Source organism: Gopherus flavomarginatus, chromosome 2 (assembly GCF_025201925.1).
Source record: "Gopherus flavomarginatus isolate rGopFla2 chromosome 2, rGopFla2.mat.asm, whole genome shotgun sequence".
Lineage (NCBI taxonomy): Eukaryota > Metazoa > Chordata > Testudines > Testudinidae > Gopherus > Gopherus flavomarginatus.
Window position 1 is genome coordinate 208,946,140 of NC_066618.1, and position 226,128 is coordinate 209,172,267.

Genomic DNA, 226,128 nt, shown 5'->3' on the forward strand with positions numbered 1-226,128 from the left:
AATTGAAAAGTGCCGTAGAGCTGGATGGCACCTGTGTACTCTCAACAGATCAGCCTCTGTTGTCTCACCCGCTTTCCCAATGAATAAGATGAGGCGATACCTGCATTGTAGGACTCAACAGGCAAGCACTTTGGAGGTGGAGGACCAGTAATTCACAATGATTCACTAGACTCCATTTGAAAGAAGGGACCCAAGCAATTTCAGGAAGTTTCCACTCAACCATACAGCTTCTTGAAGACAGGACACTTACATTTGGTGACCCTATGGTACCAAATGCCACAAAGGTCCAGCAGGTTAAGTATGGATGTTAATTCCCTTGTCTATGGATAGGTCATCCAAAGTTAACAAGTGCTACCTCTGTACCATGCCCCAGCCTGAAGTGTAACTGAAGGATCTTAGAGACTGACAGCTGACATGTGACAGCAGAGATTATTTGCTATCTTTTTGATCTGCTTGCTTAGAAAATGGAGGCTTTATCTTTTAACATCCAGGAAAGGCAGGGGTCCATTACAAAAGATTATATGCCAACTGCCATCAACACTCCATGATTTCTACTTGTGGGAATTGATTTAATTCTTGAAAAGAGTGTTTTGTGTTTCTGTTCATGGATTCTGCTTGTTGGTTGTGGTTGTCTATATGTGTTCTCCATTAAACTAAAAAAAGTTGGGAAAATTGTGCATTTAACTTCATACATGACTTTATGGCCTTTATCATTTTCGCCTGGCTGCGGATGATCTTTTCTGTGAAATAAGAGGATAATACATCACAGTGAAAGGTGGTATATTCTGGAGTAAATCAGAGGCAGTCTGGATTTATGAAGTAATTTAGACTCCTAGAAAGTGCTACAGGGGGACTTTGCTATTTACTAAAGCAGTAGACTCCATCTTCTTCACCTCCTTGGTCAGAAGGTTGTTGGATGAGTATAAAAGCAAACAAAAGCCCAGAGGGCTCCAATATAAATACAAAAGAAGGTATGTTCTTTTTTACCACAACACTCAGAATATTTTAATTTGTTTACTGTGTCTGACTATCCAACATGTGAAAACTGATCACTAACAGTTTACTGCTAACTTTATGCTTAAAATTATTTATCAACATTAGCTATAACAAACAAGGCAGTATGGCAAGCCACACAGCAAACTAGGTACACCTATTTGGGACAGAAACACAGATCTACTGTATAAACTTGAATCAGTAAGTCTCAAAACAAAAAAGACACTGTCACATTTTTAATAGTTTATTAACACTTTATGCTTTGTAATACCCTTAAAACCTTTATAATAAGATTTGCTTATCGATGTTATCCTTTCCCATTTGGCAAAGGCCTTTTGCCCCCCTGAGACACACTAACAGAGCTCATGCTAGTGTTTTGTTGGTTTATTTCCTGTATGCACATCGGTTTCAGTCACAGCAGGAACATGCAAGATTCTTCACTGACAGCACTTGTCAGCTGCTTTCAGAGAAGCGGTAGGAATGCATAAAAAGACTGCACATTGGTGCAGGTTGCAGAGTATTTTTTTTAATGTGCTCGATAAAGGGTAAGCTAATTTATTTACTATAGTAATTATGAAGTAGGTTAAATTTGGGATCTAAATTACTACAGAAATGCATTAAAAGACAATGAAGTATTTTCTATGTAGCTGAATTTCTGAAGTGTTATACATTTTTTTAAAGTGCTATATCCATAAAAAAAACTTAACATACTGTACTATGTATTTGGGATCAAGAGGTTTTTGTTAACATCTTGCCCTAGCGAGCAAGCAAAAATGCAATGCGTTCTCCATTAAACTAAAAAAAGTTGGGGAAATTGTGCATTTAACTTCATACATGACTTTATGGCCTTTATCTTTTAACCATACTCTCACTATTAGCAGTGGGGATTATATTTCCCCATGCTGACATACACAAGTAAGCAGGCACACAAAGTAAGAAGTTCTAACCATTTCAGGAACAGACAAACAATTTAATCCATATTACATAATTCACTGAATACAGCTGATCTCATCCAAAGTCACTCCTGAGAGCAAAATAGTTTTAGCATTACATTTTATATACAGTTATGAAGGATTACTGGAAACCAAAAGAGTCTCCTTATATCAGGAGCACCTCATGTTATGTATATTGTTACGATGCCTGTTTGCACTTTTAATCTGCACATATTACTTCAACCATAACAATTTCCACCTGCTTTGTATTTATAAAAATTCATATTAATTGGCTGATTTTATAATCATTTTTATCTCAATAGAGGTGTCCTTTTCCATTCTAAAGTACTGATGCCAGACATCCAACATAATTGGGCTGCACTGAGAAATGACTCTCTCTGCTCTATAGCCCTGAAAATGCTGGGCATTATTACAAATCTTTGCATATACATATCTTTATGATTGCTTTGTCTGAAGCAAACTACATCCTGCACAATATAGCTTTTTTGTTACTTTACATGTTAGCAGCTTTCCTTTAAGAAACAGGCTTTTACAGTCAGATGTATCACCATTTTGACAGAGCACAAACTGGAGAATTGTATTGGTTTCTGAACCAATGGAATCAAAATAATCAAGACTTTAGAATATTTTTCCAGTCATTAAGCTGAGAGGAGACTTGAATGCAGACACTGGAACATACAAATGGAAACATCTGTACTTGCATGCTTTTAAGTGAAAGGATAAGCATTATTTGTATTTTCTTTGTTGTCTTCCTTGTACATATGCAAGATGTTTTTAGAAAAGTTTACCACAGATAGCAATGACAGAACATGATGTAATTATAATTTTTCATTAAAAAAGCACTAGAAATCAAAGGCAACCAAGATAATGAATGTTTCCCTAGAACATTTTTCTCAGCTACACAATGTGTGTATACACCAAGGTCTAATACACTTAGCTGCACCACATCAAGTCAAGCTGTCCAAGTACATATACAATTTTGCTTACAGGAGTATATCCCTTCCAGAATTTGTCAGTTTACAAGAAATTCCCTGTGTTGGATTATGCTTAGTCAGAAGTATGGATATATTTTTTTTTCCCAATACTACCATCTACTTGGTTTTATGACCTGTATATCAGAAATGAGGCAAGACGTAAGATTAAGTGCAGGAAAGCAATAAATGCATTCTCTAAAACTTAGATATATATGGTTAAGAATAGGTAAATTTGCCAAGAGTTGCATGAAAGTTTTTTTATTTGTTGGGTTTTTTTGGGCGGGGGAGGAGTTAAATTGAGGCTTGCTCAGCAAACATCAACTCCTCTGCATCATGGAAATTCATTATGGGTGTTTGAATAGAAAAAAAATGTATTTAAGAATATCAGTTAAAATGGAGTTACAAAGAGAGCTGATAGATTAGTAAACTTGAATGGTGTACCCTCTATGAAACCAAAGGAGAATCTGCCCCTGGAAGACACCCAACAGACTCAAAGATGCAACAGAAAGTTGACTGTTATACACCCACACAATCCAAGTAAATATTTTAAAACCAGATACTGAAAACATTTGTCTCCCAATATTGATACCTGCTGGATTACCTACATTATCTCTATGTCTCAAAATAAGTTAGATAATTATCTGTTCTATAGCTGAAAGCAGCCAAAAAACTGTTCCGAACTTCATAAATAGAATGGGAACTCTTAATGTTTGTTTCAAACTTCAAATACAACAGTCTAAGCCAAAGATTGAAAGTAAATTAAAAAATATCCATTTGTTACAAGTAGCAAATTATCACGAACAATGAACTTGTTAGGAATCCCTCTAAAAGTATGACACACACAAACAGGCTACCCAGCAGAAAATCTGTTAATTTTATTTCTGTTTTTAATATTAAATATCATGGGACAGGATTGTAAGGATGAAAAACTGCCAATAACTGCCTCACAAGGGATAAGAAAGAAATTCTGCCATGATATTAGCAAAGTAAGTAAAGGAGAAAATTTACACAGTAAGAGGCACCATTTTCCCTCCAGAAAACCTCTTGTCATATTCCTGAACAAGTGGGATTAGCAATCTAATAAATCATTTTTCAAGAGGTAACAGTAACAGATAAAATTTTAAGGATTATTAAAATAACATTTACAAGACTCTGAACAATTTTTGAACTCTTATTAAAACCACAGAAAGAAAGAACAATTCTTTATTTATGAATTTTCATACAGGACTGAATGTGCAACTGACACCTGCTATTGATGATTTAATGTACAATTTTGTCCAGTAGCCGAACAGTTTGTCTTTTTTTAAATTGTGTTTTCTAACCGTGCGAGATCATTAAAGGCAAAGCCTGTATGACGCTGTACACAAAAATGGTCACTTGGGCCATACTACCAATGAAGTGGTAGGTAAAGAAATCTTTTTCTGCCCAAGGAAAAAAAAAGGAAGCTGCACTCTGCATGCTTCTCTCTCTCTCTCTCTCTTTTTACAAGATGAATTTCCCTAGAAAGAATCCAATGAAAATGGCTGCAATTACAACAAGAAGTGAAGGAAGAGGATTGGAGCCATTCTCTCTGAGGGCCAAGGCTGTGGGTGATCCAGATTTATCGGAGTGTGTTACCTTTCTGAGCCTCAAGCCTTCCTCCTGAAAAGAACACATGCAAGAAATTCATGAATATGGAATCACTGTCTTATGAATGGTGAAAATTTAACCAGGAGACTGAATCTCTTTGGTAAGTATTTAAACCAGGTCATACAAAATCATTTTAGAAGAGTAGCTGTACTACTACTTTTTAAATTGAAAAAAAATCAAGATACTGCAACATTCAAAGCAAGTGTACATTTATCAAGTTACCCTTTCTTTTTTCCAATACCTAATCCACACGTATTCCACCCTGTTTGTGTATACCTATTAGTAAAAGTAATAAAACTCTCATCTTGCACACTGAAAAATCCATCTTTAATTTACACAAAAAATTTAAGTAAATGAAACAACTCCCCACTAGCTAACATTTACATTTTGTGGTTTCCCCATGTGCTCTGATATCACAACTACTGTTTAGAAGTAAGCTTTATTTCAGATTTCTTTATACATTAAAATGTTATTATTTGACAATATAGGAACTGTCATATGCCCAACAGCTACAACGACAACATATAGTTGTATACTGATAAGTTATAATTATGGAAGAAACTTTGGATAATGTTTTCACCTCTTAGCTCATAGTACTACTACAAAAAGCTAGCAGAAAGCAACACCACATTGAACACAACTAGTAAGTGAACAATCAAGGGATTTTGTACGCTAAAATTCTGTGATCTGCAATGCTGTTGCATTGGTTCTCAGCTATATGCACCTGAGTAAATATATATATGTACCTAATAAACAGACCCAAAATATTGTGAAAACAGATAATAGTGAGTTTTTATGAAAAGCTATAATGCAGTGGAAACTATAAAGACACCCAAGATGTTTGAGTACCAACTTAGAAAATTGTACTTCTTATTCCACTACATCTTAAAAATATATATAACTGGCATACTTTCAAATTCTCATCAGTGGAAAGAAAAAGATACCATAAACAACTGATGAGTGTTTACATTTAACATGAACTTGTGCTGCACACATTCTTGCATCATGGAATAATAATTCCTAGATGGTTTAGAAACAGGTTTAAAAATAAGCTCACTTACTTCTGAAATTGACACAGAAATGGAGTTTTTAGATTAGGAGAGAAGTGATAGCTTAGCTAACAGTGCTGCTGAAGAAATAGCTACATTTGATCAATCCCTATTTCTTAGGAGAACAAGAAAATTATATAGCAGATGATCCTTGTTATACAGATAATTGTATCTACTTTGTTCATTCTAAGAAGTATTCCCCAAAATATTTCCCCTTTTTAAGCTTTATGCAGATAAAACTTCAGAAGTTAAGTTTTATCTGCATGCATCTATACAAATCCATGTCTTAATCACCTGTTTAGGAGTAACTCATTTTATGAAACTCATTAGAACAGAACTTACTCTCAGGTGCCGATTTTCATCTGACAGTTTCATCACATCAGCCTGAAGTCTTTTGCACTCTTCCACTAGTTTCCTTGTTTCAGTATCATTAAGAGACACACTATGTGGTTTTGGCATCGGTCCATCCTGTTTAGATGTATTCAGGACTGGGGCAGATTTGCTTGCTTCTACATCATTCTGCAAATATTAAGAATAACTTGAGAATTTTAATTTTCTAGATCCAAAGAAATACTTACAGCTTAATATAAAAATTGAAAAAATTAAACTACTGCTACAATGTATTTCAAATGAAGTTCATATCTGAGGCAATCCAAAACACAGCATTAAAAGGCACAAGAACATAGCATTGTTTGCATTTAGCACAATGCCACTGAGAAAAAAGCCAATCCTTACACTTCTTGAGTTAACACTGACTCAACAGGCATCCAAATGATAACGTAAGATGTGAACTTCCATTTTTATATAAAAGGAAAAGAAAAAAATTAAGTAATAGGAAGCAATAAAAAACAGCTAACATTAGAAAGACGAAATCCAGGACACACAAGTTCTGTTAAGGACTGATGCACGATAAGGAAATAAAAATATTTTGAACTTTGAGTGCTTCTCATGCAAGGAGCTCAAAGCACTTTACAAATATTGACTAAACCTCACAGCATCTCAATGAGGAAGGACTCCACTTATTTTGAATATGGGTGAACAGAAGCAGAGGTTAAGTGATTGCCCAAGGTCATGCAACAAGATTGTCACAAAGCTGGAAATAGAATCCAGGAGTCTAGATTCCCACATTCCTGCTTCAGACATTAAACAATCTCCAGTGGACATTAAAAATACCATTCCATACAGTGATGACCTGGATTAACTATATAGTTAAATGGAATTATAAAACAAAGCAACCACATGCTAACACCACTGGAGATAATAGTAATTAATATCATAGTAAATTATGTTAACACTACTTTATTTTTTCCTGATTAACTATGCAGTTACTTTTACTTAGGTCACCACTCTACTGCACCTCTTCAAATAGCAAGCAAGCAGTCTGATTTGGTATTTAACTTTCAAACAAACAGATAATAAATACTATTTAAACTTAATACGGCAATTATGTAAAAACAGAAGATATCTTGATTTCAATATGCAGAAAAAACAAAGGTCTTTATAACTAACTGAACTCCATTAGTAACAACTCAAGCTGCTACTGGTTATCTCATTACACCTGTTGACATTTTACAATATATTCTACTGTATGGTCATAAAGAGCCTAAGGGCCAAATCCTGCTGTCTTCCATAGGCAGTACCCATTGGATTCAACAGAATTACTTGTGTGAGGACAGCATGATATGGCACTTAGCTTGCAAACCAGCAATAAACTAAATAGAAATTGCTTTAACATATAAACTCCACTAGAGCCCTAAAGCTTTTAGCTCCCTGGAACAAACCTGCTTCTTCTGCTGTATGACCTCACTGACTGGTTCCTTCATGTCAATCTTCTGGCTATAACTGATAGGTGTCTGAAGAAAGTTGCTGCTCATTGGAGTGAAATACTTGTATCCTGGTGTAGGTAAATCCTGAGGTGGCAGGTGAGCCATACCCTCAGTACTCGGCAGATTTCTCATTGCAAGATTTAAGGGAGTGACTAAACCAACGGCTAAAGGATTAGGTTCTGCAACCCCACGCTGCTACTCAGAAAAACATAAACATTATGTACAAGCAGTAATATAAAGGTACCAAGTTATAGAAAGTACAAAAAGTTTGCTTCAGATGTTAGTTTTATACAATTAATTGCAATCTTTATTTGACCCCTTTGTGTGTATCCATTATAATGCAGACTTTAATAATACGACCACATACTATTTTTTTCCAATGAACTTCTGCCTCGTTCTGTGGACAAGATGGATGCTTCTTAGGGCTCTGAAGTGAATGAGGCTGTTGTCTGCAAGACCCCTGCCTAGGTTTATGAATGCAGAGATAGTTCCCAAATCACAACTGACAATATTTAGGTAACATGCTTTCAATACATAGGCCTGGGAGTTCTACTCTTCAAAGTCCTGCTCCCTTGTAATTTCTGAGTAACTTGACAGCAAGTTGTTATTTTGAATGTTAGACAGTGCAGAGAGGACAAGGCCTCTTCAATTTACACAGCTTGAAATTACCATCTGCCATACAATTTGAATGGATTTTGGTGCAGACAGGTAAAAAGATGCATCTTTCTAACCTGTATTTCCCTTCCTTACTGCTAACCTGAAAGATGGACACAGGGCCCACGAGTATCTGTACTAAGCCCAAGTGCAGCACCTCCTTTTTGAGGAAAACTGAACTCAAGATTACAGGTTTGAAATGAGTGATTGAAGTTTATTTTTAAATGGACATCAATACTTTCATTAATATTCAAATTAATTTTTAGCATATGAAAAGTCTTGCACATAATATTGAAAAGTCATTTGTTTACCCAATCTGTTGAAACAGCCAAGAATATTAAAGCATCAAAATGAAGGCTGAAAATTAATGCAAAATTTATCTACTGACATTCTTAAAACTCACAAATTTTAAATGTTGTACCATCTGTAAAGGCCACACCACGATTTGTATTAACTATATCCACAGAATGTTGTTCCTCAAGGCAAAGGCTTATTTAGCACAGCTCACCAACTGTACACCAGTATGCTCACTTAATATGGTATAACAATTTCCTGTTTCATGTTTGCAGTGTTATTGTACCCATGTTGGTCCCAGGAATATTAGGGACACAAGGTGGTAGTTCTTTTATTGGACCAGCTTCTGTTAGTGAAATACAAGCTTTTGAGCTATACCAACCTCTACTTCAGGTCAACTTCAGTTTGTCCAACAGAAGATATTACCTCACCCAACTTGTCTAATTGTATACTAAGTACGTATATACTCGTTCATAAGCTGATTTTTTTTAGTAAAAAGGGGAAGCACCAGAGAAGGGGGTCGGATTATGAACGGGTATAGAGAGAGGGAGAGGTGGGACACAGCCCCTCCCCCCAACAGAGGGGGCAAGGAGAGGCTGCACAGCCAGCAGAGCCAGAAGGAAAGAGGAGGAGCTTCTGGCCACACTGCTCTCCCCGCTGCTTTCCCCCCAGCCTCCGAAGCAGCTGCAGCTCCAGAGCTGACAGGCTGCGGCCGCGCCGCGCCGCTCGGCCTGCCAGAGCAGCTCGAGCCAGGACAGAGACATCCTCCCCTGGGCCTCCCCATATAAGGTGGGAAGGGATGAGATGGGGAGAGTGTGGGGGTCCTGGGCTAGGGGTGGGCTCATGCGGGGGGGTGGTCACCGGGGTTACTCCTCTGACCCCCAGCTTTTCCCCCCCAAAAAATTTCCCCACCAGTTGCTGTCCTGGCCCGTCAGGGTAAGCAGCTGGCGCGCCAGGACGCTTTGTTTACTTAGGTTTACCTCCATGCCTGCAGACACTTGAAGTAAACAAACCATCTCGGCCCACAAGCAGCTTATCCTGACGGCCCAGGAGCCAAAAGTTTGCTGACCCCTGAATTACTTTCCATTTTTACTTATCCATCTTGGGGGGCGGGGGGTCATCTTATAAACGAACCAGATTATGATTGAGTATATACGGTAATTCAGTTCATCATCAGAATGGTAAAGTTAATTAAGGTAAAAGGGGAATTTGTGAGAATATGAAATAAACGCTATAGGATAAAAGAGGGACACTTGTCAAATGTTAAATTTGCCTTCCTTCCCCTATTTCCAGGTCCATTCAAGTTAGATGACAAGCACATTCTTGCATTAGACAACATTGCCTGTACTATACTGAGGTATAAAAATACCAGGAACCCCAAAGGAGAATAGTACGGGTTAAGTTCAATTGCTTTTAAAAAATATGGCTCCAATATTGCAGAGCTAACCATTTATTTGAAGAACATGTTCAGATTTTGTAAAACCATATCATACAGTGAAAGACTGCAAAAAGCCAGCTAGCAACGTGTTTAGGAGTTAAGAAAAAACTTTTTTAAAGTTAAGTTACCTGTTTGCTAATTTTCTTACTTTTGGTATCTGGGACATTCAGCACAATGTTTATTATCATAGCATCTTTAAAAACACTCAGATCCATGATAAACAAACTGCTGCAAGATCTTGAAAGGCTTAAAACATAACATCACTTAGTTTCTGACTTACCAGTTTATCATTTTCGTTGGGCATTTCAAACACACATCTCAATTTGGAGTCCATTAGGTCATCCGGTTTTGCCTCTTTCCACTAAAATGACAATTTTTATGGTTATTTAATATACAAGGTTCATGCAAACCAAACCCAAACATTTCCTAAGTGATCTGCTTTTATACCTTCTCAATACTGAAGTTTGAATATTGCCTTTATTTCAGCTACAATTTTCAGACTCTGGCTTTTAAACAATTCTCATCACCATTATTCTACAAATTATAATGAATAATGGAAGCTAGAGATGTGTAAAAACTAAAGTCTGGAAATAAAGATGAAAAACAGAATGCAATATTATGAAGCAACTTCTGATTTTAAAAGGAAAGAACTAAAAGATGTTTAGATAAAATACAGAAAAAAGTCTGTACTGTATTTTATAATGGCAGTATTATCTCCTTATTAACACGATCCTATATTACACCTTTCAGAGTAATTTTATTACTACAGGAGGCCAGACTAGATGGGTCATAGTGGTCCCTTCTAATTGATTCATAGATTTCAAGGCCAATTCTCCTTACCCTAGATTTCTGAACTATAATACCACATTGCAGCTTTTAATACATTACTGTTTGGGCCTATAGAAATATTTCATAGCAGCTGATAAACATTTTGAATTATAGTAGACTGTCAAATATCCTCAACTATAAGAAAGGCTGGAATACTCCCTCCTTGCAGATAACCAGTATTTAAAATACTGCCACTTAAAATATGTCTTAGGCTTACTGAGTTCCAGATGTCAGCTGCAATTCTTGAAAGCATCCACAACTATTCCAACCCTCTCCTGCTGCCAAACACCCTTTTTATGGCTAAGTGTTTTTTAGACTTAAAATGCTTAGTCACAAGACTTCCTCCTAAGAACGGTACACAAAAATGGCCCCCTACAAGCTTTAAGCTTCAGAACAGCCACAAAAATTGTATATGTCCACTAGGGGGTAGAGCTTAGTCAAATCACTCCCAAATAGAAATAAGTGTTTCCATGACACTAATGAACACAAAGAGGTATTACATACCATCTTATCTGTTAAATAGAATATAAAGAATGGTCATAAAGGCATCCCAGGACACTAATAATATTAAGCACCACTCAGCACTGATCTGATATTGAAACCCTGTGATATATCAACGTCGGTTAACAGTGTAGATTTTCTATAAATGAGTTGAGGAAAATCGTAGTATGTTAGATATCATTTTTTGGATGTCCATTTTAAATACACAGTGTCTCTTTCATAAGCCATTTTATTTTTTGGGAATAGATTTAATATTTCAAAGTTAGTTTCTGCCAAACAAATTATAATCCTAGCCAGACAGAAAAGCGGTTCAGACAACAACCTAGCTTTCTGGTGGCTACTTCATGTCCCTCCACCTTGAAACACTTTTTAAAAATTACTTACCTGTAATTGTTCTACAAAGATTTACACCTCAACAAATAACTGCCCTTGGGTCTCCTGCTCCTGTGTATGGACACAGAGCAATTCCCTAGGCTCAATTTTTGAGCTGCTGGTTCCAGCGTGGGCATATCTTGAGCCATTCTGCTGCAGAATAATGGCCTAATACTCCAAAGTTAAATTCCCTCTGAACTGGAGATCAAATTATTCCCAAAGGAACATTTAAAACAGTAAAATATTAACCAGTTACAGATTACTCAATTCTGTTGGAATGAAATTGGTTGAAGAATCTGTTGAGGTGTTCATCTTCAAAAAACAGCCATTACAGATAACTATGCTCAAGGGATGCCTAAAGAAAAAATGAGGACAACATACAATTTTTAATAATCAAAGTGAACACTTTGAAAATGGTAATTTAATGGTGATGTGAAGAAGATTAAAAACCATGCAAGTTTTAATCAATCAATTTGTTTAAAAAAGCTAAAGGAAAGACAAACAGGTATACTGAAAAGCTCCTAAAGAATGACAGAGTTTGGGCAGAAGTTCTGTAACATTAAATATCTGTAAAACTCCATGCACCCCTAGGTTACTCCAAATATTGACTTCTGCTAGAGTCCAAACTGAGCAGTGGTACTTGGTATGTGAATGTAAATAATTCCATGGAGGTGGAAACAGATCTGAGGTTTGCTGCAGTAGGTGATTTGCCTTGCACTAAGAGGGCTTCTGAAATTATCTTGAGACAAAAGCATTACAGATAAACAGAATCAGTTTGAAAAAGCTATATTCCATAAAATCCCTTTCCCCTTTTTTCCAGAGGCATTTAAACTTGGTTGTACAACATTTTGCAATCAAAATGATTAATTTTCTGCAGCTTTAGAGCAGAGGGTATTGAGTTAGTGTATTTTCAAGGATGGTAATTTAAAATAATGTTTCAGAAGTGGATTTTCATATCCTTCCTGGATAATGCCAATAATCCATGCAACCAGGATCTAACAGAGCACGGGGTTGGGACAAAAAACAGACAGGGAGCTCCACTGAGGCAGATTCTTGCTAAACTCTCCAGAAGCTTTAACAAAATCTGGAGGATTATGACTGCTTCTGATGAAAAGAGGCCATAGTGAACCCTTAAACTTCTGAGGAAAAGGAGATAACAGTACAAGCCTGCTGAGCCCTAGTGAATTTATTTTTTTGTAAAACCTGGTTTCTGGCCTTTGCCCTTTTGTCTACTCTGAGTTACCCCGGTAAGCATCTTGGGAGTGCACCAGGGCTGACCAAGGAAGTTCTTGGAACCAGCACCAGTGGCAAGAGCCTCAAATCCATTCCCTGAATCTGAAGGCACATGGTTACCAGATCCCTGGGGCCAGGAGGACTCTCTCTCTCTGCCTCCTGAAGGAGACATTGAGGCCTTGAGGTTAGAGCACCCTTCAGAACTAACAGTAATGGAACAAATATCTCCGGAAATATGGACCATCCACCTCTTCCTGGATCTGTGATGGTAGCTTTTCTTCCTAGAAGACAGTGCTCCAGCACACAAGATCTCTCAGTGTTACTGTTCTTATCTTTACTCTTAAACGGAGCAGAGAGCACACAGAGATAAACACCTCTACAGGAACTGAGCCTTGGCTGAGGACTCAGATGGATCCGATGGGATCCTGGCACTGACCCTGACCTTCAAGGTTCCTTAGCAGTGAGGGAATCCCTAATACTTAGGGATGCAGTCACTGCAAGGAATTCATGTTTGAAAAGAGGTTTCTCCAGTGCTGATGAGCATTCCATCATTGGGGTCCTAGAATCAACCAGCTCAAATCAGTCCTTTCTCCAGCACCAATTGTACATGGTTTTAGTGGGTAATCTTTCTTTTGAGCCAGCTTTCAGAATTTGGGAATTTTTGAATAGCACAACCAACTGTTTGATCTGAAGTTAGTTGTGGGTCCCTTAATCCAAATTCCTGCATCATGAGGAAAGCCTGGATTATGTGTCTATATAGCCAGGTAGGCCCCAAGTATACAAGTCATGTACATGAAGCATCTATCTCAGAGGTAGGCAACCTATGGCACGCGTGCTGAAGGTGGTACGCGAGCTGATTTTCAGTGGCACTTTCACTGCCCTGGTCCTGGCCACCAGTCTGGGGCTTCTGCATTTTAATTTAATTTTAAATGAAGCTTCTTAAACATGTTTTAAAACCTTATTTACTTTACATACAACAATAGTTTATAGACTTAAAGAGAGAGACCTTCTAAAAACATTAAAATGTATTACTGGCATGCGAAACCTTAAATTAGAGTGAATAAATGAAGTCTCGGCACACCACTCCTGAAAGGCTGCTGAACCCTGATCTATCTAGAAAGTGGACCTCCCCAATGTAAATCAAACAGCTAGTGTACATCTGCCTGCCTCTAGGAATATTGGAGAGGTATGAAATGTCCAGGTTTAACTGGTGTATCTTCTCCAGGTCTTTGAAAACTGCATTGGCTAGAAAACTCCTGATGCCAAGAGTGGAATGGAATCAAGCCTAGCTGTGCAATGGTTAAAAGAAATTGGACGAGAAGCCTAAAAGTCTTAGTACCACTATAACAATAAACTAAACTAAACTGAAAGAACACACATGAAATATACAAGAGAAAGCCTTGGGAAAATCCAAGTTAAGATCCTTAGGCATGGGGCAAAATCATTTGCACTAACAGCTAAATATGACAATAACTAAGGTACTGGGATCACACAGCCCTTATATACTCTGTGCTCTGAATGCTTTCCAGAAAACACCCGTACTTCAAAGACTGAAGGGTACATATCCCAGCAATCGTATCTGTCAGCTCAACCTCAGGTATGTGCTTACTTCTACAAGAATGGAAAGTGAGTTTGTAGTTTGTACATATTTTTGCATTCTTGGTCTTCCAACAGAAGAAGGCTTATCTTCTCCACCAGACTATTTTGATTCCCATTAGACTCTGTCCCAGCTGAACTTCTTTTACATCCAGTAACTCCATTCTCATGTTAGAACTTGCCACTTCACACTTTCTTTGAACTCCTTCACACTAACCCTGTTCACTGTCTGTTAACTGACTGCAAGGATCAATAGATCCATGCTGTAATACTCAAAACTAATTCATCCGCGCATCATTCACATTCAATTTGCCTACTATTCACCAAGCCCCCATAAGTAACTTTCAAACAAAACTCATTAAGCAATTCAGAAGCACTAATTACATGATTTTGCATTTGTGATTCAAAACCTTTGATCACTTATTCACAGTAGTCAGAGAGTTCTTCAGAAAATGTCTGTTGAGTTTTGTTCCGGAGTAAGAATTACTTAAATCTGAACATAACATGTTTACCTATTACAGCAGAAACTGAATTTTAAGCAGGCAGCATATTCATGTTAATATGTTTACTTACCACTGCCTCCATATCTGAAGTGCTTGGTGGCGCAAAGATTGTCTGTACCATAAACTTGTGTTTACTCTTCTCATTTGGGTCATAGTCAAAAGGCTGTAACATTACTGTACAAAAAACAAATGTAAGATTATTCACGGTTCTTCAACTGATCATTTAGTGCAAGCATATTAATCATTTTAGCTTTAATTCAATTCTCACTTGACTAGCCTATAACAAAGCCACAATGCAAATGAAGAGGAATACACTATAGGAACAGCTGTCACCTGGAACAAATCTTACAGCTGTATAATCCTAGAATTTACAACACTTAAAGCCCATATTTATAATAACCTGTTTTGATGCAAAACTACGAACAGGCAGAACATTTTTTAATTTCTACCATTACCAGAAAATATTTAAGATAAAGAACAAACAAGTTTAATTTCCTTCAATCCATTTTTAATTCCTCTGCAATACAAACTGAACTATCTTAGGGATCATAATTTGCTGTCTGTATAGTCAGAAACATATTGTAATTTAAGTGAATGCAAAGACAACAGACCCCAAATATAAACGATGGTAGTTACAATCAGTATCCACTCCAAAGAGTTTTTTGAAGACAGGTGCTAGTCGGGCCAGCTTCCCTCTTCCTCTCTGGAGAGGACAGTACAATGACAGACAAGCAGGTACTGGCCCATTCTCCTTTGATACTGGTTACCTGTAAGTTCTACCATCTTCCATACCTAGGATCAAAGTGCTGATATAAAATTTTATATTTTATATATAGGCTATGTCACCAATGTCTTACAGATGGGGGGAAAGGAGGGAACAGATGTGCTTGCATAACTTTTTAAAAAAGAAATCTTTGGCTCACAAAAGTCTGAATGACTGTTTCCCACTTTCCTATCACCCAAAAAAGGGTGATAACATTTCTTGTTTCTAATAAAGAGAAATTAAGTTTTCACCACTCTGTTATTCCATGGATGACTGAGAACCTAATAGGATTAGGATAATGATAAGCGACTGAAATTAGAGCAACTGAGAAGTAAAGAAATTTTTGTTTAGACTGTTTAAAATATTTGGTTTTTTAAAAATCCTATTTAAATAAAATATTCTGACAGAGTGGGGTGCCAGGCTCTTTCAAGCTTTAACACATGCCTTGCCCTTTCAATTGAGGCCTGGTATTACCAGAGTGAATATCTACTTCTCCAAGGAGAACTCCAGAAAAACAGTTAAGACTTTAAGGTAAAAGGATCTAAAGTTCAGAATCGAGAACCTGACCCACTGGGGGTCTTTGCCTACTCCAAGACAAGCTCTATTAATACCTCAAAATCCACAGAGTTGTCCAAAGAATGTTCTGGACCATTTATGTCTTGGAAGAGTGGGTAAGCCACTGTTGTGTCAATATTCTCATAAAATTAATTTGATGACCTAGGTAATTATAAGCCAATTAGCATAACAAAGCCTGGGCAAAACAATGGAATGATTGATCTGCCACACTATCAGTAGAGTTAAAGGACAAAAATATACTAGTCGATACAGTTTAATGGAAAATATAAGTCTTGTCAAACGAACATATCTTTCTTTGACAAGATTACAAGTGTAGCTGAGAAAGGTAACTGTGCTGATACAATATACAATAACAACACAATATACACATTTTGATTTCTTTGTCTTCAATACTGCATGACATTCTGATTTAAAACCTAGCACAATTCAAAAATCAATATGGCACATGTTAAATGGATTAAAAGTAATTGATAACTCCCCATTTAAACTTGAGACATATTAACCCGTGGGGCTTTTCTAGTGAGATCCTGAAATAATCACTCTCAGCCCACCACTATTGATTAGATTTTTTGTCAATGATCAGAAAGAAAATATAAAATCACTATTGATAACATCTGCAGATGACAAAGACTGGTGACATGGCAAATACCAAAGTACGGTCATTGATAAAGAATGATCTGGGTCATTTGGAAACATGGTGTGTGATCTGCCTTTTAACATAGTCAAATGCTAGACAATACATCTAGGGACAAAGAATGCAAGACATACTTACAGAACAGGAAACTGGATTCTGAAAAGCAGCAACTCTGAAAAGTACTTATGGATCACTGTATACAACTAACTATACATGATCCTCCACTGTGATTCTGTGGCAAAGAGGGTTATTAAAATACCTGACTGTATTAACTGGGAGAATCAAGCAGGAGTAAAGAGTGATATTACCTCTGTTTTGCATTGGTGAAACAACAGCTGGAATACTATGCCAAAAAAGGACATTGAAAAATTGGAGAGGTTCAGAGAAGAATTAGAGGGATGATTTGTGCCTGGAAAAGACACCTTACTATGAGATTCTAAAGGAGCTCAACCTAATTTACTACAGAAAAGGTCAAGTGGAATCTTGATCACAAATCTATCAAGTGACTACGCAAGGAAAAGATATCTGATACTAGAGGACTCTAGCCTACCAGACAAAGGCATAATGGGATACAATGGCTGAAAGGTGAAGTTAGCAAAGTTCTGCTAGAAATAAAATAAGTTTTCCATTACTCTTGGCGGATATGTCTAAACTGCAAAAAAAAAAAAAAAAAAAAAAAAAAAAAAAAAAACACAAAAAAACAAAGAAACCCACAGCAGTAAGTTTCAAAGTCTGGGTCAACTGACTTGGGTTCATGCTAGGAGACTAAAAAATTGCAGTGTAGATGTTCCCAGTCAGGCTGGAAATACCTACACTACTATTTTTAGTCTTGTAGTATGAGCCCAGTCAATTGACCCGGGCTCTCAGACTCCTTATCCGAAGTTTGGGGTTTTTTGCAAAGTACATGTACCTACAGAGTCTTTAATTCAAGCTGTCGCTCAGTGAAATGTTCTAGCTCAACCATAAATTGTTGGTCTAGACGTAGGAATCATTGTAGAAACTCTTTGGGCTGTGATCTACCTCTTGCATAACAGCGGCCCAACTTGTTCTCTTCAAGAGCAACTGTTAAGAAGAAAATTTGTATTCGACTATAAATCAAAAATTTGCTCCATAAACTGTGCCTGGCAACTTTTAAACAGAATTGTTTGAATCAGCCTTCCCAGTCTCCTTCAGCCACTTCTCAAGATAAGTATCCATGTGAATCAGGAGTGCTCTGAGTATCTGCTCCCCACATCCCTGTTGCTGCGTCTCAGCAGCTCCTCCACTGGCTCCTGCCACACCACAAGGAAGAAAAACAGCAGCTCTGGTTGTTCCATTGGCAGCTTCCCTGCTACACTGTGGAAGCCCCAAGGAGTGCAAGACAGGAGCTTGAATGACTCTGCTTGAACCTAGAGCACCACCAAGCAAAGGATTACTTCCCTACCCCTTCTAAATACCCAAGGCAGTCTAGGAGAGGGGAAAAAGAATAAGCTGGATCCATATGGTGGGTTCATGGAAGTGGTGAGTGGACAACCTGGCTCTTCTTTCCTTCCCTCATGGGAGGTGGGGAAGCTCCTTCCCCATGTGCGCCCCCTCCCCCACAAAGCGCAGTGGGATGAGCTACCAGAGCCATTTGCTCACTCATGGGAGAGTAAAGCCCTTTCCCCAGACCCTGGAGAGGCAGCCCGCACCAGGTATTCTCAGTACAGTGTGCTGCTGCTTTGGCAGCACCATGGGCCCAGTCTTAGATTAAAATACATATGTTCAGTTATTTTGGCTGGCTGACAAAATTTTGCTGACAACACAAGTGGCAGAAAGGCAATGGCAATTTTTCAAACAGCAGCAGCAAAACCTTTCCAAGCCAAACCAAACAAATTTTCATGGGAGAAAGAAAAGGCACTGTCAGTCCCCAGGGCTCTTCCTCTGCTGAATTTCAAAGGCCTGCTGCAAACTATGGACATGTCAGAGCTTCCTTAAAAAAACTAAGAACTTTATATAAATGGAAAGCATTAGGCTACCTAAATAATCTGGAAAACATAGTTATTGAATAGTGGATTTGTGATGCTGTGATTAAGCTAACTATATGGTCCACTTAATCATTTTAAATATGGAACGTACTATATGATCCAATCAACTGTAAGTTTTCATCTAATTTTTAAAGAGTCATTAATCATAATCTGATATCATATAGTGTAATTACTTCACAGTCATAAAGTGATGTCCCACTACAAGCTGAGAGTGGATTATAAACAAAAATATGCCTCTCTTGGGCAAAGGCATCATTAATTTTTCTCTGGTCCTTTCCACCTTCCCCTCTTGCTTCTGTACACTCATCATGGGTGATATCAACAGATTATAATTGCAATTCAGTATCCCGCATCATATCTTTTCCTCACTATCCCACCTTCCCATTTCCTTTCCTACTGCATAATCTGATCTTGAACCACATTTTTTTTAAAGTCACACCCATCTATACAGAAAGGGTAATTTGAATGTGTTAACTTGCCCAAATTAAGTCAGAAGCATAATAGTTTGTAACAGATAGCTAAATATTTCAGTATCCAGGATTTTCATTTTCATGTATTAACTTTTGGTGTACAAGTTGTTGTGGCGGCACCTTAGCACAGCTTAGCAATACTGAAGAGACTGTACTAACAATTCATTATCAACAACCTTTTAAAAAAAAAACAAACAGTTAATGATGTTATGCAATAGTTTCTGTAAGGGACAGGTGGCACAGTGTTTCATGCAGTATCCTGGAACAAGAGAATCAGAACTATAAAGCTGCACAACAAACTTGTTTTTACCTGAAACAGTTACAGTTGATCCTGGGTCAATAATTCCACTATTTGGCCGCACACAGTATCGACGAGGCGCTGTGGTCTTCACTTTGAAACATACTTTTCTATCTGATGGGTTTCGTAGCTTAAGATTTGTAGTGACTACATCTGTGAAGGGACCTGTTTTTTAAAAAAACAGAAGGTATGTTTCTAGGAAAAAAAACTTGCTTATACAGTGCTGAATACTCTTAAATTAATTTCTTATAACAAAAAGTATCTCCTGAGAACATTAACAATTACAAAGCATGCACCAAGGTACATATTCTTCTTCTTAGATGTCCAGACCCTGTAGAACTGATAAATGAAATTGTTTTTAATTGTTCCCTGTATTAATGTAACTTCTGTTCACCATTCACTACACTTGCCTACACTGTAACTTCTGTTCCATATTGTAATTCAAACCCCATTTTAAAACACTCACTCCATTTTGTAAAAGCTTCCTCCAACCTTCATTTTTGCAAACCCTGCTGTAATCTTATTAGTTTAGTTTAAATGTGTGAATGAGGTATGTATGAATGATGGAATCAACCTCCAGCCCCAGCCTGTCCTGATGAGATAAAGTTCAAATACCAACGGCTGAAGACCTAGACAACAGCCCTAAACAAAGTAAGAAGCATCCACCCTAAAAAGAAAAGGACAACAGAATAACAGAAGGAAGATCAAAGCCAGGTCCAAGGCTGAAAGTCACACCTGCAATTGATGGGTGATCAATCTAAACCCAGAGGCAGCGTGACACAGCAAGACCTATAGACTTTGAATCCAAACTAAAAGCCTATAAAAAAAGAAGGGTGAGATGAGAGACTCTGGGTAACATTCTGCTGCCAACATGGAAGGACATCAGTGTCTGCCCAACAGAGATCCTTTCCTGGCCAGTTAGCTGCCACAAGCTACGAACCCAAGCTGCAAAATCAAGCCATGAACTTAAGCTATCTTCAGGACTGGTAACTATGCAGCAGCTACAGAACACCTGATGAGTGTGTGTGTGTGTGTGTGTGTATGTATAGGTATTAGGTATAATGTGAATGTGTGTGTGTGTGTGTGTGTGTGTGTGTGTGTGTGTGTGTGTGTGTGTGTGTGTATAGGTATAATGTGTGTGTATAAGAATTAAGATATTAGTTATTAGTCATAAATTGTTATCATAATAAATGTGGCATCTTTGCCTTGGATTCAAATTATTTAAAAATAGTACAGCCAATACAGAAAAGAAAACATTTTCAGCGAAGTTACTATGCTTATTTTCCCACAACTTTCTTGAAATACTATATGATAGTCAAAGTGTTAAAATAACTATGGCAGTATTTTTCCTTAGAAACAGAAGCAACGCATATTTAAGATTAAGAAACCTCTGTAGCTTTGTTATACTTGAGTAGTAAAAAGTTTAAGTCATAACAGGTAAAATTCTGTGATATTGAGATGCATTAATTGCTCGCTGGTTGACCGCTGACAGAGTTGCCAAGGACAAAATGGGCAGAGACACTAATCCTTTAACTCTCAAGTGGCTTTCCAGATGTGGGCAGAAAAAAAACTGGCAGAGAAGACAGAAATGTTTAAATTGCTGTTGCCCACACCGTACCTATTCTGTAGACAAGAGAATTCAGTTTCCATGGTTATCCACACAGCTCTTGATGAACAACACTATGTTTGCAGAAAAAAAAAATTTCAGTGTCAGAAATACAAGCTCCTTCTCTTCAAGCAGAGCCCATCCTCAGATGGCACCTAGTAGCAATGGCATAAAGAGAGGAGAGAAGAGGAAGTTGCAGTGTTCCAAGCACAAGTGAGGTTAACTGGCCCCAAGCTGTGGGAAAGCAAGGATAGCAAAAGCACTGAATGGGAGGATGCCTGCTTATAGTTTTATTGAGGTTTTATATATATGATATTTGCTCTTAACTGAATTTCACATGCAGAATTTTTAGCTATCACAACTATTTTGGGGCTCTTAAATGACATTTTAAAAATCCTACTGCAACTTATTGTGAAAATGTTGAAATTAAAACAACTTCTATTTTAGTTTTTGTAACTGACCATAGTTAAAACAGTCACACACAAAAAGAACAATGTTTTCATTAAATAAGACAAAAAGTAAAAGGATATAAGCCCTCAAATTTCAGCATATAACCCAGCTCTGCCTGAGATCAGGGATGAAACTTTCCCTATATGTAGGTTAATACTGTAGCAGGAATCCCCCAGCACCTCTAGATGAAGCAATTGGTATTAGCCACAACTGGACAGGATACTGAGCTAGATGGCCCACTAATCTGTCAGTATGGCACTTCCTTCAATTCTACGATCCTGTGAAACCTTAATCTGAATCCTTGGGTCTGAGGGATTGGAGAGGAGTTGATAACTGGCTGAAGACAAATGTTAGGACAAGGAAGAATGGACAGAGGCTTCCACTTAAACCATGTCTACACTTTGTCTTGGATGCGGAGCTTGCCAAGCCAATTTGCAACAGCCTCATCAGCAAAGTGCAGAACCCTCAGGTCCCCATCAAATTGGTAAGAGGGCAGTCAGTGATGTGAAACATTCTCCGTCATTGTCCACAGCGCACCTGGGATCTTCCTGCTGGCCAGCCCCAAGCGTGACGGCTGGCTGCACATTCTCCCTGGCTCATTCAAAATCGGTTCAGAAGGGCCCATGAACAGTTTGGCAAACCAAAGCCAGGTATACATGTGGTCAGGCCAGTTATAAGAGACTGGTTTCTGACATCAGCTGAAAATCATTCTTCATACCACATTGACATCACGGAAAAATCTGGGCAGGGCAAGAGGTCCCACAACAGGTGCATCGATGACAAGTGCACTCTTGGGTGGTTAAAGAAGTCTGTGTACAGGGGTAGGACCAGGATTGCCCCGATCTTCTCAACCATTCTGGCTGTAGCATACTTATCACAGGTGCTCGGAAGAGTGATGCTGCTTAACACAGGGAGCCATGATACTGGTATGAGTCGAATCATGCCAGTTACAATGCGCACAGTTGAATATAGCTGTGCATCAACCAACCTGACATGAGATGAATGGAGCTAGACAGGAACAGTATTCTGCTGCAGATGTACAAAGGGCTAAAGGGGATGATCAGAGAGTTTGTGCATTTGCTCCCCATGAAATGCCAGCCAATTCGCTTAGAAGGCTGTTGACAACTGCAGCTAAGGTGAGGTTGTGTCTCATGTGGTTAAGACAGGGGAGGGATACCTCAGTGGTTTGAGCACTGGCCTGCTAAACCCAGGATTGTGAGTTCAATCCTTGAGGGGACCATTTAGGGAACTGGGGCAAAAATCAGCACTTGGTCCTGCTAGGGAAGGCAGGGGGCTGGACTCGATGACCTTTCATGGTCCCTTCCAGCTCTAGGAGAGAGAGACCTCTCTCTCTCTCTCTATTTTTATACATACATATATGTACACATTGTGTGTGTGTGTGTGTGTGTGTGTGTGTGTGTGTGTGTGTGTGTGTGTGTGTGTGTGTGTGTGTGTGTGTGTGTGTGTGTGTGTGTGTGTGTGTAGAAAGATCTAGGATTACTCCAAGGAAGACTGGGTGGGATTCATATTTCCATTGAGAAAGATACTCATTTCTTGGGCTGCTCTAGCATTGTAAAGATCAAACACACCTGTAACTAACTGTTTTGGTCAGATTTAGTTCTAAATATCTACACTAGAAAAGGTATACTGACATAGTAAAACGAGCATACCAATTTAGCACAGATGCAGCTTATAGCAAAAACAGGGTGAATAAAAATTGATGATTTTTTAAAAAATATGAATATATTTTATTTTAAATTAAATACAAGCTTATTTTTTAAAAATAGACCTATTTAAAAATAAATTTGAAATTGACAACCTACATGAGGCCTAAAATTATAATCTATTTAAATCATTTAAATTAATTACAATCTTTAATATTAAGCAATAAATATTTCCTGCCAAGTTTTAAAGCAAATCAAACCACTCAACTGGTGGAAGCCATTTGCTAAGCAACCAGAAACAGTTTGCTGAAGTCCTAAACCAGCTTTTGACAGCAGTAACCTCTTCTGCAGGGTCAAAGAGAATGCTTTCTTCATTTCAGTTTACACAACTAGTTCAGTTCAAAGTTAAGAAAGCATTGGGAGTTGAAAAAGCAGGAGAGTTTATTTTTCTCTTCCAGTGTATGAATAAAAACTAGATGTGAGAATGAGATCTTCTAGTTCTAAAAGCCTGCAGGACGCTATGACCAGAAACAAAACAGTTCACTTTACTAACTATAGATAACACCTCCTTTGTTTAATAAATCATATTAAATGCAAAACTTTTTGATACACAAAAAAGTTCATCCAGCACGTTTAAAGCCATTTTATTTAATAAAAATTTTGTGAATTTTAATTAAATTTGAATTTCCATCCAGAGCTTGACACAAAACAATTTTAAAATGAATCTAATCAATAAGAAATGTATCATTCACCATTTTCTAAACATAAGAGTAAAAATTAAGAATCTGAATGAATATAAGTTACATTATATAACTGATAAAGTAAATGTGCACATCATGTGTCACGCTGACTAGCAAAAGAAGCACCAAATGTAGCGTAAAGGCTATATTTAGTTGCAAATCAATACCAACTAATGAGAATCATTCTCTCTTTAGGAAAATAATAAAAATTACAAATGCAAAACAATTAAAATTGATTTAAATCAAGGTTTCCTGCTGGGTGATTAAAACCACTTTGATTTAAGTCAATTCAACCAGCAAACTAAGAGACACTTATCTTGGTTTAGTGAGCAAAATAAGCTACATAGACATAAAGAACATTTGCCAGCATAAACTGCAGCTACACTAGGATTTTGCCAGTATTGAAATATCACCCCTCAAAAAAATTTACACCCCGAAACCACAAAGGTACATCAGGAAAAGTTTCTTGTGCAGACCTAGTTCCACTCTATTCTGGTGAAAAGAGAAACAGGACAGGAGGAAAATCTTTTTAGCAGCAAAGTCTGCAGAACCATTAAATTTGGTCTCTCCTAGAGTGACCAAATAGAAGTGTGAAAAATAGGGATGGGGGTGGAGGGTAATAGGGACCTATCTAAGAAAAAGCCCAGCTGTGAAAAAACAATTTTGCACCCCCCAAAAATAAATAAAAAGCCATGACAAAAGTCTGATCTTGCAAATAAATCAGCAAGAGACAAAAAATGTTTTCTTAGAGAAGCATTTAAAGACAGAGGAAAAAACTCTTTTGCAAAATATGTAACATTCTCAACCATGAAATGAAATAAACAACTGCAAATCACCTGAACAAATCACAGAAGCACTTAAAGAGAAAGGCTGAGTTGCAAGGACAATGTCATAAAATGCAGCGCACAATTTGTACATGTTTCAGCACAACCACAACTGCACAACAGAAGTGGTTGCACATCATCTGTGACAGGGCACAAACTTGTGCCAGTGCAAACATATGACTACCTAAAACAGGCCATCCTTTTATATGACATATGCTTAAACACTCAAGTGAAGAACGAGAATTCCAGGAGGTTATCAGCTACAAGGTGCATGTCTTACAGATGTCTATAAAAGTTGAGAGAAATAAACTTAAGGACAAAGTGTAGGATAACTGTCACTATAATCAATGAAATAACTATGATGGTAGTGGGGGAGAATCACACCACCATGCCCCTCAAGCCATCATTCAAATAGTGCTAAATTATGAAACTGCTTAGAACAACATGGTTGTCTTTGACACTGATACTTGGATGAAGTAAACTTTTAATTCTGTACTGTCTGGGCTATTTCCCAATAGGAAGTTTAAAATTAATATTTACAGTAGTTTCCAGGAGCAAGTAGTTCTAATTGGTGTGGGTTTGAGCAGCACAGCAACTCAAAGAAATCTTCTTGCGTCTGGATAAAACAATCCTACACCCATTTTCTGTCTCCAGTGAGTTGCATATGGGTACCACTTGCATTAGAATCTGAGGCCCATATTAAGAATGTATACTGTAAAAATTTAAAAAGTGCTTTGCCCTTGCATGGACTGGATCCATCCATGCTAACAACACATGCCACAAACTCAGACCAGGCCCCTGAAGATGCCATTTGTAGCATATTTTCTCAAGACTAAAGCAGTGACTTTGAAAAAGATTGAGGGTCATGGTAGATAATCAGCTGAACATAAACTCCCAGTGTGATGCTATGCCAAAAGAGCTAATGCAATAATGGAATGCATAAACAGGGGAATTTTGAGAAGGAGTAGAGAGGTTATTTTACCTCTCTTTATTTCGCATTTCCAAGCTCTGGTGCCCACAATTCATGAAGGAGTTGATAAACTGGACACAGTTCAGAAAAGAGCCATGAGACTGATTAAAGGAACAGTAAACACGCCTTACAGCAGGGGTCTCAAACATACGGCCCACAGGGCTCTTCTGTGCCGCCAGCCAAGCTCCCCACACCCCTTTGTCTACCTCCAGCCCAGAGGTGAGCAAACTACAGCCCACGGGCTGCCCCCATGGTGCAGAGGGCCCGGCGCCGCTCCCTTAAGTGGATGGCAGCATGTCCCTTCAGGCTGGAGGAGAGGGAGGAGGCGGCAGAGGGCTCCTGCGCTGCCTCGCTTCAAGGTACCGCTCCCCGCAGCTCCCATTGGCCGGAAACAGGGAATTATGGCCAATGGGAGCTTCATGGGAGGTACCTGGAGGAGCAGCAGCGGAGCCCTGTGCCCACCCCCACTCCCCCAGGGGCCGTGGTTCTGGCTGCTTCCTGGAGTGGAGCGGTGCGGTGTGGCATGGGGCCAGGAGCCTGCTCTGGCCCCAATGCGCGCCGCTGCCACCCCAGAGCCACTCTAGGTAAGCGGCGCCAAGCCGCTCACACCTTGTACCCCTCCTGCACCCCAACTCCCTGCCCTGAGCCCCCTGCTGCACCCTGCACCCCAACTCCCTGCCCTGAGCCCCCGCCACACCCCACACTCTTCCGGCACTCCCTGCCCTGAGCCGCTTGCTGCTCCCCGACCCCCTGCCACACCCCTCACCCCTCTTGCACCCCACACACCACCTCCTGCACCTCAACTCCCTACTCTGAGCCCCTGCCACACCTTGCACCCCTCCTGCACCCCCTGGTGACAAGGAAGGGGCAGCACTGTGTGGGGACTTTGGGGAAGGGGTGGGAAGAATTGGGGCAAGGGCGGGGCCTCATGGAAGGGGTGGAGTGGGGGCAGGGTTGAGGGCAGTGAGGGTGGGGGTGTCAGTGATGCAGCCCTCGGGCCAATGCACTAGACCTCATGTGACCCTTGTGGTCATTTGAGTTTGAGACCCCTGCCTTACAGTGACGGACTCAAAGAGCTCAATCTATTTAGTTTAACAAAGAAAAGGTTAAGGGGTGACTTGATTGCAGTCTCAGTATCTACATGGGTATCAAATATTTAATAATGGGCTCTTCAATCTAGCAGAGGAAGGTAGAACACAATCCAATGGCTGGAAGCTGAAGGTGGACAAATTCAGACTAGAAATAAGGCTACATTTTTAATGGTCAGTAATTAACCATTGGAACAATTTGCCAAGGGTCCTGGTGGATTCTCCACCACTGACAATTTTTAAATCAAGATTAGATGTTCTTCTAAAAGATGTGCTCTAGGAATTACTTGGGGAAAGTTCTCTGTCTTATGTTAGACACGGGGTCAAACTAGCTAGTCGTAATAGTCCCTTCTGGCCTTGGAATCTATGATCTTGAATGACAATGGGCAACAGGAGTCTGACTATGCTTGCATGGCTCTAGAACAAGATGTAGAGGTAGTGGATGTATGAAGGGCTGCTGACATTACCTCATTTTTTATCATTATATTAGTCTTTATTACTGTCATTTCTTTAACCAGATATTAGGGTTCCATCAACTTTAGGGAGTATAAATCAGAACAGATTTAACTTGTAGTGAACTCTTCTTCTAGCCCACTTCCTCCTATGCTTTTTTCAGAGGGTTATCTGGAGGAGTATATAAGGTCCACATAATACTCTTGAGAATAGTTCCAAATTACTCAAAAAATGATTGAGGTTCCTTCTCTGTAGGTTCTAGTCCCAAGTCTAAAAGAAAATTGCCCTTGCTCCCAGAAGACAAATACGAGGCTCCTCTGCGTTTCCTTGGCCTTTTCTTGTCCCTTTCAGAGCCATTAACCTAAGAAGATTTGTATTATAGCGAACTGGGAGAAAGTATCCGTTCACCTCTGAGGTTCTAATAAACAAATTGGAGGAAGATGGAACATCATTTGTACAAGTGCTCGTCACCCAAACATTTAAGTCATTGGGCATAGGGGTCTGATATAGATACTCTTTCCCCACAATGCAGGTTAAGTCTTAAAACTGATTTTTTTTTTTTCCAGTTTCTGCCATTGCACCAGGCAACAACTAATGTAACAGAGTTATCAGGGATGTTTCCTATGGAACCAAAAACACAGAACAGTGAGGGCTCCTGGATTTAGTGCACATGCATCCCACTAATGGGGTTCTGTATAAAGAATACACAGAGAAACAATCATTTCTCATAAATGATTATGGCATCATTCTATCATTTTGTAAACATATTTTTTCAAATAGTAAAATAAGACTTCAAATCAACGTAAAGTCAGTATTTTTGATCCACAGAGGATTGATACTGTATATCATGTTTTAAATACAGTACAGAATTATTAAATTATGCATGATTAGATGTACTGCTTTAAGCAGAGTAATATGTCATATTATTCTATAACATTAAGCAATATTGCCCCACTTATACCATTCCAAACACTGCTGCAAACACTATTTTCCTGACTCGTTGCTTGACCATGTCACCTTTCTCTTTGGGTCCCGCCACTGGCTCCCCATTCTCAATCACATCAGACAAACTAGTTGTGTGGAGTTTCCAGGAAAGAGCACAGAACACATCATATCCCCCACAAAGACCCCATCTTACACACTATTTATAGGGTCAGATCAATATTAAGAATATGTCTCAAATGAGCATCTCAAAAAAAATCTCTCTCTTTAGGAAAAGGAGTGAATGTTTATGGAGAAATGAGGCTTGCAGTGCTGTTCTTCACTGCCAGTTTGCTGATCCCAGAGCAAGGAAGGGTGAAAAGATGGATGAAGGAAGGGAATATACATTTGTGGCAAAACTGACAGTTGGACACAGCCAGCAGGGCAACTGTCTAGGGTGCCACACCACAGGGGGCCCCGTGAAGCTAAGTTACTCTGCCTTTGGCTTTTAGCCCTCGGCAGTGGTCAGGCTTCGGCTTTCTGCCCTGGGCCCCAGCAAGTCTAACACTAGTCCTGCTCGCTGGTTTATTTTGGTGGACCCTCAGAAACCTGCTTATGGCCTTCCAGTGGGCCCCAGACCCCTGGTTGAGAACTACTACAATAAAAGGTATTACCTCATCCACCTACATCCAATACAGCTACAACAACACTGCATACAACAATGGAAGATCCTTTAATGCTGACATTTTAGTGCACGATCACAGTCTTTCAAATCATCCGCAGACTGATGGCGTGAGCAACCAGATACTCAACAATTTTACTCAGATGAAGGCTGTTAGGTTCAATAAATGGCCAGCAAGGATAAACTGGTACAAAGGGAAACTGGAAGAAGAAAAATTTAATTGCACTACCATCTGCAGATTCCAGCTTTTTGGGGGAGGGGCGTCTACTGGCACATGCAGGCAGACAATGTGGGCTAGGCTGCTCTGCAGCAAAGATTAAAAAAAAGCAACCAGCAGGTGTGGCAACGACGCAGATTGTGTTAGAGGACATTAACCTCAGGAAGGTTAAACAGAACACAGAAGGTCTATAGGCACTGGCAGGCTAGCTATAAGTTAAGACTGCCGTGTTGCATCCTACAAAAAAGAAAAACCAGAGAAAGCAATTGTAAAATGGAGGACTGGATTAGGCCACACTTGAGGGAACCAGGGAACAGAGGGCAAACTGGTACCAGCAGGCTGGCAGAATGGGTGAATTATCTCTGCCTCGCTGAAGAAAAAGCCAGTGGGATGAGTGGAAAAGACTGGGAAAACGGCAGGCTAGGCTGTGCTACACAGACTCATCATATCTGTGAGGTATAAAAGAACAGGGTTAGTGCACAGAACCATTAGGCCACCCTGATGTAATAGTAAGTGGTACTAAACACAAGGAATCAGCCATTTGAGTGAGTTTGTTTTATAAAACTGTTTTGGTTTCACAGTCTGCGGGATTCAAAGCTGCCTTCGCTCAGCAAGAGGGGACTAATGGTTCTGTTATGGGCCAGGGCAGGAGTTCAGGATAAAAACAACCACCATGACTCACTACGGCCATTCCTGGAACAACTGGGGAAAAAAAACCCTGGTTATCATGGCAGTCTGAAAGTACTGGGACATCCTGTGCCATGACTATTTCCTGCCCTTCTGATTTATCAGCCTCTTGGAGACCTGGATACCATGCAGTCAACAGAAAAAAACCAGCCATGGATTTCTGGCTTGTTGCTCCCTAAGTGCCTTGTCCTGCTGCTGAATTTCCACTCAAGCAGCTTAAGGCTTGCCTACAATGTTGCTGCTGTTAAGAGTCAGCCCAATGCTGCCATGCTTCAGCTTAACCTGGTACACTACAAAGCCAGGGACAGCTAGCTTAGAGATTCTGCACCACCATCTCCTCCTGTTGTAAGGCTGCTCCAAAGTGTTCAAGGCTTGCCTGCTATATTGCTCTAGAGTGGAGGAGGCACTGCATTATTGAGCAGCTGGAGCCATGTGCAGGAGCCCCTCTGAGTTTATTTGAGCCTGTTACACTGCCATCTTTTCTACTCAAACATCAATTTTTCCTAATCTCCAAAAACCCTGTCCCAACCACAGAGCACCAAGGTGTGGAAGAAAAATTGTTTAGTATTTTAGTAATTTTCCATGGAAACAGATCACGTTTCATTGACAGTTAAATTGAGTTTGACAATAGTAAGGAAGCAAGTTGTAGAATGTAACTGACATTTTTGAGACATTTCAATATAACTTTTGCGAAAGAAGTGTGTGTATACAAATATATAAACATGGACACTACCACAAAAGATTGCCTTCCATGACTAAAGGAAAACCTGCCGCCCTCAGTTTATTTATGTACATATTACACAACCTAAGATTATCTGTAACTACAAAGGAATCTATTAGGTTAATTTTTGTCCATTCATACTTCAGAAGTTCCATGAGAGTTTCTTATAAATGTAGTTTAAGTTTTAAACTTACAAATATCAGTAATTTCAGATGCAGAAATGTATGAGATACCCAAACCAATGCTCTAAAAGACACCTGTTTCATACAGGGACCATAAAGTTAGCTGCTTAAACGATTTAAAAAACAGAAAACTAAAGTCCAAAAGTTGAAACGAAAGCAAGTTAGTTATGTAGTGTTCTGTCACTGTGTTCATGGACACACAAGTTGCTGCCCAGTAAATATCATCTGAGGAGGCTCTCTCTCTTTGGCCACCAAGCAGATATCTCCACTGGGGAGCAGGCAACTACCTTCAAGAGGATCTTAATTAGAAACTTGATAAAACTTAATTCATCTAGAGAGAGAGGACTTTGAGTTCTTTCACTCCTTTCTATGCATGCCCAAGAACTCCAATAGAGCATCTGACTTTCTCCATGGTTTCTTTTAGTAAAACACTACTACCCGGACCACATCGAAAGCCACGGAATGTAACGTATTTATCTGTCTACTTTCAAGGACACTCAAGAGCCTAGGATGTAGTTTGTAGTAGTATAAACTGAAACACAGTCATATACGCTTTTCCAGGGTGAAAGAGGATTCTGTGTTAAGCAGAAGGCCATATTTCTCTTGGGAATGAAGTTGGGGCTGACTGGAAAAAAAAAATGAAGGCAAGACTGCTAAACACGAAGATCCCAAGTTCACTAACCCTTAAAGCCACTGCGATAACTTTAAAGTTTGCCTTTTGGGCTAAGAACTCAAAGACACTTCTAGTGATTCAAAATACGATTTATTAAGAGTTTCTACTGTTAGACTGGGATTCCGTTGTTCCAGTGGGTGTCAGATTGGGGGCCTGTGAAAAGGTACCGCTTTCAGAAGCCAAAACATGTAGATAAGGCCCTACTTGAATTGCAGGATGATTGTCAAAAAACTGCGGCTGAGTTGTGGACAAGCCATGAAAAATTGGAGAGAAGTAATACTATTATTATTACTTCATTATTTGCAGTAATAAAGCCCATTATTACTTTTCCATGATTTTCTCCTGTTGGCCGCCCAGGGCTGAGAGCAGAGGACCAGGGCTGAGAACAGGGACTACTGCTATCAGCCGCAGGGCAGCCAGAGCTCCCACTGGTCACCTCTATGCATGGCGGGCTCCCGCTGTCAAAACTGAAGTGAAAGCCTAATACTGTGGAATCCACAATTTCTGCAATATCACAAGTTAAGTAGGGCCTTACATACAAGTGAAATAGCTTGATCGCACAGGACATAATGAAATACCTACTATTTACTGCTTAGACTTGCACTGTCAAGAAACTTGAACCTTCTGCAAACAATCTAGAGAGACATCCAAAACGTCCTTCATGGACGATCTCCAGGGATCTGTCTTCCTCCCGAAAGACCATGGATGGCCAAAATGGTAGAAAATTTTCTGAATCTAACAAGGAAATCAAGCAACTTGAAAGTATTTCACAGTCTATTTTGGGAGGCATCATAGTTCAGTTTCCACAAGGCAAGCTTCACACACTGCAGGTTTGGGTAGGTCAAAGGTTGCGGTAGATGAGATCTCAAGTGATTAGTACTAACCTATGGAGGACACACTATCTGGGAAGGCAGGGGCATGTGGGTCAGAGGAGGAAATCAGTATTATCAAAACCCAAGCCAAGATGACCTCTCTGATCATGTGGATGCAAATTAGGGAAGTGGCAGTGCATCCACTGTAGCCTCCGAGTGAAAATATTTGCAGAATTTGTTATCTTCCCTATAAACTGGATTGCAACATGAGTCTCCACTTGTGGAAGAAACCGATTCTATATAATCTGACTGAAGACTTGCTGGTTAGCTCTGATTCTCCCACCTCCAGCTCATTATGGCTCAGCCACTTAGCCTATCGGTATCTCTGAGTCACAAATCCAGGTATTCCAGTATCTGCAATATAATCTTTTGCTGTTTGTTCTTCTTGGACATGAACTAAGCTATGGTAGTAGTTGTATCATTCTCCTCATAAATGTGACACTCATAGCACCTTTGAGAGCAACCTGCCACTTGCATGCTCAAAATTCCAGAAGGCTGAGTCTAGACTAGGACTCCAGAAGAGTACACCACTTGCCATGTATTATATAAGATTCCATCTAGCTCCCCATCCTGATGAGCTGTCAGTCATCATGCAGATTGCTAGTGGATCTGCTAAAGATTTTCCCTTATGAGTAGGAAGAGCTCTATTTTTAACCCACAGAGAGATCCTGTCTACCTCTGACAGAGGTAGAACACTGAGAAGCAACATCAGTGTAGTTTACCAGGCATGCCTGGGGGTACTGATAGGTCACACAGTGGGGGAAAAAAAAAAATCTTAAAAGGAAAATCTTTTTATCTGCTTCTTAGCCAGAAAAAAGCTTAGCAGTTTCAAATGTGACAGAGAAGTAAATTTCCATTCAAAAAATCCTTGTTTGTTTATAACCTCATATTGGTCCAAAAACCTGACACTCAGTTGATGGTGTTAGTGGCATGATGAATCCTATAAGTACAACATTAACCACTTAATAGGCAAAAGATCATACGTACTCAAAACAACTCTGTATAGTTGATGGTAATTTGAAACATCATGGGGGAGAACTCCTTTACCCCAGCTGTGAAATATTTCTATTACCATAACTATGCATGCTTACACTTCAACAAAACTTTAATGAAGTGCTTCGGTACTCACAATCAAAAGTTACGCTTTATTGTGTAAATATAATATTATGATGTGTTAAAACTGAAATTGAAATTCAAATTTGTAATTTGGCAGGGTGATTATATGCCAAACAAACCAATACCTGGTAAGAAAATAAGTAAATTTTTGTCAGAACTACTTAAGTCTTAATTTAAGTTGTGCTTTTAAATTCTAAAGCTAAGACAGTAAGCCTGATTTATATTCAATTGCTTGCACCTTCCTGGCTTTATTGAAAGATATTCCTCAAACATCCATTTAGCAGAGTGACAAGTTTTCTTTGAGGCTCATTTTCAGTTATTTATATTAAAGGTCCACATATCTTTTTGTTAATTCCAAACTCATGTCCTACTTTCACTTAATGGTAATGTTATTCCTACTGCATAGTAGGACTCCACATCTATTGTAAACTTTTACAATTTTGAACAATTCTTATTCCTCCTGGGGTACAGTGGGCGAGAGAAAATAAGTCTTTCAAAATTTTACACTGATAAAATATTCTCCCCCTCTAAGAGCCTTCTCATTGCTATGACAACAGAAGAGTGGGCAAAAAATATTTTAGGAGTGCTAAATGTGAATGTTTAATAAAACAAGTGATTTCCAAGGCTGTGTCAGCTACTGCTAAGTATATGTGATCAGCCACTATATTTCAGTAGTGTACTGGTTACAGCATGATCCTTTACCACAGGAACTGCAACATGTTGCCTAATCCAAGTAAACCAAATAACTGATGAACTCAGCAGAGATACTCACAGGAACTAGAAACCACACACAGAATGCCAGACTGGTATAACAAAACTGAATGAACCACTGAGAATGAAAGATAGGACCCGTAAGGTTTTCACCTGATATACTACCAACCGTTGGTGGGGCTGAAGCACAGCGAAGGTTTCAAGTTTATTCAATGTGTCCGATAAGTACCACCATAAGGCATAGGTGCCTTCTCAAAAATGGAACTTCCAGGCTAGTTCTCATACATATTTCTAGCCTCTGCTGCAACAGGAAAGCTATTCTTAAAATGATACAGAAGGAATCATAAAAATTCATTTTAATCATCTCAGACTACCAACTATTATGGCCCTGGTGCCAAACTACTCAGTTTCTCCACAAAAAGCCTAATCAAAATCAGCTACTGTACCTCAAGACACTTATTCTAAGGACTAGCGTGCTACAAAAACTTGCTATCGAGAAGACCAGCCTCAAAGAAAGGAACATTCAAAGTACTGAACTTAATGCACGAACTCAAAAAGCACTCTCCTGGTCATCACTGCTTCCCTTGTGTGTAAAGTTCCAGCAACAGAATGAAAGCAACTTTTTGCAAGTTTCATAATTCTGCTCCTGCTGTGAACAGAGACACGTCTATGCATTTATGTTATTGGGGACTTTGGAAGGGAGTTATTTTTTGCTCTTTTCATTCTGCAATAGCAAGCAGCCCATGCAAGTTTTTTTTTTTTTTAATCAAATGAGATTCATTTTTTGTTGCTGCCCTCCAACCTACTCCGCCTGACACAATGCACAAAGTCCAACCTCAACAGGCTTCAGTATCTTTTACATTTTCTAAATGCAGGTCTAGATAATACCTAGCTCTTACATAGCATGTTCAATCAGTAGATGTCAAAGATATCAAAAGAGGTCAGTATAATTGTCCCCAGTTCACAGCTGGGGAAACAGGGAGGTGAAAGGTCACCAAACAGGAGAGTGGTAGAGCAGGGAATAAAACTCAGGTCTCCTAACTCCCAGTTGAGTGCTCTATCCAATAGAACATTTAAGTACAAGCTCTCTAAATGTACAGATATCTCATTGCAGGTTCATGGGCAAAAATCAAACACATTGTGAGTTTTCACCCAGAGGTGCACAGAGTCATTCGAAGTGTAAAGAAACAGACTGATACTCATGTCTTCAACAGTTAGTTTTAAGGGCACTGATGGGACCTGACTAAGTTACTCAGGGAAGTGCTAGATCATCTGCTTTAAAACAACTAACTAACTTTCTCCATCTGATATAGAACTATGAAACAATTATCTCAGTATCCTCAAATCAGGTTCCATCAAGTAAAACTAATACAGCATACTCCCAATTATCCAAATAGCAGGAGGGACTCAGGATTTTATTCAGATAATCAGAAGTTCGTATAATCAATAAGGTAGGAGCAGCAGCACAGGAAGCCTTCTACAGTTTCATTGTCACGGATCTGCTCGCTCACTCCTGTGACAGTGAGGCTGCAGAAGACTGCGCTGCCATTCCTGTCTCTCCATTATTGCAGGCACAAGCTGCAGGAGGCAAGCTGAGGACCTGGCAGAGCAGAGTAGAGACCCTCAGCCCTGACTCTGCTCTGCCCCACCAAGACCACAGCCTTCCCTGCACCTCCAATTAGCCCCAGAGGGCTACCTGCACTGATGCAGGAACCATTCACAGTAAGATAGCCTTCCCTGCAGCAGACATGCCAAACCCACAGAAAAAAAACCCACTGAAATTGGGTTTGGTTTTGTCTTTATTGGCTTGTGAGTTGCTTGTTGGCTAGTTTTTAGCTTGTTTCTTTTTTTTTTGGATCGGCTCCTGACAAGCAGAGGCAAAGGGGAGAAAAGAGAGTCGGGGTGCATAGCGGGCTCACCACAGTCCCAGACTGCACACTGGGGGGATCTAGTCACAAACTATTGGGGTTCTTAGGGATTAGCTTGCTTTGGTCTTATTTTGAAATGGGATTAGCTTGGTTTTTGGCTTACTGTGAAAGTCGGGGTGCTTATCTACCGCATGAAAGTTGGCAACTGTGCCCTGCAGCTAGGGGTCTCTGCTCCAGTATGCAAATCCCTTCCCAGCATGAGGGACTAGGAAGGGATTCTAATAATGCAGTTTCAAATAATAAGATTTTGGAAAAATTATACTGCACAATAGAACCACAGTTTATTTCAAAATTGGGTCTCTTAATTTTATATATTACACACATCTCCACACCCAAAAACCCTAACCAAAATTATGACGAGGAAGTGAAAGGGCATATGAGAGGTATCATGAAAACCGCAAAGATAAAAGAACCTCCTTTTCAATCAAAATTATCACCCTTATTTTAACATGAACATCAAAAGCATTAATATAATTATCTAATCCTTTCCTAAATTTAGCTCTGATATTTGACTGTAACCTCTTGAAGCAATTAATTCAACTCCATGGGCTATGTGTATTTTTGATTTGTTCTAAGTTTACATGACAGATTTCACTGAGAGCCCCCTACCCACACTTTGTATTACAAGACAATGTAGAAATACAATCTAGAATTTTAAATATTGCAGGCAAGCTTTTCTAACTTCTTTCAAAGCTAAAACCTAGTATTTTATGATCTCTAGCCATATTTAACTATCACCATACTTCAAGCCACCTTCTCCAGACATTTTTGGGCTCTTAAGTGTCAAACTAGATGTTACTCCAAGCAAGACTATACTCAGTTATGTCAACATATATTTTCTGTGTTATTCTTTACCTTTTTTTAAATTCACTCAAGTATCTAATATGCTTTTTGTTTGCTGCCACAGCTGCATATACGGAAGACTTCTCCAAACCTCACTGCCAACTGTATTCAAGTTGAATACCATATGCTGGTAGTTTCATTTCTAAAGTAAATGATTTAAAGCATAATAAAGTCAAGAGGGGAGGACTCCCGCCCAGAAAGTCCACATCCTATTATTCAAAACATAGCCAAAACGAATTTTACAAAACAAAATGTTATCCAAACTTTCACTTCTGGGCTAAAAAGCACAAGAAAGCTTCACTGAAAGCTCTTCTCCCCTCAGAAATTAATGCCCAAGTACACTATAATCAAATATGTTCTAATCAAGATTGTTATAAATACCCCCCACCCCAAGAATAAATTGCATCTTTGTTATATCAGAAATTAAGTTTTATAACTTAAGGAAAAAACAAAAAAAGTGGAATTTCTTAACTACAATATACCATACTGATGTTTCTACCTTCCTATTTTCAGTAAGAACTGTGCAGAATGCTACAAATTGTATTACTGGGCAAACTTTCTGTTGATTTTATCTACGAAATTAATATGTCTGTGTTTGGTTTATTTTAAGATCACAGTTGTCTCATTTGAGAACTTCCAGTATGGGTGGAGAAAGTTAATACCAATCTATCATTAGTCTCTTAATGGGGTTCATATATTTCATAAATTTTCCTTACTAGTTTAGTATGAACTAAGCCAGTCGTTCTCAAACTTTTGTACTGGGGACCCCTTTCACATAGCAAATCTCTGAGTGTGATCCTCCTTATCAATTAAAAACACATTTTTATATATTTAACACCATTATAAATGCTAGGAGCAAAGCGGGGTTTGAGGTGGAGGTTGACAGCTCGTGCCCCCCCATGTAATGACCGTGCCACCCCAACAGGTCCCGACCCCCAGTTTGAGAACCCCTGAACTAAGCTCTCCTCAGTTTTTTCTTCCAACTTGATTTTGCAACTGGCAAGATGAGTATATTGCAATCCTTTAAATGGCTAGTGCTTGAGAAGTTTACAAGACAGCTATCAATCAAATGACTAAACTGGCCAGAAGTTTATAGGGCTATGAACCACCTCATTCAGCAATGAACCATTACAGGACAGCGCTGCATTGAAACATCCACCCCCTTAGCTAAGGAACTAGGATTCCCACCACAGTGCTATCTTTGGACTATGCTTCAAGGTTCTGTTTTCCATAGTGGCCTTAAAAAATAAAAAGGGTCTGTCAGTTTCATTCTCAAACTATGATTAGCAGCACTTGAGAGAGATCTAGGATCAGGTATAGATGGTGTTTCTCCAGCACCTGGAGATGGGATAAAGTGAGCAACACAACTCCTGTTAATTCCAATGAAAGAAGAAGGTAGCCCTTTGACAACAAATACTCTAAATATTTATCTGAATAAATAGCAAGACATGCCACCATTACAAACATAACTTGGCACACTATTTTCGGTTTTAATAAATGTAACAGCAGTCAGTATCAAATACACCTACAATATTCCTAACTTGACAAACCAGTACAACCCATCAATTACTCAATTCTGAGTTCTGTCCTAATTGTGTGATTATGAGATGACAATGGTCACAACACTTCCCTGTAAATACTGATTGGTCAAAGTTTTTTAAATGTTGAATTTTATTTCTTAACACATCCATACAAATCATTGTTAATTTATCATACATTTCATTGCTACCACAAAAAATTATAGAATTTTATTCAAGCTAATGTTAAAATTATATAATGCAGAGGTTAAGGAAAGAATGTCTGTTCATCTTACTAAAGATTATTTTGGGACAATAATCACTTGGTGGAACTCTATAACTGGTGTTGTGAAGGAGGTGTCACACTTTTGGCCTTTAAGAGTCAATGACAATTCATTGAACCTTATTCAACTTCACATAGAAGGATATATCTGTATCAGTACACACTGCTAACACTTAGCATACGGACACATTAGGTATAAAAGAATTCATTTTATAAATAATAAAATCACAATTGTGCCCATAACCATTTTCATCAAATTTTCCCTGTACAATCTAATATTTTGATTTTTTAAAATGTAACTAGTATGACTTTATGTTCTGTTATTTTTATTCAGGAATATTTACTTCACAGTGAAGTCTGAGACTGAACAATTCAATACTAATCTGCCACAATCCTGTTGGCACTCTGGGCAGAGTGAAAAGATGACCCAATCTAGGCACACTCAAAAAAGCAGTCATATTATATTTAAGGAGTTCAAATCCTGCCTACACAAAAAGCCATAGCCTGGGCCAATTTTGGCAACAGATCTTGAAGGCAGGGAGATGGATTTAACAGTGAGCTATTTTTACTCTTAAATTCAACCTTCTCGATTTGCAGTAATGCATATCTTGTAGCTTTCAACATTACCAATAGCAAGGCAGTGATTACAAAGCACAGTACTGAACTCCAACACTTATTTGATATGGCTCTAATAATCACGAGAAATCCTAGGAGGACAGCTATACTTGACATAAAACTAGAAAGTGCTTCCTTGCAATATTTTATGTAACCTGAATGCTGGTTTTAACAGGAGGCAATTTTACACTCTTCTAATGAGTTTAGATTACAAATCAGATTGATAATGAGAAATGAAATTTGATCTGCTATACTGATCATTATTAGTAACTGGGTGATTTCAGTCTATTTATTTATGTTTTTATTCTAGCCTGACACATGACAAAAATCAGGAACAAAATGGAAAAACACCACCACTGTACTCTTGCTCATATTTGTAATGACACTTTGTTTACACTTTCAAGTAAGTGACCTTTTCAATAGAAACAACTGCCTTTCACATTTCTGTAACAAGATCTTCAATGAAGAACATGAATCAAGAATAAGCCCTACTCAAAAGAAAGCATTTTTTTTAATCTTAAAATATTCCTATGCGATGCCAGTAAGTTTTTTGAAACATACACCCTAAATAAGATACTGATTGATAATCCTTTAAAGGGCCACTATCAAGTCAATTACTCCCAAAATTCAGTCTCAGTAAACAGAAATGTTCAGACCTTTTTTTTTTTTTAAATTCCAGTGAAGAGACTATATTTAAACATTCCTCTGCAGTGTTTGCAACTAGTACAGCAGTATTATGCTACTGTAAGAGAGCCAGAAAATGAAGGTGACTAATCTATTTTCATTGTCCAAACTGAGGAAAAAGTAAAAAACCTTCATTATAAAATCTGAATTTTAGGCCACGTCCAGACTACCCGCCATATCGGCGGGTTAAAATCGATTGCTCGGGGATCGATATATCGCGTCTAATCTAGATGCGATATATCGATCCCCAAGCGCGCTTGTATCGATTCCGGAACTCCATCAACCCCAACGGAGTTCCAGAATCGACACGGAGAGCCGCGAACATCGATCCCGCGCGGTGTGGATGGGTGAGTAATCTGATCTTAGATATTCGACTTCAGCTACGTTATTCACGTAGCTGAAGTTGCGTATCTAAGATTGATTCCCCCCCCCTAGTGTGGACCAGCCCTTAGGGTTTTTCCATTTTTAATAATTTGAGATGTTAGTAACTAAAGGATTTTTTTTTAATTTAAAAAGGAGTGAGAAAATATTTGGTGATATAAATATTTACAAACTACTCAAAATTAAATGCAACAAAGAGTCCTGTGGCACCTTATAGACTAACAGATGTACTGGAGCATAAGCTTTGATACCCACGAAAGCTTATGCTCCAATACCTCTGTTAGTCTATAAGGTGCCACAGGACTCTTTGTTGCTTTTTACAGATCCAGACTAACAAGGCTACCCCTCTGATACTCAAATTTAAATGTGTCTAATATTCCATAGTTACTCAAAAGACTTAGAACAAGTAGTAACATTTCACCAACATGGCCAGAAGCACGGCTATTAAATACTAGCAAAACGGGTGACTTGTTAATGCAGTGTTGTAACCAAGTTACTCCCAGGACATTAAGAGAGACAAGGCGGGTGAGGTAACATCTTTTATTGAACTAACTTCTGTTGTGAGACGGACAAACTTTCCAGTTTACACTAGGCTCTTCTTCAGGTCTGGGAAATGTATTTGTTAATGATGAACTCTGACACAACATTTTGAAGAAATTTAGGTAGTGTATGCAAAACACATACCTTGTTTATTATTGACAACTATATTTTTAAAGGCTGGAGCAGCTCTTAGATAAGTAAAAAAGGACTGACATGTAAAAAGTAACTCCAATTAAACTCTCACAATCATAAATACCTTTTAAAGGTTAAAAAAAAGAGCCTTTATCGATTTAATGAAGACCATGCTGAGATCCCATGACAATTCAGAGCTTTAACTGAAAAGCTTCAAGTGTCAATAAACTACATGACTTTTAAACAGGACAGAAATCTGTTTATGGTCAAGAGATTAATGGTAGAGTAAAACTGTAGAGAACATCAGAACACCCAACAATTACTAAATATATCACAATCTGCATGGTTGATGTGAAAGAGCCTTATGCTATACCGTGAAGTTGTTTCATGTTCCGAACGAATGGATTTTAAGTAAATAATATATTTTTAAATCTTTCAATCAAATACCAAGGCACTATAGCTATATCTTCTCAGATCTCAAGTTATAAACAAAATGTTTTAAGCTGAGAGATGGAAGAAAACGCTGGTTTAGGAAGGTAGTATGGTTCAGTGGACAAAGCATCTGAATAAGAGGCAAGTGACCTGGGTTCCATTCTCAGCATTGCCAGTGGCTCATTCAGGAAATCACTTCAACTCCGTGCCTCAATTTCCCCATTTGTTAAAAAAGGTTTTAATTATACTTACTGTCATCAAGTATTTTGAGATCTACTTATGAGAACAATCATGTAATGAGTAAATCTGATGACTGCTACAATCTCATAGGATCAACTATTGCCCACTACATCAGAAGAGAAAACTAGGTTTGCCTCAGCAAGTAAGAGGCTATTAAGACTGAAATATCTAGGGCTACAAATACTGGATGCTAGTCTTTCATTCACTGGGGGGAAGGAAGGGGAAATATTTCATATAACACATCAGCCACCATCAGATATTTTCTTAAACCTATATAAACCCCAAATAGTAACACCTTTTCGTTCAGACCTTATGCAGCAATTGTTGATTAAGGTTCTGAGTAATTAAATCAGTTAGCAAAGATGCTGACCATCTTTCTCATCTCTAAAGAAAGCAAAAACCAGGAACATTTTACTGGACGGTGCTCAGAGCTTCCTGATAAGACTGGTACTTGCTTATTTTTAAATGCAACTCACTACTTATGCCAAAGTATGTTAACACATATACCCTCATTCAACTGTCAGAAAGTAAATCCTTTGGGAGCAAAAAATAGCCTGTTTTTGTTCTGGACTCTGTAAAAATCCCAACCTGGATGTCTAGTGTGCACATCAAGTGTTTGATTTTAGGAATGCTATATGAATCACTTTCTTTTCTGCCCCATCAAAAGAACTTCAGCAAATCAGTGCCAATAACAGCAAAACACTATTCTTTTTACCAACACAATTTTGCCATATTGGATTTGAAAGAGAACCTCTTTTAAGGTACAATACCTATTATCAGCTTGTCTAAGCGGCATAGAAGGAGAATATATTACTTACAATCTCTTCCCCGCCCCCAACTTTCTAAGTTATTTCATTGGAGAAACAGTGTTTTGCAGTACACAAACATGGCTGTTAAAATTCATCAGAACAATGTGCAGTTAACATAAGTATACATACTGAGATGGCATGTAGAGTCAGCGAACTGACCTGCTGTATCTGAAATGCAATAGGTTTGATCCTTCTATACAGTTATCAAAGGCCCCATTTTGCTTCATGTTCTACCTAAATATTCCCTTCTGCAAAAGTCTTCCCAACACCTATACTTGTCTAAATAAAGTTTAAGTTTACACTTAAAACAATTCATATATCTCCCATTCTGAAGATACATACTGAGACTATTTGTTTGCTTACTCATATCTGTCCTATAGATTTTCCAATCCAATGATGATTCAAGGACAGCATCTCTTACATCTCAACAGTTCTGTTTATACTTACTTTTGGCTAAGTGAGACATTCTAGCTTTGGTTTAGTATGCATGCTTGTACCCTCTTTCTACTCTTCTTGGGAGACAACAGGGTATTGAAATGTATAATACAGTGCAGCCATTCTCTAAGAGCATGTACAACTCTGGGGCCTGCTAACTCTAAGAGAGACTTTATAAAAACTGGCAGTATTTTAACAATGTACAACGGAAAAAAAAAAACTCTACGATTTTGGGTGTATCAGAGAATATGCAATTTAAAAAGTTCTACCAAAAATATTAAAGTGAGTGCGTTCCTGTAGGTTTATTTTTAATTGACTAAATGGGTAGAGGATAATTTAAATCTCTGATATGAAAATTATAGTTTGTTATAAAACTGTCTTCTCTAATAAGCAAGCTTTAAGCACTGTTGAGCTACCTAAAGCTATTTTTCAGGAACACAGTTGTCCTTTGTAAAACACAAGATCATATCAGTTTATTCTACTTGCCCATTTAAAGGGTCCTACAAATAAGCCACCAAAATTATTCTAAAATTTCCCCAAGAACACAAGACTGCCCTGCTCCCCAAAATACTATAAATAGAAAATGAACTTGAAGAATGAACACTGTTAAAAGTAAAAAGATAAATACAAAGACAGATTAAAGGATTAGCTAAGAAATACAAGAACTGCTGATGCTATTTGAAGAATTAAGGAATTTATATTTATGCAGTTAGGTTTATTTATATTTTCTCAAATTAACAGTAATAGTAACAGTTTTGTTTCTGAGTAAAAGCTTTAACTAATAAATTGTTCACTTAATGCCCATTGTCAATCTGTGGGCACTGAAAATTACCACATAATTATGCCTACCATAGCCCAACTTTCTTTTGGTCCTCACCTTCCAAGGGCCTGTCTTCCTAGCAACTGAATGTGTGTCTGTTCAGAACCACCCTCGCTATTAAAGCTGGGGTTTATCAGCGAACAGCGTAATTAACCAGACCCTACTTTAACTGAACTGCTTTAAGCCAGTCTTAGTAAGACTGCATAGCCAGCTCCCCATAAATAAACATCTAACACACAGAAGCTTTTGCAATTCTCACATTCCTTTTCTTCGTTATCAAAAGTTAATGAACTGCCCGCTGAGACACTCCGAAGGATTAACCTAAAACTGCTCTGACATACGCCAGCATCGTGTCATCTGCCCTCCCAAAAGGGTCAAACTCCAGCTGGGAAAGGAGCGTGCCGTTGCAGATCCCCAAGTGATACCAGCAGATAATGGTGCAAAATAGCACCACTCCCTCCCAGCCACAAACCCTTGTTAACAGCTGGACTTAACCCAGCCGCAAGCAGAGCGCGGCTACCGACAGGGAACAAACAGACTTGAGGACACCCTGGGAAAGGGGGGGCGTCTCTCCTCACACATACAGGAACCCCCTCCCCACGGCCTCTCCTACCTGCTCCCCGGGGAAGACGCGCCAAGCAGGGGGTGGGGTAGGGGGCAATTCCCGCTCTGAGCCCCCGTCACTCCCGCCGACGCCCAGAGACCCGCCCCGAGAGCGGGCAGGGCAGAGATGCAGCGCATCCCTCACCAGCTCCCGGGCGATGGAGGCCTGGCTGCCCCCGCCCCCTCGGCTGGAAAGTGTGGGGAGGTTTAAGGGCCTGGCTGCGGCGCAGCCGCTCCCGGCGGGATGGCGGAGGGGCCCGGCTCCCCGCTCCAGGCACTAGGTGGGAGAGGCTGCCACGGCACCTGCCCGCCTCTCCCCGGGAGCGGCCTGGGTCGGAGCTGGGCCCAAGACACACGATTCCCTGCGGGATCTCAAGATGGCGGCGGCGGAGCCGTGTCCCGGTCACCGGCTCTGGGTCTCCGCTCCGCAGGGAGACCGGGACGGGGCCTTGCTGCCGCCGCGACCCGGGGAAATCGATACCCACCGCAGGGGCAGCCCGGGCCCGGCTCCCCCCACCCGGCAGCTCTCGGCCCCGGGCGACTCGGCCCCCACCGCTCGTACCTTTGAATTTGAGGTCGGTGGGCGGATCGAGCACCAGGATCTGCTCGTGCTTAGCCAGAGTCCCAGCGGCCGCCATCTCGCTCGCTCGCTCGCTCGCTGCCGCGGGGGGAGGGGAGGAGGAGCCGGGCAGAGGCGCCGCTCGCTCACGCCGGGAAGGGGGAGCAGGACTCGCCGAACTCGGCTGGGGTCCGGACCGAGCGGCCGCCGCCTCCTTCCCCTCCGTGACCGCGCGCGCGCGCCCTTCTCCCCTTTTCCTCTAAGAATTGACTCAACCCCCGCCGCAGTCGCGCGCACTGCGATCAAACGCCAACCTCGCCGCGGGCACGAGGGAGGCGATAGCAGTGGCAGAACCCAACCGGCGCATGCGCGCTTCCACCCTTCTCTCTTCTTCCGCCCCCCCGTCCGTTGACAGCTCGCTAGACTTGGCCTTGCGGCCCAGCAGTCACGCGCTGCCTCTGCTGAAGCAGCAGGGGGCGCGTGAGCTGGAAGAGGCAGACGGGGAGCGGTTCGACAGGAAGAAAAGAAGAGCGCATGCGCAACTATAGCGGCGGAGGAAGTGGTGTTCTACGTGGCCAAAGTTCCATCTGAAGACTACAGACCCCAGAATGCAATACTCTGCAGGCGATGGGAGCATTGCATGCTAGGAATAGTAGTCTTCAAGGGCCACATCAGTGCACAAGGGGAGGGTAGTTGAAATTGGGTTGTCCTTTATGCGAATAATGCCTAGGAAGAGGGGGAGATTAGTCCTCTGCTGAAGGTAACGCTGCGTGGAGCAGGTTGAGCGTCTGCCTTAGGAAAAGGTCGGTGCAAAGGAAAATAAGCTCACATTGCTATAGATGTGCAAATTGGAGCTCGGGCTTTTCAATGGTCCAGTGTAGGCTAGTCGGTTCTCATCTGGGCAAAAAGTCAACTTTCCTACTGTTAGGGTGTAAAATAATATGGCCTCATTCATATCAAAGAGTGTCCAATAGCTAAAGTTAATACAGGCAACAGTTTAATTGTAGCTAGAAAGCAAGGCAATTCACCCCACTTCTCATGACTTTAAACATAAAATAAATTCCTAGACAGAAAATGTATTTTCCCTTTCATTCTCACCATTGCCTTCCCCACTCTCCTTTCTAAGGTTTGCATTTTATACCTGTACTTAAAAATAGTACTCTGTGGATAACAAGACATAGGATAACATCATTTACTAACAGTGTAGAAGAAAATAAGGCTAAATCAAAAGATTATTAAAATAATGTGAACAACCATAATCCACTCAACCCCTCCCAAGCCAGATGAGGACTTTACTGAATTTATTTACAGTAAAACATTTCAAGTTGTCTCCTGATCAATGTCTATTAAGAGTTTTCCACTTTTTCCCTATAGTCTTTCAGTGTATGTTTTTCTCCCTCAGTTCTAGTTACACACAGACTGGTAGGTAAAAATATCTTCTCTGCCATGTTTTGTTTTTCTCTTCTTTACATGGATACTTATTCTATTAATTCCCTCTTTCCCTTTTATTCTTCTTTGTATTCACTACTCTACCAAAGCTCAACACATACTGTAAGCTGTCCAGAGGAGACAACTAGCTCTCAAAATTCCAATCAGCTCAGAATTTTTGTCATGTCATTCTTGACTGAGGAATACCCTGATGGCCTCCCAATTAGTCAGATTTGTCCCTATTTGCAGAACTTCAAAGGCCTAAGTTTCTAAGGACCAAGAGTTGGGGAACAATTGTAAAATTTCAACTGACAGAGACTGTTCCATTCCCACCATTCCATCTTTTCTCCTTTTAAAGAGGTACAAAATAACAACAAATTACACACAATCAAAGTAATAGTAGATTTAGAAGAGATAAATATCTTCCATTTTCAAGTTCTTAGACACAAATCATCAAAACAAAAACACTGAGGGGAAGAAAGGCAAGGATTATGTCCTATTGATGTCTCTCCTTAATATGGTTACAGATTTTACACATTTGCAATCATGGTTTTCTCCACCAGCACCTTGTTATATGTGGCTGCATCTGAGATAGATGTAGTATTTGTTGATGTGTGAATATCTTTTTTTTTTTCGTTCCCACCACCATCATGCTAAGAATGAGTGAATGGATTGTGCCTGGGTTGGAGATGTAGCAAAGCAAGCATAGACGTGTTATGTGATTCTTGTAGGGTTCACTTAGTCTTGCAGTAATAGCAAAATTGGTACATAGGTGCAGTATGGGTGGATTAATGGAATTATTTAAGAACCTTTACGTGTTAATGTTCTCTCTTTTGTTCAAATACAAAATTCAAATTTCTGGGGTCTTGCTGACCTGCTGTTATTTGCTGTCTTCTGAAAAATAAAGTTCTGCTTGGGATGCATATGAGTTACAGTGTACTATTGCTGTAATTTACTTGGTTGCTAATGAGATCACTGTAGTTTTAAGCCACCTAGCTGTACTGTAAATCAAAGATAAATCTGAAGTCCACACTATTACCTGTAGATTTATAGCATTATTAAATTTTTTAAATTTACCAGTCTACAAAAATGGTTTGTTATACATCCTGGAGGTTTTTTCAACCACTATGTATTTATTTTTATAATAGGGGCACTACATAAACATACAACATAATTCTAAAATTCAACTGACAAAAAAACAAACAAAAAATATACACCTGGGAAATAATCAGTAAAATAACAGTTAAAGGGGTTCTGTCAAATAGCATGGGCCTCAAATTCAATGTACCTTAATATTTCTAATTGAGACCTCTTCCTGCTCTCATTGAAGTCTAAAGTAGTTCTTTCATTGACTTCAGTTGGGCCCCCTTTTTAATCCATTAGTTTGATGCTAATTTTTGGTTAAGTATGAAAGAGATTTTCATGAAGAAATCAGGCAATAACATTTTTGTTGCTTCCATCTACTGGTTCTAAAGCAATAGTTAATGAATCAACCGTATTCCACTAACCCTATGTCAATTTCAACTGTGCTTGAAATCCATTAGAAAGCCAGGGATACATCCATGTTTGTCAAATGAAAAAGGAGAAAGTTGTTGAGATAATACATTGTTAGCCAAATGTTCAGAAAATGACACTTATATTGCACATGCTTTATGGATGGAGATAGACAATTGACTATTGAGTATTTAATCTACTAGCTGTGCACCACTTCCCTATATCGGATGGATTATCAGATCACATTAAATATTTATCAGTAGCCACAAAGAAGATCTAAATCAGGGATCGGCACGCCGGGCCGGGCCAGTTTGTTTACCTGCTGTGTCCGCAGGTTCAGGCAATCACGGCTCCCAGTGGCCGCAGTTGGCCGTCCCAGGCCAATGGGGGCTGTGGGAAGCAGCATGGGCCGAAAGATGTGCTGGAGGTCAAGAGGCAGGAATCAGAGTCAGGCTGGAGTTGGAGAGTGGACATCAGAGGCAGAAATCAGGCTCAGAGACAGGCTGGAGCCAGAGATCAGGAGCCAAGGCAGGCCAAAGTCTGTGTGGTTTCTCAGACAACTTTCTGGGCCTTCTGGGGTTAATTCAGGCACTTGGCCAATCAGAGGACCTCAGGGTACTGTCACTCTGGGTCTCTTGGGCAATACATCCTGCTGCGCCTACTCTCCGTAGTGTTCCCTGGCTATACCTCTGCAGGACCTCCCAGTGTCACTGTGGGAACAATGGCAGCAGGTTTTATAATTTTTGGTGGTGTCCAGAATGGGTCCAAGTCCCTCCTACCTGCCCCCCACACACACACACACAAACACACGTGCCTTCTAAGCCGATATATATTTTTTTAAATAATGTAAAAATGGACTGGAAACAGTAAGCATTTAACAGTTTCCTTATATTGCACAATGTGGGGTGGGGTGGAATGGGGGGATGAGGGCTCAGGCTGGGGGTGCGGGCTCTGCGGTGGGGATGGGGATGAGGGGTTTGGGGTGTGGAAGAGGGCTCAGGGCTAGGACAGAGGGTTGAGGTGTGCGGGGATGAGGGCTCTGGCTGGGGATGAGAGGTTTCGGTGTGGGAGGGGCTCAGGGCTAGGGCAGAGGTTTGGGGTGTGGGCTGCAGCAGTCTCTGGGCTCTTACAACTAGGGAGTGAGGGCTGAGGTATGGGAATGTGCAATAGGGCTGTCAACTGCATGAGTATTGCATAAGATTTATGATACTTGGCACTCTGCACGGTGTTCCAAGGAGAACATGCTAAATAGGTGAAGAAATAGCCATGCACTGTAGCCAATTCAAGTAATAATGAGACTAGCAGACCAGTATCAAAATAACTCTGTTGGTAACTGAGTCTTTACTAGCTTTTTTCTTAAAATGTCTCCCTTTATTACTACTGGTTTAGTTCCACTACGATTGTAGCAATGGTGGCTTACTGTATTTTAACCGTCATGTCAAGCTCTGAGTAGTGTTAGATAGAAGGGTTAAAATTACTGGTAGTTGCTTTGTCAGGAAATTTTAGGGAAATAAATTTAAGTTGGACACAGCCTAAAGGGTGACCAGATCGAAGCTCTCTGCTCAAATAGATAGTTTGAATCAACTTCTGAAGACTTTTATAAATTAAGAGGAGCAACTTGAGGTTAATGCTGAATCTGAGGACAGCTAGCATAACAGAGCTAAAACTGGAATTCGGTTCCCACTCTTTTAATCTGCGCAGAGACAAGCAGTTTGCTAGACTAGACTCCAGCCAAACTTTATATTTCTAACAATGAATAAAAGCAGGATTATAGAGCAACCAAAAGACAAAGTAAAATAAGTAGGTGATTGAAGCTGGTATCCAGATCAGATAAGCAGTCCTAAAGCATGGTTCTAGTCTGAGAAGTGACTCTGTAAAAATTGTATTGTTGGTTCCATATTAATTGCATCTCTATTATTTATTAATCATTCTAATTATTGTTTTTTCTTGTATTATTGTAGTGCCTAGAAGCCCCAGTCATGGACAAGGACTCTGCAGTGCCAAGTGCTGTCCAAATATATAATTTTTATAACAAATTTGATATATTAACAAATAAAACTGTGTTTTTTCGAAGTGGCAGCCTTGAAGACTCACACTGGGATCTGGAAGTCATGCTTCAGATTTTCTTCTCTGACATCTAGTAATCTGTAATGCTCATTCTGCCCTAGGTTTCACCTGTGCATTGGGTCACATTCATATGTAGTTTAGTGCAGCTTAGTTTGATTGTCTTCAAATTATGTCCACAGTCCTCCTTAGTGCTCAAAGGGGTTGCACAGGTGCAACTAAGTATCTGCGGTGAGCCTACACATTCCCAAGGGTCTGAGCCATATCGTGTTAAAATCAACAAGTCTTTCCATTGACTTCAATGAGCATTGGATCAGGCCTCATTTGAATGCGTAATATGGAGCTGCGGTTGGAATTCAGTTACGAGTGCTGTTGATTGTATTTGAGAATGAGTGGAATCACAACCTTTCTCCCAAAAGTGTGTGGGCTCTGCGTACTTACAGGAGAAGACAAACAAAAAAAGTAAAGAGCCCTTATTTTTGTCACTAAATTAAGCAGAGCTGTGACCTAATATATATGGGGAACAGATCCATTGAGTAAAACATACCATTAATAAAGCAACTTCTTGTGACGTTACACCCATAATGCTTTATGGGAATATGCTTATGAATGTATATATGACATAACTGGAATATGTTTTATGCCATGTAACATATCTCTGTAAAGATTATGATCTACTGAATATATTCATCCTATTTGCATGCATGTATCATTTTTGTATTTGAAGTTATGAATATTGTTTATGTACTTGTTTAATTTTAAGTAGCCTCAGTGAAGCAGTTGGTCAGCTTCCTGAGAAAAGACTATTCTCAGTAAGTGCCCAGTCAAGAAACACTTAAGCCAACAATGAACTTGGAGATGCCAATTCACATCTGAGCTTTCCCAGGAATGTGGCCTGGCTAGTAAGGAACTCAGTCATGCATGGACATGTGACTTGCCCATGTGACTCCAAAACTCCATTTTGTAGCTGGATTCTACACAGGGGGTGGGAGGAGTGTCCACCCACAAAAGAAAGTCTGTTTAAACCCCTAGGAGACCCCTCCATTTTGTCTTCAGCTGACTCAAGAGATAGCCTCTCCACCCACAAAGGATACCTGAAAGAACCTGGAACAAAGGGCAGTAACCACGGGGGGTGTGAGTGATTGCTGGACCCAGACTAGAAGGAGGCTAGTCTGTAAAAGAAGCTTACTGGAACATCTCTGAGGGTGAGATTTCATCTGTAATTACTTTCTTACTGTATTAGTCATAGGCTTGCGTGTTTTGTTTTATTTTGCTTAGTAATTCACTTTGTGCTGTCTGTTATTACTTGGAACCACTTAAATCCTACTTTTTATATTTAATAAAATCACTTTTTACTTATTAATTACCCCAGAGTATGTATTAATACCTGGCGGGACAAACAACTGTGCATACCTCTATCAGTGTTATAGAGGGTGAACAATTTATGAGTTTATCCTGTATAAGCTTTATACAAGGGAAAATGGATTTATTTGGGGTTTGGACCCCATTGGGAGCTGGACATCTGAGTGTTGGAGACAGGAACACTTAAGCTGTTTTCAGTTAAGCCTGCAGCTGTTGGGGGACATGGTTCAGACCTGGTCTGGGTTTGCAGCAGACTAGTGGGTCTGTCTCAAACCAGGCATGGCACTGAAGTCCTAAGCTGCCAGGGGAAACCCAGGCTCAAAGGTAGTCTCAGCACATCAGCTGGCAGTCCCAAAGGGGTTTCTGTGATCCAAGTCGTCACACTTCTCACAACACTTTATGCTGTAGGAAAATTGTGGAAAGCCAGGCCCTGACGCCACTTAGACAAACAAATGGCACAGAGGTAGCAGAATGCATAGAAAGAATTTTAAAATAAATATGTATTATCAGCATATGAATGAAATGTTAGTCTTCTGACAGATCAACTGTTGGCTAAATAACTACTGATCAAGGAAAACCAGTTTCATCCAAGTTTTATATCAACTAATTTAATGATTTTATGAAAAACTGAGTTCTCAGTTGTATCAATAACAGTTATGATATCTATGAGCTCCAATCCTGCCAACTCTTATGTGCATGTTCAATTGTACACGTGAGTAGTCCCATTGAAGCCAGTAGGAATAGTCACATGCATTAAGCTAAACATGCATATTTGCAGGATCAGAGCCTAAAAAGGCATCTCTGCTATTACCATACTCTCAATAATATTGTAAGCAGTCACTGGCAATTCTGTCGCTGTTGTTGTGACACTCTATACCTTGGGGGCAGTGCCCTGTAGCCCTCATATTCCTTATCTATATATAATTGAACATAAAGCAGGCCAGGGGACTGAACTAGATGACCTCTCGAGGTCCCTTCCAGTTCTATGATTCTATGTGCGGTATCAGGGGAAAGGTTATGCTCTGCTGAAACCCACTGTTCCATCTAAATATGTATTCATTAATGTATATGATGTTATGTTATGATGATGTGTTGTATGGTTGTCACTAAAATATGCTGTGAGTTGGGGAATCACCTAGATATTAGATCCCCAGAGACAAGGACAAGGATGGGGTGTCAAACAACTATCAACAGCCATTGTCCTGCAAGGGAGTTACAATTCAATGACTCACTTGCACAAGTCCACACCAGGGGAATTGCTCAACCTTGCCTGGTGATTCATCAGTGCCCCCCAGACATGCCTGGCCTTATGTTCTCCAAGCACATGGACTAAGGGTGTAAAACAGACAGAGTGGCCCCATGTTTGGCCTTTTCTCCTCACCCCCATGTACGCTGCAAGCAACAAGAATGCTCAGAAGACGGTAGACTCCAGCAGAGGAGACTGGCCCAAGTTTAAGAGACAAACCTGTATATTAAGGACTGCAAGATCCAGTGGGGTGAGAACATTGCTTGAGCTAAATACTGCCTAGTGTGATAAGGGTTAAGGTTTAGACTGCATGCTTATATTTTATTTTGGAAACCATTCTGAATTTTTGCCTCTCACTTATAATCACTTAAAATCTATCTTTTGTAATTAATAAACTTGTTTTACTGTTTATCTTTACTAGTGAGTTTGCCTGACATGCTTGATAAATCTCCTCATGTTTACAAAGGCTGGTGTATATCCACTTTCCATTGATGAAGTGGTGAACCAATTACTAAACTTGCATTTCTCAAGAAAGGGTTTTGAGCAGTGCAAGGTGGCATATTCCTGAGGTACAAACCTGGGAGTTGGGGGGATTTGGCTGGTGCCTTTCTCTGTGTGATTCATGAGTGGCTATGGGAGCACTCATGCAATCTAGCTGGCTGTGGGGCTCCACGTGCGTTGTGCTGAGCGATAGCACCTGGAGGGGTTTGCTGCTTGTCACTATCAAGGCATTTTGAGGGACAGCCCAGGCTGGAGAGTTAAGAGGGCACAGTGGCCCCACAGCCCCAGGTTGCACCCCAGAGATCCCATCACAATTATGCTGTGGTAAAAGACAGACAAGCATTCAGAAAGGCTGGTTCTAGACAGGTGCAGGAGTTGTTGTTGGCCAATATTACTAATTTACTAGAAATGGAACATTACAGGTACTATCTTCGCTTTTAATTTAAAATTCAGTCAATACACTGTGGGCCAAAGACAAGGTTTCTGTAATTTTCCAAATTTGGTTTGTTGCAAATGTGTTCCATGTTTGCATTTAACTAGTCATAGACTAGGCTTACAGGCCTTACATTTTTACCTGAGATGATTTATGAAATATTCATTCCTTTGGCAGTCAGGAAAAAAGCCTGTATAGTTCTACTGATGGGATCTTTGACAACCTTGGGTTTAATAATTTATAGAGCTACTGTGCAAGTGATACCAATGAGAACCTGTTAGGTTGCAACATGTGATTGATACATTGTGCATAAGCAAGGACTAGCATATTCTTCCTTGAGACTTTGTTGTGATGCGTTGCAGCGTCACAGAAAAAAATATATTCCATAAGAGTTATCTCTTTGTGGCCAAGCATTAGGAATGTGCACAAAGCTTTAGTACACTTATTCAGGATAAACAACAAGGAGTCCTTGTGGCACCATAGAGACTAACAAATTTATTTGGGCATAAGTTTTTGTGGGCTAAAACCCACTTCATCAGATGCAAGTGGGTTTTAGCCCACGAAAGCTTATGCTCAAATAAATTTGTTAGTCTCTAAGGTGCCACAAGAACTCTTCATTGTTTTTGCTGATACAGACTAACATGGCTACCACTCTGAAACTTATTCAGGATGGCAGCCATAAACTGCTTTCCAGTCTACAACCATTAGTTCCCTTCATGCTCCCCTTAAACCCTTTTAATCTTCACTCCTATACATTGACTTAGTTTACTCAACATACAGTGATATATGCTACGTTGTTTCTAAGCCTACATACGTATTACACTTTTTTAAAAAGTTGAAAGATCGTTATTAAGGTTGCAAAGCAAGCACTCATAAACTAGGAAATGCAAGAATTAAGATTCCATTTTTTCAGACTCTCTATTTAGAATAGAGCCCATACTTCAGGATACTTTTCTCCAAAATTCCTAGCTCATGATTTCAGAAGGTGGGAGTAATAGTCAGTAATTCAGTGACACGGGATATGACACATCCTCAGGTTTTTTTCCTTTAAGTTTGTCTCCAGTGAGAAATCATATTTTAACTCTCTTAGGTTCATCTTCCGGAGGGAAAATTTAGCTGGATGGAGGTTTCTGCATGTCTCATGTGGGCCACTAATTCAAATAGTTTTAATAGGGTTCAGTAACCTCTATTTCCCCCTATTGGTGTGAGGTGTAGGCCTTGCCAGTTTATAATTCATGAGACTTTTGTTCGGTTGAAATCTGACTGGGAAGAATATTAAATGAAATGCCTCATATTCAAGGAGTGGCTTACTTGAGTGGATCACCATAATGTGGCCTCAGGGTCCCCAACTTTTTATTTGGACAGTGGTAAATCAAGTGGACTGAACCCAAGATAAAGAGCCATGAGCTTAAAACATTAAAACAACATGGGCTTTTATGCTCTTAAAGTGTAATTATCTTGGTCCCACATGTCCCCTTAATGGGATTTGAGTAGTTAGTGAAATCCAATCAATCACTCCATTTTGCTATCAGCAGATACTAGATAGCCATATAAGGAAACTAAATTTTTCTACAGTTGCTTTACTGGGAGGCTTGGACCATCATAAGGCACCCATGAAACCCACCTTACTTACAGGGCGTGCCAGTACAGCCCCAAAAGTGGTCAGTGCTGTCTGAAGGGATTGGGGATGGGATGTGCCAGTTCAACACAGCCCTGTGTAACTTCCACCAGCAAGTCCCTAGTGGATCCTGACCACCAGCCAGCAGAAGCATTGGAGTATGGCAGTTCAAGTACACTTACTCTCCCAAGTGGATACACATGGGGATACAGCTACCCTGGTTAGAGTCATAGAGTTTAAGACCAGAAGGGATCACCAGATCATCTAGCCTGACCTTCTGCATATCACTGGTCACCAGTTCTGCCCAGCACCCGCGCACTAAATCCAGTGAGCAGTGGTTGCCATTTACACCCACTGTTGAATCAAACATTCCCTCTCTTCATCAGGCCATATATCTTCTATCCCCCATAGCTCTGTCGAGAGCTATGGGGGATAGAAGATATGTGGTCACATTCTTGATTCCAGGTTTCAGAGTGGTAGCCATGTTAGTTTGTATCAGCAAAAAGAACGAGGAGTACTTGTGGCACTTTAGAGACTAACACATTTATTTGAGCATAAGCTTTAGTGGGCTAAAACCCACTTCATCGGATGCATGCAGTGGAAAATACAGTAGGAAAATATATACACATAGAACATGAAAAAATGGATGTTGCCATACCAACTGTAATGAGGGTAATAAATTAAGGTGGGCTATTATCAGCAGAAGAAAAAAAACTTTTGTAGTGATAAACACCTAATAGCTCACCTTAATTAATTACTGTAGTTACAGTTGGTATGGCAACACCCATTTTTTCATGTTCTGTGTATATATAGCTTCCTACTGTATCTTCCACTACATGCATCTGGTGAAGTGGGTTTTAGCCCACAAAAGCTTATGCTCAAATAAATGTGTTAGTCTCTAAAGTGCCACAAGTACTTCTTGTTCTTTTTATTCTTGATTCCAATTTCTTAACTGAAATCAGGAGGAACAGAAATCAAGAAGGAAATTATATAAAAATAAACCAGCAGTCTTGTAGATCAGAATCTTGCCTTTAAAAGTCTACATTAGAGGGAAGCTTAATTAACCAGCATAAAAGGAAGGAGGAAAGGAAAACCTAATAAGCCAAATTGTCCTGTCTGCTATGGTTACTTTATGGCTCAGCTAGCAGATGGAGTATTCCCCTTGCAGAGGCATAAGAAGGAACGGGTATGCTAGAGTAACTCCACTATGCCTGATCCTTCACTGGTATCGTAAGCCAGTCTCTGCTGCTGCTCTAATGTCTGCTGTTGGGCTAGTAAGGATCAAGGAGCTAGAACTGGCTTGCTGCTGCTGCTACTCTCCACAGCTTGGAGAAGGGCCAGATTTAGGAGCAGGTGACCCAGGCAACCACCTGGCATGTCAAGCTTGGGGCGTGCAGGGCTTGGGGTGCTGTTCTTGTTGTTAGCAACAAAATTGAGAATAGAATGTTTGAAGTAAAATGTTTCAGGTATTCCGTATCTGGATTCATTTTTTACTGACCACCTAGAATGTTTTGGACTGTTGTAGAATCTTGAGGAATGTTCCAGACTTTCTGAGATCTACATTTTCCTCTAACTTCCGAGAGTGCAGTGTCAGCCACACCCTTGTGGGTATATAAGGGGCAGGACATGACCAGTCAGTCAGTGAGATATCAGAACAAACTGAATTGAAATGACAGTCCAGCTATGATATCATGAATCTTGTTTTAGTGTACAATTGTGAAAGTGTACTTGTGTTTTACAACTTGAAGAGTGTAAGTAGCAACTAACAAAGGACATACTTAATGACATGCCAGAGATATCTATCAAACCCCTATCTACGCAACAATATAAAAGAAATACTGTTACTTCTTTTGCCATGCTTACCACATAATGTTTGATGACTTTCTAAGACTGTGGAACATAAACTTTTGAGCTCCCTAATACTGTGATCCCAGCAATTACAGACCAGTAAGTTTAATGTCAGTACCAGGCAAATTAGTTGAAACAATAGTAAAGAATAAAATTGTCAGACACATAGAAGAACATAAATTGTTGGGCAAAAGTCAACATGGTTTCTGTAAAGGGAAATCATGTTTTACTAATCTATTAGAGTTCTTTGAAGGGGTCAATAAACATGTGGACAAGGGGGATCCAGGGGACATAGTATACTTAGATTTCCAGAAAGCCTTTGACAAGGTCCCTAACCAAAGGCTCTTATGTAAATTAAGTTGTCATGGGATAAGAGGGAAGATCCTTTCATGGATTGAGAACTGGATTGAGATTAAAAGACAGGGAACAAAGGGTAGGAATAAATGGTAAATTTTCAGAATGGAGAGGGGTAACTAGTGGTGTTCCGCAAGGGTCAGTCCCAGGACCAATCCTATTCAATTTATTCATAAATGATCTGGAGAAAGGGGTAAACAGTGAGGTGGCAAAGTTTGCAGATGATACTAAACTAGTCAAGATAGTTAAGACCAAAGTAGACTATGAAGAACTTTAAAAAGATCTCACAAAACTAAGTGATTGGGCAACAAAATGGCAAATGAAATTTAATGTGGATAAATGTAAAGTAATGCACATTGGAAAAAATAACCCCACCTATACATACAATATGATGGGGGCTAATTTAGCTACAACTAATCAGGAAAGAGATCTTGGATTCATCATGGATAGTTCTCTGAAGACGTCCACGCAGTGTGCAGAGGCGGTCAAAAAAGGAAACAGGATGTTAGGAATCATTAAAAAAGAGAGAATAAGACTGAGAATATCTTATTGCCCATATATAAATCCATGTTACACCCACCTCTTGAACAGATGTGGTCTCCTCATCTCAAAAAAGATATACCGGCATTAGAAAAGGTTCAGAGAAGGGCAACTAAAATGATTAGGGGTTTGGAACAGGTCCCATATGTGGAGATTAAAGAGGCTAGGGCTTTTCAGCTTGGAAAAGAGGAGACTAAGGGGGATATGATAGAGGTATATAAAATCATGAGTGGTGTGGAGAAAGCGAATAAGGAAAAGTTATTTACTTGTTCCCATAATATAAGAACTAGGGGCCACCAAATGAAATTAATGGGCAACAGGTTTAAAACAAATAAAAGGGAGTTCTTCTTCAAACAGTGCACAGTCAACCTGTGGAACTCCTTGCCTGAAGAGGTTGTGAAGGCTAGGACTGTAACAGGGTTTAAAAGAGAACTAGATAAATTCATGGAGGTTAAGTCCATTAATGGCTATTAGCCAGGAAGGGTAAGGAATGGTGTCCCTAGCCTCTGTTTGTCAGCGGGTGGTGATGGACGGCAGGAGAGAGATCACTTGATCATTACCTGTTAGGTTCACTCCCTCTGGGATACCTGGCATTGGTCACTTTCGGTAGACAGGGTACTGGGCTGGATGGACCTTTGGTATGACCCAGTATGGCTGTTCTTATGTTCTGTCTGTTTCCCCCCATAGAAAATAAAAGATGCCCCCAAAGAAGCCTTCAGGAGCCCAGTATAGAAAGCACTATTTAATACTGGTCCACCAATATTGGTGCACAGTTCAATTTCTTGATGTTACTACACTTCAGTTATTCTTAAAATTAAAAAGTTTCTATAAGGTTAGAGGAAATTTTTTTTGTTATTTGCTTATATATGGCATGAATAAATACAGATTTACAGATCCTAGTGTGCAAATTTATAGTCTTATTTGACAGGGATAAATCATGCATGCAAATTGTGCATCAAAGTCATGAAATGGGCTACAAATGCAATAAAAAAGAAGGTATTCAAACATTTATCAAATGGAGGGGAGGCATCAAAGATTCTCCTCTCCTGGGGGGTCAGTTGGTTCTAGGGCTGGCCCTGCCTTGGACAGAGTTGAGAATCAGGGCCAAAGGAGTTGTGCCATACCTCCAGGTATCCTAGCACTGCTCTGAACACCTCTGGATCTGCCCCCTTAGACTTACTAGTAACTGGATCAGTTTCTGGGCAAAATAGTCATGGTAATAAACATTTTGATAAAAATGTGCCTGTTTTAAATGTTCTAAAAGTTCCATAAATGGCAAAATTTGGGAGAATTTAAAAAAAAGTGACATTTTCTTATAGCACCTTTTCTATTATGTGAATGTTTGTGAAATCAAAAAAGCCACTTTTGCGTAAATAATGCTTTTCACTTACTTAGCACTTTTACGGCCAGGATTTAATTATGCCTCACAGTATCATGTAGGAGGTGAGAAGATCTCCAGTGTAATGCAGGTTGAATTTGGAAATCTTTGCTTCCTGAAATGGCCTAAATAAGTGTTTCCTCTTGTGTGCTCTGGCAAGGCTTTACACAAAAGTAAGTCATCTCCAACAAAGCTATCAGAAACAGACCACACTAACTCTAGAGCCTGTGAAGCACCAATGACATTAGCTGACTCATCAAGCTGATTTGCTAAGTACAGTAGTCACTTTTGCTGAGTTTAGAAAGCCATTGGCCCTCAGATATCCTCATCCGTATCTCTGACATGATGTGAAATAATGTCAGTTGACAAAGGTTCTGTTTCCAGTCTGGTAGCTGCTTCAGGCCCTATAATATTTTTAAACCATGCCCATCACACATGGAAGGATGCAATTTTCTGCAGTGGCATGCACTTTTCAGTGATCTGTGCTTCAAATAGATACCAGATAAATGCATGAAGGACATACATGCTGACACTGATAGATTCAAGTCTTTTTGATTTTGCAAAGCATCTGATATCCCCTAATAAAAAAAAAATCCTCCAGTTTATTTTTCAGTGATGGCCATTTCATTACTTTTAAGCCTTTATACCCTCAGTAGCCCGCACTTCAGAATACACTACATGCTGTGGTTTCAAATCAGTCAGTGCAAATCCATCTGGCACATATCTGTCAGGTTTGTATCCATTTGTTTTTTTTTAATCATTTCAACTTTGGATTTCCTTCTCTTTTTTTGCCCCAAATTTTACATTTTGCACAACACTCCTGCATTCCCTCCACATCCCCCGCTCCAAGGGACTGCCACACACAGCACAGGAAGCCTTCTATAGCATCACCATTTTTTTCTTCTTCGGAAGGTCAACACTTTGCAAATGCAAGGGTTTTCTTTTAGCAAGTGACTCTTCCAGTTTTGTCCTGCTTCCATGCAAAGCATTCTCTCTCCAGGAATTCCACCAAAAAAAATCAAAACTTTGGCATTTTGAAACAAAATATTTCTCAAGCATTATTAATAAAAAACACTCAGCAGGTTATGTCCTGCTGATGTTAGGAAATTAATATGTCTGCTGGGAGCCCTGTTTCTGGACTCAAACAAAACTGGATCATTTTGAGTTCACTTATCCACCTCACTGGGAAACCTTAAAATTCCTTTTTATATTCAAAATGGTCACAAAACCCTGTCATCTTCCTTTATGAAATGTCTCGTACACTACTGAGGAATTTTTGCCGCAGATAGACTTAGTATGTTTTAAGTTTCAAAGACTCCAACGCAGGAAGATGTGTTGGTTTAGATGCCTACATAACATCCACATTTCCACCTTCAGAGAGGAAGTGACCTCTCAGAACAATCACAGCAGCAGCAAAACCTAGGAGGCTAATGGAGTCTCTAAAAGGAATGTTGCAGGAACATATTGCACATTGCAAAGAATATCTAGCACAATAGAAATTAAGCCTTTACTGTGGAAGGTATGTCTTTCTTGGGGTTTACAGCAAATCCTTAGCATTCATTTAACGTTTTTTGTGGTACATATTTACATTGTAAATTAATGATGAATGTTGGCAAGGATTACATTTGTGATATTCAGAAATAATTCTAGGCTTGCTGATGACTTGATTTCTACAGAGCTAGCAGACTGGGAAAGGATTTCGAAATGCACCGTGTCACCCATGTTGCAATCATTGCTCTTTCACTCAGATACCCAATGAAATACCCAATGTGTGTTTGTCAGCAAAATACTTACACTTTGAAGATCACAAGTGTAGACTTTTAATTGTACAAGTTGTTTCAACCTAAATTTCACCATATTTAAAACACCAAAGCAGGAATTTTGACATAAACTCATTCATTCATTAATTTTCAGAGACAAAAATTACTAAAAGCAAAAAGTTATGCGATTCCAATCCTACCCCAAAAAATCAACTTGCTTGGACAAGCAGAATATGCCCATTTTCCCCAACGCTGAACATTTAGGCATCAAAGTTGTAACTTAGCTCTGCCAATGAAGTCTGCCACAAACTCCCACAAATGGGAGGGAATCAAGGACCTCCCACAAAAATGTCCCCCTCTTAGTATGTAATAAATCCTGTGTGCCAGGAGTGCTGTATTTGAAGAGAAGAAAAAGAGTGTGGAAGTGGGGAGTCTACTAATTTATTTTCCCATTTAAACAAATCATTTCACCATAACCAAGGGGGCAATACCACTAGGCAAATCTTACAACTAAGTGCACTTCACCGGAAACATAATTGTTCCCTATAATATACAACAGAGTATACTAATAGTATAGCACAGTGTTTGGCGTGTGTTGTTGGAAATGAGCAGTGGGGCACAGACCTTTTAGGGTAGCTGGTGTATCCTTGCTGAGAAAACTAGTCTGGTACTTCTCAAAAAAACCCCACATCCTTCTCTAAATCACCTTTATGAGCCTCGGGGAGAAAAGTAATCCCTGGCCAGAGGCATGTTAGCAATATTCAGAGAAGGAAAATCCCTCAAAGGCTGCCAGATCACCTCTTTTTAATTTGGCAGCAGTAAGTGACCAAGGAGCTTCCACAAATCCCTCCAGCATCTCACCCTACTGGTCTACACTTGGACATTGTGTTAGACATGATGTTAAACACAATTTAGCATTAAAGGAAGACTAGGGCTGCTGTGTTTAAAATCTTGTCTGCTGGTTATGGTAATCCGTTATAATTACTCTTTATTACCAAAGAACAAAAATACACCCATGTTCTATCACTGTTGTTATAATGTATTAGTGTTCATAAAATGAGTGATTCCGAGTACTGGCTGAAACACACAGTACTGACCAGGCACAGTTTGGAAAGGTACAGAGCCAACGTACTGAGCCAAACTGTGTGGCAGATTTGCAGAATCAAGAGTAGAAATATGAACACTTCTGCAATATGAAAAATATTTAATATGGAGAGAACATTTGAATTCAGCTTTTCAGCATAAAAAAACTAGTATATTGACAACTGTATATCCTTTTTGACTCTCACACTCTTTGTTGCCTGCCCACTAATAACATGGTTTCCGGTAAAGAATTTAATTTTTGTAGTGAAAGACAACGTCCAAATAAGGAATCAAGTCATCACTGGTCCAGAAGTTTAATAAATTTACCTAAACAAAAGCAGATCTTAGTAATGATCAAGAACACTGCTATGCGCAAATGTATCTATTATTAAAACTGAGTCCTTAAGAACTCACCTGCATTAATTATTAGAGGCATTTATACAACTACTTTTAGCCATTTTACCCTTCGACTAATGTTTTAATGCTTTGAAGAAGATTACATAGTTAAGGAGAAAATAAACATAGCCAAGGAGAAAACAATGCCTGATGCTGAGCTTAAGGTTTGCCTTTCAGGGGTATGCACATTTCACAACCTGGTGGTAGCCTCAACACTTTAAAGGATAGGAATGAGGGGGTGGAAGTCTGAAGCAAACACAGAGTATCATCAGACTAATTGTTCTGATCTCTTACGAGGTCATAACTATGAGCAGAATGACACTCTTTGCAAAAGGAGATAGAAGCTGTATTACTTTTGAAGCACGAAATGTTAACAATTTGCTTCAAACACATAGGGGATAAAATCTGTAGTGTTCAAATGGAAATATGGGGTTTTTTTAAGTTAGTAAACTTCACAAACAAGTGTAGGATCCCAGATCATCAAAGTCCTAGAATACAGGACTGTAATAATCTAAAGTACTACCGGTACATGCATCCAAAACTGCCTAACCAGAATTAGCTAAAACATCCTGTCTAGAATGCAACGAACCTTATGTAAAATCTATGATATATTTATGTATTGATGGATGGTTTGACTGTAGGGGTGTGCAGTGTCACTTCTGTTGCTCCAAAGTCCTGGTAAAGAACAGGGAGGGAGAGTTAAGCAGTGCATGGACTTTGTGATAGCCCTCTGCACAAATGCCACAAAGAGACATGAGCGCTTTATCATGTTGTTCTGGAGATCTGTGACTTTTTTTTTTTTTTTTGTTCTATTGAACCCAGAGATGTTTCAAAATCAGAAGTATTTAAAATATTTATTAGTATTAATCACTGAAGGTTAAATAAAAACAGAACTACTTTTTAGGCAAAAATCTTATTAGATATTATACAATTAATGTGTAAACAGAAGATAAAGTATTAACAGATTGCAGCATCCCATACATGCAGCGAGTGGGTCCAGCCCTGTCAAAGCCCTTATATAAACAAACAGAGTGATAGTACTTAGCACACAACTTTACACTGACATTTGGTCACTGGATCTGGTTTAAATAATTAAGGGTAGGATAGTAACATATATAATCAAGGTCTGATTATGAATCAGAGTGCTTTCATGTACAAGCTATCTAGTCATGATAATTACCATGTACACTGGAGAGCAACATAAAATCAGGAAATAATGACTGGTAGTTTTTGTTATTAAATAATGCAGACCTATGTTACGATGCAACACTTCAAACTGACCTGTTGTACCATGAATAAAAATAATCACCTAATTAATCTCATTTTTGAGGGTGTGACTTTTACACCTACTGGTGCCAGTTAATGGATCATGATTGGTTCTCCAGATTTCCTTGTCCTGTGTGGCAAATTTATATTCAGTAATATGCCACTTAATGCTTTAAAATGGCAAGTCAACAATGTACCTACATATATCTCCCTCTTATTGCTACCTTCTATCTTCAACCTTAAATTCAGAAAGGTGAAATGATCACTAATGAAATAATTCATACTTACAGAATACAATATGCCGTATATGTGAACCAGATATAGCAGTGAAAGAAGTACTATGTGTCACTATAACAAAATATAAAACTATATTTATATATCTACACATATACACAGCATATTTGGAAACTATTCCTTAATACAATTTTTCTAAAGTAACTAATTCATGACATACCAGAAAACATGCCACCTGCAACCGGATGGTCACAGTCTTGAGCTATGGTGCATACAAAAATTCCATATAACATATTCAAATTGCAGCTTATTCTTTAGCCCAGCTACTGGCTATTCTGCTGAAGCCAGTCTCTTGACAAGTCCAGTCTAGCTGGCTCACACAGAAGAGCTGCATTATCATTAGAGCAGATTAGTGATAGATTCAGATCTTACTATAGTAGCTTTTTTTTGTTTTTAAACCAGCCAGTTTTCTAAAAAACAGTTGGTAAGAATTATAATTGGTGTTGAGACTTATTCTTCTGAGTTAATTTTTGGTACTCTGTAATTTTTCCAAGTATTTAAAAAGAATGGCAACATTTCACAACCAAAAAGGCAACCACTAATAGCTAACATGATTTATCAAACACATACGCTCCTAAACCAAGCCATAACCTCATTCCAAAATACAGAATAGAGCAACATTTCAAGACTCAAAAAACACTGGCTGTGAGGAATAATAGTTGGAGGCTACTCTTGCATCTAAAAAACCATAGGCACACTGTATATTGCAGTGACCTGTTATTCTCTCATCTCTGTCTTCAAACTGAAACTGACCACAGCCCAAATTCTGAAACAGTATTCATTCAAAAGTTTTATTGACTTAAGAGTTTTGACTGAATAAAAACAGAATAAGGACTTCAAGATCTGGCTCCCTGAAATGTAAAAATATCTAATGAAAACCTCCTATAATTTTGCAAGTCTATATCAACCAGAAAGTTGTCTCTACAATTTCTAATTTCAAACTATTTAACATAAGAAGACTCAGATCTGTTTCTGATCCACATATAACTCAATGCTAGCTGTGAAAGCTGGTTACGCACTTTAATACAAAATCTATATCACACAGATTGGCATCGTTTGCCAGTTCTTATTTAAATATGACATTACAAGGCAACTGCAGAATTACCTGAAGTTTACAGCCATCTCGAACAGATTTTAACAGGTTTGAGATGTCATGTGAAAATAAAGTTGGCCACATTTAGGTTTATGAAAACAAGCTAAAAATCAGTTTTATGCATGACTAATATAGCACAAAACCAATAAACATTTTATTAAAAAATGAACACTTGTAAATAGCCTTGCCATCTTTCCCTAACATGTAGCTAGCTGTAGCTTCTGCCTTTTTATGCTTAGTAAGCAGAGCTGCCTGTAGCATGATGAACGTTAGTCCCTTAAGTAATATTAATTTGTGTTGTTAATCAGTTCAGTATTTCTTTAGCCCAGTAAATAAGTTAGCGCTACGATGACTAAGGGCCTGATCCAAGTCCCACTGAAGTCAATGGAAAGATTCCCATTGACTTCAATCAGGTTTGGATCAAACCCTAAATATTCAAGACTGTCCTACTACCACGTTAACTCAGTAGCAGAGCCAAGCTTTAAGCAGTGGTGGAGCTAGGGAGTCACTAGTGGTGCTACTTTCATATTATTCCCGTTGGCTTTAAAAGGTGGCACACATACACCTAAAAGCTACTTTGGGGTAGCAGTCACTCACCCTCCCCCAGACTATCTCTGCCACTGCATCGACTCACAACAAAACAGTAAGAATCTGTTTTTCTTTTTAAGTATGTAGGTCCAGCTACATCCTGCTGGTAAATGATATATATTCTCTCTCCTTAGTTGGAAATAATTTTTCTCCTGTGTTTACTTTTCAAATAACTCCTCCACTGTTGTATAACAAATGTGCTAAAAGGTCAAATGTTTCTAGCAAGCAAAAATGTATCATGTTGTAGGATGAATTTGGCTTTTGATTTCATAATTTAAATGTCTTACTCTGCTTTAGCTCATCATTAAATTTAGTGGAGAAGAGAAAAAAATAATTTACCTAGTCTATCAATCACAGAACAAAAACATTACAGATGGAACATACCAACAGTTTTAGGTCACCTAGTCCATAATTCCAAATACTGGACTTTTTTCTGCACTGTGTTTTCTCATGCTTTGTTCAATCTAGTTTTAAATGTCTCAAGCAATGAGTGTTCCATACCACTTCCAAACCATCTGAGACAATTCCACAATTGAACACACTGCACTTTTATAAAAATCTACATAATTTCTTTTCTTAATTTCATGCCCATGACCTCAGATTATACCGTACTCCCTTATACCACTTTAGCAGCAGGTGGCAGGATTCATCCATTGACAGAACCCTGGAGGGAGACAAGAATGGATTTCTGCTGACTCATTGTGGCAGGTGTGACTCCATCTTGGAAATGAGGGAGGTAGGATGTCTCTTTGGGCAGAGGACATGGTGGCCTAGGGCAGTGAAGTATCTGCAGGAAATCACAGCAACAGACAGGCTTAGGTTGGTGTTTGCATTTTGTTGCAATTTGTTATTAATAAGACCTAAGTCCTGGAAAGTGAGTACATTTTGACTAAATGTAGTGGGTGGGGTATAGACTCTTTCTGGACCAGAATGGGAGCTCCATCCGCTTACAACCACCCTAAACAATTCCTCTTCCTCCGTGGCAATTTCATCCTTCAGGTACATGCAGATAGAGGAAAGTATGTCTCTCAGTCGACATTTCGCCTGGCTATCCATCACATGTTGGGCCAAATTCTGTCCTGATTCACAACTTGTAAAAACTGGGCTCTCTCTCTCTCATGTTGGATCCATTTTTCCAGTTCCTGACTTCAATCCATTTCTTGATGATGGTTGATCAAATCATCTGACAAAACTACAGCTCTAGAAAAGTCACAGAAAAGGAACCTGGCTAAAAGCAAAGGCAGAGAAGTATGCAGCCCAAAGTTCAGGTTTTAAATTGTATGCACTCTATTGCTTAAGATTAATTTAAAACACATTGAGTCCACTCTGATGTAAGAGGAGAGACTTTACAGCAAATCTAAAGTTTCTATGTAAAAAGCCATTTTATTTAAAAAAAAATTAACAGTCATTGGTTTAAACAGAGAATTGGAGTAATTTGACTCAGGAATTTTGGCAGGACTCTAGGGAGGATTTTCCATCTAGGTTTTGCAAAATCCTTTCTGCTTATGATCCTTGCATTTTTATTGGCACACAGTATTGAAATTATTGCTTTCAAGGCAAGGTGCCATGCCACTGAGGTTGTGAAGCCCTTTTGCTCAATGAATAAACAAATGGCATTTTATTGTATTTTTTTCAAGTAAATCAAAACAGGCCATTTTGGGTCAGCAGCACCGTCTAGTGGTCTGTGTAGTCTGCTTTCCAAGTTTGATTGATCCATTGTTGCCATTTTCATGAGAGTCCAAGGGTGGAATTTGTCGACCTGAAATATATAAAGAAAATACTGAATTCAATATTCTGCTGTAGCAAAACATACAGATATATTAGTAAAGAATTACTTAATTTGCACTAAAACTATGTAAGTCAGATATGAATGTGAAACAACTGTTTTCCATGTAGCTTGTACTTTGTTTCTCTAGTTTATATCTTGCTAAGTAAAAGGCTTTGTCCCATTTTTTAAAATATATACTGATTGTCAGCTGGTGACATTTAGATCATAAGAACAGCCACACTGGGTCAGACCAAAGGTCCATCTAGCCCAGTATCCTGTCTTCTGATAGTGGCCAATGCCAGATGCCCCAAAGGGAATGAACAGAACAGGTAATCATCAAGTGATCCATTCTGTCGCCCATTCCTAGCTTCTGGCAAACAGAGGCTAGGGACACCATCCCTGCCCATCCTAGCTAATGACCATTGATGGTCCTATCTTCCATGAATTTATCTAGTTCTTTTTTCAACCCTGTTATAGTTTTGGCCTTCTCTGGAAAGGAGTTCCACAGGTTGACTGTGGGTTGTGTGAAAAAATACTTGCTTTTGTTTGTTTTAAACCTGCTGTCTGTTAATTTCACTTGGTGGCCCCTAGTTCTTGTGGTATGAGGAGTAAATAACACTTCCTTATTTACTTTCTTCACCCGTCATGATTTTATAGACCTCTATCATATCCCCTCTTAGTCATCTCTTTTCCAAGCTGAAAAGTCTTTTAAATCTCTCCTCAAACTGCAGCCATTCCATACCCCTAATCATTTTTGTTGCCCTTTTCTGAACCTTTTCCAAGTCTAATATATCTTTTCTGAGATGGGGCGACCATATCTGCACACAGTATTCAAGGTGTGGGCGTATCATGCATTTATACAGAGGCAAGCGTCCGTAATAGTGAAATTGTTATATATTTACTTCAATGAGGAAAGATATTTTATTAATAACTTGTAAGACTATTAAAAGGCACAGGTTCTGTTATCTCTCCTACTTGAACACAAATGGTCCTAGTTAATCAAGAGTTTAAATCATCTCTGTTTTCAGTGCATACATTTATTGTATCCCAGAGCTCTCCAAAGCACAAAAGCATTGTAAACAAGCAAACATGAACCATAAATGGAAAGGCAAAACAAAACCATTCTTTTAACTGCATCCCTCCCTCTGTTTCTTGGTCCCCTCAGCTCCCCAGCAGATGGGTTTGCTTGTCTAATAAGCTCAGGCTCCTGATTCTTATTTAAATTTATCTGAATTTAACAACAACAAAAGTTTCAGCCTTAACTGGAGCAAGGGCCTGCTGCTTTAGGTCTCTCCCTGTATGCCTCTTCAATTCAGCTATGACTTCTGTTTCATCGACCAGCTACATATGGGTGACACAGAATATGCCTATTAAATATGTTGCAACTAACAAGCCTGGTCATTCAATGCAGGCATATCAGGAGTGACTCGTGTGAAAACTAGGGTCTAGAATTAGGGATAGTAAGAACCTGCTGGCTCTCATGTTAGCAGGTAAGAATGTTACATGAATGAGTTTGGTCACTGTATGGTGGCACTGAGGATTGGATTCCAGGTGTTATAAAAAGAAGAACTTAATATTTGAAAAAGGCTTCCCAAGAGGGTGGTGATGACGACTTTTTGGAAACATGGAGAAAAACTACTGCACTGAGTTCATGATGTTTCTGAAGTATTTGAGCTTGGTTCCAGTTGACCCTGGAGTCCTGCCAGGTTTTCTGGGAGCCTAACACAGTTAAGAAAGTTGGAATGTGTAAACTTAATTTCCATAATATATCATTAAGCAAATGGTTTCTCAATGTTTGAATCTTTGAACAAGAAGTTTGAAGAGGAGAGTGTAGATGTGCAAGTTTGTATAGAGACTGTTCAGAAATCCATTGTAAACGTTTTATTATGTTAGTTCTAACTATTTTTCAGCCCAAGCTTCACAGTACTAGTGAGTTTAAAACTTTGAGTATTCTGAACTATCACAACCAATAAGAAGCCATTGGAAGAGAATGTTGCAGGCTTCACCAAAATCAGCAATTACTTTGTCCTGTTCAGAATAGGACACAGTACTCCAAGCTGTGAATTGCCTTTATTTTATTATTGGTTTTTCATACCAATATAAAATACAATAACAACTGGAAATACAGGTGAGCCTGATCTTACGCTGGGGTTACGTTCCGCTGTCAGCGTGTAAAGCGAAAAACGCGTATAGTCAAAATTACATTGAGTGTAATGGCAGGCAGAATCTCCCGCACTACAAGAACACTATTTAAATTATTTTTCTCTCTCTCTCTCTTTTTTTTTGTTTTTGCCAACCGCGCAAAGCTGAATTCACGCATGTTAAATGTGCGTAAAATGAGACTCGCCTGTAATACAAAAAAGAAATTCTCTACACATGCTGCGATTGGTGCTGTCATAAATTAAAGTGCAATAAGAGTAATTTTATGAAGACAGTATGATGATGTTGTTGTTCTGTTAATTCAATAAAAGGCAACAAAGTTTCAAACTCCTTTTCAGTCTTATGGTTTTTATTTTTTTTGGTATGCCAGTTCTCATCATCATTATTGCCAAGATTTTGTTAAATCAAGATGATACTGTTGAACTAAATATTTTTAATCTTATCAAGAAACTTGTCTCTGCTCAAGGGACTCCTAGGATCTGACTGAGTTATCACGAGAAACAACGTTGAAGTCAATTGAGTTGCACTAGTGTAAAATTCAATATAATGAGATAGAATCAATCTCACAATGTGAGCAATAAACTGAGGTCAGTCTCTTCTAGTATTCAGGGTATGGAGGAACAGTGTTCATCTGAGAAAACATCTCTCCATTATAAAATAGACGAGCTGGAGACTATGATTAGAGTCTGAAATCTGTTTGGCTGACTTTAGAGAGAAAATAAGATATTTGGGCTCACAGCATTGTCTATTTCAGAACTCTTTAATTGGTGATCTCAGCAGAGGCAGTAACACATAAAGAATGTTTTAGAGAGCTAGCAAAACGATCCAGATGATTAGTAGGGGAAAGATGAGCCTTAGCTTCAAATCCAAGTCAGTGGTGACAAGTTTTAACTATATGAAAGATTTTTGGTGGTCTCCGTTCATTTCTTAATAGGCATAGTGTCCTTATCACAAAACCCCAGTTGGATCTAGTTGGCATACACTAAGCAGGATCAGCAGAGCAATCAAGAACTGAATTGGTTTACAGAATAAATTACTCTCCCATCTGTTTAGATTGCCCCTTCAGAAAAGGGGTCAAGCACATTACATGTGTTGGGAAGCCTAAATTGATGCCATCTATGCTACAGATGTTCTGTAGATAATGTTAAGAGAGCTATGTTCTGGACTATCAAGCTCGTCACTACTCTCATGGACAAATATATTCACTGAAACAGTTTTTTAAAATGATGAATTACCATCAAACCAAGACTGCCCTTCTTGGTAATTTCTGTTCACAATCAGAAGAGATGGAACTGTTCTTAAATGGAACTGTTCCTTAAACAGAAATATTAATCCAGACCACAGACATGGTCTCCTCTCCAGGTTTTGTAGAGAAGGATACATGTTACTATGATGTAACCAGTTGGCTGGAGCAAATAGATATAATGCTTTAGGAGTCCAGATGAAACGTACAGGTTCACAGAGAAGAAGAAATATAAATGCATTTGTCCAAGAACACATTGAGTTGGAACTGGAGAAATCTGAAACTTTTATGTGCTTCTACTAGAGTGATCCAATCAACCTTAGGTTTTCTGTAGTTCACATTACTGCCATTTCTAAGTGCTCCACTTTAAAAGTAGGTTATGTCATTTTAATTACTGGAATATTTGGTTTATCTTTGCTAGTGTTTAGAGGATTCTTTATATGTGGAGAAGCAGTACAGATAAAAAAGCTTTCACGCAAACAGCTTTATTTCACTTTTTATTTTATACACTCAAGCTGTTTTATAAACATGCACTTCCAGATACTGATGCATGAGTCTTGAGATCCTCAAGTGGGCATGGCTTGGTGCATGAAAAACTGAGGCAAACAAAGATAGTTCAAGAGCAGGAATGTTGACATAGTCAAGCCTCTGATGTGTAACTCCTCAGTTTGGCAAAGAGGGAGCATCAAATCAACTGTATTCCACTCTCAAGTGTGCTTGAATTGGGCTGGGACTGCCCAGAATGACAATCCAGGGCCTACTTTGATAGCATTCTGACTTCTACTCCTGAACTACAGACTAACAGGGTGAAGAGCCAGCATTCTGGGAGCCTAAGTTCAGAGGCTGTCCATGTGAGGGTGCAAGAAGCAAGAGTGGGGGGAATTAGGAGCTGAGAGGAGGGAAAGTGAAATGGTGCAGAAAAGAAAGAAACACAGTAGAACCTCAGAGTTACGAACACCTTGGGAATGGAGGCTGTTCGTAACTCTGAAATGTTTCTAACTCTGAACAAAACGTTATGGTTGTTTTTTCAAAAGTTTACATCAGAACATTGACTTAACACAGCTTTGAAACTTTACTATGCAGAAGAAAAATGCTGCTTTCCCTTTATTTTTGTAGTAGTTTACATTTAACACAGTACAGTATTGTGTGTGCTTATTTTTATTTATTTATTAAGGTCTTTTTTTGTCTCTGCTGCTGCCTGCTATGATTGCATACTTCCAGTTCCAAATGAGCTGTGTGGTTGGCTGGCCAGTTCCTAACTCTGAGGTTCTACTGTATAGGGCAGGGAGCAAGAGGGAGAGAACAAAGACTGGGGGACAGCAAAAGGGCCTGGGACACAGAGAAAGGGTCCCCTTTGGAGGGAGCAGCTGCATGAGTCAAATCAATTCCCTAAGATGCTCTGTAGACCTAATAAAGTTCTTTTTTGAATCTGATACTCAGTTGTAAACGGTATTACAATATCAGCACCAGTGTCATCTAAATAATAATACATGTAAGTTTTAAAAAATACTAAAACACAGAAATTTAAGAATGAGGCTGTCCAGAGAATTATCTACGGTTCTGCTCTTGCAAAATAAGCCCAGTAATTAGCTTCAAGTATAAATTCTTGGGTATTTGTAATAAGAGTATAGATTGTAACATGGGACTGTGCAAGACTGTCTGTGAAAGGCTGAAAGGTCCTTACAGTTCAATTTAAGGAAAAAAAGTTTACATCCTTGCAAAGACATGAGAACAACAGCTATTACTTCAGACAACCCATGTGTTAAATATAGGCCCTAAAATTACGGATTTTCATCACAGCCTTGGATATAAACTCTTACAGTTCTTTTATATAGAACAAAATACTAAATTTTTTTTGTTCTCACCTGTTCTGGTTCTTCCATTGTGGTCTACTGTGTTTCCTGCTCCTACTGTATTTTTGGAAATTCATAGGGTTTGGGTTTTTATTAAGTTATTGAACATTCCTCACTCCTGATTTGTGTGGCCTCTACTCTAGTTTTGTGTCTTTGTACATAGCTGATTTAGTTGACATAAATGTGTGCATGTTTTTTTGTGGGAGTTTTTATGGCTCAACTCTCTTGTTCCACTTTTACAGAAACACTATGGTTTGAACGGTTTGTTCTGTTTAATAATGCTTTTCAGTGAGTGATTTCCCCCACACATGATGCAGGAAAATGGACCGTGCACTGAAAATGTGCAGAGACAGACAGAATTCTCCCAGCCAGGCTGCAGAATAGATATGACACTGCTGTTGCATGTTACAGCTACATGACTGGTGTGCAGGACTCAAATGGGGCCAGAATGCTTTGGAAGGCTGTTCCAGCACTTTTAAATGGCATTGCAATACTTCTGATTGCACTTCCAACACTTTCTGACACTTCTTCTTTTAGGACTGGAGCACTGCCGCTGTGACCCACCTCAAATGGGAAGCTTAGAAGTTGAACCCCTGCGGTAGCAGGTACAATGACTAAAGTCATCTCCTTACACAGCAAGTCTGCACTAGAGCCAGGTACAAAGCACAGCTCCGTGAGCGGGAGTAAGGACCCCATGCATAGGTTCATTGTGTTCCCCCATTTAGCTGAAACACACAAGTTCAATAAGGACAACTATGGGAGGAAGGAGTGGGCAAAGAGAGGGGTCATAAAACGTGTGTCATGGCCAGATCCTGGGCAGCCAGACCTAGTAGTCAGAGCCAGGGCCCAAAGTCATGAGACAGGAGTTGACTAGGTAAGGATACCAAGAGATCAGAGGCAGAAGACAAACTGGAGATCAGAACCACAAGTCGGGTATAAGAGTCAGGCTAAGTCAGGATGCCAGACAGTCAGAGGCAGGAGCCACACTGGACACCAGGAACCACAAATCAGATGCCAGGAAATCAAGGCACAGGAGCAGGGTGGAGCCCAATTGTTCAAACAGCTTCCTGCTCCTGCTGCTGGCTTAAGTAGGGCCAGTGGACCAATCAGCCACGGTGGACCACCACCAATTGGACATCAGGGGCAGAACCTCACACTGGGGCTAGACTTCATGGGTCACAGGTAAGCCCTTATGAGCAGGCTGCCAGGTGGAGGGTTGGAGGTAGTTGTTCCCATGAACCCTGCAGGCTGGGTTTGAGATATGTAGGCCATGACAGTATGTGTTTTATCCAACAGTTTTAGCATGTTATTTATGGCAATTTACCATCTTTTGCTGTGTTCACATATATATGCGCTATCGATTCCACATCCAAATACTACAAACCTACAAACTTTCTCCTGTCTCTTTTCTGAGTTGTGGTAAGGTCACAAGTATGCCCACTGAGACAATCTTTCTATGCATCCAAAAGATTATCTAGGATATTTAATGCATATGCTTGGATAACTAGTGCATGTTCATTTCAGTTTAACTGATTTTCCATGTCAAATATAGCCATTATTAGCGGGTTGTCATTGCTACCCATTGCAGCATTACCTACCAAAGGGATAAACTAATTATTAATGATTAAGTTATGCAACATGGGTGAGTTTTTGTATTAGTACATTCAAACATACTGATAGGTTATATTGGACATTAGACAGTGAAGCAAACTAAACTGGGTAAGGGACTGGTTCTCCAAACCAGATGAATTACAAGATCTGTAACCTTCTGAAAGGTATAACAGGCAAAAAAAATCAATTAACATTTTCAGATACATCCTGTTCAAGTGAAATGATTGGTCAATAGCTTCTCAGGTAATGTGTAGCAGATGGTGTGATTTTCTAGGAGCAAAGAAACATTTCACACATCTATTTATCATATACTGAGTTTGTGAGAAAAAAGGAAGCAGTCATAAGGCAGTAGAGAGAGACAAGGTGGAGTGGAATATGCTTTATGTTCTGTTTTTATTCAGGAGATGATGACACTGGAATTCTTGGAATGAAAAATGAGTATGGGGGTTCCCCTTTCCTTTCCAGCAATGTTGATTTCTTCCCCTTTAACAATCCTGGGGAGAAAACTTGCGCTGGATCCCAATGAAAAGTGACTATTTCTACTTATCCTAGTCATCCAGGTATATGCCTCCACAAAAAAAACCCCAACAAAATGACAATTAGATCAACAGTTACCTGCCCTACAGCAGTTTATGCATGGAGGTATGATACAGGTTAGGATTTAGATACACTGAAAGAGCTATGTGGGAGATGCTTACACAGCACCTACCCAAGCTATGCCCTATTCCAGTCTACTCAAAGTTACTGTTAGTTGTGACGTATGGCCAGAAAGGGTTAAACATCCTGCAAAATAAATGACTCAAATTCAACCCTTAAAGACATGAGGAGATAACATTTGTGTTTTTGTGTATTTACATATATATGGGCAGTGGTCAACAATGTAATCAACAGTCCCTGTCTATGCTATTCTGATAATTCAAAGATCAAAATAACATCCTAGCATTTAAATGAAGTGTAAGCATGGGACATCTCTGTATTCATCTCTCTTTGAAATTGGAACAGGTGATTGTCTTATGTTAATTCGTATAGCTAAGTACTGGTGATAGACTGCCTGAGGATAAATTGCCTTATGTTAATCTTTGTGAATAGCTAACTAATAATGCTTAGGAAATAAGGGCCTATTGTTCCCCGAAGGACTCCAACTTGTCAAAGAAGACCTGAAACTGTATAAGAGATCTTTGGGTCCTGATCCTTTTAATCTCAGACCTGCTTAAGCTTCATCAGGTTAAGTTTGAGTCGCAAGATGAGATCCCAGTTAAGTTGGATGATCATTTTCAAAAGGACTCCAAACAACATCCACAAGAAACTTGTAAATGTACTTACTGATGCCTTGAAAGAGTTCCTCAATGTTAATAGCATTCTTTGCACTGGTTTCAACAACAATTGCACCTATAGATTCTGCATATTCTTTGGCATCCTTCATAGGTACCTCCCTAAAAAAAGTTTTTGAAAGCAAACAAATTAGTGTGTATTTATAAAAAAAAACAAATATACTCTGAAAGACATCTCAAGTCACATTGTTCCTAGTTTCAATTGAACAAGTTTGGATCTTCTAGTGCTGACATTCCCTGCTTCTCTAATGATAAATATTTAAGTCTCAGCCCTGCTTCCGCTGAAGTCCATGTGAATTTTGCCATGTAATTTAGTATGAGCAGACCCAAGATATAAAAGCATATTAAATCTTTTGCAAAATATTTCGCAACAAAGGGCTTGATTCCCTTATATGCAGTGATGTAGATTCAAAATCATAATCCTTTGTTTTCTTGCACATTTCTTTCTCTCAAAGAGCTATCCCCACTTTTCTTATATTCAGGTGGGATTATGAGCCAGCTGCCTGTCACAGAATAATCAACTTAACCTTTTCCCACCAAAACACAGCTAAAAGGATGGAGGTATTTCAGGCAAATAGTGCCGGCCTATTACAATCATATAGATTGCAGAAATTTAAAACTTCTCACAAAGCATTAAAAAAATCCTAAACACAGCCTAGAAAAAAATTATTTAAGATGTTTTGATTGTATAAAGAATACTTTTGGTGGTGGTAGAGGTTTCTATCTAGTTGTTCTTGTTCAAATATCATGATATCGATCTGGGTCGTTGATAAGGATTTTGGGGCCTGGTGCCAAGACCAAGTTTTGAAAACTAATAGACTTTAAGGTCAGAAGGGACCATCATGATCATCTAGTCTGACCTCCTGCACATGGCACACCACCAAACCTCACCCACCCACAGAAAAGAAATGATCTTTGATTGCTATCAACCTTTTTTCCCCCCACTTGACAAAGATGCATGAGAAGAGATGCATAAAACATTAGAAAAAGAGCATCCAGCTCTGGAGATTCAGCCCATAAACAACACTGTCCAAAGTGAACACAGAAACAGGATGGGTTTTGGCTATCATAAATGAAGTTGGATTGAAGGGATCACATGTTTAGCTGTTTATAAGTGGCAGGAGATTGTGGCTGATTCCAACAAAAACATGCAAGCCACTGACTCCAAACCACATTGGAAACAAGAATCTTAGGGCCAGATTCTCCAGTCCACAAAGGCTAGTTTGTGCCATATAAATGGTGCAAAGAGGCCTTAAAACAGCTGGTAACAGCTGGTTCCCCTTGTGTAGGGAACTCTCCACTTCTGGAAAGCTGGTGGATGCAGCTCTACCTTCTCCTATGCTAGCTCCCTCAGTCATGGTGTAAGGGGAGAGAGCATGGAGGAGAGGATGCTCCACTATGCTTGATTCTACACTGACATAAGGTCTGTCAGTTACTTCTTTCTACAATAATAAATTGGGTGTCAGTATTGGAATGACTTTACTTTGACCAAAATATGAGAGCTTGTTTCTCAAGCAATTTATTCTCAGCCAAGAGGTGAGTAAACATAAACTAATGGTATTAACAGTGAGAGAAAGAGCCAAGAAACGAGCAGAGACTTAGAAGGGAATTGAGAAGGCTTGGATTTAGAAGCCCTGGAGAGGGAATACCTGTTTTGAAAGATGTTGACGAAACTGTTTGCAGTTAAAAAACCCTCAGCGTATACAGTTTAAAGCTTCTACAAATATTTATTTAAATAGAAAATGTTTTGTATGGACAGCATAAATAAAGATCCTGAATGTAAAGCTTGGGATTTCCTGACCCTGCATTTGGAGTACTCCAGAGAACCAAAATTTCAGAAGGTATCTCAGTTTTTAGAGAGGAAGATTATGTCCTTTGGTCTCTATATTCCCCCAAGAATTTAACAGTGGTTTTGTCACTGGTGGGCAAAGTAGCTCATTTATTTAAATAACATTCTGATCTGAGCTCGTTCTGTGACTGATGGATAATAACCTGGACATAATCAGAGGGTAGAAATTCCAATATAAAATATTTTTAAAAAACAAACTCAATCTAAATTCTAAAGCCAATAACAAAATTGTAGAGATTTTAATAAAAATTTCCATTCACAAAAATGATATTCCCTGGGAGCCAGAGGGAGGGAATTTATTTCAGCTAAGTGTCAAGAACGGTTGATGGCCACGTAATAGTAATACAAAGAATAACCACATGTCTTCTGGATGTCTTGATTCTAGGTTGGCAGCTAGCACCTATATATTAGAGGTCTGTAAAAAAGAAACAAAACAAAACAAACTACCACCACAGGAGGGTAACATGGTCATTGCTAGAAGTACCAGAGGAAACTATATTAGCCCTTTGTTAGTGGAAGTCAAATCTGTTCCTCTATTTTTCCCCAGTCATTTCTCCCTTTATTAGCTCCTGTGGCAATGGAGACAGATCAGGACAAGTGGAACTTGGTTCAACCTGTCCTCTTTTGCCCCCATTCACATTTGCCATAACAATGTCAGATACTCTAGAGTCTAGCAGAACATTTCTAGCAAAGTAACTGGTAAAAATTCCATAAGGATAAACAGAGCTGCCAAGAGTCATGTAGAAATAGCAGATTGCTCGTGATGCCCTCATTAGTTACATTATATTTTTTAAATCCTCTTGTACAGAAGTATTTGTATTTTCTATTCAATGAAATTAATGTGATAAGTTGATACATATATTTCACCTTAAGCCATTTTCAATGAAGTAAACCTTAAGACTAAAACACCGAAGAATACACAGAACTGTATAAATTACATAGTCAATCAGATTTCTGGTAGCATGGTGACAATTTCATGTGTAAAATATATCTTGCTGTCTACCTGTCCTCAAAAGTCCTTTTATTATAACACCAGCAAAATAGTTCAGGAACATGCAAAGTGGGAGGAAAAAGTCATTGCCTGTAAGAAAAGACTCTCGAAACCTCTCCCATATTTGTGAACATCAGGAGAAAATATTGGTAGAGTTTGATGTTTCGTGCAAATATTAGACTACATGACCTTTAGTGAGACAAATGTGCATTGCACAAGTGTAAGGAGAATCGTCACCATGGAAGCTTCCCTCCTGAGGACTGGCATTCAATAGCTCATTGCCACATGTGTGGCACTAAGCTGATTCATATCACTAAGGGCTTGGCTACACTCAAAACTCCAAAGCACTCCTGCGGCAGCGCTTTGAAGTGCGAGTGTGATTGCAGTGCCAGTGCTGGGAGAGAGCTCTCCCAGCGCTGCAGGTACTCCACCTCCCCATGGGGTTTAGCTTGCAGCACTGGGAGCTGTGCTCCCAGCGCTGGGGCACTGTTTACACTGACGCTTTGTAGCGCTGTAACTTACTGCGCTCAGGGGTGTGTTTTTTTCACACCCCTGAGTGAGAAAGTTGCAGCACTGTAAAGCGCCAGTGTAGCCAAGGCCTAAAACATCATACGTTGTATTTTAACATACAGTAACACCTCGCTTAACGTTGTAGATATGTTCCTGAAAAATCCAACTTTAAGCGAAACGATATTAAGCTAATCCAATTTCCCCATAAGAATTAATGTAAATGGGGGAGTTAAGATTCCAGGGAAATATTTTTCACCAGACAAAAGACTATATTATATATACACACACACAGTATAAGTTTTAAACAAACAATTTAATACTGTACACAGCAATGATGATTGTGAAGCTTGGTTGAGGTGGTGAAGTTAGAGGGTGGAAGAGGGTAGGATATTTCCTAGAGTGCCTTGCTGCTAAATGATGAATTAGCACTCCAATGAGCCCTCAAGGGTTAATACATTGCTGTTAATGTAGCCTCACACTCTACACAGCAGCACAGCTGGAGGGAGGGGAGACAGCATGGCAGACAGAGACAGAGACACACACCCTGTGTGTATGTGTGTGTTAGAGAGAGATGCGCATTGTCCCTTTAAGTACGCTAAACCCACTGTAAGTACATTGCCTTTTTAAGTAGATCAGCAAGTTGAGACAGCAGCTGCTGCCAGCAAGCTCCCTCTGTCCTAAGCCCTGTCATGTCCCCCCGCCATGCTCTATGGAGATAGGGTAAGCGGGGGAAAGAAACAGGGGGGAGGGGGACACCCTGACATTAGCACCCTCTCCCCTGCACAGCAAGCAAGAGGCTCCCGGAAGGAGCTCCAAGGCAGAGGGCAGGAGCAGCACATGGCAGTGGGGGGAGGGACAGCTGAATTGCCAGCAATTGATAGCCTGCTGGGTGGCTGCCACTGCACAGGGAACTTAGGGGAGCTGATGGGGGGCTGCTCGTCCACTCTGGTTCCAAGCCCCACTCTGGCTCCAACGGGCTGCTCTTTCTGCAAGCAGTGAACAAAGCAGGCAGCTGCCAAACAACGTTAGAAGGGAGCATTGCGCAACTTTAAACGAGCATGTTCTCTAATTGATCAGCAACAAAACAACGTTAACCAGGACAACTTTAAGTGAGGAGGTACCATATTAGATCGCTCCATCTGCATTATCTGATTGCGCTTTGTAAGTGAATCACCAAACTTGGGATTCTTTAATCAATCAAGCAAAGGTACTATTGAGAGTATTAAAGCAACACATTTAAATTAGTCGAAGGGGGCAAACAGAAAGGACCACAAACTTCACTTTGCATTGGTATGCTAAATTTAAAAAACCCTTTATTTCTTTCCCCATATGGAGAGACTTGCTGCTTTCTGTTATTCACACAAAGAAGTTGGAAGCCATCTATCTAATCTTAGGGGACTCAGCCAGCTTCACTGTCTTAGCACAGTGAACTATCATTAGGGGATCAAGCCAATAAATGAACTGTGTCCTTTGCTCCCAGGCCAAGAGAAGCTGGGAGCACTGTTCAGGAGGCCCTGGGGAGAAGGACTGCCTCATGATTCTGTGCAGTAACTCCTCTGGTCTCTAGAGTGACACTGAAAGCCTGTTTACAGGGCTACAGTTCTCACAAATGTCTTCATTCAACAAAGCACTTGATCACATGCTCTGGGGCTTTGCTGAACCAGGGCCCGTGTAATGACTTAAAGGGGCAGAGGGATAAATATGAAACATGATGGGTAGTGGGAGAGTCCTTGGGATTCTAAGAGGAAAATAACCTAAACAATCATGGACCTTGGTCTCACATTGTGGAAGAAAACACATCCAACACAACTCATCCCTAAAATGACAAAAAACACATTGATCACCACAAAAGATTACTTGTCGTACAACAGAACGTTTCCCATGGCTACGAAGGTACATGCAAACCCAAACATGAGCTGAGAAATATAAACGCAAATCCATCCTTGTAACATGCCATGAGTAGTGTGATCTTGACTCTTCTACAGAGGAATGGAGTCAGACTCTAAGAGTCCTTCTCCTCACACCTAGGACATAAGTCTGTTATCTGAGGATAGTGAGAGTCCTTATGTTCTTGCAAATGTACTTTCTGCAATAAAGCTATCATCCTGCATCTGGCATTAAGCCCTCATTTGATTAAAACACAGCATTTCTAGCACTCCAGCGTTAATCAGGCACGTTTGAGATATGCATGCAGTATACATTGGAATTAGTTATAGTACAACAGAATGAAAAATCCCATATTGTATCAATCAATGTAATGTGCCAGAGCCTGCAGCATGCACAGAAACAACATTTGACATCCCGCAATACTGGTCAAACCAGTGGAAGTGCAGCAAAAAAGGGAGTTCAGAGTAAAATATTTTGGAGGATGTGATGCTTTTGTTAGTTGAACCTGATCCTGACTAATTGAAATCAAAGGTATTTATTTCAATGGGGGCTTAGCAGTAGGGTTGCCAGTTTTGGTTGGACGTATTCCTGGGGGTTCCATCAAATGACATAATGTTTAATTAAAGATTAATCCCTTAATTCCTGGAGACTCCAGGATAATCCTGGAGTGTTGGCAACCCTAACTACAGGTGACAATACAAACATTGTTGCGTAACGGAGGAAAGCAGTGCATAACAAACAGCATTCTAATACCAAATAGATACATTACCTGAGATCAGAAAGATCACATTTGTTTCCAGCGATGGCCATGACAATGTTTTCAGGACCATGTTCTTTTAATTCTTTTACCCATTTCTTCAAAGTATGAAATGAATCCTAAACCAAATATATAAAGAAACATCTAGCAGGATCTCCTTGATTGACAGACACAGGCATTTTTTTTTAAGTTACAAGAAGGGCACACAGAAAGCCCTCACATGACAATGATTTCCAGGGACTCTCCTTAAAAGGTATGATTGATGTTACTGAACCTCAGATCTAGCTCTTAACTGCATTAATCCATCAAGCCAAATTTTCTCCTCAGAAATGCATGTGCAGCTTCTGCTGAGATCAATGGGAGTTGTGCATGAATCTCTGAGGGAAAGGTATGGCCTAGCATTTGGGATGTAGTACATCCCACAATACCATGCAATACTTGAATATTAAACTTTCAGAGAATGAAAGTTGCTGCACAGAATTCTGAGTAAGGATGACATGACTAAGTTCCACCTTCACAAGGTCTACAGACTTTCTGACCAACTATGAGTAATTTCAGTTCAAAATTATAACCTACGGTACTGCTATGCAGGCATGACCAATGTCAGCTAGGGTTGCCAAATTTGGTTCCTGGAGGTCTCATATTCCTGGAGGTCTCATCACGTAACAATCTTTAATTCCTGGAGACTCAAGGACAACCCTGGAGGGTTGGCAACCCTAATGCAGCATTACATTAATGCACTGGTGAACAGAGCCAGGCCTTTACTGCTAAAAGTAAATCATTCAATTGGCAGGAGAGAAGAAACAGATAAGCAAAATATTGCAACCATTCATCCACTAATGCCTATTCTATAACTCAGCTTCATCATCTGGGATTTCTTTTAAAATCAAAATGTTATTCTTTGCATTTTAAGAGTAGCAATTTCTCATTTTCTCAGGGCAGGACAAGGATCTCCAGTTGGATGACATGTGAACACGGCTACTTTATCAGCTGAAAATACACTTCCATTTCAATTAATAATGTTCAGCCAAAGACTATTTCACTGCTTTGTTTCAAAGTAAAGCAATGAAATAAAGAAGAGTTCAGCTCTCGGACCGCAAATGCAAGCTTGGAGCCACATTTTTAAAAGATTAATTTCCCGTTTGTAAAATAGTTGATGTTTTTTAGTAGTAGAAATTAGACATAGGGAAAATCCAGCTGGTCATTTTGTCCATCTCAAAGAGGCAAACTCAGAATTCTTCCCTGCAGTAGAATTTCCAGAGTTTTGTGTACTCTATTTTTAAATGACTCAGGGAACGGTGCTTCCGCCACAACTTTGCCAATACATTAAATCGTTAACCAAACTATATATTATACAGTAATTGCAAACAGAAAGCATTACCTGTTTTGTGATATCATATACTATAACAGCTGCTGCTGATCCTCGGTAGTACATTGGTGCCAAGGAATGAAACTGTTGAAAGACCAACAAAACATCGTAAATCAATTAAAGTTTCACAAAGGTCACAAAACATCATAAATCAATTAAAGTTTCACAACGGTCACAATTAAAGGTCACAAAGACATGCCAAGATTGCATCATATTCTTTTATCAGAGAGGGAGTGAGCTTCTTGAATGTTTGGCCAGTTTTAGTTTCGGTCAGACCTCTAAAAAGGGTTGTTCTTTATTCTGTTGGACATATAATTACCACATTGGGTTCTACATATTTTTCTTGCAGTGTTTTGGGTTCTTTTGCTTTTTTGTTTTTTGAAGCGTAGTACATGATCTGTGTGAAAAAGCCTTTGGGGAGAAATTCAAGAACATAAGAACAGCCATACTGAGTCAGACCAATGGTCCGTCTAGTTGAGTATTCTCTCTTCCAACAGTGGCCAATACCAGGTGCTCCAGAGAAAATAAAATGAACAGAATAGGCAATCATCAAGTGATCCATCCCGTTGCCATCCCCCTGGCAACCGGAAGCTAGGGACACACAGAGCATGGGGTTGCATCCCTAACTATCTTGGCTAAAAGCCACTGATGGACTTATCTAGTTCTTTTTTTCAACCCCGTTATACATTTGGCCTTCACAACATCCTCAGCAATGAGTTCTACAGGTTAATTGTACATTGTGTGAAGAACTTCCTTTTGTTTGTTTTAAACCTGCTGTCTATTCATTTTATTTGGTGCCCCTGGCTCTTGTTTTATGAAAGAGAATAAACAACACTCCCTTATTCACTTTCTCCACCCCATTCACAATTTCATAGACCTCTATCATATTACCTCATAGTCATCTCTTTTCCAAAATGACAAATCCCAGTCTTTTTAATCTCTCTTCATACAGAAGCTATTCCATACCCCTAATCATTTTTGTCGTCCTTCTCTGTACCTTTTCCAATTCTAATGTATCCTTTTTGAGATGAGGTGACCAGAACTGCAAGCAGTATTCCAGGTGTGAGTGTACCATGGCATTATGATATTTTCTGTCTTATTATCTATTATCTATTATCTATCTATCTTTTTCTAATGGTTCCTAACATTCTGTTAGATTTTTTGACTGCTGCTGCACATTGAGCAGATGTTTTCAGAGAACTATTCACAATAATTCCAAGATATTTCTTGTGTGGTGACAGCTAATTTAGATCCCATTATTTGATATGTATTGTTGGGATTATGTTTCCCAGTGTGCATTACTTTGCATTTATCAACACTGAATTTCATCTGCCATTTTGTTGCCCAGTTACCCAGGTTTGTGAGACCCCTTCGTAACTCTTCACAGTCTGCTTTGGACTTAACTATCTTGAGTAATTTTGTATTGTCTGCAAACTTTGCCACCTCACTGTTCACCCCTTTTTCCAAATAATTTATGAATATGTAGGACAGCACTGGTCCCAGTACAGATTTTTGACACCACTATTTGCCTCTCTCCATTCTGAAAACTGACCATTTCTTCCTACCCTTTGTTTCCTTTCTTTTAACCAGTTACTGATCCATGACAGGATCTTCTCTCTTATCCCATGACTGTTTACTTTGTTTAAGATCCTTTGGTGAGGGACCTTGTCAAAGGCTTTCTGAAAGTCCAAGTACTCTATATCCACTGGATCACCCTTTTCCACATGTTTGTTGACCCTCCCAAAGGCATGATTTCCCTTTACAAAAGCCATGTTGACTCTTCCCTAACAAACTGTGTTCTTTATGTGTCTTGATAAATCTGTTCTTTACCACAGTTTCAACCAATATGCCTGGTGTTGAAGTTAAGCTTACCAGCTGTAATTGCCAGCACCCCCTCTGGAGCCTTTTTTTAAAAAATAGCGTCACATTAGCTATTATTCTCTAGTCATCTGGTACAGAAAATGATTTAAATGATAGATTACATACCACAGTTAGTAGTTCTGCAAATTCATATTTGAGTTTCTTCTGAACTCTTGAGTGAATACCATCTGGTCCTGGTGCCTTATTACTGTTTAATTTATCAATTTGTTCCAAAACCTCCTCTCTTGACACCTTAATCTGGGACAGTTCCTCAGATTTGTCACCTAAAAAGAATGGTGCAGATATGGGAATCTCCCTCACATCCTCTCTAGTGAAGACGGAGGCAAAGAATTCATTTAGCTTCTCCGCAATGGTCTTATCTGCTTTGAGTGCTCCATTAGCACCTCGATCATCCAGTGACCCACAGATTGTTTGGCAGGCTTCCTGCTTCTGATGTACTTAAAACATTTGTGTCCTTGAACCTTTGTCTAATTACTCTTCAAATTCTTTTTTGGCCTTCTTAATTATACTTTTATACTTGATTTGCTAGAGTTTATGCTCCTTTCTATTTTCCCTAGTAGGATTTAACTTCCAATTTTTAAAGGATCTTCTTGCCTTTAACCCCATCTTTTACTTTGTTGTTTAGGCATGGTGGCACTTTTCTGGTCTTCTTACTCTGTTTGTTAATTTGGGGTATACATTTAATTTGAGCTTCTATTATGGTGTTTTAAAAAAGTTTCCATGCAGCTTGCAGGCATACGACTTTAGTGACTAAATCTTTTAATTTCCATTTATCTAGCTTCCTCATTTTTGTGTAGTTCCCCTCCCTAACATTCAGTGCTATTGTGGCGGGCTTCTCTGGTGTCTTCCCCCCCACCCCGAATGTTAAATTTAATTAAATTATGGTTTAATTTAGATTTAAATGGAGGATAGGACTTATACTGGCAGTTCACAAAGGTGTAACTTCCAGCTGTGGCCAACAGCACTCAACCCTGGGACTAAGCATGAATAAAACATTTACAAGTAATTCCTTTAAAACTAATAAATCAAAATGTATAGTTTATCATAAAATTGTAAATAGCTGACATACAGTTATCTTGTACTGGATCTATATTTAGAAGACACATGTTCTTTTAAATTTAATGTATTTTTACTACAGCTTTAATTTCAAGGAACAGCTTTTTTAAAAGAAAGGATAAAAATGGTTACTATAAAACAGCCGTACAAAAACAGCTGCAGTTTTATTTGTTTACAAGAGTAAACACAAAGTAGCTGGTTTAGACATTTAAAGCTTATGCTAGTACAGAGAAAGGAAACCTTTTTGTTTATTCACCTAAGACTGATTCTTAGTTGAAAATTCTTACTTGAAAATTCTGTTCAGTCTTTTTAATCTCATTGTAGCTACAAAAGAACGTATTACATGTATTAATGCATCCGACGAAGTGGGTATTCACCCACGAAAGCTCATGCTCCAAAACGTCTGTTAGTCTATAAGGTGCCACAAGACTCTTTGCTGCTTTTACAGATCCAGACTAACACGGCTACCCCTCTGATACAAGAATGTATTAGTTACTTCTATAGCATCATCTTGCAAATTACAGCTTGTTCACTCTCCCAGGTGAGTAATTTTTTTAACATGCAAGTAAGACACCATTAATTTTTTAATGATCAACATTCATCATGGTCAAGGGCAGACAAGCCAATTTTGTGCTTTGGATGGAAAATTTGCAAGGTTAAGATAATACAAAGGTGTATATAGCACTTCAAAAAAACATAAGAGGACAAGAAGATCTGATTTTTCTAGTTCCCTGTGTCTTGTACCATTTACACTTGTAAAAACTGAGTAGAGAGAAAGTATTGTCCAGTGGTTCAGGCACAGGTAGGGTGACCAGACAGCAAGTGTGAAAAATCAGGACAGGAGTTGGGGGGCAATAGGAGCCTATATAAGAAAAAGACCCAAAAATCGGGACTGTCCCTATAAAATCGGGACATTTGGTCACCCTAGGCACAGGCCTAGCCTGTAAAAGACCTAGGTTCAATTCCCATGACTTCCAGTGTGGCTTTGGGTAAGTCACTTTGTCTATGCCTCAGCTTGCCATCTATAAAATGGGGAGAAGAGCACTTTCCTACCTCACAGGAGTGTTGTGAGGATAAATAAGTTAAAGATTGCAAAGCGCTTTGAGATCTATTGATGAAAAGCACTATATAAGAAATAGGTACTATTAGCAGGATAGATGGGAATATTTTGTTGAAATTTTTTTTTTCAAATGCCAATTTGTCAAAACCAAAACTTTTTGCAGGAACATATTGGTTTTCATACAAAGATTTCTCAGATTCAGCATAATATTTCTTGGGAGGTGGAAAGAGAGATGGAGAGAGAAATCCTAAAATAGCAAATAGCCGAGTGGCTTAGGCACTCACCTGGTTCTCGCACATTCCAGGGGAGTGTCCTAATCACTGGGCTATTGGCTATTTTGAGGTGGGTGAGGCTCTGTTTTTGTTTGTGTTTTTTTGTGAAAAAAGCCTCAAAAGGTCTGTTTCATTAAGATGCAGAACGAAAACAAATTTTGATTTTTTTCCCCAAATGGAACTCTTGTTTTCCAGTCAGCCCTAGTGCAGAGTTGATGTAAAATTTTGATTTGGTCAGTTTTTATATTCTCTTTGCATAGTTGTAAACAACTACACCATGTTCAAGGCAGTGGAGGATCAGGCCCAAATTCTGTGCCCCACAGATTTTCCAATCTGATACAACATACAGGTGTCTGGAGGGAAGAACTGCTGCAGAATTTCCAGTCTGTTTATTTTTTCCCCATGAAAAAAACACTAGAGCATCTCAGAAACTAGAGGGGCCTTGCTGCAGCATGTAGGGCTAGCTTGACAGAGAATACACAAGGCCTTGTTGGTCTGAATCCTTGTGGACAATCTACATGTCTGTACACATGCTGATTCATTTTTTCTGGATAATAATACATGCATAAGATTGGAAACAGTTCTTGGTTAGTAGTCAATACACTAGTTCCAGACGCCAGGTAGTTAATCTCAAGTGCTTAGCATTCCAGAAAATTAGCCCAGGAGACACAGCGGGAACCCGGATCATCGTCTTCTTTCATAAGTGTCACAAGTCAGTATCTAGGTTGTTCCGCCATCTAACTGCTACATCATCAGAGGTAGCAAAGTGTTGCCGTCCACCCTACTATCTTCTAATCGGGCACTCCTCCACCACATTTGACGGTCTGCATTGCTGCCTCATGGTCACATTGTGAAAAAAAGGATGAGCCAAATTTCTGCATTGTAGCAGCTACTGTGGCATTCCAGTCAGCAGCTCATTAAGCCTAATCCAGGAGAACATGTTTACTGTCTTTTCATGTGGCGATCCCTGTGTGAGTGGAATGAAGTGAAATGAAAGCTGATAAAATGCAGAATACAGGCTCGGGTTCTAAGTGACAATCAGCCCAAAAGAGCTGTCCTCCAATGAGACCCCTTTCAATGCAGACCCTAGCACTGGGGCCAGTTCTCAAGATCCTGCATTTTAATATTGAGGGATATTGGTGATGAAAAGGGATATCCTCATCCATCTAGCTAAAAACTTTGACGCACATGTAATCTTGCTTCAGGAGACACACTCCACCACCAACATGCATCTTTCAGTTGCAGCCTACCCTGTCATGGCTCATCACCATCACAAGCAGTATGGGATGGCATCTTATGTTAGAGAAGGGCTGGCCGCTCTCACTGGTCCAAATGGCATTGTAGAATAGAATGCTATAGAAGGTGATCTATTGTGATAACTTCAATTCCCGCCATGTCAATTGGGGATACTCTGACAACAACTCAAATGGACAGAGTCTGATGGAGTGGGCATCAGTCGCTGACCTACAACTCCTCTATGACCCAAAGCAAAGGCCAAGCCTTCACAGTAGCAGATGGCCAACAGGCTTTTCATCCAGCATCGCCTTTTCATCTCACGGGCAACCACCACCAGTGATCATAGAGGAGAAGGTGCTTGAAGCTTTTTCAAAGGCTCACCACTGGCTGTCTTTGATCACCATAGGCCTGTGGATATCAATAACAAATAGTACACAGAAAACCCGGTGGAATTTTCAGAAAGCTTGATAGGAGGTCTTTCAAGCAGAATTAGAAATGTCTGTCAACAAACTGGTTGAGCTGGACTTGACATGACCAGCCAATATAAATTATTCCTATCAAGTTTTCTGCAAATTAATTCAGGTAGCTGCTAAGAAATCAATCTGTAGAAGCTATCACCGACAGCATACACCTGGTTGGTCATCAGAAGCAGTTAAGCTCTACCAGGAATTTAAATCTGCTGGTAATGAACTGGAGGCTGTTATTAAGAATAAGGAATTCATTCAACTGCTGGATCAAACCCAGTGCGCTCGATGGAGAGAGAGAGAGTCACAAACATAGTCTTTACTCGTTCTAGCTAGAAAGCTTAGCAGACCATCAAAAGACTTTCTGGAGATTCCAGCCTCAGCAAAAAGGAGTTTCGAGTTACTGCAAATGTTATAACATCCCAAACAGTGGCTAATGGCCACACACAGAACTTGGATAAGTCTTTCAGTCGTGCAATCAAAACTCAGGTTACAGAAAGATGGCATGCTCTAGTGTGGATTCAAACTTGATGCTCCTTTTTCAAAGAGCTGGACACAGCCATAATGCTTTTGAAAATGGAAAGGCTCCAGGTCTGAATTATATCCATATAGAGGTCCTACTTCACGTAGGCCCAAAAGCTGGCTGCTTTGGTTTCTCAACCAATATTCCCAGGACAACTGCATCCTAAAATTCTGGCACAGAGCATAGGTCATAGCTTTCTGAAACCAGGAAAATCTATGGCCTGGAAGAATCTCCAGGATCGACCAGTTGATCACGATCAACCATTTGGTGACCACTGATTTACAGCGTCAAAAGCACTCTTCAGTCTTTACCCCAACCCAAAAACTCCTCCTCAGGTTTCTTTCAGGTCAGCCAACATATTTTCAGAGTATGTTGACGCTGCAATTAGACAAAGGTGGCCAACCAGCTGACTCAGGCTTGTGGGGCTCCGACAAAGGGGCTGTTTAACTGCAGTATAGATGTTCAGGCTTGGGCTGCAGACCAAGCTCTGGAACCCTCCTGCCATGCAAGATCCTAGAGCCTGGGCTCCAGCCCAAGTCCAAACAGCTATATCGCAATTAAACAAAGAAAGCTTTATATAAAAAGAAAGAAAAATACATACAAATGTGCTCTCTGTATTAAGATGATACAACACAGGGTCAATTGCTTAAAAGAATATTGAATAAACAGCCTTATTCAAAAAGAAGACAAATCAAAGCACTCCAGCACTTATATTCATGCAAATACCAAAAAAAAGAAACCATAGAACTTACTATCTGATCTCTTTGTCCTTACACTTAGAAACAGAAAATTAGAAAGTAAAACTACTTCTCCAAAGCTCAAAAAAAGCAGGCAGGCAGACAAAAGACTCAGACACAAACTCCCTCCACCCAGAGTTGAAAAAATCCGGTTTCCTGATTGGTCCTCTGGTCAGGTGCTTCAGGTGGAAGAGACATTAACCCTTAGCTATCTGTTTATAACACAGCCCCTTATCTCAAGTCAGCTGGCACGGGCCAGCCCTGAATTTTTAATTGCAGTGTAGATATAGCCTAAAGGAGCAGCTTAGGGTTTCGTGTGTCTCCTCAGTTTCTTTGTGTTCTGCCATCACAATCTCTCTCTCTCACACACACACATATCCTACCCAAAACAATACTCAGCAACAGCTCCTGGGTAGGTTCACATACTCTTTGTCTCAGGTAGGACTTATGCTAACAGTTATGTTAATTGAAGGGTGAGTCCACACCTATCAGTTCACAATCCCATAACAAGGTTTCACCTAGGTCATAACAATATAAAGGAAGCCTCGAAATTTATTTGTTCTTTAAGAGATGGGGGCTCTGTGTTCTCATCTTTTACTTCAAAAATACCAGGCTGGTCAAGGCTGGTCTTCCCTAGTTTCACTGGAGGACTTCTTGCAGAGGTCTTGTGTGTGTTGTGGACTGCCATACCTTCATCAAAAGAGCTGAAGGTTTAACGAAGACATCTTTTGTCTCAAAAGCTCATTAGGCTTTTGGTAAACTAAAAATCCCTTCCTCATTCAATCGCTCAGTCTCTTGTGATGTCATCATTTCACTAGTTCTACAGTCACCACAGAGTCTTCAAGTGTAGACAACACCTGCATTCCTAAATATAAAAAAACAAGAATCCTTCCCCACCCTTTTTTTTTTGTTGGTTTGTTTTTGCAATAAACTGTTTCAGCCTTCTTTGTACATCCAAATACAGTAAAAAAGGTCACAAACCCAAACTTTTTTCTCTGCAGGTCACACTGAAAAGAGTATTAATAGCTCTTTCATCTGTTAGGTGCCACTTTTTAATAAAAAATAATAAAAAGTGGGTTTCAAATTAGAAAGTAAGTGCTCTAGTGTATATTTTAGCCATCAGCAATTGGAAAGTGGACTATCAATGGTGGACGTAAAACAATTCACCTATATCTGAATAAGAAATTCATTGAGACACTCGAACCTATTTATTCACTAGGCCAGTGTTAGGAAACTGACCATTCTATACCTTCACAATTATTTTAGTATACATCTCTGCTGGGCAGATCATCTTAATGTGAATCTGCAGTGATTTTTGCTACTGCCTTAACTATAGAAAAATTCACTTAATTAGACTCTGAGGAAGCTACAAAAATTGCCATTTTGAAAAGATTCCTGAAAAATGTTTTGAAAATACTGTTCATATGAATTAGTCAATGGTATAATCATGACATTTTAATAATAACGGTGGCTTGACAAAATATACCTTGCAACTGGAGACACAGTTTATAGCAGGAAGTTTCCACTACTCTTTAAGGTAAATTCATTCATTTAATATTCCCATTTCTTGCAAGGCTGAGTGCTCCAAAAGTGCAAGAGAAGTGCACATTGCCTCTGAAATTCCCACTCTTATATTCCAGTTGTGACCTTCTATTCTTAAGAACTTCCAGGCTTGCCAGCTTTCCCAGCTCACAATATGGTTATTTCCTTCATTATTTTATACTAATATTTTTTTAGACATAAAGCATTAAAAAAAAAAAGAAAAAGAAAAACAGTGGCCTAAATTTAAAAAAAAACCCACAAGCTTAAGGTTTAGGATCCCAAATGTCTATTTAGGCACCTAAATAAATGATCTAGTGTTCTAGTATTTTTGAAAATAAGGTCATGTATTGGATTTAGAGGCCTAATTTTAAACTTCTATTGAGAATCTTGCCTGGTGATTTTACCATGTTTCACATTAGCTCAAGTTATTCAAATAGCATACTTTAGTATAGTTTCCTAAGATCGGTGAGAGAAAGCTACCTTTAAACCATTTCATTAAGAATCTGAAATGGGCTAATAATCTTATCATCATAATCACAGCACAGAATACTCTAACAGATTAAAAGAAAATTAATCTAAATTTATTTTGTCGCTGCTTTCAAATCACCTTATAAAAGTGTTATATAAACACTATGGCATAGTACCACTAATGAGACTCAATGATTAGGAAACCAAGATTCCCTCTCTCAACAAATTAACAGAATGTGCTTTTCTCCACTAGAAAACATGGAAAGACACCTTGTAACAATATATAAATCAGTAAGAGTTAAAAAATGGTTCTTTGGAAAAAAAACTTCAGTGTTTTATGCAATAATGGACCTTTTAAAAAATGTAAATATTTTATCAGAAGCACTGATTTTGAAAGCTTACAAATATATATATTCAGTATTATGAAAATAATTATTTTTGTGTTTTTCTAATACTAACCTTTCCAGAAATGACTTTTAAAAAGTCTTCTTGGATCCTCTCCTAGCTTAATTACCCAAATGAAATACTCATGCCAAATTAAGTATGAGAATACAAAATACTAATGTGCAACCTGCCAAGGACCAAATGTGGGACAGAGGCCCAAAATGAGTGACAAGAAAAATAGTAGTGCATGAAACTTTAAATCATGTGGGATTAACTATTGGAAATTAGCATTTTTATAACCATGATTTCATGATTCTTCATTTCTGATTCTAATAATTTACCATAAAGTTGAAAGGTGCCGCATCCTGCAATGCATTAGGGTAGCTTTATCTTTGCTCCTTTGGTGGAAAGCTGTCCTAAAGACAATATGACCAGTGAGGCCACTCTAGCTACAGGCAAGCCAGGCATCTGCCTAGAATGGGAGATTTGGCCATGATGAAGAGGTGACTGGGCCAAACCTGAGTGGTGCTGTGACTCTGTGCAGCAGATCACAACACCAATCACTTAAATTTGGCCCAGCTGCTCTTCTGTCATGCCTAAGGCTGCAGATTGCCTTGAGCAGCCTCTGTTAACCAGTCATCAGAGGCTCTCCTCCAGCGGCACAGAGCTGCTATACAGGCTCCTACACCACCACCCCTCCTCCCATGGAGTGGCGAGGGAAAAGGGGAGTGACCGGTGGTTTCCTACACTCTGGCTGCAGTTCTGGCCCCTGGGTGTGTTGGCAATTTGTGTAATTTAGGGCATCACTAAGGCAGCTCTAACTTGTGCAGTGCAGATCAGCCCAGAATAAGGGGAGAGCAAAGGTGGCTTTCTTAAATCCCATAAAAGCTTTGGTGCATATCCTGAGCAGTGATTAAAAAAAGCTCAATAAGAGAGTACAACAGTAGCTTTGTCGTGCTCCTTCAGTCTCTCCATTATCCGTCAGCTTCTTCCATGCTGAATGTCAGTGAGGTGCTGACTCCACCAACAACAATTCCAAGCATCCCTATGGACCATTTTAATATTTATTTATAGGCATTTCTATTGTAATCTTCACTGTAGTATCTTCACTGCAATGTGGTACTGGGAGACAAAAGCATAGGGCCAGATTCTCCAGTGTGACTAATTTATAGATTCACAGATTATAAAACAAGAAGAGGCCATTGTGATCATCTTGTCTAACCTCTTGTATAACAAAGGCCATAGGACTTCCCTGAATTAATTCCTGTTTGAACTGCAGCATATTACATATGAACTGCCGTATCAAGTGAGGTCTCACAAGGGTCAGTCCTGGGTCTGGCACTGTTCAATCTTTTCATTAATAACTTAGATAACCGAATGGAGAGTATACATATAAAACTTTCAGATGACACCAAGTTGGGAGAGGTAGCAAGCACTTTGGAGGACAGGATTAGAATTCAAAACAACCTTGACAAATTGGAGAATTGGTCTGAATTCAAAAATATGAAATTCAATAAAGACAAGAGAAAAGTACTTCGCTTAGGAAGGAAAGACCAAATGCACAACTGACTCGGCCATAGTACTGCTGAAAAGGATCTGAAGGTTATAGTGGATCACAAATTAAATGAGTCAACAATGTGATGCAGTTGCAAAAAAGACTAATATCATTATGGGGTGTATTGTATAACTATCCCACTCTACCAAGGGGCCAGAACTCTCAGCACTGGTAAGGCCTCGGTTATAGTACTGTTTCCAATTCCGGGAGCAACACTTTAGGAAAGATGGGGATAAATTGGAGAGAGTCCAAAGGAGAGCAACAAAAATGATAAAAGGTTTAGAAAACCTGACTTAGGAGGAAAAGTTCAAAAAACTGGGTATGTGTAGCCTTGAGAAAAGACAACTGAGGCAGGGGACCCGGTGACAGTCTTTAAATATGATAATGGCTACTATTAAGGGGATGGCGATCAATTGTTCTTCACTGAAGATATGAGAAAAAATAATAGGCTTAGCTCAGGTTATGTCTTCACAGAGTTATCTACATTTGAGTTAGGCCATCTTGAGTGAGAGTGGTCATGAAATAGCACTGAAGCTAAACAAATTGGTTTAACATCACAGATTGCGTTAGCAGCTGACAAGTGCTCACTTGAGCTTTAGCCTATACCCCCAGACAACTTGAGTTTAAAGGACCACAGTGCTCAAGTTAAGGGGTTTGCGTGAGAATGGAATTCAAGTTAGGGGCAATACTTCAGTTATAACTTGAGTTAATTCTGCAATGAAGACAAGCCCTTAGATGATTATGCTACATTGTATTATTATGTTTGAGTTACCAACAAAGCTAAAGTCCAGGGATGGGACAAGTCTGAACTCTAACTCAAGGTTTGTGTATTCTGAGGATAAGTTATTAACTAGGGCCCAGATTTTTATTTAAACACTGATTTCAATGGGAGTTAGATTTTTACTTTCCAGGCTCTGGTGGAGCAAGAACCCTGTCACAAAAACCCTGTTGCTGTAAAGGAGTGCAAGAGACACTACTTGATTCTCTGTTCAGAAGAAAGCCAGAAGTGTTTCAGCAGGTAGGAAAGAAGTCAAATGAGCTAGTGAAAGTCTGTAGTTGCTTAGTGCATAGTGCTGCATTATTAGGAAGGCAACTGAGTGAAAGCAAGGTTCTAGCTTCTGATTCTCAAGCAGGCAAAAGGGAGGAGGACTGGAAAGGTACAGTTTCTCTCCAACACCCCCTACTGGATGTCTATGAGCAGGCAGTGAAATCAGGGAAGAGAATTTTGCTAAGTGATGGGAGCATCCAGTAGCTAGAAGTTGAAGCTAGACAAATTCAAACTGGAAATAAGGTGTACATTTTTAACAGTGAGGTTAATTAACCCCTGGAACAATTTACCAGGGTCTTGGTGGATTCTCCATCACTGGCAACTTTTAAATCAAGATTGGACATTTTTCTAAAAATATCTGCTCTAGAAATTATTTGGGGGAAGTTCTTTGTCTTAAGTTATACAGGAGGTCAGACGAGATAATCGCAATGGTCCCTTCTGGCCCTGGAATCTATGCACACAGTGTGAATAGCAACTTGTGGATGGGGGAGAGACTGAAGAAGAGGTCCCTGCGAGTGAAGGGGTGAGTAAAAGCTACATCCATTTGGATTGGTGTTTTTAGCTATTTATGAAGTTACTGCATATGGAATTATGAAAAAACCCTGAGCGTGAATTCTAGCTGGGTTTAAACACCTGGATGCCCTTTTACTAAAAAATAGCAGCAAAAAAAGTGTAGACATGCATTTCCTTGTCTTGGAGACATAGCCTTCTAGCTGCCACAATATTCGTCAGGCTGGCAAAATGGAAAATTGGCAGCAGCCCAAGGCATACAGACAAAAGCATTGTAATTAGAAACCACTTAAGGCATCACAGACTGAAATACACACTAATAAAAACATCCTTAGCTAACTTATGATGAGATTGTTTGCAGGGGGGCAATCTTTGCTCATGCTAACAAAACTGTCATGAATTTTATCCATGCAGCTCAGGGCCGCAATGTAAGTTTGATGAAAAGCACTAGAAAAAAAGACAAGATGGAGGGAAAGTGACACTCTGGAAAGTGGAATAAGTGGGATGATTTGACATGTGATCACAAAGAAACTGGGACATCAGAGATTGATACTTAAGCAGGGAGAAGTAAAGAGATGTTTTTAAATGTGCTGCTGAGGTTTTACATTCTCACTGGAAAGGGAAGGATGGTTCAACATCTCTCTTTTTTTCTGACAAAACAACCTACACTCTCCTCAATAAGTGGTACTAGAAAGTCATGCAACACTGACTTTCAACATTTCAACTTTGAAAGTCTCTCTGGAGGCTCAGCACATCCACTGTACAACAAACTGAGAAATCACTCCCACCCCCATCAAGGCAGGAAGTCTGCTTCTGAAACCCCATTTTCTAACATATTATCATACTGCAAAAAATTGGTGTAGGCTTTTATTAAAAAAATGTGTATTAAAAATGCAGATTTAGGAATTGGAATTTTCACCAAGAATTTTCCATCTATGGTTGCTTATGCAGACTCCTTTTAATTTTTTTTATCCACTTAATGAATTAGAGGCAGAGCTGTGTTGCCAGTACTCAGTCCAGCTCTGTGGCAGGTTGTGATATGTTAGGCATGGAAATTTCTCATTTTGTTTGTTTTTCCATCTTTTTTCTAAGCTGCTTTGTTCTGACTACACCATTCTCTCCTCCTCTCTCCGCCCCTGAAGAAATGCAGAGCTAAACCTTCTTTCCTCTTAGGCAGCTGCTTTGATTGGTCAGGGGTTCTGAAAAGGAAAACCTCAGCTGCTTTTCACACTTTGTGCTTAATGCTGCAGAAGTGGAATGTGAAGCAGTCACTTGGCACTCCTGTCAAATGAGGAGTTAATAGTAACTCAGGCTCCCACAGGCGCTCCAGGGTGGGCTATGAAAGTAATTGCTTCAGGAACAGGAAGAGAGATGACTGAGCAAAGGCTGCAAGTACAGCTTGTTAAAATTTTCCAATAGAAAATGCCCTTTTGTCCAACTCAAAACTTGCCACAGGAATGTGTTTATTCTGATGAAACTTTTGTTTTGAAAAAAAATTGAGATGAAGCATTTTGATAAGTTTGGATCTTATTAGAATGGAGCATATTGATTTTTCATTGAAATGACTTTGTTTTGAAAATGTTTTATATTATAATTTATATTCTAAAATATACATTTGTAAAAATTGAAATTGTAATGAAACATTTCAACTTTGAAAGGAAATGCTTCAATTGACCCAAAATGAAATTTTTCAAAAAATTTACTTTATGGGGAAGTTTGAAATTTGGCAATTTGTTCTGATTCAGATCTAACACAAATTTTGAAATTGCAGAATTTCCTGCTGAAAGGGAATTCTGGTACCCACATAGCTGTAGCTCTCAGTCTGAGTTAAAACACCCTGTGGTTCAGGGAAATAGCTTTTGTTATGTGTTGACTTTTTTGGTGATCTGGTTTTCTGTGACCAAGCTCCCATACACACTGTGGCCAAAGTTTCCAAAAGTCTGAGCAGATACAAACAGTCATTTGGATGCCCATCTAGTGCCTCAGGTGGGTGCTGGGTACCCAACAAATGTTCAAGTTGGTTTTTACCATATCCAAGTTTCCTGAGTTTCTAGTGCTCAGTGGGATTTCCTAAAGCAGGGATCGGCAACCTTTGGCACGCGGCTCGCCAGGGTGAGCACTCTGGCGCTTTACCTGCCACGTCCACAGGTTCGGCCGATCGCGGCTCCCACTGGCCGCCGTTCCAGGTCAATGCGGGCGGCAGGAAGCAGCGGCCAGCACATCCCTCAGCCTGCACCGCTTCCCGCAGCCCCCATTGGCCTGGGATGGTGAACCGCGGCCAGTGGCAGCCGCGATTGGCTGAACCTGCAGATGTGGCAGGTAAACAAACCAGCCCGGCCTGCCAGTGTGCTTACCCTGCTGAGCCGCATGCCAAAGGTTGCCGATCCCTGTCCTAAAACATCTATACAAGCATCCTGGCTTGGAAATTACTACTAGGTGCTAAATGTTATTACACATGACAATACTGCATCTGCTAATGAGGTCTGGACACCTAGTGGTGAGCAATCTAAATGCAGGCTAGTTTTAGACAGCATGATGGGAAGAAGATGGGAGAGGATGAGGAGGCAAGAGGACAGGGTAACCACATAGCAAGTGTGAAAAATCGGGACGGGGCAACTGGTGCCTATATACAACAAAGCCCTGAATAACAGGACTGTCCCTATAAAATTGAGATATCTGGTCACCCTACAAGAGGAAGCCCAAATATTGATTCAAATGTCACTGGAGGATTAAAGGCAGAGAAGGAAAGAAGCTGAAGTACAGAAGAAGGACAGAAACAGGGAACTGCCCCTGAAGATGTTATGGAGGAACAGGCCTGCTGTTTGCTCCTTTAAGATGTGCTGCAATTTCTGTAAACTCTAAGGAAGCAAATTAATCTCTGTTATGTTCATACTTTTAGTTTAGGCTTTTCAGTGGCCTGATATAGCCAGAACTAGTGCTCAGACAACTTGGGCACAGCCAAATGCCAGCTCTAATTAGCCCTACCGACTTGAGCCCCTGGCGGCATGCCTGCATGACTATTTGAGTCTGCCCAAGTTTTGAAAATTTTTTGACTTGAAGCTCTCTGTACCAGTTTCTCCATCTGTTAAATAGACATATTACTTATGCCTCATTGTAAAGAACAGTGAGATGGATGGATGAGGAACAACTAAGTATGGTTGTTATTATTAGCTCCTGTCAGAACTATTGTCTGTAGGTCTTAACTGTCACGTTAGCTGAACCCCCACAGCAGGGCTTTGTTCTGCAGTTATACGCATTTCTGACTGCAGGCACTGGAGGGGTGGGGGAGAAGGAACTCAATCCTTCTGTCTGTTAGAGGGACTGGGGGCGTCCTCCCCCTCCTGCCACTATTTGCTCTGCTAGGGGGAGAAGAGTTAAGTGCAGCTGCTTCTATTCCTGCCTTGCAATGAAATCTTCAGGGGGATCCATAAGTGCTGGAACTCGGGGTGCTGCCACATCTCCTGGCTTGAGGTGGTTTCCATCATATACGGGGTTTACAGTTTGGTTCAATGGCTCTCAGCACCCCCACTATACAAATTGTTCCAGCATGCCTGGGGGATGTGGGGAGTGTCCATCTTCTTGTACTATTTCCCATATTTATACAGCCGCATGAGAAAAGGCATGGTGGCTTTGGAGGTTGCATGGAGTGGAGTGGAAGGCAGGGTGAATAGACCTGTGATTAGAGTCAGATAGAGTGAACCAAGTGCTGATCATTCTGCTTTTTTTGAAACCAGAGTGAGGGGGAAAGCAGCAGAAGAGCTTTCCATATCAGGGCGCAGACGTGGCAGCAGTTTGGGCAGCTGTCAAACTGCAGAAGGCACCAGGCCCTGATTATACAGCACACACATTTGGACTTACATTTAGAAGAATTAAGCCAAACCAAAACACTGTTGAGAAAAATATGTAAGTAATTTTGTTGCAGAGAACAGGAAGTGAGCCTGAACACAGATGCAGTTAGACGCAGCATGATAGGAAAAGTGCATGCTAGGTTTCTTATGATGCAATTTTTTTTAAAAAAAGCAAGATACCTGTGTGGAGGAGTTTACCATCTAGTTTCAGACATGCTACAACATAGGGGACAATAAAAAAGATGGGGGAGAAAGATCAGGAGTGACACCAGTAAAATTATGCAGTTACTCATTTAGGACAGGCATACATCATGATGGAACAATGGACTGTGTTGTTTGGGAGTTTATCAGCTGCAACAAAGTCAGACTTGACAGTTCTAAAAGAGTAGCTCAAGGCGGGCATATTAATGTTAGAATAGTTAATGCCCTTTTTCCTATGAACTGAAAGAGGTTATACCTCAAGTTAATCATGGACACCTGAATCCAATTAAGGGCAGCCTCTGACCTTTGAAAATCTCTTCCAGTGAAGAGAGAGGAGAAGCATGCTGCAAAAGGGTTGTATGCAGTAAGGAGAAAAGGCTTCTCCTAGGTAAAGGGCTGTTTTCTCTATAAAGGAAATCTTGTGTTTATTTCTGTTTGGGGAGGGGGCCAGTCACGGATTCTGTGACTTTCCATTACCTCAGTGACTTTTGCAGCAGCCGGTGAGCCTGGCTCAGGAGCAGCTCAGACAGCTCCTGTGCCAGGTGCACTGGCTGCTGCTGGGGCAGTCTCAGGCCCCCGCAGCAGAGTCTGGGTGTGGGAGAGGGCACGAGGTTGAGGCACAGGACAGAGTGAGGCAGGGTCTGGGCAGTGCTTACCTGGGAGGCTCCCAGGAAGTGGCAACATCCCCCTCGCTCAGCTGCTAGGCAGAGGTGTGGCCAGGCAGCTCTGCATGCTGCCTCTGCCCAGGGCACTGCGCTCACAACTCCTATTGGTTGGGAGGCAGCCAATCGGAGCGGTAGGGATGGTGCAGGCAGAGGCAGCGTGCAGGGCTGTCTGGCCATGCCTCCACCTAGCAGCTGAGCGAAGAGGATGTTGCTGCTTCCGGGGAGCTGCCAGATAAACGCTGCCCAGAGCCTGCCTTACTCTGTCCCATGCCCCAACCCCCTTCCCCTTCCCATGCCCAAACTCTGCTGCTGGGGGGAAAGGTGCGGAACCAAGTAGGGAGCCTGCCAGCTCTGCCACCCACACCCTCCCCCTGGCACCAGCAGGGGTCCTGGGCCGCACACCGCTGCCTGTGCTCCCTCTCCCCCCCGCCAGCACCCGAGCCACCCTCCCTCAGCACCCGTGAGGCCCCCAGGCAGCCCCCCCATCCCCAAATTTTATTCACTGGTATTTTTGGTAAAAGTCATGGACAGGGCACAGGCTGTAAATTTTTGTTTATTGCCCATGACCTGTCCGTGACTTTTACTAAAAATACCCATGACTGAAACGTTGCCTTAGTTATCAGCATTGGAGGCACTAATCCAGGAGAGTTAGGAAACATATTTTTTGTTGTTTAAAGAAACTTACAGGGCCAACTCTAGGGCCTGCCCTGTAAATATCGTAAATAAATCAACATTAAGAATCAAACCTCTGAAGCAGGTGTGATTTACTCCAGGCCCCTTCTCTGCCCCCAACGCCAGAGGAAGAGAGATTGCGTTTTGACCCGATGAAAAGTGTGTTGCCACATATGGCATCAGAGGGTGGGATTTGACACAGCAGACTACCCCAGAATCCACAACAGGATGCTACCAGAGTCCAGGTGGCTGCACAGCAGGAGTCTGTACAAATATAGCAGGAGACAAACTAACTGTTGATAAACTAGGCAACATGGGACCAAGCCATACTACAGGAAGCAGTGAGACAGCTAACGCCCTGACTGCTGCAGAAGGTGGCCATGATGGAACTCAATTCTTAAAGGCTAGCACAGCTACCTATAAAAGATGACAAGTGACATCAAGGCACATCTCCTCATGTTTGGAAGAACAGCCCTGTGACATTCCTGGCTTCACTCCCTTACTGTGTGGAGAGGACCAGAAGCCCTATTATGAGATGGTAATGGAAATATTCAAGGAGATTCTGATAGATCAAGAGATTCTCTTTGTATCAAAGTTGATGAAGGAGATGTGTGTGATGCATTGAATACGGGCCCTGTGCACTTCAGTTTACTATCCGGACTGATGGCCTGGTCAAATGCTTCAGCAGGACACTGAAGAGCATGATACAGAAAGTAGCAAGTCGAGATGGGAAAAACTGGGATATCTTGCTACTCTACCCAATGTTTGCTATAAGGGAAGTACCCTGTAAGGTGACCAGATACAAAGTGTGAAATATCAGGACCGGGGGAGGGGGATAATAGGTTACCTAAATAAGACAATACAACCCTAATTATCAGGACATCTGGTCACCCTAGTTATATGGTCACTATGTCTGTGCCATATTGGACATTGCCAAGGAGGATTGGGAGGAACAGCCTAATTAAGGAACCAGTGTCACTGAACATGTCATGCAGATGCAGGACAGAATATCCCAAGTCATCCCAGTAGTGCAGGAACATATGGAAAATGCCACAGAAGGCCCAACAAGCCTATTACAATTGAAAAGCAAGGGTTTAGAAATTCCAGACTTCTGATCAAGTAAAGGTGTTGGTGCTCATGATGGAAAGCAAGCAATTAGCCGTATGGCAGGAACCATACAAAGTAATAGAGGCCAAAGCAGGAGCAAACCATCAACCTATTCGAGACCTGGCAACACATAGAAACGTATATGGTCACGCTAGAGACACTACTGCGGGAAGATAAGCCTCAGGAATGAGTCAAAATATCTCCAGAGTTACCCCTGTACAGCTTCTAGAAGTTGTCAAGATGACTGAATGAAACCAAGATTTGTTTTCAGAGAAGCTAGCCAGAACCACAGAAGCACATCACAAATCCAGGAGTGAATGTGAAGCTTAAACCATACGGGATCCCTGAGGATAAAAGGGAGGAAATCAGTACAGAAATTAAGAAAATGGAGAGAATCGAAGTTTTCCATAGTTAGTGGTCCAGCCTAATCATTCTGGTATCTAAACCAGATGGTACCACGAGGTTCTACAATGACTTCTGAAAATTAAATGAGTTTCCCAGTTTGTTTCCTACCCCATACCTCAGACAGATGAGCTCATAGACCAGTTGGGAAAAGCAGGATTCTTGTCTACCCCTCAACCTGTCCAAAGGCTATTGGCAAATCCCTCAAGCAGAGGTTGCCAAAGAGAAGACTGCTTTTTCTACACCAGAAGGCTTAGACCAGTATAGGTTCCTCCATTTTGGATTGCATGGGGCACCAGAAACCTTCCAACACCTCACCAATAAGCTATTACGCCCATGTGCCAGGTATGCAGCCACTCACTTGCACAATGTGATCATACACAGCCAAGACTGGGGGACACATCTGGAAAAGGATGAAGCGGTACTGGCTACCCTGAGAAAAATGGATCTTACAGCTAACTCATCCAAATGTGCAGTAGGGCTAGCTGAAGCCAAATACCTTAGGTACATCACAGGCAGAAGCGTAGTGAAACACCAGATGAACAAGTTAGAGGTGATAAAAAGTTGGCCCCAGACAGTAAGGAAGAAGCAGGGCAGAGTGTTGTAGGGATAGTGAGAATCTACAGATAATTTATTCCCCACTTCATTAGCAGGGTGCAAGAAATGTTATGCATAAAGGCAGCACGCAAAAGGACAGAGAGACAACTTTAGGCAGACAAACAGGACATCAAGGCTTAAATTGGCATTATCAGCAGTGCAGAGAAGGCAATGGGATAGTGTGATAAGAAACTAGAAGCTTGATCAGTTTTCTTACACCAACATAAATCCACTGGGCCAAATCATGCTGCACAAAACCCTTCTTCAGCTTGCTTCCCATCGCTCTTATGTGTCATTCTGACAGTGCAAAGGGGGCATTCAGTGAAGCCAGCTTAACGGATTACCTAGATTTTGGCCCAGTATAGGGGAATTCTCAGGAGTCAGACCTGGCATACACCATACCCCCTTTTTCACAACCCCCTGGGTAGTGGTTGTGTGAAGTACAACCATACACTTAATGGCATTCTTCTGTTTGTGTTTGTTTGTACATAATGTGAAAACTTTGGAATGATGCATCCCATCAAATTCTAAAACATCAAGGGAAGTTCTAAACATCAATAGGCAGAATTCTACTGATTTTGGTGAAAACTAGAAAACAAAGGAAAGAGAAAATGTGGGCCAGGTGGAGCCCTGGCATCTGGTTAGCAGAACCAGAACAGCTTCACCCACTATTGTCATGGTCTATAAATCAAAGAACTGGTTGATGACAGCCATTAACGCCATCCAGCATAATAACACCTCTCATCTCAGCTCTGATAAAGGTCCCAATACAGATTTAAAATGCTGACACCCTGAATGATTTATCTCCCAGGCAGAAAGAAAAGAAAAGAAACAATAGTGGCAGGAAATGGGGGGGCAGAGGGCACCGAATGGGAGGGAAGAATGGGGGTTGCTGGCATGCATATGTGCTGGAACTAGAGAAGTTGCTACACCCCTTGGCTTGAAGTGGTTTTCATCATATACAGGGTTTACAGTTTGATTCAATGTATCTCAGCATCCCCACTATACAAATTGTTCCAGCACCCTTGCTGGCATGTGAGGAAGAGGAAATGAGGAGCACACACACAACCCCTGCAATGTGGCAGAGGGGGAATGAAGGAAAACACACAAAGCCCCTGCCTTGGGGGAAATGGATAATGCAAGGGCATGCAAGAAAGGGGGAAATGGAGGCCACACAGAGCTCCAGGCATGTGGTAGATGGGAGAATGGTGGGGATGAAGGGAGGCGTTGCAGGGAGTCCCTCAAATAGAGGGAGATGGGATGGTGGCACACAGGAAGTAGTGGCTGCGGTGTGTGCAACTGCACTCAAACTATGTGACTCTCTAGAATAAGAGACCAGAATCAGCCCATAAATCAACATACAGGCAGAAGCAGAGTTCCACAGGGCTTTGTAGAAGAGGGCAGAGAACTGAAACTTGATCCAGTGGTCTCTGCTTTTAGGCAAGTCATTTAACCTGCTTGCCTCTGTTTTCCCATCTGTGAAATGGGAATAGTAATACTTAGTTACTAAGACATACTTCACAAAGTAGTGTGAAAATTCATTAAACATGTTTGTTAAAGACCTGTGAAGATGAAAAGTGGCATATAAGTATTAAATATTATTTTAACAGAACATATTACACAGTGATACTCACCCGCTCCTGACCAGCTGTATCCCAGATCAGAAATTTATGAAGCTCATTCCCACAAGGCACAGTTTTAGTCATGAAGGATGCACTGAAATGAGAAGTATCAACTGTTTGTTATTCAAATCTAAACCCACTGTGAGGTTAACAAATGAAATTCACCGGACCAATATTCCAAATATATCAACTCTAGACTTTGGGCAGGTTTGTTTGGTTAGGCCAGGCCATTTAGGGTGGGAAAAAGTCATTTTCTGGTACAGGGTCCATTCAGTAATATCCCCTGGATTTATTTATGTTTATGCAAATTAGGATTTCTCTTTTCCTCTGGTGAGGTTTAGAGGGATCCTTCTGGTTAGGCTTAAGAGCACCAGCACCAAACGTGCCTGGGGCCCATACCTCCTTTCTTCTCTGTGCACATGCCTGTCCATTGGGCAGCTGGCACTTCAGGTTCTTTTTGTTGTTGTTGCTGATCCTGGTGAACATCCTCTTGCAAGGAGTGGGATAAGTGTACATGTTATCACCCCACCAAGCAGTGAATGAGTGATTTCATATGCTAGTGTAGAAGACAGGAAAAGTAAGTGACTAGCAACAAAACAGCGGAACAGAATATACACAAAGGGTTGCCAAAAGTACAATGTAAACAAACCAAAAAGTCCCACCCCTACATCCCCTCCAATCTTGGGCATAACAGTGTTAGCTGTTACTTCTAACAATAATAAGTAGAATTTTTTCAGCAGGAAATGTGATTTTTCAAAATTGTATCCCTTTACAAAAGAATGCTAGACATTTATAGGTTTGCTCTGTACAACAGTGTTTGAGCTGAAGGAGGCCTGAAAGAGATTGCCCTGGTAGAATTGTGTTTCTTTCTAGACACTGCTGAACCATTCCTGCAAAGATAACTTTTATCCCTGACATATAAAGAGGCACCTGATAGGATGTGTTTTGCATTAGAAATACACTGGATTACATCACATGGCATGTGTTTTCAAAACATTTTCTAGGAAAGATACACCAGAGGCTCCCTGGATAGCCATCTGTAAATTGCTCAATTCAAACAGTGTTCCATTGGATATAAAAAGATTAAGTAATACAGGAAGAGCAGTATTTTCTTTGGTTATTTTGTGGGTTTATGTTTCCAACTATCATTCTTTTATTATGCAACACTTCACAGCTTTGAAAACAGGAAGTTCAGAATTCCAGCAGCTACAGGAGGTCACTAGAATTGTGGATTTAGAACATTAGTTCATCTGGCAAAAAAAAAAACCAAAAAACAAAAAAAAACCCTTATCTACATAGTAGTCCTACTTAGAAAACATAAGGTAACAAAACATATTAGCAATATTTAACTCAGTACACTAATGTGACAAAGTGTTTTTTTTCCAAATATAAAATCTTTTCCCCCTAAACATGACAATTATGAAAAGTTTCTATTTTCTTCTCATATTGGTAGAATATCTTTACTTTGATAAAGGACTGACAGTGGTTTAGAACTAAAGGACCACTAGGGTCCCATTAATTTCATCATTATGAGCAAATGACTTCCTAATCAATCCTGCCAGTGATGATGTGCTTCCTTTCCCCCTCCTCTCTGCCCAGCTTCATCCATTTGTTAAATTCAGTCGTCCAAAACTGTACTGGAATCTGGTCATAAAATCCCCAGCTGGGACTCCAATTGTGCATCCAAAGGCAGAGGTCAACGTGTTACACCTGAAAGCTTTTAGCTACCTCAACATCAAACACAAACAAAGCTTACTCTTCATAAGGCATTAAAAGTAGAATAATTACAAAACAAGAGCAACTGTTCCCCCCCTAATAATTCCTTCATGGACAAGGTGTATTAGCTTCCTCTGCCTAGGGAAGTCAAGTGTCTTCAAAGTTTTCCAACTGATGCAGGGCTGAGGATTTGGCCATAAGTGTTGGAAAGAAGAGATCTCTGAAATAAACTCAGTTAAATGACTGACAGGAGCTAGCTTGTGATGCTTTGGATTTAGAAGCTCTGCTGTTTCTTTGAAAAATAGATGCAGATGAATTATATTTGGTCTGATTATGCTGTATTATCCTGTCTTAATAAAACCTGAGAATGTGATGCATTATAAACCTAGAAGAAATTCTACTCGTGGGGGAATTCTGCACCACTGCGTGCGCACAGAATTCATGTGCCCTGCAGATTTCTTTGCTTCTCCACAGAAAAAATGAGTTTCTGATGGGGAAGCAAAGTGAAGCCAGAAGACTGGTCACATGCTCCTCCCCAGTAGCACAGGCGCATCATTTCGGGTGCCTGGAGCAGCTGGCGGAGAGATAAATTACTGCTAAGGGTAGGGCTGGGAATGCCCCTGCCAGTGGCTTCTACCCTGTGCCAGACTCAGCTGCAAGTCTTGAATGGCTGGGGGTGAGGGAGGATGAGACTTGCTCTACCCCTGCAAGGAGTGGCTGGGTCCAGGTCAGACCCACCCCCAGAAACCTTTCCTGGCTTCAGGAAGCTCTGCACTGACCTCCCTTGCCCCACTGCTTCTCAACCACGGGGGGAGGGGCACTGTATGGGGAGCTGTTCCCACATCCACCAAACCCCTGTGTATCCAGACCCCCCTGCCGAGCCTCAACCACTCGTACCTGAACCTCCACCCCACAGAGCCTCACCCCTGCATCCAGACCACCCCTCACACTTGAACCCTCACCTCGATGAGCCCCACCCCCTTCGCACCTGGATCACTCCATAAGCACCCCCACATGCAGACCCCCACCCCACTGAGCCCCAACCAGCTGCACCTGGACTCCCCCCTTGCTGAGTCCCCCACACCCAGACCTCCTCACTGCTGAGCCCTATCCTCCTATACCTGGATCCCACTACAGAGTCCCATTGCCTCCTGCACCTGCAACTCCTCAATGTGCCCCTGTGCATCAAGATCCCTCCACACCTGGCCCATGCACTGAGTTGCCTGCACCCAGATTGCCTCACACAGAACCCTCTCACCCCACACTTGTATCCTCCCACATTAACCCCCTCCACACTTGGATCCTGCCAGGCTGAGCCTGCCTGCTCACGCCTGGTCCAAAGGGGCAGGGCCCTGGGGTGTTTTGGGGACAGGTCCAGCCCTTGTGCTGTGTAAGGATTGGATGCAGCCTCACCACCAAGCTTATGCTCAAATACATTTGTTAGTCTCTAAAGTGCCACAAGTACTCCTGCTCTTTTTTCAGGTTTCCTAGTCATTCTAGCACACTGAAAGGGGACATTTAGTGGCATATGTATCATAACCCAGAGAGTAGACTCAAACCTAGCATTATTTATATTATCCCATAGTTGTACTCAGAGCTTAACAGAGAGTAAAAAGCTTCCAGTCATGAGTCTGTATAATACAAAACACAGAGTAGTATGTGTGTTCGTGTCAGCTTCACAAATCAGGTGACTGTTCAGGAGTTGTTGAGAGGGAAGAAACCTTTCTGACTCTTAATGGCGAGGCTATTCTAAATGTAAGGAATAACATGAGCAGAGAGTGAGGCAAGAAGGCACACACAAAAAAAGAAAAAAAAAGAAGTTAGTGGAGTGTGGAGAGCAGAATAGGGCATCAAAGTGAGAGGGAAATGTAGGGGAGTTGTGCATAGTTTTGAACATGGGGAAGAGAAGACACTTGAGATAGAAGTAAGATGATGATTTTGGCAGCCTTGAAACATTTCAAGGAAAAGATTAAACAGGGTACTTACCCAATAGTAGGGCTAATATTGTGATCAAAATGATCCTGGACAAATCGACAAACTATACTTGATTTCCCAACCCCCGTATCCTGCAAATGAAAGAAAGAACAATAATAAATTCACAAGGTACTTGTATCTGAACTTCAGTAGAAAAATTCACTGATCAGGGGTTAATATGAATTATGATTCTGCCTTTTTTTTTAAACCACAAAAAAAGAACAAACTTACTCAAGTGGAGTAGGTTAAGTGTTTAAAAAGAAAATAGTTCATTAACTTTTTGTAAGTGTCACCATCATAACTGGAGTTATTAATTTAACTCTTCTGCATTTCTAAAATTCCATCCTTTTACAAACTCACAACTCTTTTTTTTGGCGGGGGGGAGGGAGTTTACATTAATAAATTGTCACTGATTATAAAAGTTTACATGTAGCTATTTACTCATTCAAAATAAAATAAAAAACCACTGCATGTTAAAATCCATAGTTACTTTGCTGAGCAAAACCACCTTCCAGCAAATTAGTTTTGTGTGTGTTTGTTGTAAGGATGGACCAAGTAAGTATGCTTCCAAAATAAATTGCTAACAAAGTCTTTTCATTATGAGATAAATAAGTGATTTTTTCAGCATTTATAGAATGTCTCAGGTGCTTTTAATAAGATCTGAAGCCAAGGACTGAGTGACTTTAGCCACCCAAGATATGCAACAATCCCCTAGAAATGCACTTGTAGGCTGCATTAAGGACTCTGTGGAACTGAACATATTAATAAAAGCAGAAGGACAAATGCCTCAGTGGTTGCTATGTGGGAGAGCCTGCTTTCATTACTGGTACCAGTCTCATTCTTCCCTGTCGGGAGGGATAAATACTAGGAGTACTGTATACGAAGCATATTCAGAACCTCTGGATAAAATAGGGAAGGAAAGAAGTTCCTTGCACTATACCGCAGCAAGTCTTCCAGCCAAAAATGCATTTTCCAGAACTTCTTGACCACTCCATAGAACCTTAAAAGTACAGGGAGATGTAAGTAAAGGGGGATTTCTTGGGCTCCAGTAGAAATGTACAGGGCTTCTTTCAGACGTTGAAAAGGTATCAATCCAGACTCTTCCATTTACTGAATGGACATTAACAGTGAGAGCCAAGGCCCAATCCAACTCATTAAAATGTCAGTGGAAAACTCCCACTGCGTGCGCTGAAATTGAATCAGTCCCAGGATCAATAAGTTCAATTTGTGTCCAGATTTCTAAAACCATTTAATATATTTTAAAATTGACAGGTTTCCAAACTGAGGCAGGGCAACACTATTGGCATCATACAAATAATACAGAAGACTTGGCTGTGTCTTTTCTGTAATCATTTTTCCAGACCTTGATCTTTTTCAAAGATGGAAAAAACAAATCCAGGTATTTAGACTACCTCTCCCTTGTTTAAATAAAACTGTAACAATCAAGGGTGGGAAAACCTTTCTTACTAGAGAACCATCATTTAAACTCTCATCTCTAATTCAAGGCTGTCCTTACTTAATCTGCTTCCAAGTCATAATAAATATTCACTCAGCACAGATGGTTGTTTATCTGCAATGTGCAATCGATACACACATTTCAAAAAAGAGCAACAGTATTTAAAACCACCCTAGCAAATTCCAATCAATAGCCACAACAAACATTGCGCTATCCCCAAAATTTGCCTTCATTATAAATTCCATCTGACGTTCCTGCACAGTCACCAAACCTAGGACAGCACAGCACATTTTAAGAAGTCTTCTGTGGCAACACTGAATAATATAATTATTCCAGATTTTAACTGTGCTTCAGAAAACCAAAACAAGCTCAGAGGAATTGCAATTCCCTTTTGTGGAAAAGTTGCTTCTGCTCCAGAGTTTAAAATTAGTGCCTCAGTGCCACCTCAGTGCCATACATATTTATTTTCAGCTGCCTTAATAGGCCAGTGGCAAGTGCAATTACAGCTCAAAAAAGAGAGGGATTTGGTCTTTGGCAGGGCTGTGGCATCTACAAGCTGAATTTGGAGCTTACCTCATTTTGCTAGAAGATGCTAATTCTTTGACCAATTAACCAAGCTTTAGTGGCTTCTATTTCTCTTACATCCTTCACAGCAATTGCAGCTAAACCTAGATACGTGCCAGCCATCCAGCCTGCATTCAAGTAGCCTCCAGCTTAAAGGCACTCACTCTCAGTCTGTACCCTTGTGACTGCTTTGACTAGCCCTCAGAATATATTTAGAGCAGCATTTGCGGGGGAGCGGAATAAAATGCTGACCATCATTCTATAGCTAGTTTTAAAACTATCTGGACAATTTTTAATATATTCTCATGCACCTGTCAAATGGGGCACCCTCCTGCTCCACCACAACTGGAAAGTGGATTGGGGTGTGTGAACATTCCATACAACACTCCGGAAAAGTAATCAAAATAGTTTGTTTAGTAAACTTGATTGACTCTGATTTGCAATATAGAGTAGCCATCGCCTTTCAGACAAATCTTGCAGGATTGTTGCAACGAAGCAGGTGGGAGGAGTCCCAGCTTGTGACGGCATCTGCTGCTTACTGGCAAGTAAAACATGCATTCCATTAAAATAGTCTCAATACTAGAGCTGTAGAAAATATTTCTGCTACCATCTGCTTTAGAACTTTGCCCTGCTGTATTGCTCTTCTGTCCATAAACCTTGTTCCCTCAAAGCTGGTGATGTTCCTTGTTTTGCCACGAGGGAAAGACCCTAAACAGGATTTTTTCAAGCAGGTAACACCAAAAACCTTATTCTTCAGTTCACTGAGCTCTGCACTTTGCCGATTTTCATAACTCATGTAATCTGGTTCTTTTGTTTTAGTTAGACTGTGCTGATATACATATTAAAACATACCACACACACCAGATGGCAAATCATTGGCTGGTGTAAACTGCCATAGCTCTATTGACTTGGATGGAGCTAGGACAATTTACAGCAGCTGAGCATTTGCCTCTAGGAAGCAAGCTGCACCCTAAGGAATGGAGTCTGTACTTACCCAGAAGTCATCATCCCTGTAAAATAGGGGAGCTATGATGTGGGTGGGAAGGCAACTTTTTCTTTAAAATAATCACACACAAAAAATACAGCTCCATGTGACAAGGGATCCAGGACACAAAGTCTGTTCTAATTAAAGGGATATTTGACACATGCCTGGGATGTGTAAATTCCTGTTAGTTTGTAAATATACACTCTCATTTATATACACTCTCATTTTAACAAGTTATGCTTTAGGAAGGATATTAGGTGCATGGCTCATGGGACTAGTAACATGTTTTGCTTTCTACCTGGCTTCTTTTTCACATACTTGGTCATCACTAGTCTCCCAAGCATAAACACATCCATAAAATCAATATAAACTGAGATGTACAAAGATAAGCAAACAGGAGAAGGGAGAGGTTCAACAGCATCAAGTGAATCTCGAATGTTCAATGGGAGAAGTAACCCAGAGTTCAGAATTTTATCCAAGTCTCCCTCTGCTTTGGAAAACTGATCTGGAAATCTCATGAGACAGACCAGTTTTTATTTTATACAAAATGAGGATAGTTCCTGGCTGCTACCCTCCCATACTGAACACACTTCAACTTGACTCACAGAACTCTGCTCTCTCAAAGCTGAAGGTGTGCTCCCAGCTGCTGAGCAGACATACCCTGAAGCTTACACATACACGGAGCACCAGGCTCCTCTATGCTCACATCACTGTAAAGGAGAATGCTGAAAATATACAGCCTCAAGTAGGATTACTGGATTTTATCAGCCAATTTACAAACTAACAGGAATTTACACATAAATTGCTTATAATATATCACAAGTATAAGATTAGAAAAAGTAAGAGTCCAATATATTTCTAAAGTCACATTCCAAGGACGGACAGCTGATTGATGTAACCATCCACTGTTCTAAGTCTCCATACATAGGAAAGTTAAGGAAATAGAGGAAGTCCGGTTTTGTTTGTTTGTTTTTTTTAAGTTTAAATTTGGAGGGGTGTGGGCTTTTTTAAAAAAAAACAACCCATAAATCTAAGCCTCTATCCTGCAAACATCTAAGAATGTGAGTAGCCCAAGGAGTCCAACTGGACTAGGGAGTTACTCACTTGCATAACTGGGGCTTTATTATTTAACCTTTATATTGCAGTAACATCCAGAGACCTCAGCCAGGTGAGGAGCCTAGTGTGCTGGGCACTTTACAAATATATACTGAAGAGCCTAAAGAGTTTACCTTAATTATTCTTCTATCTGAAATGGTACAAGCACCAAACTCACAAAGAAACTGCACATATGACTGCTCACTAAGCAGCAGTCTTATAATTATGCAAGATGCAGTAGCAATTGTTTTATTCTTGACTACACAGTATCCTTCCGAGCAATGGGTGAGTTTTTTATATATACAGAATCCTATTAAGATGAATTATGTAAGAATCCATTTATGACTATGGGGTTTTGCAAACAAATACACAAGGATACCTCAGAATATTTTACATAAAAGAACCTGCATGATAAGAACACACACTGAAAAAACAGCTTGCTTTGGAACCACAGGAGATCCCACGACTAACTTCCTATTTTCGTTAAAAAACATGATTGTTAAAAAAAGCTTTATATATGGGTGTGACTGCGGTGCAATCTGGACTGTGGTACCGCTGAGCCCTCCAAAACCGACCAGCCTGGGATATCCCTCACACTGTGATGTTGATGGCAAGCTACAAACTTCTGGCAAGTACTGCACTTACACAGACATCCACAGGCAGGGATACATCCAACTGAGTTACATAAATGATCTCCTAGCCACGCATGAACCATCAATAGGGAGGCTCCAGCCAATTCCCCCCAGCGCCCCAGCCTTGCACTGATCAGAAGCAGGGGCAGCAGATTTGTCCTAACAGTGGAGGGGCCCCAGGCCCTGCCCCTCCTCTTTCCCCGAGGCCCCACCCCCTGCAGCCAACCTGGAAACCAGAGTAGGGCTGGGAAGTCATGAACCCTCCACCTGCCCTGGGTAGTGGGGGGGCCCCAAGAGTGGCTCCCAGCCCGTGTCTCTGCCCTCTGGCTGCCTCGCCCACAGCTGCCTGCGCAGCTCTGACCCCAACCCGGCTACAGCTTCCAGCCTGGTTCGTGGGCTCGGCCTCAGGAGCCAAAAAGCCACATCTGGGCCATAGTAAGAGCCACCCAAGCAGTCACCCAAGGGAGCCACAGACCCTCCATCTGCCCTGGGAGTCAGGGACACAGGCTGGGGGCTGCTTTCAGGCCCCCATTTCGGGCAGGTGGAAGGTCCGCAGCTCCCCACAGCTGCTTGGGTTCCCTGGGCCACTCTTACCTGGCCAGGCTCCAGCTTCCAGCCAGGCTGGGGGAGGTGGATGGGGGGGGTCAGAGGGAAGAGAAGGAGCAGGAGGCTGGGCCCGTGGCAAAAAGTGGATGGGCCAGGCCAGTCCACTTTCAAAAGCAGGAAGGCCATGGCCCCTTGGCTCCTCTTGTTCCAACACTCTTAGTCAGAAGCCCAACCAGTGTAAGTTCATTACCTAGTTTGCCACACCAACAAAAGGGTAGTGGATGTGCAACAGCCCTTGTTAACCTAAGCTGAGATTTCCTAAGCCCTTCAACCAAAATTCACTGGTTCAGATACAATATACAAACAGAAAGACAGATTTTAAGTGATTATAAGTGGTAGACATAAAGGTCAGAGTAAACATGCTTTCTAAATCCAAAATTTTTAGTTTAAACAAGAGTTAATCATACAGCTTTTCTCACCCAGACAGATGGCATAAGGAGGTTACAGTTCCTTAATACACAGGCTGAGACTACCTTCCAGCCTGGGACCACCCTTCCTCATTTCAAAGTCTTTGTGCTCCAGATGTTCTTCCAGGTGTTGAGTTGGGGGAGGGGAGTAGATGTGACATCATCGCTGGGCTTTTCTCCTCTTTTATATTTTCTTCCAACTTGCTGGAAAGATCTTTGCTGTGACGTGGGGAATCAGGCACTCCCCATTGGTCAAGCTAGTGTTGCCAACTAATTGAACAAACCCAAACTCTGCCCCAACCTCTCCCCAAGGCCACGCTCCTGCCCAGCCCCTTCTCCGAGGCCTCGCCCCGTTCACTTCATCCCCCTCCCTTCATTGCTCGCTATCCCCCACCCTCACTCATTTTCACCAGGCTGGGAGAGGGGGTTGGCATGTGGAAAGGGATTTGGGGTGCAGGTTCTGGGAGGGCATTTGGTGTTGGAGGAGGCTTGGGTGCAAGAAAGGGCTCATGGCTGGGGCAGGGGGTTGGGGTGTAGGAGGGGGTGTGAGAGAGGGCTCAGGGATGGGGCAGGAAGGTGAGATGCAGGAGGGGGTGTGAGAGACAGCTCAGGGATGGAGCAGGGAGTTGGGGTGCGGGAGAGGATGAGGGGTGCGGGCTCCAGTCATCAGAGCTTACCTCAGGCGGCTCCCGGAAGCGGCCAGCACATCCAGCTCCTAGGTTCAGGGGCAGCCAGGCAGCTCTACGCGCTGCCTCTGCCTGCAAGCGCCGCCTCCGCAGGTCCCATTGGCCACGAAGCTGCAGAGTTGGTGTTCGGGGCAGGGGCAGCACACAGAGAGCCCCGACAGCCCCTGAGCCAGACGTGCTGATCGCTACCGAGAGCTACACAGAGCCAGGGCAGGTAGAGAGCCTGCCTTAGCCCCACTGCACCACTGACTGGACTTTTGAACTATTAAAAAAATTGCTTGGATTGCTTTCAAAAGCAACCAGGAGATTGAGGCCAATTCCGGCAGACTCTCAGCTATCCAGGAGGATTGGCAACCCTAGGTCGAGCAGTCTCCATTGCACATGTTCTCTCTGAGAAGTCTCTGGGAGGGCCATTGGGAGAGTGGATTCCCTTTAATGGGCCATCAGCACATGTCTGGCTGGTCCTTTGTTGCAACTGAAAGCTTGGCTGTCCAGCATATTTTGATAACACGTATAATGCTTTATAACGTTACATATAAAGATAGCACATACAATCCAACAGAATATTAATGTTCAACAGATCAAGAATGTCATAAACAGATGGTTAAGGGTTAATGTCTCTTTTACCTGTAGAGGGTTAAGAAGCTCAGTAAACCTGGCTGACACCTGACCAGAGGACCAATAGGGGGACAAGATACTTTCAAATCTTGGTGGAGGGAAGTCTTTGTTTGTGTTTTTGTTTTTTTATTCGTTGTTCGCTCTTGGGACTAAGAGGGACCAGACATACACCCAGGTTTTCCCAATCTGTCCGAATCAGTCTTTCAGGTTTCAAAATTGTAAGTAATAGCCAGGCAAGGCTGATTAGTCTTATGTTTGTTTTCTTAACTTGTAAATGTGTCTTTTTGCTGGAAGGATTTTTACCTCTGTTTGCTGTAACTTTGAATCTAAGGCTGGGGGGGGCGGTCCCTCTGGTCTATATGAATCTGAGTACCCTGTAAAGCATTTTCCATCCTGATTTTATAGAGATAATTTTTACCTTTTCTTTCTTTAATTGAAAGTTTTCTTTTTATGAACCTGATTGATTTTTCCTTGTTTTAAAATCCAAGGGATTAAGTCTGAACTCACCAGGGATTGGTGGAGGGGGGAAGGAGGGGGGATGGTTAATTCCTCCTTGTTTTAAAATCCAAGGAGTTTGGGTCTGAGTTCCCCAGGGAAGGTTTTGGGGGAACAGAAAATGTGCCAGATACTAATTCTGGCTGGTGGCAGCGCACCAGATTTAAACTAGTAATTAAGCTTAAAAGTGTTCATGCAGGTCCCCACTTTTTGTACCCTAAAGTTCAAAGTGGGGGAAAAACCTTGACAAAGAGTTTTAAAACAAGTACTCAAAAGGCATACTTTGTACAAAACATATAATACACCTCTACCCCGATATAACACTGTCCTCGGGAGCCAAAAAATCTTATAGTTGTTATAGGTGAAACTGCATTATATTGAACTTGCTTTGATCCACCAGAGCATACAGCCCCACCTCCCCAGAGTGCTGTTTTACCGCATTATATCCGAATTTGTGTTATATCGGGTCGCATTATATTGGGGTAGAGGTGTAATTACATGACAGTGGTGAATACGAGGGTTCCAGGGTGCTACTTTGAGGTAAAGAGTGCCACAAGATTTGTAGGGACAAATTCTGCACTGGGTAGACGACCCGTGCCTCCTGACAATGGGAGGGCACAACCCCGGAACAGCTCAAGTCATACCCCTCTTTGTAGTAACCCTCCCCTTCCAGAAAGCAGCCCCACCCTACCCCTTTGGGAAAGCAACAGCCCCTCTGTGCAGTTCTAAGCTGTTCCTCTGACTCTCCCAGCAGAGTTAAAGCAGCAGCACCTCCAAGCAGCTCCCAGCTGTTCCTCTGCTCCTGCCTCTGCCTTTCCTTGCCCAGCACAGCTCGCTAACTCAGCTACTCTGAAGGGAGGGAGCCCTGTCGCACCAATTTGATGAGCAATCTGGCGGGGGGGGAGAAGGGCCATGAGACCCTGCATCCCTCTCCCCCAAACACACATCACCTCTGTTTTAACTTGGGGCATAATTTGGCCCTACAAATTAAATCTAGCAAATTTCAATTTGAAAAAGCTGAAGTACAAAACCCTGAAAAATCAGAGGATGTTAACGCCTAGTAACAGTTACTAATAGCAGCTAGAGTACATATACAGCAGCTTTTTTTCAACATTAGTAATACTTTGAAATGAGAGAGCACTTCAAAGCTCTTTACAAACACTGAGCCAAATTCAATGTCTGACCCAATTTGCATTGAAGTTAACAGGATTCTTTCTATTGATTTCTACAGGAGTTGGATCATACCCTCAAGGAGAGTCTGTGCTGGTGTTCCCTGGACGATGCACCTCAGTGGATTAAAATCCAGCCAGTGACACAGTTACAATGGCACAAGGAGCTTTTGTCCTCCTCTCCATCAGGAGACTTGCAGCCAACCAGCACAGCCCTACAAGCAGGAGGCACTGGCTAACAGCAGCTGGGATGGGAGATGATCATTCCTAGTGGTCCAAGCTACAGCAGTCAGGCCGAGTAGTCAGAGCCACTGCCAGAATCAGAAGTCCAGGGCAGGGGTGGAACAACGCTGGAGCAGGAGCAGGAGCAGGAGCAGGAGCAGGAGCAGGAGCAGGGCTGGAACAGGACTGGGAGCAGAACACAGCACGAGCAGGGCTGAGAGCAAGCTAATGCCTGCGGAGTCTGTTGCCACCATCAGACAAGAGACAGTTCCAAGCCCTAGAATAGCCTTGAGCAGACTGAGCTACTTGTACTCCTGTGGTGCTCATATACCAATTCTGAGAGTCACATGATCAGTTCCTGGCTTGTGGATTGGCTGGGAGCCTACTACACGAATGACTCATCACCTTACATTGGCCAAGGAAAGAGTGTGGCTAATGTATGCAGGTGATTAATCAATTCAGTGCAGCCCTTAGGCAGACTCTACTAGTGTAGCTCCCATCGCACCCAAAGTAGAAATTAGCATTGCCCACCCCAGTCAAAACCTTGAGGTAGTACAGCCATCTGCCCTCCTACTTTGGAGGTACAATGGACCAGGCTAGCAGAGACAGGTGCAAAATATACCTATCTGCACCAGCAGTGATTGTGGCAAATGTGGTCTGTTAATGAATCTTCATGACAAACCCTGGAGTCAACTAAGTATTGTTACAGTATTCAGACACAAAGGGTACGTGTACACTACAGGATTATTCCAATTTTACATAAACCGGTTTTGTAAAACAGATTGTATAAAGTCGAGTGCACGCGGCCACACAAAGCACAATAATTCGGCGGTGTGCATCCATGTACCGAGGCTAGCGACAATTTCTAGAGCGTTGCACTGTGGGTAGCTATCCTGTAGCTATCCCATAGTTCCCGCAGTCTCCCCCACCCATTGGAATTCTGGGTTGAGATCCCAATGCATGATGGTGCAAAAACAGTGTCGTGGGTGATTCTGGGTAAATGTCGTCACTCATTCCTTCCTCCATGAAAGCAATGGCAGACAATCATTTCGCGCCCTTTTTCCCTGGATTGCACTGGCAGACACCATAGCATGGCAACCATGGAGCCTGTTTTGCCTTTTATCACTGTCACCGTATGTGTACTGGATGCTGCTGACAGACGCGGTACTGCAGTGCTACACAGCTGCATTCATTTGCCTTTGCAAGATAGCAGATACGATTACCATCCCTATTGTACCGTCTGCCATGCCATTGTAAGTTGGCGATGAGATGACGGTTATCAGTCGTTCTGTACCATCTGCCATGCCATTGTAAATTGGTGATGAGATGACAGTTATCAGTCGTTCTGTACCGTCTGCTGCTGTCATGGGTGCTCCTATTTTTACCCAGGCGCCCCCGGCCGACCTCACCGAGGCCAGCCAGGAGCACTCACAGGATGATGAGGATGGCTATCAGTCATTTTGTACTGTACCGTCTGCCACCGGGGAGGGGAGGGGAGCGAAGGGGAGAGGATGCTGCTGTTCAGCAGGGCCGGTGCAAGGATATTTTGTGCCCTAGGCAAAACTTCCATCTTGCGCCCCCCTCTCCCCCCCAAAAATCACATACATTATACACAATACACGGTCAAGAAATTGTACCCCAGACCTTTTTTTTTAATCTGCCATGAGGCTGCATCAACTGTAAACGAAAAAAAAATGAAATTTTATTCCTATCAGTCCTTTTTCTTGTTCACTATTAAAAGTAAAGGATAGAGAATGCATGTCACATACTATAATTAACTATTTGAATTTCATCAACTGTTTGACGTAAATATTGATTAAGAGATCAAGATGACTTTCAAGCTTAAGCCTGAGTATTCAAGCCTTGTTAGGTTTATGTTGCAACCATTACACTAAACAAAAGCACAGATGTAGGCAGATCTTATCCTACTGGTGTAACAGCAACTGCTCTGGATAGGATCAAAAAGTTGTTCCATATTAGGGGTTGTCAAGTTTCTCAGAGGCATTGTGGTCCAGGTTTGTTTTAAAGAAATAGACCCCTATCCTGCAATCACTTATGCAGGAAGTATCTGTTAAGATGTTTTGCCTTGTTCTACTTTACCTCACTTGAGATAGGTGCAATTCAAGCATCTGACAAAATAATAGGAGAGCAACCTTCCAAGTTAGTAAGGAAAACATCTGGCTAGTACAATCTAGGATCCCACTATTGTGCTGCTCTGCTAGAAAGAATGATAAAAGATTAAAGTTCACAGAAGGTACAACTCCAAGGTGCTCCGAGCTGTCCAGCTAATCCTTGAATGTTACATTGTAAGAATTCACATGCAAATCCCATTTGCTTGATTCGAAAGAGGAGGCCATCAATGGGAGAGGGCTGGGAGCTCTAGAGATATTAATAGTTCATGTCTGTTCCAGTATTTAGTATCAAATCAGGGCTTTACCTGTCGCAAACAACCACCACACCTACTTATTTCTCAGCATCGTGCATGTTGTGGCTAGATGGTGATCCTGAGTCACCTGTTACCTTACACAAGAGAAACCTACATTTTAAAGAATTATTTCAAATGGGACAATAAAACAGGAGTAACAAACTTTCTGCTTTTCTGAGGTAATAGCCCCAGAAGTTCTTTATTATTTAACAGAGAGCCTGAGCTGAATGCTGGAACAGGAGGCAATATGATGTTGAAGGGCTTCTGTGAAGGAAGAGGAAGAAGTGGCTCTTGGAGCCTCTGGGCCTGATCTAAAACCCATTGAAATCAGTGGGAATTTTTCCACTGACTTCAAGGTCTGGGGATTGGTCCTGCTTTGAGCGGGGGTTGGACTAGATGACTTCCTGAGGTCCCTTCCAACCCTGATATTCTGTGATTCTATGAAGGTGGATCAAGGCCTCTGATAACAAGAGTAACTTTTGTAAACTTCTCATTTCTGGGCAATGAAAATACTTACTTACTGAAATAAGGACATGATTGCTGGGGATGGAAGAGATGTGGCAATATCAGAGGATGAGAGGCTTACAGTCACCTGGGTTGGGGATCTGGGCTAAGGGTGGTTGGTGGTGAAGTAAGATAGGAAATATGTGTAAACCAGCTCTTAAGCCAAGAAGTGGGGGCTTAGTAGGTTTTAACACATGCAATAGTTTAAAACAACACACAAGCGTGTATGGATTGTTCTGTTTAGTAATGAAACAGAAAATCACTTCAAGTTTAGAAAATGCGGGAACAGTTTAGATACAAACAGGAAAGGGAATATAAAAAATTGTACAGATTTTGCAGAACATGATGTGAACCTAACAAGTAACTATGTCACCTGATTTTTGTATCCTCCTCTTCCCATTTCCTTATTTTGCTCCCATTGTTTGTCACTATCACTTGGTGTCACTTTTAATTTAGATCACAGGCTCTTTGGGCTAGTGAGTCTCTTTTATTTGTCTGCAGAGATCCTAGAACATTTTTGGACACAGAATACATAAGTAATAATATTCATAACAATAATTGCCAAGTGATATACAAACTTAAATGGGATAGAGCCCAGGGGATCCCCCGGGGTCAGCGCGCTGCCGCGGCAGCCGGCAGCCCAGCGGATCCCCTGGCCCAGGGAAACCCTGGGCTGCCGGCTGCCGCGGCGGCGCACTGACCCGGGGGACCCCCTGGGCTCCGGGCTGCCGCGGCGGCGCACTGACCCGGGGACACCCTGGGCTGCCGGCTGCCGCGGCGGCACCCTCACCCAGGGGGCCCCTGGCCTGCCGGCTGCTGCGGCGGTGCGCGCTGACCCAGGGTCAGTGCGCCTCTGCGGCAGCTGGCAGCCCAGGGTTTCCCTGGGCCAGGGGATCCCCTGGGCTGCCGGCTGCCGTGGTGGCGCCCTGACCCGGGGGATCCCCTGGGCTGCCGGCTGCCGCGGTGGTGCCCTGACCCAGGGGAACCCCTGGGCTCCGGGCTGCCGTGGTGACGCCCTGACCTGGGGGATCCCCTGGGCGGCCGGCTGCCGCAGCGGTGCCCTGACCCGGGGGACACCCTGGGCTGCCGGCTGCCACCGGCAGCTCAGACTCCTTCTATGTCCCAGCACCAGTGGCCGGTCAACCATTTAAAAAAAATTGGGGGGCGCTTTTTGGCGCCCCCAAATCTCGGCGCCCTAGGCAACCGCCTAGTTCGCCTAAATGGTTGCACCGGCCCTGCTGTTCAGTGCCGCAGCACCGTGTCTACCAGCAGCATGCAGTAGGCATACGGTGACATTGAAAAAAGTCAAGAAACGATTTTTTCCCTTTTCTTTCACGGGAGGCGAGGGGGGGTAAATTGACAAGATATACCCTGAACCACCCCGGACAATGTGTCTGATCCTACAGGCATTGGGAGCTCAGCCAAGAATGCAAATTCTTTTCGGAGACTGCTGGGGACCGTGGGATAGCTGGAGTCCTCAATACCCCTTCCCTCCTTCCATGAGCGTCCATTTGATTCTTTGGCTTTCTGTTACACTTGTCACACAGCACTGTGCTGTGGCCTCTGTCTATCATAGCCTGGAGATTTGTTCAAATGCTTTGTCATTTCGTCTTCTGTAACAGAGCTGTGATAGAACAGATTTGTCTCCCCATACAGCGATCAGATCCAGTATCTCCCGCACGGTCCATGCTGGAGCTCTTTTTGGATTTGGGACTGCATCGCCACCCGTGCTGATCAGAGCTCCACACTGGGCAAACAGGAAATGAAATTCAAAAATTTGCGGGGCTTTTCCTGTCTATCTGGCCAGTGCATCCGAGTTCAGATTGCTTTCCAGAGCGCTCACAATGGTGCACTGTGGGATACCGCCCGGAGGCCAATACCGTCGATTTGCGGCCACACTAACCCTAATCCGACATGGCAATACCGATTTCAGCGTTACTCCTCTCGTCGGGGAGGAGTACAGAAACCGGTTTAAAGAGCCCTTTATATCGATATAAAGGGCCTCGTTGTGTGGACGGGTGCAGGGTTAAATCGGTTTAACGCTGCTAAATTCGGTTTAAACGCGTAGTGTAGACCAGGCCAAAGAGATTGAGTGACTTGTCCAATGTCACAGAGCAAGGACATGATTCTGCTCCCACTGACAGCATTCTCATTGATTTCAATGGGAGCCAGACTTGGCCCACACCTCAGTGTGGAAGTTGGCATTAGAATTCAAGAGTTCCTGGTTTTCAGTTTCATGTTCATGCCATTAGGCAAGTATCTTGTCTGTTTCAGTACAGATTGACAATTAACAGAGCCTCTTAGTCTATTCTGTAGAATGCTTAAGCAAAATTCTCTTCTTTGTTACACCAGTTGAGCTTCATTCACCAATGTTACAGAAAGGGAGTGTTGGCCCTTTCTTTTTAGTGGTAAAATTTCATCTATTTAGGCAAGATTTTTCTTATATAAAGCAAATATTAAGAAGTCTGAAACTGTCAAAAGAAAAAAACCCTTTTTTGCCTCCCATAATTTCAAAACAATCTACATGATTTTTACATTGAAACAAAATCTGCCTCTGGACAGGCAACCTGTATGCCAAGCTTACAATATGGAAGGGCAGTATTTAGCTTTCTGAAAAAAAAAAATCAATGATTTTTTTCAAAAATGGAAATGCTGAGAGATCTTTCATTCTAGCTGCTCTACCAGCTGCTGTTGTATAATACAGCTAGACCAGACTTGGCAGTTGAGCTTTTGCACATCAAAATATCTCCTCTTTCCACTGTGGAATTTGGCTGTACTTTAGCCTATGATTTATAGCTTCTATTGCAACCCCTAAGCCATTCCCATTAGCTCATGGCAGCATTTTAACAGTCTCTGGCATATAAAAATTCACACTAGTTTTAACTATGTAGAGTGCAATCACTCTGTAATATTGGTGGCTGATCAGCAGCTTATTAGCTACAAGCAAGCAAACTGCCATGCCGCATCAGAAAGCATTAGTAGACTTTTCCAGAAACCCATCTTAAGCTCTGGTCAAGCAGAGGCGGCTCCAGGCCCCAGCACGCCAAGCGCATGATTGGGGCGGCATGCTGCAGGGAGAGCTCTGCCAGTAGCCGGGAGGGCGGCAGGCAGGGTGACTTCGGCAGCAAGTCTGCGGAGCGTCTGCTGGTCCCGCGGCTTTGGTGGACCTCCCGCAGGCGTGCCTGCGGAGGGTCCACTGGTCCCGAGGCTCCACCAAAGCCACGGGACCAGCGGACCCTCTGCAGGCATGCCTGCGGGAGGTCCACCGGAGCCGCAGGACCGGCGACCGGCAGAGCGCCCCCGCAGCATGACACCGTGTTTGGGGCGGCGAAATGTCTAGAGCCGCCCCTGTGGTCAAGGCTAGTTTCCATATCAAACACGGCTTCCTATCCAGTGTCTGGCACTCGGTATTCTTGAGTCACTCACTTTGCATCCTGTTTGCAAAGATGCCCATCCATCACCAAACAGCAGCTGAAGGGAGTGTCAGAAACAGGGCTCCCTTTTCTCTCACGCAGCTACTGTATCTTGTAACTCCCACTCCTAAATGATAATAAAATAAAGCTTTTCCATTTGCTGCCTGGCTTAGTACTTTATGCCTGACATTAGCAGTAACATTTAATCGTTACCCAGATGAGCAGAAATGGGCAGCATTGCAATTTTTTCCATGTTTTACTAATACACTTGTGCTCCTGCAGCAACTTTGAAAGGCTCTGGTAGGCAGCTTGAAGAGCATTTGAACCTGACTGGATGTTTATCAGTTGTGTAAAGATACATGAAAGAGTTATACACTACAGACTTCTGACCACAATTTTTTAATCCAAGAATCATTCTGCCCAGTAAACATGCACTAGCCTTAAACACAGCCTCTCTCTGTTTAGACACTTTTGTTTTACTGGTCGGTCTGAAGGCTCTGCTGGAGGCACAAATTACCACCGTCCAGGAGACCAGGGGATTCAACCGGTGTGTTCTGGAACCATCCCAGAGAGAATGCGGTCATTAGCAGTAGTGAGGGTGACCAGATGTCCGAATTTTATAGGGACAGTCCCGATTTTTGGGTCTTTTTCTTATACAGGCTCCTATTACCCCCCGCCCCCGGTCCTGATTTTTCACACTTGCTGTCTGGTCACCCTAGCAGTAGTGCTTAGTGAGAATTAGAAATAGCTTTTGCTGCATTCCAAGTGCTTCCATCTGCAGATGTGTCAAATCAGCAAATATCACTACAGATTAAATGCACAGGTGAAAATCCAAGAGCAACCTTTAGACTGGCTTGTTGGCTTTCACCTGACTCATGAAGGAGTCTACGCCCTTAAACTGAGTCTGCCATCATGACGAGAAGCTATGCTCAAGTGCCCTAACTCTTCGCTTCTACAGTCAAAGGAACATATACTCTCAAAGTGAGGGTTATTTATTATATTTTTTTTAAAGTTCATTTTTCCATCTGGCCCAGTGTGGATGCAAAGGAGATTAAGAGGTATGTGAGGCTCTTCTCAGATAAGATTTTATTTTTGATTGGCTTGTGTGAAACAGACAAGAATCTACTCACTGAGCAGCACCTCCCGCTCTCTGACTCTGGGAGTGGAGCAATCTCTGCATTTTACAGTGGAGGATGATCTTTTATCTCTATAGCCATCTCTCACATAGAACTGTAACTACTCAGCATGTCCTTCTCTCTTTATAAAAAACAACCATCTTTATACTTTGAGAGAATTTCTTCCGAATAAGAGTCCTTTTTTCTGGAATTGGCACGTTATTAATTATCCCTGGCATTCTGCAGAACTTGTACATGCCAGGCATATTCTTGCTATGCAGAGTGCTGCATGATATGAGGCACAGTCTTACACCATCAGAGCTGTGCAAGAGTTGCTGCATAGTTCTCTGGGACAGTTGGCTGCAAGCGAGGCAGTGGAAACAGTGCCTGCTTAATGGCATGTTAAATGCACAGTTGTGTACTCTCCTATGTAAGAAGGATTTACCAAAAGCCATTTGATGCATCAAAAATGATGAAAAAATTGGCACATGCCTTCTCTTTCAGGATTTCATGTCTAGCTGGTATGTGATAATGCTCCCTTCTACTACTGGCATTTATTCCTCGGGGTCGAAGTACAAGCACAGTGATCCAGATTTGATTCTGTGTCAATGACGATGTTCTTATTCTGCAGGTTCTTCCACTTTTTCAATTACATCTCCTGATAAGAAACACTGCAATTATTTCTGTAGTCTGTCTATCAGCACCATATGTACATTCCTGGCTGCATGTATGATATGTTGTATGTCTTTGTTTACAGTCATTTAGTACATAATATTACTTTCCCTATCCTTCAACTATGTCTGTATATTTCTTCAGTAAAGTTGTGATGGTTTGAGTCAATTCTTCCACAGTAAAACCGCGTACATATAGTTTTCAATTGCTGGCCTGATTCCAGACCTAAAATAGATGTTCTATGCCCTGTAATAGTTACAAAGCCAAGAGTACTTCTCTCTCATGTTGCAGAGTGAAATGACATCTTTTCCCTGTAGAAATAGGAACTGCAATTCTTGCTTTCAAGCACATTTGTCTGCCTCATCATCTATCCAGCAGTGCCATAGGGAGGAAGGATGGTCTTGTGGTTAAGTCAGTGGCTTGAGACTTGAAAAAGCTGGGTTCAATTCCTGACTCAGCTACAGAGTTTCTGTATGATCATGCTCTTAACTTCTCCTGTGTCTCAGTTCCCTAAATGTTAAATGAGGATTATAAATATCTGTCAGGGAGGTTGTGAAACTACAATCCATTAATAATAGTAAAGTGCTCTGCTTCTACAGTGATGAGGAGGACTATATATGGGCCTAAATCAGAGGTGGACAAACTATAGCCTGCAGGCCACATTGGGACTGTCCTGCCCTGCAGCAGGGAGGCTAGCCCCTCCCCTACAGCCTCAGCTCTCTGTAGTAATGTGCTACTTATGGAGCACCAGGATTGGCAACTGTATGTAGTACACCATAAGTAGCACATTCTTATGGGGAGCAATTTAATACATACTACACCATCCCTCCATACAGTTTTGGAACCCTGATGTGGCCCTCTTGCCAAAAAGTTTGCCCACCCCTGGTCTAAATACACAGCTGGGGAGTCAGCATCCAAGGCCATTTTGTAAGCCACTGGTGTTCATTTGAAGTAGAACAGCCTTTATCTACTGGTGCAGTTGCTGTATGGATTCAATGCACATTGGTTTCCTTTGCTGTATTTGTTTTTCTTTTACAGTATTTGCATTGTTAGCAAAATGGTTACACTTAGAGCAAATCGGGCATTTTTGCTTGAGTGCTGGATAGTGTCTATATGCATGTCCACATCTCTAGATCTCACACAGCCATCTAGGCTGGACATCTGTTACAAAGTTTTGGCACCCTTCCTTGTGTGGTCATTCAACATGTAGTTTCCTTTCACATACAATCTGCATATCTCACTACGTGAGTAAACTCATGCATGTATAGTTTCTTGACTATCTTTACTTAGAACAAGCATGGATAACTTGGTCTGTTCTGCCATGTTGCAGGTTTGTGTGGCTTATTTTGCAAATTTAACAATCTCTCAGGAAACGCTTACATATCTTCCCATCACTATATCCTTTCCATTAGTTAGGAAATCTCTTGAGGGCCAATAACTTCAAGTATGACATTCCTTAATACTTTTGTGTGTCTTTTGCTCTCGCACATGGAAAAATAATCTTTCCTTCTTCCTGGGAATATGGCAATGCTATTTATCATCTTCTCACTGTTATATATTAAAGTAATGCCCAGAGACCTCAAGCATGATTGGGGCCCCATTTTACTAGGAACTGTATAAGCAAATATGAACACCCAGTCCCTGACACTATGAACTTAAAAACTAGTAACATACAAAAGGTGGGAGGAAAGGGATATCACCTAGTATCTATGCATTTTATATCCGTATATACATTTGCAATCTTTTCTGAAAATTATAAGTATAAAAAAATAAATACCAGCAGTACCCATCTGCTTCTCAAGCCACTAAGCCTTAAACTGTTCTGACATCCTATTGCAATCTGTAATGTCTATGGGAGAGAGATGGAAGCTATTGGAAATGTCTGGGTGTGTGCAACAGCTAATATTAAAAATAAATTCACTTTCCTAGCAGCGCTCATTGCAGGGTATGCAGAGATGGACATATAAAGCAAAAAATTTTGTTCAAAATGCTTCTGAGGTTACCTCACATTGTCCTAAAATCTTAACTGAGGCATCAGTTTCAAGATGTCCATTCTTACTAGCTGCATTACATGTATGGCGGACATCTGGAGTTGCACTGGGAGACTGAAAATAGTTAGGTGGACTAACTGGCTTCTGGAAGCTGTCACTCTTTTTTACAGTTTGCATTCATAGTATTCTCCTTGCAGTGTTCTCCGATCTATCTGGTCCTGCTAGCTTATGGTGTTCTGATTAAATAAGCAAGGAGTCCTTGCGTTCATCAACAGATTTGTTTTAATTTTAAGATGCACACATTGAGTTCCCAGCCCATGGCAGTCTGCATGGTGGGACTGCTCCAGAGCCTCAGATCTTCAAACCACTAGATTCCTGGCCCCAGAGCAGACCATATGTTGGGGCTGCCCCAGAGTCCACCATGGGAAGGGAACCAGTCAGGTTTCTGTGGTTCAGCAAACACTACTTGCTTTTGTGAGAAAATTTGGACTTAACAGACCTGTATTTTCCAATGAATCTCATATCATTGCAATATTTCTGACCAGCTTTACCTGTAAGGCCATTTTAAAGCTTTCCACATGTAAAATAAAGGCCAGTCAAAAGAGAAGTGTGATAGATGGAGGGGACGTGACCTATGTACTGATGCACTGGCTACTTCAACAAACTTCTTCCAAATATCTCAAAATTGGCAACAATGTAAAATACGGATATTAAAAAAAACCTCACAACTTTGCACTGCAGCTTGTCTGTGGATTTAAGTTTAAACTTGAAATTAGACGAAGGTTTCTAACTATCAGAGGAGTGACATTCCAGAACAGCCTTCCAAGGGGAGCAGTGGGGGCAAAAAACACATCTGGCTTCAGGAATAAGCTTGATAAGTTTATGGAGGGGATGGTATGATGGGTTAGCCTAATTTTGGCCATTAATTGGTCTTTGTCTATTAGTGGTAGATATACCCAATGGCTTGTGATGGGATGTTAGGTGGGATCTGAGTTACTACAGAGAATTCTTTCCTGGGTGTCTGGCTGGTGAGTCTTGCCCACATGCTCAGGGTTTAGCTGATTGCCATATTTGGGGTTAGGAAGGAATTTTCCCCCAGGGCAGATTGGCAGAGGCTCTGGGGGGTTTTCACCTTCCTCTGCAGCATGGGGCATGGGTCATTTGCTGGAAGATTCTCTGCATTTTTAAGTCTTTAAACCATGATTTGAGGACTTCAATGGCTCAGACACAGATTTGATACAGGAGTGGGTGGGTGAGATTCTGTGGCCTGCGTTGTGCAGGAGGTCAGACTAGATGATCATAATGGTCCCTTCTGACCTTAAAGGCTATGATTCTATTTAATCCCTTTGGAATGCCCCAAGTAAGCGATTTATAAAACTCCCACACTTAGGCCAAAAATCGAAATCAATTTATATTTCTCTGAGCTCTGCAACACACTGTAGAAAATGCCAGTTAACCAAATTGTTTTGCTAAGCTGTGTGTGTGGACTCTAGAGACAACAGTCTGAAATCAATATACTTTAACATTATTTACAAGCTATTGCATATTTCCAGCTAATTTGCTGGAACTTTTTCTTACACATTTCCCTTCCCACCCACCCACACATACTGCAAATTCAGTGCGATAACCATCCCTGCAAGGGAACTAAAGAGTTTTATGTTGAAAATAAAGAGCAGAATCTTAGTCATACTATGGCCTGGTTTTGTGATTTCACAAGGTTATGCAGAGAACACCTGGTATTATTAACTAGATCCAGTTTCTTACTTCCTGAGCCAGCATAGGAGTTGTGCAGATAAAAAGTACTTAGTCTTGTGTGTGATGGGAGAAAAGAATTTCATGGGGAGTGACCCTTTAACCTAGCAGCTCCCAAATGGTGGTTCTTGGAGAGCTGGCTGGCACTCCTTGTTTCATGCTGCTTCTAGAGATACAAAAGAGAACCTGGAACCCTGTAGTAATAGCAGGAAATGAGGAGGCATCAACCTAGCTGCCTCTATTAGTGACCATTATTCTACAGGATGTAGACAATAAGAAAAAGGAGCCTCACTCAGGGACTGGGGCTACCAGCCACCTGTGAGAAAAGAAAATACTGTTGCTACCCATCCAGGACCGGCGCTAGTGTTTTTAGCGCCCTAGGCGCACGGCCATTTCGCTGCCCCGCGCGCTGGTCCCGCGGCTCCGGTGGAGCTGCCGCAACCGTGCCTGTAGGAGGTCCACCTGAGCAGCGGGAGCAGCAGACCGTCCGCAGGAATGCCTGCGGCAGCTCCACTGGAGCCGCGGGACCAGGGGCCCTCCGCAGGGGACCCTCCGGAGCCGCCTGCTGCTCCCCCCCGACAAAATGCCGCCCCTCAACAATCCTGGCGCCCTAGGCGATTGCCTAGGCCGCCTAAATGGAAGTGCCGGCCCTGTACCCATCAAATATCAGATGTCCAGGGCCTTGCAGGTCAGCAGGTGTGAATAGCACCTGCTGGTTGTGGAGGGATGTCACACATCCCCAATCATACGTTTGCTGAGTGGAGGGTTACTCTGCGTGTCAACACAATCACAGAGGGAAACTAAACCAAAATGTAACAAAACCAAAATGTAACTTGCTCTACTTTGTGGAATCATGTGCACAAAAGAATCAGATCCTTTTGGTTCGTCATCTGAGCTCCTCTCTACAAAGCAGGTCCCTGTTGACATACAGAGATATACCAGTCAAGAGAGCGAACATGAAAAGTTTCTTTGTTATCGAAGATCTGATAAACAAGTAGAAAGTATATTGTTCAGAACTTTATACAAACCAAGTTCCCATCTGAACCCTAGCTTCCTGTCTTCTCAAACTCACCTCCTCATTTAACCTGCAACCCTGGATCAGCTCTCCCACTCGCTCTGCACTGCTGAAGTCCCCATCCAACCACCACCTTGTCTCTTCCAACATTGCTCACCTGCCTCCTCCTTTTCCCCAATCCCTCTGTTACTTCTAATCCATCAACATTCACTGCTCTGAGACCCCTCTTCTCTTCTGTCGCCTCCATTGTCTCAGTCAGTGCATCTCTCCACTCCATGTACTCCATCACCCTGGAGTCCTTTAACCCTTTCACTCATTGCAAGGTCTGCCCAGAGAAACCTCATCCAGAGCTCCCCCCTTCCCAATTTACCTGTGCTCTTGCTCTCTTGCAACTGAGTGTCTTTGATGGACACCTCAATGAAAATAACTATATTGGTCTTAGTTAAAAGGTGGTGAGTCTCCCTCCAATGATGTAATATGATGGCAGGGGAGGCAGCAGGGGCATCAAAATACAATGGTACATTATTTTTATTATTGAATCTGCACACAAAAAACCTTACATAAATAAAATACAATTATTTGGACATGTACATGTGCATATTTATTTGTTTTTCCTGAAGTTAATTAAGCCTTTTAGGAAAATTTGTCTGAACAAGAGTTGGTGGCCTCAATCTGAGGCCAAGGAATGCAATCCTCTTCTGCAGAGACCCTCTCAAGTCAGACACTAAGCATCAAGCTGAGTTATTTCTCTCAACTCATGCGGAAAGTGGTTCCTTTTAGTTCCATCCCAGGTTACAAGATGAGTTAGAACAGGGGTTCTCAAACTTTTGTACTGGTGGTGACCCTTTTCACATAACAAGCCTCTGAGTGCGACCCCCCCCCCCACCCATCAATTAAAAACACTTTTTAATGTATTTAACACCATTATAAATGCTGGAGGCAAAGAGGGGTTTGGGATGGAGGCCAACAGCTGGTGATCTCCTATGTAATAACATCGTTACCCTCTGAAGGGTCCCGACCCCCAGGTTGAGAACCCCTGAGTTAGAATGACTCTCTCGGGCAGAGGGTATTAAATATGGACACAGAGGTGTTCCTTCTGGGAGAAAGCTTAGGTGAAAAGAGACAGAATGGCATTCTCTCTGGAGCTACCAACATTGCTTTTTAAATTGACCAGGATCTATTCTTCCACTCATCCTTAGTATCTCAGTCTATTATATGCAGTCTCCCTGAAAGAGACCCACCTCTTGCTACCCAGGAATCAAGAGTCTCTGTTGCTTATAACAAATGCAGAGGCTTATAACATCCAGAGACTGTTGTGAAGGCCAAGACCATAACAAGGTTCAAAAAAGAACTAGATAAATTCATGGAGGATAGGTCCATCAATGGCTATTAGCCAGGATGGGCAAAGATGGTGTCCCTAACCTCTGTTTACCAGAAGCTGAGAATAAGCAACAGGGGATGGATCACTTGATGATTACCTGTTCTGTTCATTCCCTCTGGGGCATCTGACACTGGCCACTCTCAGATGACAGGATACTGGGCTAGAGGACGCTTGATCTGAGCCAATAGGCCCATTCTTATGTCCTTATGTATTCTGCCTGGTTTTGCCATGTGTGACTTCCAGACCAATAAGGAGATCAAGGTCCTGCTCTTTGTTTTTAGTTTAAAACTTCTAAGTCTCTTATAGTTGTCCTTACTACACTGAGGGCCAAATCCTGATGTCCTAAATAAGTAACTATTCAGTCTCTTACTAGTGCTCAGAAACAGTCAGTACTTGCCCATACACCACACCCAGACCTCTCAGAAGCTACTATCTTGTTCTCCAGACTCTCAGCTTTCATGAAAAAAGGAAGTCTCTCGTTGTTATCGTTGCAAAGAAACCCCCAAAAATATTAACAACATGTAACCATTGCAGGGATGTCTATGTGAATCAGCAGAAAGCCTAAAATACTAGCCCTAAGAAGTGTGAAAATCTCAGTGAGGAGTAAACTCAGATGTCCAATGATGATGATTCAAATGTCCACATTATTAACTATTTAATTTCTCATATAAGAAAGGAGAGAGAGAGTTACAGATCTGCACAATTCACTGTGAGTGACTTCTCATTATGGTGCCACAAATGGGTGGTATTTCGGTGAGCTCCACCATTTATTTCTACTCCCAAAACAAGTAGGAGCCAAGCCCCAGGAGCTAAGCAGAGCCCATGGGTATATTCAACTCCCCACAAGGGGAAGCCACCTTCAAGGTCAGAGAGCACATGCCTGTATAATCATATTCTGAACATCTCTACAATCTACTGCAAGCAGCATCTTACTCTTGCAGCTCACCTGGGGAGAGTTATTTGCATGGGCAGAGCTTGGAAGAGTAACACCATCTTTATTCCCCAAAATCTCACCCTGTGGATCTTATTCAGGCCAACTCCCATTAAATTCAATGAGAGGTCATGTGAATAACCAATGAGTAAAACTGCTGAAGAACTTCAGAATTTGGTCCTGAATTTGAAAACCGTAAGGAAAGAAAATGCGTAGTGAAGCAACTTGCAAGCTACCTCACATTTTCAATGTTAATTAATATTGACTGCAGTTTATTCTCTCTCCAGTGTGTGCACACACACAAGCATAAATATTTAGTTAATTGGCATTTGTTACAGTGATCACAGAAACTAAATTAAGTTTTTGGCCTAAACAGATACACGATATGAGTCTTTCGGGTTAGCAAAGCCATCGAAACACATTAAGGAACACCATCATCCTGACAAATGTTTAACTTTTGTCCTGACTTGCAGTCTGACACGAGTTTTTTCTAAACTGCACCACTTTAACCCTTGCTTGTCCAATTTCATAATCATGGGCCAAATTTTTAAGATGTAGGCTCCAAAGTTTCACCTGCTAAATAAAAATTTTCAGTAAACATCTGCTCTTTGCACAAAACAGCTTTAGTGCATGAAAACTGATATGAAAAACTGAGGGCTTTTCCATGCAATTACTTAATCGATATGTATACATTATTATATTATTATTATTTACTATTTAACAATGATATCAAGTAGTCCCCAGAGGCCCCCGTTAGGATTAAAGCCCCATTGGTTAGGCTCTGCACAAACACATATGAAGACATTGTCCGGGCTTCAAAGAGCAAAGTGGGTTTTTCACAGTAAACTCCATGCACATTTTGTAAGTGCAACATTTGAAAATTGGACACTTTATGTTCAATATAAAAATGGCAGTCGAGTACTTGCCATCAATTATTTGACTGATATTTCAATATTGAACAAAAGGGAAAAATTCATATCATTAAAAGTTAATCAAGTGCTATTCGAAAATGAAAGACCAGATTCTCTTCTGCACCAAGACACACAGGTGGGGGCGGGGGGCATCACAGTGAGGTTATTTAAAAGGAGTTCCCCTTAAAAACAGAACTGGTTATGGCACCCTGATTCTCAAGCTACTCAAGCCCCAGCCCTGACATGAGTTAGTGGAGCCCTTAGGACAGGGGTCGGCAACCTTTCAGAAGCGGTGTGCCGAGTCTTCATTTATTCTCTCTAATTTAAGGTTTCGCGTGCCAGTCATACATTTTAACGTTTTTAGAAGCTCTCTCTCTATAAGCCTATAAACTATTGTTGTATGTAAAGTAAACAAGTTTTTTCAATGTTTAAGAAGCTTCATTTAAAATTAAATTCAATTAAAATGTAGATCTTATCAGTTTAGTGCAGTGGTTCTTAACCTGGGGTGCATGCACTCCTGGGGCAGAGCCAGTGCAAGGATCTTTTGCGCCCTAGGAGAAACTTCCGCCTTGCGCCCCCCTCCCCCCTTGCACATCAGTTCATTGAGGGGCAAATCCCAACGAGCCTTTATAGACCCCAGGGGCCAGCCTGCCCAGGGGCCAGCCGTGCCCAGGAGCTGCTCCTCAGACCAGGTTCCCTCCTCCCCGCCCCCTGAACTCCCCTGGAGGGTGCACAGTCCCCTCACGAGCCCTCCCCACCCCACCCTGGTGGCCCCTACCCCGAGTCCACTCACTGGCTTTCCCGGGCTTGGGCCGCTGCAGCAGCTCGGCAGGGAGGAGCCGCCTTCCGGAGGTACCGGAGAGCCAGAGTGTCGCGCTTGCGGCAGCAGCGAGCCCCAGGCATGGAGGAGCCGGTGCGGTGGAGGGGGGCAGCAGCCCCCCCGCCCCTCCTGCCCAGGCTGTGGCCCAGTGCCCCCCAGGGGCTCCTGCAGGCTGCAGTGGATGTATGCCAGCCCCCATGCACCCCCCCAGCTCCCCTCTCGCCTTGGGTTACCACATTTCAACAATCAAAAAGAGGGGCCCTAGTCCCGTCCTCATCCACTCCCTCCCACTTCCCACCCCGACTGCCCCCATCAGAACCCCCAACCCCTCCCACTCCTTGTCCCCTGACTGCCCCCTCCTGGGACCCCTGCCCCTGACTGCCTCTCAGGACCCCACCCCCTGCCTACGTCTCCCTGCTCCTTGTCCCCTGACTGCCCCCTCCTGAGACCCCACCCACCCTAACTGTCCCCTAGGACTCTACTCCCTACCTGTCCCAACTGCTCCAACCTTTATCCACAACCCTGCCCCCAGACAGACCCCCAGGACTCCCAGGCCCCATCCAACCCTCCCCCTGCTCCCTGACTGCCCTCCCCGGGACTCCCCTTACCATGCCCATGCCAGTCAGATGCTGGCTCCATGTGGAGGCAAAACTCCACGTGGAGTGCTGAGGCAGCGGGGGGGGGGGGGGAGCTGTGGGAGGGGCAGCGGTGGCGGCAGCCCACACTTCCAGGAGCCACAGAACCCAAGCACGGTGAGGGGGGAGCCAGGGGCTGCGCCTGCCCGGGCTGTGGCCTGGTGCCCCCCCCCGGGGGGCCTCCAGCAGCAAATGCATGTGGGTGGTGGTTCCCGTGCGCCCCCCAGCTCCTCCCTCGCCGCGCTCGGGCTCTGCGGCTCCTGGGAGTGTGAGCAGCCGCCCCTCCCGCAGCAGGCTCAGGGCCCCGCGCCCCCACGGCTCACACTCACGGGAGTCGCAGAACCCAAGTGCGGTGAGGAAGGAGCCAGGGAGTGCACCTGCCGCCGGTCTGGGGTCCCGGCTGCTGGCTGTGCTCAGCCTCTGCCAGCCTGGGGCTCCATTCACTCAGCCGGCAGCAGTCTGAGCGGGGCTGGCGGCCGGGACCCCAGGTGGCAGTCACATGCCAGGCAAAATCGGCATGCGTGCCATTTTTGGCACCCGTGCCGTAGGATGCTGACCCCTGCCTTAAGATATGTCTACCCTTGGAGCTAGGGATGTGTTTCTCACGTGACTTCTCATTTTGGTGCCACAAATGGGTGGTGTTTGACATATTCGCACAGAGATACTTGTGCTAGTCCTCACTGATCCGGCACACAAAAAAATAGTAGTGTAGTTGCAATAGCACAGGCAGTGGCAATCAGAAACACTGGCTCACTGCCCCAAGTACAATCCCACCCAGAACCCCCAAGTATGTACTCAGGTGGCTAGCCTAAGCCACGGCATGGGCTTGGGCTAGCCACCTGAGTACATACACATACACATGGATCCACTGTTATTAGTACACTAGCTCAATGAGAGCTAGCGCATTTACGTCCACTCAAGCTGGGAATCACACCCCTAGCTCCAAGTGCAGACATAGCCTTATCCCTAAGGGACCATGCGCCAGCTCAGAACGGCCTGAGGGAAATGGTCTTTTCCCACCCCCATCAGACTCCTTCCCTTCCTGACGTTCTCTTTACTAAGCAGGTGGTGAGGTTGGCTCCTCCAGCTTTATACTAGAGGAGTATTTCCCTGTCCTGGAGGAATTCTCTTCTGGCCAAATGCAGCCAGATTCCAGCCCCTTTGTGCTGCTCCGGAAGCACCTAGAGGATGGAACAGAGGCTGAGAATTTGGTCCATGGTTTCATGCCAAAGCTCCTATCCTAATTTACATATTTGAATCATAAAAAGCAAACTGTATGCAGTGGAAATATGGAAAATTTTGTTCATATTTTCTGAAGACAAATTATCTATTGGGCTGAGCCTTGGATGGCTAATGTACAACCCAAAGTGATTTCTTTTCAGCTGCTCTATCAACCCCTGAAATCCGGAGTCCATAATGGAAAAACATACAACAAATACAACCAGTGGAGGTGCTTGAGCTGGAATCCTCTTGCTACTGCTGTAAATGGGAAGGAGCTGCTGGTAGAACATACTCTGTGAAAGTTCCATGACCTTGGTAATTGCTCCCCCTCACTTGGTCTGCCAGAGCCTGGATTTATTATCTTTCCCGACACACTGCTAAGCCTGCCTTCTTCCTAGGCTCTAGGGGAGGGAGTTGGCTCAGCCTTGGAGGGGGTTGGATTTATTTCATTATCTATTAGTTGGTGGACATTTATCTGTGTCAAGGTGAGATGAGCAGTCCTTGATAGTGTGTATTTTAATTTACAGAATGGATATCCAGAGCAGGCAATGGGCACTTAGAGGTTACACTGACTCTAAATAAGTGTTACAGATTAAGGTTAATCTGTAATGGTTTTGTGCAGTAATTATAACAAAGTTCATTTACAACTTCGGGCTCTCAACTTCTTACCGACTTCAATAGGAATGGAGAGAGTTCAGCACCTTGCAGAATGGGTCCGATAGTGAAACAGAATTATGTTTTTAAGGGGAAATACCTTTAAATAAAAAGGGGGGGGGTACCTTCCAAACTACTACACCCAGCACAAAAATAATCAGATGTTGGACAATTGAATTTTTGACTCACAGAACAAAGTTTGAATATTCCCACCCAGTATTTCTCTTTTGAGCTCTGAACCAAGAGACAAGAACAACCGAAGATCAAAAGTAAAAAGATCTCATTTAAAATACACTGGGCTGTAATTTCAAATGGTAATGCTAAGACATTTAATTTAGTACAATTAGGAATCTCGGCTCAAAAGACACATTTGCCTAAGCTAGAACAAAAAGTGGATTGGCTCTCACTCCAAAGCAGAATAGGCTCAATCCCGCAAAGTGCTGAGCAATCTGGCCTGATCCAGCACAGCAGTAAAGCCAATAGGACTAGTCATGCACCTGAAGTGTTTTCTTAGACTGGGGGCAGGAAAGCTAAGCACCATGCAGGGTTGAGCCCAAAGCTGTTACTGTCCACAAGCAAGAGGGGGGGTGGACTGACAGGCACAAGTATCCTGGACAGTATCTCAAGGGGCCATAAACTTCTACCAGAATCCTCTTTCTGTACCAAATCTGTGTGTTCTGCAGAGTCCTACGACAAAATATTCTCAGCTACTCAAAAGATACAGCTTGATTTTAATGCAACATAAACACCATGTCTGAATGCTTAATTACGGCAAATGATCTCCCTGATTTTATTCTTCCTTTCCCTTTATCCTTGATTCACTCGTTTTCCTCTTTCCTTCTAATGTATAGCTTGATGTGTCTTTGTTTATTCAGTGTCTCAGTCTTATTTTTCCTTAATATTCTTCCCTCCATTCTACTGTTCTGATACTTGGCCCTGTGATGTTCTTCTTCTCCTTTCCCTCTATTCTCTCATACTTTCTCTCCAGGCACTCAATCTTTATGTACATTTCTCTTCCCCATTCCCCTCAATCTTTTGCTCCTTCTCTTCTCTTCCTCACTCAATCCCACAGTTCTCCTCCCAATCTATCCTCCACATTCTGTCTCCAATAACTTTTCTCCCTTTCCCATCATTCCTTCTCACTTTGCCTCTATAACTATCCTCATTTTCTGCTTATGTTACCATCACATCCAATTTCCCGCCATCCATTTCTCAACTCTAACCATCATGTCAAAGCAGGGTCGGTCACTCAGGCCAGGTCTACACTACAGAGTGAGGTCAACATAAGGCAGCTTACGTCAACTTAATTCTGTAAGCGTCTACATGGCAGTGTTGTTCCCACAGATGTAAGTCTCCCACTACACCAACCCAATAACTCCAGCTCCATCAGAGGCGTAGATCTTAGGTTGATGTAGTTAGGATGACAGCATGTCTGTGTAAACATTGCAGTACTTCCATGCGGTACTGACTGGTGATGTAACTCCCAGCTGGGAGCCTGGCTGCCCGGCGCTCAAAGCCTGTGCTGTCGGCTCCATGCCAAGCTCCCACTTAGGAGCACAGCTGCCTGGCACTCAGAGCCCGGGCTGTCAGCTCTATGCTGAACTCCTAGCTGGGAGCCCGGCAGCCCAGCACTGAGAGCCTGGCTGCCCAGCACTGAGAGGCTCTCAGGCCCCCACACTGCCCCATCTAAGTCAGTACAAGTGCTCCTGGTGAGGACACGCACCACCGGCAGAAGGATAGTAGTGTGGACATGAAAAACCATAGTAATTACTGCAGTGGCTGTACATCGATCTAAGATGGGTCGACTTCATTGTGCAGTGTAGACCAGGCCTCACATTCCTTCCCCTCCCCTCTGGCCTACAGAAGGAGGGAAACTTGGTCATACAATTCTCACAAGGGCTAGGGGAAGATGCTTTCCTGTTTAGATGGCTCTGAGGATAAAGCAATGGAAAGAGAACCCAGATTTCACCTCACTTTCACTGAGACCAGATCAGGCAAAGCAAGCATCTCAGTAGGTCTCCAGATGGCCCTGCAGCCCAACCAGAGGACTGGCCTGCTGAGCAAACAGACCACAGAGTCAATTCTGCAACTTTTAGAATACTCTCAACTTCATTTTGAGTGAAGTCAGTATAGGATCTCCAAGAACCAAAGTCCAAGATAATATTTCTTTTCACTTACACAGAAATTTTCATCTAAGGATGTCAAACATTTAATAAATAAATAAAATAATAATAATGTCACACAACAAATGCAGGCAAATATTATAGCCAGTTAACAGATGGATAAAATGAAGCAAGTTAAGACCAAAATATTCTAAAGTATCTGCTAACTTTGAGTGCCTCAGTTCTGGGGGCCCAACATAGAGACTTGGGTCCTGATTTTAAGAGGTGAAATGCGCCACTCATTTTTGATAATGTTGGTCTGAGTGACTTGCCTGAAATAACAGCAAATCAATGGCACGTCAAAAACAAAACCCAGGAGTTTTATCTCCCAGTCCTGTTCTTTTAATGTTTAGAATGTTCTCTCTGTGTACAGGAGCAGAATTTCACACCAAGAAGTATCAAAGAATTTAAGACTACATTGTTCTACTCCCTTCCAAGATACAAATGTTATATTAAAAATTAAAAGGGACACAGACAAGATTGTTAGGTCTTCAAATTAACATACCATATTATTTGTCAGGTACTGGAAGTCAGACCTTCACAGATGCCTATAATCTGCACTTTTCAAAGATCTTTGTTGTTGCCTTAAAATATCTTAATGTTATGTGTATCTATTCCAAGCGAACTGGAGTTCTTGTTCTTGTTATCTCCTATCCTAAAGCCCATATAAAATCGGATACACAATATATTGGGTAATTAGAAGTTGTTGTGGATGTTTTAATTTAACTCTGCAACAAAGATCAGTTTAAAAAAATGTCTCAGAAGATTCAACCAATATAAGGTCCACAACATGAGGTATCTATCAAAATTAGTCTTAAGGCGCAACAACCTGGACACCGTGTCTTAAAAAGAAAAGTATACACTCCCAACCAGAAATTTTAATCTTGAGTTCTGAATATATGTTTTAACCCACCACCGATATGTTGTTATAAACACTGTCCCATTCAGTTACTGTGCTGCTCTTACTATGAAATGCAAAGCTGTGTTCTCAAACTCTTAATTTATACGTTATGATCAAGTGTTTTGCTGAGCAGGGATTACTCTAGGGTGACCAGATAGAAAGTGTGAAAAATCAGGACCGGGGATGGGAGGTAATAGGAGCCTATATAAGAAAAAGACCCAAGAATTGGGACTGTCCCTATAAAATTGGGACATCTGGTCACCCTAGATTACTCATGTGTTTAAAGTTATGCACATGCTTAAGTACTTTGCTCAGCTGTGGCTTTAATGTTCCACTCCTATATCACCATTTAGCAAAAACATTTCTTCATCAACACTACTGAAAATAAATGGCTAGTTTCTAACATAGGGTTTTATACAATAGCTATTTTTGTGCTTGGCTCTCTTTCTGGTGCCCATGCATGCTGTTATGCAATGGGACACAGCACACTCCTGCAGAAAAAACGAGTTCCATGCTCAGTAGACAGAACAATTGGTAGAGAAGGTCCTTAAACATTACACATTACTCTGTGCTGCTGGAGTCATGAAGGTTAAAGAGGTTAAATGTGGAACACAAACCATTAGTCCACCAATAGGAGGGACTTCAAACAGAAACAATGAGTAGGATTTTCCTTGTAGTGACCACAATAACTATGTCCATTCAAGGAGGGATGGAAAAAGCTGATCTATGCGTACTGTAGTGGGGAAATATTGTTTGTGGTATGTTGAAGAACTGTAAAAATGAAGAGTATCAGCATAATGTTGCAAAGGGAATTATATGCCATCTAAGGGCTGATTGCCTAAATTAAAGTTGTGCAGTGAGAAGCTTCATGTGCACGTCACATTTACTGAAATATATTCAAGTGTTGTTTTTATAAATCTTACAAAACATCACCTTGGACTCCATGTACTTGTAAAAAATAGACGACTTGTTTAATAAGGGAAATTAGTTCTTTCTGGGCAGATTCTCCCCTTCTTTCCTCATTCCCAGATTCCCTGCAGATATATGCAGCATCCCTACCAAGCCACAGTCTGGAACTGTGCCCTGGTGCATTGTAAGTGATTCACATCAACAGACAACAGTTTTGTGAAATTAACAGAGGAGAATTTCATGCAAAGATTTCCATAATATTTACTTCTCTGGATGGCAGAGGGCTCTCACTTGGTATGCATAAACACTTCCCATATTCCTACTTTAAAACAGTGCTAGACCATAAACCACTTTCCTCCAACAATGGTGATAGAAAGGACAGCTTCTTCACTGACAAACAGTATACCTCACAGCCAGCATGAGAGTCAACAAATATATACTGAATACAGCGCAGAGAACATTTTTCTAAATCAAATACTTAATATATATTGAAATACAAAAAGCCAAACTCATCCTTGGTATAACTTCACTTACTTCAAAGGAGATACATCAAGAATGAATTTGGCCCCACTCTTGGGTATGATCCTGCACCAGGGCAATGGATGACGTTTATTGCTTTGATGGCACATAACGGCGGTAAAGCCAGCATAAACAGTCATCTGAGGATTCCTGCTGTATAAAGGAATGCTCAGGTAACACAGCCCCAAGAGCAAGGAGTAGGCATGTCCAGGGAATCTATGCCAGGCAATTCTTAGTGGCTGCAATGGTCCCTTGCAGGCCAGTATAACAGAGAAATCTTAAAGTTGCTCTACTCTATGCCAGGGACTGACCTGGTACAGAATAGGTCTCAGGGTACGTCTACACTACAGGATTATTCTGATTTTACATAAACCGGTTTTGTAAAACAGATTGTATAAAGTCGAGTGCACGCGGCCACACAAAGCACAATAGTTCGGTGGTGTGCGTCCATGTACCGAGGCTAGCGTCGATTTCTGGAGCGTTGCATTGTGGGTAGCTATCCCGTAGCTATCCCATAGTCCCCGCAGTCGCTCCCACCCATTGGAATTCTGGGTTGAGATCCCAATGCATGATGGTGCAAAAACAGTGTCGTGGGTGATTCTGGGTAAATGTCATCACTCGTTCCTTCCTCCATGAAAGCAACGGCAGACAATCATTTCGCACCCTTTTCCCCTGGATTGCCCTGGCAGACGCCATAGCATGGCAACCATGGAGCTCATTTTGCCTTTTGTCACTGTCACCGCATGTGTACTGGATGCTGCTGACAGAGGGGTACTGCAATGCTACACAGCAGCATTCATTTGACTTTGCAAGGTAGCAGAGACGGTTACCAGTCACTCTGTACCATTTGCTGTGCCACTGTAAATTGGCGATGAGATGACAGTTATCAGTCGTTCTGTACCGTCTGCTGCTGTCATGGATACTCCTGGCTGACCTTTGCTGAGGTCGGCTGGGGGCGCAAAGACAAAAATGGGAATGACCCCCTGGGTCATTCCCTTCTTTATGTTGTATCTAAAAATAGAGTCAGTCCTGCCTAGAATATGGGGCAAGTGTACTAGAGAACCAGTGTATCAGAGAACCAGAGAGCACAGCCGCTCCGTGTCAGATCCCACAGAAATGATGAGCTGCATGCCATTCTAGGGGGTGTCCCTGCAACAACCCCACCCGTTGCTTCCCTCTTCCCTCAACCCTTCTGGGCTACCATTGCAGGGTCCCCCCATTTGTGGGATGAAGTAATAAAGAATGTAGGAATAAGAAATACTGACATTTTAATGAGATAAAATGAGAGGGAGGCAGCCTCCAGCTGCTATGATAGTCCAGGCAGGACATTAAACGGTGGAGGAGAGAGGAGCACAGCATCCCGCTGCTATGATAGTCCAGGCAGTACAGAATCTTTTCTTTAGACATGAAAGGGGGGGGGGGAGCTGTCGTAGTATAATTCCCAAATCTGAACCTTAGCGTCCAAAATATGGGTACTAGAATGAATTCCCCTAAGCTTAATTACCAGCTTAGATTCTGTAGCACTGCCACCATCAGGAATTCCAGGGCCTGATACCCTCTGGTCCCCCCAAACCCTTTCCTGAGGACCCCCAAGACCCAGATTCCTTGAGTCTCACCACAAAGGGGAATAAACCATTTCCCTTCCCCCTCCTTTCCTCCTCCCAGCTCTTTCCCGCTCTGGGTACACTAGGAGACCACCGTGATTCAGTTCCTTGAATCACCACCCCGAGAGAAATGTTACCTTCCCCCTCCCTTCTTCCCCGAAGAGAGATACAGAGATAAACGCAGAGAGCAGGTTTTTCTTCCCTGCTCCCTTTCCTTTCTCCCACCAATTCCCTGGTGAGTGCAGACTCCCTTCCCTAGAGTCTTACAAAAGATAACCAAAAAAAATCAGTTAGGTTCTAAAAAAAGAGGAAAACTTTAATAAAGAATAGAAAAACATAAAAACTGTCTCTGTAATCAAGATGGTAAATATACAGGGTTTTTTAGCTTATAGACAATAGAAAGAAGCTTTCTCCAGCAGAAACACAATTTAAGCTACTTCCAGCAAGTACACATCTGCAAATAAAGAAAAAACAAGTTAAAAGACTATAACCACCTTTGTACTTACTCACTATTCTGAATAGATAAGAGACTGTGGCAGGGAGATTGGCAGAAACCTGGTTGCACCTCTAGTCCTGTCCAGGACCCAGAGAGAACAAAGCCAAACCCAAAAACACAAAGGTTTCCCTCCACCGAGGTTTGAAAGTATCTGGTCTCCTGATTGGTCCTCTGGTCAGGTGTTGCAGGTCACTGTTTGTTAACCCTTTACAGGTGAAAGAGACATTAACCCTTAGCTATCTGTTTATGACAGGGGCTGATGGAGTTCAGCCCTCAGTTGCTATGATGAGGACGGTTACCAGCCATTCGGTACCATCTGCCGGGAATATCCGGGGGTCATTCCTATTTTTACCCAGGCGCCCCCAGCTGACCTGAGGACAGCCAGGAGCACTCATGGGCTGATGACAAGGACGGCTACCAGTCCTACTGCACTGTACTGTCTGCCACCGGGGAAGGGAGGGGAGAGGATGCTGCTGTTCATTGCCCCAGCACCGTGTCTACCAGCAGCATGCAGTAGACATACAGTGACATTGAAAAAAGTCAAGAAAGGATTTTTTTCCCTTTTCCTTCACGGGGGAGGGGAGGAGGAGTAAATTGACGAGATATACCCTGAACCACCCCGGACAATGTGTTTGACCCTACAGGCATTGGGAGCTCAGCCACGAATGCAAATGCTTTTCAGAGACTGCAGGGACTGTGGGATAGCTGAAGTCCTCAGTCCCCCCTCCCTTCCTCCATGAGTGTCCATTTGATTCTTTGGCTTTCCGTTACGCTTGTCACACAGCACTGTGCTGTGGACTCTGTATCATAGCCTGGAGATTTTTTTTAAATGCTTTGACATTTTGTCTTCTGTAATGGAGCTGTGATAGAACAGATTTGTCTCCCCATACAGCGAACAGATCCAGTATCTCTCGTACGATCCATGCTGGAGCGCTTTTTGGATTTGGGACTGCATCGCCACCCGTGCTGATCGGAGCTCCACGCTGGGCAAACAGGAAATGAAATTCAAAAGTTCGCAGGGCTTTTCCTGTCTACCTGGCCACTGCATCCGTGTTCAGATTGCTTTCCAGAGCGCTCACAGTGATGCACTGTGGGATACCGCCTGGAGGCCAATACCGTCGATTTGCGGCCACGCTAACCCTAATCCGATATGGTAATACCGATTTCAGAGCTACTCCTCTCGTCGGGGAGAAGTACAGAAACCGGTTTAAAGAGCCCTTTAAATCGGTTTAATGCTGCTAAAAACGGTATAAATGCGTAGTGTAGACCAGGCCTCAGTATTGGAGAGGTGAAGTGGGAGGCCATATTGGCGGTTTAAGGCTACATTCAAACCCCCGCCTCCCACCAAGCTGGGCTAACTATACCTGGAACGCAAGCTGGTATCTACGCCATTGTGTCTGAATTATACCTGTTTAATTCTGTAGCAAACATAAAATTCATGGGGCAAAAAAGTGCAATATATGACACCTACTCTAAGGCTCTTTTACATCAATCTGACAGTATACTGGGGCCTTGGCGTGAATAAGAATCCGGCCCAGAGTGTTTTTAGTTACTTGTGCAATCATATTAGAGGCACATGTATTGCCATAAGAGCCATTTTCTGCAAATGAATTTGATAGTCGGCTCTAGTTGTGGATGGCAAGGAATGTCGAGGCCTACTGAGACACTCAGTGACATCAGCAACATCTTGTCATTCTGCTGACAAAGAAAAAAACAGCAACTTTGGAACATAACTTGTTTGACAGCAGGAATTTACGTACATTTAATGTTTACTTCCATGTGCTGCACTGGTAAGTAGTTTTGCAGCCCAAAGAGAAGCAATAAAATCCTACATTGTATACCGCCCCCTCTAAGAAATAAAAAAACACAGTCTAGCACTTACATTTAAAAATAGCTATCATGAAATCAGAGTCATTTGTTCAGCTGATCAATTTGCAGTTTACTTTTGTGTGACTACTACCGGTGGCGCCAGCCTTCCCAAACTTTGTGATTGTATATTTAGACAATTTTCTTTGCTCACATCAGGCTGTGTGATGAATCAGCCGGTTGTCCAATTTTACCAATTGCATCCTTTAACTCAATCAATATTTTTTTCTTCTGATATTCAAAATTGTTTAAAGCACAATGGGGAGAGCTTATAAAATGTTTCAGCAGTATAGGCCTTAGAAATCTCTGTCTACTGTTATAAGTTAAGAAGCTGAGGGAAAAGGAGGAAAAACAGCACACATTAGTTCTGCTTTTTTATTGCCCTGTACCTCCTTGTGCATTATTTACACCATGCAAAGTGAGTATGAAATGTTACTACTGTATATCAGAATGGCAGGGTCTTAGTCTCATTTACATTAAAGTCCTTTTACATGGCTAAAGCAGCGTAAAAGAACTTTAAAGGGAGAGAAAGGGCATTTACACATTTACACCCACTATATGCTGCCTTTACACTGCCCCAACCCTTATCCACTCCCCCGCCCCCAGACAGACCCCTGGGACTCTCATGCCCCATCCAACCACTCCTCACCCCGACAGGACCCCCAGAACTCCCAACCCATCCAACCCTCCCCCTGCTCCCTAACTGCCCCCAAGGACTCCCCCTACCAGGCCCATGCTGCTCAAGCTGCTGGCTCCATGTGGATCCGAACCACACAGGCGCACAACCCCTCCCTCGCAGAGTGCAGAGGCAGCACGAGGGGCAGCGGCAATGGCAGCTCACACTCCCAGGAGCCGCAGAACCTGAGCGCGGTATGGGTGGAGCCAGGGGGAGTGCCTGCATGGACTGCAGCCCCCGTGCGCCCCCCGGCTCCTCCCTCACCGTGCTCGGGCTCTGCAGCTCCTGGGAGTGTGAGCTGCCGCTGCCCCTCCTGGAGCAGGCTCAGGGCCCCGCACCGAGCGGTGGCTCACATGCCCAGAAGCCACAGAGCCCAAGTGCGGAGAGGAGGGAGCCGGGGGCCACACAGGGGCTGCCACCTGCATGCATCTGCTGCAGCCTGCAGGAGCCCCCAGCCTGGGCAGGAGGGGGGGGGGGCGGCTGCTCCCCGCTAGCGGTGCCGCCGCCTTTGCAGGGCTGCTGCCCCCCCTGCGCTGCGTCGGCTTCTCCATGGCTGGGGCTTGCCACCGCCGCAAGCGGGAGGCTCTGGCTCTCTGGTCTCTCTGGAAGGCAGCTGCTCCCTGCCGAGCCAAGGCACCGCTTTTTGGAGCCCTCAATCACTTGGCGCCCTGGGCGATGGCCTAGTGGTTGCACCAGCCCTGCAGACAAGGGAAGTTCTCTCTTTTTCTCTCACCACCCTTCTTTGGCTATTCAATGATGTTATAAAACTTGAGCAGATATTTTAAATCTGCTCTAAAGTTTAGCAAGCAACCAAATGGCAGTTATACAGATTAGGACATGTAATCTGCATGTTAAGAGCTAGACAGAGCACTGTTTTACAGTGACTTCCTCCAATGTAAATCATAGCGTAGGGCTTCGGTGGTGGAAAGTCCATCACAGGAGAATGCCGTGAAGGAACAAAAGTGACGGCAATTTCTCTTCTCTCAGAGGGCAGGGTCACAGAGTCCAAATGCCAAGGGATGAGCTGTTTCAACTTTCAATGCATAGCCTTAGCAGCTTCTGTCAGCAGCCACTAAGGAAAATTTAAGATGCCTTCCACTACCCAGCGCCAGCTTCAGTGGACATGCTCACTGGACTATTCATTAAAACATTATGCTGGTCTAGGAGGCCTGTTCATAGGACAATCATCTCAGTCATGTCATGTAAAGTAATTTACTTCTCATGGTGATTGCAGCAATAGTCTGTTTTCTGTGTAATGTACCTTTAAATGTAAGAATTCTGCCTCACATTCTACTAGCCAGTGGTCCCCAAACTATGGGGCAAGGTTCAGGGGGCATGGGGTAGGGGCCTGGGCCAGACCCTGTCGGGGTCAGGGAGGAAGCACCACCCAGTCCCGCGTCACCCACAGCCCAGCTCTGGCCCCAACCACAGCTCCATTCTGCCTCTTGCTCCACCTCCAGCCCAGCTCCAGCCAAAGTCAAAGCTCCACTCTGGTCTCAGCTCAGCTGTGCCTTCATTCCCTCTCCGCCCCCAGACCAGCTTCATTCCCTCTCCGCCCCTAGGCCTCTAGCCCCACTTCTGGTGTCAGCCCAAGCACCTCTGCTGGGCCAACTGTGCTGTAATGGAGCAGGGGGGTGGGGGCACAGACAGATTCCATTACTGGTAAGTAGGGTTGCCAACTCTGTAATATTTAAAAACTGGGCACTCCAGCAGGAGTGCTGGAACCTCCCCTTTTCCACTCCTTCCCCACAAGGACTAGAGTTGCCAACTCTCCCGGTTTCGCCAGAAGTCTCCTGGAATCATGCTCTAGCTCCCAGAGGCTACTTCAGCCAAAGCGGGAGATTTTGGGTACTAACAGTCCGGTGCAGCAGTGGGGGTAAGGCAGACTCCCTTACCTGCCTTGGCTTCGCACCTCTCCAGAAGCAGCCAGCACCATCCTTGCAGCCCCTGGGGGGAGGGACTCCGCGCACTGCCCCCGCCGGTCCGAGTGCCAACTCCACAACTCACATTGGCCGGGAATTAGAGGTTGCACCCTACACCCAAAATCCCTCCCAGACAGGGCTGGCGCTAGGGGTTTGAGTGCCCTAGGCGGACGGCAATTTCGCCGTCCCGCGCGCTGGTCCCGCAGCTCCGGTGGAGCTGCCGCAGTGGTGCCTGCGGAGGGTCCGGTGCTCCGCGGCTCCGCTGGAGCTGCCGCAGTCATGCCTGCGGGCGGTCCACCGGACCTGCGCGAGCAGCCGACCGTCCGCAGGCAAGACTGCGGCAGCTCCACCAGAACCACGGGACCAGCGGACCCTCCGCAGGCACCACTGCGGCAGCTCCACCGGAGCCACCTGCCGCCCCCTCCAGCAAAACGGCGCCCACCAATTATTCTGGCGCCCTAGGCTATTGCCTAGGCTGCCTAAATGGTAGCGCTGGCCCTGCTCCCAGAGCCCACACCCTAAACCCCCTCCTGCACTCCAACCTCCCACCCAAGCCCAGAGCCCACATCCAAACTCCCTCCCAGAATCCGACCCCTCACCCCATCCCGCACCCAAACTCCCTCGCAGAGCCTGCACCCCACACCTCCTCCCGCACTCCAACCCCCTTTCTCACCCTGGTGAAAGTGAATGAGGGTGAGAGAGAGTGAGCGATAGAGGGAGGGGGAATGGAGGGAGCGGGGGCATGGCCTCAGAGAAGGGGCAGGACAGGGGCATGGCCTCGAGGGGGCAGGGCAGAGGGTAGGGCAAGGGTCTTTGGGTTTGTGCGATTAGACTGTTGGCAACCCTACTGAGGACGTGCCCCTGCCCTGCCCCTCCCCCAGGGCCGCCCGGGGGGGGGGCAAGAGGGGCAATTTGCCCCAGGCCCCGGGCTCCGCAGGGGCCCCCACGAGAGTTTTTCGGGGCCCCTGGAGCGGGGTCCTTCACTCGCTCGGGGGCCCCAGAAAACTCTTGCGGGGCTGGGCCCCGGAGCTTCTTCCGCTCCCGGTCTTCGCTGACGGGGGAGTCCTTCCGCTCCTAAGCAGGACCGGCCGCCGAAGCACAACCCGGTCTTCGGCGGTAACTCGGCGGCAGGGGGCCCTTCCGTTCACGGACCCGCCGCCGAAGTGCCCCGAAGACCCGCGGCGGGGGCCCCCGCCACTGAATTACCGCCGAAGAGCGGGCTGCACTTCGGTGGCGGGTCCCGCTTCGGCGGTAATTCGCCGGAGGGGGGGCCCCCACCGTGGGTCTTCGGGGCACTTCAGCGGCGGGTCCCAGAACGGAAGGGCCCCCCGCCGCCGAACAGGGCCGGCTCTAGACATTTCGCCGCGCAGGGGGCACCCTGCCGCTTGCCGGTCCCGCGGCTCTGGTAGACCTCCCGCAGGCGTGCCTGCGGATGCTCCACCAGAGCCGCGGGACCAGCGGACCCTCCACAGGCACGCCTGCGGGAGGTCCACCGGAGTCGCCTGCCGCCGATAGCCCCAGGCCCCTGGAATCCTCTGGGCGGCCCTGCCCTCCCCCACAAGACCTGCCACCCTTTTCACTCCACTTTCCCCCTCCCTCCATCGCTCACTGCTTTTCCCCTCTCCCCTACTTCCTGTCTCAGTTGGGAAGGACTTGCCAGCAGAGCCGGGGCTGGGACCTGCAGCTGCCCAATGCAGATAGAAGGTGGCCAAAGCTGAGTAGTTGTTGGCGCAGTTGATGACTTGGCGCTTCCCCGCCTCCCCCCACTGCAGTAACCAGACTTTGGGTGTCCAGTCAATAGATCAGACCAGACACCATCAGACTGTCTTTTAGACCGTTCGAAAACCAGACACACCTGGCCAACCGACTGGTAAGCGGGGACATAACAGGAAAAGTCATAGTGGGTAGTACTGTGAGAAGATTTGAGATGGAGGAGCTTGTTCAGTGAAACATAGGTACAATTCTTTCATGGAGATTTTATATTGGTTATTTGTCTGTTGTCTTCCCAAATCTAAAATAAGTCATCTAGGCCAACCATGAAAACCTGGCCCCACTGAAGTCAATATCCTGAAAGTGCATGTTTTGCATATTGAGTATAGCACACATAATTGCATTAAATCTTTCTCATCTTACAAATTAGACTTTCTTCTGTCAAAGAATGATATCAACCCTCTCTTTTCAACCACAACGCTGAATTTCAAATACAAGAATAAATCAGGTTCTTCTTCAGTAAACATAAACCTAAACCTAGTTATTACACATCTCAGCCACATCCAAGCAGAGTGGATTTCACCTGCATTATAATGGGCTTGAGGTGCTACCAAGTTTAACAAAAATTGTCACACGGCAGACTACATCCCAGTTTGCCATGAACGTAATGTTAGTGTAGACAAGCTCTTAAAGAAGAAAGCAAAATCAGGCTTGCTGGAACACTTAATCATATTTGCTTAGCAAAATTATGTCAGTTGACAAGACACCTTGGATATATTTTAAAAGAAGTTTAGTAGGAATTCCCATTGCATTTATAATTCAGATCCTACAGTGTGTATGCATTTTGTATGTAGAATATTTTGCACTCCTATAGCACTTTTCACCCACAGATAAAAAGCAGTTGAATACTTTGGAGGTGAGAGGACTATAAAAAATGGAAAAGGGAGACCAGTTTATGCTAAAGTATTCAAATGTAAAGACGTAATTCCAAAGAGTGGGGTTTTACTAACATATCTTAGAGTATTAATTGCAAATCTCCTTGGATTTATATTGATGAAATTAAATCATTGCCTTTACAGGTCAGCTAGACAGGGAAGAACATTATTCCTATGAGTCCAACAGTAAGGTTAGGTGTGTTTTATATCCTCTCTATGATAGAATTATTTGGGAAAAGTAAAAGGCACAAATCCTATGGCATGATTGGACAAACCCCCACATCAGACCAGAGCAAACAGGGGTGTCTGTAAGAGCACCCAGTGACAGATGGTAAGGGGCTTCCTGGTATGTAACAGTAAGTTTTAGCTGGCCTGACCAGCTAAATACACTTCACACACTGTTGTGATTACATTTATTTAAAAGGTGTCTTATAATATATCATTTGAAAACTAATAACACACTAGTCATTAATAGCACTACGAAATGTATGTAACAACACTGTATGCAAAATTATGGACACTCTCTGACACAGGCGCCGACTTTCCAAAGTGCCGTGGGGTGCTGCTCAACCCCCAGCTCTACCATAGGCCCCACGCCCACTCCACCCCTTCCCCCAGGACCCCACCCACACTCAGCCTCTTCCCACACCCTCTCCCAAGCATGCTGCATACTTGCTTCTCCCCCCTCCCTCCTGCACTCAGCGAAACAGCTGTCTGCGGCAGGTGGGAGACGTGGAGAGGGAGGGGGAGGCGCTGATCCACAGGCCCGCCGATGGGCGGGGGCGCTGGGGGTGCATGGGGGGGAAGCTGACAGGGGGGCTGCCAGTGGGTGCTCTGCGCCCATCATTTTTTCCCTGTGGGTGCTCCAGCCCCAGAGCACTCCCAGAGTCAGTGCCTATGCTCTCTGATATTATGTTTTGGAGTCTGGAAACAGACAGATGAGGCAAAATAGTTTTCCAGACAAAGGAGAAAGGCAAATACCTCTTTGGCTCAACTGTAAGTTGAACCAGGTGTGACCAGGGATAGGGATAATAGGCTATTCATTTGCTTGGAGATTGCAGGAAGATCATTTGCATTGTAAAATCACAGGAGACTGGCATTGGCTCCCCGATGGACACAGAAAGGTGAGCCCCAGGAGGGTCTCCTGACTTTTATAGATAAAGATAAATTTTGGGGATATAAGGAACTGCTGAAAGATTCTGGGGGATCCATCACCTGAGAGAACAAAGAAGCCAGCGCTTTGTACCTATGAAAGATGGGCCCTCCTGCTGCAACAGGTTGGAGAATGCTGACAACTTGGTGTAAGAAACTATGTTAGGTAAAGCTATATCTTGCTAGAATTAAATTTTAGGCACTGGACAGCATGTGATTTTTTGTTTGTAAACCTTTCATATTTCTTTCACTCTTGTTTGAAATAATTTAAATCTATGTTCTTTGTTATTAAACTTATTCTAAGTTTTACTGCAAACCACTCCAAGTGCTGTGTATTAGGCAGGGTCACCCAGAGGATTCAGGGGCAAAGCGGGGGAGCTGCGGCGCTTGTACTCACCCAGCGGCAGTCCGTGTCTTCAGCAGCATTTTGGCGGCGGGGGGCCCTTCAGTCGCTCCGCGTCTTCGGCAGCACTGAAGGGCCCTTGCCGCCGAAATGCCACCAAAGACCCGGACAGCAGCCAGGCCAGGGCTCAAGGGGCCCCTGCAGGGCCCAGGGCAAATTGCCCCACTTGCCCCCCGCGACCCTGGTATTAGCATGGAGTGTATCACCCCAGATGAGCTAACAAACTGTTAAGTGTACTGCTCTTTGGAGGAAGCAAATACTTCTATGAGTGCCCAGTAAGAGGGACTGGATACTCCAAGGAAGACTCAAGACTAGAAGGGTTGTTGGGGTCACTCTGCAAGGAATAACTGAGCTGGAGGAAGCTCAGGTGAGGCCTTTGTGCTGTGGACATGCTGCCAGTGTCAGGGCTCTGAGCCAAAGCTGCACAGCTTTAAGGCACCCAGTTTTACAGAGCAGGTGGTGACAGAACCCCTTACTAGTCTGGTTGAACCCACAAAGCATCACGGGGGTTAGGGTGACCAGATGTCCCAATTTTATAGGGACAGTCCTGATATTCGGGACTTTTTCTTATATGGGCACCCATCATCCCCCCACACTCTGTCCCGATTTTTCATACTTGCTGTCTGGTCATCCTAACAGGGTTAACAAACTGTACTGTAGACAGGAGCTGACAATGGCACCACCTTACAACACCAGCAAGCAATATGAAGCTTGGAGGGGAGGAGGCTCCAAATGGAGGGAATACAAGGAGGAAGCAAGGACTGCCCTGATAGAAGGACCAGGGGTCTGAAGCAGCGAAGACCTAAGGGATGGACTACAAAGTCGTGAGTTTGAGAACAGCCAAGTGTGGGGAGAATGCTTGGACTGGACTTTGTTGTCTTACTGCTAATTTGTTTGTTAAGGATGTCAAACGCCAGGCTGGGTTTGAGCTTTGACCCTACTAAGACACGTGGGCTGTGTCTGGGATCTGTCTTCACTTCAGTTAGCCTTGGTGACTGGCACTCGGGTTAGCCTAGCATAGCAAAGTCCTGAGTTACTGTGTCCTTGGCAGTGCTGCACTCGCATGTGTGTTCTGCTGGACTTCTGGGGGCACAACCAGTAAAGTGAGCCACTGCTTGATCCTTTCTCAGTGAACTGGAGAACATATCTATCCTTCTGAATACAAGGGGAACTGTGCAAAGGCATTGGAAGACTATCAGCATTCAGGTGACTTAACCTGTGTTGTCACTGTAAAATGGTTGGGTTACCACCCTTAGTGAAAGTGGAACCTAGACTCTAACCCACACCCCAAGATAGGCCAGTTAATCCAGGCTGAAAGACCCGCTTAACTCAGGGGAGAGGTTTTTCTGTGTGGATAAAAGAGTGGCTAGCGGCAACGTCCAAGTGTCCAGGCTATTGTAACAATGATCAGGGGCAGCTCCACGCCCCAGAATGCCAAGCGCGTGCTTGGGGCGGCATGCCGCGGGGGGCGCTCTGCCAGTCGCCCAGAGGGCGGCAGGCGGCTCCGGTGGACCTCCCGCAGCCGCTGGTCCCGCAACTTTGGTGGAGCATCCACAGGCACACCTGCGGGAGGTCCACTGGAGCTGCAGGACCAGCGGACCCTCCGCAGGGACGTCTGCGGGAGGTCCACCGGAGCCATGGGACCGGAGACTGGCAGAGCGCCCCCCACGGCGTGCCGCCGTGCTTGGGGCGGCGAAATGGCTAGAGCCGCCACTTATAATGATTAGCCTATATAATTTATTTGTGGGTGTGTTTTGAGAGGTTGACAGAGAATACTTGATTAGAAAAGGTAGGAAGTGAGGGAGCAAGATTTTCTGTGCTTTGACCTGTAACAGAACTTTCAATAATTCATGACCCCCCGTGCTGTTGCAATCCCATCCACTGAGAAACACTGGGTTAAACAATAAAAAAATCAAGTATTTATATTATACTCCTAGAAGCTTGATTTGTTTTTTGCTCTGGTAGATTGGGTCAAGTAGGGGGGAAAAGGATGCAACATCTGTGGCTCCAGCGACATGTAAAAGTGAGAATCACAGGGCATCATGTAGCAATGAATTAAATATTAAACTTTTATTAAGGAGGCAGTTAAGCCATTATTTACAAAAGTCCAGCAGCTAAAAATGGATTTCTAAGGTATTTTTCATGCCTAACTCTATTTTTGTATTTTTTTCATCTGCTAATTGGCACATAAAATGTTATAAAACAGCAAATTGTTACTTAAAGTCCTACAAGTGTTACTAATAAATTTGTTTCTACTGTTGTTTTCATCCTAGCTTAGTAGCAATTTGGGATTTATTTACTATAATACCTGAAACCTTCCTACTACAGGAATTATAAAACAAGTTTCCAGAAGCCACTAAGGTTCTACATATAAAAAGGACACACAGGGGTTTCTAGACTTCTATTCTAAAAGTTACTAATTTTAGACCCTTTCAGTCCTCAGCCTTATAGTACCTTGTATCTTTGAGACATTTGTTCCTCCTCCTGTACACTCACTGAGATCTTTGGGCCCATCTGAGGCACTGTTCCAGACAGAAGTGTGCACAGCTTTCTCCAGACCCTTGAACCATGCAGATGCTGTCACACCTACTGTCTCAAGAGGGCACTTCATTTTCTTTCGAGTACCAAGCTTCCCCAGACAAAACCCAAATCATCTTAAATAATGTATTTACTGGTATGTCACAGAATAGAGAGAACAATGAACATTTAAATTAGTGAAATATTAAACTCATGGGAACAGACACAACGAAGTTACCAAAAGAAGTTCAAGTTGGGTTTTTTTTCATTCCCATTTGATTAAAGCACTCAAGGATATCCTAGTCTAGTGCCTTCTTTATGACTTCTTTCTGTCTATTTACCTATGTACTTATGTGGCCATTGTCTCTGTAGTACCCAAGCTGTCAGAAGAACTCTGAAGTGTAACATCCTCCCAGAATAAATATGTACTGTAGTATTTTTTGTAGCAGTTGCAGCATCTCTTTCGATTAGGATGACCAGATGTCCCGATTTTACAGTCCCAATATTCGTGGCTTTCTTATATAGGCACTTACACACACACAGCCCACACACACACTCCCAATTTTTCATACTGGCTGTCTGGTCACCCTATTTTTGATAGTTCCCTTAGTAAAGAGCCAGTTTAATTTTCGAAACTTAAGAGTCCTCTTGTGTTAGTACCCAGCATGTGGTACCTGAAGCCCATTTAGTAACCAAATTATTTATAATTCCCCTCATCTTTGATGTAAAGGAGTAAGAAATCATAAAATAGTTAGCCATCTTGTCTGTCAAAACCATATAGTATGCAGTCAATGAGTAGATCAGGGGTCAGCAACCTTTCAGAAGTGGTGTGTCAAATCTTCATAAATTCACTCTAATTTAAGGTTTTGTGTGCCAGTAATACATGTTAATGTTTTTAGAAGGTCTCTTTCTATAAGTCTATAATATATAACTAAACTATTCTTGTATGTGAAGTAAATAAGGTTTTTAAAGTGTTTAAGAAGCTTCATTTAAAATTAAATTAAAATGCAGAGCCCTCCAGACTGGTGGCCAGGACCCAGGCAGTGTGAGTGCCACTGAAAATCAGCCCGTGTGCTGACTTCGGCACCTCTGCCATAGGTTGTCTACCCCTGGAGTAGATGTTAGTTCACTATGTCAACGTATATATTGAAAACCAGATTGTAGGCTCAAATGTATGAGACAGAGAAGAGGAGAACATAAGAAGCCTTGCCCATCCTTTGCATCCCTGCTCACAAGCCAGTCACAATGTGGCTGAAGAGTGGGGCCACTACTCCCTGTGAGGGCTGCCAGGAGCCTATAAGAGGAGGGTCCGTGTCCATTCACCCCCATAACACTGGCCAGGGGAACAGGATTGCACAATGCATCTATTTTAAGTATGGCAGTGCTACCAGGGCCACTCTAGTAGTGACTCTCAGTATGTCTTAAGGGGAATTCTGGCTGGTCAGATAAATTCCCCCTAGGAATCCAATAGCAGCATGCTCCCTTCACAATGTTCACCTGGTAAAAGTCTTTGCTTTAAAGCCCCAATCCAGTTATGATTAAACAGCCCCTTCTTTACAGTTAAAAATGAACAAAATTTTAACTTCTTTCTTCCCATTATTGGTTTAGAATTAACATGTCCAATTCCAGTGGGTTGTGCCCTTGTTGCTGGCTAATTAGGCAAACATATTTATTGCATATATTGAAATTATCTGGCCACTTGATCACTAATAAGAATAGGCAACAACTTCCTGGAAGAAATTTTCATTAACACGTAAATGATTTTTCAGTCTTTTGTCCACTGAATGCAAAAGTTTGAATAGGAAAATACACCCTTAAATGTACACCTATTCATTGATAAAATTTTAAAGGAGGAAAAATGTATCTAAACATTATGGCCATAAAGGTCCTGATTTCAACCAATCATGTGCACCTCAGGGCTTGCATGCATGCAAACTTAAATGTAGCATAAAGAATCCTAATTTGTGCTTGAATGTGTATGTGAAAAGCAAGGGTTGCACACCATATGTATGTGTGTGCATGTCCAACTTGCCCATGGTGCAAGGTCCAAAGCACCCATGCAACCCTTGCTTTGCACATGCACATACTGATACATTTGCACAAATTGGTATTTACCTGCACATATATGAGTTTGCACATGTTCAAGCCCTTATATGTGCATGAACATTTGAAAAGCTAGAGAGCACACTATTAGATTCCATTTTAAGGAGAAAAACAACACAAAACACCCTGCTTAATGTTAGCCGTGTCTTTTAGAGATCTACTCTTCCTCTGTAAGCTGCCTTTTGTAGGTTTTCCTTTTTTTCTCTCCCCCCCGCCCCCACCTCCAACATTTAACTATGTTTTAAAGAAAACCAGAACTGAATGATGGACAGGTCTTTCTACAATTATAAAGATATGTCCTTAGAAAAAAACACTTTCCTTTCTGGTTGCCCTTACAGGAAAAAGCATTATTGAATTGTAAGGATAAATCACACAAATCAAAAGCTCTTGATCTGTAAATGTGAAGAGTGGCTTTGGTTTTTCAAAGTCAGTCATCTGGTGACCATCTGACATAATGGTCAAGAGAATTTACAGGATAGTTTCTTACAGGGAATGCTTCAGTTTGCTCCATTAAATTTTCCTGAGCATGAGTTTCCTTAGCAAAGCCATAGATGACATGCAAGTGGTGTCTAGAAAATGGAGTTTATTATTGATTCCAATTCCTCCTTTTGGTGGAAAGACGGAATCTAATTGTTTCTGAATTACTAAGAAAGAAAAGTAACAGATCCTGAAAAGATGGAAAGGTACAACAGCAAAAACGCACGAGCACTTTGCAATAATCTGGAAACCAAAATGTAGTAATATGATTTAACATGGAGAATAACCACAACCTGCATACAATTTATTTATTATAACCCCATCCCACGGCAAGCCCTCAGCTAGTAAACAAGTATAATCAACAGTGCAGAAATGCATGTTAAGCACTGAGCATCACAAAGTTCTGTGAACAACAAACTGCTGCACAAAGGAATCTTTTTTCTAGTCTGGTTACTGGTAAGTAGTGAAATATCTTGTGGGCCGACTTCTGCCTTCTGTTATGCTGGCACAAACCTAAAACTTGTCCACACTTACAGAACTACAGGTGCAGCTGTGCCACTGTAACATTTAGTGAGGATGCTATGTACACCAAACGGAGAGCTTCTCCCATTGGCATAGGTACTCCACCTCCCCGAGAGGCATTGTCTACACCAGGAGTTAGGTCAGTATAACTGCACGCTTAGGGGGATGGATTTTACACATCCCTGAGTGACGTAGTTATAACTGACAGAAGTTTGTAGTTGTAGACCAGGGCCTAATGCAGGGATCGGCAGCCTTTGGCACAGGGCCCGTCAGGGAAATCCACTGGCGGGCTGGGATGGTTTGTTTACCTGCAGCGTCCACAGTTTCGGCTGATCGCGGCCCCCACTGGCCGAGGTTCACCATTCCAGGCCAATGGGGGCTGCAGGAAGCGGCGACCAGCACATCCCTCGGCCCGCGCCACTTCCCGCAGCCTCCATTGGCCTGGAACAGCAAACTGCGGCCAGTGGGAGCTGTGATCGGTCGGACACTGCAGGTAAACAAACTGTCCCACCCTGCCAGCGGATTTCCCTGATGGGCTACGTGCCAAAGGTTACCGATCCCTGGCCTAGTGTGTTCAGTCAGGTTGTACAGGTGTAATTTCTATAAGTCTATAATACATAACTAAACTAATGTGGCCTCTGTTTATTTTTTCTAGAAGGATGTTTCAAGTCCTAATGTAATTAAGTCATTTTACTAAATAATCCTCCCAAACTTTAGGAAGAATAAATAATAATAAAAAGTGTTGGAAACTGTTCAGAAAAGCATTTAAGACAGAAAATTCTGGATTCTGCAGCATTCTGGGTTTAGCAGATCCATTGTTCAATGTCCAACACTACACTGTCACAAACATTTGAATCTGACCCTTTATAAAAACGTTTCATCAGGCTTATTAAAAAGGAAAAAAGCTAACTTACGCTTCTAAACGTATCACATTTGTTTACCAAAACAAAAGAATTAAATTACATTTCTCAGTCAATATCTAACTGATTTTTCTAGGCAGTTGTTGTTGGGTTGTGGTTCCCACACACGGAATATATAAGTCAAAATTCCACAGTTTTCTGCTATTTCTAACATGTGAATGGTGAAAGAGGAAAACAGGAATATGGAAATTTAGACCTAAGTGTAGCCTTGATGTTTTTTTAAAATTACTTTTAATAATAAGATGAGTGCATGGGTGGCACATGGACTGCTGGCTGGGGGAGAATAACTCCCAGCCCCACCCTTTCCATCTGAGGACCCACCCCTTCATGCCCCCCCCACACACACACTGCAGCCCAGAGCCTCCGACCACAGCCACTGGCCCCAGCCCCAGAGCAGCCCCAGTTCCCCCAGCCCCAGCATGCCAGTGGCATGGCCCCAATCTCCCCAGCCTCAGAGTGCTTAGAGGGTGGGTGGTACGGCCCCAGTCCTTCCATCCCTGAAGGTCAGTGCCAGCCCCAGTCTGAATCCGAGCCAGGGCCACTGCCCAGGGGACCTGGAAAGAGTGGCCAGAGCAGGAAGCAGGAGGGAGCCTGGGGGCAGAGCATGGATGGGGCCACACCTGGCTGTTTGGGAAGGCACAGCCTTCCCCAGCCTATGATACCCATCACCCATGGATGAGTGAACAGAAGTTAGTGATGTATCACTGACTGGAAAATAGCTTGTCAGTGATTCAGTCTCTCTTGTTCACTCATCTTGCTATTCAGTACATAAAAAACTTAATGAAATCTACATTTAGCTAATAGACATAATCCTGCAATCCTTTCACTTCCACTCCTGTCTTCTGCACCCATCCATTACATTTTGTTCCTCTTTACACCACAAAACTACAATATATTTTGTGAGGATGGACCCCTGCACCCACCTGGAGCCTCATTGATTTCATTGGGACCCCATGTCAGCATAAAGATCTGCCTCCATAGAGCCAATCCTCAGATTGTAAACTCTTTCCGGCAAGGAATCTTTTATTTAATGTTTGTACAGTGCCTAGCACAATGGGGCCCCAATCCTGACAAAGACCTCTGGGCTACCATTGTACAAATAATAGCCTAGGGTTGCCAGGTGTCCGGTTTTCAAGCGGAACATCCGGTCGAAAAGGGAAACTGGCAGCGTCCAGTCAGCTTTGTCTGGTTACCTGCAGTAACTGGTCTCCGTCACTGAGGGGTGGGAAAAGCAGCAGCTGCTTCTGGGATCTGGAGGAGCGTCTCTGCTTAACAGCTGCTGCTCTTTCCACCCCCCAGCCTGACAGAGAGAACTGTCTGACTCCTGGACCGGGCTCCAAAGTAGGTACATGCGCTGTCTGGGAGCAGGGGAGAGGAGATCAGGTAACTTGCCCCCACCGCCCTTCTGTGGCCCAATTTCCCCACCCTAGCCCTTTGCACCAGGGATGGAACCCCCCTCCCCATTGTGCCCTGATTTCCACACCCGGTCCCTCGTTCCAGGGATGGACCCCCCCATCCCATTGTGCCCCGATTTCCCCACTCCAGCCCCTCGCTCCAGGGATGGACCCCCATGCCTCATTGTGCCCTGATTTCCCCACCCCAGCCCCTTGCTCCAGGGCTGGACACCCCCATGCCACTGTGCCCCGATTTCCTCACCCCGGCCCCTGGCTCCAGGGATGGATCCCCCCGCCCCACTTTGCCCCAATTTTCCCACCCTGGCCCCTTGCTCCAGGGATGGACCCCCCCACCTCACGTGCCCCAATTTCCTCACCCCAGCCCCTCACTCCAGGGATGAACCCCCCTTCCCCACTGTGCCCTGATTTCCCCACCCGTCCCTCACTCCAGAGACAGAAACCCTATAACATAACGGTTTTTGGAGGCAGGTCAGATTTAATATGCTCTGTTGTTTTTTAAACACTAGTAAAATTTAAAGATATTCAGAGAGACACTTGCAATGTAACGGCTAAGTTAAATGGTACATTAAATGTTTCAATTTTTACAGAAAGATTTTGCTACAGAAAACGGCTCCACATTCTATTGCAGTCCAGGCCCTATTTTTTCCCTTAGTTTATCATGTCATCACAACTGGAATGCCAGAGAGATGTTATCCTTACTAAAATTAACAACGTGTTCCAGATTACCTACATTATCAAAGAGTTCTGACCACTTTTCTAGAATCTGCATGTGTTTACAGTGGAAATTGATACACCTGTACAGTACTGTATATGCAACACATGCCCAGACATAACGTAAAAACTTGGTAAATAAAGAAAGCAGAGGAGCAGGTAGGTCACAGGAGATAAAAACTAACACGCGACCTCCTGAAGCCCTACCAGGGCAAGCTAACAGTTTCCCTAAAATGTAACAAGTCAAGGAGCACAGTCTCAGTCCAAAGGCTGGAAACCTTAACACAACAAGTTCTAACATAACACAACAGTTATGTTAGAACTTGGCAAGAAGCTATAGCTCAGTCCTACAGGCTGCAGAAAGAAGAGTAGAGCTCCAAAGTGCAAGCATTCATGATTTACTCAACACGTGCGCAGAATGATTAGATTTCTCTGCACAGAGCTAGGTAACGCAAGCAAATCTCTGAGCACTGATGAACAGGAGGAAGTGAATATGAAATGCTTACAGGGGCGAGGACAGAGCATGACCATGGCATACATGCTTAAGTGAAACCTAGTATTTGCAAAATATGTGTGCCACGGCTATTTTACATTATTCATACTGCTATCCAGGAGTAATAGCGTATTCAGCTGTAATAGCTCTACTCAGAAGAAAGCAAGAGAAGAGGCAGGGATGGGGCCACTCACACTGAAATGTCCCCAAAAGTTCTAAGAAAACAGGATAATTCACAGCTAGCTGCTCAATACTTTGTAACATCAGTGAGGCGCAATGTCCTTGAAAGCCCATCAGCAAGCACAACCTGCTTCCCCTCAAATTATTTCTCCTCACTGAATCATGAGTAACAGAGCACCACCCTATGGCTAGAAGTTGAGGCTAGACAAATTCTGATTGGAAATAAGGCATAAATTTTTAACAGTGAGGGTAATTAGCCACTGGAACAATTACCAAGCATTTCCTCGCAATTTTTTAAATCAAGATCGGATGTTTCTCTAAAAGATCTGCTCCAGGAATTATTTTGGGAAGTTCTATGGCCTGTGGTGAACAGCCAGTCAGACTAGATAATTATAATGACCCCTTCTGGCCAGGAATCTATGAATCTATGCACACCAAGTGTCTTACATCCTAATCCTAAAATTAACCTATGTATAAATTTGGGTTAGATTAGGACAAGTTTGCCCTGAGGTTCCCTTTCATCACTCTTCTGTTCATGTCTCATGTTTCTCACTCCATTAGTCACAACATGGGGGACCATCCTCCAGTAGCATGTAGTCTTGAAATGTTGTCTAAAGCAGTGGTTCTCAGTCTTTTTGGGCTCAGGACCAATTTGTAAATGTTTATGGCCTGTTGCAACCCAGTAAATAGTGTGGGGGTGGATGCCCTGCCTGAGGTGGTTACATTTGGATCCTGCCTCTCGGGTGGGGGGAGGAGTAGGGGAGGGGACGAGTCCAGCACTCACCCCACAGCGGCAGCTCTTGCAGCTACTATGCAGGGCAGCTGGCTGGGCTTGGCTCTTGGTTCTGGGAGTTGCAACATCTGCGACAGCACCGCTGCTCACATTTGGCCCTGCCCCCTTGACTGGACCAAAGTTGTGTAAGTGGAGTTGTGACCTGGTTCATGGGGTTGCAGTGCCACTCACTCAAATTTTGCCCACCTGGACTCCTGTTATCATGATGGCTGGGCCAAACCTGAGTGGCACTGGGCTCCCAGAGGTTGCGGTGCCTGGAGCAGTGAGGTGAGCCCAGCCAGCCTGTGGGACAGGAGCTGCTATGCAACCCTTTGAAACATTCTGGCAACCCAGTTTTGGGTCCCACTCACAGGTTGAGAAACCTTGGGTGGCAGGCCAGTCCTTGCCCACAGACAACCTGCCAACCTGAAACATATTCTCACCAGTAACTGCACACCGCACCATAATAACTCTAGCTCAGGAACCAATCCATGCAACAAACCTCGATGCCAACTCTGCCCACATATCTACACCAGCGACACCATCACAGGACCTAACCAGATCAGCCACACCATCACTGGTTCATCCACCAATGTAATATACGCCATCATATGCCAGCAATGCCCCTCTGCTATGTACATCGGCCAAACTGGACAGTCTCTACGGAAAAGGATAAATGGACATAAATCAGACATTAGGAATGGCAATATACAAAAACCTGTAGGAGAGCACTTCAACCTCCCTGGCCACACTATAGCAGACCTTAAGGTGGCCATCCTGCAGCAAAAAAACTTCAGGACCAGACTTCAAAGAGAAACTGCTGAGCTTCAGTTCATCTGCAAATTTGACACCATCAGCTCAGGATTGAACAAAGACTGTGAATGGCTTGCCAATTACAGAACCAGTTTCTCCTCTCTTGGTTTTCACACCTCAACTGCTAGAACAGGGCCTCATCCTCCCTGATTGAACTGACCTCGTTACCTCTAGCTTGCTTGCTAGCATATATATACCTGCCCCTGGAAATTTCCATTACATGCATCTGAGGAAGTGGGTATTCACCCACGAAAGCTCATGCTCCAAAACGTCTGTTAGTCTATAAGGTGCCACAGGATTCTTTGCTGCTTTTCCTGGTCTAAAGGTTTCTCATAAAAAGGATAGAGATTTCTCCTTTCATCTTACAGTACTGTACCGCACACTTTCCTGAGCTTCGTGAGGTGGAGACTGCAAGAAATCAAGCTTTTCCTTCTACCCATGTGTTTTAAACACAATGAGCTACTCACTTTTGATGAGTAAATGGTGAAATATAGCCTGGATCCCCAAATCTGAATGTCAGTACATTCACATCAAGAACATTGGGTCAGATTGTCTCCTGTGCCAAGATGTGCTTAGTGCAGGAGGACTAGGGCATCAAGGAACCAGTTACAGGTCTCCATCTCTCATACAGTGGCTCCAGCCCCAGCCATGGAATGCTGCTGTAGTTCACAATAGCTGGCTGTTGTCCCTAGTGGTCAGCTGAGAGTGGTGGATGGTTCTGGTCTCTCCCACAACACACACCTTCTACACTGGGATGAAGAGTTTGCAAATTGTGCAGGAGCTGGTTTTGCTCTATGCCAGCTGACAGTTCCCAGTTGGGAATTGTCAGCTGGGCAGCTACAGGCAGATTTCAGACGCTTTGCACTATGCAGGTTTGTACACTGTAATGGGAACTGGTTTGGGATAGGACAAGAGGGGTCTTCCTCCGTAGTCTGATTGAGAAATGTAATCTAGAGCTATTTTCACAAATGGAGGAGGGAGATGGGTTCAAAATCTGACTTGATGTTCCCAGGATCTCAATTTCTTGCATAAGGATTTGCATGTTTTATAGGATTTAGGTGCCTCAGATTTTACTGATTACCAGGTGGCCTACTGGGTACATTGCTGCTGGACCTATCTCATTTCATAACATGTATGAAATTAGATCCTAGGAACTATTAAAAAGATAACTCTACGGTTTCTTTTGTTAGATCTTCAGGCTCTATTTTGGATTGGCATCCTGCAGAGAGCTCTTTTAAGTAGACCAAAAGATTAATGGACGAACTTGTTCTCACTGGCAGGCACTCAACTGGCCAATTCTGGAAATCTGTCTTTGCTGGTAGGCAGTCGATCTGTCAGATGAAGCCTTTTGAAGTCTTGAAAAAAATGACTGCCAGCCTCCATGGTAAGTGAGATGATTATGATCAGCAGTGAATGGTTTTGTAGAACTAAAGTATATTAAGACTCAGGAGGGAACCTCCTCTCAGTAATTACAAGGCTGATGTAACTGTAGTTCTTCATGGTTTCTTAAATGTTTCCTCTGCTGCCCTAATTTTTTTGTGAATGTATTGTATTCACGGCACATGAAGTTGTTCTGTATGTTCTTCTCCTTGCCTTAGAACAAACAAAACAACAACAAAAATCCTACAGAACTCCTACATTTAATGTTACAAAATAGCAATAAATTTACTGCAAGAGGAATGTCATTTCGTAAGACTGCTTCTGCCTCTATAAACACCACGATTACAGGATTTGCATCTACTTATTCTAACACAGACTTCTCAAGTTTGAGTAAACTGCGTTTACTTTTGCATCTATACAATTTTAAAGATGAACGCAGAGATTTTCATTGGCGAGGGAAGAATGATTATTGCCAACTACTTTGGGAAAAACTCTTCATTTACACCTACTTTGTACTGGTGTAAATGCCAACACCAAGGCACTTAAAAATTTGGTTAGCGAGTGTTTTTTAAAGTGGCAACTCATTTATATTGCATTAAAATAGTTCACTGTACATATCTAAGTTTATAAAGCTAGTCTCGGTTTCATGGGGGTATGATATAAAATCTTTGTATTCATACAGATGACTTATTCTGTTTTTAAAACTTACATGAAATGCTAAGACAGAGACTCTCAAAAGCTCTGAATTTTTAAATGCTGTGCTTAACTAATATTCAAAGAGTAATTTCATCAGCACATTTTAATGCAAGGTTATTTTTGTGAATGGCAGAGAGTAGATCCAAATCACAAACCTAAGCACATTATTGTTTCAAATGCAGAAAGAGAAGCAGCAAAAATAAATTACTATTATACAGAATGAAACTTCTGTTATTAGTTCATAGACCAAGTTTTAGTAACTCCACTGAAGTCAAGGTACAAAGCACACAGCAAATGCCACTAAAAATCTTGTTTAGGGGTATTTGAAACAAGCGATGACATGGGGTAACAATAATGCCCTCTTTACACTACAGAGATTTTGAAAATCTTTTTTACCCTTGTTAACATTGGTTCACTTAGACGAATGATAATGACGACAGGCCATTTGTCAAAAGTTTCTCTAGTGTAAACAAGACTGAAGCTGGAAGAGGCATTCTTCTGTAAGAATTCTTTATCCATCCTAGTTTGTTGCAATAGCAGCTCTAAGAACACCCCAGGAGTGTGTTGTGAAAGTAAATCAGATGCTGTGAGATGTCCCGCATCCCACACGAATCGTTTAGATTAAGTAGATAGTATATGGCAAGTATTAAGGACTGAATAATCAAGAGGTTCAAAGGAACAGATTCCAGCAAGATTTTAGGTTTTGCCCTTATATATGAAATTCACTTTTAAAACTTCAATGGAAATAATAGTTTGGATTTAAAAATCTCCTTTCGCTTTCCCTGCCCAAAGATTGCAGCCTTGGCTAGTAGTTAAGAACCAGAAAGTGAAAATCACTAGAAACAACAATTAACATGGACTAATGATAATTTTCCTGTCCAAGGTAAGTGAAAGACAAAAGGTGAACAAAACACAGTGAAATTCGTTCACTTCAAATGATCTATGAAAATTTATGATTTAAAAAAAAAGGGGAGGTGGGGTTTAACCTCCACGGCTCTATAAACAGCATCTCATTTCAACAGCCAAGTTTATTTCCTTTTGGAAAGAAAAAATTCCACCCAGGAACCTGGTATGTTGTATACCAAGTTTCAGTCTGAAGGAATTTACCACAGCCGGATAATAAAACCCTCAAAAAGGGAGAGACAAGCACTTTTTCAACTGAGTGGGATCTATTATTTGGTATGATCTCTGTGTACCACAAAGCTTCCTTCCCCTTAATGCACTAGCACCCTGCAGCTGTGCATTGAACTCTGGAGCATTAAAAGTTCGATAATAAACGCAGCCCCTCAAATCCACAGTGGAGGGCAAAGGTCCATAGGTTTGGGGGGTGCAGCAGGCCCTTGTCCCAGCTGGAAATGGTGTCTTCCAGGAAACAGAACATTCAGTCCCCCACCTGGCGCAGAAGGGAACTGAAGGGGGTGGGGGAGCAGTGGAGCGAGACCACAGACAATCTAGACGGAAAAATGCCCAGCTGCCCACATCGTTAGCACAACAACTTCCCCGCAAATGCCTTTTCCCGGAGAACAGCCCAAGAGGGGAAGCGGGGGGGCCCAAGCAGCTCCCTTTATCGCGGGCTCAGCCAAGCCAGGCACAAAGTAGAGCCGCGGACAAAGAAAGTCCGTCCGCAAGGAACTCGGCGCAAACTTCCCGGGGAGGCTCGCAGGGCGGCTGGTAGCCTGGTCCCGCTCTCCTGAGCCTGTGCTGTGGTGGGGGGCCTCCAGCGGCGTCTGCCCCCTGCCCAGGCCGAGCCCCTCCACCCGCCCGGCGCACGCCGCTACTCACTCCAAGCAGACACACTTTCAGTTCTCGTATCGCCATCATCTGCTTGGGGAGACGCCGCTTCGCATCGTCCGGCGGAGTCACTCCCCGGCCGGCTCTCCCGAATGGGGAACGGAAAAGCAGCTGCGGCGCTGCCTGAGCCGCCACCGGTCACATGAGCACAGTCCCAGCTCCTCCTCGTCCTTTTTGGTGCTTTCCTCCCCCAAAGCCAACACACACACAAATCTCTCCACTTCAGCAGATTGCAGGAGCGGCGGTTTCTCTGTTTGGGACTCTGCCGCTCTGCTCCCTGCGAGCACCAGGACACCCCGCTGCCCGGAATGACAGCGAAGCGCTCAGATTAGCCGGGCCAGGAAAGCCCTCGCCTGGTCCCCAGCCACTGTGCACCGCGCGGGTTCGACACCCAGAGCCAGGGGTGTCATTACCCTGAGTATGAATCACAAATACTGGAGTCTCCCTCGACGGTCAAGAGACTTGGCAGATGATCTGCAAATGGCAAGGCACTCAGATTAGGGACAACAGGAGTGGGCAAGGTGTACGAATAGAGTAAAATATGTTTTTAAATCACTGGAGGGGAAAGCTTTTTGTGTGTTTTTGGCACAACAAAACTTTTGTAGAGGAGAGTTTTTTGTTCTGTTACCCCCTTCTCTCCTGTCTCTTGTGTCACCAAGGGGTCTCAATCAGTAATGCCACATAGGTTCCAGCACAGCAAACGGATGGTTCATTTTAAGATAACTTTTGCACTGTGCAAAAAAAATGACAATATAATTAATATAACCTACTTTTCGGCCCCAAAAGTAAGACCCATTCCTTCTTGGGATTCTCTTAAGAACATATGAGTGGCCATACTAGGTCAGACCAAAGGTCCATCTAGCCCAGTGACAGTGGGCAATGCCAAATGCTTCAGAGGGAATGAACAGAACAGGCAATCATCCAGTGCTCCATCGCCTGTCGCCCATTTCCAGCTTCTGGCAAAGAGAGGCTAGGGACACCATCCCTGCCCATTCTGGCTAAAAGCCATTGATGGACTTATCTCCATGAACTTACCTTGTTCTTTTTGAACCTTGTTATAATCTTGGCTTTCACAATGTCCTCTGGCAAAGAGTTCCACAGGTTGTGTGTTGTATGAAGAAATACTTCCTTTTGTTTGTTTTAAACCTGCAGCCTATTAATTTCATTTGGTGATTCCTAGTTCTTATGTTATGAGAAGGAGGGAGAGCTCAGTGGTTTGAGCACAGGCCTGCTAAATCCAGGGTTGTGAGCTCAATCCTTGAGGGGGCCATCTGGGGCAAAAAATCAGTACTCCATCCTGCTAGCAAAGGCAGAGGGCTGGACTTGATGATCTTTCAGGGTCCCTTCCAGCTCTATGAGAATAGGTATATCTCCATAAATTAATATTTCTTGGAACAGAGGGGACTGATTAGAGCAGTTGCATCCCCTTATGCTGCTGCTGTGTGGCCAGTAAGAAAGCCAAATGGTACCTGGTGCCTCACTGTGCATTACAGAGCACTAAATGCTCTGGCCAATTCACCAGCCTCAGTAGTGGCAGCATACCCTGAAATGCTAGCCTGTATTGGACCCCCCCCCCCCCCCGCCAAAAATGTAAAAATACACATGGGGCTTGTACTCACTTCAGCAGTTGGTCCATCAATGGTTATTAGCCAGAATGGGCAGGGATGGTGTCCCTAGCCTCTCTTTGCCAGAAGCTGGGAATAGGCGACAGGCGATGGAACACTGGATGAAGTATTAATTTATGGAGATATACCTATTCTCATAGAGCAGTGGGTCCTTCACTTGCTCCAGGTCTTTGGCGGCACTGAAGGACCCACTGCTGAAGACCCAGAACAAGTGAAGGACCCACTGCTGAAGACCCAGAACAAGAGAAGGACCCACTGCTGAAGACCCAGAACAGGTGAAGGACCTGCTGCTGAAGACCCTGAGCGCTGCCAGGTGAGTAAAAATTAAAAAGGTGCCTCTAGCCAGGGAAGGGATTCTCACTGGGCGCGGGGCCTGATTCAGGGGGAATTGGTGGAATAGGCCTAAAGCTGGCCCTGGCTGGCTGGCACCCCACACCAATGTGAAGCTAGCCCAGGTAAAACCCAACATCAGATGTTTCGGGTGGCTAATCCCAATCAGATAAAGGAGGGGACACTAGTATGTTTTTTGGATGGAAGTTGTAGGTATCAGGGGGGACGGAAAACTGCAGGCTTAGCTGTTGTAGGAATCAGAAGAAATGAGATAGTCAGCACCATTAGTTTCTCACTAGAAGCAAGGTCAGCTCAGGAGGCAGAACTGGCAGCCTTGCTAACAGCTTTAAATGAAGTGGATCCCAAAGTTGAGCCAGAATGTCGGGTGGTGGTAGATTCAGATTATGTATTTCATGGGGCCACATTAGGCAACAGATGGCTCCACAATCAAGCATGCTAACTGGTGGAAGCAGGTGGAGGAGCTCAGTCACTGTTTTACACAGATCAGTGTGGTAAAGGTAAAGGTACACAAGAAAATGGACCCCTAAGCAAAGGAAATAATCTGGCCGATGCAGAGGCCAAGTGGGCTGCAACAGAGGCACTCCCATGGCCCTGGGAGCCAGAAGAGAGTGTGCCTGTAGCAGTGATAACAAGAAGTGGTGTGGATACAGACTGGGAAGGGCGAATTTCAGAGTTGCAAGAATCTGACCCAGGACTGGCAGGCATCATAAAATTTGGGGAGTCGGGGACAGCATACGCCAAAGGTGAAACTAATAGAAGGGATTTGGTGTGTCTTAACAGCTGAAGGACCAGTAATGCTGTGCCCTCAGGGAAACCGGACGGCTTTCTTAAGCTGGGTGCATGGGAGCTTGGCAGGGGGACACCCCAGATTTGAGGAGACACTGGGAACTTTAAAAAGGTTGTGCTGGTGGCCAGGAATGGCAGCTGATTTAAAATCACATCTGGAACATTGTTTGGACTGTGCCAGGCACGACTCACCTCACAAGGTGCTAAGGGGAGAATTAATGAGACAAGCCCCAAGGGGACCTTGGGAAAGGATACAAATTGATTACACAGGACCCCTATCACCAGATCACAGGAAAAAGTGGTTCATGTGGGTGGTAGTGGATGCATTCAGCAGGTGGGTGGAAGCTTTCACCACAAAGTATCAAACTGCCTGAGTAACTGCTGAAATACTGGTAAATGAGGTATTCACTCGCTGAGGGGTCCCAAAGGTGATTGACTCAGACCAAGGAGCTGCTTTCTGGTCAGATCTGTTAGGGGAGCTATCAGCCCCCACTGGAATCACACAATTGTTCCATATTGCTTATCACCCACAGGCTGTGGGACATGGGGAATGCATGAATCGCACCATTAAGAATGAGCTAAGAAAGGGTGTGGAAATGGGAGGGAAAAATTGGTCACAATTACTGCCATTTGTCTTAATGAGAATAAGGGCCCGAGAATCAAGGGCACAGAATTTTCTCCATACAAGACTCTCATGGGAAGGCCTATGGAACAGTGGAAAAATCTACTTACCCCAGTACCTGGGAAAGTCACTACACACGGCTTAACACAAGAATTGGATTTTAACTGGGACGCAAATCAGACAGGTATAAACAAGTATAGCAGGCAGTGGCCTGGCGAGACCAGCAAGGAGCAGCAAGAGTCAAAGCATGGTATGACCTGCCCAGGGAGCGTGATCTACCCATGGTGGGAGATCTTGTGATGTACAAGATTCCAGGTCAACACCATCCATTCACAGCTCCTAAATGGAAGGGCCCCTATCTTGTCCTTGATCAGCTAGGGCCCCGTCTGCTATTATTGAGTACAGAGAATGGAGGACGGGAGTGGGTTCACTGCATGCAAATAAAAAGGTACAAACAGGGGATTGGGAAATGGGACGTGTAAATTTTGTTATATGTGTATTACAGGTTAAATCAAAAAAGAGAAAAGGATAAAAATTCCCTGGCCCTGGATGGAACAATTATTAGTGCTAATCACAATTGTCACATTTACAAATTCTATTCAGACCCCGTGATCTGAAGTGTCAAAAGGAGGAAACACATGGACAGCTACACATTCAACCTGTGGTAATAAAGCTACTGAAGACTATGAGAATCTGCCCATAGAAAGATGTACCACTAATACTCCAACAGGAATTTGGCAGTGTTGGTACATGGTTTATGGATTAGATGGGGGAATCCCCACCCGGTGGAGAATATCAAATTTATCAGGAAATATTGCATGGTACTCCCTGAGTGCTGCCATGATTAATGATAGTGGAAAACACAGTTATCCAGCTATGTGCTTTGTTACAGAGGGTCCAAAGAATATAACCCTCTGGTGTCCTGGAGCGAATAAACCCTCTGGGGAAAATGGGGCCCCACATTTAGGGTGTCACGTTACCATATGTAACAACAATGGTACTTCCATGGAAAATTATCTCCAAAGGTGTGATTGTTATGTACATATTACATGGGGCGTAAAATCCCCTTTGGGATGCTGGGTGTATGAGAAGTTAACCATTTTACACAATGTAACCCTACAGGTGATATGAATGTCAAGTTGAAAGAATTCAAATTTAAAGAGGCCACAGCCTGGAGCCGAAAATATTCCCCGATGAGCAAATGTATGAGAGCCATTGTGGGAGCAGGTGCAGCCAGCACTTTTTAATGTGTCCTTTCACTCTTTTACATGGGTGATATGCCCAAGGAATGGTGGATGGACCAAATTCATCCTAACTGTAGTATGTACATAAAAGGATTGAAACAACAATTCAGTTGGTGGGTGAGGGGACACACCTGGAATCGTCATCGGAAAAGGGGATTGTGGGCAGCAGGGAACACTATGCTGAGTAAATGGAATCTGGGGGACGAGTGGGTAACCAAACAATTAGTAAGCCAAAATGTAAAATTTCAATAACAAATTAATGAATTAATGGCACAGCAACTATCGGCAGTTGCCACTGGGTGGAGGACAGCAGTAGAGGTAAACTTGCAGTTAACTCATTGGGCAGGGGACCTGGTGACATGGGTGAGGGATACCTTCAGAGGATTAACATGGGGAGAAGTGTGTGTAGGTATTCAGAATGCTCAGTTGATAATGTTAATGGATATTATGAGAGATGCGTGGTCAGAACAATGGCCTTCAGTATTAAATTGGGAGGTTAGCCCATATTTATCCACAATTGCAAAAACATACCCATCTACCTGGAAAATAACATCCCCCACCTGTGGGGAGAGTTCTTGTGTAATTGTTACTATGATACCATGGGAAGGAAATGCAAATAAGATAGTCCCCTTGAGCCCTATGGGAGTAACTAGGGAAGGGGGAGCACGTTGGGAGCCACTAGGAAATAGATGAGGGCGTGTTGGAATGGGATAAACTGGACTGTCATCACATTAAGCAGTTGTATATCCAGAGGAGGAATATGGATGTGCCCGTCTCCTATGACTATGGAGGAGCAGAATTAATGGCCTATTGCAAAGGGGGGGGGCATTTAGGAGTAATGTATATGGGGTACGGTGTATTCTGTTAGGAATGTATGTAATCCTGAAATATAACACTAGGAGGCATAATCCTTCCAAATTATGAACTTCTACACACTGCCACCTGGACTATGGTGCACCAATGGATCAGTGGACTTAATCGTTGTAAACTATCAAACCAGCACCTACTACCCCGTGCCGTACCAAGTAGTTGAACTGGTTTGGACAATACCAAATTTCACTGTGGATATTCAATGGACACACAATATGGACAAAAGTACACAAAGATTACAAGAGCAACTTGCTGCAAGTGCCAACAGTTGAACACACTTACAATACACGCTACAGGATGGTGCTGACAAAATTTTAATCCTACCAAAGGAGAAGAAGCAGTGTTTTTGGTGGTGGCCAGGATGTTGGACCATACTGCAGTGGTCAGGACTCTTAGTGTTGCTGTGAATTATCATAGCAGCTGGTGTATTGTTAACTGTATTTCTGTTACATTGTATATGGAAACGATTAAGGGGGGCAAAACCACCTAGCGAACAGACACTAATTATAACCTATATGTAATGTAGTAAGCCCTCCCCCTCAGTGTATTAGACAACCCGGACCCAACCTTCTCGAGCCCACTATAATGGGAAGTGTGGAACACTAATTGGAATAGGTGTGGTATGCCCATACGAGAGAAGGTGCAGGGCCCGGTACTACACCAGGAGCACTGGGACAGATGGAGCATCAACACCTTCCACCTTGATGCCTGGCCCTATCAGGAAGTGTGTCGCCAATGTCCTATGCTTTTCCAGGGATACCTGGGCAGGAGGATCCCAAAAGAAAAAAAAGAGGTGGCGTGTTAGGTTATAGATATTCAAGCCTGTCTGTAAAGGCCTATACTTTAAGAATTTAGGTATATGTTTATTATTTAGCTAGTTATAGAGGTATAAAAGAAAGAATCTGTGTAAGGGCCTTCTCTCACTGTGATAGTCTGAGGCCCTGTTTAGTCATACTGAAAAAAGGCAATCTAGGGCTGTTAGGAAGATGATCCGATCTATCACCTCCAGAGAAAGGGAAGAGCATAGAAGAGGGGTCGGCAACCCTTCAGAAGTGGTGTGCCGAATCTTCATTTATTCACTCTAATTTAAGGTTTCACGTGCCAGTAATACATTTAAACATTTTAAGAAGGTCTCTTTCTATAAGTCTATAATATATAACTAAACTATTGTTGTATGTTACGTAAACAAAGCTTTTAAAATGTTTAAGAAGCTTCATTTAAAATTAAATTAAAATGCAGAGCACCCCGACTGGTGGCCAGGACCCAGGCAGTGTGAGTGCCACTGAAAACCAGCTCATATGCTGCCTTTGGCACCTGTGCCATAGGTTGCCTACCCCTGGCCTAGAAGATGGAAAAGGAAATTTAGTTTGATAGTTTTCTGTCTGGTAAGAACTCACTTATCAATAGACCAGTAGTTTCCCCAGGAATTGAAATTAGGGGGGGTGTTCGAATTTACAGGGGGGTGTCAGGGCCAATGAGATATATAAAAGAGATATGAATAAAGTGAATTTGTTTGTTAAATGCAAATTTAACATGAAGATAATGCAAGTTACACATAACAGGTCTAGATTTCTAAAAAATATATATATATATATTTTTAAATGTATTTAATTTAAATTGACTTTTGAAAAGTAAGCCATCATGGGATAAGAGGGAAGTCCTCTCATGAATCAGTAACTGGTTATCGTGGGAAACAAAGGGCAAGAATAAATGGTCAGTTTTCAGAATGGAGAGAGATAAATAGTGGTATCCCTGAGGAGTCAGTACTGGGACCAGTACTGTTCAACATACTCATAAATGATCTGGAAAAATGGGTAAACAGTGTGGTGACAAAATTTTCAGATGATACAAAACTATTCAAGATAGTTAAGTCCCAGGCAGACTGCAAAGAGTTACAAGGGATCTCACAAAACTGGGTGACCGGGCAATAAAATGGCAGATGAAATTCAGTGTTGATAAATGCAAAGTAATGCACACTGGAAAACAATCTCAACTATACATACAAAATGAAGGCGTCTGAATTAGCTGTTACCACTCAAGAAAGAGATCTTGGAGTCATGGACAGTTCTCTGAAAACATCCACTCAATGTGCAGCGGCAGCCAAAAAAGCAAACAGAATGTTGGGAATCATTAAGAAAGGGATAGATAATAAAACAGAAAATATCCTATTGCCTCTATATAAATCCATGGTATGTGCACACCTTGAATACTGTGTGCAGATCTGGTCACCCCATCCCAAAAGAGATATATTGTAAATGGAAAAGGTACAAAGATGGGCAACTAAAATGATTAGGGGTATGAAACAGGAAGAGAAATTAAAATGACTGGGAATTTTCAGTTTAGAAAAGAAATGACTAAGGGGAGATACGATAGAGGTCAGTCAGTACAGGCTAAGTACAGTTGTACTGACCTTTACTCATACAATAAGAACAACAACATTTCATTTCACACTCCCCACCCCCCGCATTCAAGTGATTTGTAACCCAACTCCAGCCAAAATCTATCACTTGGGCAACACAGCTCTGTTTGCTGGATACCTAGGTACATTAGGTGTGAATGTAAATACAATCTGGTCCTGAAGCCTTTCCCCCCAGCCTCCAGCTCATCACTAGCTGTCAGGGAGAGCTCATTTAGACTTCGCTTACAAATCATCATTTGAAATTATTACGTTGGCCAACATCACCGAAATGAATGCACTGACATTGTCATAAAAAACAGCTGTATAAGGAAGCTAGTCTATGTTCATACTTTCGAAATCTATTATACTTTTTCAAATCTATGTATTTTATCATACACTATATATGCTTTTAAAGAGTGTATTAATGTTTCAGTTTCAATTCAAATTTCCAAACAGTCACTAAATTGGCATGTTTCAGAGTAGCAGCCGTGTTAGTCTGCATCCGCAAAAAGAACAGGCGTACTTGTGGCACCTTAGAGACTAACACCTGTATTTGAGCATAAGCTTTTGTGGGCTACAGCCCATTTCATTGGATGCATAGAATGGAACATATAGTGAGGAAATATATATACATACAGAGAACATGAAAAAGTGGGAGTTGCCTAACCAGCTCAAAGAAGCTAATTAATTAAGATGAGCTTTTGTCAGCAGGAGAAAAAATAACTTTTGTAGTGATAATAATGATAATCAAGATGAACCATTTAAGATAGTTTGACAAGAAGGTGTGAGAATACTTAACATGGAGAAATAGATTCAATGTATGTAATGGCTCAGCCACTCCCAGTCTCTATTTAAGCCTAAATTGATTGTATCTAGTTATATATTAATTCAAGTTCAGCAGTTTATCGTTGGAATCTGTTTTTGAAGCTTTTCTGTTGCAAAATTGCCACCTTTAAATCTGTTACTGAATGGCCAGAGAGGTTGAAGTGTTCTCCTGCTGGTGTTTGAATGTTATAATTCTTGACATCTGATTTGCGTCCCATTTATGCTTTTGCATAGAGACTGTCCGGTTTGGCCAATGTACATGGCAGAGGGGCATTGCTGGCACATGATGGCATATATCACAATGGTAGATGTGCAGGTGAGCGAGCCTCTGATGGTGTGGCTGATGTGATTAGGTCCTATTATGGTGTCACTTGAATAGATATGTGGACAGAGTTGGCATCGGGCTTTGTTGCAAGGATAGGTTCCTGCTTGAGTGTTTTTGTTCTGTGGTGTGTGGTTGCCGGTGAGTATTTGCTTCAGGTTGTGGGGGCTGTCTGCAAGTGAGGACTAGTCTGTCTCCTAAGATCTGTGAGAGTGAGGGATCATCTTTCAGGATATGTTGTAGATCTCTGATGATGCGCTGGAGAGGTTTTAGTTGGGGGCTGAAGGTAACGGCTAGTGGCGTTCTGTTATTTTCTGTGTTGGGCCTGTCTTGTAGTAGGTAACTTCTGGGTACTCTTCTGGCTCTGTCAATCTGTTTTTTCACTTCAGCAGGTGGGTATTGTAGTTGTAAGAATGCTTGATAGAGCTCTTACAGGTGTTTGTCTCTGTCTGAGGGATTGGAGCAAATGCAGTTGTATCTTAGAGCTTGGCTGAAGACAATGGATCATGTGGTGTGTCCTGGATGGAAGCTGGAGGCATGTAGGTAAGTAAAGTGGTCAGTAGGTTTCTGGTATAGGGTGGTGTTTATGTGACCATCGCTTATTAGCACGGTAGTTGTCATAAACAGATAGTAGGAGTTAATAGAACAGAAGTACTTTATATCTCTTTTGCCTGTAAAGGGTTAACAAAATCAGTGAGCCTGGCTGTCACCTGACCAGAGGACCAATCAGGGGACAGGATACTTTCAAATCTTGAGGGAGGGAAGTTTTTGTGTGTGCTGTTAGTTTTTGGTTGTTGTTCTCTGTGGGTTCTGAGAGTGACCAGACGTGCAACCAGGTTTCTCTCCAATCTCTCCGATACAGGCTCTTATAAGTTCAGAATAGTGACTACTAAGTAGTCAAGGCGAGTTAGGCTTATGTTTGTTTTCTTTATTTGCAAATGTGTATTTGGCTGGAGGAGTTCAAAAGTGTATTTGGCTGAAAGGAGTTCAAATTTGTATTTTGCTAAAAGGATTTTAATTTGTACTTGTATACTTAGGCTGGGAGGGTATTCCCAGTGTCTATAGCTGAAAGACCCTGTAACATATTCCATCTTAAATTTACAAAGATAATTTTTACTGTTTTTCCTTCTTTAATTAAAAGGTTTTCTTGTTTAAGAACCTGATTTTTTTTTATTCTGGTGAGACCCCAGGGGATTGGGTCTGGATTCACCAGGGCATTGGTGGGGAGAAAGGAGGGAAGGGGGAGAGAAAGGCTAATTTCTCTCTGTGTTAGGATTACTATCTCTCTCAGGGAGAGTCTGGGAGGGGGAGAGAGAAGGAGGGGGGAAGGTGCATTTTCCTCTCTGTTTAAGATTCAAGGAGTTTGAATCACAGTGATCTTCCAGGGTAACCCAGGGAGGGGAAGCCTGGGAGAGGCAACGGTGAGGGAAAGGGTTTACTTTCCTTGTGGTAAGATCCAGAGGATCTGGGTCTTGGGGTTCCCCGGGCAAGGTCTTGGGGGGACCAGAGTCTACCAGGCACTGGAATTCCTGGTTGGTGGCAGTGCTACAAGTACTAAGCTGGTAACTGAGCTTAGAGGAATTCATGCTGGTACCCCATCTTTTGGACACTAAGGTTCAGAGTGGGGAATTATACCATGACAGTAGTGTCAAGGAAATGGACCGCTTGTGTGGATTGGTCTAGGCTGAGGTTGATGGTGGGATGGAAATTGTTGAAATCATGGTGGAATTCCTCAAGGGCGTCTTTTCCATGGGCCCAGATGATGAAGATGTCATCAGTGTGGAGTAGGGGCATTAGGGCATGAAAGCTAAGGAAGCGTTGTTCTAAGTGAGCCATAAAAATGCTGGCATACTGTGGGCCATGCGGGTACCCATAGCAGTGCTGCTGACTTGAAGGTGTATATTGTCCCCAAATGTGAAACAGTTGTGAGTGAGGACAAAGTCACAAAGTTCAGCCACCAGGTTTGGCATGTAACTAGCTCACAAAACTGGGGGTGGGGTTGGGGAAATTCAGGGGGAGTGTTCATCTCCCTTAGGAGGGGTGTAGGGAAATCACTGCAATAGACACAACTGGGAAACCCTTATGTCTTTATAGATGTAGTTGTGAAATCCTCACTTCTGTATTGTTTTTTATGTTTATTTGTATAGTCTCTGGCTCTGTGATTGTTTCTGTCTGCTGTATAATTAATTTTGCTGGGTGTAAACTAATTAAGGTGGTGGGATATAATTGGTTAGCTAATCATGTTACAATATGTTAGGATTGGTTAGGTAAATTTCAGTAGAATGATTGGTTAATGTATAGCTGTGAATATTACTATATAAATTAGGGGCAAACAGGAAGTAAGTTGTGATTCCAAAATAAGGAAAAAGGAGCTTGGATTTAAGATTGCTGGAAGTTCATCCCAATAAACATCGAATTGTTTGCACCTTCAGACTTTGGGTATTGTTGCTCTCTGTTCATGCGAGAAAGACCAGGGAAGTTGTGATTTTATAGACCTCTAGCATATCCTCTCCTTTTCTAAAAGTGGCTCTTTTAGCATAAAGTGTTCCTCAGAAACAGTAATCTATTGTTACTAGAACAATCAGTAGGAATAACCCTAGGGGTATTGTATAAATATTTACTGCCATGAGAATAATAATCAGTGAGGCTCCCACTCTGCAAATAATTACCAATGTGCTTAACTGTACACATAGTGGGCTGGTCTACCTGCAGAAGCTGCACCACTTAACTTAAATTGCTTTTTTAAATTGGTTTAGTTAAATTTGTGCAAACCCCTGAGTAAACAAATCAGTTGAAACCTCTGAATTTCACTTGGTATAAAATGGTGAACATTTTCACATTTAAAAACAATGCCACCACTTTCACACAATCCTGGTAATATGCAACTGATTATTTTTGCTATCTGATCATCCATTGTCAGTTCTATCCTTGACTATCTGTTTTGACAATAATAATGCAACACTAAAGATTAAATTAAAATATATCAAAATCAGGCCAATCTACTTAGGGACAAAGAGAGAGAGAGAGAGAGAGAGAGAAAACAACACATACAGACCCCTGCTTAAAGATTAAGAACAGCTAATGACATTCCCCCTTCCAGGAACTGGCATAACCTCTGTGTTTGTCTGCACGAAAGGAGCTGTGGTCAGGGAAACATTTTTGAGAAATTTGTCATGTTTCGGTGTTTTTAAATATCTGGTCAAAGCTGTAAGAAAACAAGTCTTACAACCCTAAAGGTTTACTTTTTCCTTTTGTGGAAGCTTACTTTGATTAATAACTACAAGCTTTCCAGTGTTTTAAAATAATGTCTTGCTTTGCTTCTTTATACACTACTGTATTTTGCTTTTTGCATGTTACATGAAAAAAGCTACTCAGTTTTTCAGAAGTATTTTTAAGCATTTCAAATAATCTCCTTCTGAAATCCTTTACTTCAGTTTCCATTGACTAATAGGGTCCAATTCTCTTTTCATTTACCTGGTTTTACACCAGTATAATTCCACTGATTTCATCTGAAGAACTCCTGATTTACACAAGTGTGAGAGAACTAGACTGTTGGAGTTGGACTCAAGCCACAAGGTTTTGATCTGGCTCCAGATGTGAGGGCTTGGGGGGGTATTTGGTTTTGGAAGGTTGATTCAGGCCAATCTCTTGTGTCTATATTCAATATAGTGCTAGCTATTGCGGGAGGGTAGAACTGATTAACAGTAACAAGCCCCTCAGAAGGGAGAAAGGATAGTTTTGTGATTAGGGACAAGACTGAGAGTCAAGAAATCTGGATTCTTTTCCTGAATCTACCACAGACTTGCTGCGTGACCTTGGACAAAACACTTAACTTCTCTGTACCTCAGTTTCCCCATCTGAAAATTAGAATAATGATATTTCTCTAACTCACAGAGATAGTATGAGAATGACTTAACACTTGTGAGGCACTCACTAGGACCCCTAATTTCTCTCTTTTGTGGGTGACAGATGCAGACATAAATCCAGCCTTATGTCCAGTCAGTTTCCTAAACTGCTGTGGTCTATCCCAGTTCCTTGATGAGTCAACATCTCTCTCCCACTGCTGCCTTCCTTCCCTGTCCCTGGCAGGTGTCTTCCTGACACAAAAAAGTTCTCCCTCCTCATCACTGGTGAGTTAAGCTCCCGGGCCATCCTGCTATATGCTGCCTTCCCAGCCCTTGTTCCCAATACACAGAACAGGAGGCAAGTGAACTCATTACCTGTAGTAAGAAGTCTTTTTAAATATGTATTTCTAAGGACAAATAAAATACACAAATGCACAATATAATGACTTTGCTAGAAATATTAAAGATGTGGTCCTAGAAAGTACCAAATCTATTAAATGGAGAGCAGCAGCAACAGAGCAAATCGCTCAGGTCAGCAGAAACAGGGGAATAAGAGCAGCTTGTGGTTCACACTGTATAGCTTATTCAAAATCCAGTGGTTAAGCTATAGTTTATAACCTTGAGGCCTTTTATTTTACATTTTTACATTTTCCTGCAGATTAAAAACAGATTGTCCTCATCCTGAGTCCCAGGCCTCTTGTACTGTGAGTACTACAGAAGCACAGCAAAGACATGGAAGAAATCTAAGGGCCTGATTCTCCTTTCACTTACACAGGTTTGAAACATGCAATTCTCTTAACTTCTATTACTCCTGATTTTCACAGTATGAAAAGGAAATTAGGCCCAGTAACCCCGTGACTCTTCCATTAAACACTGGTGCAATGAACAGCTCCAATGTACCAAAATTTACTTTTCTTTTGGAATCACATCATATTCCAGTATCACTGTCGCTCATTGCACAGAAATAACATATATGGCCCAATTACTTCTTCCACCAGGAAAACCCAGGGGAAAGGACCAGAGAGGAGGAACCATCTGCAAATATTCTTCAGGGGAGACGGAACGTGACCTTCAAGGAGCTATCCTTTATCCACCACCTCAGAAACATTTGGGGATGATGGGGAGCATATCCAGGGCCATAGAAATTTCTCCACTCCTACTGGTCTTTTGTGCTGTCCTGAGACCCCCCTGAACCTGCTGGGCAGCCCCCCCTCAAGTAAGGAAAGACTTTCTTAGGCAAAGCAGTGATATTGCTGAAAATCCATTTTTTTCTTTTTTTAAATAAAATCCAATGAAGATGTTTCATGCTACTGCCTAAAAGGTTTGTGCAGTTCTCAAAGCTGGGGATTTTTTGCTCCTGTAAATGCTGTGCTTGTGGAAAGTGCCAAATTCACAAACTAAAGACTGTTGCCTCTGGTAAACCACAGAACAAGTAATATACAATACAGGTAGAGACCAGCAGTGAAACCTTCTCATGCTCCTGCACCAATGTGCCTCAGCCCCAAGCTGGAGGAACTACTTTTAATGCTGCAGGGGTAGTTCAGTCTCCATTCAGTCCTTGGCTCTCCAGGCAAATGTGCCAATTAACGTTAATTATTGTGTTGATTTCTGTGATTTGGGCATCATAGGCCAAATTCATAGCTGATGTACCCCAATCAAGTCAGTGGATGAATATGGCCCCATGTCTTTTAGGAACTGGACTGACACCAACAGTTTATTTAACTTACTCCATCAAATAGCCATTAAGTTGTTTCAACCTCTACTGATGTGGTCTGAATTCAGAACAATAGCCTCGTGATGAAAGGCTCAGCATCCAATTATCAATACTCTTTGCTGTATAATCTAAATAAAAATACTTATGCTGGCCACTTTTCTCAAGTTACACTCACTACAAAGTGCATGTGTGCATGCATGCTTGTAATGTAAAGAGCAAAACAAGCAGAGAAGTTGCTCGGATTTAATGTAGCCAATACATGTTTCAGATCAGAAGTCTCATTAAAAGTGAGCATTCAAGGCCCCAGATTTCTCTGTTGCAATTTTTCCTTCCTAAAGCAGTCCTCAGCCTACTCTTATTGAGCACTGTTTGAAGTGTCACATCAATGATTATCTCAAGAGAGTCCATCTCTGGTGTGGCTGGCATGCTTTCTGCCCCACCCCTTGCCTAGCTCATGATGTAGCTGCTTTTGTAGGATAACATTATGTGAGGCAGCGCTTAGGAGGGGAAAGGACAACATACAACTTCTGCAGACTCCATGCCCTGGGATTGGGGTGGTGAGGGAGAACAGTTATATGCAAGTATTATGTCAAGCTTTGCACCAGTGACAAAACAATAACGTCTGCCCATCTTTCAATCTACCCAAAGAGCAGCCCAATGAAAATCCCAGGGTAAACTACAGATGATTCCACTGAACAGCATCTCAGTAACTTTCTAGAAGTAAATTTCTCTGGATAGTATATTAAAGTAGTTTTAACTGAGAAGCCAGCCCACACCAAGAGCTTTATTTTTGATGTAGAAACCTGTGTTTATTGCCAAGCGAAAGGAGAGCAGCCACAGTTCCCCCTTTTAATTAAACTAAACATTGTAAAATATGAAAATGGCATAAAAATAAGGCTAAAAGTTTTATTCTCAAAGAATCTTCTATTGTGTGTACTTCCAAGAAGAGTTAACAGATTTCTTTTATAGACAGCCAATTTGGGTATTACCAAGCAGGACTTTAGCTTCAAAGAAGTTTGGAGGTGGTAAGTTGGTAAATGCATGTTTATGTGTGGTTTTCTATAGAAGTATGTGGATGAGAAATTTCTCCACAACCACTTCCTAAAAGGAATCTTCCAAATACATTTAATCTGAGGCTGTTGATTATTCACAATTAATTCACAAGATCAACTACCAAAAAAATTGCAATTTAAAAAATAAATCACAATTAATCGCAGTTCTAATTGCAATATTAAACAATAGAATACCAATACTCTCAACTCAGATGCACTGGCCAGGTAAACAGGAAAAGCCCCGTGAACTTTTGAATTTCATTTCCTGTTTGGCCAGCATGGTGAGCTGATCAGCACAGGTGACCATGGAGTCCCAGAATAACAAAAGAGCTCCAGCATGGACCAAACGGGAGGTACTGGATCTGATCGCTGTATGGGGAGACGAATCTGTGCTATCAGAACTCCGTTCCAAAAGACAAAATGCCGGAATATTTGAAAAAATCTCCAAGGGCATGAAGGACAGAAGCTATAACAGGGACCCGCAGCAGTGCCACGTGAAACTTAAGGAGCTCAGGCAAACCTACAAAGAACCAGAGAGTCAAATGGCCGCTCCAGGTCAGAGCCCCAGAATGCCACTTCTATGATGAGCTGCATGCCATTCTAGGGGGTGCCCCTACAACTATCCCACCCCTGTGCATGGACTCTGTCAATGGATTCTCATGCAATAGGGAATGCAGATTTTGGGGATGAGGAGGATAAGGAGGAGGTTGAAGATAGTGCACAGCAAGCAAGTGGAGAAACCGTTTTCTCCGACAGCCAGGAACTGTTTTTCACCCTGGATCTAGTACCCTCCCAACCCACCCAAGGTGGGCTCCCAGACCTTGAAGGTGGAGAAGGGACCTCTGGTGAGTGTACCTTTGTAAATATAATACATGGTTTAAAAGCAAGCATGTTTAATGATTAATTTGCCTGAAGACTTGGGATGCATTGGCAGCCAGTACAGCTACTGGAAAAGTCTGTTAACATGTATGGGGATGGAGCGGAAATCCTCCAGGGACATCTCAGTAAAGCTCTCCTGAATGTACTTCCAGGGTCACCTGGTTGAAATAGGGGAATTTTATTAAGGAGACATTCAGAGGTGGCCGTTCCTACTGGGCTGTTTGCCAGTGGCTAAACAGAAATCATCCCCGCTGTTAGCCACGCGGTGGGGCGAGGGGTGAAGCAATCATTCCAGAGAATTGGGTGTGTGGGGGGGTGCGGTTTAGTTGGGTTTGTGCTGCATGTTAACCCGAAAACCTCAGCCCCTCCTTTTAAATGGCCAACCCAATGGGTGCTTGGTATGGGAAATGAGGGTGCTGCTGTTTGAAACCATCCCCACATGTTATGAAGGTTAAAGAAGCCAAAAGACTGTGGCTTACCATGTCTGCCTGCAAGCCTAATTCTGTTGCCCGCCGGCCCTGCGTGTGCGGTCTCTCACACCAAATTGGCAGGTCCTCAATATAAGAGGCAAAATATGACCTTCTAAAGAAAGCACACGTGCTATGTAATGTTAACAGCTTGGTTCACCGTGAAAGAGTCTACTCATTGTTCTCTAAAATGTGTCTCTTTATATGTGACTGTCCCTTTTTTTCCTTCCGCAGCTGCAAATGTTTCAGCAATCCCCGTATCATCTCCATCCCAGAGGCTAGCAAAAATTAGAAGGCAAAAAAACCGCACTCGCGACAAAATGTTCTCTGAGCTCATGCAGTCCTCCCACACTGAAAGAGCCCAGCAGAATGCCTGGAGGCAGACACTGTCAGAGTGCAGGAAAGCACAAAATGAACATGAGGACAGGTGGAGGGAGCAAGAGGAGAGATGGTGGGATCAAGATGATTGGTGGCATCAGCATGATGAGAGGAGGCAAGAAGCAATGCTTAGGCTACTGGAGGATCAAACTGATATTCTCCAGCGTATTGTTGAGGTGCTGGAAAGGCAGCAGGAGCACAGACCACCACTGTAGCCCCTGTGTAACCAACCGCTCTCCTCCCCAAGTTCCATAGCCTCCTCACCCAGATGCCCAAGAACGCGGTAGGGGGGCCTCCAGCCACCCAACCACTCCACCCCAGAGGACTGCCCAAGCAACAGAAAGCTGGCGTTCAATAAGTTTTTCAGTGTAGTGTGGCCTTGTCCTTCCCTCCTCCCCTCCTCCACCACCCTACCCGGTGCTTCCCTCCTCCTGCACCCTCCCGGGGTACCTTGGCAGTTATCCCCCCATTTGTGTGATGAATTAATAAAGAATCCATGAATTTGAAACAACAATGACTTTATTGCCTCTGCAAGCAAAGATCAAAGTGAGGAAGGGAGGGCAGTTGGCTTACAGGGAAGTAGAGTGAATCAAGGGAGCGGGTTTTCATCAAGGAGAAACAAACAGAACTTTCACACTGTAGCCTGGCCAGTGATGAAACTGGTTTTCAGAGCTTCTCTGATGCGTAGCGCACCCTGCTGTGCTCTTCTAACTGCCCTGGTGTCTGGCTGCATATAATCAGCGGCCAGGCAATATGCCTTAACCTCGCACCCTGCCATAAATATCTCCCCCTTACTCTCACAGATATTGTGGAGCACACAGCAAGCAGTAATAACAATGGGAATATTGATGTCACTGAGGTCTAACCAAGTCAGTAAACTGCACCAGCGCACTTTTAAATGTCCAAATGCACATTCTACCACCATTCTGCACTTGCTCAGCCTATAGTTGAACAGCTCCTGACTACTGTGTAGGGTGCCTGTGTATGGCTTCATGAGCCATGGCATTAAGGGGTAGGCTGGGTCCCCAAGGATAACTATAGGCATTTCAACATCCCCAACAGTTATGTTCTGATCTGGGAAGTGTGATACAGCATGGCCAGAGCGCAGCAGGAGAGTGTTAACAAGGAGCCTTATTCCCTGCAAGGGAAGGAAGGTTTGTTATAGATTAACTAGAGCACCTGAAGCCAATTAGAGCACTTGAAGCCAATTAGAGCAGCAGCAGTCAGTCATGTGATAAAAACCCCCGCTTCAGTCAGACAGTGTGGGAGTTGAAGCAGGAAGGTTTGGCTGGAGCAGAGAGCAGTTTGAAGGAGTGGGAGAAGAGAACAGTATTGAAGAGAGACAAAAGGAAAGATTGGAGGAGTGCTGCGGTGGGCTGAGAAATCCAAAAGAAACCCTAGGTAAGGGGCACCTGGCTTGTGTAAAAGGAGGGCAAGAAGCCCCTTCCCAAGCTAAAGGGCAGGAGAGGGGAGTAGCCCAGGGGAGGGAACCGCTAGTTCAAGTGGTTCACCACAAACCTCAGGGCCCCTGGGTTGGGACCTGGAGAAGAGGGCGGGCCCAGGTCCCTCCCTCTCCACTCCCCTCCTCAAGGACACTAGTGGGGTAATTAAAATACCGGTTCAGAGGCAAGCAATTGTGCCCTGAACCTTCCCCAAAGAAGAGAAAGCGTGAGACCCAGCATAACAGTACCGGCAATTTGCCACAGAAGATAGCCCCTTGCTACAGCCATTCACACAGACCAGAGTTCCTAAAGATGCGAGCGTCATGTACCTTTCCCGGCCATCCCACATTGATGTTGGTGAACCGTCCCTTGTGATCCACCAGTGCTTGCAGCACCATTGAAAAGTACCCCTTGCAGTTTATGTACTCGCTGCTTTGATGGTCCAGTCCCAAGATAGGGATATGCATTCCTTCTATCGCCCCACCACAGTTAGGGAATTCCAGTGTAGCAAAGCCATCCACTATGACCTGCACATTTCCCTGAGTCACTACCTTTGATAGCAGCAGCTCAGTGATCATGTTGGCTATTTGGATCACAGCAGCCCCCACAGTAGATTTGCCCATTCCAAACTGATTCTCGACTGACCGATAGCTGTCTGGTGTTGCAAGCTTCCAGAGGGCTATCACCATTCACTTTTGAACTACAAGGGCTGCTCACATCTTGGTATTCTTGCACTTCAGGGCGGGGGACAGCAAGTCACAAAGTTCCATGAAAGTGCCCTTATGCATGCAAAAGTTTCGCAGCCACTGGGAATCATCCCAGACCCGCAACACTATGCAGTCCAACCAGTCTGTGCTTGTTTCCCGGGCCAAGAATTGACGTTCCACAGCATCAACCTGCCTCATTAGCACCATAATGTCCAAATTGCCAGGGCCTGTGCTTTGAGAGAACTCTGTGCCCATGTCCTCATCACTCTTGTCACCATGCTGCCATCATCTCCTCGCCTGCTTTTGAAGTTTCTGGTGCTGCATATACTGCAGGATAATGCGCGTGGTGTTTACAGTGCTCATAAATGCCACGGTAATCTGAGCAGGCTCCATGCTTGCCGTGGTATGTTGTCTGTAGAAAAAAGGCACAAAACAATTGCCTACCATTGCTCTCACAGAGGGAGGGACGACTCATGACATGGCTTACAGGATTGGCTTACCAGGAATTAAAATCAACAAAGGGGGCAGGTTTGCATCATGGAGAAACACACGCAACTGCCACACCAAAGCCTGGCCAGTCATGAAACTGGTTTTCAAAGCCTCTGTGATGCACAGCGCACCTTGCTGTGCTCTTCTAATCTAATCACAAATTGCCTAGTCAGCAAACAGCGCCAGCGAGCTTTTAAACATCTAAAGGCATATTCTACCACCATTCAGCAGTTGTTCAGCCTATAGATAACTGCCTCTTACTACTGTCATGAGCCATGGGACCCAAGGGTAAGCTGGGGGAGGCTGGGGTTGGTGGGGCTGGCTGGGAGAGCAGCCTGAGGCAGAAACCTCCAGCTGGCATGATATTCCAGGCAGGACTGAATCTCCATTAGACGAAACTTAAAGAAGAGAATGACCTGGAGTCATTCCCATTTTTGTCTAGGCGCCCCCGACCCACCTCATCGAGGTCGGCCAGGAGCAACCAGGAGACGGCGACAGATGGTGCAGTACGACTGCTAACCGTCTTTGCTAACTTGCAAAGGCAAGAAGCTGCTGCTGCTGCTGTGTAGCAATGCAGTACCACATCTGTCAGCAGCACCCAGGAGACGTACAGTGAGAGTGAGTTGGGCAGGCTCCATGCTTGCCGTGGTATGTCATCTACACGGGTAACCCAGGAAAAAAGGCAAGAAATGATTTTTTGCCAGTGCTTTCATGGAGGGAGGGATGCAGGGAGGAAGAGAGGGGGGGCCTGACAACATGTACCCAAAACCATCTGCGACAATGTTTTTGCCCCATCAGACATTGGGAGCTCAACCCAGAATTCCAATAGGCGGCGGAGACTGCGAGAACTGTGGGATAGCTACCCACAGTGCAACACTCCGAAAGTCAATGCTAACCTCAGTACTGTGGATGCACTCCACTGACTTAATGTGCTTAGTGGGGACACACACAATTGACTGTATAAAATCGATTTCTAAAAAAATCAACTTCTATAAAATCAACCTAATTTCATAGTGTAGACATACCATTAATTATTTAGACATAAGAGCCTAATTAAGAAAAATACATTAGTCTTCCCTTGTTCATTGTCACCAGAAAATATCTGGTTCATGTGGCCTTTCATGCTATGGAAGTAGAATTGATTTCTTGCTAAAGTAGACTGTAAATAAAGAGGTTGATTGAAACAGAGATCCCTGACTGCAATCTATCCATGAGTCAGAAGTTCTGACAGGGCACTCCATGAAACATGGTGGTTTCTCAATGGTTTTTGCTCTGACATAAAGTAAAGCTTGGTGGTTTTCACTGAGGAGCTCTAGTTGTGCATCAGGACCCCAGTCTTCTAGGTGCTGTACAAACAGAATTAAAAATGGATATTCACTCAGATCTAGGAAGGATCTAAAAGCCCCTTCTGTCATTGGTTTCCATTATAGTGGACAGGACATATGAAAAAATCATGTCCCTTGATGGAACATGAGTTTGGTCTTACTGAGGTCAGGTCCCCACAGTTGCCCTGTACAGCTAGAATGGAGTATGGTATCTGACCCACTGGGCAGGGCGTTGTGTGCCCAAACATTAATGTGGAAGGGATTTAGCTCAAACTGAGCTACTTCAAACAGCTAAATCCATTGAGATCACTTGTGTCCATTGGAACTCCAGGATATATCCATCCACTGAGGTCCCCTTAGAAGTAACGGATCAGATGGACTGAGACTGGGTGGTTCTGACAATAACTCTGACTTTGGGAACTGGATTCAAAATGACTTGCAGAGGAAGCAAAAAAGGAGAGCTCACTTCAGGCTTTACTTTGAGGCAAAGGAAAGTATTTACCTAACTATGGGTTCTAGAAACTTACATAGGAATGCAGAGCTATTTTGATGACTCAACTTCATGTCAGATCAGTTAAGTCCTATTTATTCCAACACAGGAATATAAAAGGGCTTGAGTATGTCTCTGAAGCAGAGGGAACTAGGGACAGATGGGGTCTTTCAGGAAATAATCTAGGAACAGCCAAGCTCAGGCTGAGGTCTATATTTTTGTTGTTATTTAAGCTAATAATAAAAGGCAAACCTCAGGTAGAAAGTAAATCTAGTCCACAGCTGGTGTGTGCATATTTTTAGTGGTATCTAAAGAACTAAACATGTATAAGAGACAAAGTTAGAGAGAGGAGACAGCCCTAACGTTTTTATGTTTAAAACTCAGCACACTTTAAGCTGATCTTGCTTTTTATCAACATATCTAGCGCCCACTGTTATCAATGAGAACTGTATTTGTGGATCAAAGGAACAAAATCGCCTTAAAAGTTTTATTTAAAATCAGCCAAATTACTGGCGGTGTACTTTCTTTTTAAAAAAATCACAAATTATTATAGGTAGTGTGTTTGTGAACTGACATTTCAGTAAGAAGAAGCTCATTCAAAGAGGATGTTCTGCAGTCATTCACATGGAACTAACAGCTTCCTAATCTCCAGAAGTTCCATTGATTGACAACTCTGAGAACTATCTAAACTAATTTTGCATGTCCAGACATTTAAGCAAATGAAATCACAGCAAACATAAAATTCTGATTTCTCCAATTCTTACTGAGTCACATAGACTAAAATTGTTGTGTATTTAATCTAATTTAAATACTCTGTGTCAGTATGTGAGTAAAAGGATGTAATATTTTACCTACAATTCATTACATTCAAAAACAATTTAGAAAAACACTATGATTCATATCTATACAGGCCCAAGCTGGTTGGAAAAATCTGGAGTATTGCACTTATTTTATCAAGCATTGACATTTTATTCTTTATTGTGGTTTTGCATACAGCCACTCAAACTCCATCTACGAATAAATAATCCTAATAAGCGCTTTGAGATAGTCAGGCAGAAGACACTAGAGAAGAGCAGTTTTTTTAAATGCCAGAGTTTATGCACATTAATGACTCAAAAATAACTGAACTTTAAACCTTCAGATTTTGCTTGTGGCTGACACACACACACACACACACACACACACACACACACACACACACACACACACACACACACACACACACACACACACACACACTAAAATCTGACCTGGAAGCACACTCATCACAAATTTTCTAGAAAGTTTAGATGCACAGTCATTGACAACACTGTGAAGTTGCATTAAACACGACTGTGTAACAAAGTTGCAGCTACTAGCATGCTCTCACAGACAGACCAAATGCCTAATTCTCATTTTGACTAACCACTGGATTTATATTAGTGTAATTCTATTATCTGACACTTTATTCCTGCTTTACAGTAGTTGAACCAATTACACTAAATTGAACCAGACCCTTCATGGCTATGTCCACGCTTCAGCTGGGAGTATGCCTCCCAGCCTGAATAGACAGACATGCGCTAGCTCTGCTTGATCTAGTGTGCTAAAAATAGCAGTGTGGACACTGAGGCATGGGCTAGCTGCCTGAGTACAAGGATCTGTACTTGGGTGGCTAGCCCTTGCTACTACCTGTCATAGATGCCGACTCCGTGGATGCTCCAGCCCCAGAGCACCCACAGGGAAAAATTGGTGGGTGCTCAGCACAGAACGGCAATTCCCTGCTCCCCTGCCCAGCTCACCACTGCTCCACCTCCGCCTCCTCCCCTGAGTGCGCCACGTGCCCACTTTTTCCCCCTAGCTCCCAGCGCTTGTGCCACAAAACAGCTGTTTCACGCAGCTGGGAGGGAGGGGGAAGGAGAGAGAACATGGTGAGCTCAGGAAAGAGGCACGGCCAGCGTGGGGATTTGGGGAAGGGGTCCAAGAGGGGCAGGGAGGGGGCGGAGTTGGGGAGGGCCTTTGGGGAAAGGGTTGGAATGGGGCGGGGCATGGGTGGGGAAAGGGTGTAGTTGGGGTGGGGCTAGGGGGTGCAAGCACCTACCAGAGCCGGAGAAAGTTGGCGCCTATGCTACCCATGCCGCAACCTCCACGCTGCCATTTTTAGCCCACTAGCTCAAGCAGAGCTAGTGCATGTCTGGGTATCTGGGCTGGGAGGCATTCTCCCAGCTGCAGCGTAGATATATCCCATGTGTAAACATATTAGCACCCACATCAGCCCCACATCTGTGCACATTTTCCTGCAAACACTGAGACTCTAACATGAATAATGTGATAGACCCAGGCCAGTTGGGAACAGCAGAGTAGGAGAAGGGAGATATACAGGTCACTGGATAAGCAGTTTTCTGTTCCCTGAGTGACCAGAGCAGGGGCTGCTCCAGTCTAATGAGAACACCTGACTCCAATTAACCTGCTAATGGTCAGGTGAGGCTGTTAAGCACCTGACTGTAATTAAGGCCCCTCAGATGCTATAAAAGGGCTCACTCCAGTCAGGACAAAGGGAGCCAGAGGAGAGGAAGTGCGTGCGTGCGAGGAACTGGGAGCAAGAGGCATGCAAGAAGCTGAGAGTGAGTAGGAATACTGCTGGAGGACTGAGAAGTACAAGCATTATCAGACATCAGGAGGAAGGTCCAGTGGTGAAGACAAAGAAAGTGTTTGGAGGAGGCCATGGGGAAGTAGCCCAGAGAGTTGATGTCGTACAACTGTATCAGGAGGCACTCTAGACAGCTGCAGTCCACAGGACCCTGGGCTGGAACCTGGAGTAGAGGGCGGGCCCGGGTTCCCCCTAAACCTCCCAACTCCTGATCAAATACAGAAGGAATTGACCTGGAATGTGGCTTCTTCCAGAGGGGAAGTTTTCTGGGCTGTTTTCTGACCCACAGGGTAAATCTGTGAGGCAAGCAAATCGGCCAATAAGAGCAGGACCCACCAAGGTAGAGGAGGAACTTTGTCACAATACAAATACGTTAGCACCACAAACACTTGCACACGCTGACTTCATTCCTCACACACATTCCACATTGGCCATAGCCTTCTCTTTTGCTGAAGCATAGCTGGAGTCAATTTGGTAGGCAAGCTCAGAGGTCACCTACTGGATCAGGCCCACATATGAGATAGGCAGTGGAACATGCTGATCTTCTCTCAGTTTGTGAATCATTCAGGAGCTTAGGTGGGAGATAGTCATATGGACACCTAGAAGAAGCAACAGTGTACATGCTCAGAGGAAAAAACCTAGGCACCAAGGGAACTTTTACTCTGGAAACTTAGGTACCAAATGAGGTGCGTACAGGGTTCAGTGGGAGTTTTGCGGATCAGAATGGAATCAAAACAGTGACTTAGGCACCTTAACCTAGGGTTTAGGCATCTAAGTACCTTTGTGGATCCCACTCTAACTCCCCATTCTTAGGGCCAAGTCCTGCTCCCATTTACTTCAATGTGATTTTTACCATTGCCTTCAACAAAAGTAGGAGCATATCCTTAATCTTACACACAAGATCAGTATTAAGATTTCAATATGCTGCCCGGAAAGTGGTGTGGGCAGTGGGCAGGAAGAATAGAGAGATGGCAGGATACGCACAGGTAAATCTGAAATCACAACAAACCCAGCACCTCAGGTTTGTTCATTCCTGATGAGGCTAGTCGAAGAGCTGGGGATGATAACAAAGACCTTCTCCTGGAGAACTGATAGATTTTTTTAGTGGCGGCAAGCATAAGGAAATTAGGATGCTGTAAATTACAGACAACATCTCTTAAAATCAATGTTATTTTTATTAACTTTTAGTCAATATTCCAAATAATCCTTGCTCCTTAGTAAAAACCTGCTCATTGCAGATGTAATATCTGGAGAGAATGTGGTGATATAATTCTTTTTTGTACTGCGCCACTTTGTATTTTTTACTGGGAGTTCACTGCATACACTGTTGTTCACCATAGAATAAGTGCATCTGTAATCATGGTATGCTTGACAAACATATTCTACCAAATCATTACTTTGATCCCACCCATGTTCCAATACCACTGTGCATAGTTACATCTGACTTTTCTTTATGAATCACATAACAGAACACTCATAATTCAAGAGATTATTGGCAATGTTACATTCTCTAATACAGACGGACATTAAATCTAATTTTAAACTAAGAGGTTCAGATCCGAAATACTCAATCAAACTGCGGAAGAGTTTGAATTCTGGACAATTTAAAGCTTCCTAATGTACTGCTGGTACAGGTTATACCTGACAATATAGGACTATGCCCTCAACTGATTGAAATATTACTGTTTTCATTAGTATCACAGCCCAAAGCCTGCTAACTCAGGAATGGCCCTAATGCTCAAAATCTATACAATCAACCACTGTTCTGAAGCACCTTTATAGAGGTCTTTATCAGCTACAGTACTTTGCACACTATCGAAATTAAGGATGGAGTGGGTAACCTCAATTTCTATTAAATCAGACCCTTAATGATATTTTAACAGCAGATGCTATCTTATCTCAGAATAGGCATAATTGGTGATACTCTGCCTTTACTTGTTTCCCCAGCCTCCATACCATGTTCTTGCTGCTGAGTGGTGGGATTGTGACAACTTCCCTTGGCAGGAATGACTAGAGAGTTAAATCAGTCAATCACTGACCCTTTTCCCCCACCACTCCTCTCTTCTGTCCTCCTCTGATAGGCCTGTAGAGAGGATTCATCAGGGTTTGTTTCTCTCCAGGGCGGCGGGGAACCACACAGCCTCCTTTAGTCCTTGCATGGTATCATAACCTTAGTCCCAGATTTGGACCTTAGCATCCAAAATATGGGGGTTAGCATGAAAACCTCCAAGCTTAGTTACCAGCTTGGACCTGGTACTTGCTGCCACCACCCAAAAAATTAGAGTGTTTTGGGGCACTCTGGTCCCCCTGAAAAACCTTCCCTGGGGACCCCCAAGACCCAAATCCCTTGAGTCTCACAACAAAGGGAAATAATCCTTTTTCCCTTCCCCCCTCCAGGTGCTCCTGGAGAGATACACAGACACAAGCTCTGTGAATCCAAACAGAGTGACTCCCCCTCTCCGTTCCCAGCCCTGGAAACAAAAAGCACTTTCCTCTTCAGGTACCCCAGTCCCCAAGGACCAGTCACTTGCCCCAAGTCAGTTGCATGTTAGGTCTCACCAAGGACAATGCTTGTGGCCAATCCTCTAATAAACTACATGAAGATTTATTACCTAGGAGAAGAAAACTAGAGTTATCTACAAGGTTGATAGGGAGAGGGAATGCAAGATCAGGCTAGCAAATTTAACACACACAGATCTCCCCCTGATTTCTTCCTCCCACCAATTCCCTGGTGAGTACAGACTCAATTTCCCTGAAGTAAAGAAAAACTCCAACAGGTCTTAAAAGAAAGCTTTATATAAAAAGAAAGAAAAATACATACAAATGGTCTCTCTGTATTAAGGTGACGAAATACAGGGTCAATTGCTTAAAAGAATATTGAATAAACAGCCTTATTCAAAAAGAATACAAATCAAAGCACTCCAGCACTTATATTCATGCAAATACCAAAGAAAAGAAACCATATAACTTACTATCTGATCTCTTTGTCCTTACACTTAGAAACAGAAGATTAGAAAGCAGAACTACTTCTCCAAAGCTCAGAGAAAGCAGGCAGACAGACAAAGACTCAGACACAAACTTCCCTCCACCCAGAGTTGAAAAAATCCGGTTTCCTGATTGGTCCTCTGGTCAGGTGCTTCAGGTGAAAGAGACATTAACCCTTAGCTATCTGTTTATGACACGCCCCCCAAATTGCAGACAGTGGGGAAGCTCACTGGCAGCGATTTCCTTCTAGAACTTGAAAATAAACAGATTAATACAACACATGCACCTTTACATATACCACTAAGTATATAACTAACAGACTTGTACATTTTAAGAACACTTTTTAACTACTGAATTCTGGGAAACTCTCTCGGGAGAGTGCATCAGCAACTTTGTTAGAAGCTCCTGTGATGTGTTGAATTTCAAAATCAAAATATTGGAGAGCTAAACTCCAACGAAGAAGTTTCTTGTTGTTCCCCTTGGCAGTATGAAGCCACTTTAGTGCAGCATGGTCAGTTTGTAGTTGGAACCGCCGTCCCCAAACATATGGGCGTAGCTTTTCCAGGGCGTACAGAATGGCATAGCATTCCTTTTCACTGACTGACCAGTGACTTTCCCTCTCAGACAGTTTCTTGCTGAGAAACACGACAGGATGGAAGTTGTGATCTGTTGCTTCCTGCATGAGCACTGCTCCTATACCATGCTCAGATGCATCCGTGGTTACTAGGAATGGCTTGTCAAAGTCCGGGGCCCTGAGTACAGGGTCAGACATGAGCGTTGCCTTAAGTTGGGTAAAGGCCTTTTGACACTTATTAGTCCACTTAACGGCATTTGGCTGGGTCTTTTTGGTCAGGTCGGTCAGTGGGGCAGCGATTTGGCTGTAGTGTGGTACAAATCGCCTGTAGTATTCGGCCAAGCCTAAGAAGGATTGGACCTGTTTATTTGACCTTGGGACAGGCCACTTTTGGATAGCATCCACTTTGGCCTGTAGGGGGTTTATGGTTCCTCGACCCACCTGGTGCCCCAGGTAAGTCACTCTGTTTTGGCCTATTTGACACTTTTTGGCCTTAACAGTTAGTCCGGCCTGCCTGATGCGCTCAAAGACCTTTTCCAGGTGTAGTAGGTGTTCGGGCCAGGAGTCTGAAAAAATGGCCACATCATCGAGGTAGGCAACTGCAAATTGTCCCAGTCCAGCTAGTAGACCATCTACCAGCCTCTGGAATGTGGCGGGTGCATTTCGAAGGCCGAAAGGAAGGACATTGAATTCATACACCCCCGCATGGGTGACGAATGCTGACCTCTCCTTGGCAGGTTCATCTAGCGGTACTTGCCAGTACCCCTTGGTTAAGTCTATTGTAGAGATGAACTGGGCACGTGAATGGCCCTTCCCATGATGCTTCCATCTTATAGGCCTGTTGCGCCTTCAAGACCATAACCTGGTCTCCTACCTTGAAAGAACGTTCTCTGGCATGTCTGTCATACCAGGCCTTTTGCTCTTCCTGAGCATTCTTTAGGTTCTCTCTAGCAAGGGCTAAAGAGTGTTGGAGGGTGCTTTGTAGGTTGCTTACAAAGTCCAGAATGTTAGTTCCTGGAGAAGGCGTAAACCCCTCCCATTGCTGCTTCACCAACTGTAATGGCCCCTTAACCTCGTGACCATACACAAGTTCAAACGGTGAAAACCCTAAACTGGGATGTGGTACAGCCCTGTAGGCAAACAGCAACTGCTGCAACACTAGGTCCCAATTATTGGAGAATTCGTTGATGAATTTTTGTATCATGGCCCCCAAAGTTCCATTGAACCTTTCCACCAGGCCATTGGTTTGATGGTGGTACGGGGTGGCAACCAAGTGATTCACCCCATGAGTTTCCCACAGTTTTTCCATGGTCCCTGCCAGGAAATTAGACCCTGAATCTGTAAGGATGTCAGAGGGCCAACCTACCCTGGCAAAGATGTCTGTTAGGGCCAGGCACACAGTGTTTGCCCTGGTGTTGCCTAGAGCTACTGCTTCCGGCCATCGGGTAGCAAAGTCCACTAAAGTCAGTACGTACTGCTTTCCTCTGGGCGTCTTTTTTGGGAAAGGGCCCTGAATATCCACAGCTACTCGCTGAAATGGGACCTCAATTATGGGGAGTGGCTGGAGAGGGGCCTTGACCTGGTCTTGAGGCTTTCCCACTCTTTGGCATACCTCACAAGACCGGACATACTTGGCAACATCCTTGCCCATTCCCTCCCAGTGGAAGGACTTCCCCAACCGGTCCTTGGTTCTGTTCACCCCAGCATGGCCACTGGGATGATCATGGGCTAAGATTAAGAGCTTCCCCCGGTACTTAGTTGGAACCACCAACTGTTTTTGCGGCTGCCATTCTTCCCGGTGTCCACCAGAAAGAATTTCCTTGTATAAAAGTCCTTGGTCTATAACAAACCGGGATCGATTAGAAGAGCTGAGAGGCGGTGGGGTGCTCCGTGCCGCCGCCCAAGCTTTCTGAAGGCTGTCATCCGCTTCCTGCTCAGCCTGGAACTGTTCCCTTGAGGCTGGGGTCACCAGTTCTTCCTCAGACTGTGGACTTGGGCTTGGTCCCTCTGGAAGCGATGTAGGTGATGGGGTTGTTTCCGGTGCCGGTGAACCGCTCTCCGCTGGTGCACCTGAGGTTATTTCAGGCTCTGGCTGAGCCTTTTGGGTATGGCTGTCTGTTGCTTCTGCCAGTTGTGGCTCGCTGGCGCCCACTGGCGTTGAGTTTGAAGATGGGGTTGCAATCGCTGGTGCTGGTTGCTGTTCCAGTTCCGGGCCTGGGACTGGAGGTGCTGTGGCTGTTTCAGTGGTTGGCATGGAATCTGGATCCACTACCTCTGTCTGGGTCTCTGGTAACACAGACGGGGCCTCTGTGGACGGCTCAGGAACAGGAATGGGTCTGGAAGCTTGCCTGGTTTGGCTACGTGTAACCATTCCCACTCTCTTGGCCCGCCTCACCTGGTTGGCCAAGTCTTCCCCCAGTAGCATGGGGATAGGATAATTGTCATAGACTGCAAAAGTCCACATTCCTGACCAGCCTTTGTACTGGACAGGCAGTTGAGCTGTAGGCAAGTCTACAGCTTGTGACATGAAGGGGTAAATTGTAACTTTGGCCTTTGGGTTGATGAATTTGGGGTCAACGAAGGATTGGTAGATAGCTGACACTTGTGCCCCCGTGTCTCTCCACGCAGTAACCTTCTTTCCGCCCACTCTCAAATTTTCCCTTCGCTCCAAGGGTATTTGAGAGGCATCCGGGCCTGGGGATCTTTGGTGTGATGGTGGTGTAATGAATTGCACTCGCATGGTATTCTTTGGACAGTTGGCCTTGATATGTCCCAGTTCATTACACTTAAAGCATCTTCCATCTGATGGGTCACTGGGCTGAGGTGAGTTACTGGAGACTGGTGAGGTGGAAGAGTAGGGTGTCTGTGGCTTTACTTGGGTGGTATGTGGGGTCTTTGGCTGTCCTCGGTTGTAGGGTTTATGGTCGGTGTGCCCCCTGGGGTAATCGTTCCCCTTGACAGTAGCTTTCTTGCTTTCTGCCACTTCCATCCATTTGGCTCCAATCTCCCCCGCCTCAGCGAGATCTTTGGGTTTTCCATCTTGTATGTACCGTGTGATGTCTTCAGGAACACCATCCAAGAACTGCTCCATTTATATGAGGAGGTGCAGTTCTTCCAAGGTTTGAACGTTGTTTCCTGTTATCCAGGCCTCATAGTTTTTTGCAACGTAGTAGGCGTGTTTGGGAAATGACACCTCTGGTTTCCACTTTTGGGTTCTGAAGCGCCGACGGGCATGATCTGGGGTTATCCCCATTCTGTATCTGGCCTTGGTTTGAAAAAGTTTATAGTCATTTATTTGCTGCTTAGGCATTTCAGCTGCCACCTCTGCTAAAGGTCCACTGAGCTGTGACCTTAATTCTACCATGTACTGGTCTTCGGGGATGCTGTACCCAAGACAGGCTCTTTCAAAATTTTCCAAGAAGGCCTTGGTGTCATCACCTGCCTTGTAGGTGGGAAATTTCCTGTGCTGTGGAGCAATAATTGGCGCCGGGTTGTTAGGGTTGGCTGGCACATGCAGCCCAGCTTTTGCCAAGTCCAGTTCATGTTTTCTCTGTTTTTCCTTTTCTTCATTCTCTTTTTGTTGTTTTTCCATTTCTTTTTGTTGTTTTTCCATGTCTTGGCGGTGGGCCGCCTCTTCTTCTTCTTGCTTCCTTCTGTGGGCCAACTCTTCTTCTGCTTGTTTCCTTCGGTAGGCCACCTCTTCTTCTTCTAGTTTTCTTTTGTGTGCTGCCTCTTTGGCTGCCTGTTCTCTTTGGTAGGCTGCCAGTTTGATGCTTTCTTCCTTTTCTTTCAGCTCCAGTTGTCGCCTGTGTTCAGCTTCTTTGAATTGCTCTTCAGCCTCAATTTTTGCCTTAGAAGTCATGATTCCTGTTTTCTTGTGTTGGGGTGCCCTCCGGTGTTTATCTTCTGAACTGCAGGTTCTCTGTTGCCTCCTGAAGTCTGCCTAGCAACAGTGCCTTTAGCTAATTTTCAATGTTAAGTAAACCTGAAAAACCACTTTATTTGCATACATATAGTGCTGGTAATGACTCTCAATGGGAGTGCTATTGTGTGACAAAAGACTCTTAATAGCACCTTAATGGTTTCTTCCTTATTATGCAAGCCACAAACTGCCAGAGAGAGCAGAAAAAAAAATTCTCTTTGGTTCCCTTTTAAAACCAAACTGTTTCTCTCTGCTAAAAAGCCCCTAGCAGAGAAAAGAAAAATAAAATATTTCCACTGGCTTCTGGATTCTGTCTATCCCACCGCTGCCACCATATCATAACCTTAGTCCCAGATTTGGACCTTAGAGTCCAAAATATGGGGGTTAGCATGAAAACCTCCAAGCTTAGTTACCAGCTTGGACCTGGTACTTGCTGCCACCACCCAAAAAATTAGAGTGTTTTGGGGCACTCTGGTCCCCCTGAAAAACCTTCCCTGGGGACCCCCAAGACCCAAATCCCTTGAGTCTCACAACAAAGGGAAATAATCCTTTTTCCCTTCCCCCCTCCAGGTGCTCCTGGAGAGATACACAGACACAAGCTCTGTGAATCCAAACAGAGTGACTCCCCCTCTCCGTTCCCAGCCCTGGAAACAAAAAGCACTTTCCTCTTCAGGTACCCCAGTCCCCAAGGACCAGTCACTTGCCCCAAGTCAGTTGCATGTTAGGTCTCACCAAGGACAATGCTTGTGGCCAATCCTCTAATAAACTACATGAAGATTTATTACCTAGGAGAAGAAAACTAGAGTTATCTACAAGGTTGATAGGTAGAGGGAATGCAAGATCAGGCTAGCAAATTTAACACACACAGATCTCCCCCTGATTTCTTCCTCCCACCAATTCCCTGGTGAGTACAGACTCAATTTCCCTGAAGTAAAGAAAAACTCCAACAGGTCTTAAAAGAAAGCTTTATATAAAAAGAAAGAAAAATACATACAAATGGTCTCTCTGTATTAAGGTGACGAAATACAGGGTCAATTGCTTAAAAGAATATTGAATAAACAGCCTTATTCAAAAAGAATACAAATCAAAGCACTCCAGCACTTATATTCATGCAAATACCAAAGAAAAGAAACCATATAACTTACTATCTGATCTCTTTGTCCTTACACTTAGAAACAGAAGATTAGAAAGCAGAACTACTTCTCCAAAGCTCAGAGAAAGCAGGCAGACAGACAAAGACTCAGACACAAACTTCCCTCCACCCAGAGTTGAAAAAATCCGGTTTCCTGATTGGTCCTCTGGTCAGGTGCTTCAGGTGAAAGAGACATTAACCCTTAGCTATCTGTTTATGACACATGGGTCTTACGGGAAGAGGGTAGGTTTAGAAGATAAAATAAAAAAAGAGCAAGTAAAAAATCACTTAGAAAAGTTAGATGCCTGCAAGTCACCAGGGCCTGATGAAATGCATCCTAGAATACTCAAGGAGTTAATAGAGGAGGTATCTGAGCCTCTAGCTATTATCTTTGGGAAATCATGGGAGACGGGGGAGATTCCAGAAGACTGGAAGGGGGCAAATATAGTGCCCATCTATAAAAAGGGAAATAAAAACAACCCAGGAAACTACAGACCAGTTAGTTTAACTTCTGTGCCAGGGAAGATAATTGAGCAAGTAATTAAAGAAATCATCTGCAAACACTTGGAAGGTGGTAAGGTGATAGGGAATAGCCAGCATGGATTTGTAAAGAACAAATCGTGTCAAATTAATCTGATAACATTCTTTGATAGGATAACGAGCCTTGTGGATAAGGGAGAAGCGGTGGATGTGATATACCTAGACTTTAGTAAGGCATTTGATACGTTCTCACATGATATTCTTATAGATAAACTAGGAAAGTACAATTTAGATGGGGCTACTATAAGGTGGGTGCATAACTGGCTGGATAACCGTACTCAGAGAGTAGTTATTAATGGCTCCCAATCCTGCTGGAAAGGTATAACAAGTGGGGTTCCGCAGGGGTCTGTTTTGGGACCGGCTCTGTTCAATATCTTCATCAACGATTTAGATGTTGGCATAGAAAGTACGCTTATTAAGTTTGCGGACGATACCAAACTGGGAGGGATTGCAACTGCTTTGGAGGACAGGGTCAAAATTCAAAATGATCTGGACAAATTGGAGAAATAGTCTGAGGTAAACAGGATGAAGTTCAATAAAGATAAATGCAAAGTGCTCCACTTAGGAAGGAACAATCAGTTTCACACATACAGAATGGGAAGAGACTGTCTAGGAAGGAGTATGGCAGAAAGAGATCTAGGGGTCATAGTAGACCACAAGCTTAATATGAGTCAACAGTGTGATACTGTTGCAAAAAAAGCAAATGTGATTCTGGGATGCATTAACAGGTGTGTTGTAAACAAGACACGAGAAGTCATTCTTCCGCTTTACTCTGCGCTGGTTAGGCCTCAACTGGAGTATTGTGTCCAGTTCTGGGCACCGCATTTCAAGAAAGATGTGGAGAAATTGGAGAGGGTCCAGAGAAGAGCAACAAGAATGATTAAAGGTCTTGAGAACATGACCTATGAAGGAAGGCTGAAGGAATTGGGTTTGTTTAGTTTGGAAAAGAGAACACTGAGAGGGGACATGATAGCAGTTTTCAGGTATCTAAAAGGGTGTCATCTGGAGGAGGGAGAAAACTTGTTCACCTTAGCCTCCAATGATAGAACAAGAAGCAATGGGCTTAAACTGCAGCAAGGGAGATTTAGGTTGGACATTAGGAAAAAGTTCCTAACTGTCAGGGTAGTTAAACACTGGAATAGATTGCCTAGGGAAGTTGTGGAATCTCCATCTCTGGAGATATTTAAGAGTAGGTTAGATAAATGTCTATTAGGGATGGTCTAGACAGTATTTGGTCCTGCCATGAGGGCAGGGGACTGGATTCGATGACCTCTCGAGGTCCCTTCCAGTCCTAGAGTCTATGAGTCTATGAGTCTTTGGGGAATCGGTCAGGCTGCAGGAGTCCTAGCTCAAGCCGTCTGGCAGGGGGCTGAGTACACCTAGGTAACAATTAGCAGATAATAAGCCCAGGCCCTGGGTCAGGGCAAGGCAGTAAAGATCACAGCTCAGGCCCTTAGGCAGAGGCTGAGCAAACACAGGTGCCAGTGAGCACACCTTCCGGCTCTGAGAGGCCTGGGATAGGCAGAGACTGCCACCAACACGCTGGGTGTCAGGGGGGGACATAGGCCCTCCCACTCCACTGTATCCCAGCCTGGGGCCCTAGCAGTGGCCGAAGGCCCGTTGGTGCATCAGTGGGGATCCTGGCCGCAACACACTGACATGGGTTCTGGCAGTGTTGCACCCAGACTCGGGTCAGCTGTCCCTGGGCTACTTCCCAACTCCCCCTGTGGGGCTACCTGGGTAAAGGTGGTGTCCTCAGGGGTGTCAATCACCATTGGGTCCTCGGGGTAGCTGGTGAGGGGTCAACTCAGCGATTCTCCCACATGCTGATCCGCGTCAAGTATCGGCCGGTTGGGCCAGTCTTCAGGTCCAACTCTGGTTGCTGGAGTCTCCGCAGCAGGAGCTAGGCCAGAGGCGTCTGGCATCTCCAGCGGCTGTTCCTTGAATGAGCTCTGGGGTTGGGCTCTTTTACTTCCTTTTTGGCACCTGACCCTCTGGGGGGTGGGCTTGGAGTGCTCTGGCCCCACCCACTCTGATGTCCGGCGGAGCTTGTCCCTCTCCGGGGAGGTGGGGAACCACACCACCTCCCTACAAAGTCCTATTACTTTCCTCTCATCTCCAAGTGGAACTGAGACATAAGAGGTAAGTTAACCACTAATCACCACTTCAACCTCCTACTTTCTCCCCATTTTCCTCATCTTCTCTTTCCTAAGAGTAAAAGCATTCACTCCTCCTTTCTACACTGTATTTGCATATTACAACTCAATTGGTTAATTGCTTTAATTTTTTTTAATTATATATTCTAAAACTTTGAGCTTTCTAACTTTTATGGCTGCATATCTACAGAACATTTTAATTGTGAACTGGGTTCATCAGCCAGGACAGGGGAAATAAAGTGTCAGGCATTTATTTTAAGGCACTTTCCTCAGGGCTTGTTTTGCTGTCCACAAAATAATCACACACAAAAAGGCAAATCAGACTTCTGAAAAACACTGGCTAATAATTCCCCTAGACTTTCCCTGTTTTAACAGTCAGGAGCAGAGAAGACACATTCTCTCCATTAGTTCCCCTTTGATCTGCTTCTCCTTCTTTTTATACTCTGCCCCAGGCAGCCATGTGACTGGCAGGGACTGATTAACTTTCACAGACTGCAGCATCCTTCTCTGGGCATAGTAATATACTTACTACCTCACTTTTCTAAGTCGGTCCAGAATTATACAAGTTGTTTGATACACACAGTATGAATACAAACATATAGACAGACAACTGAAAATTATTGCATAGGATAATACTTTTGCCTTTGACAAATAACAAAACAGTAAAAAAGGGAAGTGTAGACCTATTTTTGAAAGAATCCCTGAAAAACAGAATAGGGAAAAATGGTAATAGTGTAATTAAATCAATTACATTATTTTTAAAGCACATGTATGTATGTATAATTACGTGCATTATATTAGCAACTAGAACCCCCAATCAGGATTGGGTGCCCCATGCGAGGCGCTGTATGAACACATAAGGGTTAGTCCCTGCCTTGAAAAGGTTACAGTGTAAGGCCTTGATTTTGCAAAGACTTAGGAATGTACTTTACACTCAAGTAGTCTTGTTAACGTCAGTGGAACTACTCAGAACCATCAAGTTAAGCATGTGCATAAGGCTTTGCAGGATTGAGGCCTAAATACTCTACCTTTCACTTCTGTGTCGGAATATCAAAGCCATTTAATAGTGCACATCAGTTTTGGGACAGGAAATCCAATACAATTAAAAATGCAGGGAGAAATTAAGTAGGCACTTACATGTCTATCACACATGAGTGTAGTGTCAAGTGTTTTGAAGATGAAAAGTGCCCTAACAAAAACAAGCAAATATAAATATTATTACCACAAATATTAGAATCTAATCAGGACAACAGGGTTTACATCCCTTCTCCTTTGGAAATAATACAAATTCCGAGAACTTACACAGCATTTTCATCCACGGATCTCAGTGCATTTTACAAAATGGGTAAGGATTATTATCCCCATTTCACAGATGGACAGAGAGGTTAAGTGATTTGCCTAATGTCACCAGCTAATCAATGGCAGAGCTGTTAACAGAATCCAGATCTTCTGACTTCCACTGTAATGCCTTATCCACTGGATCACACTGCTTCTTTTGCAATTAAAAAGTGATTGAAGTCAATGATACAATCTCTGGATTAAATGCATCCATGTGCAGCAGGACAGCACAAAGATCATACATCACTTAAGTCACTTTTCAGTTCTATTTTGAAGGCCTGAGTGATGCATACACCTCATGCTGGCCCTCTGTACTGAGGTGAATTTCCCCCTAAGTGAGTAAAGATTACTCATATGACTAAGAGTTGAAAGATCAGATCCTTAGCTTGTTAGCTCAATAAAATTTAAACCTCTGATGGAAAATTTGTTTTCTGGCTGAGTAGCTATAGTCTTGATTTTGGGTTTACTAATCATCAGTTCTGAGACCCTGCCAAAGGCATTCAATTCAATGTATTAGAGTGAGATAACATCAACAGGTTATCATATGTTTAGTTGTGTATTATGTGCTATACATGATACTATTTGCTTTTTTTCTGACCCATTTCCTTTGCATTTTATTATTTTGGCTATTTTAGATCAAGGGTTCAATAAACAAAGCAAAATTTAAAGGGAGAAAGAAAAAGAAATCCCCTTATCTTGTACATACATTTTTAAAAAAATTATGTTACTCTATTTGTCAGTACAAATGCAGTGAGAATCATATCCGCTGTAACAGTTTCTGAAACATTGGTCCAAATTAAAGCCATTTAAATGCTTGTTGAAAACTAAGTGTCATTCAACCCAGTTAAATGCTTTTTCTACTCCTTGGAACAATTGCATACGTTTTAAAGTATTCAGTTAGGCTGAATAAATGGTTCCCAGAACTCTATACTGTTAGAGGTTTGATAAATCTCAATTGTTCTGAATTAATCTGTTATTTTACATAAATTTCCATCTTTTGGTTTGAATTTTTAATAATTTTTAAGTCACTACTTTACTAAAAAGATTGGATAAGCAGGAAATGGGTTTTTTGTTTGGTTTCAGTATAACAGAAATGTCTGTTTTTCTTGTTGAACTAGGTAATTTGAAGCATGATCTCAAACCAAGACACTATGTAAAAATTGGCATCTTTTCACTCAATAGATCTCTTCCCCCTATTATTCATAGTCTACTTGATTATTTTTCTGTCAAAAATAAATTTTACTGCTTATTACTGCACAGCCAAAAAAGCACTGAAGTAGATTCTCTTCTGGCTCACGCATCACTAATAAAATGCATAACTAAGTTGCAATTGCAGAATGATTAATACTGATAATGCTTTATGGTGATCCACAAGCCCATATGAACCAAAGTTGATTTTCAGATTCCGTAGAAGCACAAATAGATGGATTTAACTTCTGCAGGAGAAGGTCCTAATGATGACTACGTGTTCACTACCCGCCGTATCGGCGGGTAGCAATCGATTGCTTGGGGATTGATGTATCACGTCTCATCTAGACGCGATATATCAATCCCCGAACGCGCTTATATCGATTCCGGAACTCCACCAACCCCAACGGAGTTGCGGAGTCGACATGGGGAGCCGCGGACATCAATCCCGTGCCGTGAGGACAGTGAGCAATTCGATCTTAGATACTTCGACTTCAGCTACGTTATTCACGTAGCTGAAGTTGCGTATCTGAGATCGATTTTCCCCCGTAGTGTAGACCAGCCCGATTTCGCTCACATCATCCTCCCTCTCTAAACAACTTCTTATGTAAATTTAGTGAGTTAAATGTGAGGTGTGTCCCAAAGAATCATCTAGCTAACTACCCAAAATATTCAGCCCATTCTGATCCTGTGGAAAGGAGTCAATTACTTTTGGTGTAGGAGTGATGAGAGATTATTTTTCAGACTACTCCAAAAAAATATGGCTGATGGCTGTTCTGGGTCCCAGGTTGAATTTGCAGTACTAGCAATTTGAAAGAAATCCGTTCTTTTCCTTGTAAACTAAGCAAATTTTACCTGGAAATTATTCAGACAATAAACACAAAACCCCACAATGCCATTTTTTAGAGTTACTTTTCAGAGTATAAACACTCTTTAACATCTTGGCTAAATCCATGAACAAAAGAACAGTTACGGAGTTAAAAGATCTATGAATCTTTTGAAACTCTGTATGATAAAACCATCCAGCCCTGGACATTTTCCAGATTTCAAAGTTCTTATTGCATCTCCTACTTTATCAGGGCTGTGTCTATCAATGTCTCTCTAATTTTTGTTTATTAACTTCTGTTAAAATTTATTATCCATTAGATTCCTTCTCAGTTTGATAGGTGCAAGGTTCTTAATAAAAATTGGTATATTTCAAGGACTTACAGTTAAATTACCTTCATTTGTTCTAGCTATTATTGATAGTTTCCTTTGTTAGTTACATAGTCCTTGCCAACAGCCACCAGTTTTTATTAATTTTTTTCTAAATAAACAAACAAATATTTAGAAAATTCTCTCAACCACAGTCTTTGACACAATATTAATTTTAATCTGAACTTTAATTAGTTCCTGAAGAGAGATTTTTTATCACCATAGTACTTGTGATCATTTTCTAATATCACAATTTATTTAAAAAACTGATGGTGCACTGCTATTTTTAGTTTGGGCTCTACTGTTTTTAGTAGGGTGAGCAGACAGCAAATGTGAAAAATCAGAATGGGGGTGGGGAGTAATAGGAGCCTATATAAGAAAAAGACCCAAAAATCAGGACTGTCCCTATAAAATCAGGACATCTGGTCACCCTATTTTTTAGGACCAAATTCTCTTCCTGAATTATATGAAGCAAGGAGTATACTGACTACTTATCCCTACATATAGAAAATGGTGATCCCATCTTACTACCATCATTTAGAGACAGAATCTTAATTTTATCCCCCAAGGTACCAATCCTGCATTATGGCAGTGCATGGGCAGACTGCTGCACCAATGTGGAGCCCTGGTTTTATTTTCTATCCCTGTAAATTCCCAACACTGAAAACCTCGCTTGTACCATAACAGAATCTTCAGAAATACTAATATAAACCCATTCATCTAAAAATCTCCATACATAAGAAACACTTTAGATAGGGACATAGGAATTGCCGTACTAAAATAGACTGATGGTCTATCAAGTCCACTATCCCAGTGGGGCTCTAAACAGGTGCAGTAATCCACCTACCCTCTAAATAATAATAATAATTTATTGTCATTACTGTAGAGCTTAGTCATGGACCAGGACCCCATTGTGCTAGATGATGATGATCCCTGCCCCAAAGACCTTACAATTGAAGTATACGACAAGAGACAACAGATGGAAACAGACAAAGAGATGGGAGAGTACAAGGAAACAATGAGACAGTATTTGTCAGCATGATAGGCAGTAGTCTCAGCACACTAGTAGCCTAACCCTTTTCAAATATTTTGAAGGAGGACAATAAGGTAGCTTTGTAGTTGTCTTCTGTGAAGGACAACATCAGAGAAATCACAAAAGTGCTTGTCTGAAAAATTAACAAACGGACAATTGAGGCTGGCACCATTGGTCAACCAGAGGTTGGAGCTGACATCTGAACAGCGAATGAGAGATGGACTCTTTTTTGGGCTCTCTCTCTGGATACATCTTGCAGTCCCCACCGGCAAATGGAAGATATGGCCACTGGAAGTCTGCCGCTGTGTCACTCAAGAGCCACACTGAGCTTTGGTAATTATCAAGGGTTAGGGGCGTTTTACTAACTTGTTGCAGATGAGTGTAAGTGCTTGAGACTAAGTAAAGGTTAACTTTAAGTGAAAGTACTCTTGTGTTGTCCTGTTTGTGTCAGTCATCTATCGGTCGGATGGCCATGTCTGATTTATTTCCTGACACCACCTCGCACAGAGTAAAAAAGTTACCAAGAGTTTTGGGTTAAAAGAACCTCGGGTAACATTAGGAGGGGGAAGAACTAAAACTGATTTAGTTACCCATACTCCATCTGGCCCTACTGCGGTCCACATGCCCAAATCTGAAGGAGTAACATTAAATTTGAACAGACTTATGCAATTAAACACAACATTTATCCTACGTTTTCATCTTCCATGTGCTGGGACAGGTACAAACCTCCCAGTAGGGTACCATTTCCCTTTACCTGTGTCAGGGTTCCTTCCCCACTCTGAACTCTAGGGTACAGATATGGGGACCTGCATGAAAGCCCCCTAAGCTTATTTCTACCAGCTTAGGTTAAAACCTGGTACGCCGCCACCACCAAGTGATTTACAGAAAACAAGGAAAGGACCACTTGGAGTTCCTCTTCCCCCAAAATATCCCCCCAAGCCCTTACACCCCCTTTCCTGGGAGGCTTGAGAATAATATCCTAACCAATCAGTTACAAAGTGAACAAAAACCCAAACCCCTGGGTCTTTGGACAATGGAAAAATCAGTCAGGTTCTTAAAAGAAAATGTAAAACTCATCTCTGTAAAATCAATATGGAAAATAACTTTACAGGGTAATCAGATTCAAAGAGCTCAGAGTAACCCCCTCTAGCCTTAGTTTCAAAGTTACAACAAAACAGGGATACCTCCCTTTAGCAAAGGTAAAATTCACAAGTTGAGAAAACATAGATAAACTAATATGCCTTGCCTGGCTGTTACTTACAAATCTGAAATATGAGAGACTTGTTCAGAAAGATTTGGAGAACATGGATTGATGTCCGGTCCCTCTTAGTCCCAAGAGCGAACACCACCGAAACAAAGAGCACAAACAAAAGCCTTCCCTCCCCCGCCCAAGATTTTAAAGTATCTTGTCCTCTTATTGGTCCTTTGGGTGAGGTGTCAACCAGGTTACCTGAGTTTCTTAACCCTTTACAAGTAAAAGGATTTTGGTGCCTCTGCCCAGGAGGGATTTTATAGTATTGTATACAGGAGTTTTGTTACCCTTCCCTTTATAGTTATGACAACCTGGGTATTCACTTGTTGTCACCGACTCAAATTTCTTTGGTGTTGTGCTAGTTAGGCGAGTTGCAGTAAGTGTAGATGCAGGCTTTGTACATATATCGGGCTGATTACAAACAGGTACAGATGAAACCTTACAAACCAGAAAGATGAGATATTTGTAGTTATTAAACCTACTGGAACATGGTCAGGAACATTTATGACCAAGCACTCGCAAGACTTTGGTCTATTTGACACTTTAACCTTGGTGCAGATACCAAATAGAGGTTTGACAATTTCCCACATACCTTTGTCTTTGGGCTTTTCTTGCTGTATAATTTCAGTAATCCTTTGAGATGGCAGATTGGAATTCACCTGACTTTCCTGTCTTCTCCATAAGTCAAATCAACACACAGTTCTGTCCCTCTTTCTTAACAATTAGTGATACTGGTTCATTTATTTCTAGAGGACTTGGGGGTGCTACTGGGTCCTCTAGGGCAAAATGTTTCCCAGTGATATAAAAATAATGATCCCCTTCAAACGTATCTACATAGGATTTCACTGGAACAAATTAAAAGCAACTTATACACAGTAAAACCAAGCCGATGGTGGACATGATTACCTGCAACACAGAACAGAACAATTACTACAATGTAGGAGTTATGGCAATTCTTTACCTTTCCATAATTTTAATCGGCTACAGTGGAACCAATTGGTCTTGGTTTCTCTTTTTGTTGGAATTTTAACCTCATAAACTGATACACATGTCCTTTCTCCGTGTAAAATCTATACATAACGTAAGTTCCCACCTCCCAGCACTCGTAGTAAAAATGACCTAGTCAATTATTAGCTACCTGATTTTGCGCCTTTAACATTATTGCAACCTCGTACTGGACTTCACTTATTGTAGTTAACAGCTGTTTTATAAATTGATCAATCTTAACTTTTGGTTGATACCCATCTGGAGGAACTCCCCAAACCCACCACAGCTCAGGAGTAATCATAGCCCGACCCATTAAGAGTTCATGTGGTGAATAGCCATGGACGTTTTTTGTTGATCTCAATGCCATAAGGACACATGGCAACTTCACATCCCAAGCTTTCCCATGCACCTCAATGAGCTTCTGCAAAGCAGTCTTCAGGGTATGATTAGCTCATCCCTGACCTCTGTGGATGGGCTGCAATATGTAATCACTGTTTGATATTAAGGGCAATACATAATATTCGAGTCAGTTCGCCTACAAAATGGGGCCCTCTATCAGAGTCTATCTGCACAGGTAAACCAAATCCGGAAAAGGTCTGTTTCAGTAAAACTGTCACAGTTGTAGCCGCTGTTGCATTCCTGGTCGGGTACTCCTCTATCCAGTGTGCGAACACATCGATGACCACCAAACAATAAATGTTACCCCATCTCGATTTTGGGAGTGGTCCAGTAAAATCTATTTGAAGTCTCCTCCAAGGACCCTCAGTTAGATGGTGTAACAGAGGATGCTTCACTGGCCATGTGTTCACCTTGTTCTCAGTGCAACGCAAACAAGATCTTACAAAGTCAGACACCTCATCTTTCATGTGTGGCCACCAGGCTACTTTGAGAATTCGTTCTAATGTCTTGGTGCTATTAAAATGTGCCTGTTGATGTGCTAGTGCAATTAACTCTCGTCTCAGACTTCCTGGCATCACTAGGACAGGTAACTCCTTTTCAGATTAAGCCCTTGTAGCCAGGATCAAGCCTGCTGAATTTTGATGGATGTTATAGCTCTCACAGGTTCCTTCCTGCAACAAAGACTTTAATGTTTGGTCCTGATGTTGCAGAAGCAGAATATCTGCAGCTGTAGCCGGATAGGGAGCTGGCATTTTAAATGAAGTTACAGGTGCCACTATTGGTGACTTCCGTAGATGTTCAGGACCTAGTCTCGCTACTTGCTTTGACAGTATGTCGACTTGTCAATTTAGGCTTGTTAGAGCGGAAGGGTTTTTACTATGTGCCTTGACCTTAAATAGGCAATTGACACCTGTGCGGGAGGATGCTATATCCCATGCCTGTCTCAGCATCTAGAATACTTCACCAGCTGTTCATCCTTAGTAGACGTGTCTCTAGCCATCCATATTGGCATCCAGGTAACCAATGCTTGGATTACCCAGGATATCAGAACACAAGCATAGATTAACATCAGACTCTTCTGCTGCAAGCACAGCTAGAATAGCTACTAGCTCTGCAGCCTGTGTTGATGGGGGTTCTACTGTTCCTTGCTGTGTTCTCTGGTCCCCTCCTGGATCTCAGCATAACCTGCCACCGGGCATCCATCCAGATAAAAGACGCTGCCATCCACTGCCTATACAGTGAGTTGGTTCTGATTTACTTTTTCCCATAATGTCAATGTAGAAAAAGGTGACTGTAATAACAGTTGCTCTGATGCAAGTGGACACTTGTGTTCAGTACCTTCAGAAATCAAGGCATAAGGTTGTACCTCCATATGTGAAATCTTCTCAGTACTTATTTCTTGATTTATTAAACTTAACATCCAACCCGCAAGCTTGGAGAAGAGATGTGTTCTTCATTTATTTTTCCTGAGATGACATATCTGACAGGTGTGGCAAGTTCCAACAACCACATGTGACATTCCTGTCAGTTATTCCCAGTGTCCTAGCGCCCAAACTAGCACCAATACTTCTCGCTCACAGGAGGTAAATCTGCCTTCTACTTCACTCAATGTTTTGGATGCAAAGGCAATAGGATGTAGATTACCTTCTTGATGTTGTAGTAACACCGCTCCAATGCTGGTAGGTGTTGTAGCCAGCTGTAAATAATATGGAACTCCTGCTTGAGGGTAGGCTAATGCTGGCACTAATGTTAGCGCTTGCTTCAAGGTGACAAAAGCTTGTTGTTCCTCAGCTTCCCATTTCCATGATACTCCTTTTCATAGCAGTTGGTATAAAGGCTTTGCTATGCCTGCATAATTTTTGATGAACTCCCTTGAAAAACTGGTTATTCCTAGGAATGACCTCAGAATAGTGACATCTTGAGGAATGAGTAGCTTTGCTATTAGCTCCACCCGTTGTTTATCTGGAGTTTTTATTTTTTGGTCCAGAATGATTCCTAGGTATGAGACTTGCTGCTTCACCAGTTGGGCTTTCTGTGGGTTGATTAAGAAACCGGTGGTCTGAATGGCTTGGATGAATTCTTCTAAAATTTGTAGATTCTCTTCCCGAGTGTTGGTTGCCACTAAGATGTCGTCTACATAGCACAGAATCTGATTACGATGGTTTAGTGCTTTACACATGGCAGATATCATCCTATGACAAATGGTTGGGCTGTTATGCAATCCTTGTGGAGTTGTTGTGAAAGTTAGCTGTTCATCATCAAATGTTAAAGCAAACTTCTGCTGATCTTCCTCACAGATGGGAATGCTGAAGAAAGCATTTGCTAAACCAATAATGTTAAACCATTGAGCCCCTCCATCTACAGTAGCCATCAACTCCTGATATTTTGCAACCACAGGAGTGAGTTTAGGTATTACTCTGTTTACCTCTCTAAAATCTACAGATAAGCGCCATGATTTTCCGTCAGACTTCCGTACCGGCCAGATCAGTGAATTGCAAGCGCTACTAAAAGCAGCAAGGTGTGCTGTGACACCTTATAGACTAACAGACGTTTTGGAGCATGAGCTTTCGTGGGTGAATACCCTAGTTGGCTTCAACACCCCTTGCTCCTTTAATGATTGAATGGCCTGAGGAATACTGGTACTGCCTCCTCTGGGAACCAATATTGTTTAATCGGATGAGGATCAGGCCCTGGGATGCTAACTGCTTCTTTGATCAGCCCACATTGCTGATTGTGTTGAGCAAAAACCTGTGGGTATTTCTGGATAACTTCTTGCACATCTGGGTCCTGAGGAACTGGTTGATATTCCTCTAATGCCTTAATTGCTGCCACCTTGTCTGATGCAGGGATGACCATACCTACACACTCAGGATCTGAGACCTGAATCAGTCTTTTATGTGGTAAGTCAATGATGACCTGGAGTTTGCGAAAGATGTTACTTCCTAGTATGCCTGTTCCTTCTAAATGATGCAGACCCACTGATGCCATTACAGCCAGCGATCCTATCCTGCACCTTAAAGGTGGTATGAACTTGACCACTCTCCCATCTTTGCCCTCATAGTCCTCAAGTATCTGCCAAAAGACTACAGGTAAAAAGGTAACAACTGAACATTTAGCAACACAAATTAATGATATGACTGCTCCTGTGTCTATGAACACTGTTTGGCAGATTTTCCCAAATGCCCCAGAGACAAACATTACAGTAGTAGGTCTTCCCCACTGATATTGACTAATATTTATAATAGTAGGGGCAGCCACCTTATCCAGGCTTAGAGTAAGTTGGGAGGAGAAACTTCTCCTCCTCAGGCCACCATCTGTTGATGGGCCACCAATCTCCTGGTTAGCTCTGGAGTGGGCAATCCATCAATATCCGCTTTATTTTCAAAAGCGAACAATTGGTTCCACACTAGCCCCTAAATGCCTTATGGTCATTCTCTGGCTTAGGCGGACCATAATGTTGCTGATTTTTAAACTGTCCTCTAGAAAACATACCCTTTTTACATTGGAACAAAAGGCTACAGGTTTTAGACTTTAGTTTAGGACTATTACACCCCCACTTCCCCCGTATTTTACGGGATGAGATTACCACAACCTTCTTGCCTTTGGAGTTGCCGGTGAATGCACTCCTCTGCAACTCATACCCATTTTGAAGTAGAAGCTCCAATTCCCTCACAGAAAGAGACTGGGGATCTAAAGTTCCAACTGCTATTCTAATTGATGGATTTAAACACTGAATCACTGAGTCTTTAAATTCCCCTGTTTCCCAGCTACCAGCACCTGCTGTTAGGTACCAAATCTTTTTGCGGCTGATATAACTTTCAGGGCGTTCTTCAACCCTCTGCCATTCTGAGTAAAATCTCCCATTGATGCTGCTTTGAGGAAAAAGAATTTATACAACTTACTATAGATCTCAATGAGTTTGGTTATGCTCATAACCTGAATTTCCATGAGAAGTCCCAGATAATCCTCTGGTCTAATGCACTCCCTTATAAGAGCAGTAATGTCCCCAGCTACTAACTCCAGGATGGAGGCAACCCGTGCTGTCCAATCAAGGGCTGATTCCCGGGTCAATGGGCCCAGTAACTTTCTCATTGCCCTTGCTTGTTCAGGTGAGAACACCTTATTTTCTTTTTGGGCCTCACTACTTTCCCAGTGTGATCCTCTCTAGTCATCACAGTGGTGGTTACGGGTGCTAGAGGGATATGCTCCTCTGTCATGCGGGGGGGCTGATGGTATTATTTCTTCCTGATGTTGTTGCTTATATGATTCAGTCCCCCTCTCCCTTTCACATTCTTCCTCAAACCTCCCTTCTGAATCACTACTGTCATAAGGGAGTGGGTCCAATCTAATGGCTGCCACTGCTCTCCTCATGCTCATTAACTTAGATCTTAGCTGAGTTTCCCTTCGTTGGCATTTCACATATTCAACTGCTCCCCCAGCACCTGCTTGCACTGATTTCTTAAGCTGCCGCAATGCTGCTTGTACCTCCTCACGTTGAATGGCTCGGGTTTCAATTTTCTCCTCTCTGTCAGCTAGAAGGCTGGTCAGATCTTGGTCCCGCACCTTTAGCCTTTCCACCTGTATAGAACATGCTACACTTTGCTCCTGTAGAGATTCTATCTTGGACTGTAATTTTCCAATCTCGGCTTCTTTGGCCAATGTCTGTGTTTTGACCTCTGCTATTACAGTGTCCTGTTCAGCAACTACCTTGATTAACTCCTCGGTAACAGACAGGAGACCATACAGCATGGCTTTTTTCTGGCTTCTGTTCGAGGGCTTTGGCCCCTCAGTGATGAAACCAGACCATTTAGATAAGAAAATTGTCCAAGCCTCCCTCCCATGGAAGGTTCCCTTCTTCCACGGATTGTCAGCTTTGGCCATTTTCTGGATTGCAATCTCCATAAGCAACCCTGGCATCTCCCTTTGTGATCTACAACAATTTGCCCACACACGTAAGCAGAGTCAGGATGAGCTCTATCCTGATATCTGGTGGTGAATTATGGGGAGTGTGGAAAGGAATTTCAGGGAGCGTGGAAAGGAATGTCAGGTGTTTGCATTTGCACACTCACCCCGCCAAGCATAGTCCACGGCAGCCTGGGATGGTTATTTTGACAGCTCTGGGATCCCCAATTTCTTTGTGATTGGGGCAGGAGGAATAAAGGGTTGTCACCCTGATTATGTGAATGAGGAAGTATGAGACTGCTTTATGACAGAGAGTCTCACCATCAATTAAGTAGCACTCTCTAGACAAGGGACATGGGTGCCAAAACCCAGTGAATTGAGAAAGGTTTGGGGCTGGTGAGTGTACCTGATGGTATGGGCTCCCTTTGAGGGCCTGGAACACCAATTGCACCTCCTCCTCTCTCCACTGTTGAAGAGCAGAGCTAATTTTGATTCCATTAGAAGTTCATCTAGAGGCTGCTGAGCTGAATTCACTTTGGGCCAAGGGTGCACCAGCACTGGGGCTCTCGTACTACAAGCTGAAATCACTAACAGCTGAAATCACTAAAAGAGCTAAACTTACTGAGCTGAGATCACTGAGTGCAGTGTTAACTAGTGAGGGAGCCTAAAGATCTATCGCTAAGCGGCTGGCAGAGCAGACCAGTTTGCAGCATGGTTGGAGTGGCCCACGGAACAGCGAGCGGAGTGGAGCAGTTTGTGGGGACAGCTGGAGTGGCTCACAAGTCGGCTGGAGGAGCAGCAGAGCTGGTGAGTGGAGCCGATTGTGGTGAAGGCTGCAGCAGAACTCCACAGAGAGGCGGAGCAGTCAGCCCCGGCCCACATAAGATGCCCCTTAACACCCTGTGCGCCCCCTTGATTTCCACCCAGGCTAGGGGGGTAAAACTCTGCAGATAAACTTTTGAACTCTGGTGCAGCACTGATCAGGGACAGAGACTTTTGGGTTGTTGGACTTTGGGGTGATTGGACTTAAGACGCTAAGGGGAAAAGGACATTACCAAAACTTACTTGGTGGGTCTTTTGCTCATGGTTTAAGTTATGAATCCTGTTTGTGGTGTTTCCCAAATATGATGCCACATTTTTTCCCTCCTTTATTGAAAGGATTTTGCTGCACTCAGACTCTGTGATTGCGAGAGGGGAAGTATTGCCTCCTAGGGGCGCCTGGGAGGGTGGTATGTGTTGTCAGAGGTGTTGTTAGATGCCACCAATGTGGTGCTCTGCTCTCTCCAATGTTGGTATCACTCAGCTGCGTGCGTGTTCCCTCTTGTGCACTGCCCCAGCTCTGCAGATAGCTGACGCAGCAGACTCGACGAGAACCCCCAATGACCATAGAGTCTAGTAAGGTATGAAGGCACGTCGGCCAGGTTTATTGCAGTATTGGACACAATAGTAGTTCTTTGTAGGTTTCTTAGCCTAACTCAGAGCATACTACAAATATGTACCCAGGGTCAATGGACTCGGCTCAGTCAGGGGCGGGACTTTCCACTGCCCCCTCGGCCGGACCCAGACACCGCCCCAGGGACACATTCTTATACACAGGTACAAACAAGTTACACATCACTCCTGACGTATTGAGGTGCAACCCTTATACGTAGTAAGGTTCAACCCCTCTACGTAGTAAGGTGCTGCCTCTCACCTTGTACATGTTGGTTCGAACAAAACAACTCTATCTATCATATTACCCTTTTGCCCCTGTCATTGGGATGGGTCGGCCTGTTCCTTCTTATCTATGGAATGTTCCAGTGTAAGGTGTTCTGGTACCATGTTTATACTTTAATATGCTAGGTGATTATATGTTTATGCAACATCAGCCCTTTCCTTGCCAACTTCTGTGAACCAAGCCAGCTTTCAGCTCACAGCTTGACTTTGCTTTTAGCTAAGTCTTGACCATTACTTTAGTTCAGGCCTCATACTAGGCCTTTACCAGGGCCTTCACTTACTACAGTATGTAATTGTCCCAGGGTGGGGGCTCAAACCGGTTTTTCATTGTGTTATTGAAACAGAACCCCTGGATACTGAACCTGGCCCTTGTTGCTGCCAACTCAGAGGGGCAGAAGGGTTACACACACATATTGTAATAGAACTGTGGTGACTCATGATGTGGTGTTACCACCGCTGAAGATAATCAGAACTTGAGTTGTCCCACCAGCAGGCTACAGGCCGCTCCCACTGTGTGGTGTTTAGATGCTGCTTGTATTATTAGAACTGGGAGCACTGGCTGTTGGGAGTCTGAAAGGACATGAAACAGGAAGGAGGGGGAGCTGAGTGAGAGTTACAGAGGGTACAGCTGCAGCTTGGTAAAGAGGCTTCCTCTGTAAAAATGAAGTCCTGTTGAAGTTTGTTAGTAAGTGGGGAGAGATAGCTGAATGGTTTGAGCATTAGCCTGCTAAGCTCAGGGTTGTGAGTTCAAGCCTTGAGGGGGCCACTTAGAGATCTGGGGCAAAAATCTGTCAAGGGACTGGTCCTGCTTTGAGCAGGGCGTTAGACTAGATGACCCCCTGAGGTCCCTTCTAGCCCTGATATTCTATGATTCTACTTCACCTGGTTTGATGCAACACATTGGAGCTGTGTGAGTGGTTCCCCAGCTCACTAGCCGCTGGTTCTGCTTGACAGAATGGGGAACGCTCACTTCCTCAAGATGAGCAGAATGCTGCTTTTTAGTGCCACCTACTGGCCTCTTCACAGTACACAAAATGGCACCAAATCTCCTCAGACCCTGAGCTTTTGCCCCAGATAAACCCTTTTCTGTTTCTGTATACTTGGACTTTTGTCCCTGAGGTCTCATTATGAGACAGGCTGTCTTAGAGTGTTCAACTGCAGGTAGCTAATCCACCAGTTGCCTCCCTAATCAACCCTCCCTTCCTGGGACTGAGCCCAGCTGAAAGTATGGGACACTGACAGTTCCCTAAATGGCACCTTGCACCAGAGCTGTCCTGGAGTTGTTCCAGCAACAACCCTCGGTTGGATGCCTATATGAGGTCTCAACAGCCCAGGCTGATTCCCTAGGTCGATCAGCTCCAAAACTCCTTCTGGTAACTGATCCCTACAAGCCTGTTTCTCTGGTTGCCAGCCACATTGGCCTGCCTCTAGTGGAACCAACAATGTCTGATCACTGGTTGCCTACCGCTTCCACCAACGGTCCAAACCCACTCACATGGTCTGGGGTTGACACACTGCAGACACATTCCACTCACTCTAATCAGTTGGGATTTACTGTTCAGTATAACGCAACCATAAAAGGGTAATTTAAATAGTAGAAGGGGAGGAAAACCTTATCACGGCTTAATTAATTATTAACCTGAGGGTCCTGCTGTGGTTGCCAGTACTGTTAGTTTAGTGGTCTTTATTATTTCAGGATTTTGGGACCCTACTTCCAGACGACTGCAGGGAGCTAACAGAAGTCTCCCAAGATTCCCTCAGTATAGCCTATCAGAGCTTATCCCAAATAATCACAGAGACCACAACTTAAACAATCAATTCTTTATTAACTAGGGAATTAGGAATAGGACAGGCAAGAAGGGAATGGGGAGGGAGGATTAATAATACTGAACAGTTTTTATAACCCAGCACTCTTTCACACAGAGATTACAAAAGGGTAAACAATGGCTGCTCTATACCGTGTTCAGATGCTGCTGCTGCAGAGACCAGGATTCAATGAATAACTCACCGGATCACAATCACCATTGGAACAGGACAGGACTACCACATTGAAGAATAAAGGTGATGAATCAGATAAGAGGCCTAACTAACTTCCCACCCTAACCCCTTTTGCAATGTCCTGTCTGTGAGTAAGAACCGTAGACACTCGAGGTAGAAACCCCGTGGATGGAGGTATGCTTCCCTTAAAACAATAAGCCCCAAAAATAAACCAGATCTTTTCCCACACAATTAGAGCTGATCTTGTATCTAGGCAGATAACTGGTGTTGGATCTCTTTCCAAGCCACAACTCTGGAAAGAACCTCCTCCCTTCTCTCCAAAGTAAGAAAAGAGGAAGAACCCCTTCCCACTCTTTCCCAGCCTATATGATCCCTCCCATTGCCTAGCAACAAGCCACTAGATTTCCTGACTTTTCTCTCCTAAGGGAACAAGAAGGCTGTCTAATATGGCGAACTACTTGTCCTTTACAAGCCAAAATGGCAGACAATTAATGAAACCATATTAAACACCATTACCGAGTATCATGTTTGATTGAGGTGGAACTCACAGTTGATTGTTATGGGGTTGTATATGTTTGATCCATATTATGATGGCAGGTACCATACGTCCATTTTCATCATGTGTGAAGAATGATACTAGGAGTCTTCCATTTGAGTATTATTCATAGCTTTGGTTTTTGAGTTTTTTTATAATATAAATTTCTAGAGATTTAGTTTCTCAGAGACCAAACTCCAATTAAGCTATTTCTAAGGTTTTGCATTTTCTGGTGTTTGTGAGGAAAGACAGACCATTATGAGATCAGTTCCACTATGAGAGCAGTTTTAATGTTTTGGTTAATGCTATATCATTTGTTGTTGCACACTAAATGGTCTCTTTGAAAGCTTCTCATCTAGTATCAAGAGAGGTTTCTTCATTGTTTTGTTGAAATATAAATTTGATTTCAGAGTTAGGGAAATTATTTGAGAAAATACAATTCACCCACATCTGAAAGACCCAATTTATGTCTCATAAACACAAAGTTATTTCCATTTGGAGCCTAATCCAAAGATCACTGAAGTCAGTGGAAGAAGTGAGCTGTAGCCCATGAAAGCTTATGCTACAATAAATTTGTTAGTCTCTAAGGTGCCACAAGTACTCCTATTCTTTTTGCGATACAGACTAACATGGCTACTACTCTGCAGTCAGTGGATATCTTTCCATTGACTTAATTGGAATTGGATCAGGCCCTTGAAGAACACCTAGAAACATCAAGATGTGGATTAATGGGTCTGTTGAAGTCCTATCCATCATAGCCAACAAGTTTAAAAGTGGGGCCACCTGGACACACGAGTGTAGGAAGTAGAAGTTCACAGTGTGTGGTGGCATGTAGCCAGATAAAGGTGAGGTTCCCCCCGCCCCCCATATCATATATGTGTCGCTGTATAGCCAAAAGTCTTGCCCAACATCTTTATTTACAAAGGTGGAAGCTTTTATGAGTGATTATAACAATGCATTTAGAACTGGTTTCACATGAGGAACCATATGTATGTTCCACCCAGACTTTAACAAATGTTTACTAATAACTTGTTGCAACAAATGAATTCCTGAACAACTGTACTTTGTCTTGAGATGTAAAGCACGCTAGTTCTTTTACATGGGTTATTTAAACCCCCCCACACTCTAGCATATGCAAACAGAGGCAACCATCCCCAGAGAAGTACCACAATCACATATTCAAAACCAAAATTGGATTACATGGAGTTACAGTATATATTAAACATGATGATTCTGGTTTAGTCATGTTACAGTGTCTCTTTGCAGAGGATGTAGCTCCCCTATTAAACATACATGTCCACAGAAAAATTCTGTTTCCTAAATACCCTGTTTGACATCGCACTCCATATGTTTTATGAAAATACGCATGGAACGTGAATATAATGTAACTGGAATATGCTTTATGCAAAAGGTCTCTTGTAAGGTATCATTACAATGCTTACAAAGCTTATAAGCTTTATACAGAGTAAAATGGATTTATTTAGGGTTTGGATCCCTCTGGGAACTGGGTGTCTGGGTGCTAGAGATAGGTGACTTGCTGAGCAGTTTTTGGTTAAAGTCTGCAGCTTTGGGGGCATGGATCAGATCTGGGTCTGTGTTGCAGCAGACTAGTGTGCCTGGCTCAATAAGGCAGGGTTCTGGAGTCCCAAACTAACAGGGAAAATGGGCTCAGAGGTAGTTTCAGCACATCAGGTAACAGTTCCGGGGAGGAGTCTCTGTGACCAAACCCATTACACCCTGGATGCTACTTCCCCATTCAAAGTGGTACACACATAAATACTATAATTAACAAAACTAAGAGAGCATGTGCTCCTACTGAAGTTCCAAGTTATATAAGCCCGAGATGGATATGCTTATGTATTTAAAATGAATTTCCCTTTAAGGATTATAGAAAAAGTTATCTGATACATTCTAAACAGAGTAATTTATATTTAGCATGCATTATTACCAATCTATATGGTTTGAAAAACAGTTCAAAAAACAAACTTAGGGAACACAAAATGGGTTATTTTAGGCAATCTCTCCCCCTTTAGTTAGTACTTTCTATATAAAGAGTCTGATACTGCACCGCTGGATTCTATGGAAGTTTTGCTATTGATTTCAGTGCAAACAGGATTGGGGATCTAAATGAGGGGCAAGGGAGAGAAAGGAAACTTCTTGGAAATAACCCATAGGAATGAAAATAGCAAACTTGGTCCGCGGATCACGCTTAGCTGTTCAGCAGTCCTCTTTTTGTTCTGTTGTTATTTCTGCATTGCTGGCATTCCATGAAGTTAAATATTTTCCCTTAACTTCAATTTTCAACTTGACAGGATGTAGCATGGCACATATACTATTGTAGTGGGGGATTTTCTTGAAGTTGGGAAGTTCCATCACTGGATTTTAAGACAATAGGTCAGAATAAAAGGAAATGTAGGGGAAGCTGTGGCCTGTAGACTCCACTGACTTCAGTTAGGATTGAAACAAGCCCTTAGAGATTTGAGGAAAGGTCTGTGATATATGAATTTTACAAAAAAGCTAGTCAGATTGAATCATTATGACAGAGGAAAAACAGAGTCTAGGCAACAAATTATTTACAACATTTAAGGAAAATAACAGATTGATGTAAATAAGCTATTTGTGAGGCATATTGTCAAAACTGATAGGCCAAAAATTAAACTACCCAGACTTTGGTCCTGTTACATAAGAATGGCCATACTGGGTCAGACCAATCTAGCCCAGTATCCTGTCTTCCAACAGTGGCCAGTGACAGATGCTTCAGAGGGAATTAACAAAATTGGGCAATTATTGAGTGATCCATCCCCTGTCATCCAGTCCCAGGTTCTGGCTGTCAGAAGTTTAGGGAAACACAGAGCATGGAGTTGCATCCCTGACCATCTTGGCTAATAGTCTTTGATGGACCTATCCTCCATGAACTTATCTAATTATTTTTTTAACCCAGTTATACTTTTGGCCTTCACAACATCCCCTGGCAATGAGTTCCACAAGTTGACTGTGCATTGTGTGAAGAAGTACTCTCTTATGTTTGTTGCAAACCTGCTACCTATTATTTGGTGACCCCTGGTTCTTGTGTTATGTGAAGGGGCAAATAAGACTTCTCTATATACTTTCTCCATACCATTTATGATTTTATAGACTTTTATCATATTTCCCCTAAGTCATCTCTTTTCTAAGATGAACAGTCACAGTCTTTTTAATCTCTCCTCATTGGGAAGCTTTTTCATACCCTCACTCATTCGATGCCCTTCTCTGCACTTTTACCAAATCTGATATGTTTTTTTTGAGATGGGGTGACCAGAAATGCAAGCATTATTCCAGATATGGGTGTACCATGGCATTATGATATTTTCTGTCATCTTTTCTATCCCTTTCCTAATGCATTGCTCCTAACATTCTGTTAGCTTTTTTGACTGTGGTTGCACATTGAGCAGATGTTTTCAGAGAACTAACCATGACGACTCCAAGATTTCTTTTGAATGGTAACAGCTAATTTAGACTCCATCATTTTAGATGGGATTCCTCCCTCCCCTCCCATGTGTATTAGTTTGCACTTATTAACACTGTATGTCATCTGCCATTTTGTTGCCCAGCCGTCTAGTTTAGTGAGATCCCTTCGGAACTCTTTGCAGTCAGCTTTGGACTTACTTGAGTAATTTTGTATTGTCTGAAAACTTTGCCACGTCACTGTTTACTCCTTTTTCGAAGTCACTTATGAATATATTAAACAGCACTTGTCCCAGTATAGATTTGTGGGAGACCCTGCTATTTACCTCTCTTCACTGTGAAAAATGACCATTTATTCCTACCATTGGTTTCCTCTGTTAATTAATTTGTCACTGATCCATGAGAGGCCCTTAACCCATGACCACTTACTTTACATAAGAGCCTTGGTTTGGGATCTTGTCAAAGGTCCCTCATTTGGACAACTGGTCTAAAAGTAATGTATGTATTCACTTTTCTGGGTAGTTTCAACATCAGCAAAAAGGAAACTGACAAAATAATAATAATAATAATAATAAAAGAATGATGGAATACTGAGGTAAGTACTTCTAGAGAGCACTGTTGTCAAAGATGGTGCATTTTTTAGGCAAAATATAACTGCCCTATGAAGTGCCATAGAGTGTTCAGCTCATGAAATCACTAGCTTGATTAACATTCTTAGCCTTCTCATTTCGAATAGAAAGTGCCCTGTGCTAAGAATTATTCTTTATGACAGTGGACTGAGCCATACTTTATAATCAATAGTAAAGAACTGGAGAAGAATTATTGTTTTTGTTTAAATTTAAATATGTTTTCATTAAAAACAAATAAATAGCAGCAATAAACAGCATCTCTGTGAAGTGTTTCACAACAGATTTTTAAATTAGAGGTTTGTCTCTTGAAATTACAAAGTATCTAGCTCATAGCAAAGATATTGGAATGCCTTAACTATGATTCCAAGCATAAGTGCATTGAGAATCTCAAAGTGGTTTATAAACTTCTATTAGAGATCACTGATGAAAGCAGGGGTTCTCACAACAAATTATTTGGTGGCCTCAGTGCTTTTTTCCTAAAGTTAATTATGTCCAAATCATTGTAATTTATTTACATAGGGTTTTTTTGCAGACTCAGTAATAAAAATAATATAGAGTTGTCTCTATTCTTTATGGAACCTATACAGAAACATAAATAAGGTGCTTTATATGTTTTGCTTTTTTTTTGGTTGATTTTTTTTTAATACATGCTGGCTAGTAAATCTGCTACTGTGAAAAGTGATATTAACAAATATACAAATATCACTTTTCACAGAAGATTTACTCAGCCCCGGCAAGCTGGGGGACAAATTAAGCCTTAAATGGGGAGGTGGGGAGGGAGGCGGAGAGGGCCAGCGGCAATGTGGGGCTGGAGCCTGAAGCCCTGTGGCTGGAGCCTGCCACCACATGGCCACAGCCTGCCACCACTTCATGGCTGAAGCCTGAAGCCCAAGCCCCACCGCCCCCTGGAAGGTGGGGAACTCACACTGTGGCCTGTCCCTACAGTGTTTGTGGCTCCAGAAGGGGGAAGGGATCTGCCGCTGCTGGTGGCCCTGGGGGAGGTGCAGCTGCTTTGTTCCCTGTCCTCCCATCACCACGCAGGAGGGTGTGGCCACAAGAAAAGCTCTTGGTAGCCCCATGCAGCCACAGTGGCAGCATTTGAGAAATGCTGGATTAAAGTATGAGTGAGTCAGCAAATCCCCTTCTTACTGCACTGTGACACCTCTGGAAGATGCTTCTTTGGGGAATGACATTACAAAGCCCAATTCTGGCATTTTTGTGTCAGCTTCTGGAGCACCCTGTGGTATTTTAAAAACTAATGATGCAACCTAACCTTGAACAGTGAGTTCAGTTTTGGTTACCTCATCTCAAACAGCACTTTGCAGACACCAGTAGTGTAACTGAGGGTAAATAGAGTTTACCCACTGCTCATTTGGGCAACATGGAGTTTAGGTTATTCACTTTTTTTTTTTTTTACCACTATGACATTGGCAGACAGAGTGAAGGTCCAGAAAACTGATTGGAAGGAGAGGGAGGAGGCTTCCATATAAATAGAGAAGGCCAAGTAAGACAGTAGTGCCAGTGCGATTGGGCAATAGTATCAAAGCCAAACAACAGGGAAATAAATCCATTGCCAAATAAGTGTGCATGGGAGGTGAAGGGAGCAGCAATAGTGCCAAGCAAAAGGGAAAGGATGTCAGTACCAAGCAGGTACTGCAGTCCCAGCTTAGGGGAAATTCATGTCAGAGCCAAGGAACAGGGAAGTAGTGCCAAGTGTGCATTGGTCTGGGGGAAAAGTGCAGTGCCAGGGCCCAGTGTGCAGGATTGGGTGAGTGGGTGCAGTGCGAAATCCCAGCATGCGGGGGTGGGAGGAAGCAAAGCCAGGACCCAATGTGCAGGGTTGAGGGAAGTAGGTGCAGTGCCTGGCAAGGGGTGCAGGGTTGAAGGAAGGGGACACAGTGCCAGGGCCCAGCATGTGGGGTTGGGATAAGAAAATGCCAGGGCCCAGCGCCAGGGTCCAGTGTGTGGAGTTGGCAGAAGGGGGCACAGTGCCAGGGCCCAGCATGTGGGATTGGGGGAAGGAAGTGCCAGGGCGCAGCGTGTGGGGTCTGGGGGAAGAACCCGGGCAGAGGCCTAGGGGAAGGAAGTGCCAGGGCAGGAGACAGTGTGCAGGGCTGGGGGAAGGGCCAGGGCCCAGCATGTGGGGTCTGGGGAAGTACCCGGGCACGGGGCTGGGGAAAGGAAGTGCCAGGGCAGGGGACAGTGTGCAGGGCTGGGGGAAGGGCCAGGGCCCAGCATGTGGGGTCTGGGGAAGTACCCGGGCACAGGGCTGGGAGAAGGAAGTGCCAGGGCAGGGGGCAGTGTGCAGGGCTGGGGGAAGAAGGCACAGTGTGCAGGGTTGGGGAAGGGCCAGGGCCCAGTGTGTGGGGTCTGGGGGAAGTACCCGGGCACAGGGCTGGGGGAAGGAAGTGCCAGGGCAGGGGGCAGTGTGCAGGGCTGGGGGAAGGAAGTGCCAGGGCACGGGGCAGTGTGCGGGGTTGGGGGAAGGAGGCACAGTGTGCGGGGCTGGGGAAGTGCCAGAGCCCAGCGTGTGGGGTCTGGGGGAAGTACCCAGGCACAGGGCTGGGGGAAGGAAGTGCCAGGGCAGGGGACAGTGTGCAGGGCTGGGGGAAGGGCCAGGGCCCAGCATGTGGGGTCTGGGGAAGTACCCGGGCACAGGGCTGGGGGAAGGAAGCGCCAGGCGCAGGCTGGGCAGAGGGAAGCGCCAGGGCGCAGTGCCCGGGC

At 42.7% G+C, this 226,128-nt stretch overlaps 3 protein-coding genes across 8 annotated transcripts; 1 reads left to right on the forward strand and 2 right to left on the reverse strand.

Annotated features, from left to right (window-relative positions):
* Positions 1-1,942: 1,942 nt before the first annotated feature.
* Positions 1,943-45,448, reverse strand: VAPA (VAMP associated protein A). 2 transcript variants are annotated; one of them, XM_050942189.1, is made up of 7 exons: positions 44,992-45,448; positions 19,603-19,755; positions 14,914-15,017; positions 10,091-10,171; positions 7,380-7,619; positions 5,941-6,117; positions 1,943-4,561 (listed from the first exon to the last, which is right to left on the reverse strand). In XM_050942189.1, exons 1-7 carry the CDS (start codon positions 45,065-45,067, stop codon positions 4,403-4,405), a joined length of 990 nt encoding a protein of 329 aa, XP_050798146.1. In that variant the 5' UTR covers positions 45,068-45,448; the 3' UTR covers positions 1,943-4,402. The 2 variants fall into 2 exon arrangements, with proteins under 2 accessions (XP_050798146.1, XP_050798144.1); XM_050942187.1 differs by lacking the exon at positions 7,380-7,619 and having other exon boundaries at positions 44,992-45,424.
* A 17,885-nt stretch (positions 45,449-63,333) lies between these two features.
* RAB31 (RAB31, member RAS oncogene family) lies at positions 63,334-167,310 on the reverse strand. 3 transcript variants are annotated; one of them, XM_050942203.1, is made up of 7 exons: positions 167,030-167,310; positions 108,616-108,695; positions 104,926-105,007; positions 83,076-83,147; positions 81,707-81,813; positions 75,693-75,802; positions 63,334-67,493 (listed from the first exon to the last, which is right to left on the reverse strand). In XM_050942203.1, the coding sequence occupies exons 1-7, from the start codon at positions 167,051-167,053 to the stop codon at positions 67,396-67,398; spliced, it is 573 nt and encodes a 190-aa protein (XP_050798160.1). In that variant the 5' UTR covers positions 167,054-167,310; the 3' UTR covers positions 63,334-67,395. The 3 variants fall into 3 exon arrangements, with proteins under 3 accessions (XP_050798160.1, XP_050798159.1, XP_050798161.1); XM_050942202.1 differs by having other exon boundaries at positions 167,015-167,310; XM_050942204.1 differs by lacking the exon at positions 167,030-167,310 and adding an exon at positions 105,313-105,469.
* On the forward strand, positions 149,383-184,867 carry LOC127045735 (golgin subfamily A member 6-like protein 2). Of its 3 annotated transcripts, none has more exons than XR_007772806.1 (5): positions 149,383-149,903; positions 164,437-164,540; positions 180,570-180,686; positions 180,910-183,522; positions 184,258-184,867. XR_007772806.1 is itself a non-coding variant. In XM_050942205.1 (5 exons), the coding sequence occupies exons 4-5, from the start codon at positions 183,327-183,329 to the stop codon at positions 184,614-184,616; spliced, it is 555 nt and encodes a 184-aa protein (XP_050798162.1). In that variant the 5' UTR covers positions 149,383-149,903; positions 164,437-164,540; positions 180,570-180,686; positions 182,955-183,326; the 3' UTR covers positions 184,617-184,867. The 3 variants fall into 3 exon arrangements, 2 of the variants coding, with proteins under 2 accessions (XP_050798162.1, XP_050798163.1); XM_050942205.1 differs by having other exon boundaries at positions 182,955-183,522; XM_050942206.1 differs by lacking the exons at positions 180,570-180,686; positions 180,910-183,522.
* Positions 184,868-226,128: the final 41,261 nt, after the last annotated feature.

What these genes read in the sequence shown, in the direction of transcription:
- VAPA (XM_050942189.1), bottom strand. Translation starts at nt 45,067, where the DNA reads ATGGCGGCCGCTGGGACTCTGGCTAAGCACGAGCAGATCCTGGTGCTC. An exon ending in CACCGACCTCAAATTCAAAG is followed by an intron (nt 19,756 to 44,991) that starts GTACGAGCGGTG and finishes TTTAAAAAACAG; the next exon opens with GTCCCTTCACAGATGTAGTC. An exon ending in CCAACGAAAATGATAAACTG is followed by an intron (nt 7,620 to 10,090) that starts GTAAGTCAGAAA and finishes TTTTCTGAGTAG; the next exon opens with CAGCGTGGGGTTGCAGAACC.
- RAB31 (XM_050942202.1), bottom strand. Translation starts at nt 167,053, where the DNA reads ATGATGGCGATACGAGAACTGAAAGTGTGTCTGCTTGGA. An exon ending in ATACAGCTGGTCAGGAGCGG is followed by an intron (nt 83,148 to 104,925) that starts GTGAGTATCACT and finishes GTCTTTCAACAG; the next exon opens with TTTCATTCCTTGGCACCAAT. An exon ending in TGTGATCTTTCTGATCTCAG is followed by an intron (nt 75,803 to 81,706) that starts GTAATGTATCTA and finishes AACTTTTTTTAG; the next exon opens with GGAGGTACCTATGAAGGATG.
- LOC127045735 (XM_050942205.1), top strand. Translation starts at nt 183,327, where the DNA reads ATGGATTCTCATGCAATAGGGAATGCAGATTTTGGGGATGAGGAGGAT. An exon ending in AGGTGGAGAAGGGACCTCTG is followed by an intron (nt 183,523 to 184,257) that starts GTGAGTGTACCT and finishes TTCCTTCCGCAG; the next exon opens with CTGCAAATGTTTCAGCAATC.